The sequence below is a fragment of the Meriones unguiculatus genome, chromosome X, assembly GCF_030254825.1.
Source record: "Meriones unguiculatus strain TT.TT164.6M chromosome X, Bangor_MerUng_6.1, whole genome shotgun sequence".
Lineage (NCBI taxonomy): Eukaryota > Metazoa > Chordata > Mammalia > Rodentia > Muridae > Meriones > Meriones unguiculatus.
Window position 1 is genome coordinate 140532073 of NC_083369.1, and position 243793 is coordinate 140775865.

Consider the following 243793-nt stretch of genomic DNA (forward strand, 5'->3'; position numbering starts at 1 on the left):
TTAATCAAATATATATTTTATATGTGTGTATGTCACTAATGTATAAAGGATGCTATCCAAGTTCAAACTGCCAATGGGATGTTTACTACTAAATACGGAATTGGCAAGTCTATCACGTGGCAATACAACCATATGCTTATACTGGGTGTAAAGAACGTCAAGAGGATATATATTAAATGAGGTTAAAATCTGAAAATAGTGTTTTTGAGAATTCACTACCTTTATTTTAAATGTAACTTATTTCTAATAATTGCTGTGCACATTAACTGGTCTAGAAGATCCCTGAAAATTGAACAAATGGTTGCTTTAGGTTTGCTTATTTTTTGCATTTTAGATTATATCTATTAATTTTTTATTTTTTATTTCTTTCTTCTTTTCCTATTATTATTATTTTTATTATTATTATCACAATTTACTTACTTTGTATCCTGGTCATGGCCCCCTCCCAAATCTCCTCTGGGTCACACCCTCCTGAGGGTAAAGGGCTGGAAGACCGCTTTCCAAGCAAATGGACCCAAGAAGCAAGCAGGAGTAGCCATTCTAATATCTGATAAAATAGACATTCAACCAAAATTAATCAAAGGAGATGGGGAAGGACACTTCATACTCATCAAGGGAAAATTCCACCAGGAAGACATCACAATCCTGAACATCTATGCCTCAAATACAAGGGCACCCATATTTGTAAAAGAAATAATGATAAAACTTAAACCACACATAGATCTCCACACATTAATAGTGGGAGACTTCAACGCCCCACTCTCAACAAAGGACAGGTCAACAAAACAGAAATTTAACAAAGAAACAATGTCTCTATCAGAGGTCACGAATCAAATGGACCTAACAGACATCTACAAATTTACCTTCTTCTCAGCACCTCATGGAACCTTCTCCAAAATAGACCATATGGTTGGTCACAAAGCGAGCCTCAACAGATACAAGAAGATTGAAATAATCCCTTGTATCCTATCAGATCACCATGGAATAAAGCTGGACCTCAACAACAACAGAAATAGCAAAAAGCCTACACACACATGGAAACTGAACAAGTTGCTACTAAAAGACATCTGGGTCAGGGAAGAAATAAATAAAGAAATTAAAGTCTTCCTAGAATTCAATGAAATTGAAGGCACAAAATACCCAAACTTGTGGGACACAATGAAAACAGTTCTAAGAGGAAAGTTCATAGCACTAAGTGCCTTCAAGAAGAAATTCGAGACAGCTTAATGGCTCACCTAAAAACCCTAGAAAAAGAAGAAGCAAATGCACTTAGAAAGGAGTACACGGCTGGAAATAATCAAACTCAGGGCTGAAATCAATCAATTAGAAACAAATAAAACAATTCAAAGCATCAATGAAACCAAGAGCTGGTTCTTTGAGAAAATCAACAAGATAGACAAACCCTTAGCCAAGCTAACTAAAAGGCACAAAGACACCATCCAAATCAACAAAAGAAGTTTGGGAAACAACACCCTTCACAATAGCCACAAATGACATAAAGTACTTTGGAGTAACCCTAACCAAGCAAGTCAAAGACTTGTATGAAAAAAAATTTAAGTCTCTGAAGAAAGAATTAGAAGAAGATATCAGAAGATGGAAAGAACTCCCATGCTCATGGCTTGGCAAGATGAACATACTAAAAATGGCCATCTTACCAAAAGTAATCTACAGATTCAATGCAATTCCCATCAAATTACCAACACAATTCTATACAGACATTGAAAAAAAATTCTCAACTTCATGTGGAATAACAAGAAAACCAGAATTGCTAAAACAATCTCCTACAATAAAAGATCTTCTGGAGGTATCTCCATCCCTGATCTTAAGCTGTACTATAGAGCAACAGTCATAAAAACTGCATGGTACTGGCATAGAAACAGAATTGTGGATCAATGGAACCGAACCAAATAAAAGACCCAGAAATAAACCCACACACTTATGGACACCTGATCTTTGACAAAGATGCCAAAACCATTCAATGGAAAAAGATAGCATCTTCACCAAATGGTGCTGGTCTAACTGGATGTCTACATGTAGAAAAATGCAAATAGATCCATACTTACCACCCTGCACAAAACTAAAGTCCAAGTGGATCAAAGACCTCAACATAAAACCAAACACATTAAATTGGTTAGAAGAAAAAGTGGAGAAGACCCTAGGACTCATTGGTACAGGAGACAACTTCCTAAACAGAACAGCAACAGCACAGGCCCTAAGAGCAACAATCAATAAATGGGACCTCATGAAACTGAAAAGCTTCTGTAAAGCAAAGGACACCATCATCAAAACAAAACAACAGCCTACAGATTGGGAAAGAATCTTCACCAACCCTATATCTGACAGAGGGCTAATATCCAGTATATATAAACAACTAAAGAAGCTGAAAAGCAACAAACCAAGTAATCCAATTAAAAAATGGGAAACAGAGCTAAACAAAGAATTCTGGACATAGGAATATCGAATGACAGAGAAACACTTAAAGAATTGCTAACCTCATTAGCAATCAGGGAAATGCAAATCAAAACGACCCTGAGATTTCACCTTACATCCATCAGAATGGCCAAGATCAAAAACTCAAGTGACAACACATGCTGGAGAGGTTGTGGAGAAAGGGGAACCCTCCTCCACTGCTGGTGGGAATGTAAACTTGTACAATCACTCTGGAAATCAGTCTGGCACTTTCTCAGACAAATAGGAATAGTGCTTCCTCAAGATCCAGCCATACCCCTCCTAGGCATATATCCAAAAGAGGCTCAAATACACAATAAAGACATTGGCTCAACCATGTTTGTAACAGCTTTATTTGCAATAGCCAGAAGCTGGAAACAACCCAGATGCCCCTCAACTGAAGAATGGATACAGAAATTGTGGTACATGTACACAATGGAATATTACTCAGCAATGAAAAATAAGGAAATCATGAAATTTGCAGGTAAATGGTGGGAACTGGAAAGGATCATCCTGAGTGAGCTGTCCCAGAAGCAGAATGACACACGTGGTATATACTCACTCATATAGACATATAATATAGGATAGACCTACTAAAATCTGTACACCTAAAGAACCTAATCAAGAGGGAGGGCTCTGACTAAAATGCTCAATCCCCATCCCGAAAGGCAAAGAGGATGGACATCTGAAGAAGAAGAAAACAGGAAACAAGTTAGGAACCTGCCACAAAGAGCCTCTGAAAGGTTCTGCCCTGCAGACTATCAAAGCAGACACTGAGACTTATGGCCAACTGTTGGGCAGAGTGCATGGAATCTTATGTAAGAAGTGGGAATAGTAAGATATGGAGAGGACAGGAATCCCACAAGGAGAGCAACAGAACCAGAAAATTTGAACACAGGGGGCTTTCCAGAGACTCATACTCCAACCAAGTACTATGCATGGGATAACCTAGAACCCCTGCACAGATGTAGCCCATGGCAGTTTAGTGTCCAAGTGGGTTCCATAGTAATGGGAAGAAGGACTGTTTCTGGCATGAACTGATTGGCCTGCTCTTTGATCACCTCCCCCTGAGAGGGGAGCAGCCTTACCAGTCCACAGAAGATGACAATGCAGCCATTCCTGATGAGATTTGATAGGTTAAGATCAAAAGGAAGGAGAGGGGCACCTCCTTTATCAGTGGACTTGGGGAGGAGCATGAGTGAAGAAGGGGGAGGGAAGATGGGATTGGGAGGGGAGGAGGGAAAGGTTTATGGGGGGATACAAAGTGAATAAAGTGTAACTAATAAAAGTTAAAAAAAAAAAAAGGAAAGAAAGAAGGCTGATACAAACATGGTTGAGCAAATGCCTTTGTTATATACTTAAGAATCTTTTGGATATATGCCTAGGAGTGGTATAGCTAGATCTTGAGGAATCAGTATTACTAATTGTCTAAGAATGAGCCAGGTTGATTTGTAAAGCAGTTGTACAAGTTTACATTCCCACCAGCAATGGAGGAGGGTTCCCTTTGTCCACATCCTCTCCAGTGTGTATTGTCACTTGATTTTTTTTTTTTTATCTCAGCCATTCTGGTAGGTGTAAGGTGAAATCTCAGGGTTGTTTTGATTTGCATTTCCCTGATGACTAAGGATGTTGATCATTTCTTTGTTTCTCTGCCATTTGGTATTCTTTTCTATTTTCATTAATTATAATTTATTCACTTTGAATCCCCCCTGTAGCTCCCTCCCTCCTCCCCTTCCTATTTCACCTCAACTCCCCCTTATCCACCCATGCCCCTCCCCCAGTCTTTTGATAGGGGAGGTCTTCCTCCCCTTCCCTCTGACCCTATTCTATCAGATCTCATCAGGACTGCCTTCATTATTTTCCTCTGTGGCCTGGTAAGACTGCTCCCCTATAAGGGGGAGTTGATAAAAGAACCAATTCTGAGTTCATGTCAGAGACAGTCCCTGTTCCCCTTACTACAGTCCCCACTTGTAAACTGAGCTGCCATGGTCTACATCTGTGCAGGGGTTCTAGGTTATCTCTATACATGGTCCTTGGTTTGATTATCAGTCTTAGAAAAGACCCCTGTGCTCAGATTTTTTGGTTCAGTTGCTCACCTTGGGGAGCTCCTGTCCCTTCCAGGTCTTTTTATCTCCCCCTTCTTTTATAAGATTCCCTGCACTCTGCCCAAAGTTTAACTGTGAATCTCAGCATCTATTTTGATACCCTGCTGGGTAGAGTCTTTCAGGGGCCCTCTGTGGTAGGCTCCTGTCCTGTTTCCTGTTTTCTCTCTCTTCCAAGGACTATCCCATTTGTCTTTCTGAATGAGGATTGATCATCTTACCCAGGGTCCTCCTCCTTGCTTAGCTTCTTTGGGTGTACAGATTTTACTATGTTTATGCTATATTATATGTCTAATACCCACTTATAAGTGAGTAGATACCATGTCTGTCTTTCTGGTTCTGGGATAGCTCACTCAGGATGGTCTTTTCTAGTTCCCACCATTATTCATCAAATTTTATGATTTTCTTCTTTTTAATTGCTGAGTAATATTCTGTTGTGTAAATATACCAAAATTTCTGTATCCATTCCTCTGTTGAGGGACATCTGGGTTGTTTCCAGATTCTGGCTGCTACAAAGCTGCTACAAACATGGTTGAGCAAATGTCCTTGTTGTATACTTGAGCATCTTTTGGACATATGCCTAGGAGTGGTATAGCTGAATCTTGAGGAATCAGTATTTCTAATTGTCTGAGAAAGCGCCAGATTGATTTCCAAAGTGGTTGTACAAGTTTACATTCCCATCAGCAATGGAGGAGGGTTCCCCTTTCTCCACATCCTCTCCAGCATGTATTGTCACTTGATTTTTTTAATCCTACCCATTCTGGTGGGTGTAAGGTGAAATCTCAGGGTTGTTTTGATTTGCATTTCCCTGGTGACTAAGGACGTTAAGCATTTCTTTTTTTTTTCTTTCTTTTTTTTGTGGTCAAATATATTGTTTTAATTTTTTATTAATTACACTTTATTCATTTTGTATCCCCCCAAAGCCCCACCCTCCTCCCCTGTTTCTCTGCCATTCGATATTCCTCTATTGAGAATTCTCTGTTTAGCTCTGTACCCCATTTTCAGTTGGATTACTTGGTTTGTTGGCGTTTAACTTCTCAAGTTCTTAATATATTCTGGATATTAGCCCTCTGTCAGATATAGGGTTGGTGAAAATCCTTTCCCAGTCTGTAGGCAGTCATTTTTTGTTTTGTTTTGTTTTTTTTCTGACAACAGTGTATTTTGCTTTACAGAAGCTTTTCAGTTTCATGAGGTCCCATTTATTGATTGTTTATCTTAGAGCCTGTGCTGTTGGTGTTCTGTTCAAGAAGTTGTCTCCTGTGCCAAAGAGTTCAAGACTCTTCCCCAATTTTTTTTCTAACAGGTCTAGTGTATCTGGTATTATGTTGAGGTCTTTGATCCACTTGGACTTTAGTTTTGTGCAGAATGATAAATATGGATCTATTTGCATTTTTCTACATGTAGACATACAGTTAGACCAGCACCATTTGTTGAAGATGCTGTCTTTTTTCCATTGTATGGTTTTGGCATCTTTGTCAAAGATCAAGTATCCTTAGGTGTGTGGGTTTATTTCTGGGCCTTCTATTCAATTCCATTGATCCACAGTTCTGTTTCTATGCCAGTACCATGCAGTTTTTTTTTTGTTTGTTTGTTTGTTTGTTTTTACTATTGCTCTGTAGTACAGCTTGAGATCAGGGATGGAGATACCTCCAGACAGTCTGTTGTTGTCCAGGATTGTTTTAGGAAATCAGAATTATTTGTTTTTCCATACAAAATTGAGAATTGTTCTTTCAAGATCTGCAGAAAATCTCCTTCCATGCCCCTCTTCAAGTTCACTGATAAGGGAGGTCCTCCTCTCCTTCCATCTGACCCTATCCTATCAGGTCTCATCAGGACTGGCTACATTTCTTTTTTCCTTTTTCCCTGACCAAGCTCTCATTGACTAGAGAGTTATTTAGTTTCCATGTGTATGTAGGCTTTGGTTGTTTCTATTGTTGTTGAGCTCCAGTTTTAGGCCATGGTGGTCTGATAGGATACAAAAGATTATTTTGATCTTCTTGTATCTTTTGATACTTGTTTTGTGCCCGACTATATGGTCAGTTTTTGAGAGGGTTCCATGATGTCCTGAAAAGAAGTTATACTCTTTTGAGTTTGGGTGAAAAGGTCTGTAGACTTCAATCAATTGGGTCCTTTTGATTTAAAAATTTGGTAAGTGTCATTATTTCCCTATTTAGCTTCTGTCTAGATTATCTGTCCCTTGGTGAGAGTGGAGTGTTGAAATCTCCCACTATTAACATGTTAGGATCAGTGTGTAATTTTAGCTTTAATAATGTTTCATTTACAAATGTAGGTCTGCTTGTATTTAGGTCAAAGATGTTCAGAATTAGTGATGCCTTCTTTGTGGATTTTTCCTTTGATGAGAATGTAGTGTTCCTCCTCATCTTTTTTGATTAATTTTGGTTGCAAGTTTATTTTTTAAATATTAGGATAGCTACTCCAGCTTTTTCTCTGGGTCCATTTGCTTGAAAAACATTTTCCAGCCCTTTATTCTGAGGTAGTGTTTATCTTTGTTGCAGAGGTGTGTTTCTCCTATGCGGCAGAATGTTGGATCCGGTTTCTGCAACCATTCTGTTAGTCTGTGTCTTTTTATTGGAGAGTTGAATGCACTGATACTGATAGATAATAGTGACCAATGAACGTTAGTTCCTTTTATTGTGGAGTTGGTGGTGTTACTATGTTTCTGTGCTTGTTTTCCTTTAAATTTTGTTGTGAAGTTATCTACATCTTGTGTTTTCTTCGGTGTAGTTGTTTGCGTTGAATTGAAGTTTTCCTTCTAGTATCTTCTGTAGGGTGGGCTTGCTGTATAGATATTATTTAAGTTTAGTTTTGTCATGGAATATTGTGTTTTCTCCATCTATGTTGATTGAAAGCTTTTCTGGGTATAGTAGTCTGGGTTGGCATCTGTGGTCTCTTAAAGTCTTCATGACATCTGCCTTGGCCCTTATGGCTTTCATATTTCTCTTGAGAAGTCTGGTGTGATTCTGATAGGTCTACCTTCATATGTTATTTGGCCTTTTTCCCCATGCTGCTTTTAATGTTTTTTTTTGTTGTTGTTGTTGTTCTGTAGATTTAGTGTTTTGACTATAATGTGACATGAGTTTCTTTTCTGGTCTAGTCTATTTGGTATTCTGTAGGCCTCTTGTGTGTTAATGGATATCTCTTTCTTTAAGTTGGGAAAATTTTCTTCTATGATTTTCTTGAAAATATTTTCTGGACCTTGGAGCCTGGGATATTCTTTTTCATTTATTCCTATTATTCTTAGATTTAGGCTTTTCATGGGGTCCTTGATTTCTTGGATGTTTTGTGTTTGGAACTTTCCAGATTTTACTTTTTTTCTGAGAGATGTATCAGTTTCGGTAAGTGTATCTTCAGGTCCTGAGATTCTGTCTTCCATCTCTTCTATTCTCTTGGTGTTGCTTACCTTTGTGGTTCATGATCTTTTCTCCAAGTTCTCCAGCTGCAGGGTTTTCTCTGTTTGTGTTTTCTTCATTTATTCTAATTCTGTTTTCATGTCTTGCACCATTTCCTTCATCTGTTTGAATATGAATTCCTGTACTTCCATGATGGCCTCTATTTTTTGTTTGTTTGTTTGTCTGTTTGTTTCCTGTCTATATACCTCTACTTGTGCCTCTACATGTGCCTATATTTGTTTGACCGTATTTGCCTGTATTTCTTTGAGAGCTTTGTTTGTTTCCTCTTCATGTTCCTCTAATAACTGGATAAGCACAGATTTGAGATCATTTTCCTGTGTTTCCAATGAATTAAAATATCCATTGACTTTTGGTGTTGCTGATGAAGCTATGATGTCCTGATTTTTGTTGCATGTGTTATTATGCTGACCTCTATCCATCTGCTTATCTGTATCCTTTGCTGTTTGTTCTTAGAGTCTGTACTTCACACTCAGTCCTTCTGTCTCTTGTCTCTGGAGCATTCTTCAGGAAGATGAAATTGACCCACCGGTTTGAGAGTGGATGTTGGTATTTCGGCTGTTGTTAAGGAAGGAATGTCACAGGCGCATGTGCATAAGTGTGTGTGTGTGTGTGTGTGTGTGTGTGTGTGTGTGTGTGTGTGTGTGTATGTGTAAGTGTGCCTTAAAGGACAGGGTGCTAGAGCATATAGATGCCTGGAAGGGTGAAGCTTATGTGCAGGAGCAGGTGCTGGCACTGTTTGTCAGTGCAATGCCCATGGGCAGGTGCCCTGAATACCTCAGTGGCCTACAGGCCTGTTGTACTGTCCTCCTGGTATTCAGATCTATCTGGGCTCCAGGAATTGTTTGCCTGGACTCCACTAGTAGACCCACAGAACAGGGTCTTCAATGCTAAGAACGCTGTCCCAAGGGTCCCTTTATTGCCCACAGTGGAGGTGTAGGTGGGAGGGATCAGATATCTGGCTGCTAGCATAGTGGGACCCTGGATCTGGGGCTCTGCACATACTCACTTGCAGGCTGGATCCCCTGTTCTCTACTCTCAGATTTGGGCCTGCAGGGGTAAATGAGAGTGTAAGAGCTCTGTCGGCTCAGTGGTGTCCACTGTTTGGCTGCTAGGCAGGGAGACCAGTACTTGGGGCAAAGTCTTGCCTCCTCAGTCATTGGGCAGGAGGCTCCTGCTAGGGCTATCTACTGCCCGCTCCACCTGCACACCTGGGAAGCCAGCATAGCCATTGCCTCTGCAGTCTCAGTCACTGAGCACAGAGGTTTGTGCTTTGGGTGACCACTGCAGCCTCCACCCAGCAGGTAGGCCTGTGCTGGGGGCAAGGGGAAGTGCAGGGAGTTTAAATATTCGCCACTCTCAGTCCCTGGAGACATCCACTGGTGATCTGGATCCAAACTCTTGCAGCTCACAGGATGTCCTCTCTCACCCAGGAAGCCTCAATGTCAATGTTCTGGCTATAACTGCCCCTCCACTCACCAATTTCTGAGTTTCGGATCCTGTGCCCCTCAGATATAGCACACACTGGTCACCGCCATCTTGGATTCCCCCCACCACCTTACTTCTTTTCTTTCAACCCCCCAACACTATGTAGAAGAGAAAGAAGGATGGGAGTAAATGATGCATAATTATCATTAGACTACTCCTTGCTGATTAGAGGCATTGGGTTCTTTGGGGCAAGTTTGGGCTTTGTTGTCAGGATATTCAATTTCTTTTTCTCATCTCTTTGTGCATGATCACTTAACAAACCGCAAAACAGCTAACAGTAACCAGCAACCAGTAACCACCACCACCAACAGTAACAGAAGCAGCAGTCACCAGGGCTCTAGCCTTTGTATATCCTCTCCAGAATTCCAAACTTCATACACTTGAAGATACTATCTAGAGCTGGAAAAATCCTGCACAAGGCAAATCATCGTCAGGTGCTATGGACAATCTGAAACAGCCTCATATCCCACAGCTGGAATTAAAAAGGAAAACTTATTCCCTTATCATTTCTGTATTTTAAAGAAACCAAAATTCTCACTATGGGTATGTGTATGGCTCAGGCAGACAATAACTTGCAGGAGTCTATCTTTTTACCTTGTGAGTTTCAAGGATCAAACTCAGCTCATCCAGGCCTTGGGGAAAATGCATTTATCCACCAAGCCATCTCATCAGCCTTCATTTTTTCATTTTTTATCACAGGGTCATACTTATTCATTTCTATGGTCTTCTACTGATAATTTTTGGCCATTCTTCTAAACTTCCCCCCTTTTGTATTAAGAGAAAAAAAATGTTATGTTTAACGCCAGCCTTTGGAGTGAGAATTTTGTAATTTTTGTTTCTTTTTAAAAACACAGGAATGTGAAAAATAAAGAATATGCTCTCTTTAACCCTCATTTCTTACAGGCTGGCTGCAATGTCTTGTCTTCCGACATAGAGAACACAGAAGCCATCACACCAGTTATCACGGGGTTTCTGTTTTGACTAGAAGTCTCCTTACCATCTAATGGAATGAAAGCCAGTGTTGTTCCTCTTTATTTTCTGTGTACTCTGGTAGATTACCAGATAATATAGCTGATTACTTTTTCAGCAGCATTAGAAACTTGGAAATGCTCCTCAGTAGACTGCTTGCCTACTTTGACAGGCGGTATCCATCATCCTAATGACAGTCAGCTTCAACCCAAAGGAGAGACAGTTTCTCCTCAATCCCACATCTGTCATGGACTAAGCATGATCTTAAACAAATCCCTTAACTTCCCTAGACCTTGGGTTTTCTATCTTAAAAAGTGATTGATGTGGTCTTTGAAGTTGTAACATTCTTTAATCACTCATCAGAATTTAAGATGATTAATTTTATAGGAGTTTCTACTAAAGTGGGAATAAACTAGCCTAGATTTGTGTTTTTCAAGAGAAACATATTCTTTGGAGAAAGGAACATGTGTATTTTACATAGTATTGAGAGTGGAGAGGATGCCGTACCAGTTTATCTAACATCAAAGGATTCGATTTGGTTTGAAAAGGATTGTTGGTGTAAAGTTAGGCTTTAAACTGTATACTGAATGAAGTGGAATTCTTTCTGAATCCTCAAAAATGGTCTGCAAAAGAATTTATATCTTTGACAAAATAATGTAACAGCTTCTCTTTCCATAAATGTCTTAAAAAAAAAAAAAAACAAGAATGATATGGGAATGTGTTTTTTGGTTTTAATCCCAGGTGTGGGGATAAGATGCCGCTTCACAGCAGGTGACTATGATTTGCCTCATGCTCTAGTAGGGTCATGGTTTTGACATCTGCAGATAGTTTCTTTGCTGTGTGACATTAGGAATTCTGGGAACTTTACAGAGGCTATATAAATGCTAGGGCCCCTGACAAGTGGGATTGAGGTGGCTGTTGTTGGATGGTTGGTGTTTGGATGCTCTTGACTGCTATTGGTTGTGGTTTGTCAAGTAGTTGTGAGCAAAGAAATGAGAATTAAAAAAAATCCTGACAGGAAAGTTCAAACTTACACCAAGGAACTCGACACCCATAATCAGCAGGAAGTAATCTAACCATAATGGTGCCCCCTTTCCCCTGTATCCATTTTCTTCTTCTGTGTAATGTTAGAAGGTTAATAAAGTGGAAAGGGGTGGAAGGAAGAAATAATATACCCACAAAGCAGTAAAAAAAAAAAAATCCAGTTACAACCCTTCCATTTCTTTTCTTAATTAAATAATTTTGATAATTTCACATGAGTATTTATATTATTTCTACCCCTTCTTCTCCTGACTCCCCACATCTCCCTATGTCATTCTCAAACTATTGACCTCTTTTTCTTGAATTATTATGATTACACACACACACACACTCACACACACACACAAAAAAAAACCCTGCTGAGTCCATTTAGTGTTTTTCATATGTATATATGTTGAGGGCTGACCACTTAGAATTAGATAACACTTCAGGGGGCTCATCCCCAAAGAAGATTGATTTTTCTCTCCTCAACAGTCATGTAGCTCTTCATCTAGACCTGCACCCTTGTAACACTTCTCTCATCTGCACTGGCATTTCAACTAGTGCTGTCATTATGCAGGTCTGGTTTATACTGCTACCATATTGTTGAGATGTTTTTTAGTATAGCTTCCTTGACAGATATAGAAGCCAATGTTTCACATTAAACTTCTTGATCCTCTGGCTCTTACAATCTTTCTGACCCTCTTCCTCAAATTTCCCTAAGCCTTAGGTGAAGGGGTTGTGCTGGAGATGTATCAGCTGAGGCTGGTACTACATGGTCAGTTGTTTACCACATTTTAACTAGTGGTGGCTTTTGATCATGATCTCCATCTGCTACAAAAAGAAGCTTCTTTGGATAAGGAGTGAGAGCTCCATTCATCTGTGGCTCCAGGGAAATATATTAAGAATGTAACTAGAAAGTATACTGTTTTACGAAAGTGGTAGTGTGGTAGCAAATTCTCCTCTAATGTCCATGTCTATCCGGCCATGTGTAACTAACTAGGTTTAGAGTAGTAGGCATACGTTGTCTACTACTGACTGGGCCTAAGTCCAATTAAACATCTGTTGGTTGTCCCCAAGATATAAGCACCAACCATTGGGTATATCTTGCCATGCTGGTCATTGTTGGGGTCCATAGGTTTTATAGCTGGGTAGGACTATTGGTTACTTTTCTCCCTTGGCAGCTTGCCTGACATCTTTAGATACTATAAGAGTGGGGAGGCTTCCAGGTCAGTTCCTGTCCAATTCCTCCAGGTCTTGAAACTATAAAATATCATTCTAGGTGAGGCAACCCAGACACAGAAAGACAAAAGCAGCATGTTGTCTCTTATTTGTGAAGCCTAGCTCCAAATCTTTAGATCTGCATATATAACTTGGTGTGACCACAGAAACCAAGGAAGTAAAAAGTGACCATATGGGGGAAGAAGCTGTAGAGAGTGTGACAGTGAGACATAGGTGCTATGAAATGGGGATGGGAAAAACAGGGTGGGAGATTTTAACTGCAGAGGGGAGAGAGCAATACAGAAGGAGAGGGAGGGAGAAGGGATAAGTAGCACTAAGAATGACTGAAAAAAAACCACAGGGAAACACATTGTTTTATATTTACTTAACATAGGATCTGGAGAGGTGGCTCAGTGCTTATTAGCACCTGCAGCCCTTCCAGAGGATCTAGGTTTGGTTCCCAGCATCCACATGGCAGCTCACAACCATCTGTAGCTCCAGTTCCAGGGAATCTGACACACTCTTCTGGCCTCCACCAGCACCAGACACACACATGACATACGTGCATGAGAAAATACATACACTACACAGACATACATACAAGCAAAATACCCATACACTTAAAATAATGAAGTTTTAAAGAAATATTTAAATAAAAACCATATATATATGTCTTCTCTGACTTTGTCTCTTTCTCTCTCTGTGTGTGTGTGTGTGTGTGTGTGTGTGTGTAGTTTAAAAGAAATGACACCAATTGGGGTGTGGTGGCACACACCTTTAATCCCAGCTTTAGGGGGCCAGAGGCAGGTGGATCTCTGAGTTCCAGGCAAGGCTTCTCTACATGAGTTCTGGTATAGCCAGGGCTATATAGATAGATACTGAAAAAAAAAAAAAAAAGAAATCACATCACTTGGGGTGATAATGCTCATTCTATGCTCCATAGCCTATCTAACAAAAACTCAAGAGAAGCCTCCCTTTGGGTTGTTGGTCGGGGAACCCAAAATAGTATAGGCTATTGCTATTGGCCTGGTTCTCTCCCTTGAACTTGAAGATGAGTCTCTTTAGCCAAAAGCACCACACACTTACAATACATTCTTCCATTTCTATCTCAAGGTCCTACTCTTTTTCTCATAAAACTTGCTTTGGGTCTTAGATTCTATGTGAAAAAACACTATCATCTATCTAAGTACAACACTAACCCAAGATGAGAAAGCAGAAGCTAAACAATCCAGCTAAGGTCAGGTACAAAAAAAAATTGAAAAACTACATGAAGATCTCCAATAGGTGGTATTCAAGACTAGTGGTGGAGATAACTCACCTTAAAAAAAAGAGTGATGTTTCAACACATGCCAGCTAGCCAGCCTCTTGTATATTATTTTGAAAGAAGTCTGGAACGCTCTTGCCTGAGATGAAGCCCTGAGTTCAATTTCCAGCACCAGTAAATAAATTCTTGGGACCTGGGAAGAAGGCTCAGTTGCTAAAAATTACTTGTACCACCAGTCTAGGTGACTGAGATCGTCTCTCCAGCCCCCATGTAGAAGCTAGATAGGGCAGCACCTGTAATCCCGGCACTGGACAGACAGAGAACATAAATCCAGGGAGCTCGTTAGCCAGCCAAGATGGCTGAATTAATGAGTTGTGGTTTCAGTGAGAGGTTCTCTTTCAAGAAATATAAGGAAGAGCAGTTGATAAAAACGTGTAACTTGAGCGCTGGATTCCATATGCATGCACAAGCAGACATGCCTATATGCAGATAAGCATATACCCACATGCAAATACCACATACACACAAATGAATAAATAAATATATTAATAATAAGTAAATACTTGGAAAGGTGAGGTTTCGAGGAATTTACCTCAGTGTGCTCAAGAGCACGTGAACTGCTCAGATTATAGCGTGTATTACATACATATCTATATGCATGGCTTTATGGGAAAGATTCTATTTGGGAAAGTTGTTTTTAAAGATTACTTACTAAATGATTCATTTGCTGAACCAAATCATACATTCTAGTCAATATTTCCAATAATGTAATTGGTCAAAGCCTTGTCTGGACCTTAAAATTCATCTGGGGAGCTTTTAAAACCACCAATGCCAGGACCCCACTCCAAAAACTTCTGATGGATTTGCCTGGGGTGGGGCTGGACCATTAGGAACTTTGAAAGACTCCCAGGTGATTCTAATTGGCAGCCAAGGTTGAGAACCCCTGCCATCATGTAACAGTTCACATTTTATTGATACTCTGGAGAACTGGCTGAAGTGAATATATTAGCCCCCTAAGGTAGGGGAAATAGGACAATCAGTAAAGTTTCTGGAAACGTCAAAAGGAAAACAAGATCATGATTATAATATCACTAAGAAAGTCTTTTTTTTTTTTTTTTTTTTTTTTTTTTTGCTGAGCCTCTGAACATTTTGAAATTACCAACAAGAAAAAAAAAAACTATCAATGACTTTTGGAGCAGCACAAAGTTATTAAGTGTAATCACAGCTTGAAACTCAGTACTGAAGTAGAGCATGTGGATGCCAGCACGTCCAGATACTCGTGAGGAGGAGTGAGTTTTTCTGATAGAATCCCACAGGTGTTCTTTGGTTAACACTAGAGTCTAAATATATCCTTTCAGAGCTGTTTCTCAGGAGCACAAATTAAAATCACAAACAAAATTGTGAGGGGCAGAGCTCAATAGCACTTAAAGAAACTTTCCTCAAGGGCTTGATTACAGAAGAGCTCACAGATTCATTAGAGATTGTGATCATCTACTCCCTGAAGCAGGGTCCCTGAAGATCTCTTCTCCTCTCCGGCTTTTTCAATTATATTTCGTGATTAACTATTTAAAATAATATAACCATATTAATCAGGACTCCTTGGGTTGTAAATAGGTCCAATTAAACTAAAATTAGGGAAAGAAGAAATTTATTTGGTCACATTAACTGAAAAGTGCAGGGACACGCATAGGACAAGGTTGAATCTAAACGGAGACTTGGAGATGTAGGTCAGTGGAAGAGTTCTTACCTAGCAAACGCAAGGCCCAGGACCACATATAAAACAAGGCCTTGTATTTTCCATTGACTTCTGTTTGTCTTGTGAGTAATCACCACTCTTTGACCAGTTATCTCCCCTGTGCTAGCAAAACGGCTAAAAGTAGTGTTAGGCCATCTCCAACGAAACTCATAGATTTGAGTCTGATTGGCCAGATTTGAAAGGCCAAGGGCACGCGCTCATGCTGAAGCAACCCCATCAGCCACTGGAATGCAATACTCTTTGTGGTAACACTTGTGCCAAGTGCCCACCCCTTCAACAGGACTGGTGTGAATGGTGTGAAGTGCATCTCTATGAAGGAGGCTGGTCAAGATGACAGGTACTCCCAAGAGAGACCACCTTCACGAGATTAGTGAGTAAGTGGCAATCGAAGAAAAAGAAGAAGAAGAAGAAGAAGAAGAAAAGAGTTTCACCATAACTGAGAAATATGTCAAACTTCCCTGCCACTCTTTCTTCTAACTTCCCATTTAGCTTTAAAATGACAGTTTATGATCTCTTAGAAAGTATTCTTTCAAACATTAGTATTGTGAAATAGTAAATGCTGAAGAGTATGGCCATTACTAAAGTGTGGCATATTACTTTTTAAAATTTGCCTAAACTAGATTTATAATGTATTATGAGAAATGGAAGCTTTTAAAGAATGAAGTACGGAGAATATAGCTTGGTGACAGAGCCCTTGCTTAGTATGTGTGAGTTCCTGGGTTCAAATTCCAGTGCTATGGAAAAAGAAAGGAAACAAAGACAAGATCTAATTAGAGAACAGACTAGGGTCTGAAAAGATTGCTCAGTGGTTAACAGCACTGAAAGTTTTTCCACAGTACCTGGGTTCAGTTCCAAGTACCCACATAGTGACCCAAAGCCATCTGTAATTCCAGTTTCAGGAAATCTGGCACCTCTTCTGGCCTATGTGGACATCAAGCAGGCATGCAGCACACAGACATGCGCAAAAGCAAACCACCCACACACCTGAAATAAAATAATAGGTGTTTCACCTTCATGCATGTGTGTGCACTGCATGTCTGCCTGGTATCCACATAGACCAGAAGAGGATGCTAGTTTTCCCAGCAAAGCCAAAAAGAACAAGGCCCAGGGGTGACTGCAGAGACTGATACATAATAAACCAAAGACCATACATAGAGAGAGCCTAGAACCCCTGCCTAGATGGAGCCCATAAACTGCTCAGTGTCCATGTGAGTTCCCTACTAAGCTGAGAAGAGACAGTGTCTGACATGAACTCCGTTGCCTGCTCCTTGATCACTTCTCCCTGGTGGGGTGACCTAGCCAGCCCACAGAGGAAGAGGATACAGACAGTTCTGATGGGACCTGACAGGCTAGGATCAGACAGTAGGGCCTCTCCCTATCAGTGGACTAGGGGAGAGGGATAGGGGAAAAGAGGGAGGGAGAGTGAGACTGGGACACAAAATGAATAAATAATAATAATAACAAAGAAAAAAATAAATAATAATTTTTAAAAATTGAAGAATAGAAACATATGACCAAAGACACTGCTTTCTAAATACTATTTAGCAGAAATCAGTCTGTTTCAAGTTTCTCTTGAACATGAAGTTGGGAACTTGAGATAATTTTCAAAGTGTCAGCTGTGAATGAAGATAAAAATATATACCACCTCAGAAGCACCACCAGCTTCCACGGTTCTGAGGTAGGCGGTTAGAAGCAAATTAGTGACCGATGTTGAAAGAGTTCACAGTTTGTATTTTGTTAGTCTCCGTTGCCATGGCAACCCTCGGGCTCTGTGTAAAACACCTGAAGCCAGCAGACATGTAATGGAATACATTCCACCAAGTGAGTCAAAGCCTTGTTGAAAAGGAAGCAATCACACTGTTATGGAAAGAAATTATAAAGTCTTATGAATGGCTCGGGATTGAAATAAGCAACTTTTTTTTGGAATCCGCTTTCTCCCTCCTCCCTCTTTTTGCTGTTAAGCAACTTGGCGAATGCTTGGTTTCTGACGGACTGCCCGTCTTTCAGAAGGGGCGTGGTAATGCATGGCCTGCCTCCTCACCTCACCAGGTTTGAGTGAGGATCCAACGGGAAAGTGTGGGAAGGAACCACGAAAACTACAACGTGCTGCACTGACGGGACTGATGCTGCTCATTTTACTTCCTTAACATGCAGAGGCGGAAGCTCCAGGTCAGAGTTGTCACTTCTTCCTGAGCCATTAGCCATGACTTCCTGTGACACACGTGCTAATAGTTTGCTCTGTCTGAAAACCCCGAGTGATGAAAGTGCAGCTGCTCCTGAGGAGTATCCTAATCCGGGGCGGAGGCAGAAAGTTTATGCAATGCAGTTTTGTGTGAGACAGAACCGGCTTACATCGTCTGAGATGTGGGAACCTGAACACATTACTTGCGTCTGCGTTTCATATCCTAATTTACAAGCTGGTAAAGGAGGTAATGGTAGCCACCAACCCCACAGAGTTGTGGGGAGAATCTACATAGAAAAAGGACCTAGCAGTTTCTTATTCATAGTTAGGAGTTAGGTGTTAATACCTTATTTGGGGGCGGGGGGAGTACTAAGGTTGGAATGATCTCTACCATAATTTGTTTTCTCTTCTTGATTTCCTCTCTTGCTTTCAAATACCAGTTTAATACTTTCTGCTGTCTTGATACCCACCTTTGTCACCATCTCTCCAATTAGGATAAACCATTTATTGCATAATTCTCAGATACTAGATTCCACAACAAAGCCTAAGAGCACTTTTTAGCTCCATGCCATCTAGTGTTACCATTAAAGTAGATGGAATATGATGAACCCAACTCACCCCCATATTCTTGTGGAGCCTCACTAGCTTGGCAATGAGAATAATCTTTAAGTGACCATGGGAGAGCCCATTTTGGAAAGCCGGTTAGCTGGGGTCAACCATGGTGGCCATTCACTGCCCAGCACCCTCACCTGGCAAGCAGCTGGACCTGGATGGTCCACAACAGCCAAATTGCACAACTCTGGCTGCAAATTCTGTTCACTGTTTATCCATCACTTGGAAAACCTGGGTAGATTCCTGCAACTGGAGCCTATCTGGGCTCTTCATTTTAGCACTGTCAGCTTGAATAGACCAATTCCGGCTTCTGGGAACATTCCTATGGAGAGCAGAAGAAATGTCATCAGATTCTCTAGGGCTCTCTCCAACTCCTAGATTGGTGAGGCCCATGAACCAATGCAAATTTGCATAGGATCATTTTTTTTCCAAGCAATGCAGTCTCCCCTTGGGATGCTTAATTTGGAAACATTGGCATTTCTTTCTACCTGGCCACATGTGTTTTCTCCATTGCCAACATTGACCTTAAGTAGTTTTTCTATATCTGTCTTTCCAGAGATTCCAAGTACTCTTTTCCAGCATCTTCATTAGTTTTAATACCAGGCTGATTTTCCTTTTCCATTAAGGGATTTCAGAGCCTTTCACTGTTTTTTGTTTTTTTTTTTTTTTAACTCCTCCTGAACCTTCCTCACCCACACAGAGTAAACTTAACAAAAGGGAGTTTTACAAGTCCACCTTGAGTCTTATGACAGACCTAGGAATACAATCTGTTGGTCCCCTGTTTCACCAGTAAACCTTAATAGTTGGGGATGGGGTACAGTAGTAAATTCCTTCATACTCAAAGATAACTTGGAACCTCATGGTCAAGCCAGAACTATTTCGGGTAAGAAAGAGACGAGACATTTGATACCTTTCTGTCTGGTAGAATTCTTCCCAAATAGTACCAGATCTCAAAGCTTCTGGGCAGTTGCTAACAGTTGAGACGCTAATTCTCACTCAAACTCCGAACTGAAGACCGCTTCCTTTTGGGCCAGGCATCTCTTTTGTTGAAACCCCGCTCTAAAGGAAAAAATGCTTTTGATTAGAGAGGCCTTAAAAAAAAGAAGAAGAAATAGCCATGTGCTCCAGAATTATTTTATTCCATCCGACCAAGTGGCCTGGTTTCTATTTTGGAAAACGTCAATTATGCACTGCAATAAACCTGCCATTTTCAAAATGCAACAAACTCCAAGACAGTGATGTGGACTGAGGGATTGCCAGTGGTATCAGGGAACCAGGGATACCTAACTTAATTGCAGTGTGGTTTACAAATTGCAGTTACGGACGTTATTTCGCACCAATTTCCTCACTAACAGGGCTGTAATTGCAGGCAGAGAAAGGTTCCTCAATTACAGCAATACTAGCATTTGAGCCAGATAATTCTTTGTTTAGGGCTGAAAGAGGAGCTCTCCTACATATTATATTTAACAACATCCCTAATCCCTATACACTAGATGCCAACAGAAATTTCATTCCACTAGTAACAGCCAAAAAAATTGTATCCAGAAATTGCCAAATGTCCCCAGAGGGACACAACCACCTATAGTTGAGACTCACTGGTGTCTTTGCTAGCTTTCCTAAACTATAAAAATCTTAGAGGCCAATGAAAAGTAAGCACATTGGGCCATGGAGTATACTATTTGGACTTTATTATCATAAAAAGCCTTCACTTTTCTGACTTGAGATTTTTACAAAGACAATTAAGTTTCCAAATATAGTTGCAGTATATAAACACTGGTTCCTAGCAGCTCCTTGCTCTCTGTTCTCTGCAAAAATTTGTAGGCGGTTTCCCAAGAGTTTTTAGGGACCACCTCTGGCCTGGTTCACTGAGGGCCAGAATAAAACTACTCATTAGCAAAGTGACTAATGCAGCAGCCTATTAGACAAAATAGTCAGGGAGGGGAAGAGAGTGTCATGTTTTCCATTTACTGGATTTCCTCCTAATGCATAATATGGGTGGCCATATCCAGCTTGGCTTGATGTATTGGCAACCTTGTTCTTTGCTATCCAGTACCTCAATGAGATCGACCAACCATTCTCACTGAAAAACCAGCACCCAGATCCCAGCCAGAGACAAATGGCATACTCAGTCCACGTGGCGTGAGGCAAGCTTAATAAAGGAGTGATTTGTAGGGTCTTACCAGAATTTAAACAAAAAAGAATATGATCTCACAGAGCTATGTATGCCAGGAACCCTAAGCAACCCTGAAAGTATAAAACAAGACAACAACAACAAAACCAGCAGGGAAGCTGTGGTGGTGGCCACCTCCAAGGGACTGTTTCTTGTACCACATGACCCAGCAAGCCACACTGACCTAGTACCCAGGGGGTTGCTGAGAAATAAATACCTCAACTTTACGCTCTATGCCTTTAAACCTCCTCGTGATGTGGTGTGCTCACCAAATGAAGCAGCAGACACAGGACAAGGGAATCTGTGATTCAGTGTACACAGGACAGCTTCCTATGCATAGATTTGGGTGCAGAAGGGATAGGAGAATGAATATGTAGAGAAAACAGAAACTGTCCAGTACAGACTGTAAGCCCAAGGAACATCAGATGCCCTTGGGACAAGGAAGAAAATTCTCCCCTAATAATTTCTCTTGGAGTCATCGGACCAGTTACCTTCAAGGGCAATGAAATTCCTCAAAGCCCTGTAGATCCACAGCATTTTATTGTGAACCACTCTCAGTAGACATGGCTTCTATGATCACTATTTTTTTTTTCTCTGCCCTTTCCACTATCCACAAATTCTGACTTGTACGTGGATCTACAGGAAAGTCATTTGCCAATCTGCCTCCTCCTCAATTTGCTGTTTGGGGCCAGTTCACTCTGTGTGATAATTTTGCATAAGCAATGGTTATTTGGGGCTTTGTTTGGGGATATATCGAGGAGGTCACAGCTATTACCAAGTTGCCACCAGGACAAGCTATGTGGAGTGAGTCATGGAGAGTAAGAGAGCTGAGGGGCAAAGAGTCAGAGGAGGCTTGAGTGGGAAGTCAGAGCTTTCTCACTGTCCTTTCCGGCAGTCAGGGCTTCGGAAAACTTGGTGTAGACTTCCGGGGTTTTTGCTGTCTTGAAAAACCAAAAAACAAACAAAAAAAAAAAAATGATGGTGGCTCTCTACAAGAGAAATTTGGAACATATTGAGAAGGTTATCCTGTTTCCTCAAACAAATGTTTTCCTCAAAACATCTTCCCATTTAATCACGGTCATCAAGCTGCTCAATGTTATTGTGGAGATAATGAAGTGTTTGTCTTTCTCTGTCTGGCTTATTTCACTTTCCTGTTAAGTCTTCCCTTTCCTTTTTCTTTATTCTTTTATTATTTTTTTTCGTACAGTATAATCTGATCATAGTTTCCCTCTCCCATCTCCTCCCAGATTCTTCTGCCTCACCTCCTCACCCATCCAACTTCACACCTGCCTTTGCTCTAGCTGTTTCACTTCCTTGCTTCTCCCTCTTGCTTCTCTTGTTTCACTCACTTGCTCTTTTGCTTTAGAAAACAAAAAGAAAAAAAAGGACAAGAAACACACACACACACACACATAACTCATAAAAACCAAAATGAGAAGCCATTATCTACAAGCAAAGGACCAGTGAGGTTTAAAAAACAAAGCCCAACCAAAGGAATATGAGACAAAAAAAAATCTACAAAAACACCATTGAGTTTATTTTGTGTTGGGCATCTACCACTGAGCATGGGACTTACACCTAAGTGTAATTTGTATACCCAGGGAAATTTCAATGAAGAAAACTAATTTTTGTTTTTGTTTTTTGTTTGTTTGTTTGTTTTTGTTTTTTTTAGTTCAACATTTCTTTCTGTTTTTCATTATTTCCTTGTTTTATTTTTCTTTTTTAATATAATTTTTTTATTTATTACAATTTATTCACTTTGTATCCCAGCGGTAGCTCTAACCATGGTCCCCTCCAAATTCCACCCACTCTCCTTCCTTCCCTCATCTCATCCCATGCTTCTTCCCTAGTCCATTGACAGGGGAGGACCTCCTCCCCTTCCATCTGACCCTAGCCTATCAGGTCTCATTAGGACTGTCTTTCATAGACTTCCTCTGTGGCCTGGTCAGGCTGCTCCCCCTTCATGGGGAGGTGATCAAAGAGCCAGCCACTGAGTTCATGTCAGAGACAGCTATTCCCTTTTGTAGGGAACCCACTTGGAAACTGAGATGCCACAGGCTACCTCTGTGCAGGGGTTCTAGGTTATCTCCATGAATGGTCTTTGGTTGGAATCTCGGTCTCAGAAAACACCCCTGTGCCCAAATTTTTGGCTCTGTTGCTCTCTTTGTGGAGCTCCTGTCCCCTCCAGGTCTTACTATCTCCCCCTTCTTTCATAAGATTCCCTGCACTCTGCCCAAAGTTTGGCTATGAATCTCGGCATCTGCTTTAATAACCTGCTGGGTAAAGTCTTTCAGAGGCCCTCTGTCGTGTCTTGTTCCTTGTTTTCACCTTCTTTCTATGTCTGTTCCCTTTGCCTTTCGGAATGAAGATTGAGCATCTTACCCAGGGTCCTCCTTCTTGCTTATCTTCTTTAAGCATGCAGATTATAGTATGACTATCCTATATTATATGTCTAATATCCACTTTTAAGTTTGTATATTACCATGTGTGTCTTTTTGCTTCTGGGCTACCTCACTCAGGATGATCTTTTCTAGATTGAACTATTTGCCTGCAAATTTCATGATTTCCTGATTTAAATTCCTGAGTAGTATTCCATTGTGTAAATGTACCACAATTTCTGTATCCATTCCTCCACTGAGGGACATCTGGGTTGTTTCCAGATTCTGGCTACTATGAAAAAAGCTGCTATGAGCACAGTTGAGCAAATGTCCTTGTTGTATATTTGAGCATCTTTTGGATATATGTCTAGGAGTGGTGTAGCTTGATCTTGAGGAAGCACTATTCCTAATTGTCTGAGAAAGTGCCAGATTGATTTCCAAAGTGGTTGTAAAGTTAACATTCCCACCAGCAATGGAGGAGGGTTCCCCTTTCTCCACATCCTCTCCAGCATGTGTTCTCAATTGAGTTTTTGATCTTAGCTATTCTGATGGGTGTCAGGTGAAATTTCAGGGTCATTTTGATTTGCATTTCCCTGATGACTAAAGATGTTGAGCATTTCTCTAAGTGTTTCTCTGCCATTAGGTATCTGTCAATTGAGAATTCTTTGTTTAGTTCTGTACCCCATTTTTTAATTGGATTACTTCATTTGTAGCTTTTTAACTTCTTGAGTTGTATATATATTCTGGATATTAACCCTCTGTCAGATACAGGGTTGGTGAAGATCCTTTCCCAATCAATAGGCTGTCTTTTTCTTCTAACAAGAGTGTCCTTTGCTTTACAGAAACTTTTCAGTTTCATGAGCTCCCATTTATTGATTGTTGATCTTAGAGCCTGTGCTGTTGATGTTCTATTCAGGAAGTTGTCTCCTGTGTCAATGAGTTCAAGGCTCCTCTCCACTTTTTCTAACAGGTTTAGTGTCTCTGTTTTTTTGTTGAGTTCTTTGATCCACTTGGACTCTAGTTTTGTACAGGGTGATAAATATGGATCTATTTGTATTTTTCTGCATGTAGACATCCAGTTAGACCAGTACCATTTGTTGAAGATGCTGTCTTTTTTCCATTGTATGGTTTTGGCTTCTTTGTAAAAAATCAGGTGTCCAAAAGTATGTGGGTTTATTTCTGGGTCTTCTATTCTATTCAATTGATCCACCAGTCTGTTTCTATGACAGTACCATGCAGTTTTTGTTATTATTGCTCTGTAGTACAGCTTGAGATCACGGACGGAGATACTGCCAGAAGATCTGTTGTACAGGATCATTTTAGCCATTCTGTTTTTTTTTTGTTTTGTTTTGTTTTGTGTTTCCATAAGAAACTAAGAATTGTTCTTTCAAGGTCTGTAAAGAATTGTGTTGGTATTTTGATGGGAATTGCATTGAATCTGTAAATTGCTTTTGGCAGGATGGCCATTTTCACAATGTTAATCCTACCAATCCATGAGCACGGAGATCTTTACATCTTCTGATATCTTCTTCAATTTCTTTCTTCAGAGACTGGAAGTTTTTTTCAAACAGGTCTTTCCCTTGCTTGATTACAGTCACACCAAGGTACTTTATGCTATTAGTGGCTATTGTGAAGGGTGTTGTTTCCCTAATTTCTTTCTCAACCCTTTAGTCTTTTGTATACAGGAGGGCTACTGATTTTTGGTTGTTTTGTTGTTGTTGTTGTTGTTTTTTGTTTTGTTTTTGTTTTTGTTTTTGTTTTTTAGTTAATTTTGTATCCAGCTACTTTGCTGAAGGTGTTTCTCAGCTGTAGGAGTTCTCTGGTTGAATTTTTGGGGTCACTCATGTATACTATCATATCATCTGAAATAGTGATACTTTGACTTCTCTCTTTCCAATCTGTATCCCCTTGATCTCCTTTATTTGTCTCATTGCTCTAGCAAGGACTTCAAGTACTATGTCGAGGAAATACAGAGAGAGTGGGCAGCCTCATTGACTTAAGATTCTCTCCATTTAGTTTGATGTTGGCTATAGGCTTGCTGTATACTGCCTTTACTACGTTTAGGTAAGTGCCTTGTATCCCTGATCTCTCCAATACATTAAGCATGAATGGGTGTTGGACTTTGTCAAATGCTTTTTCAGCATTTAAGGAGATGATCATGTGGTTTTTCCCTTTCAGTTGTTTACATGGTAGATCACATTGATGGATTTCCATATATTGAACCACCCTTGCATGCCTGGGATGAAGCCTACTTGCTCATGGTGGATATCTTTGATGTATTCATGGATTAGGTTTGCGAGTATTTAATTCAGTATTTTTGTATCGATTTTCATAAGAGTGATAGGTCTGAAGTTCTCTTTTTTTGTTGGGTCTTTGTGTGGTTTAGATATCAAGGTGATTGTGGCCTCATAGAGTGAGCTTCTCCTTCTGTTTCTATTTTGTGAAGTAGTTGGAAGATAATTAGATTTAACTCTTCTTTGACGGTCTGGTAGATTTCTGCACTGAAGCCATTTGGTCCTGGTTTTTTTTTTTTTTTTTTTTTTTGGAAGGGAGACTTTTGACGACAGCTTCTATTTCCTTAGGGATATAGGACTCTTTAATGTATTTAACTTTGGTAAATGTAATCTATCAAGAAAATTGTCCATTTCATTTAGATTTTCAAATTTTGTGGCATATAGGCTTTTGTAGTAAGACCTAATGATTGTTTGGATTTCATCAGTGTCTGTTGTTATGTTCCTCAAAGAACCAGCTCTTAGGATCATTGATTCTTTAAATTGTTTTCTTTGTTTCTATTTCATTGATTTCAGCTCTGAGTTTGATGATTGTCAATTGTCTATTCCTCTTGGGTGTGTCTTCTTTTTTTTTCCCCCTAGTGCTTTTAGGTGTGCCATTAAGTTGCTTGTATGAGATATCTCAAACTTCTTTCTGGCGTCACTTAGTGCTATGAACTTTCCTCTTAGCAATGCTTTCATTGTGTCCCATAAGTTTGGGTAAGTTGTGCCTTCATTTTCATTGAATTTTAGGAAGTCTCTAATTTCTTTTTCTTTTTTTTTTTTTTTTTCATTTTTTTCCCTGACCAAGCTGTTATTGAGTAGAGTTGTTTAGTTTCCATGTGTATATAGGCTTTTTGTTATTTCTGTTGTTGTTGAGGTCTAGTTTTAGGCCATGATGATCTGATAGGATGCAAGGAATTATTTTAATTTTCTTGTATTCATTGAGGCTTGTTTAGTGCCTGACTATATGGTCAATTTTTGAGAGGGTTCCATGAGGTGCTGAAAAGAAGTTATACTCTTTTGAGTTTGGGTGAAAAGGTGTGTAGACATCTATTAGGACCATTTGATTTAGGACCTCTGTAAGTGGTCACTATTTCCCTAGTTGGGTTCTGTCTAGATGATCTGTCCCTTGGTGAGAGTGTAGTGTCAAAGTCTCCCACTATTAAGGTATTGGGATCAATGTGTGATTTAAGCTTTAATAATGTTTCATTTTCAAATGCAGGTCCGCTTGTATTTGGGGCATAGATGTTCAGGATTGTGATGTCCTCCTTGTGGATTTTTCTTGTATGTTAATGGACTTCTTGTTCTTTAAGTTGGGAAAATTTTCTTTTATGATTTTCTTGAAAATATTTTTTTGGACCTTGGAACCTGGAATCTTTTTCATCTGTTCCTATTATTCTTAGATTTAGGCTTTTCATGGTGTCCCTGATTCCTTGAATGTTTTATGTTTGGAACTTTTCTGATTTTATTTTTTCTTTGAGGGATGTATCAATTTCTTTTTTTTATTGTATGCTTACTTTGTAATATACTTTATATCTTTAACTTTTTCTTTTTTTATTTTTTATTTTTTATTTTTTTTATCAGTTACATTTTATTAACTCTGTATCCCAGCCATGTCCCGATCCCTCATTCCCTCCCAGTCCCTCCCTCCCTCCCTCATCTCCACCGTGCCCCTTTCCAAGTCCACTGATAGGGGGGACCTCCTCCCCATTCATCTGATCCTGTTTTATCAGGTATCTTCAGGACTGGCTGCAAAGCCCTCCTCTGTGGCCTAACAGGACTGCTCCTCCCTTCGGGGGTGGGGAGACCAAAGAGCCAGTCATTGAGTTCCTGTTAGAAATAGTCCCTGTTCCCCTCACTTTGGGAAACCAATTGGTTACTGAGCTACCACAGGCTACATCTTAGGAATAGTGCTTCCTCCAGACCCAGCTATACCACTGCTAGGTATATACCCAAAGTTTGTTCAAGTACACAAAAAGGACACTTGCTCAACCATGTTTATAGCAGCTCTATTTGTAATAGCCAGAACCTGGAAACAACCCAGATGTCCATCAACGGTGGAATGGGTACAGAAATTATGGTATTTTTATACAATGAAATACTACTCAGCAATCAAAAAGGAGGAAATCATGAAATTTGCAGGCAAATGGTGGGATCTAGAAAAGATCATTCTGAGTGAAATATCCCAGAAGGAGAAAGACAAACATGGGATATACTCACTTATATAGACCTATAAGATATGATAAACATAATGAAATCTATACACCTAAAAAAGATAATCAATTGAGCGGACATGGGGTAAGATGATCAATCCTCATTTAGAAAGACAGATGGGATGTGCATTGAACGTATGACAGGAGTCTACTGAGCACATCTGAAAGACTAACTAGCAGTGTTTTCAAAGCAAAGACTCATGTATCAATTTCTGCAATTGTATCTTCAGCGCCTGAGATTCTCTATTCCATCTCTTATGTTATGTTGTTGATGCTTACCTTTGTGGTTCCTGATCTTTTCTCCAAGTTCTCCAGCTCCAGGGTTTTCTCTGTTTGTGTTTTCTATATTGATTCTAATTCTGTTTTCATGTCGTGCACTATTTCCTTCAACTATTTGAATATGGATTATGGTCTTTCCATGATGGCCTCATTTTTTTATTCATTTCCTCTCTTGTGCTCCTACTTGTGCCTCTATTTGTTTGGCTGTATTTGCCTGTATTTCTTTGAGAGCTTTGTTCGTTTCCTCTTCATGTTCTTCTAATAACTGGATAAGCATAGATTTGAGATCATTTTCCTGTGTTTCCGATGAATTAAACTATCGACTGATTTTTGGTGTTGCTGGTAAAGCCATGATATCTTGATTTTTTTTTTTTTTTTTTTTTTTTGGTATGTTCTTACACTGACCTCTAGCCATCTGCTTATCTGTAACCTTTGCTGTTTGTTTCTGGAGTTTGGATTGGGTCTGTCTGTCTCTGGTGTCTGAAGTATTCTTCAGGAAGATGAGAGTGGATCACCTCTCCTGCTCTCAGCTATCTTCAGCTATCCTATCTTTGTGTAAGGCTGAAGCCCCATGGGCTTTTCCCTATCCAGATTGGCATGCCTATTGGTGTCATCCTCCTTCAGTTCGTGTTTGGACAGCCATGTGTATTAGACTTTATGGGTGTAGCTTCTGATGTTACTAGGAGACACAATCTCACAGCAAACTCTCCATCCTCTTTCTAGCTCTTACAATTTTTCCACTTCCCTCTTCCAAATGTTCCCTGGGCCCTAAGTGCTGGAGTATTTTATTGCAGGCTTGGCTTTGCCTTTCCCTTGTGATTTGTGATGTTGGTCACATTTTTATATACCCAAGTTTCATTTGTATATCTCCATTGTTTAAATATCCACTCCGGTCCTTTTCTTTTCTCAGCTTGTTTTTTTGTTTGTTTGTTTGTTTTTATTGGGTTGTTTTTTCTATCAGTTAGTTATTTGAGTTCTTTAAATATGTCAGATAATAATCCCTTAGAAGATATATGGGTTGTAGATATTTCTCCCACTCTATAGTTGTCATGTCACCCTGATAGTTTTTATTTTCTTTTTAAAAATATTTTAATTACACTTATTTGTTTGTTTGGTTGGTTGGTTTGTTGGTTTTTTGATACAGGGTTTCTCTGTGTCGCCTTGGCTGTCCTGGACTTGCTTTGTAGACCAGGCTGGCCTCAAACTCACAGAGATCTACCTACCTCTGCCTCCCAGAATGCTGGGATCACAGTTCTGTGCCACTGCACCTAGCTCACTTATTTATTTTGTGTGTAGCTGTCAGAGAACAATTTGTAGGAATCAGTTCTTTCCTTCTACCATGTGGGGCCCTGGGATCAAACTCAGGTTGTCACACTTGATATTCAGGCCCAGTGTTCCCTTTTTCTATATAGAAACCTTTTATTTTGAAACCTATTTGGATTTTTTGCCTTTATTCTTCTGACTTTAGGGGCACATAAAAAAAATTGCTGCCCCAACCAAAGCCAAACATTTTCTGTATTTTCTTCTAGTAGCTCTAACATCTCTGGTCTTATTATTTTAAGTTGTTAATTCATGTTATTTACCTAGTTTTTTTTTTTTTTAACTCTATTCATTTAGAAGACTATTCCTTCCTCATCATGCAGTCTTTCCATCTTTGTCAAAGAACAGTTCACTGTATATGTATGATTTGTTCATTGATCTATTAGTCTGTCTTTATTCCAGCACCGTACTGTTTTGATTACTGTAGCTTTGTAAATTGTTTTGAAATGGAGTAATGTGTTGTCACCACATTTCTTATTCAAGATTATTTTTGGTTATTTGGAGCCCTTTTTACTTCCACTGAATTTTCCATTTCTATGAAAAATACCATTAGACTTTTGGTAGGAATTACACTGAACATGTTGATTATTTTGAATAAAATGACAGCTAAATAATAATAATTAATAATAATATTAATTTTTCTTAATCCATGAACATGAGGTATCTTCTAAATTTCAAATAATTTCTTCTTGAATTTCTTAATTAATATCTTACAATTTGAGTATATCAGCCTTTTACTTCCATGGTTAAGTTTATCCCTACATATTTTATTCTTTTTGATATGGTTGCTCATGAGATTGTTTCCTTTTCTTTTTCAGAGCGTTCCCTGTTAGTGTATAAGATTACAACTGATTCTGACAATTTATTTGTGTGTGTGTCCTGGACCTTTATGGAGTTTATGATTAAAGTTTTGGTAGACCTTGGGGAGGGGGGGTTCCACACATATACATACATGCCTGTGTATGCAGACATGTATGCACAAGTGTGACCCTGGGTCAGAGGAGAGACAACCGTGGGTGACATTTCTCAGGTGCTGTCAATTTTTTTTTTCTGAAGCAGGTTCACTCACTGACCTGCAACTCATCAAATAATCTAGACTAGTAGCCAGTGAGCCCCAGAGAACCACTGACTGCATCTCCCCAGAACTGGCAAAAGCTGGCTTTCTTATCTGATCTTAGAAGAAATTATTTCAAATTTTAAGTATTATATTGGCTGTGTATTTGTCCTATATGGCTTATAATAACAATACGGTAATAGATAATATGATATTATATCATATTTTCTCCTTTTCTATCTAATTTGTTGAATATTTTTTTTTAACTCATAAAAGAAAATGTTCAACTTTGTCAAATGCTTTTCCTGCATCAATAGACAGGACTGTGTGACTTCATCCCTGTCATGGTGCTCATTGTATTTATTGATTTGCATATATTAAAATATTATTGCATCACATGAATAAATCTCAATGTTTTCATGATGTACAATCTTTTCATTGTGTTGTTTAATCTGGTTTCTAATTTTTTTTAATTTTTTATTTAACTTTTATTAATTACACTTTATTCTTTTTGTATCCCCCCATAAGCCCCTCCCTCCTCCCCTCCTGGTCCCACCCTCCCCCCTTTCTGCATGCATGCCTCTCCCCAAGTCCACTGATAGGGGAGGTCCTCTTCTCCTTCTTTCTGATCTTTTTTTTTTTTTTTTTTTTTGTTCTTCTCAATGCAGTTTATTCAGGAACCTTGAACAATCTTCTGATCCTGGGGAAAGCCAGCCCACAGCTTAAAATAGCCTCTGGGTAGCCAACCCCAGCGTGCCTCATGGGCAATGCAGATAGGTCCACATACAGGGAAGCAAGCCAGATCCTCAGCCTTAGCCAAATATGGAGTTGTTTGTGACAGAGAGCACTCACCATCGGGAAGGTGGAAGGCGGAAACCAGCTCCATCTTTAAGGCGCGGCATTACGCAGCTTTCTACAGTTCCCCCTTTTTGTTTTAGACGCATCAGGCAAGAGTAGAGGTCTGATCTCTGATATTAGAAATAAATTGGGACTTTGTACCAATGTTCATTTAGGTGTCATCCACCCAAAGAGCATCAGACCCGACCAATACCTTTTTCTCAGAGGCGGGACCTGGGGCATCAACCCACATGCAATTAGACATGCTCTTCTCTGGGTCCAAAGCAGCTGACCCTGAGTGCTGTGCTTAGCCTCGCATCCTGAGCGTAACATTTCAGCTTTTTATGGTAGCCAACCATGCTTGGGGAGACTGTCCTGCTTCAATGGCTGTAAAGGCCTGAATGGTCATGGCTGCATTACGCTGTTGTGAGACTCTAATCTTGCATATACACCACAGGCAAACCAAAGAGACCAACACCAGAAGGCCTGCTAACGCTCCCATGCCCGCCCATTCCTTCAGATAATTCATGGCTGCAGCAATCCATGATGATAATCCTGTGGCTAGTCCTGCGTCCACTCTGGTAGAATTTGCTGTGACAATGGCCACTCTCAGCTGCTTCATCATAGTATCGAATTCTTCAGTCCAATTACCTAAAATATAGCTAGACAATTGTTTAGACAGATTTGCAGCACGGGAAAAATTCTCATATTGTATGCTAGTGACACAAAGTCCAGCATACTTCCATTGACAGCCAAGTTGAGCGATTTGCCATAGGGTATCAATTTGCTCCTGCACAAGGTCAATCCTCTGACTGAACACCATCAAGCCTCCTTTTAGTTGAGCATTAATTCCTTTTTGTACATCTAAGGCATGAGCTACATTGGTTAAAAGATTATTGAGGGTCTGAGCAGTCTGCATAGTATGACTCATGGCTAATGCCACGGTGGTATCTCCAACAGCCACCAATGAGATGGCAGTAACAATGGCGGCTGTAATTCCAAGATCCCTTTTCTGTCTGAAGAGAGTCATAGCGTGAGGGGCATTAATGGGCACAGGCACCCAGCGAGGCATGCGAGTAACCAGGGCATACCTAAATTCACTAGTATTCCGGCATTGGGCAAAAAAGCAAGTATCATTACTGCAATTACTTGGCTCTATCTGGCTAACAATGAATAAAAATCAGGGATATAAACAAACAGGTGTGGACTTATAGGAAATATTATGAGAAGCCTTAACCCCCTCGTTGGAACATCCTGCGTCAGTTCTAGAACTAGCAGTGGTGGTGTCCGAGGTCTGAGTAGGTTCAGGAGACCATTGCCCCCAGGGGCGAGACGTGCTCCATGTAAATTGACTAACTCCATGTTTTCCTCCACTTTTGAAAGTCAGGTTTCTAATATTTTATTGAAGATTTTCTACCTGTATCTGCCAGGAATATTGACCTTTAATTTTCTATTCTCATAGCATCCTTGTCGAGCTTTGGTATGAATGTAATGTTGGCCTCAAAAACTAAGTTTGGAAGTGTCCCCTCAACACGTTTTGAGAAGTCGGAACAGATTTTTGCCAGTTTTTCTTTAAATATTTGTAGGATTTGCTATTGAGGCCATGTGTTCTTGGGGTTTTCTGCACTTCAGAGTTCTTGAATATTGATTTAATCCCCAATACTCGTTATTGAGAACTATTCAGATTTTCCATCCCTTCGTGATTCAGTCTAGATATGTTCATGTTTCTAGGAACGCATTTGTTCTTTCAGGCTATCTAATACATTGGTACATATCAGTTGTGATGTGTCCTCTTTTACTTGGACTTTTAGTATCTTTTTCTTTCAGTTAGTGAAGTTTAAAGTTTGTCATTTCATCTTTTCAAGAAAGTGCTCCTGAGGCGGAGGTATGACTCAGTGGTCAAAAATATTAGCTGTTCTCTTCCAAAGAACCATAGTCCAGTTCAAAAACACCACACTTGGCAGCTCACAACCATCTCTAGCTTCAATTTCCAGGGAATCGGATAGCTTCTTCCAGCCTGTGTGGAAACTGCACTCTTGTATATAAACAGTCACACACACACACACACACACACACACACACACACACACACACAAATTAAATCTTTTAAATCTTTTAAAAACACTCTTTAGTTTTATGGATCATTTCTATTCCCTCCATTAATTAACTTTGGGCTCAGTTTGTTATTCTTTCTCTAGTGGTTTGAGGTTCAAAATAAAATTGTTTATCTGAGAATTATCTCTTTTTCTTAGTACAGACGTTTGTTGCCAGAAACATTCTTCTTAAAAGTCCTTTTAGTAAATCCCATAAAATTTCTTATATTTGTATTTATTCTTTGAGAATTTCAAACACGTGTGAAATGTATTTTGATCATACCTACCACCACTTATTCACCCTCTGAGTCCTCTGGAAGGTTCCTCCATGCCCTCCTCATCCTCATGAATTCACAGAAGCTGTGGTTACCTGCACAAGATCTGCACAAGAACTTCTAACCAGTCATAATTCCAATATTGATGGAGGAGGAGTTCACAGGCCTCACCCCTGAAGAGCTACTAGTAGATAATGGTGCTGGGGAATGGAGAGTCAGTTTTCTTCAGGGATGTGACCCCCTCCCCCAGGAGGTTGCTCATGATTCATTGCATAGCCCCAATGCTCATATGGGTAGCACTAATTGAACTTATTTGGGTTATTTAAAAAATTAAGTTTTGGTATGTGTTTTGTTTTTTTTTTTTTTTTCTTTTCTTGATTTGACTTTATCTCAAGATATTTTTGTTTTCCTTTTTCATTTCTTCTTTTACTTGTTTGATAAGGAACACATTGTTTAATTTTCACATTTGTGAACTTTGAACTTTTGTTTCTGTTATTGATTTCTAGCTTTATAACAAGGTGGTCAGGAAAGTACTTGATCCAATTTCAATGTTTTTGAATCTATTAAGATTTATTTTGTGCCTGGTGCTGGTGGCTCACCCCTTTAATCCCAGCATTCAGAGGCAGTGGTGGGCGGATCTCTCTGAATTTGAAACTAGCCTGGTCTAAAGTATGAGTTCCAGGACAACCAAGACTACACAGAGATTAACTCAAAAATAACAAAAACAAAACAAAGAAAAAAAAGACCTTGTTTCGTGGCTCATGCCTCAGTATACATTCTCCATTATAGAGAAGCTCCATGTACTCATGAGAAAAGTATGCATTCTGCTTCTACTGTGTGGTGTGTTCTCTGTACGTCTATTAGGTCCTTTGGTCTGTACTGTTAACAGACTCTACTGCTTCCCCATTGATTTCTTGTCTGGGTAATCTATCCATTATTGAAAGTGAGATATTGAAGTCCCCTCCAATTATCATTGTATTACTAGAAATTTTAATTTTTGTTTCTGTTACTGTTTGCTTTATGTCATCATTATCATTATTGTGATTGTTTTGCAAGGGACTTATATTGATAGGGATGTTTCTTTTTTAATTTATTTATTTTTTATATTAATCACAGGTTATTTACTTTGTATCCCAGCCATAGCTTCCCCCCCCCCTCTTTCCTTCCCAATCCCATCCTCCCTCACTCATCTTCTCCCTGCTCCTTTCCAAGTCCACTAATAGGGGAGGACCTCCTCCCCTTCCATCTGGCCCTAGCTTATCAAGTCTTTTCAGGCCTGGCTGCAATGTCTTCTTCTGTGGCCTAGCAAGGGTGTTCCTCCCTTGGGGGGGGGGTCAAAGAGCTTGCCATTGAGTTCATGTCCGGAATAGTCCCTGTTCCCCTTATTAGAGAACACATTTGGACACTGAGCTACCATGGGCTATATCCAAGCAGGGGTTCTAGGTCATATCCATACATGGTCCTTGGCTGGAGAAACAGTCTCATGAAGATCCCTGTGACCTGATATATTTGGTCCTTGTGGTGCTCCTGTACTCCCCAGGTCTTAGTAACTCCCCGTTCTTTCATATGATTCCCTGCACTCTGTCGAAGGTTTGGTTCTCAGTCTTAATATCTGCTTTGATACACTGCTAGGTAGAGTCTTTCAGAGGCCCTGTGCTGGAGGCTCCTGGATAGGGACGTTTCTAAATGTAAACATTTTTGTGGAGTGAATGTTTTTCATTCATTTATTATTACAATTTATTAACTTTGTATCCTGGCTGTAGCCCCCTCCCCATCTCCTCCCAGTCCCACCCACTCTCCCTTGTCTCTCCCTATGCTCCTCCCCTAGTCCACTGATAGGGGAGTACCTCCTCCATTTCTATCTTGCCCTAGCCCTTGGCTACGGGGGCCTGCAGAGTCTGATACTCCAATGAAGGTCCATGCATGGAGAGGACCTAGGCCCTCTGCTCAGATGAAGCCCGTAGGCTGCTCAGTCTCCAAGTGGTTTCCTTAGTAATAGGAACAGGGGCTGTCTCTGACATAAACTCAGTGGCCTGCTCTTTGATCACATCCTCCTGGGGAGTGCAGCCTTGCCAGGCCACAGAGGAAGATGATGCAGGCAGTCCTGATGAGTCCCACCCTGTTTAAATTCTTGCTTTGTATTTTCTCATTATACTGTGATGCAGGATGTAGAAGGCAAATAACCCCTTCCTTCACAGGCTGTTTTAGGCCATGGTGTTTTATCACAGCAATAGAAACCTAAACCAAAACAAGTTTTATCAGGCTTCCCCACGTTTAACTAATTATCATATTTTATGAAGACATTTGAAGACGATATACATATCTTGCTCCTAAATTGGTTCTAAATTAAAAGAGACTAAAAAATCATGACAATTGAATTCAGTGCCTGACCTAAACTGGATCTTGTACTAGAGGCAAAAAAAAAAAAAAAAAAAAATATTGCAAAGGACATGCTCAGGTCTCCTGATAAAAATGGAACAAAAGTGGTAGTTAGATAAAAACATATCAACAAGTATAAAATAGGTTCAATACAAAATTTGTTTTACAAAAAGGGAAAAGCTCACAGGACCTTTGGGAGTTGAAGGTGGGTGGAAAGAGTAGCAGAGTCTGACTCAAATACAAAACATAACTCACTCTGTCACCTCTCTGCTCCAGCACAGTGCCTACAGATGGCAAGCCCTGTGCCTATAGCTCAGCTGTTGTTTCCTGTGACGAAGAAAGTATTTCTCACGTCAGCAGAAAATGGCTACTGCGTAGTACTTACTCCCATGCTTTCCTGACTCTAAGGCTACCATCTTCCACATGCAGCTGCCAAAGATATAGGGGAAAAAATACGTGATATCGCTATTTCAAAAGTTGGTATCCATGCAGGAAATTCTCCAAACGTAAGAGGGGTGTTCAAAAGATACCAGATGGCCTCAGGTGAGAAAAATAGCCACAACACACACAGAGAAACATAGATAAGACAGAGATACTCAGAGAGAGAGACAGAGAGACAAATAGATGTAGAGATAGAGAATATAATAATGACTTTTATGGAGTCACTCTAGCCTTGTTACGTTCCACCTCTTCATAAAAGCAGCTACCAGAGTCTGACACCTGAACAACAGGCATGACCTATTCATTGATCACTGCAACCTTCTGCAAAAATATCAATAGAACTCAGTGTAGCATTACTACACAGTTGCCAGTATAGCTCAAACACAAAAAGCAGGCTACAGCACCAAGTACTGGTGAATCCGAGGAAAAGCAGGACTCGCTTCTGAGTAGAAGTACAAGTGATACAAACACTTTGGGAAGACTGTGTTTATATTCAATTACTAAGCAATTCCATCCCATAAACAGACAGAAAAGCAACAATGACTTTTATGTCTATCAGAATATATCTAAGAAAGTGCTTGCTGATGGCAGTATCATTCATAATAACCAAAAGCTGGAAACAACACAATGTTTGTCTACAGCAAAAGGGATAAATCAACATTGTGATGTGTGCAAAATAAAATACTGTACAGCAATTAAGAAAATCATTGAACTATCCCTATATACAAACAAGCATGAATCTAACCCACAATGCTATGAAAAAGAATGCATGTACCAAAAACAAAACAAAACAAAACAGAACAAACAAACAAAAACCGTGCAATTGGTGTGAAGTTCAGGAACAGGAAAACAAGCTTGTCTTACAGCAAAAGTGTGGCAGTTACAGACATGGAACATGTGAGAGCTTATGAGAGTGGTGGGAACAGTCATTAAGATCTGTCCATGGGAACAGTCATTAAGATCTGTCCATTTTGCTCTGAGCAAGTTAGACCTCAGTTGGGGAGCAAGTGGAGTTAGAAATAGAGTCACAGCTCCTCAATATTTAAGAGATCTTTTCAATTCAGCAAAAGAAAAAAAAATGTTGCCTGAGGAAAATGGAGCTTCCCAAATTTCTGAAGAGGCTTTTTTTTTTTATTATTCATTTTATCTATCATCATCTTCCTCAGGCTTAGCTGTTGACACCATTTGTTTTTACCCTTTGGCTCATGCCTCCCTGTTCCTTCCAGATTTTGCAATTACATCTCAGGAATCTTGCTAGGAACGGATGTGTGAAAATCCCTGTCTTCTGTGCTTTACAGAGTGTTTGTAAACAGAGTGGAGAGTTCTTTTGATCCTTTCAACAACCTTGTGGGCAAGGACCTGCAGTTTACCTTCACTACCAAGGACAGTTGGAGTTCTTTGAGGCTAAAATGTCATTCAAACTCAACATCTCTGATTTCTAATCAGGGTATTCATAAACACTGGATTAAAAACAAAAAAAAAATACAGCCAGTGATCCTGGATTACATACTGGAAGGAGAAAGTGCTATGAAGGCTATTATTGGGACGGTGGATGAAATCTGATTACAGGTTATATAGAGAGAATAATATCATATCTACCACCTTTGAATTTTTATAGTGCTGGGAATAGAACCCAAAATATTGTACATAATAGGCAAGCATTCTACCACTTTTTACTATGTAGCCAGCTAAACAACTCTTCGGTAATTTTTTTTTTTTTAATTTCTTTTCTTTCTTTTGTTTGTTTTGTTTTTCAAGACAGGTTTCTCTGTGTAGCCTTGGCTATCCTGGATGTGCTTTATAGACCAGGCTAGCCTCAAACTCACAGAGATCTTCCTGCCTCTACCTTCCCAAGTGCTGGGATTATAGGCATGTGTTGAGAGACCAAAAGATTAAAAATCAGCTATTAATTAAGACCTGAACTAAGGCTAGCTGGGTGAAGTCCAGTAATGCCCTGAGGGGAAGGACCTCCTTACTGCATTATTTCCCCACCTAGTAGAGATAACAGTTGCTAGGAAACTGGCCCATCCCCCTAGGGAGGGACACCAGGTCATTATGGTCTGGGACCTTCCTATAGCCAATCAATTCAAAATGTAGCATTTTGACCAATAGATGCTTGCCAGATAGGACTCACCCCTGCCTTGGGCATGCTGGGATGGACCAGAAACTATATATCACCCAACTAACCTGAGCATGGGGTGCTCGGCTCTCACCGCTTCAGTGGTGGGGGGTATGGGCCCAAGCTGCAGCTTGTAATTTACAATAAAAAGAACCTCATGTATTTACAGTGGAGTCTGTTTATTCCTGGTCTTTTGGGGTTCGTGAACTGGGCAGAACAGTGCCACCATGCCAGGCTTTATTCATTTCTTGATCTTGGTAATTATTTTGTTGTTGCATAATAAAATATCCTTTTTTTGTAAGAAAGATACTGAAGTATTCAAAGTGTAAGTTCATCATGTCTACAATTTAGCTTGAAATAGCTCATTAAAATTGTGTGTATTCAGATGGAGAGGGAGAAAGGAAATATGCAAATGTTAACAAAATGTGGATTGAAGGTGAGCAGTGTACAAAAATTTGTTGGATTGGACTTGCGAGTTCCCCATATTACTATTTTTTCTTTTAAGAAAATATTGGGAGCCAGGTATGGTGATGTGTACCATTGATCCCAGTACTCAGTGAGGCAGAGTGCTGTGAGTTCGAGGCCAGCCTGGTCTATAAAAATGAGTCCAGGACAACCAAGGCTACCCTGTCTGAAAGAAAAAAAGAAAGAAAGAAGGGAGGGAGGGAGGGAGGGAGGGAGGGAGGGAGGAAGGAAGGAAGGAAGGAAGGAAGGAAGGAAGGAGCCAACTAAGAGGCCCCATCAGTTTTGTAGAGGTCTGGAGTTGGGTCAGGCAGGTCACAACTGCGTATACCTCCAGCTCCAGGGGATCTACTATCATCATCTGGCCTCTGTGGGTACTGCAGGAACATGCACATGTATGTGCACATGTATGTGAACATACATACATGTATGCACGCACATGTATGTACATAGGTACATACACAAGCAAACTTAAACCCTAAGATCTCTCAAAGTATTTTATTAACACGTATGAGTTACATGATAATGGGTCTCCTTATAAGATTTTTATAACGTGTACAATGTATTTTCACATATTAACCCCTATTCTCCTCTCAGCACCCTCTTACCCCACTCCCGCTTCCTCTTCCCCACCAGTCCTCCTTCTGTTTTTATGTCTTTATTTTGGGTCATCTGTTGGGTTTAATGAGGCTTTCTTACAGGAGCATGGGTCTGGGGTTATTTACAGTGGTGCAGGCACCTTAGAAGGGGAACCATCACTGAAGAAAATGTCTCTCCGTCTCCCAGCAACTGTTAGCTGCCTATAGATCCCCGGAGAGGAGCAACCCTTTCTCCTTAGCCACATAAGCGTTACGCTTTTCTAAATAAGAAGTTTTAAAACGAATGAAAACACAGCTTTCAGACAAAACCGTGCTGTGCCTACGCTGGGCTCCAAACTGTAATTATCTCGGGCGATGTGTTAGAAATGACAGCATTCTAATTCCTCGAAGATTTATTAGTCATTTCATTTCATTAAAATACTGGCAAACTGCCTCTTCTATGTTTCTATGCTTCTATGTTAGCGCGGTCTAGTGGATGTAATAGGAAGGCTTGCTCTTCTGGAGCCAACTGGAGCCAGTTGGGGTTTTCATATACCACAGCGTTTGATGATGAGGCTTTCAGGGATATAAAGAGACGGTGCCCTTGTGGTCCCTGCTGTTTTATCACTGTCCTAGAAAGGTGACAGACCTTGGAAGATTTAGCCACGTGGTACACAAGGAACCTTGGATCCCAGAGACGAAGGTACCATCTTTGCCATAGTCCCGTGATCCAAACAGGTCTTGGAAGCAACAGAACTGTTGAACTTGAGAGGAAGGTACGACTTTATCCAGTGTGGAAACATGCTCAATAACCATTAAACAGCTCTGGGATGGAGAAGACTAGAAAACTGAATTTGAAATTCCCCTAAGGTGTCAAGATCGGTACCTCACATTGAATTTAAGTTAAAGTAGATAAAACCTGTTCGAATATTTGGATTGAGTCATCCCTATTAGATAAAGCCACACTCATTGAAATATGTGCTAAGTACCTTCTGTTGATTATCTCATCTTGTCCTCACAATACCCTTATGACTTAGCAATAAATCCCCACAGCATCCTAGGGTCTGGTAACTACCTCTGTGCTACCACAGTGTAAGCCACTGGCAGAGCCAGCATTTGAATCCAGGCAACCTACAGTATTACAGATTATATATAGAGAGTAATATCATATCTAACACTGCTGAATTTCTTATGGTGCTGTAAATGGGACACAGCTTACAGGTTCAAAGTTCCTAGCCCATCTGCCATGTTTGTGGGTGGCTACCCACTTCACTTCAGGGTCATTTCCCCCCTGGGAATTCCCACCTCTAACTTCCAGGCTGTGGAAGATGGGCTTGTTAAATAAAGTCGCTACCCCGAAGCATAACAGAAATGGGAGAAGCCTATCCAAGCTCACCAGGGCCCAAGAAAATCACTCCTTCCATCCCTTTCAATAAGCAGCCAGACTTTCCATAGTGCAAATGACTAAAGGATGAGCTGATTGTGCCCAGAAGGGAGGGACTCTTCTGCCAAATGTCCTGGCTGGTGGTGTGTTCATCTCCTGCAAAGAGTGAGGTCCTTCCAAATGACTGGTATTCTCCATTCCCCCCATGGATGCATAACTGAGTCAGGTTAGCCTGCCAAATCCAAACACGTCCCATAACCAGTGCCTGAAAAGAGCTGGTCCTGCCTTAACAGCAGTCTGTGAGGCATAATTAGTTTCAGATTCCTCCTGGAACTGCTTAAGCTCCTTGATGTCTCAGAGATGTGGCTAGCGTGTAGTCCTCCTTGGCAACGAGGGGGCTAGAGAGGAGATCCAGATGTCAGAAACGGAGAGCATCATTCTCATCCAGCTTGGCTTTCCTGAGACATGGTGGGGCAGGCTAGGCTCACATGCATGAATAGGGCTTTGGGGAGCACGCACCCTTTTGGCAGATCCAAACCACACAGATTACAGAAACCTATGGGAAGTAATGTCTTTCTCATGAGCTGGCCAAATGTTAGCAATAGTCTCCGTTTTGGCTCAGTGGTACCCTGAGTGGGAAGAGAATGTAAGGAGCCTTTTCTCTTAGAAAAAGTTGCAATATAGTCAACAAAAGACAAGCCCAGTAACTTGAAAGGATTTACCTTCACACAGAAAATAAGCTGTTGGTATAATGTTCTTGTGGAATGTATACAATTTATCTTTGTCCATTCAATTACTGATTTCTCTACCCCACTATCTGGTTTCAATCCGGACATTGCATTGTGATGCTTATTCTAAGCATCACCTGTCTCAAGTTTATGTAAACATGCCACCATTTGTTCTCTGTAATTGTCACTTAAAACAACCAGCCAGTGCTGAGCAATGGAGAGAATAGGGTGGGACATCCTGGTCGTGGTCTGGAGAGGGGAGAGAAGGCAATGAGTGGGGGTAGAAGAGAAGGAGAAAGAATCCGGAGGAGAGGTCTTGGAACCACGTGGAGAAATGGACCGGACCTAAGATATAACTAAAAGCAAGTATAATGGGTGAACTCTAAATAGTAGGAAGCTATGCAGGCTTGGAGGTTTAGGATGGAGTACCTATTGCCCAGCATTGTGCTCTGGGTTAACTAAATAAATCCTAGTCTCTGTGTGGGGATTTGGGTTTACAGCTGGTTTAGGAATAACCACTGCCTAACTAAAAGATAAAGCATAGTAAATATTAATACCCACAACAATAGGCCTTTGAGCATGTGCATGGTGGGGTTTCTAGATTAGGTGAACTGAAGTGGTAAGACTCACCATAAATATGAGTGACATCATTACATGGAGAGGAGCTTAGACTAAAGAAAAGAGGATGTAGGCTGGTCATCAGTGTTCATCTCACTCTGCTTCCTCACTGTGGATTGGACAGGACCAGCTGCTGTGTGCTCTTGTTGCCGTGACTTCCCTACCATGATGGGCTTGCATTTTCTCCAACGGTAAGTCAAAAGTCCCTCCCTCTTAAGTTGGCTCTCGTCAGATATTTGGTCACAGCAAGAAGTAATTAATACATCTAGATAACATTTCAGTTGTGTTCAGACAAGTATCATAAACTTTGGTTCTGGTATTGCACTATTTCCAATTATGTTTGCTATTATTATCAAATCACAAAATTAATGTGTATATAGCTACCTATCATTTGAACTTTTCCTCTGGCTTTAAGAAGGAACTATCGCATATTTTCTTTTCAAATAAATAACCAAGCCAACGTATCCCTAATCATCATCTTTAAAAAAACAAACAAACAAACAAACATGCAAGTTAAATGATATGACATTCCAAGTACCAGGGTGAAATTTCTCCTTGTTTCCCTCCAGCCTACCCTAAATGTGAACCATTCTTCTATGCAAGGTATCCACACTATATATTACCCACCCATTAGTCACTTGGTTCCTTCTCTGCGGTCAGACCAACATTCCAGTCAGTATCTCTGAGCTTGTGTTTTAGTAACCTTTTCTAACATCACAGACCCAAAGTTCAAGGACAGTGTTACTAGCAATTCAAACATGCAGACAAGTTGCAAAGTGCTTCTTCAAGTGTGAAAAAAAAAAAAAAACAGAGATATGAGGAAAAGGAGACCATACTCACAGAACTGCTGCTGCCATATATTATTATGACTGCTCTGTTTTGCTGGCTCTCACTGATTTTTCTTAAATAGCTCACAAAGTAATAGGTTTCTGGGTGCAGTTTTGTTGTTGTTGTTGTTGATGATAATGTTTGGGGTTTTGTTGTTCTTGTTTTTGTTGTTTGGGTGGTTTGGTCTTCCGACACAGGGTTTCTCTGTATAGTTCTGGTTGTCCTGGAACTCCCCCTGCAGTCCAGGCTGGCCTCAAACTCAGAGATCCACCTGTCCCTGCCTCTCAAGTTCTAGGATTAAAGGCCTGCACCACTACAGGCTGGCTCTCCATAGGCAGTTTTGAGGCATAGTTCATTATAGGCTCTTCTTCCTCCCCACTCTTCCTTCATCTCCCTGCCCCTCTTTGTCCATTGTATTCTTTAATTTCCGCTATCCCCCTTCTACTTTCTTCTGTTGTCTCCCCTGCCTTCCCAAAGCTTCTTTTGCCCAGTCACATGACCTCCTTTTAGTTTCCTGGTCGAGATCTGTATTTACCCCTACCTTGCTTGCATGCTTGACAGAGACTGGGATCTAAATGTGACAGAGAATATGCAGGGTTTGTTATCCTGAGCCTGGGTTATCTCTGTTCATGTAACATTTTCCAGTTCCATGCCTTTTCCTGCAAATTTTATAATTTCACTTACTTTGCGGCTGAATAAAAGCCTCTTGTAATAAAAGCCTCTTGTACGAATGTATCACATTTTCAGGATTCGTTTGTCAAACCAGCTAAGCTGATTGCCTTTCCTTGCTGTTAAGATGGCTCAGCGTGGATGTGCTTGCTATGCGAGCCTGGTGTCCTGACTTTAATCCCCAGAACTCACAGAAATGGGGAAAAAAATAACCCACTCCATAGAGTTCTTTTCTCTCTTTTTTTTTTCTAAAGGTTTATTATTTATACAGTATTCTATCTGCCAGCACACCAGAAGAGGACACCAGTGATCTACCATGCGGTTGCTGGGACTTGAACCCAGGACCCCTGGAAGAGTAACCAGTGCTCTTAACTTCTGAGCCATCTCTCCAGCCCTGATAGAGTTGTTTTCTAACTTCAGTAAGTATGCTGTAGCTTTTGCACCCACCTCCCAACACACATACATTTGGTCACATGTAGAACATTGTATTAAAGTCCACAATTATTGTTGTGTCTGAACCTATGTGGCCTTTATGCCTTTTACTGTTGCACAATGTTTTATAATATTCTTGATAACTTGCTAACTTCTTCATTTTATCAGTATGCAGGGGTCCTGTTTATCTCATTTGATTTGTTGTAGTTTGAAATCTACTTTATCAGCTCTGAGAAGTGCTATACAGGCTTACTTTCAGCTTCCATCTGCTTGGTATTTTAGTTAACATGGTAGATTTTATTTCAGGATAGAAAGAAATTTTCTCAATACATGTCCACGGGTTCACCATTCCCCTACCAATTTAGCTGCAAGCTGACAATGACATACTCAAAAATGCTGAGGACTGAAGGCAAATGTTGCCTGTCTGGGAAAGCCACACTTACCATGACACATTTTTCTGATTGCCCATACCCAATGGAGGCTTTTTTAATTATTATTTTTTTAATTTTATGTGCTTTAGTGTGAAGGTGTCAGATCCCTTGGAATTGGCATTACAGACAGTTGTAAGCTGTTATGTGGGTGCTGGGAATTGAACCTGGATCCTTTGGAAGAGCAGACAGTGCTCTTAATCATTGAGCCATATCTCCAGCCCCTGGAGTTTTTTGTTTGTTTGTTTGTTTCTTATAAACTTTATCTGCTGATATCAGGATCCCAGCTCTAGAGAGAGTGGAGTTGCTGCTCATGGCTGCTAGAGATTCCATCCCTTCGACAAGTTCATAAGTTGATTTGGAATTCTGGGATTTCTTCCTCTTTGGGTTTTGTTTTTTCTCTTTTTTCTTTCTCTTTTGTAAAGGCAATTCAATAGTCCTAGGAAGGACCCTTCAGTTATATAAATTTGTCTTACGAAAAAAAAAATTAAAACCTTCTTCTTCCATCTATTTTAATAGATAATTTTGCTGTGTGTGACAATAACAATTTTGTTTGATAGTTATGCACTTTCAAGGCTTGGAGTATATCATTCCATGCTTTCCTAGGTTTTAGAGCTGCTGATGACAGGTCTCTATTATTCTGATAGTTCTGCTTCTGCATGTAATTTGACATCTTTCTCTTTAAAGCTTTTAGCATTTTGTTTTTGCACACACACACGCATGCATGCATGGTTTAGGGTATCTACAAAAATTTCTCAGATACTCAAATGAGAGGAAACATTGGACCGATTTCATTTAACATGATAAGCTTCAGTTTTATGTTTCTCCAAAATACACAATTTTTTTTTTACAGCTGAATAAAACTTCAGTGTGTAGAAATGCCATGTCTCCTTTACACATTTGTCTGCTGAAAGACACCTCAACTTCCCTATTGTGAAGAGTGGCACGATCAATATGTATGTGCATGTATGTATGTTGCCTTCGAGTCCTTCGAATGTATACCCAGAAGAGTGCTATCCCTGGGTTATTCGGTAGATCTAGTTTTTGTTGTTGTTGTTTGGTTTTTTTTTAGAAGGAAACTCCATAGTGGCTCTTCCAGTTTATATTCTGACCAACAGTAACTAAATATTTCCTTCTTTCCCTACACCCTTGCCAGAAGTTATTCATGTTTTCTATTTTCTTAGTGACATCCATTCTGAATAGCATGAGCTAGAATCTTAAACCACACTCTGTGTGTGTGCATGTATGTGTACATGTTCATGTTCTGTGTGTTCAAGTTTGTGCACACTCATATGTGTGTACTAAGGTCAGAAGTCCATGTCAGGTGTCCTCCTCTCTTGCTCTTTATTTTATTTTTGGAGCTAAAGTAAAGTCAACCTCTCTTCCTTTTCCTCCTCCTCCTTTTCCTCTTCCTCCTCTTTCTTCTCCTCCTCCTCTTCCTTCTTTGAGACGTGGTCCTATTATGTAGTCCTGACTGGCCTGGAATTTGATATGTAGACTAAGCCGGCCTAAAAAAAAAATCTTTCAGTCTTGAACTCAATATGTAAAGGAGGCTAGCCTTGAACTCACAGAGATCTGTCTCCCTCTGCCTCCTGGGTGCTAGGAATAGAAGCATACGCCGCCACCACCCACTTCAGAAGATTTTTTTGCTTAACTAGATGTGAGCAAGTCTTGTGTCTGCTCTTCTGATTTTTCCAAATCCCATTTTGTATTTAAAATGGATCTATTCATACAAAAAGATCAGCTTCTTGGTAATACAGTTAAGTAAGAAGACAACAAAGAGGCCCCAACTTCTCACCTGGAAGCTTATTTCTTAACAAGGACGCTTTTCCATTTAAGATTGGGCTGGAAATCTGGCTCAGTGGTTAAGAGTGCTTGCTGCATAACCATGAGGATCTGAGTCGGTGTGTTCTTTTATGTTCCTGGAACCCCAGCATTGTGAAGGGGTAACAAGAAGATTGCTGGGCCTTTCTGGCTACCAGCATAACCTATATATATATATGATTTCAATTCAGGAATAGACTTTATCTCAAAGGAATACAGAAAAGATTCACAGAATAGGACATTTGAACTCCTCTTCTAGCCTCCATACATGTGTGTATACTCAGAGTTACACACACAATACATACAAATGTACTGAATAGATTTTCTCACATCAGCCATTGTTTAAGCTCTTTTGTTTATGCCAGGTATCATAAATTTGATCTTTGCTGTGCTATAGATTGCTTGTCTGTGTTTTATATTCTATTATTGGTTCTTTATTTTTAAATTTAATAATTCATTAAACTTGTTTTTAATCCCTGAAAAAAAAACAAAACAAAACAAACAAACAAAAAAAAAAAAACAAGGACGCTTTTCTCCCAGCACTCAAGAGGCTCAGAGTGGGTCTTCGAATTTTTAAGACCCAGAATCTCTTTCAAACATTTCAGAGGTCTGATGGGTACTGGGGTCTAAGGGTAAGTTTGAGACCAGCCTGGTCTACAGAGTGTGCCCCTGTCTTAAAAAAAAAAAAAAAAAAAAAAAAAGAGGGGTGGAAGAAAACAAAGAAGCTGGAGAAATATGGCTCAGTGGTTAAAAGCACTGTCTAAAGGCTATACAGAGAAATCTTGTCTCAGGGAAAAAAAAAAAGCACTGGCTATGCTTCTGGAAGACCCAACACCCACATAGTGGCTCACAACTGTCTATAGTTTTAATCCCAGGAAATCTGACACCCTTTTCTGGCTTCTAAGGGCTACAAGCATGCATGGTTATCCTGTGCTGTGGAAGAGAGGGTAGGAGGATAACAAGAATAGGAATCAGGTGTGGGGAGAGTCGGGGGAGGGAGAGAGAGGACCAGTAGAGAGAACTGAAATGGGGGGGCGCAGAGGAGGCCCCCAGGAGTCTAATGGGATGACCCTAGCTGAGACTCCTAGCAGCAGGAGATCAGGAGACTGAAGCCAGGTGGGACTTCCAGTGGAAGGAGGAAGACATCAACCAACCCATAAAATCTTTGACCCAAAATTTGTCTTGTCTCTAAGATAGAGCAGAGATTGAGGGAATGACAAATCAATGACTGGCCCAACTTGAGACCCACCCAATAGGAGAGAGACAACCCCTGTCACTATTAATGGTACTCTTCTATGCTTACTTGTCTTCTGAGAGGCTTCATCCAGCAGCTGATGAAATTCTTGACTTGTTTCTAAGATGCAGAGCCTCACAGCCAAACAACAGACCAAGCTCAGGGAGTTCCGTGGAAGAGTGGGAGGAAGGATAGAGGGAGCTGAAGAGAGCAAGGACACCACAGGAAGACCTAAAAAGTCAACTAACCTGGGCTCATGGGGGCTCACAGAGACTGAATCACCAACCAAAGAACATGCATGATCTGGACCTAGACCCTCTACACATATGTAACAGATGTGCAGTTTGTTCTCCATGTGGTTCCCCTAACAATGTGAGTAGGGGCTGTCTCTGACTTTGTTGCTTGCTTTGGATCCCTTTCCCCTAGCTGGGCTGCCTTGTCTGGCCTCAGTGGGAGGGGCTGCACTTAGTCCTGCTTCACTTGAGGTGCCAGGGTGGGCAGGTACCTCTTGGGGTCCTCCCCTTCTCTGAGAAGAAGGAAGAGGGAATGGGGGAAGGGGAGATGAGAAGGGAAGGTAGCTGGGATCAGGCTGAAAAGTGATAAAAAAAAATTAATTCCGAATTCTTGACTTGTTTCTAAATATGTGGCCAGCAATGCTATAGAGCAAAGCCTGCAGAATGTGGCTGAATCAATATATCACAATACACTAGAATTGGTGTATACAGAGTAAGGTGGCAGAACCGTGGAGGGTTTGTTTAGGATGCATGAGGTCCAGGATGCTATCCCTAGCATGAAATACAAATACTACATCTTCACTCTACAAGCAAGGAAATTAAAATCAGGCTAAAGAAAGAAGAGGGGGTGTTGGCTATAATTTTACAAAGGAGATCAACTAGAAGTCAGAAAGAACAAACACAGGATCCCTGGAAGTCCAGATACATACTGACAAACATGTCCTAAACCCACAGGCAGCCTCATACTGCACTGGTGGGACACTGCAAACATTCCAGTCTTCAGGGCTAGCATGCTGTTGATTGCAAATCAGAAAACCCATCTGCCTGTTTCTTTTTAAAGGTATAAAGAGTAGGGCTGGGGGTGTGGCTAACTGGTAGAGTACTTGCCAACATTCATGAAATCCATGGGTTCTTTCCAAGATACAAAGATAAAGGGACATATTTTTGCTTTATGAATTAAGACTCTCTCTCTCTCTCTCTCTCTCTCTCTCTCTCTGTGTGTGTGTGTGTGTGTGTGTGTGTGTGTGTGTGTGTGTGTGTGTGTTGCTGAGAATGAAAGAGCTAGGGCATCACAAAAACTATGCAAGCCCTCTGCCACTGAATTATGCTCCTAGCCCTGAATTAGAGTGCTTCAGAGAAGCACAGGATGAGTCTTTGTGTGCAGAGAGTTTATTTGAAGATTTGTTGGCAGCGATCCTATGTTTAGTTGAGACCTCGGCAGTCGTCTGCCCAGAAAAACTGGTTGATGTTCCTTCTGATCCTGGAATAATAAATACTATGATGTAGATTCAGTAATGCTCATTAATTATGATATAAAATCAAGCTATCTTATATTACATGAGGAGAGGAATAGAATTAAGATAATGGGTGCACACACTATTTTGGGACTTCTATCCCTTCTTTACTTACGTTGTGGCTACTGTTTCATACAAAGAGCGCCATCAAGAATCCACCTGCATGGGCCCCTTCAGGCTGCCCCCCCCATCTGCAGTCGAATTGCGAGTGCAGTTTCCATGACTACTTCAGTGGGATCTCTCAAGAGATTTTAGTGTTTGTGGGTCCCAAAGCTAGATCAGACACCCAGAGGAAAGACAAAAAGCAGTCTCCCGTCCCTGTGACTATACTGTTCTGGTTGGGAGCTGATTCTAGCTAGAGAGCTACATTCTCATGCCGACTACTGACCTATAAAGTATGTTCACATAGGCTCTGCAGTGCTAGTGTTGAATACTTAGGACAAATAGGCTGCATGTCCCCAACACCCAGGATATGGACTATCCTAAACTTTACAAGAAAATTTCCTGAACATTTCCAAAAGAATTTGAATTTAAAAATTTGAGAAGAAATTTTAGTCACATGTGTGTGTTTGTTTGGGGTTTTGATATTTTTATTTGATGTATGGGTGTTTTGTTTGCCTGTCTTTGCACTACTTGCCTGCAGTACCAGCCATGGCCAGAAGAGGGAATCAGAGCCCCTTGAACAATTACAGCTGTTAGTAAACTGTCATGTAGGTGATGGGGGAACTGAATCTAGGTCTTCTTAAGAGCAACAATTGCCCTTAAGCTCTGAGCAATCTCTCCAGCCATGTTTGCTTGCTTTTGAGGAAGTATCTCTAGGCCAACTAGCTTCAACATCCCTATGTAGCCAAGAAAGATCTTGAGCAGGCAGTTAGTTGCTGCTGCCTCCACCTCCTAAGTTTGGTACATTTGTATAATTTATATATTTTATTTTCATTTACTTATAGAGAACATTGTGCCAATGGCAAGCATGTGGAGGTCAGAGGAAAACTTGCCTCCAGAGAGCTAGAATTAAAGGAATGGGTCACCATACCCAGCATTGTTTGTTTGTTTTAAGTTCTGGTTTGTTTGTTGTTTTATTTGCCTGTTTTTGAAAGAGTTCTAGAGCATTCAGGGCCACACAGAGAACATATGCCTCAAAATAACCAAATAAAATAAAATAAAAGAAAAGAAACAAAGAAAAAAACACACAAAAAAAACACACACAAACAAAACTCCTAAAAATACAAAACTAGAAACCATAATGTACAAGCAAAAGAAGAGTAAGACAAAATGCCTAAACAAAGCACTATGGAACAAAAGTCTTTGAAAATACCCCTGAGTTTGTTTTGTGTTGGACATCTCCTGCTGGGCATAGAGCCTGCCCTTAAGTTCGGTTAGTATATTCAGTGAGACTCGACTGGAGAAAACTATTTTTTGTTTGTTTGTTTTGTTTTAATGGTTATTTTTGTTTTTTACAATTTATTCATTTATATATCCCAATTGAAGCCCCCTCCCTCAACTACTTCCAGTCCACTCTCCTCCCCTCCCCCTCTATCCCCTTCCCCTAGTCCACTAAAAGGGAGCAATCTCCTCCTCTGCCATCTGACCCTGGCTTATCAAGTCTCATCAGGACTGCCTGGATCCGCTTCCTCTGTGACTTGGCAAGTGATCAGGGAGCAGGCAACCGAGTTCATGACAGAGACAGCATGTTCTCCCCTTCCTAGGGCACCCACATGGAGACTGAGCTGCGAATAGGCTATATCTGAGCAGGGGGTCAAAGTCCTCTCCATGCATAGTCCTTGGTTGGTGCGTCAGTCCCTGCAGGACCACATGGGCTCAGGTTTTTGTTTTTTTTGTTTTGTTTTGGTTTGTTTGTTTTTTGCTTTGTTGCTCTCCTTGTGGAGCTCCTGACCCCTCCAGGTCTTTCTATCTCCCCCTTCTTCCATAAGACTCCCTGCACTCTGCCCAAAGTTTGGCTGTGAGTCTCAGCATCTGCTTTAATCCCCTGTTGGGTGGAGTCTTTCAGAGGATCCTCTTTAGTAGGCCCCCATCCTGTTCCCAAAAGAAAGCAAGCTATTTTTCTTTCCTTGCAAACAGATGTCAATTGTAGAGAGCTGCTCAGTGATTGGTGGGAGCCTGTGTTCTTGTCCGAGCACTGGCATCCCATGAGGCTTGAACCTGTGCAGCTCCTGTGTGTATGTGTGTGTGTGTGTCTAACTTCATACGTGCATCAGTCCTGCTGTGTCTCGGGACCCCTGTTTCCGTGGAGTGACCCACCCCCTCTGGCTCTTACGATCTTTCTGCCTCTTCTTCTGCATACCTCCCAGGGGAGGGTTTCATGATGACATCCCGTTTTAGGACCGGTGTCCCCAAATAGCTCAGTCTCTACACACCGTTCAGCTGTGGGTCTCGATGTTACTTCCCATCTACTACAAGATGAAGCCTCTTTGATGAGTGGGGCACTGGTCTATGGAGAGAGCAGAATGTCCTTAGGAGTCATTTTATTGCTAGGTTCCTTTAGCAGAACAATAGTATTTGGTTTTCCCCTAGGACCATGGCAACGGTGATGCATGCCTGTAATCCAAGCACTCAGAGAGGCAGAGGCAGGTGGATCTCTATGAGTTCCAGTCCAGGCTGGTCTACTACATGAGTCCAGGACAGTCAAGGCTACATAGAGAAACCCTGTCTTAGAAAACAAACAAACAAGAAATGATCATGGCCTATTCAATCTTGAGTTCTTAGCCACCTTAGCAGTATCCTGTCTGGGTACACACACACACACACACAGTCATCTAGGTCTGTTTTGTTGAGATAGCTGAAAGCTGTCTCCAGAATATTGAGCTACAATTTATCTTAAAACACACCCTCCTAGCCCTCCTTTCCCCACAACCTCTACTTCCCAGGGACTCCTCCCTCAGCTTTATTAGCCAGTCTCCATCCACCCACTGGTCTCAGTCCAATCTCACATATGAACTGCCTCCAAGCCAGATTCCTTTTCAGCACACTCTCCATGACGTCACCAAAATGACCTTACTAAGAGGGAAGTCCAAAAAATGTTATCTCTAGCTTAAAACAAAACAAAACTCCACCAACTACTTCTGCAGTGTTACAGCCCAAATTCCATAGTGACATAAAAACCGTAGCTCTCATATTAAAAGCAATAATAGTTTATTCTGTAGCCATTTTGGATGGCCATGGTCTGGAAATGAATATTTTGCTTGCTCGAATTCTATGTTCCAACATGGAAGCAGTTTTACAGACCAAATAAAGGCATAAATCAAGACAAGTTTAAAATACATTGATGGGTACATCAGAGAGGCAGTACATGAAGATGGGGGAAGTTTTTTTTTATAGTCCTAAAATGTTTCTGATGACATTCTTAGCTCTTGGGTTGGTGGGAACTTGTGCTACAAATTAATGGCTTCTAAGAAGGTTTTATTTATTATCACAAGATATTAGTTGAGATACAGACTGGGGTTAGGAATGGCTGTTTCAGAAGGCCACAATTAGCCCACGATAAGTAATTAGTCTCCCTACCTACAAAATTCCAGTCTCTCCATAGTACTGAAATTCCAATAGCTCCATCAGGCTTCACAGGCTTTACAGGCTTCCAGGGGATTTTTGTTCACAGTCAGACAAAGCTTCTTTTCAGAATTTCTGTCCACAATAGCATGGTAGAAAAAGTCTCGGATTTGACCCCATCCTAATTTTCCCAGGCTCTGCTCTTCTGCTCTCCTACTCCACCTGAGCTCCTTCTCAAATCCCAGTCTGCAGCTACAGAGAGCGGTTCTGCTCTGAACCCTTTTTGCTTTGTCAGCTTTCAGGGTGCCTTTACACAGGCTTGCTCCCTCTTTCCCGGGATGCTCTTTAATCTCCCCCCTTCCCAGTGAATTAGTCTACGGTGCCCTCATACCTGGCATAACTGAATGTTCTCCAAGCACCTCAGGCAGAACAGGCTCTCCCCGTTGGGTTTCTCATGCCTTTGGATAATTATTGATGCTTACCTCTCTCCTGAACTGAGAGCAATCATCAAAGGCTGCGAGGAGCTGTCACGTGCCTATATCATGCTCTCAGTTCTCTCCCCACGGTACAGCTTATAAGTGATCAGCAGGTGTTGCTGGATAAACAGAATAATTTCTCGAGCCACAATCAGACTGGGAGCATATAGCCCGGGGCTGTAGAGAGGATTCAGCATACTACTCTTACCAAGGAATAGAGTTTAGTTCCCAGCTCCCGTGACAAGCAGCCTACAATTGCCTGCAACTCTCGCCTTAGGGGATGTGACATTCTCTTCTGGCATCCCCTCGCAGTGCATACACATGCAATTATCTGTGCATAGACACACATATGCAGACAATTTAAAAAATAGCAATAAAAACACAACCTTTAAGTGCACGTAACATCAAGTATGTCCACAGAAAAGAGGCAAAGAGGGACCAGCAGGACATTGTTAGGATTTTGCAGTAAAGTTACACAGCGGGTTCACAACTCACACCACGCAACTGGTTCCACGTGGGAGGTTTATTAAGGGAAGGGGTCACAGAGACCATCTCTGGGTAGGGCAAGAGAGAAAGAGAGGAGATGGTTCGAGTTCTCTTATAAGGTGACCCAGAGCATGTGCAGGTGGTTTCAGGTGGACCATAGTTGGCCTCACAGATGCCTGATATCCTGTTTGTCAGGTCCCTTGGGGCTGGCCATAGAGATGCCTGCTTAGAGATCCCAACATTCCTCCCTTTTTGTTTTATTAAAAAGTGAGGAGCTAGGAAGGGGGTGATGGTGGGGGAGGGTATAGGGACAACATTTGCTCTTCAAGCTACTTCGTGCTGATTAGGGGAATTGTCATTCTCAGGGTATAAATGATCCCCACCATCAGGATTGATTGGAAGGTCATTGTCATCTGGTTCTGTGGTCAGAGGTTGATAATCTTGTAAGAGTAACTGATTAATGTTATGGTTAGAGAATTTTTGTTGTTAGGAGAATGTAAAAAGGAAGCTAATAAAGCAGGGTGCAAAAAGCAAAAGCAGAAAGAAAAGCAGAAGAGGTGTGAGAAAGAGCAGAATCCATTTTCATATGGGGATCTCGAAAGCCCAAGAGCTAGAGGTCTCAAGCTGTTCCCTTCACTTTTGTAGATCTGTCTGGAGTTGTTGGATTTTGTCCTTTACTGTATCCGACTGGTTGACATAAAAACAGCAATCCTCCTGGAGGAAGAGGCAAAGGCCACCTTCGTTAGCTGTGAGGAGATCCAATCCAAGTCGGTTTTGAAGTACTACTGCTGCCAGGGAGTCAGTCTGTCCCTGGAGAGTTAGTATTGTCTGAGCCACCTGCTGGAGGTCCTGGATGAACTGGGAAGAAAGCTGATAATACAAAGTTAGTGAGGTGGCTAGTCTTGCTGTCCTGGTCCTGACAGCTGCTGTGATTCCTGTAACAGCCAGGAGGGGCAGGATTTGAATTGCCCTCTTATCCTGCTGGGCAGCTATTGAGTCCACCACTGGGATTGATAGAGGTTCCCTTTCATTTATCACCCCCAGCTCGGGGAAGAGGAGCACCAGTGTGCAAACTCCTGACCACCCAGCAGGCAGATGATGGTAGACCTGAGTACCACAAAGAATCGAGGTATTATTAGCAGTAGGGCATTGGGGTTGAGATGAGGTAGCAAGGATTACAGTTTTATTACAGTCTAAGGAACTTTGCATTCCTACAGAGTGTGTCCTGGATGCCTTGAAACAGCTTGCCGTGCCAAAGAGGGTGATATGAGAAAGGTAGGGGTTGTGGCAACATCAGAGTCAGGGTAATGAGTGAATGGTGAAGTAAGGTTACTTGACAGAGTCACCAGAGAAGCTGTCAAAGGTAGTTCTGAGTTGGTCCCCAGTGGGACACACAGCCAGCAAGCTTTAAAATGGCCCTGTTGGGTCACATTAAGGAGCTTGTAGGCTGAGGTGAGAGTGTGAAGTAGGAGACAAAATGACAGGTTTGTATTATTTAGGAGGGGGGATATCAGAGAGGCAATGACCTTAGATGCAGGAGCCTGCCAGCATAGTCAAACAATTCCTGAGTGGGGAGTGAGGAATAAAAAATTAAAGCAAGTCACATGAATACAAGAAAGAAGTTCGTGGAACTGCCAAACTTGTTTTCTAAAACTACTTCCATATAGAAGATATGGTCCAAGGTCACACAAATAAGTTTTAAGGAACTTGGTGAAACTTTCTCTTTTCTCTGTCTAAAGATGAAAGCCAGGGTGAAAACTGTTTTTTGATAAATAACAAAGCAGCTTGACAAACAAGCAGCTCTCCACACTTAGAGGAGTGTTTAATTATCTTCTCTACTTCTCCCATCCCCAGGGATTGGGTAATATACCAGGTAGGATCCTGTAGCTGAATGACCACAGGGGAATGGTGCCTAGCGACAGAGGAGTTATGGACATCCCAGACTTGGGGGTCCACTTGAGAGGCTGGTAAAGGAAGTGAAGTGTCACAACTGGTAGGTAGGTTAGCTAGGAGAAGGAGGAGAGAGGATGCTGGTGAGCTTGGGGTCAGGCAAATGAGTGGAGTAAAAGAGATAGAGGCTAAAAAGTCCCTTCCCAGTAAGGGAACTAGACAGGTTGGCATCACTAAAAAGGAATGAGTCAAGGGAACAACCCTGAAAATAAAATTGAGTGGTGGAGTATGGCAAGGCTGCCTCAACAATAGGGGAACTAGAAGGAGAGGTTGGTCCCCAATATTCCATCAGGACTGAGTAAGTGGCTCCAATGTCCACAAGGAGGGAGATGGACCACCCCAATACCATGATAATTTCCCATGGCTCCCTGCTAGTGATGGCAGTGGTCGGGTCAAGGGAACCTGGGCACCTTCAGTCATCTGTAGATAGGCTTAGGATATCAGCTAGAGGGCGATCTGGGAGTGATACCCCCATATCATGAAAGAAACAGTGGCAGTCACCACTCCAATGTCCCTCTTGGTGGCATTTTGGACATGGCCCCGGTGGCTTTCAGGGGTTAGGGCAAGCCCTGGCTCAGGGACCTTCTTGACCACATTTGAAACAGGGACCCTGTGGTTACCATGTCTTAGGAGGCAAGGGAGCCTGGGTAGTGGCGGAAGCCGGTAGGATGGCCTGGGCCAGCATTTGGTATTTTGGCTTGTAGGCTTTTTCGTCTCTCCCGTGGTACACCTTAAAGGCCAGAGCTAAGACTTCGGCCTGTGGAGTCAGAGGTCCTCTCTCAAAGTATTTAAGCTTAGCACTGTTGTTGGGGTAACTCTGGGAGAAAAAAAACAGGTCATCAGAAGTTGCCTACCCTTTGTACTTTCAGGGTCTAGATTAGTATGTTGTAAGAGGGCCTTTGAAAAGCACTCTAGGAATTGACACAGGTTTTCATTCCTGTTCTGAACATCCTCCTGGAGCTTTTCAAAATTAACTGGCTTGAGGGCAGCCTTGCAGAAACTAGCCAGAAGGCAGGTCGTGAACTGATCTCTGGCTAAAATGCCTTCCGGCGTATTATAATCTCATTGTGGATCCTGGTCAAGCACCGCCTCAGGGCCAGCCAGGTGACCTGACAAACCTGATATCAGGCATCTGTAAAGCCACCTACAGACTACCTGAAACCTCCTGCACATGCTCTGTGTCACCTTATAAGAAAACTCACACCACCTCCTGAATCTCTCTCTCTCTCTCACCCTACCCAAAGACAGTCTCTGTGACCCCTGTCACCATGATGATAACAGAGTAACTCTCTGAAACTATAAGCAAGTTCCCAATTCCAATTAAATGCTTTATTTCATAGGAGCTGTCTTCATGGTGTCTCCTCATAGCAATAGAACAGTGACTAAGACAAACATCTAGACTTATTTTTGTATACTTTCTCCCCTAGCAGACTTTGTTTGAATTGTGATATCACGATTCATCAAATACTGCAGTTCTTGGGAATGGAAGAAATAAATGGATAAGACAGAAAGGCTGAGGGAAAAAAATCCCATCCTCCTTAGAAAAGCTTTTTCTTGTTGCTCCTAACTAATATTTTTGAAAACGAACAGACTCTAACCTAAAAATTACCATTAAGGTCTCACAATGAGGGCCATTGACATTTCATAACACATATCTCTTGGAAGATTAACAGTCTTCCTCTGGTCACTCTCCTGGCATTTGGAAAGCTCCAACAATTCCCATTCCCTGTGACTTTGACACAGAAGGCATAAATGGGTTCCACTAGAACAAGAGATGGGAGCTGCATCCTGCTAATGCACCTTGATGGAGTTGTGTTTAAAGTTCACAAGGGTGTAAAGGGAAGAGAGTAAACATGACATTGATGAGAGGAAAAGGAGAACCCCAGGGAAGTCCTTGCATGGCATCATTTCAAAGATCTGTTCTAAAAGCCCCTGCAATAAACCAGTGCTGAGCTAAATATATGAGTTGCAAATACAGCACACAGCTCTATCAGTCAAGGCTTCCTTGGGAAACAGGTGGGATGGACAAGTTAGGCAGGTAGAAATACGTGGAGTCCAGAATCAGGAATGGACTGTGCAAATATTTCCACCTTTTTCGTGATGGTGGACTCACTCTCTCTCTCACTCTGAAACTGTAAGCAAGTTGCCAACTAAACGCTTTCATTCATAAGCTGCTTGGTCACGGTGTCTCCTCACAGCGACTGAACAGTGACTAAAACAACACCCACTGATATTTTTATAATACCTTCTACCCTGGCACACTTTGAACTGTGATATCCAATACTGCTGTTCCTGAGGATGGAAGCAGGCTATCATGATAGTGACCCTGACACGCTCAAGTCCCGTCGTCCCTTGCTGTTGTGGAGCTCCAGTTGTATGCACAGCAAGCCTGAGTACAGTGCAGGCTATGGGTGGCCTTTCTCACTGGCTGGCCTGCGCCTTGGAGACTGCTTAGCTGTTGCTCAGTCCCCTTTCCTTCTTCAAGTAGTGACAACAGTCGAAAATGTCTTCTGACATTTCCACATGTAGAATGGGCACAGACTCACTCCCAGCTGAGAACCGTAGGTCTAAGGGAACCTAAAATTCTTACACCATCAATAGGGAAAGTGTAGAATGTGATACACCACAGCTCCTGTTCCAAGATGGATGGACTTTGGGCATGGTTAACTTTGGTGTGTGTGTGATTTTATTTTTTGTATTTGAAATGGTGTTTTAATTATAATTTTGAATTATAAAACTGGTATAGTGAACAGCCAAGAAGGGAATTAATATCACTGATATTTGCATAATTTTGTTCTTTCTTTTGAAGAAGCCAGTGTTATAACAACTTCTAACCTAAAGTAATTTTTATTTTTATATTTATTTATAAAAAAAAAGGATTTATTTCAACAGGAAAAGCCACTGTGCCACAGAACAGCAAATAAGAGATACCGGGACTCAGATGAGCAAGTTCCTTCTGTGTGATGGTTTCTAAGAAGGCTAGACTTTCCAAAGCTAGAGTAAGTCACAAAAGCTTTGTGGGCATTCATTTCTCTTGAGTTCTCATAATGCCCAAAGAATGTTAGGTAAATGGAATCCCCAAAAGGCTCTGTATCAGAATCTTCCTAAGTACCATAATGTGCAGTGATTAACTGTGTTTTGGGGTACATTGAATATACAAATGCTTAAAATCTACTGAGTGTTTTGCGATACGAGATTAGCTTGAGTGGGGAGGAGTCCTTAGTCTTGTACTTGTTAAGTGTCTCCTGTGTGCTTGGCACCATTCTAGGATCTGATGGGGCCACCGTGGTCAAAATGGCAACATTCACGGGGTCCCACCCATTCTAGTGAGGGAAGCCCTTAATCAATATTGTTCATCCCTGGCTGGACACCTCCCTGTACTTTCCCACTGTTAGCAGAACAAAGCTCCAAGTTCTAACCAGGATGCATAAGGTTGTACTTAAGCCTCAGCTCACACTATCAGCTAAAGACAGCTTATCCCCCATGACTGTGCAACTTGCTTTCACCTGGCTCTGTGTGTCTGCTCCTTGGAATTAACCTGGATTTCATGTATGTGGCAGTATATATTAATACCTTTGAAAGAGGCCCTTTTCCTCTAATGTGAGGAGCAGATAGGAACAGGTTGAGAAGGCACTCAACATGATGCACAAGCAATGGCGTATCAAGTGAGTTGGAGAGGTGATGTGTGATGTGGGCTGCTGTGATGACTCCAGGCTCGTGTTGGAAGCATGTGTGGGCCTTGCAGTGTTCGATAGAGATGCCTGCTCCGGGTGAAGAGAGGCAGAAGTGTGAGGTGCCTGAGACTTGGCAAAGCTATTGAGGCCACCAGGACCTCTGGGGAATGACACGGTAACTGATAAGAGAGCCCACGAAATACCAGAACCCTGTGCACCCATTTTTATTTTGAGGTAGGCTAACAGCCAGGAAGTGGGTCGTTGTGTACCTTCCTGGAGCATCGGGTGAACACTGCAGCCCATGAGCCAAGTGTAGACCATGAGAGGCCAGAACCTGCTTAGCCTTTTCTCCAATCCCTCATCTTTAGGTGATGCCTACAACACCAAGCAGGTATGTCCAAACTTCGGGCAGTAGAGCATGATGCTGTGGTCTACAAAGTACAATCTTAAGTATTACACAATCACATTACAAAAAAAAAATTACAAACTATCTCACAATGGTTTCCTTGTTTCTTTTCACTTTGTTGTGTTTTAGGTTTTTTGTTTTGTTTTGTTTTTTGAGACAGGGTTTTACCCTGTTGCGCTGGCTGTCCTAGAACTCCCTCTATAGATCAGGCTGGCCTTGAACTCACAGAGATTCTCCTCCTCTATGTCCAGGGAGCTAGAGCTAAAGGCGTGTGCCACCACTGCCAGTACCATACCCTTGTAATGTTTCAAGTGAGGTAAAAATTTTGTGAACCTCGGTCTGCTTGTGGCAGGTGCCCACTAAACCCTCCCCCAGCACCTAGAATGGGTGAGGGTGGGGGGTGCTAGAGAAAGCTTTCACAAGCTCCTCTGGTGACCAAGCTCTTTAATTAGACAGAGTTTAATTAGACAGAGTTTCAGAACAAGTCAGTTCCAGAGAGCATTTCAGTGGCATTTGAAAATGCGATCAAACCTGCCTTCCTCCCTGAGTTTCTTTCTTTGTCTAAAACATTGCTAAACTTTCTTACCTTTTATTTTCTATGTTATGTGTACAGGTGTTTTGCTTACTAGTGTGGACGACACGTGTACAATACCTTTGGAGGCCAGAAAAGGGTGCCTGATACACCGGAACTGGAGTTGCAGACAGTTGTGATCAGCCATGTGGGTGCTGGGAATCTAATACTGGTCTTCTGGAAGGGGAGTCAAGGCTTAATTGCTGAACCTTCTCGACAGCCCCTTCTTATCTTTTGCTTTATCAGTTTCTTTTTTCCATCTCATCTCCAAGACATTTAGATTACTAAACGTCCATTTTAGTCTCTATCATGTTTTCCTCCACATCCCACTGGTCCAACTAATGGTTAAAGAAGCCTTGGGGAGAGCCAGTGAGATGGCGCAGCATTGAGAGGAATTTGCTATTAAGCTGGACAACCTGAGTTCCATTCCCTGGACACACAATGTGGAAGGAGAGAACCAAATTCCACAAGCTGTATCCTGACCTCCACAAGTACACCTGGCCTGTACACACCCACAAACATGTAAATGCAAACACATTGTTCATAGGCACAATGAATAGATTGTTTTCAAATGTAGCATTAGGAAAAGAGCTCAAAATGAACTGGTTTTTATTTCTATTTTCTAGTTCATATCTTGTTTTCATATTTTTATCTTCAGTAGCTTCTTGCAGCTTAGTATTATGCATTCATCCTTATTCAATAAATATTTATTGAATTCACGCTCTGTATCAGCTTCTAGAGTAGAGGCTGGAAAGACAGAAAAAAAAAAATCATTGTTTTTCCTTCCCAAGAGGATTTGTTAATGGTGGCCAAAGTGTAGAAGCAAATCACTAAAACCTAAAGAAAGAGCACTATTATAATCAAGATACATTCAAAACACGGAATGTGGGGATCAGGAACTGGGGAGGGAAAGGAGGGGTGAGTGGTGAACGGAGCCCACGCAGAATCCCAGGAATCAGACTCCAGAGACCAGGCTCAAAGGTGCAGTTCTAACTTTATTATCCAGCGTAACAGCCTTCAAACGACTGAAAGACCAATTAGACCGTCCCATGATGGCTTCAAGCGCCAGTAACATCAATCAGATTGGTGCGACTCTAAGGAAATGTGGGAGATGGGGAGGGGGGAGGTCACCTTAGGAGACTTCCTTAAAGAAGGGGGAAGCAGTCACTGCCCTAACTTCGGATCCAATTTGACACTAGACTAGTGTGCTAGCAGTAGATCAACACTGTGTGCAGTGGATCAGGACCTTTGAAGGAGTAGTAGGAGCTGCTGACCCTTCACTCGCCATTCCCTATGGACCTCCAAAGGCTTACTTTGACATTCCCCACAATCGAACACTAAATTTTGCTATATGTTTTATTAAGTAAAGGAAGCATGTATCCACCACCAACGTACAAATTGAGATTGTTAATGCTGTCTTTACACATTTCAAGACAGTTCCATACACATTGGCAAGTGTATTTTTTTAGGGTGTTAATGCCAAATTTTTCCTATTGCTTATGTTGGGTTGCCACCTGGTGGAAAGATTATGCAGGTTCTTCACCCCCCCTTTTTTATTTCTTCTGTTGGAATTCCATCTTCTGGCTTATTAATAATGCTTTTGTCAATCAGATGTTTCCCATATCTCTTACGTTAGATTACAGCATTATGGAATTTGTGTGGCATAATAAGCCTTCTCTTTTTTTATATCAAAATGCCTCCTGAGGAATTTGGAAGAGCAGCACATGTCTTTTTAGTATGGAACAGGCCCTAAACAAAGTTCATGTAACTGCACATACAGGTTCCAGTCTTATTACAGTTTTGATGCTCCCTAGTAGAGTTCGTCTTCAATTGATTGCACACCTGAGAAGATTCTTCCTCTATTAGTAGAGAAGCACCTAGCCATCTGCTCACAAATCTGTGTTTTGTTTTCCTGTGATTCAGTTTAGAGTGGCCCCACAGTGGATTTCATCTGTGTGGGATTACTATGCCATTATAGAAGAGATTTTTTTTCCTTCTATCAGTATATACATTCTAAGTTGAACATGTGATAGGTAGAAAATGCATTTAAGGGCACTGGGGATATGATTCAGTAGGTAAGAGTGCTTGCTATGTAAGTATGAGGACCTGAGTTCAAATCCCCAGCACCCATGTAAAAAATCTGAGTGTGGCTACGCACATGCCTGCAACCACAGCTATATAGGGAGCAGAGCAGAGACAGGAGGATCACTGAGACTTTCTGGCTGCCAACCTAGACCAAGGTTCAGTGAGAGATCCTGCCTGGAAGAGATGTAATAAAACGTGGACACCAAACATCCTCTTCTGGCCTGTTTCCACCACATCTCCAGAATTTCACTTACGCACTAAAACGTATTCCTCACATGTCTTAGATAAATCAATAAATTCTTCTGGTACAAGATTTTTTGTTTGTTTTAATTTTTGAGACAGGGTGTCTGGTGTCTTATGTATGATAGGCTGTCCTCATATTTGCTATGTATCTGAGGATGACATTAAACTTTCACCTTGTGAATGGTGGGGTCATAGGCGTATACCAACACATCTGAATTTTGCATATGTTTTTGGGCCTTGAATTCAGGGCTTCATGCATTATAAGAAGTAATTCTACCAATATTGAGCTGTACTTCCACAATGCTGGTACAAAATTTAAGTAAAGTACTTACAGGCTTCTTAATACATGGACTACTGATTAGGATTCTTTATCTATCAGTGGCACAGGCCTTCAGTGTGGCTCCCTGATTAGGGCACAACACAGGATAAACGGCTGTGGAAGAGTCCAGGTAATTAGTGGATGTATTGATGACACTCTGTTGACTGAATTCCATTTATTTCAGACAGTATAAACCCAAGGAGCATAAAATTGGTTTTCATGCATTTATTCACTCACTATTAAAAGTCTAACATATACCACAATTTCTGTATCTATTCCTCAACTAAGGGACATCTGGGTTGTTTCCAGCTTCTGGCTATTACACATAAAGCTGCTACAAACATGGCTGAACAAATGTCCTTGTATACTTGAGCATCTTTTGGATATATTCTTAGGAGTGGTATAGCTGGATTTTGAGGTAGCACTATTCCTAATTGTCTGAGAAAGCACCAGATTGATCACCTCCCCCTTGGGGGGGGGGGGGGTTGCAGCCTTGCCAGGCCACAGAGGAAGACAATGCAGCCAGTCCTGATGAGACCTGATAGACTGGGGTCAGATGGAAAGGGAGGACTGTGGGGAGAAGGGGGAGGGAGGGTGGGTTTGGGAAGGGACAAGGGAGGGGGCTACAGCTGTGATACAAAGTGAATAAACTGTAATTAATAAAATTTAAAAAGCTAAGAAAAAAGAATATATAATAGTGACAGCACCTTATATTAATATAGGGTCTCTATTTCTGAACATGCTCATATAAACATGTCTCATTTATCTTCAAAAAAAAAAACAGTCTAACATGGGATTTTAGACTAAACATCAGGAATTCTCAGTTCCAGTCTCAGCATGTCGCCAACTTACTTTAAGAAAATTATGTGATAGCCTTGGACCTAGATCCCCTGCTCAGATGTAGCCCATAGACAGCTCAGTCTCCATGTGGGTGCCTTAGTTAGGGGAGAAGAGACAGTCTCTAACATTAACTTGGTTGTCTGCTCCTTGATCACTTCTCCATGGTGGGGTGACTTAGCCAGCCCACAGAGGAAGAGGATCCAGACAGTCCTGAGGGGACCTGATAGGCTACGGTGAGACAATAGGGGAGGTGTGGTTCCCCTATTAGTAGACTATGAAAGAGGGATAGGGGAAGAAGAGGGAGCAAGCGTGGGGGCTACCACCAGGATACAAAATGAATAAATTGTAATAAATAATAAATAAAAAGAAAAAAAATTTAAGAAGTCCACTACAGGGTATGCTAGCACTAGCTGGCTGGCAGTAAGCAGTAATAAAAGACAAAATATAGTGATATACACTGTACCCATCTTGGCTTAAATTTTATGAATAGACCTAATTTTGAATAAATTTCTATGAACATACACATAGATCTGGCAATTTTACTGTAGCCCCAACCAAAGGCAGCCTATTAGAGAAATAACCAGGATGCATTTTAGGGAGTTATAGCTGGAGTATATGGAGGGCAGGGGACTTGGGTGGAATCTGGAGAACAGATGGGACAAAATGACCAAAGGCGATTCAAGCAATGTCTTAGTTACTCTTCTATCACTGTGATGAAACGCCATGACCAAGGCAACTCATAAAATAAGGCATTGACGTGGGAGATTGTTTACAGCGTCAGAGGGTCAGTCCATTATCAACATGGCAGGAAGGCTGGTGGCAAGCAGGCAGGGAGGCAAGCAGGCAGGGAGGCAAGCAGGCAGGGAGGGAAGTATGGTGCTGGAGAAGTAGCCGAGAGCTCATATCTGATCTACAAGTCACAGGCAAAGAAAGAGCAAGACTGGGCCTGGTGACACATCTCTTTCAACAAGGCCACACTCACTCCAACAAGGCCATCCCTCCCTAATCCTTCCTGAACAGTTCCACTAACTAAGGAGCCAAACATTCAAATGTGAGCCTGTGGGGGTTATTGTCATTTAAACCACCACATTCCCTTACCAAATCTCGAGGCCAACAAATTAAACCAGGAACTACTAACTTAGTGAAGTGTGCCAGCTACAGATCTCAGCACACTGGAAGAAAACTCAGAATCCTTCCATACCCCATGTCACTGTGTTATGCCAGGTTCACGGGACCCTCAGAGACCATCAGGAGATGACTAGATGCAATTGCAAGAGAGCTTTATTACAAGAGCGATCGAACTTGGGACCTAAGTCTCACTGATGCAGCAGTAGAGAAGTGGGACCCCGAGCTTTGAGTGGGCAGGATTTTTAAAGGAAAAGTCTGTGAGCAGGGGGTTTCCATGGCAGCAAGCAGGTGGGCACAAGTCTTGGCTTTGCAGAATTGGATGAAGTTTAGCAGGGTGGGTGACCTTTTCTGAGGCACACAATCACAATGGCTAAGGCATATAATCACAATGGCTATTTTTCTAAACCATATCTGAAACATTGGGGAGAATTTTCCCACCCAATTCTCAACCGATTCCCATTGATTATTGCCAGGGAGTTTGTCTCTATTTTCTATGAAGCATTTATTCTGTTATATTTCCTGGAGGCTGTTGCTAGGAGAGTTAACTTTGTTTTCTGCCAGGTGTACATTCTGTGATATTTCCTGGTACCTGAATTCAGTTCCCAGTCAAGATCTTTATTTCACAATGGAGTTATATTCAGGTTATCTTAAACTCTTCAACTGCTGACACTGTTCCTCTTTGTTTTTTTAGACAGGGACTCCATAGTCCATGCTGGTCTGAAAAACATTGTGTGAAACAGGCTGACTGGAACTCATAGTGATCTTTATGTCTCTGCTTATGATGTGCTGAGATTACAAGTGTGAGCCACCAGGCTTGGGTCTCATGGCCCCTTTGAAGCATAACACCTATTTACGTTTTTAAAGTGAAAGCTATAGATAATATAACCTATGTTCATACACCAGGTATAGACTTTTTAAAGGCTGTAACATTACAAAGTGGAAGCCATTTATTATAGTTAAATATGTGGGCTTGAAAAGTGACTATAAACATAGAATCAATGTGGCTACAAGAGCTTTGAGTGTAGACTGGCCGGAGATGTTAGCTTGGTGACTCAAATACCACTTGAAGCGGTGCTGTTGGTTATAGGATTTTTCTGCGGTGGTAGATAATGCCTGGTAAATCCCAGAACAAAGCACATTATTGACATAATTGTCCCTCCATTCACTTAGCAAGCACGTTTGTATTCTCAGAAAATCCCCAGACTCCTCACACAAGGTTTAACTCCATGAATGTCCAAAGGAAAATATTTTCAAGTCATGTGAGAAGTATGAACGGTGCTGCGGTGATGGGCTTAGCAGGAAAAGTGCTTCTTGCTATGCAAGTGTGAGGAGCAGAGTTCTGATTCACAGCTTCCATGTAAAAGTCTAATGTGCCTGCATGCACCTATGATACTAGTGTTGGCGATGGGGAAGGTAGGCAGGAAGACTCCTAAAGCTATCTGGATCAGATAGTCTAGCCAATCAGTGAGCTCCAGGTTCAGAGAGAGACCCTGTCTCAAAGAACAAGGTTAGAGAGCAATTGAGCAGGCTGGCTGGCTGTGTCCAGAAGAACCAAATGTCTCAATACTATGCTAGCCAGCCTCTTCTCTCCATTGGCAGAAGTCGCTACTGCCTTACACCAAGAAGCTCTCCACAGGAACAGAGTTAATCCTTAAATATGCCATGTGTCCAACTAATGCATTCCCAAGGTATCACTGAAAGACAGAGGTTCCCACCAAAAGCAACAAGAACCCAAAAGATTTTACATACAGTAACAAACAAAATTTTTATATAGGACACATTAAGGGCTAAGCATTAGATTTGATAAATATTAACCCGTGCAAGCTTCATGAGAGCTCTAGGGAATGAACAGTTATTGGGTTGTTTAAAGACGAGGAAATGGAAGCCCAGAAAGGTTAAGCAACTTGCCCAAGGCCATGTAGCTAGTAAGTGGGTGGACCAGGATTTGAGACCAAGGGGACTAGTTCCAGAGTCAAGCTACTAGGCTGCCTCTCCCCGTCCCTGCTTCTAGGTTTCCAAAGATTAATTCTGCTTGGGAAGAAGCCCAGAAAATTGTTGAGAAAGTAACTTCAGGCCAGACTAATCAGCCATGGTTTGCATGATAGAAAAACAAGACCAGAATGAGAAGGGCATGCAACATTATGTAATCTATGCATGATGGGAGCAGCCCTTAGTTCCCTGACCTTAGACTTCCCAAACTCCAGTGCTGTGACAAATAAATACCTCCTGTGTCCAAGTTACCCAGCATGACCTGAGACTACCTCCGCCTTACCCTCCATCAAACAGCTTAAGGGGGTTTTATATATAATTGTGTATATGATGATGTGTATATTTGAAAACTGCTATCACTCTCCTTGCCTGCCAGATCACAAGTTCCACAGGAGCACAGGGACACTGTCAATTAGTTATTGTCTCCTGTTCCTTAAGAGACTAGTTCACAAGGAGTGGCTCAGTGAATGAGGGTTTCGGTAATAAATACGATGACCAAAGCAACCTGAGAAGGAAAGGGTCCATCATCCAGAAAATCGGGGCATGAAAGCAAGGCAGGAACTGAAGAAAACACCATGGAGGATCATTGCTTACTCGATTGCTCCTCACGATTTGCTTAGCCTGCCTTCACATAGCACTCCAGGACTACCTGCCTTGGAATGGCACCGCCCACAATGGGCTGAGCCCTCCCATATCAACCGTCAATCAAGACAATGCTCCACAGGCTTGCTAACAGGTTAATCTTGTGTGTGTGGGGGGAGGGCATCTTCTCAGTTGAGGTTTTCTCTTCCGAAATGCTTCAGGCTTGTGTCAAGTTGATATTAAAAATAGCTAGCCCATAGCGGGGTGGGGGTGGCACAGGCCTTTAATCCCATCACTTGAGAGAAGCAGAGGCAGGTGTGTCTCTGAGTTTGAGGCCAGCCTGGTCTACAGAGCAAGTTTCAGGAAGGCCAGGGTTACACAGAGAAACCCTGTCTCAGAAAGCAAAACACAAGGCTGGGGGTAGAAGGAACGTCAGGCAGTATTAGCCATTGCAGGGGCTAAATCCTTCAGCAGCTTCAGCGTGCTGCATATAGCAAGCGCCCAAATAACTGACTATGAAAATTTGAAAGCTGGCTAAAGATAACAGTTTAATCATTGGTGTCTGATGTTTTGGTAAATGAAAAGAAAAATCATATTCATAGACAGACACGGGCTGCTACATACCTATCACTGCCTGAAACAACAATCGAGTGGTGGCTTCTCTTGTTGCTTCTGTTTGAAGCAACAGGGTTTCCCCTATCACTGCAGTATTTTAAAGCTCCTTCCGGACATCTTATCACCATCACAGGATCTTCAGTGTGCGGGAGCTTGAGTATGGCTTGGTGGTTGGTCGATCACTTGTCAAACACCACAGAAAAACTCAAAGCATAAACCCCACCGCACTAGTATGTATCTATAAAAGGCAAGGACTCTTTCAAAAATCAGTTTAAAAGCACTTTGGATTGGCTAAAGGTATATAACACCTTCCAACATCCGGTCAGTGTTTGCCCAGTGTAGCTGGTAAATATTTATTGTGAACACTGTTCAAGCAAGAGAGACACATCCAGCATATGTGATTAATAAATCCCCTTTTCACCCATGACAGTTTGTTTTAATATTGTCCATTGTGTAGTAAAGCACTAGGTCATCTGTCCTTTAGAAGTTCTTGCATTTTTTTCATTCAAAAGGTGTTTTTTTATTCTATATATTTTTTTTTACTTTAATTAAAATGTAATTACATCATTCCACCCTTTCCCCTCCCCCCAACCACTCTCATGGCCCTGAGTCCTCAAATTTATGGTCTCTTTTTCTTTATTATTGTTACACATACATATACGAAAAATACATAAATAGAACCTGCTGAGTTCATTTAGTCCTATTCAAATGTATAGGTTTTTTTTAAGGATAACAGATTAGGGCGCCCATCCCTGGGAAAGACTAATTCTGTCTCTTTCAGCAGTCATCTGTTGCCTGTAGCTCTTCATCTAGGGGTGTGTCCCCGAATCTAGTTGGGTTGTTGAGTGGGGTTATCAGCATGTAGGTCTTGTTCAGGGGACCACTAGAAGACACAGCTAACAGACTTCCCGATCTCCTGTCATAACTAGAAGACACACCTAACAGACTTCCTGATTTCCTGGCTTTTGGAATCTTTCCACCCCCTCATCCACAATGTTTCTGGAACTTTAGGTGTGGGAATATTGTGTTGCAGAACTATCAGCTGGGAGTGGGACTGGGCACCTAATAGTCAGTTGCTCTCTGCATTCTGATCAGTTATACCTTTCTGTTAGGGACCCTGCTGCCAAAGAAAGCTTCTTTGGTGAGGGGTAAGAGCCACATGTATTCCCTGTACTTTTTTTTTTTTAAACTGGGAAGTTTGCATCCTCCTCAGCTGGTCAAGGATTGAATAGCTTCCCCTCTTGGACTGGAGGCTAGAATATTTCACAAGCACTGAGGCCCCTTCATCTTCTGTCAGTCAGAAAAGCCATGGCTTGAGTTAACAGTCTCAGCGTGACTCCATGTTCTAAAGTCTTTCCACAGTGGGATCTATGATCTCCTTAGGAATTGTGAGACAGGGGCATTAAAACCCCACACTTTTTTATGGTAAGGGAAAGGGATTTATCCCACTGAGGAGCTATAGCCACTTTCCCCTGGTGTTAAGTAACCTGAAGTCTCTCTCTGTAGGTTATGCCAGCAACTTGATATATGATTATATTGGTTTGTTGCATTTTATTGCCATTTTATTTTACTGTGTGCTATGCATAGGCAAAACCTTCTTAGAGCTCTTATATCATAAATGCCTCTAGACATAATCTTTCCGCCAGCATGATGCCAGCACATTCAAGACAGTTCTGAATGCTGACTTTTACAGTTTTGAGTGTTGTTTTCTTGTGAAGGACGGGTGTCAAGAAGGAAACCAAAAGCATGTCAAGGACTGTAGAGCACAGAATAAGTCCTGAATGAATATGTGTTGTTAATATGAATACAGCCATGTTCAGAACCCCAGTGCCTCAGACCCATGTGTGTGGCAAAGCCTTCCCAGAGAAGGCCAAGCTCTTCTCTGGTGGAAATGCAAACGTTGACAGGTGTCAGCCACAGCTTCCTCCTCGATGACTGTAGCCCAGGACTGCTCCCCTAAGAGACCTCCTACCAAGATTAGTTAAGCTTGTCTCCTTGTTCATCTGCATGCCATAGCCCTAGGCCTGTTTCATCTGTATTCACTATACCCACTGCCTTGCTTCAGATGTAGAAAAAATAAACACACTGAGGTTCCAGGCTGCTGCTGCAGTGGGTGAGCTCCATCAGAATGAGAACAACCCACTTGATCCAGCTTTTCTGGGTTTCTGTCCTTCCCTCATCACCCCAGTGAGGTCAATCCCTGAAGCTGTCCAGAGCATGGCAAAAGACGGTGGTTTGCCTAAAATTTAGCTTGATTAAGAACTTGAAGGAGATTTGCAAAAGTAAAAAACATTAAAAAAAAAAAAAAAAAAACCTAACATACAGTATCTTTAAATATCCAGAAACTGGTGAGCTCTGTGGGAGGGATTAGAAAAAAAAGTCCCTTGTTTCCAATTTCATCAAAGGTGAAGGAGCCCTCCTTTCTCAAGACTTTCTCTTTCTCAGGTCTCTGCCTTGGGTAATCTTTTCTTCGTCTCTGACCTGCCTTATATAGAGCAAGCCCCATTCGTGCATGTTCTAGCACACAAAATACCACCGTAGCCCATAGTTAATGAACACAGGTTTAATCTGCTCCCACTTACTGCAGTGTCACAAAGCATCTCTCCCTTTCAATTTCTGCACTTGTGTGCATGTGCAGCAAAGGACAAAATGCTGGCGTCAGTTCTCTCCTTCCACATGTGGCTCCAAGGGACCGAACTTATGTCCTCAGACTTGGTGGCAAATGTCTTTACCTGTTAAGCAATGTTGATGGCTTTGGCTTTGTAATTTTTGCAAAGAAAAGAGTGTAAGAAAAAAATTCTAGTTATTAAAACACTGGTTCCCTTCTTTCTTCATGGCAGCTTCTCCAAGGCGTTAACCTTTGTAATGATAATTTTTTTGATGGAATATATTTTGTGGTAATGCAAAGGTCTTGTTTCTCATTTTTTTTCAGCCATTTGTTTTAGCTTCTATTTGATAATTCCTGCCTGCAGTGGTGACTATGTCTTTGCCAAGTGGTGATTTCCACCCCCCCCCACACTCAGTCCACGTATATTTGAGTGTCCACATGCATGTGGAGGTCAAAGGTTGATGTCAGTGTTTCCTCAGTCACTCTTCATTTAAAATTTCTGAGGCAGGGTGTCTTCCTTATCCTGGAGACTACCAATCAGCTAGACTGGTTGACCAGCAAGTGCCAGAGTTCTTCCTGCCTCTTCCTCTCCAGCACCAGGATTACACATACCAGTGGCTGTGCCCCATTATTTTCAGCATTCCTTTTACAATAATTGATTGGAATTCTATTGTAAGGAAATGCTGCTTCTTTCTCTTGTGCAGCTGTGAATTTGTGAAGGATTTGAGGCTATTTCTTTCCTGTGGATGAGAGAACAGGGCTCAAGCTGCCGATTCCAGGGAGAGGTGAGAAATCAGCCAAAGCATATTCGGGAACTTGTAAAAAATTTGGGCACTTTCTCCTTCCATGTTGCATTAGCCATAGGGATAATAAATTCAAATATTAGAGTACTTTTTATTCTGGGTCCCAAGTGCTCTCATAGAAATGGTACCTGGCCAGTCCATGTTGGACATTTGAGTGGAAAAGTCAACCGCTATTTCTCTGATCCAGTAATAATTTGATGTAAACTTGTCAAGTCAATAAACTGTGCCTAAAATAGTCCCAACTTTGAGAAATCCTCCCTTGTTCTTATAATGTCCTAATCTTTATAGTGTTTGGGTTAACAATGACACACAGGAGATACAGGAGTCTGTCTTTTCCCAAGCATAAGAGACAGATGAGGTGCTTGTTCATAACTGAATCCCCCATGAAAAGAGGCTAACAGAAAGTCAAAGAACAAACAAACGCTAAGGCTAAACTCTTGTACTACTACGGTCAGTTATTAATATTTGCTTTTATTTACTTATTTTTACTTTTTGAGATAGTCTCGCTAAGTAGCCTGGCTTCCAACTCTGGCTATCTTCATACTTCTGCCTCCCTAGAGAAGGAATGACAAGCACACCCAGCAACATTCAGCATTTAGCCGTCAAATCTATTTTTGTTACTCTCACCCAAGTCAACAAGGGCAGCATTTTACAACAGTTATGTGTTCTTTTAAAGACAAATTAGTGGCAGAACCGTTTCTAGAAACCAGATGGGCTGTCTTTCAGGCCCGACACCATGACTTTTCTGTAGACTGGAACCAAGCTGCAAAGCTGCATCACCAGCCCGACTGGGCAAACAGCACGACCGGCCTTCACTCCTTTCTCCGCTCGCTTGTGGCGCACAGTTCAAGAATGCCAGGGCCTCCCCAGAGTCACCGTTTTCCCACGCAGGCGCCCCGGGGCTCCCGCCTCCTCATCGGCTAGCTGTGCTGCAACGGAAGGGGCCCACAGCCCCGCCCCTTCTTTAGTTAATTCTTAGTGGGCCGCCGCAAGTTACTCAGGTGGGCGGAGCCATCGCCAGCAACCGTTCTGACCGACCTACCAACTGGCGCGGCGCGTGATGTCGTTTCGACTTTGTCACCGCGTTAGGGCGTGGCCTCGCCTCAGGTCGCCTCAAGGAGACTTGGGGACGCCCAAACCAGTCTTTTTGAGTGCCCGGGTGCCGCGGCCACCGTGTGTGTGTGTGCTGCACTCCATGAGGAAGATGCTTGCTGCTGTGTCCCGCGTGTTGGCAGGCACTTCGCAGAAGCCGGTGAGGTCGCAGGATCCCAAGAGGCCGGGGTGGGGCTCAAGCGGGCCTGAGGTGGGGCAGGAGAGGGCGGACCGGGTCCCCGGAGCGCGCCGCCGAGTGGCCGGGGTGAGCTTTGGAACTCGCTTGGGCCTTTCGCGCGGTGTGTCTGTGGCCACCGGGCCGGGGGACGAGCGGCTCGAGAGGGCGCCTGGGTCACCGCCGCCCCCTTTCCCCGAGTCCGCGATGGCGGAGCTTCACGCTGGCTCCCCAGCAGCGCCCCTGAACTGCCCGTTGCTTATGGGACACCGGGAGGCGGAGCTTGGGTTTGCTCCAGCCTCTATGGACTCCCTCTGACTTCCACTCTCCTTGTCATTGCTCTTGGCCAAGAGGCCACGTAAGACAAAATAAAAGGGCTCGCATTCCCGGGGGTCGGAGGTTCTGTGCACACCCAGACTTTAGCATTTACTAGTCTTGAGTTTACCAAGTGCCGACAAGAAGCAAAGAGATTTTTGGAAATTATTCCATGCCCGGTTTTCTCGTCTCTATAATGGAGATACCAAGAACGCTACCTCGTGGGATGGTCTTGAGTTGGGGAGCGGCACGTGTACTAACTTCTGCCTGGCACCTGGCACGTACGGGTGCACAGCTGAGCGAGCTTTTGTGGATCACCTGTGTTCCGTTCTGAATAGGGTTCAGATGGGGTCAGGTTCACGGAAAACAAACTTCCTCCACTCCCTGCTCATCTGAGTGTTTTCTTGGCAGTCAATTTTAGAGCAACCGCGCGTAACCCAGAGGAAGCCGCCTTTACCCTTATACACACAGAGGCTTAGGGTTCAAAGTAGCGAAAGAAAAGGGCAATGATTCTCGGAGGGTTGGGATTAGAGGTTAAGTCTGACTTATGGCCCTGGCTTTAAGAGGTGTCTAATACCTAAACTTTTAGCATTTTGACCTGTAGCCGCACAGTGCTTGCTTTCTCTTGATGTAACTGCACCAGGCTTTTGACGTGTAATTCTGGTTCTATTGATTTCCTCAGGATTTGATGCAGTTGTGCTTAGTTTGGGGAGGTTGTGGAAAGGTTTATAGTGTACTTACTCAGCCAGGCGTGGTGGTGCGCGCCTTTTACCCCGGCACTCGGGGAGGTAGAGGCAGATGGATCTCTAAGTTCAAAGCCAGCCTGGTCTACAAAGCGAGTCCAGGACAGCCAAAGCTACACAGAGAAACCCTGTCTCGAAAAACAAAAGTGTATGTACTTCTCTAGAAATTCCATTAATTAATGGAAAAACACCAGTTGATTGAGTAATGCTATATTCATGTTTGACGCTGAATCGTCAGTAAAGCATCTTAGTGTGTCTTTATATATGTGTGTGACATAGCCAATATTTATGGAGCTCTTAGTATATTCCCTGAATTCGGCCACACTGCATCATCCATTTTCAGTTGGTCCGAACAAGTTTCCTGTGTGCAGAAATTGTTAGTTGCAGGGGAATTTGTGTAGAGCTTGGAGACTGGACGTGAAATAAAACTGAAATCTAAAAGCTTTGTTCCCCAGTGGAAAGGAGAAAAAAAAAATAGTCCTTATTAGAATGAAAGTTTCAAGAAGTTTGAATAGAATTTGAAATCAATAAAAACCATACCTTCTGCTTTTACGACATGTGCTATACCTTTTGGAGTATAGAGGGCAGTAGGAGGCTGGGAACACCCTGAATGAACTCTTTTCGTTAGACACTCCATGCTAACTGTAGTTTGTCTGAAAATCGTTGACCATTTCCTTATTCATTTTAACGCAGCAAAGAAAATTGATTGTAAAGTTGGGAGTCACCATAGAAAATACCCAGTTATTTTCTCTCTTGTTATGGTGTAAACTGTCTAGCTTTTGTTTTGTCTTGTGTTTGTTTTTGAGACAAAGTCTTTCACTATGTATTCCTGGAACTCGGCTCTCCTTGCCTTCTCTACTTTTCCTACGGAGTGCCTGCATTAAAATCTTGTGTGGCCACATCCGGTATGCTAATGGGAAGAGAAGTAGCTTGCTTTGTCTTTGTATTTCTGACTCTTTCTGTAGGGGTCTAACTGTAGCTCTGGCTGGCTTGATCAGGCTGGCCTCCAATCGCAGAGATCCATGGTTGGCTTTGCCTCCAAGTGCTGGGATCAAATGCACCACTAAGCTTGGCTGCTAGGAGTTTTCTTTATAGTTCTTATGTAGTTACATACACGCTAATTAGGGCCCCTTTTTGAAGCCTTTCAGAATTTTGAAAAGTTCCACCTTTAATCTCAGTGGAATACTAAACTCTGGAATATACCGTTTCATAGTTTGCAATTCTAAGTAATTGCAATTTTCTTTTTTATTGCAGCCTTTGTAACACAAAACAGCTTCGGGAGTATTAGTTTTTCATGTTACGTATGGGAAAAGACTTTAAAAATTTTAATTTAAGCATTGCAAAAAGATGCTTACAAGTAGTAAGCAGTGACTAGCCAAACTTGTGTAACCAGAGCTATGGTGGTTTGGGGAGGGGAGATGAGACACTTGCTTCTTGGTGGCTGTGTTACTGTGTTCCTCTGAGGCCTTTGTGTGTTTTGAGTTCTTCCCCTCCCCTAAAAATTAGGAAAACATGGAGATTTACCTCAGGCTTAAAGATTGCCTCTGTCTCATCTCAGTTTTGGATGTGAAACTTCGAAATGGTTTATAAAATTGTGCTTTTATTTTTAAATAAGGTTGAAAGCTTTCAAAGTCTGTAAGACTGGCCTGCATTTCAAATTTTTATTTTGCCTTATTGCTTGTATTTATTGTGCTTTCTTTTGTGAAATTTTTATTACCAATTTTGGAAGGGAAGTTACAGATAGTTGTGATCTGCCGTTTGGCTGGAATTGAACCAGGGTCCTCTGGAAGAGCAGTTAGTACTCTTAACCACTGAGCCATCTCTCCAGCCCCTTGTCTTTGCATATTAGGTAAGGTTTTTAATTCATGTTGGTACATTCTAAGAATTCTTAAATACTTCTTGCTGAAATAATTCTGTATTTAAGTACTTACAAGATTTTATTTTATTGAATAAGTTATTCAAGGTCTCTGTGAAAGGAATTTCTTTGGGGGCTGTTAGTGTAGCTCAGAAGTAGACCATGCAGTTAGCTTATATGAGGTCCCATCATGTTCAATCCCCAGTACCCCTCCCAAGAAAAGAAAACCCAACAGTGATCCCATTTAAAGAGAATTTGTTGTGTTATTTTGGTTTTTTAAGACAGGGTTTCCCTGTGTAGACCAGGCTGGTCTTGACTTCACAGACATCTCCCTGCCTCTACCTCCTGGGTACAGGATTAAAGGCATGTGCCATCATTGCCCTGCTCTATAAACTTATATTTTCTCTCCTACCAATGCCTGGCTGGTTTGGTTATCTGCTTTAGATTGTTCTCCAAAATAGTTTCTGTAGTTGCACTGAGAAATTTTACAATGCAGTGGCTATTTCTGGCCCCACAAAGTAATTTTAACTGCACCCCCTCTCCCCAAAAAAGAAAAACAAAACCAAAAAAAAAAAAACCACCCTACATCCATTTGTTTGCTACCTGGCTGGTCTCAGGTTTAGTTTTCTTCATTTTGAGATAGATATGTTTACACAGTCTCTCTACCTCTGATTTAACTGAAGCATCCCTTCCTAGAATTTAGTTAACTTTTTTTTTTTCTTGGGTAGTGCCATTGCATTTGTCGGATAGGGGGGCAGTGCATTTGCCCCCCGCCCCCACCTTGTGTCCATGGCTTTGCAAGTTTTCCTAGTTTCAGTTACTTGTAGAGTTGTGGTCTGAAAATATTGAACAAAAAGTTCAGAAAGAAAGAATTCATGATAGCCAGGCACTCGGGAGGCAGGGGCAGGCAGATCTTTGTGAGTTAGAGGCCAGCCTGGTTCACAAAACTAGTCCAGGACAGCCAAGGCTACACAGAAAAAACCCTGTCTAGGGAGGGGAGAAAAAAAAAAAAGGACATCATGAGTTTTAATCTGTGTGCTGTTCTGACTAGAATGGTGCAATCTTGCACTGTCCAGTTTAAGATACAAATAGCTTTGGCCAGGTGTCTACTCTGTACTCCCCATCTGGTTATTTATCACCTAGAGGCATCTTGATTATTATCAGATCAGCTGCTTTGGTATCACAGTGCTTTGCAAGAAGAATTTGTTACTGGTAGTTTTAGGCCTCTACTGAGGGTCTAAGCTTATCTCCTGGAAATGGAAGCTGCTGCATGATTGGAATTCCAGCAATGGGAAAGAGATAAGCAGATGTTAACACTGCTGCCTTATATACTAGAAGGTATATCTAGCACTCGATCTTAACTCCTCACCATAGTCAAAATTGTGTTACATGACAAATGTGTTTTTTTATGGGATCTGATAAATATGCTTGAAGTCTCCAGGAAAACAAACTATGCTAAACTGGGCGTGGTGGTGCATGTAATCCCAGCTCTCAGGGACTAGAGGCAGTGTGATTTCTGAGATCCAAACCAGCCTGGTTCAGGACAGCCAAGGCTACACAAAGAAACCCTATCTCAAAAAAACAAAAACAAAACAACAAAATTATGTTAGTATGTGAAAATGTGGCAGAAGGTGGCTAAAATAGTATAATTCTATTTTGTGGCCTAATGTGAACCTTAGGTATCACATAGAATGCTTTTGTTGTATGCAGATTTATTCAGTTGTGATATGAGAACATTCTTCCCTTATGGGGTTTCAGGATGAGCCTTTCAGGATTTAGGCTTTTCCTGCTATAGAATGGCTATTGTCTTAAACAAGCATTATCTCACTACGGCATTTATCTCATATTTTGAATAGTTCTCTCCCCTCCCCCCACATGGATATATGTCATAGAAAAGCAGTTTGCCTTAGATAGGGGTTGATGGCTGGCTAGGTTTTTTTTTTTTTGTTAGTTTGTTTTTTGTTTTTTTTTTTTTTTTTTTTTTTTTTTTTTTTTTGCAAATGAACCTTAAAAAGCCCACACAAAAGCTAGAATCTAGCTTCTTCAGTTTGGCCATTAATTGTTATTTTTCTCACTGATTTCTTTGAGAACAAAGTTGGATGGGTTTGGATTTTGCCATCTTTTTTTTGCCTTCAGATAATATGGCTGTGTTTTAAATCTATGCTTTAGGCAAGGATTCATGATAGTAAAAAAAAAAAAAAAAAAACAAAGAAATTAATGACTTTGCATTTTGTTTGTTTTCCAGGCAAGCAGAGTGCTAGTAGCTTCCCGTAATTTTGCAAATGATGCTACATTTGAGATTAAGGTAAGTGGTGCTTCACCTATTAGTTACTAGTTTTTGCACATGTACAGTCTGATGCAGTTTCACCATCAAGAGGAGTATTTATACTGGTGCTTGGAGGGTGGAGCCACTTTTCTTTCAAATAGTCCAGAATCAAGGTTTCAGAGAAGTTTAGCAAAAATAACCTGATAGCTTAAGAGAGACGAGCTTTCAAAATATATTCTGGTTGGGATGTCCAACCTCTTGACATTCTGACATGTCGTCTACAAATAGGTTGGGTTGCCCCCACAGCTATCCTAGCACGGCACATGGCCCTTCTTGAGGAAAAGATTGGATATACCTATGGTACTGGATATTCTTCAAGGTCAGTGAAACACTGACGTTTAAGGAATCAGAAACATTTTGAAGTACTGTTTTGTTTTAATTGTGGGTCTCACAGAGCCTGAGTTAGTCTAAAATCCCCTATCTACCAAAGGGATAACCTTGAACTCCTGATCTTCCTAATCACCTTTCAAGTGATGAGATCACTGGTGTGTGCTATCACACATTATCTTTTTTTTTTTTTTTTTTTTTCTGAGATAGGTTTCTCTGTGTGTATCCCTGGCTGGCCTCAAAGTCATAGAGATCCACCTGCCCCTGCCTCTGGAGCCCTGGGACTAAAGGTGTGCGCCACCACATCCAGCTCACACATTATCCCTAAAGCACTGCTGAGGCGCGCATTCCTTTCCTGTTGTTCAAGTTGTTCTATTGTTTGTGTGGGATAGCATTATAGAATGGGCCAGCAGGATTTGTGGAGTGGTAACTGGACAGTGACCGTCCTATTCCGCTTCAGAAATGTGACCTTCATCGGCTAGAAGAGGGCCCTCCGGTAACCACAGTGCTCACCAGAGAGGATGGGCTGAAGTACTACAGGATGATGCAGACTGTGCGCCGAATGGAGCTAAAGGCGGATCAGCTGTATAAGCAGAAAATTATTCGTGGTTTCTGTCACTTGTGTGATGGCCAGGTAGGTGATCGCTTTGCTATAAAGCCATGTTATGCCTCTGTTTACATAGGTTTCTTTCTTTACTTTGTCCCTCTTCCCTCATCTCTTTTCCTTCTCCTCGTCCTATCCTTTTGAAATTTAAAAAAGCACTATTTAGTTACTTTGTTGTCTGTGGGGTACATACATATGTGCCACCCTCTGTGTGTGTGTGTGTGTGTGTGTGTGTGTGTGTGTGTGTGGTGGGGCCTGCCGACAGCACAGCTTGCAGGATTTGGCTCTTCTCTTCTACCATATGGATTCCAGAGATTTAGGCTTGATAGTTAACTCCTTTATTCACTGAGTTAGCTCTCCGTCTGCCCTTCCACCCACCTTAGTCCTTTGTTGTTGTTGTTTTGGGGGGTTTTGTTTTGTATTTTTGAGACTAGGCCTCACTGCCCAAGTTGGCTTGAAACTCCTGGAACTTACACAGTGCTGGGATAGGCATGAGCCACCACACTTAGCCTTAAAAATAGTTTCTATTGTTTTTCACCCTACTTCTTGGGTCAGAAGGTTTTGAAGTAGGAATTTTAGAATAAAAACTAGAATGCTAGGACCCACTATGAAGTGTAGGATTAAGAATTCATTTAGACTTAGCATTTCTGAATTTTATATCTGCTCTTAGAATTTTACTATTTTAAAATTTGCTAGAATTGTACATTCTTCGGGAGAAAGGGCTATTTTCTTGTTTATAGGTGTATCAGTTCCTCTCGTGACAATAGGCAACGGAAGCAACATGAGGAAGTGTTTCCTTTAGAACACAGTTTGAAGGTGCAGTCCATCTTGGTGAATGTATGACGGTAGGAGCTGAGATAGCCTCTGCACTCAAGAAGCACAGAGAGCTGAATGCTGCTTGCTTTCTCCTTTTTGAGTCAGTCTGGGATCCTAGCCTATGGGATGGTGTCACTCACATTAGGATGGGTCATCCCACTTTAGTCCAAAACTTCCTCATAGACAGGCCCAGGCTAAAGGAAACAGCACATTTTCCACTATAACAGTGGATTGGTTATAGCTTCTGGTTTGGTCCTTACCCACTAATTTGTTTGTTTGTTTGTTTTTTGGTTTTTATGAAAAAAAAAACAGCCATTTTCTTTGGGTTACTAGTGACAGGATTTATTAGCCCAATTTTTTTTTACATTGTTTCTAATAGAAACTTTTTATTAAAAAATGAGAAATGATACTGCTTCATGGTTCTCTTTACTCCAGGAAGCCTGCTGTGTTGGCCTAGAGGCTGGCATAAACCCCACGGACCATCTCATCACAGCCTATCGAGCTCATGGCTTCACCTTCACCCGGGGCCTGCCAGTCCGGGCAATTCTTGCAGAGCTGACAGGTTTGCTGGGGATTTACAGAGAGGGCCAGTGAGTGGAGGAAGTTCTCGTTAATGTGCTTAGCATTAGGAGTTGGTTGTTAAAAAAAAGTTTTGTTTTTGAAATGAGCAATCTGGCACCTCTGTTGTGCCTTCAAGTAAACCATTTATGAGGTCATCTGGCCCCTCAGATGAAATTGAAAAACCATAGCCCTGTACAGTCAGAATAAGGTTTGTTGTCACTGAAACATGGCAGCAGAAATCTAACAGAGAAAGTAAATTGGGTCGAAGTACTTTGCAGGCAGATTCTAGATATCTGTTTAATATTCCTTTTTTGAGTCTAATTATACCAGCATAGAAGTACCAATGTACTTCTGTACCAAGTACTGATGTGCCAATGTCAAATTCTTTGCTAACCTCTCAGGGTGATTAGAGAGCAGGCACTGGTCTAACCTTCCTTATCACAGACAGGGAGACTAAGAGGAATGTTTTCTCGAAGGGATGGGTATTTAGACAATTGGTGTGGTGGCTCTTGCTTGGTGTGGGTGGGTTTTTATGCATGGATGTGTGTGCTGCCGTTTCTAGGACGAAGAGGAGGCTGTGCTAAAGGGAAAGGCGGATCAATGCACATGTATGCCAAGAACTTCTATGGGGGCAATGGCATCGTTGGAGCTCAGGTAGCTGAAGAAGAACACATGCTTTAGTGGATTTGGTCCTGTGGCATCAGAGAACTTCTCTTATGGTTCTCAGTAATTTGGGAGTTTGGTTTGTCTTTAAGTACTTCTTAACATTTTAGTAATGAATAGACGTGGGTAGTGATTTAAAGTTCTTTTGGCTGTTTTATGAGTTAGAGCCTGTAGCAGTAGAGTTAACCCTTTACCTTTCTTTTTATAGTTCAGTAAAGTAAGTTAGCTTATCACCTAACCGCCCTTTCTCTGACTAACACTGCCAACAAACACTGGGCCTACTTCGAAGGGTCTGTTAGCCTAATAAAAATCAAAAGCCTTACTTTCATCAATATAGGGAGTCCTCATTCTTATCAGCTAATGAGAGGTGAAACATTAAGAGCATACAACAATATCTAACACAGTAGGTTTTATTATATATATTACATACCTAGGTTTCATTTTATTTTTTGGATCAGTAGTTAAATCTTTGGGTGCAGAAATGTGAGCCCTTGTTGAAACAATTTATTTATTCATGGTTTGAAAAATCACAGGGTGTGTGAATAGTGACAGGGTTGGGAATGAAAACTCCCACCAATAGTTTAGCTTGCCAGATTCTCTCCAGGAGTTGAAATTTGAAGAGCATTTTTAACTGCGATTAACTTCTATTGGTTCCTTTCTTGGTTGGTCTTTATATTAGGTGCCGCTGGGAGCAGGAATTGCTCTGGCCTGTAAGTACAATGGAAAAGATGAGGTCTGTTTGACATTATATGGCGATGGCGCTGCTAATCAGGTAAGTACATTTCTAAGTTGTGACTAGTCGTATTTGAATTTATAAAGAAATGGCATACTGTGTATTAACTGAAATAGGACTTCAGGCGGCAAACGCACATTTGGTTTTATGGACAGATGGGAGACTTACCTCTTGACAGGGTTTACCAGAGTCATCTAGGGGTGTCTTTTGTGAGGAAGACCCTCTGTTTTACCTTAGTACTTTGTAAATATGCCCTGTGGTGGGAGGCTTTTTTAAACTCCTTTTAAAAAAGATCTATTTATTTTGATTTTATGTATGATTGTTTTGTCCGTTTATGTATGTTTGTATACTACATGTGTGCCTGGTGCCAATGGAGGTCAGAAGATCCCCTGGAGCTGGGCTTAAGGATGGTTGTGAGCTGCCATGTGGGTTGCTGAGAACTGAACCTGGAGCAGCAAGCATGTGCACAGCTGAGCTATCTGTCCAGCCCCATTTGTTAAACGTATAACCCATTACTAACCAATTGTGTAATATACTCCGAAAGACTTATTTTCTTGGACCCGGGCAACGCTAGACTCCTATAGTGGTGTCTGAACCTTGACTTTTGGTTTCTTGGCTTAGCCTGCCTTGGCCTCAGTAGTCACCAGTCTCTGGATGGCACTCAGTGAGACAGGTTCTGATGCTGCTTATTTCACTCTGATTATCTGGTCAAGTGACTCTGACAGATTTAGTGTGAGCATAAAACTAACTGGTAGCTCAGCGTTTTTCCACATTTCCTCTTTGCAGTGTGTTCTGCATTAGTAGACCCCCCAAATGTATAAAAGTCACACAGGATAAGCCACATCTCCCTACCATGGCCAACACCTGCTCCTTTCTCTCACCACCGGAAACTTGGTTTATAAGGGCCAGCCTTTGTGCAAGCTTTCTGTGTTAGGCAGAGCAACAGCTGTTAGGAATAGTGAAAAGGTCTAGAGGACTAATAAATTAAACCACTTGGAACATTTTCTAAAATATTTTCAGGGTCAAATATTTGAAGCTTACAATATGGCCGCACTGTGGAAATTACCTTGTATTTTCATCTGCGAGAATAACCGCTATGGCATGGGTACATCTGTTGAGAGAGCAGCAGCCAGTACGGATTACTACAAAAGAGGAGATTTCATTCCTGGACTGAGGGTAAGGTTCCTTACTGTAGACAGCCATACCCTGTCAGCTAGATGCTTTATGGTCTCATCAGGCTTATGCCTGAATAAATCATATAAAAGTTCAATGGGAAGCTGCATGGTGGTGGAGCACACCTTTAATCCCAGCACTCGGGAGACAGAGGCAGGTAGGTTTCTGTGAGTTCAAATCCAGTCTGGTCCACAGACTGAGCTCCAGGACAGCCACAGTTACACAGAGAAACCCTGTCTCGAAAAAAAAAAAAGTTGAATGGGAGGGCAGGAGGTGTGACTCGGTGGCAGAGCAATTCCCTAGCACGTGGTGGGCCCTGGATTCCATTCTTCAGCACCACAATAAAAGTGAAATGGGTTTGAACAGTTCATTTACATTCTGCCTCTTCTACCTTTCTTAACAGGTAGATGGAATGGATATCTTGTGTGTCCGAGAAGCAACAAAGTTTGCAGCTGCCTACTGTAGGTCTGGTAAGGTAAGTCTGGCCATCTTTTCATAGGCTTTGGGGTAACAGATTTATATATAATGACATTCATGTAAAAGTTAAAAGAAGCTTTTCCGGGTAGCTGTTGGAGCTACCTTTAGGGTAATGACTACAGGTGAGCTTTTTAAGACAAAGTCTAGCGAGGTAGCATGGTCGTGGTTGCTTGCCTGGTAAACACTCCAGTTTTTTTCTTTATTCTTGAGTTGTCTTCTTTCACTTTGACACCAAACTTATCATTGTTTTGGCATTTGTTGTTTGATTTGGTTAGTTATGTGTTCCCTTCCTCTGTTAACTGTAAGCCCCTTAAATGATCAAACTTGGAGTCCCTCCAGTGCATGGTTTTACCTACATACTAGCCATTCAGATGTAATCTGTCTCGGTGCTTTACCTGTCAGTGTACGGCACCCAGGGAAAGGAGAACGTTGAGACTGGCTTAAAGGGAGGTTCAGGTAGCAAAGTTTAACTAGTTGTTTTTCAAGCTCAGAAAACACACCCCTGCAGGTCACTTTTTGGTAAAATTGAGAAGGATGAAACATGGTGTTGAGAATCAGCCAGTAAGCCAGGCAGTGGCAGCACCTGCCTTTAATCCCATCACTCGGGATGCAGAGGCAAGCAGATTTCCAAGAGTTCAAGGACAGTCTGCCCTACAGAATGAGTTCCAGGACAGCCAGGGCTACAAAGAAAAACCTCGTCTCAATAAAGTCAAAAAAGAAAAGAAAAAAGCAAGCCAGTAAACTCTTGACAACTCAGATATATAAAGAATAAGAATGTATTGAATGTCAAGGGGGTTCTCCAGTTGAGGTCCATGATTGTCAGCGTACATCCCCATGGTCTTAATCACTAATGGTTCTGTTTTAGGGGCCCATCTTAATGGAGCTACAGACTTATCGTTACCATGGACATAGTATGAGTGACCCTGGAGTCAGGTAAGTCATGAGGAATCTTTAAGCCATTTTCTTTTATTTTCTTTTTTAGAGACAGGGTTTCTCTGTGTAGCCTTGACTGTCCTGGGCTTACCCTGTAGACCAGGCTGGCCTCTCTGCCTCCCCTTGTGCTGGGATTATAGGAGTGTGACACCGAGCCCTGTTGTCATGAGGAATCTTGAGTGTGGTTTCCACAGTAGGTGGGCAGCCTTTGGGCTACTTAAACAAAATGGTAGAGTACCTCAACATGGCTTTTGTCAAAACCAGATAAAATTGTAGTTTTCTTGGCATTAATAAGTGGTTCTTTTGAATCTTAGTTTGAAAGCTGCCTGAATATCACTTGAACAGAATTTTTTTTTTTCAAGACAGGGTTTCTTTGTATACCTTGGCTGTCCAGGCTGGCCTTGATCCACCTACCTCTGCCTCTCTAACTGCTGGTAACCACTTGAGCAGTAATTCTCAAAAGCACATTATGTAACTGAATTGCAGTGTAGAATTAAATGTAAGGCAGGTCTGATGATAGAGAATTGTTGGGGGGGGGGTCATTTAGTTTAGGTATTACCCTAAATTCAGGCATGACATATTCGACCTGAAGAGGACTAGAGTTTCAAAATCTCACTGGTAGGGAGCAAGGCTAACTGCCACATGAGAAGTTTAAGTTGTCCTTTTTCACTTAGCTTTAACGTGTAATTCTGAATTAGCAGGCTTAACACAGTTGAAAGAAGTCAGTTTAAAGTTTTGCCTTTAATAAATAGACTAAAGGAACACAGAGCAAATTATGTTGTTATCAACAAATTATGTTGGTATAATCAACAAATTATGTTGATAATACATAAAAATGGTTTTATGTATTATCTGTCCTGTCATAGAACCTTTGCTTATGTTTTTTTCAAGTACAATATAAGAAAAGGTAATCAGTCTGAAATTTTGTGTCCAAAATTTTGCTGGCCATCCTGCTTAGGAGTCTTAGTGACCCTGCTTAGGGTCTTAGTCAGAAAGGTAAGGCATATATATTTCCTGCTTTGTAGGTATTGTGATGCTTCAGAACCTATATAATTATCACCATTGCTTAGCCCCCTTACCCTATCCATGTGAAAATTTGAGGCTAAAAGAGGTAGAAGTGGTGGCCCTGCCTTCCAGATCAAAGAAGTGAATCTTCCCTTGTCAGAATGCCAAGTTATAGTGAATTAACTTTCTATAAAGACACCTAAGAGCCCGCCACCCTGCTATTCCTATAGCAACATTGCTAATAACTTGTTCTTTCAAAAATACGTTCCTGTACTTCAGTAAGCTGTCTGGTCCATGGGCACTGTTTTGATGCATCTGTCAGTGTATCTCCCTTTCCCATAGTTACCGCACTCGAGAAGAAATCCAGGAAGTAAGAAGTAAGAGCGACCCTATCATGCTTCTCAAGGATAGAATGGTGAACAGCAATCTCGCAAGTGTTGAAGAATTAAAGGTACAGTTGCTCTTGGAGGTTTAAGCTGGCTTTAAAGTTGGCTACTCTGTGACCAGATTCCCACACCTCACAAAATGTCACTGTTGGGTGACCAGTTGAGATTTTCAAGCTCAGAAAGTGCTCTGAAGTCTCACAGGGCTATTTTGGGGCGCTTTCTGCTGAGAATTAAGAGTTACAGGGCAGAGGAGATGGCTCAATTGGTAAAGTAATTGATGTAGAAGCATGAGGACCCGAGTCTGGATTTACAGCAGCCACATAAAGTGGGCACATTGGTGCATGTATACAACCCTGGCCCTGGAAAGAGGTAGAGACAAACATTCTTGGAGCATGCTGGCCAAACTGATAAGCCCTGGCCTCAACGATAGAGGTCCTATCAGAAAAAAAAAAGGTGGAGAGCAATGAAAGACTATACCTGATATCAACTCTGGCCGCCACATTCAATTAAGGAGTTGAAAAGATAGGCCACTGCCTAAGTAAGTAATCACATTTGTACAAAAATTGGATCTCTTCCTTTCTCTAAAGATACATTTTCCATTCTTAATTCATATGCTGTCTCTAAGGTATCTTTCTAACTGTTGAAGAGTCATATTGCCCTTGATTGAAAAATCTCTTACATTGTAATCTGGTGTTTAGGAGATTGATGTGGAAGTGAGGAAAGAAATTGAGGATGCTGCCCAGTTTGCCACCGCTGATCCAGAGCCACCCTTGGAGGAGCTAGGCTATCACATCTACAGCAGCGACCCTCCCTTTGAAGTGCGTGGTGCCAATCAATGGATCAAGTTTAAGTCAGTCAGTTAATGGGTGACTATCCAGTGGATGGGTATTCATCCACTGTAAGGAACACCTTGTGTCCTCAACTTTAAAGACAACAAAAGCCTTGAAAACATGTAAATTAAGGGAGAGCAAATTTGCATGCAGTTTATACATTGTTCTACTCGGTGTTTTCATGTGAATAAGTGTAATGGATTTGTATAGGATTTGAAATGGGTAATGCAGAGCTATTATAACCTTACTTCATCATATCCTCCGTCAGTTACTAAAAGTAATAACTCTGGCACTTGATGTGATCATAGCTATGTCCTCATGGAGGCATAGGAGTAACAGCCACCCTCAATTGTGGAGGCTAAGGCATGTTGGCACAGAACACCATGGCCGATCAAAGGCTCTGTGTAATAAGGCAACAGAAAATAAAGGTACTTTAAGAGTCATTTCAAATGTAAAATAATTTAATTTGCTCCATTTAAACATTTAAGAAACATGTACTTCTACTGCAAGGCATACATTTTACCTTTCACATATAAGTGTCACACTAGCTTAGAAAATATTGCTTTATTTTTTCCAAGAGTTGCTAGAAGTTATGCTGACTTTTTAAAGGAAACATATAATCCTAAGAACTGAATATACTAGGTCAAGATTGACACAACATACAATTATATTTATAAACAAGGATATTGTAAAATTCTGTGCTTGAGTTAAATTAACAAAGGGTCTTTCCCTGTAAACGATGGATCTGTGCGTACACAAATAGAAGCTTTAACCATAGGCAGGTGCAGAGTATTTGCTCAATCCCCCCAGCTTAGCTCACTGTGGGGACTCCTGTGTTTGTCTTCTGTGCTTGGAGACTGCTTGCCAGAGCCTACAGAGGACGCCACCACTGCAAAACAAGAGTTTGCGTGAGAAAAGCAAACTTAAGCCAGCCACCTACTCTTCAAATGCAATCTCTAACTAACTCTAAGGGGAAAAGTATGTTGTCTGTGTGGAAACGGTTCCATAGGGGTGCTTTTGGCTCTGTGTAGAGGTGTGGAAAGGCCTCGTGCCTCCCCAACAGAACCTGGGAAAATGAGTTGTGTTTGATAAGACATAGGAAAGATATTTCATAGGAAAGGTATTTCAAAGATTGGGGGAAGCTACCAGCATTTTTCTTAAAGATTCACATTAAAAAAATTCTATTCCAATTGTTTGGAAGCTCTTACCGTAGTCTGAGGGATCTTAGGTCTTCCTTAGTGATATCATTGAGAATATCAGAAAGTGTATAATCCTCTTCAACAATCTGAAACAAAGATTCAATGTATGGATAGGCAGCTTCTCAGTAATGTCATAGGAATACTTTGGTTTAAAATTTACCTTTTCTATTGTATTTGCATCCACTCCTTGAAGTTGCAACCAGTCTATAAGCTCTCTGTCAGTGCCCAGTCCATCAGGGGGTGCTGGATTCTCTGTACCACCTACGATTCCAATTTTGTTTTATTGTACAGTGATGTATAACCATAAAATGCTTCAAAAGTAACAAAGTGGATGTAATGACATATCCAAACAATGTAAATGTGATGTGAAAAGGAAATAAACTTATTTGATTCAGCTACTTTTATAATTTTTGTGTTCCGTTTCCAGAGAGTAGTCATCTCTACCTAAGATGCCTTTAGTTAAGTTCGGGATCTGAGCTAGCAGTCTCATTTAAATGCTCATTCTCATCTTTAAAGTGTCTGGTCACTGGGTATTCCTCACTACACTGGAACTCAAGCTTGTTAAGATGTAGTAGAGCTGGAGTAGGAACTGGTATTGCAGCAACTGAACAAAAAGCCTGGAAGAGACCCTAGAGAGAGAAGATTCCAGAGGACGGTTTAAATCCTGGTATGGTAGTTCTCCTTGGCTTACTACCCTTATAGGCACCCTGAAAGGCCCCCTAACTAATTTTGATTTTTATCCTTGGGCCTTGTATTTTAAATTGCTTGATGGCTTTCATGAAGGAATGTTTGGGAGCGGTACAGTTAATGGTACTCAAATCCCATTGTGGAAAGGTAAATCTGTAGGACTCCAGGGGTCGTATCTGGAAGACCCAAGATTGGGTCTTCAAATGATAATGGGAAGGGGGGAATGAGAGACAAAAGAATTAAAAAAACAGTGGGTATTGTTTTAACGTTTAAAGCTCCAACCTGGGAAAAGAAACTAGCTTTAATGCTTTTTTTCCCTGCCCACTAATTATACAGTTGCTAGAAAACCAGCCCATACGACCAGGCCAGAACTGTTCGTAGTCTTGGTGCCTAAAGTGGACCAATCATTTCAAAAGTCAATTTCCCTTACCCAATCATGTAACTCAAAGGCATGTAACTCCCTGCTTGTGGTTTTGTCTTTTAAAAACCTTGTTTACCTAGACCACGGGGCCACATTCCTTGTGACCTCTGTTCTAACACGTATACAATTAAAAAAAAAAGATGTAGCAGAGCTTTCAGTTTTTCATTCCAATGCCCAAGGGGCAGATATGAGAGTCAGTCTGGTGTAGGTTGTAGAATGACTCACAGTCTTGTCCTTTCTTAATCTTCTGAGTTCTCCCCCTACCCATTCTGATTTCTGTCCACATAGTTTTGCCTCTTCCAGAATACTGACTAGAATCAGTTTACTGTATAGTAACATCAACTATTTTTTCAAGGCATAAGTCAGATTTTTAGTAGTTTGTCCCTCTTTGAAACATCACAGCAAAGGGAAAGTGACTTACCACTGGGTTTGTATTGTAACTGGAGGTGATGTAATTCTTGAGTTTTCTGTTCTAGAGTTAGCCGTAGAAGATTCTGGTACTCTCTCTCTCTTTGAACTAGGTGTTTCCAAAGTCTGTTTCAAAACAAAACAAAAACTCATTCATAAAAGTCTCCACATTTCGATTCAAACATTTGTTAAACATTAGCTATTAAAAAAGGCATAATCCTAAGTCTGGGCCCACAAAGCCAAGCAGGTGGGTTATGAGATAACGTTTTTGTTTAGTAGGCTCCAGCCTGTATAGAGGAACTGTTTCTTGACAGCAAAGACCCAATACTGAGAGTGTGGGTGTATTCTGCCGTGGAGTTGATGTTCGTGTCCCTCTTGAAATTCGTATTAAAATGGTATATTAAGAGACCTTGAGAAGGGGAAATTAGTTCTTTGTTACCATTTGGGGACATGTGAGAATATCTAGCTATCTGTACACCAGAAGGCAGACCCTCAGACACTAAATCTGCCAGTACTTTGATCTCTGACTGCAATCTGCAGAGCTGTGAGAAATAAATATGATGATGATTATTTTTTAGATTAGCCTCTGTGGACTAAGACAGTTTCGTTTCAAAATGTATCAGGAACCAAAAAGTGAGTTTCCTGTTGATCAGTAAAACTCGGCTAGAAGGACCATCTGATTATTACAACCAAGTCAGATGAAGTACCTGAATGGGCAGCCTTTTTTCTCCACTCTGTAAGAACCAAAGCAAGAGAGTAGTATTTTGGTGAGAACAGCTGAGGAAGCATGCTGCTAGCACGGAGCACTCTAAGCATCCAGGACTGCCTGTATAGAGCATTTATACCTTAGAACAATTCTTAGGAAGTAAACATTTCTTTTTCCAGGCACAGTTTCTTGAAGCAAGTTACTCTCAGAGGTGGGCCATTACTCATTTTGTGACAGTCTTATTTATGGTCTCTCTTCCTGGGACACGAAAGGCAAATCTTGGTACAGTTAAGCTTCAGACTTCTTGATGTCCCCATGCTAGCTCATTAACACCAGGAGGGGACAGAGTAGCAAGTCAGAACAGTGGCTAGCCTTTTTTGTTTGCTCATGTATCTAACAAACAAGATTAGTTTATTTTAACCACACAGCATGCCCTTAAACTAGTTTATCTGTATTGGTGAACAAAGGGCGGTAGGACTAAGCTTTAAATTATTGAAGTTCATTATTGAGGTTGCCCTGAAAAGGCATAGCCATAATATATAAATGGATGAGAGCACTGTTTAGGGCTCATTTGGTAGCAAAGTGAAGTGAGAGAGGTGGATGCTTCTACCACAGCAAGACCACAAGGAGCAAAAGACTAGCATCTGACAAGCCAAAAACCCTTTCACCTCTGCTCTGCCTGCCTTCACTAAGTAGCTGGAGTCTCCGGTTAACGGGAATGATTCCCATGTTTATTCCAGGCCATGAATATAGGCAGGCTTGTGTTATTAACTAGTCACATTGGCACTGAGTTAGATGATTACAAATCTTCCTCCAAAGAAACTACCAACTTTTTACATTTGTCATCATTTCAAAACTCCTCAGTTTTGCCATCATGATCATTTAAATTTCAGGTCTTAGAATAATAATAATTAAAAAAAGTAAAAAAAAAATTATCTAAATAAGATCAAACTTCTGAGTTTTTTTAATATCCATTTTTTTTTTCATCCAAAGCACTGCCACAAGCAAAATAGTGGCATTAGGAATAAACACCAGGTAGTTGATTGCAGCTGTGGAAGATTGTTTTTAAGAGCTTATTGATAATTATGAATCTCCAGAGCAAAGGGAAATTATATTCACTAACAAGGTTGGAAAGTCAATCTCCTAATGTCTGCCTAGGGATCCTAACAAATGACCTTCCAGGAAGGCTTAAGGATTACAGGACATCATCAGTGCCTACAAAGTGCTATCCTCCCCCAAATGCTTCTGTGGGGCAGACTACAGCTGTCCGCTGCTGGGCCACATGCTACTCCAGAGGCGCTATCATGAAGCAAAACTCAGATAAGGGAGAATTATCTGTGACCTGTGACAAAGCGCTGTATTGATTCCTGGCATCGAAGGAAAGGAAACCTTTGTCTTCTTTTTCTGCTGGAGTTGTAAAGGTTCCCTTGTCCCAGTTTACTGGTGAATATTTCTTTTCCCCCCGGAGACCTGGATAGAGTTCTCAGTAGTGACCAGAGGGCCTTGTACGAGGTGTGCGAGATCCTGACCTGTTGGTTTCTTGCCTGAGCTCTCTCAGTTGGAGACTTGGGTCCTGCTGGTGGGGCTGGCCCTCCTGGATAGCCACTAAGCCAGGCCTGGTGCCTCTGGGTGTCCCATGTATTTCTTGGCTGAGTAGGTCTACTAGGTGATGGTCCCCTTCCACTTCTGTGTCCTTGTCTCCCCCTTCCGTCTCAGAGGCAGACTCAAAGTGGGCCTGGAGCTCTGAAAACACAGACCGAGGTACAGATTAACACTCAACAGAGCAATTCAATAAGGTCCTTGCTGTATGAGGGGACTACCGACAAAAGGGATGATTGGAATAGACTGCAGTGTAAATATGGTCCTTCCCAGTTTACACGAGAAGAAACTGACAGTGAGGGATGTAAAGGCCAGTTAGCCATGAATGGCTTCAAACAGGCCAGGGCTCTGCTTGGTGCCTGTTCGAGGGAGCATTTGGGAGAGCAGACAGAAGTGTGACTAGGAAGGGCCCAGTGTGGAGAGAGGGCAACAATTCTAAAAGCCTGCCATCTTCAGCCAGAGCGTTATGCTTATGATAACATTTCCAAAAGGAAGCCTCAGACTGGGCTGGGAACACATAGCTCAAAGGTACAGCATGTGCTTCAGAACACTTAAGAGCCTGAGTTTGTTCACCAGAATGAACATGCATGGGCATGTATACACATACAGCAAGATCTGTAGGACAGCCATTGTAGAATGATTCTAAGAGAAGAAACAGCCATGTTGATAAGCATGAGTGAGCATGTACACTGAGGAAGGTGTGTGAGGTTGTAGAAGGATCCCTGCCTTCTAACACTGACTCCCTGTTAAGATCAAAAGTATAATCTTACTGTTACCTTCATGATGCCCAGGAGGTAAGTAAAGGGCACCATGAGATGTTATCACAGACTTTTCGTCCCAGAAAGATCTATGGCATCATTTACTTAACTGCAAGGAAGTATAAAATCAAAATGGAAACAGAAAAAAGCAACAGCTGCTGGGCACTAGAATACTACTAGTCTTTGACAGCTTGAATCTGATCTTTCTGTTTTCACAATTTATTTATTATATATCATTGATGCCCCATCCCTCAACTCCTCCCAGTTCTACCCTCTCTCCCTCTTCCTATTCCCTTTCCCTAGTCCACTGAAAGAGGGAGTTCTCCTCCTTTGCCATCTGCCCATAGCTTGTGAAGTCTCATCAGGACTGCCTGGATCCTCTTCCTCTGTGACCCTAAGGCCACATTGCCAGGGGCAAGTGATCAAAGAGCAGGCAACCGAGTTCATGAGAGAGGCCTTATTCAGGGATCCACATGGAGACTGAGCTGCCTATGGGCTACATCTGAGCAGAGGGTCTAGGTCCCCTCCGTGCATAGTCCTTGGTTGGTGCATCAGTCTCTGCAGAACCCAATGGGCTCTGTTTTTTAGCTTTGTTTGTCTCCTTGTGGGGCTCCTGTCCCCTCCATGAGGCTCTTACCAGGGATGAGAATGGTAACTGCAGCCTGCACAGCTCTGCGAATGATGTTGTCCATTGCAAACATCCAGTGGGGACTAATTAAGTGGTTCCTTAGAATTCTTTTGACCTAAAAAAAAAAATAAAAACCCACAAAAATCAGTATGTCTATTCTGTTGAGCTTTTATGAAACACTAATTGTGATGGTTCTATTCCCTCTGAGATGAACTGTTATGCTGCTCTGGTTTCGGCTTGGTTCATTCTTCTGAGGGCGGAATGATCTCTGTCGGCGGAACCTAAGTCACAATGGATTCTAAATGATGACTATCACAGTGGGATCAATGTCATTGGGCCTCTTGGTTGTTTATTTAAGGAGCATTTATTGAATATCAATGACATGACAGACTGTATTGGGAGCACGTGACAAGACAAACATGACCTGGCTTTGGTATTTGAGGAACACACATCTGGGCAGGCACAGAAGCATATGCGCTGTGCTGGCAAATGCTATCTCCCCATACCTATACCTGCTCTCTCTGGTCAAATGCAATTGGCCCACTTCACAAAGTGATGCTTTCTCTACTATGTGCCTAATGGTTTTCAAAGAGCTGCTGAGATATGAGATTCGGGTTGTGAACAAATGAGAAGGAATGGGTGCAACAGAAGAACAGGGTAAGTTAACTGTGGTTTGGCTATCATGTTCTCCAGGGCCCCAAAGAACACTTACAGCATCCTGGAATCCAAACAGAATCAGGTGAATCTGGCTGATGGATAAGCTGTCAAAGTCCAGGTCCAACTTTAGTTTTGCTATTGTGGCTGCCATCACCCTGGGCTCTGGGGAGCGGATGAAGTCCCTTAGGGTTCCAATTATCTGTTTGATGTGGCCAACTGAGAGAAGCAACTCTTCCGAACTCTAACAAGTGACATACATGTACATAAATCATTTTAATTTGAGTCAGAGGGGAGTGATTTCCAAATGCATCATGGGAAAGTAGGTACTTCATTTGCTAATGGAATGTGCGTACTTCTGCGTAAAGGTCTCTTTCTGAATTCCATTCATAACCTTCCTGTCAGTCTTGGGGGAGCCTCTCTGGTAGGTAGTAGACAAAACCTCAGTACTAAGCCAGCTGGAACAGTTCTGTTTTCCTGTTTGACCACTCTACAGGGGACTTGGAAGGTAGCATTCATAGCAGGGCAATGTCTTCTCTTCAAAGTACCTTCCCATCCATAATAAGAGGAGAAATATTACTTTGATACTACTGTGACCTAGTTAAAACTTTGCTTTCTTCCATAACCATTCTCCCTACAGTGGCTGTTCTAGGACAGTGGTTCTCAACCTTCCTAATGCTGCAACCCTTTAATATAGTTCCTCATGTAGAGACCTTACGATTATTTTCGTTGCTACTTCATAACTGTCATTTTGTTGTTGCATTATGAATCACAAGGCAAATATCTGATATTCAGGAGATCTGATATGCGGCTCCAAAGGGGCCGTGACTCACAGATTGAGAATCATTGCTTCAGGGTGATTTCTATGCGGTGAGAAAGGAGACCAAGGGAACGCTAAGCCTCCCAGGGCTTTCAGATGCCACCTGGCTTGTTTCCCACCAGGGGGCAGCACCAGCCTACCAATGCCCAGAAGCACTGCAGTGGGCGGAAAATTCCCCTTTCAGGAGCATTTTTCTTTGTGTTTTCTTTTGTCAGGAAAGGAAGGGGTACAGTCATCATTAAAACTATGAGAATGTGCCAGGGTACAGGACATCCTGTTGGAGACCTGGATGAGGCAGAGCAGGCAGGGTTATTGGATGCCGTTCTTGGCCTGTACCTGGACCACACACTCCTGCAAATTGGAAGCCACTTGGTCCTGTTCCTCCCAGAGGATTCTGTACAGGATGGCTCTGCACTCACTGTTCTTGAACAATAGAAAGAGACCAGTGTCCTTCTCCTCTGGGGATATGGCTGTGCTTTGGTCATCTATGGCTGAGCTTTCATCTGGAACACTGCGGAGAAACACATTCAAAAATTCCTATATGTCTGGGAAGGAGAGCATGTTCTGCCCTGGAGACTCCAGGAAAGGAACTTGTAGAAGAAGGCTGGTGGGAAAAATGTATGCTATCCCCGCTCCCCTTCTTGACTCCCTCCATGGTATCTTGGGGGAGGGAAACAAAGAGAAAAGGGGCCAAAAGGAAGGGGAAAGGGAAAGGAAGAGAAGAGAGAGAGGACAGGGAGGCAGAGAGGGTGAGGAGAAGAGGAAACAAGAAAGGGGAAGTGTGGAGGGGAAGAGAGGAAGAATAGGTACAACCACAGAAAAGAAAGGACAGAAAAGTGACACTGGGTGAAGAAGTACCTCCTTGGCCACCCTGCTCCTCTGCAAAAACCCTTTCTGTGACCCAGCAGGTATTCTACTACTTAGGAACAACCAGCACCCTGCAGAGGACCACCACTGAGGGACAAGGGACACTGATAGTACCTGAGAAGCTGGCTGAGCTGATGCTTGGGCACCTGGACCTTCTCAAAGAATGCATCTGGCTGGGCATGCGAGTCTGGGGAGACGGAGCCATGCTCACTGCTGCTGCTGCCCATAAGCTCACCTGATGAGGGCAGGGCCAGAGCGCCAGTGCCACTCCGGACACCCTCTGTGGAGAAACAGCCAGAGAGCGGCCAGGCTCCCACACAAGGGCTTTGCTAATCCTGGACTGCTCTGCTGGTCCAATCTCTGAAGGAAGGATCTTAGTGAAAATGTAAGCTTGGGGTGGACCTCACAACAGGGCTAGGTTTTACTGTAGCAATTTGGTGAGCCCCACTGCCATAGCCTCTGACCCACCCACCCAATGGAAAGAGCACAAACTGTTTTCTTTTTAGAGACCAGTCTTAGTTCACGGACAAGGCTTAACTACATGTAAAAGTGTCATGTAGGATTGTTGTAGCCTACAGGACAGCAACCACAGGCAGACTTCCCCAATGTGCCCTTTTAGCAAGGTCAGTATCAATACATGATGACCGGCCAGACTTCAAAAACGAAGCACCAGGCTCTATATGTGGGAAAGGTACAAAACCCCAGATAGGGGACCTTTTGCCTTCCTTCTCTTCACATTCCTCAAAAAAGTACTTTAAATACAGGAAGGACATTACAGTGATCCATAAGGCTTCCTTTGTTTGTCAGAAAATATAGATGGACAATTGGCTAAGTTTGTATACTCTTCAAACCTCCAGGACTCTTACTATTCTTCACATAAATATGCCCAGCATGGGAAGCTTGGTACTCCAGGGATCCAATTTCTTTCTCTGAGCATGAGATAAGCTCAAGCCCAGGGTTTCCCCCAGCTGTCAAGGTAGGCCTTACCTGAAGGCTTGAGAGCAATTCTGTTCTTCTTGCCTTTGTTCACCTGCCTTAAGAACCGTTCTTGAAGCAGATCAGCAGCAGTGACCCGTTTGTGTGGGTCAGGCTCAAAGCAAGATAAGATGAAGGCTCTGGCCTCGGCTGAAAGGGTTTCTGGAATTTCAGGATGGATCTTAAACATCCCTACCTGCATCGAAGGGACAGTTACCAATGTCAGCCTTGGGTGACTTCAGGTGCAAGGAATTTCAATAGAAGCTGTCATCTCATGATGTCATCTCGGTGACATTTATGCCCCTTTGCCACATCATGTTTCTACTCCTCCCAGCTACAGATGGAGTCTACTTCCCCTTCCCTGAAGTCTTAATGAGTTCCTTGTCACTTATACCAGGAAATTGTTGGGGGAAGCAATATTGTGAGGATTTCAGGACCTAGGCCTAAAAAAAAAAGCTTGCTAGACTTTGCTCTTGGGAGTCTGGATACCTCCATAAGATGAAAAGGGAACCAGGATTAGACAGCCATGTGAGAAGAGTGGCTGATCCCTCCCTACTTTTCCCTCAGCCATGCAGGAGAGCCCTGTCAGAAGATCCTGGCCCAGCACAGGCTACCAGTTGGATGCACCATGAGTAAACCCAGGGAAGAACACCAAAAGACCAATAGCCAACTCAGAACTGTGAGGAACAACTTTGTTTTACGCTTCTAGAGCAGTGGTTCTCAACCTTCCTAATGCTGTGCTCCTTTCACACAGTTCCTCAGGTTGTGGTGACTCCCAACCACAAAGTTATTGTCATTGCTACTTCATGCTGTCATTTTGCTACTGTCATCAATCATAATGTGAATACCTGATATAAAGGATATCTAATATGGGATCCCTATGCAGGTAAGGACCCACAGGTTGAGAACTGCTGCTGTAGATGGTGGTCATTTCTGGGTAGGAAAGCCTCCAGCTGAGAATATTCAAAGGTTTCAGAGATGGTACTATCTTCCCAGAGAAAGACTCTAAAAGAAGCTGGACACGGTGGCACACATCTGTAATCTCAGCACTCAGGGAAGCAGAGGCAGGTGGATGAATGTGAATTCAAGGACAGTCTGGTATACAAAGCAAATTCAGGATAGCCAAGGCTACGCAGATAAACTCTGTCTCAAAAAATCAAACCAAACCAAACCAACCAAACAAAAATATGGGGGAGGGGGAGAAACAAACAACTCCAAGAGACACATTGCTCTCCCTATCTCACTACACCTACTTTACTCTACCCATTAGGGTATTGAAGGAGATGTTGAGACTCATAGCTAAACTTTGGGCAGAATACAGGGAATCTTATGGAAGAAGGGGGAGACAGACCTGGAGGAGACAGAAGCTCCACAAGGAGACCAACAGAACAAAAAAATCTGGGCCCATGGAGGCCTGCAGAGACAGATACTCCAACTAAGGACCATGAATAGAGAGGACCTAGATCCCTGCTCAGATGAATCCCATGGGCTGCTCAGTCTCCAAGTGGGTTCCCTAGTAATAGGAACAGACGCTGTTTCTGACATGAACTCAGTGGCTGGCTCTTTGATCACCAACTCCTGAGGGGGGAGCAGCCTTACCAGGCCACAGAGGAAGACAATGCAGCCAGCCCTGATGAGACCTGATAGGCTATGGTCAGAAGGAAGGGGAGGAGGGCCTCCCCTATCAGTGGACTAGGCAAGGAGCCTGGGAGGAGAAGAGGGAGGTTGGGTGGGACTGGGAAGAGATGAAGGAGGAGGCTATAGTAGGGATACAAAGTCAATAAATTGTAATATAAGTAAGTAAATAAATAAGTAAATAAGTAAAATTTAAACAAGCAAAATCGGGGGAGGGGCGACAAAAAAACTCTAACAGACATACAGTTCTCTATATCTTTTACCTCCGTAGCCCAGATTCTTAGCCTCCAGCTCTAAGACACAAGCAAGCACAGCCTGAGGATGCCACTTTATAGATAAGCAAATTGTCCATCTTACAGATAAGATGTCCTTCCCGGCTGGCTAAGGCGCTGGCTGAGGGAGGAATAAGTGCTTTCCAATTATGACTTGCAAGATCAAGGTAGCTTCAGTTCTTCTTCCTGACCTGCTAAGGGAGGGCCCTGTGACCTACAGTGGAGCAAGAGTCAGTCTCCATATGTCATGTCTCATCATCATGTCATAGGAATCTTCTGTGAAGACTCCTGTAAAACGACTTCCTACATAATTGTTCTCATTAGAGTTTGCTTTTTAGCCTTTTAAGGAGCTGTCATCCAAACTCCCACTGCCTGCCTGTGCCTTTCCCAAGTCCACCGTTCAACCCAGAGATAAAAGCCATTCTGTCTTTCATATCCGTGCTCACTGCCCACTCCTTGGTTGTCCTGGGGGCTGGTTTTGACTCTCTTGCTCTACTCTGAGCTTTGAAATGGCAGAGCATTCTGATTTTATCTCTGCAAAGCCTTTGACCAAGCGACACGTTCCATTCTCAGGATGCCACTCCTCATAGCTTCAAAACAAAACAAAACAAAACAAAACAAAACAAAACAAACAAAAAAAAAGAACAGCCTCAAGAGTTATGAGGATATTAGATGCTGCATAGAATCCAATCAGGAGGATTTGAAATGCAGGGCATTATTTGTAGCACCCCTCACCTGAGCAATGGAGTGCCCACCAGCATCAGAATACAGAAAGATTAAAAACTCAGGACCTGAGTCTAAAGTGGGAAGAGGCAGTTCCTCTCTGGCTCTTAAAATGAAAAGGGCCAAGTGGGTAGCACCTGGCATCTTGCAAGTGCATGGCTGGGGGTGGGTGTAAGAAAGGGTCTCAGTGTCCCGGGCTGGCCTCAAACATAGCATGTAGCTGAGGATAGCTTTGAACTCCTGGTCTTCCTATGGCTAATGCTGGGATTACAGGAGTAATGCATGACAAGCCTAAGTGAATCACTAAAAGTGTTTTCACTATTTTTTTTTTGCAGTAAAAACTGACTTCCCCCATAAAAGCCAATACATTTCCAAAGAGTTTGTGTAGCATATTAGCTCAACAGAAGCAGGAGACAGGAAGAGGACTAGGAAAGTTACTTTTACCCTGTGATGAATTCAGCTCATGGCTAGCAGCTATGCTTTCTGAGCAAAGTAAGAGTTCAACAGCCCAGAAAGTACACAGAATGGTTCCTTAGCGCCAGATGCTCTAGATTCTAAAACCTGTGGTGGAAGCTGAGATATGGTCTTCAATGACGCCAAATTGATCCTTTAGAGTCATTGATGTGCTGAGGGGAAGTAGTTCCTGTCTTTCAGCCCTTACATTCAGGGTTCTCTTGGGACTAAAAGGTCAGAAGACTTTTGACTTTATATCTTGGCCTTGGAACTGTCTGGGAAGCTGATGCAAGGCAGGCAAGCTGTGAGAAACTTCTGCCAGGGCCAGATGCCAGTGACAAAATCCTGTGTTTCACATCTGGGGAGTTTTTCACCATCATCCAAACCACCTAAATGAACAAATTATTTTACCTTAAACATGGCTGCTTGTGGCTCACCAAGCTCATGGAACGGAGGCCTGCTGGTTGCCATCTCAATGATGGTACAGCCCAAGGACCAGATATCAGCTGGAGCACCATACCCTCGAGGTCCTTGATCAATAATCTCAGGTGCCATGTACTGCAGAGTCCCTATGTAAAAAAACAAGTGAACAAAGACTTGGGGGCACCATATTGCTTAATATACATATATAAGTGTATGGATTTAACTGCTTCAGCAATGGTAGATCGGGCTTTTTGGTAAACCATTTGGTTTCATCTTTTTTTTTTTTTTTTTGCCAGTGTGCCAGTGACATGAAATATGCTTTCCTTTAACATGATTCAGATTGAAAGAGGATTATTTAGTCCCTCAAAAAGACAACTTAGCACAACTCAACATGCTAATGCATGCCAAGAACAGGGAAACTAGAATAGGAGAAATGAACTAATCAGAAAGAGTTAACATGGTAGAGAAGAGGGCACAATGGTGGTGATTTTGGTGGGAATAGTGATTGTAAAATGCAGTGTTAGACAGAGAGGTGGCTCAGTTATTAAAGGCTTGGTTCCCAACCAAAATGCAGTGCTATAAAAGAGGTACCTACTGATAGGTACTCTCCAGCGATGAAATGAGCCAATTCAAGCCAAATTAAAGTATGTAAAGGTGGGTTTATTGGGGGCAGCTCTCAGGTGGTTTCGCTGATCTCACAGGAGGGGGTCAGGGAAGCCTGCAGACAGAAAAGCAAGGTGCAAGGGCAGAGAGAAAGCACACATGCAGAGAGAGAGTAGAGAGAGATGATGGAGAAAGGAGAAGAGAAGAGGGAGAAGAGAAAGAGCAAAGTAAGAAAGAGAGAAAGAAAAAAGAGAGAGCATGCTAAAATGTCTGGTTTATGTAGTGAAGAGGAAGCCCAGGTCCTGGGTTGAAGTTCAGTGTAGAGGGTAGGGAGGGCTATGCTGGAAGAACCTGGAGGTCAAGTCCACTTTGCTATATTAAATAGCCACCTCAACCACTTGTCCCAGGTCTGAATCCCAGCACCTACAAGGAGACACATGTTGATGAATAAATGCTTGATTAGACTTTGTCTGAATCAGGGCAATTATCAATGTGTCATTTTTTTCTCTGACAAGCAAATGCCAAGACAAGAGCATCCATCTGTACAGGGCACATTGGGGGCGGGGGGAGGGGAGCGTGCGTGGTGGCAAGAATCAGGTAGGAGGTATCACAAAAGCCACTGCTGGAAGAGAGCTATCAGGGAGCTCCTGGTCAGAATTTGCATACTGGCTGAGTTCTACCTTTGCCAGAATCAGCTATTAATAGGAAGCAGCCTGGGTAAAGCATGGCCTACATCATCCAAAAGGACAGCAGCTGATACTGTCATTGAAGTAAGTTTTGCTGTAAAGATCAAGGAGGTAGACAAAAGGACAAAGGAAATCAAGGCAAAGGGAAAAGCTTTAACAAAGCTCAACTATGGAATCCAGGGTATATCCAACTCACGGTTGGTCTGGGGCAAGATGACGAAAAGGTGGCTAGCCTTTCTGAAGGCTGACTTTGGACTTAGTCCTGTGGGCCATGAGCCACCAGAGTTTGCCACAGGGAAACTGATAGCTGGCTATGGCAACGGGAATGTGAAAGGACTATTGAAGGGAATGACGTAGGGTGAGGGGAAGGTTGGAGAGGCCATTAAAGGGTTTGGGTTTGGGGAATAAAATCTTTTTTTTTTTTCTTAAGTCTGGCATGAGAGAAGAAGAAAGTGGAATGTGAACATGACATCAGGAGATACTATGGACTAGCAAAAAGGCTTAGAATAAAACAGAAAGCTTAGAGATGACCTTAGCCAAAGCATGACTACCACACTGATGTCCAGAGCAATGAAAGGGTTTGTCTAACAAGTAAAGGAGGTTTCCCGAGTTTTTAATCAGTGCAGCTACTACATTCTTGAAAAGCCAATATCATGTTACCATTTCCATTTCCTATAAAATATCAATTAATTAATGGAGACAATGCCTTACTCTGTAGTTCAGACCAGTCTAGATCTCACTATGTAGTCCAGGTTAACATGGAACTCTCCTTGATTTTCCTGGGTTAACCTCCAGAGTACTGGGTTCACAGGAACTATGACCGGCATCACCATTTATCTGGTGTCTTACTACATCGTCCAGACTAGCCTGGAAGTCACTATATAGTCCAGGCTGATGTTAAACTCATGTTGATTCTTCATCCTCAGCCTTCCAACCCTCTATAGACTCTAGGACAGCTGTGACCAACAGAGTGTTCTGCAATAATGGGACTGTATTCTGTGCAGTCTGACATAGTATCCATTAGCTATATATGACTATGTTGTTGAAATGTAGTTAGTGAGACCAAAAAGCAATTGACTTTTAAATTAAGTTAGTTTCAAATAATTTGAAGTTATATATTAGTCAGTATTGGTGAAGACAAACAGGTCAGCGGGGCACAAATAAAGTTTAGGCTTCCAGAGCCAAAATGAAGGGGGAAACTCTACAGTCAGTTGCAAAGTTGGGCAAGATGGAGGCTCATCTCATGTGCATTTGCCCTGTGAGAAAATCCCCGTGCCCCAGGAAGGAAACTTTTGGTGTTATATCCCCTACAGGCTGTTGTTGCTGTGATTAATACAGGGAGTGGTGTTGGCATGGGATGCTCCTTCTAAGGATCTATAAGTACAGAATGATTTATTAGTGTACTGTTTATTAAGCTCTCATCTTGTTCTGATCTGTGATGCTGGAGATGATACTCCCATTCCTCTTTGCCTGCAGCTTCCTACTAGGTTCTGCAACTATAAGGGTGGAGCAGGACTTACTCTGCCCTGTATGCTTGTTGTTCTTGTGAGCAGGCTTTGATGTGGACCCTCAGTTGACTCTAATATCCAGGGTTCGGTTGTTTTGGTTTTTTGTTTTTCTTTTTGGTCACTCTACACTTCCAGAAGCAGCTTTTTGCCCCTCAGAGATAATTAGGCCAGCCTAGGTAAAAAGTTTTGATTCTACCTTACCATCTGTGCAATCACACTCTTATGAAGGTCTCCTAATGTCTCCTTTCTGCCTTTTCAGTTTCAGTACTCAGAAAATGTTCTATGAAAACAACTGGGGTGATTTATATTTTCCTACCTGGACCACAGCTCACATACTCAAGAGGCATATATATCTTATTGATATATATTCATTGTTCATAGTGATTGGCTTCATAGAGAAACAATCATACAATTATTTCATATACTTTGGGCATATTCACACCCTTTTCTCCCTCTTCTTCCTATTTCCATTTATTTCCCCAGGTAGTCTGTAATATTTAGATCTGATTTATGAATCTATATAGGATAAAGATCCTCAAACATAAGAAAATACACACTTCTGTTGAATCTGACTTATTTTGTGTATAAGGTGATCTCTTGTTGTGGATATAAACATGTTTTTGTTTTGGTCCCAGGTGTGAGATGTGGGACTGATTCAGATGGTCCACAGCAGCAGGCTATTTGCCTCATGCAGGCTCTGAGAGGAGCTCTTTGCCAGCTGCAGAGAGTTTGAATATGAGGACTCTGCAGAGAGAATAAATGCCAGAGCCCAGAGAATGGAGACTGGAGAAAGAATAAGGCTGCTCCTGCTTTTTCCTTGCTGTTCTTGGTTGCTGTTGTGAGACAAGAAGTTGGAGATCTCCTGAAATGAAATTGGACTGGCTCCAAGAAACCCTGTGACCCTAACCAGCAGGAAGCAGCTAGGAGAACTGCACCGCTCTCCCACTAACTCTTTTTCTTTCCTACCTGGTGTTGGGGTGATGGAAGGGATTGGGGTGGAGTAGGGAGAAAAAGATATAAGAAATTCAAATAAAAGAGTTTTTAAAAACTAACACCTATCTTTAGTTTCATCTATTTTCCTACAAAGATATAACTTCATTCTTTATGTACAAAGGTGTTTTTAAAAGAGGAAAACACACATATAGGTAACATTATACAGGCTGAGCAGGAATATATATATATATATATATATATATATGCATATATACATATATGCATGTAACAATAATTAGTGGAAACAAAACCATGAATTTGAAAGACAGCAAGGAGAGGGGTAGATGGGAGGATTTGGAGGGAAGTAAAGGAAGGAGGGATGGTATTATTATAATCTCAAAAATAAAATAATTTGTAAAAAGAACATAAAAATCAATTTACATTATGAAGAGCTCAAATACACTACTAAACCAAACAGTGATGGTTAACTGTCCCTAATCAAACAATTGTCTACACTGGTATAGACTTTTCATAATTGAAACCTACTTAAATAATCTATTTAAGCTAAATGTAGAATTTTTTTCTATATGAGACCGTAGTGAATATCAGCCATTCTAAAGGGACTCAGTAAGGACATCCATACTATCTGTTGCTGTGTAATAAATTACTCCTAAATTTAGCAGCTTTAAACAATGTATTGGTATATGGGTTGTAGCTCAGTAGTAACCTGTTCACTTAGCATATGCAAGGCTCTGGGCTCTATCCTTAACATAACCAAAAAAGTCATTGGGATCGCACACAAGATTAAGGGTTAGGGACCCAGAAGCAGCCAACAGAGCAATCCAGGTAAGGGTTGGTGCTGCACAATTTAAATGTTAGGCTAAACCTGCTAGGTCCACTTTGAAGCTCCCTCATTCAGACTGAGAAGAGTAGAAAGCTTCCTAACTTATCACATGGCATCTCCCAGGGGACTGCTTGAGATATGGTTTCTGCCAGTGAGAATCATCTGAGAGAACGAAGTGGACACTTTGCTGCCACCATCACTTCTGACTTTTCCATTCACTGGAAGTGAGTCACTATATCCAATCCACATGCAAGTATGCTGGAGGCTGGTGCCCATATCTGGTCAGTATTTGATGGCCTGTAATTTCCATGAAGTACTATGCGTTTGACTTCCATAATTCCATAAGATTGGGCAAAGGAGGTGCCATCTATTGTTATTACACATTTTACACAGGAGAGGACTGAAGTTCAGAGAAACGAAAGGGGTTGTTGAAGCTGGAACCCAAGTCTTCTCTGAGTTCAGAACCTGACATCAATGAATTACGTAACAGTTTAAGAAGTACTGCTGAAGAAAAAGCTGCCTGAAAAAGAATGGCTCACACAGGACTTCAAAGACACAACATTCCCTCCTTCCCACATACCAGGAGAATGGAGAGCAATGGTAGAAACCTGGGAGCTCCATTTGATTCCCTACTGTATTCACAGGTAAGCACCTGCTTACAAGAAACAGCAGACAGAAAGATAGGGAACCACACGAGTACTTCAGATAAAGGAAAATCACAAGTGTTATGTGTTTAGGGGGGTGTGTCAGTTCTACGAAAGGCTGGGCTCTGAAGAAAACCAGTGAAGATGGCATTGTGGTGAATATGAACTAATATTGGATAATTGCTTTGTCCTGCACCTGGCTCTATTTGGAGCCTCATAGCCTCTATTAGCTTTTCTCTAGGAGGTACTCCATATCACTTGTCTCAGTCCTCAGACACTTGCTCTAGGTGGTGGTATAGAATTCACAACATAGAGGGGATCCGAGATGGCAGCACCAGGAGGACACTCGTTCTGACCAGCAGCACAGCAGGATCTGCAGAGTGCCCAGCAGACAGAACTCTAGGTTCTAAAACACCAGCGACCTGTGTTTCCCAGGTGAGAGGATACCCCACAGTGGGAGATTCAATCAGCTTTAACTCACCCAGCTAAACCACAAAAGAGATCCAGGTTCCACCAGGTGCTTGGTTGCCAGCCCAGAGCCACATGCCAGCTCCTCTGATCACTGTCCCAGACTGAACTGTGAGCACCATAACATCAGAGACTGGGATTTCCAGTCGAGACAAAACCCCACGGTGCAGAAAACAATTGGGACTGACCTCAGGTCACTCAGATAATCCCTGGAAAAGACCGGAGGTCCAGCAGAAGTCCAGCAGCCAGCCCAGAGTCAAGGACGAAGGCGCCAGCACAGAGTCCTGCCTGCACGCCTGGCTCACTGCCCCAGATAGAACTGTGGACCCCAGGGCTCCAGAGACTGAGTTTCTATGTTGGGTGACCCAAAGAGAGGTGAACAGCAGGTTTGACCTCAGAGCACTCAGCTGAAACCCTTCCCCCATACCCCCAAAAAGTTCTCAGGAAAAGTTACAGTTTAGGCAGACACCCAGGTGCCCAATCGCCAGCAAGGCGGAGCCATGCATGTATGTGCCTGAGGGTTCTACTCACCATCCCCAAAAGAATTGCAGTCCCCGAAGCACAGTCTGGGTGTTCCTGCCGGGAGGAAACTCCACAGCAGAGGGATCATCAGGTCCAACGCTCAGGACACCCAGCTCCAGAAGACTTTCTGGGTTCATGCCGGCTCTAGGCTCTAGCCTTCTACTGCAGGCATGAGTGCCCTCCTCACCTGCCATTGATTACTGCTAGGGCACAGGGGCACACAGCTGCAACCTCAGACCTACAAAAACCTGAGAACCATTAGAGCAGCCCTCAGATACTGCTCCAAGGTTCGATGGGTTATCCCTAGCTAAACTGACAAAACTGAGGGACTCCCTGGTTCTTCAAGAGGGCTGCACCCCAAAAATACACCTTAAGAACAGCAGCTGCAGCTCACTAAAGTCAGAGCAAGAAACCCATCAGCAGGGCAGCCATCTCCAGGACTTCTCCCGATGGGAGGAGAGCCTTCTTGAACACCACAGCTACCACACAGGTCCATATGCATGAGGTCAACTGTGACAATTCCTGAGAAGCATCACGATTCAGTTGACCATACCTAAAAAGCTGAGGAGATCTACTTCAGAACCCTGCCAAGTGGATTCTCCCCGCCCCAGGACACAGCAGGCACCAGAAATAAACAGACAACACCTGAGACGGCCAGATGGGTAGAGGCCAGCATAAAAATAAAACCAACAAAAGGCAAAGCAATGTGGCATCCCCAGAACAGAGATACCCAGGGGCAAGTAGGCCTGGACACCCTAACATAAGTGAAATTCAAGAAGATGGCCTTAGATCTATGCTTATGAAGAGGTTAATGGAAGAAGCAAATGAAATGCATTAAGAATTAGAGGAATATATAGTTAAACAGATTATGGCCATTCATAAAGAAATATAGGAAGATGCAGCCAAACAGTTTGTGGTTTTCAGAGAGGAAATGATTAAACAATTGAAAGAAATAAAAGAAACAGAGGAATGTTCAAACAAACAGGTGAAGGAATTGAAGGAAAAACAGGAAAATACAGTCACACTGGTGAAGGAAATCAACCAAACGGCTCAAGATCTGAAGATAGAATTGGAAAAATTAATGAAAACACAAACAGAAGAAATCATGGAGAGGGAGAACCTAGGAAAGAAAGCAGGAACTACAGAGGCTAGCATAACCAACGGACTACAAGAGATGGAAGAATCGCAGGTGTGGAAGATTCAATGGAAGAAATTGACATATCCGTCAAAGAAAATAATAAATCTAAAAAATTCCTGATACAAACCATCCAAGAAATCCAAGACAACATAAAAAGACAAAACCTAAGAATAATAGTAATAGAAGAAAAAGAAGATTTCCTCCTCCAAGTCCCAGAAAATATTTTTAACAAAATCATAGAAGAAGATTTCCCCAACTTAAGGGGGAGGCCTATAAGCATACAAGAGGCCTACAGAACACCTAATAAATTAGACTGGAAAAGATAATCCTCCCTCCACATAATAATCAAAACAGTAAGTATACAGAACAAAGAAAAAATACTAAAAGTTAAAAAAAAAATACTAAAAGTTGCAAGGGAAAAGGCCAAGTAACATATAATGGCAAACCCATCAGAATCACACCTGACTTCTCAACAGAGACTATCAAAGCCAGAAGGGCCTGAACGGATATCATGCAGGCCCTAAGAGAACACAGATCTCTCTCAACATCAATGGACTCAACTCTTCAATAAAAAGACACAGACTAACAGAATGGAAGCCTAAACAAGACCCAAAATTCTGTTGCATACAAGAAACACACCTAAGTCACAAAGATAGACATTACCTGAGAGTAAAGGACTGGAAGATGGTTTTCCAAGCAAATGGACCCAAGAAGCAAGTAGGAGTAGCCATTCTAATATCTAATAACATAGACTTTCAACCCAAATTAATCAAAAGGGATGGAGAAGGAAACTTCATACTCATCAAGGGAAGATTCCACCAGGAAGAGATCACAATCCTGAACATCTATGCCCCAAATACAAGGGCGTCCACATTTGTAAAAGAAACATTAATAAAACTTAAACCACACAAAGATCCCCACACATTAATAATGGGAGACTTCAACACTCCACTCTCAACAAAGGACAGGTCAACAAAACAGAAATTAAACAAAGATACAATAAATCTAACAGAGGTCATGAATGAAATGGACCTAACAGACATCTACAGAACCTTTCACCCAAACACAAAGAATTTACCTTCTTCTTAGCACCTCATGGAACCTTCTCAAAAATAGACCATATATACTTGGTCACAAAGCAAGCCTCAACAGGTACAAGAAGATTGAAATAATCTCTTGTATCCTATCTGACCACCATGGACTAAAGCTGGACCTCAACAACAGAAATAGCAAAGAGCCTACACACACATGGAAACTGAACAAGTTGCTACTGAATGACAGCTGGGTCAGAGAAGATATAAAGAAATAAATTAAAGTCTTCCTAGAATGAAAATGAAGGCACAAAACATGCCCAACCTTATGGGACACCATGAAAGCAGTGCTAAGAGGAAAGTTCATAGCTCTAAGTGTCTTCAAGAAGAAATTTGAAACATCTCATACAAGCAACTTAACAATTCACCTGAAAGCACCAGAAAAAAAGAAAAGAAACAGACACACCCAAGAGGAGTAGAGAGCTGCCAATAATCAAACTCAGGGCTGAAATCAATAAACTAGAAACAAAGAGAACAATTCAAAGAATTAATGAAACCAAGAGCTGGTTCTTTGAGAAAAATCAACAAGATAGACAAATCCTTAGCCAAACTAACTAAAAGACAGAGAGACACTATCCAAACCAACAAAGTTAAGAAATGAAAAGGGGGACATAACGACAGACACTGAAGAAATCCAAACAATCATTAGGTCTTACTTCAAAAGTCTATATGCCACAAAATTTGAAAATCTAAAGGAACTGGACAATTTTCTTGATCGATTCCACTTGCCAAAGCTGAATCAAGACCAGGTAAATCAATTAAATAGTATTATATCCCCGAAGGAAGTAGAAGCTGTCATCAAAAGTCTCCCATGCAAAAAAAAAAAAAAAAAAAAAAAAAAAAAAAAAAAAAAAAAAAAAAAAAAAAAGCCCAGGGCCAAATGGTTTCAGTGGAGAATTCTACCAGACTTTCAAAGAAGAGCTAACACCAATACTCTTCAAACTATTCCACAAAATAGAAACAGAAAAAACATTACCAAACTCATTATATGAAGCCACAATCACCTTGGTACCTAAACCTCACAAAGACCCAACAAAGAAAGAGAACTTCAGGCCAATCTCCCTTATGAACATCTATGCAAAAATACTCAACAAAATGCTTGCAAACTGAATACAAGAGCACATCAAAGATATCATCCAATACGACCAAGTAGGCTTCATCCGAGGCATGCAGGTGTGGTTCAATATACGGAAATCCATCAATATGATCCACCATATAAACAAAGGGAAAGAGAAAAACTACATGATCATTTCCTTAGATGCTGAAAAAGCATTTGACAAATTCCAACATCCATTCATTCTGGAGAAATCTGGGATACAAGGCACATACCTAAACATAATAAAGACAATATACAGCAAGCCTATAGCCAATATCAAACTCAATGGAGAGAAACTTAAATCAATCCCACTGAAATCAGGGACAAGGCAAGGCTGCCCACTTTCTCCATATCTCTTCAACATAGTTCTTCAAGTCCTTGCTAGAGCAATAAGACAATTAAAGGAGATCAAGGGGATACAAATCAGAAGGGAAGAAGTCAAAGTATTACTATCTGCAGATGATATGATAGTATACCTGAATGACCCCCAAAATTCTACCAGGGAACTCTTACACCTGATAAACACCTTCAGCAAAGTGGCTGGATAAAAAATTGACTCAAAAAAAAAATCAGTAGCCCTCCTGTATATAAAAGAGAAAAGGACTGAGAAAGAAATTAGGGAAACAACACCCTTCACAAGAGCAACACAGGACATATAGTACCTTGGTGTGTCCCTAACCAAGCAAGTCAAAGACTTGTATGAAAAAAAATTCAAGTCTCTGAAGAAAGAATTAGAAGAAGATATCAGGAGATGGAAAGATCTCCCATGCTCATGGCTTGGCAGGATTAATATAGTAAAAATGGCCATCTTACCAAAAGCAATCTACAGATTCCATGCAATTCCCATGGAATTACCAACACAATTCTTTATAGACCTTGAAGGAAAAATTCTCACTTCATATGGAATAACAAGAAACCCAGAATTGCTAGAACAATCCTCTACAATAAAAGATCTTCTAGAGGCATCTCCATCCCTGATCTCAAGCTGTACCATAGAGCAAAAATACTAAAAACTTCATGGTACTGGCATAGAAACCGACTGGTAGATCAATGGAATCGAATAGAAGACCCTGAAATAAATCCACACACTTATGGACACCTGATTTTTGATAAAGATGCCAAAACCATACAATGGAAAAAAAGACAGCATCTCAACAAATGGTGCTGGTCTAACTGGATATCTACATGTAGAAAAATGCAAATAGATCCACACTTATCACCCTGCACAAAACTAAAGTCCAAGTGGATAAAAGACCTCAAAATAAAACCAGACACATTAAATCACTTAGAAGAAAAAGTGGGGAAGAACCTAGAATTCATTGGCACAGGAGACAACTTCCTGAACAGAACACCAACAGCACAGGCTCTAAGAGCAACAATCAATAAATGGGACCTCATGAAACTGAAAAGCTTCTGTAAAGCAAAGGACACTGTTATCAGAACAAAACAACTGCCTACAGACTGGGAAAGGATCTTCACCAACCCTATATCTGACAGAGGGCTAATATCCAGTATATATAAAGAACTCAAGAAGTTAAACAGCAACTTATCAAGTAATCCAATTAAAAATGGAATCCAGATCTAAACAGAGAATTCTCAACAGAAGAATATCGAATGGCTGAAAAACACTTAAAGAAATGCTCAATCTCCTTAGTCATCAGGGAAATGCAAATCAAAACGAACCTGAGATTTCACCTTACACCCATCAGAATGGCTAAGATCAAAAACTCAAGTTACAATACATGCTGGAGAGGATGTGGAGAAAGGGGAACCCTCCTCCACTGCTGGTGGGATTGTAAACTTGTACAAACACTTTGGAAATCAATTCAGTGCTTTCTCAGAAAATTAGGAATAGTGCTTCCTCAAGATCCAGCTATATCACTTCTAGGCATATATCCAAAAGATGCTCAAGTATACAATAAGGATATTTGCTCAACCATGTTTGCAGCAGCTTTATTTGTAATAGCCAGAATCTGGAAACAACCCAGATGCCCCTTAACTGAGGAATGGATACAGATATTGTGGTACACCTATACAATGGAGTATTACTCAGCAATAAAAAACAAGGAAATGATGAAATTTGCAGGTAAATGGTGAGAACTGGAAAAGATCATCCTGAGTGAGGTATCCCAGAAGCCAAAAGACACACAGGGTATATACTTACTCATAAGTGGATATTAGATATATAATATACGATACACCTACTAAAATCTGTACACCTAAAGAAACTAATCAGGAAGGAGGACTCTGGCTAAATGCTCAAACCCCATACAGAAAGGTAAAGAATATGGACATCAGAAGAAGAAAACACAGGGAACAGTATAGTAGCCTGCCACAGAGGGCCTCTGAAAGGCTCTACCCTTCAGGGTATCCAAGCAGATGCTGAGACTTATGGCCAACCTTTGGGCAGAGTTCAGGGAATTTCATGAAAGAAATGGGAAATAATAAGACCTGGAGAGGACAAGAGCTCCACAAGGAGAGCAACAAAACCAAAAAATCTGGTACAGGGGTCTTTTCTGAGACTGATCCTCCAAAAAGGACCATTGATGGAGATAACCTAGAACCCTGCATAGATGTTGCCCATGGCAGTTTGGTGTCCAAATGTGTTTCATAGTAATGGGAACAGGGACTGTCTCTGACATGAACTGACTGGCCTGCTCTTTGATCACTTCCCCCTGATGGGGAGCAACCTTACCAGGTCACAGAGTAAGACAGTGCAGCTATTCCTGATGAGACCTGATAGACTAGGATCAGAAAGAAGGAGAGGAAGTCCTCCCCTATCAGTGGTCTTGGGGAGGGGCATGTGTGGAGAAGGGGGAGGGAGGGTGTGATTGGGAGGGGAGGAGGGAGGGGGCCATGGGGGGATACAAAGTGAATAAAGTGTAATTAATAAAAATTTTTAAAAAATGGAAAGAAACCATCCCTGATCTTAAGTTGTACTATAGAGCAACAGTTTTAAAAACTGCATAGTACTGGCATAGAAACAGAATGGTGGATCAATGGAACTGAACAGAGGACCCAGAAATAAACCCACACACTTATGGACACCTGATCTTTGACAAAGACGCCAAAACCATACAATGGAAAAAAGATAGCATCTTCAACAAATGGTGCTGGTCTAACTGGATGTCTACATGTAGAAAAATGAAAATAGATCCATACTTGTCACCCTGCACAAAACTGAAGTCCAAGTGGATCAAAGACCTCAACATAAAACCAGACACATTAAATCGGCTTGAAAAAAAAGTGGGAAATACCCTAGAACTCATTGGTACAGGGGAAAACTTCCTGAACAGAACACCAACAGCACAGGCTCTAAGAGCAACAGTCAATAAATGGGACCTCATGAAACTGAAAAGCTTCTGTAAAGTAAAGGACACCGTCATCAAAACAAAGCGACCACCTACAGATTGGGAAAGAATCTTCACCAACCCTTTATCTGACAGAGGACTCATATCCAGTATATATAAAGAACTAAAGAAGCTGAAAAGCAGCAAACCAAGTAATCCACTTAAAAAATGGGGAACAGAGCTAAACAGAGAATTCTCTGTAGAGGAATACCGAATGGCAGAGAAGCACTTAAAGAAATGCTCAACCTCACTAGCCATTAGGGAAATGCAAATCAAAACAACCCTGAGATTTCACCTTACACCCATGAGAATGGCCAAGATCAAAAACTCAAGTGACAACACATGCTGGAGAGGTTGTGGAGAAAGAGGAACCCTTCTCCACTGCTGGTGGGAATGTAAACTTGTACAACCACTCTGGAAATCAATCTGGCGCTTTCTCAGACAACTAGGAATAGCGCTTCCTCAAGATCCAGCCATACCACTCCTGGGCATATATCCAAAAGAGGCTCAAGTACACAAAAAGGACATTTGCTCAACCATGTTTGTAGCAGCTTTATTTGTAATAGCCAGAAGCTGGAAACAACCCAGATGCCCCTCAACTGAAGAACGGATGCAGAAATTGTGGTACATCTACACAATGGAATATTACTCAGCAATGAAAAATAAGGAAATCATGAAATTTGCAGGTAAATGGTGGGATCTGGAAAGGATCATCCTGAGTGAGTTGTCCCAGAAGCAAAAAGACACACATGGTATATACTCACTCATATAGACATACAACATAGGACAAACCCACTAAAACCTGTGCATCTAAAGAAACTAAGCAAGGAGAGGACCCTAACTAAAATGTCCAATCCCCATCCGGAAAGGCAAAGAGGATGGACATCAGAAGAAAAAGAAAACAGGAAACAACCTAGGAACCTACCACAGAGGGCCTCTGAAAGCCTCTGCCCTTCAGACTATCAAAGCAGATGCTGAGCCTGATGGGCAACTGTTGGGCAGAGTGAACGGAATTTTAGGTAAGAACTGGGAAATAGTAAGAGCTGGAGAGGACAGGGTCTCCACAAGGAGAGCAACAGAACAAGAAAATTTGAACACAGGGAACTTCCCAGAGACTCATACTCCAACCAAGGACTATTCATGGAGATAACCCAGAACCCCTGCACAGATGTAGCCCAGGGCAGTTCAGAGTCCAATTGGGTTACATAATAATGTGAAGAGGGACTGCCTCTGACATAATCTGATTGGCCTGCTCTTTAGTCACCTCCTCCTGAGGGGAAGCAGCCTTACCAGGCCACAGTAGAGGACAATACAGCCACTTTTGATGTGAACTGATGGACTAAGATCAGAAAGGAGAGGAGAACCTCCCCTATCAGTGGACTTGGGGAGTGACATGAAAGCAGAGGGAGGAGGGAGGGTGGGACTGGGAGGGGAGGAGGGAGGGGCTTATGGGGGGATGCAGAATGAATAAAGTGTAATTGATGAAAAATTAAAAAAAAAGGGAAAAAATAATTTAAGAACCTTAAATGACTTTCAAAAGTGGAGGAAAACATGAAGTTAGTCAATTGGCATGGAGCACGTCTCGCCCCTGGGGGCAATGGTCTCCTGAACCTACTCAGACCTCGGACACCACCACTGCTAATTCTAGAACTGACGCAGGATGTTTCAACGAGGGGGTTAAGGCTTCTCATAATATTTCCTATAAGCCCACACCTGTTTGTCTATATCCCCCATTTCTATTCATTATTAGCCAGATAGAGCCAAGTAATTGTGGTAATGATACTTGCTTTTTTGCCCAATGCTGGAATGCTAGTGAATTTAGGTATGCCCTGGTTACTCGCATGCCTCACTGGGTGCCTGTGCCCGTTGATGCCCCTCACGCTATGACTCTCTTCAGACAGAAAAGGGATCTTGGAACTACAGCCACCATTGTTACTACCATCTCATTGGCGGCTATTGGAGCTACCACCGGGGCATTAGCCATGAGTCATACTGGGCAGACTGCTCAGACCCTGAATAATCATTTAGCCAATGTAGCTCATGCCTTAGTTGTACATAAAGGAATTAATGCTCAACTAAAAGGAAGCTTGATGGTGTTCAATCAGAGGATTGACCTCGTGCAGGAGCAAATTGATACCCTATGGCAAATCGCTCAACTTGGCTGTCAAGGAAAATATGCTGGACTTTGAGTCACTAGCATATAACATGAGAATTTTTCCTGTGCTGCAAATCTGTCTAAACAATTGTCGAGCTATATTTTAGGTAATTGGACTGGAGAATTCGATACTACGATGGAGCAGCTGAGAGCGGCCATTGTCACAGTAAATTCTACCAGAGTGGACGCAGGACTAGCCACAGGATTATCATCATGGATTGCTGCAGCCATGAATCATCTGAAGGAATGGGCGGGCATGGGAGCGTTAGCAGGCCTTCTGGTGTTGGTCTCCTTGGTTTGCCTGTGGTATATATGTAAGATTAGAGTCTCACAACAGTGTGATGCAGCCATGACCATTCAGGTCTTTACAGCCATTGAGGCAGGACATTCTCCCCAAGCATGGTTGGATACCATAAAAAGCTAAAATGTTATGCTCAGGATGCGAGGCTAAGCACTGCACTCAGGGTCAGCCGCTTTGGACCCAGAGAAGAGCATGTCTGATTGCATGCGGGTTGATACCCCAGGTCCCGCCTCTGAGAAAAAGGTATTGGTCGGGTCTGATGCTCTTTGGGTGGATGACACCTAAATGAACATCGGTACAAAGTCCCAATTTATTTCTAATATCAGAGATCAGACTTCTACTCTTGCCTGATGCGTCTAAAACAAAAAAGGGGGAACTGTAGAGAGCTGCGGAATGCTGTGCCTTAAAGATGGAGCTGGTTTCCGCCTTCCACCTTCCCGATGGTGAGTGCTCTCTGTCACGAACAATTCCACATTTGGCTAAGGCTGAGGATCTGGCTTGCTTCCATGTATGTGGACCTATCTGCATTGCCCATATGGCACGCCTGGGTTGGCTACCCAGAGGCTATTTAAGCTGTGGGCTGGCTTTCCCCGGGGTCCGAGGATTGTTCAAGGTTCCTGAATAAACTGCATTGAAAATAAATAAATAAATAAATAAATCTAAAAAAAAAAATGGAAAGAAAAAAAAAATAGATACACAGGTGCTGACTCAAGACCCCTTAGGATATTTTCCACTGCAAGCTTTTGAGTAGTTTCAAAGGATTTCCACATTCTCAGCAAAGAAAACATATGGCATAAGGTGACTCTTTGATGGAGGAACTGAGCTGTGATCTAAATACTACAGCAAAGCATGAGACAGGGATCAAGGGAATGTATTTTCTAAGGGAGCTTCAAACTCCTCAGAACACAAGTTTGTGCCCTTTCCTCATGAACTTGTAATCTAAATAAAGGGGCTCAAAGAATTTCAAGAGGGGAAAAAAAAATAAATGCAGAGTGGATATTGAACACAGCTTCTTTGGAGAATGGTGCCAGATCATTTACTTAGTGCCAAATAGGAAGAGTGAGATTGGGGGAATCCCTAGAAGGTATGGCCCATTGCAACCCAGGCAGTCCAATGGGTTCTAAATAGCTGCTCTTGAAAAAGGATCACACGTTATCATCTCCCATAGGCCCCTTGAGATTTTTTAGGAGCTCAAATTTGAAATCTTTATATTAAATCAGTAGCGAAGAGAGAAATATAATAAATCTCCCATGGTGGTGAAGATGGTCCTAATCGGGCTGTCCAAGTGATAGCCTCTTTGGAAACACCATTTGTTACCAACCTAAAACTTTTTAGCCAATAAGAACTTAATATTACATATTCCTCTCAGATAACTTGCATGGAGTATAGGTTGCCAAGGAAGCAAAGGTCAAGCAGTTAGGAGGGGTTCTATAAAATTTGGGGATACTGCCACACTCTCTCAATGGTGAGTTGAAGCTAACACAAACAGCAGATTCAAGAGGTGGGGCCAGCTTTAGCCATATTTGAGCTCTTTTTCAAAGAACTCAAAGAATAGTCTCGCAAGGTTGAATGCCTCCATGGAAAGAAAAAGAACAGTGAGTACAACCTGAAGAATAAGTAACTAGAGAGGTCCAGGGGACACTCTGCCAACAGTCAGCCTAGGCGCCCATCCATGACATGGGTCACATTCAGAGGGATCCAGCAAGAAAAATGAACTTCAAACACCAGGCCCCAGACTACAGAGATGCAGCTTCCAACGATGTTACTTAAAACCCAAACTGCCAGTCTTTTCTTCGCCTTCTTGCAGTTGGTGACTTAGGAAAGAGGTGAGAGAAGAAGCCAACACTACTGACTACAGAGTAGAGGTAAATGTCCAACACCGTGGCTGGCAGGGATGGAGGCAAGTGAGTAACCATCATGAGCAGGGACCAGAGCACTGAAGAGTATACAGCCTATACCTTTCCTATCGCCCACTTTGAACAGCTGTTCCCTCAAGTTCCACTGTGATTTTGTCATCCAAAGCAGCTGGAAAAGTTATGGGGCAAACCACAAACCTCTCTGGGCTAAAGGTAAGGGATAAGAGGAGACAAATACAACATTTGTGAGGACACCTTTTGTGACCCATAGGTTCAACATAATAGTTCCATATGGAAACTCAAGTTCTCTGAAAGGCATGCTCTGACTCCAAAGCTCTAACATCCTATAAACTCTAAATGAAAATTATTTAATTAACAAATACTTCAATTTCACTTGCAATAACCCAGGTGCCAGTCAAAATATGTCATCAGTATTGACCCATTTCATCCTTGGTAACCCACTGAGATCTGTTTTTATGAGGATTTCCATTTGTTGTGTAACAGATTCTTAAGGAGATTAACTTTCCATGTTGGAGAAAAACTTGTTTTGTTTTTTTGAGACAGGGTTTCTTTGTGTAGACCTGGCTGTCCTAGACTTGCTTTGTAAACCATGTGGGCCTCTGCCTCCCAGACATCCACCTGACTCTGCCTCCCAGAGTGCTGGGATTACAGGGGTGCGCCACTGCGCCTGGCTGGAAGACAACTGAAGGCATGATGTTTATACGGAGGCAAAACAACTGGGTGTTCTAAAGGGAGGCAAAATACTGTAGTGAAGCTCAAAGTTTTCACTATAGTTGCTTTTAAGAAGTAATTTCAAAAAGCCATGGGTAGCCTGTGAGAGGCTTTCTACCTACTGGTCTGGTAAATGGAAAACCAACTGGTAATTTATATCACCTTTGAATCCAGTCCCTGTCAATATTCACAGTGTTTCATCACCATCAGATGGACAAGGAAATGCAGTTCTTCAAACTCACATAAAATATATTTCCCCAGAAGAATTAGCCTCCGTTGGAAACATAATCATATGAAAATGTAAAGTGTCAGAATTCACTATAGTAAAGTGCTACCTTTATAACAGATCAATAATATTTCCTAATAATTTACAGAAGATTACCCACGATTTGGTCTGCTGTGCTACCAACTGTGAAGACATACTGCCATTTTACTGAGTAAGAACCCTTAGGATATCTCAGCAGAATTCTTTGTCTACCCAACTTGTAAGAGGCCAAGAAGAAAGTAGGGTGATACTGGTGTCACAGATAGCTTTATCAGATAAGTATACCACTATAACAATGTTTAAATACTTTAAAGTTAAGGACAATACTTCATCTGCATTGAAAATCAAAATAGATGGAGCTTGAAACAATCATCCCAAATGAGATAACTCAGATCCAAAAGACAAATATTGTGTTTTCTCTTATATGAGAATGTAAGCTTTTAAGTTTTAGGTATGTGTGTTTCAACCTAAACAAACAAACAAACAAAAACCAGAGGTAGCTAGTAAGGGATCAGGAGGAAGACAGGAGCTTCCAATGAAGGGGAAATAGAGCATAGTGTTATAAAAATATATACAGAACCGGGTGTGGTGCTGCATGCCTGTAATCCCCAGTACTTGGGGAGGCAGAGGCAGAGTCGGAGGAAAAGGCGGGGGAGGTGGAAAGGGCAGAGAGGGCAGAGGGGGCAGAGGGGAACTGGCAGTGGGCAGAGGCAGAGGTTAGCCTGGTCTACAAAGTGAGTCCAGTACAGCCAAGGCTACACAGAGAATCACTGTCTCAAACAAACAAACAAATAAAATATATAAGTGGAAACTAAAGTAAGGGGAATTAAATGGGGAGGGGATGGTTGGACAGAGTAAAGGAAGTAATATGGGGGTGGACAATTAACATTAAAACCTTTTGAAAAGTCATATGGAAAATTGCTACTCTAGAAGCTTCCTAAAACATAACAGTATATGAAAGGAAGTTAAATGGAGCTATTATATAATGGGAGAGACAATGCCCCAACTAGACATTTTATGCTACCAAGTGAAATTTCCACTGCTAGGAATGAGTTACATCTTGGTGAGTCATTAGTCTAAACATCATTAGTATCATCAAGGTTATTAGTTACTTTCCATAACCTGATGGAAGTCCCTATTGTTGAAGACACAACCTACTTATTACACTGAATATGGAAAAGTTGACCTAGGGCCCAACTAGAAATTTTCCTCCTACTGATTAGGGTTTGTGATTCTGGAAAGTAATTTGTACAGTAGCAGAGGAGAAAAGCAAGCATTAATATCATGCAGCCATAAACCCTTCCACCTATGACAGTCACCAACCACACAAAAAAATACTGGTACAATAGTGGCACAAATGTAATTGGAGTAACCAGTCTCTTTTTCAATTGGGTGTAAGGCCTACTCCATGAGATTGAACTCATATCTGACACTGCTAAAGTGGCCAAGAATGTGGGAGACTAGATAGTTCATGGATAAAACCTACTACATCTAAACTGCTAAAGCAGTGGTTCTCAACCTGTGGGTTCCCAGCTCCTTTGGGGGGGTGTCACATACCAGATATCTTGTTTATCATATATTTAAATTATAATTCATAACAGTAACAAAATTAAAGTTATGAAGTAGCAAAAAAATAATTTTTGCTTGGGGTTCACTAAAACATGAGGCTCTGTATTAAAGGGTCACAGCATTAGGAATGTTGAGAATCACTGTACTAAAGGAACATAGAAATAAAAGGACTCCCAATATTGTTATACCCTTAGATAAATGTTTAATTCAACCCTCATCAGAGAAGATTCTTCTTGTAGAAGATGGGAATTAACACAAAGATTCACAAATGGTCAATGTACAGAAAGTCAGAGACTTAGGCACATTCAGCCCTAAATGTCTTTATCAAAACTCTCCCTCAAGGCTCAGGGATCTACGAAGAAGAGGAGGCAGACAAATCCGAAGAGCCAGAAGTGATGGATGACGTCAAGGAAACAGTGTCTTCCAGACATAACAGGACTGATACATATATGAATTCATAGAGTAGTACAATATGCCCAAGACTTGTACCAGTTTAAAATAGAGAAAAGTTCCAACACTGAGAAGATATAAAGTGCCATACATACCTAAGCAAGAAGCTATCTATAATAGATACCTGCTGTAAAAGGGAAAATCTTAGATTGTCATTTGGTAGATCAACCACAGTCCAGGGCAGGCAGGCAGGCACATGCCCAGAAGTAATTGCCAAAATGACATAGACTCCATGCTTTTCTTACGCTTTTGGTTTTGTTTTAGTAGTTTTTATCTTAATGGTTTTCTTTTAAGATTGTTTTCTTATTTATAAAAAAAACACACAAAAAAGGAGGGAGAGAGAGAGAGAGAGAACATCAAGGTGGATGGGTAGAGACACCGGTAGGAAGGATCTTGGAAGAGTTAGGGAGCCTAAAGAGTATGATCGAACTGTATTCTATGGAAAAAATGTTAAATACATTTTGAAAAATCAAAATTATACTCTATGCTGAGAAGGTGAGCAGCAAGTAGTTCTTAAATGATCACAGATTCAGGAGAAAGCTTCGATCCAGGACAGCACAACATAACCAGCTTTGCTTTTCTTACCTGCAAAGGTCTCAGTGCATGGGTTAATTCCTGCGAGGCGTTTAGAGGTCCCAAAATCAGAGATTTTCACCACTCCGCTATAGGTGTTCACCAGAACATTATCACCCTTTAGAAAAAGAACAGCATTGAGTTGTAGAGGAAGAGTTAAACAAACCAGCACCCTGTAGTGTGGGGCCTTGATAATCTCTCTTTACAAAGACTAGTCTGACATGGGGTGGGGCTGTCTTGTTAAAGCGTCTTTCTCTGTGAACAGACTATTCAACCATACTATAGTGACAGCTTAGAAAAATACCACCTTGATGGCTTAGAGATTTCCATACCTTTATGTCCCTGTGGACTATCTGGTTTTCATGGAGATATTTCAGGCCTTCCAGGATCTGTTTGGTATAAAACTTGATAGTGGGTTCCTTCATTGGTCCCCATATGGATTGTAAGAGAGCAGAAAGGCTTCCTAGAAAGTGGTAAAACCAAACCAACAAAACAAAATAACAAACAACTCACCATGATGACAAAGATTCATTTGTAAGGAGTCAGGGAAGTAAACTAAAGCGTTGTTTCTAACCTAAAACTGGTATTCAGATAATGATGATCACTGTTCAATTAAACTGTTATGAGATTTATTATTATTTCAACGTACACTCATTTACCCAGCACTTGCTCACTGCCAGGCAGTTTTCCAAACGCTATTACACGTACCAGTCACCCAATGATTTGACTGAGGTAGGTCTACTTATATTCCGATGATGCTTACTTTGAGTAATACAGTAAATGCTACTTTAATTTTACAGTGTATTTAATTAACCAGAAAACTAAGATCCCATAGCCTTAATCACTAGACCCATTCAAACTACCAGTTCTAGATCCAAAGAATTCTTCCTTCTAATACTCTATTGCCTACAGGTAGGGACTTCATACATAAAGTACTAGTATTTGGTTTTATTATCCATTTTTTTTTAAACTGAGCTTTCTCCAGTCTGATCTTTTTTTTTTTTAAGATATATTTATTTATTTTTTATACAGTATTCTGCCTGCATGTGTGCCTGTGGACTGGAAGATGGCACCAGATCTCACTATAGATGGTTGGAGCCACCACGTGGTTGCTGGGGATTGAACTCAGAACCTTTGGAAGAACAGCCAGTGTTCTTAACCTCTGAGCCACCTCTCCAGCCCCCTTATTATCCATTTGTTATTTTGCAAGATCTCTTTAAAAGAAACTGTACGCAGTTGGGCACAATGGCCCACACCTGTAATCCCAGCACTCGGGGAGGTACAGGCAGGCCAGCCTGGTCTACAAAGTGAGCCCAGGAATGTCAACACTACACAGAGAAGCCCTGTCTACCATACAAGAAAAATGAGAGAGAGAGAGAGAGAGAGAGAGAGAGAGAGAGAGAGAGAGAGAGAGAGAGAGAGAGAGAAACTGTGCCCGGTATGATATGTAAGTGTTAGGGATACTATATATAAAAAGGCTTAAAGGGTTTAGGTCCACAGGGAGTGGCACTATTAGGAGATGTGTCCTTGTTGGAGTAGGTGTGGCTGTGTTGGAGGAAGTAGGTCACTGTAGAGGCATGAATAATGGTCACACCATGCCCAGTGGTACAGTCTCCTACTGCCTATGGATCAAGATGTAGAACTCTTAGTTCCTTCTTTAGTACCATGTCTACCTGCACACTGCCATGCTTCCCACCATGTTGATATAGATTAAACCTCTGAAACTGTAAGCCAAGCCCCAGTTAAATGTTTTCCTTGATAACAGTTGCCATGGTCATGTTGTCTCTTCACAGCAACAAAAACCCTAACTAAGAAAAAGGAGGTGGGCATACGGAGATGGAGGAAAGGTAGGAATTGTGGGGATGGGGGGGGGGTTATTCAAAACTAAGGATACATAATAAGGCCATATAAACCAGGTGGTGGCGGCACATGCCTTTAATTCCAGCACTAGGGAAGTAGAGGTAGGCAGATCTCTGAGTTCAAGGCCAGGCTACAGAGTGAGTTCTAGAATGGCCAGAGCTACACAGAAAAATCCTTCTTAATTCTTGATGAGACCTGATAAGCTAGGGTCAGATAGAAGGGGAGGAGGACCTCCCCTATCAGGGGACTAGGAGAAGGGCATAGGGGGAGAAGAGGGAGGGTGGGTGGGACTGGGAGGAGACAAAGAAGGAGGCTACAGTGGGGATACAAAGTAAATAAACTGTAATAAATAAATATATAAATAAATAAAAACATAAAAATAAAGTCATATAAGAAACCCATTATTACGTAAACTAACTTTAAAAATATGTAAAAAAAAAAAAAAATTGAAGGGAAGTATCCTGCATAGGTAGGCATTGCTTCTCTCAGAAGCCTTCAATTTTTCTAAATTTATTTTATTTTATGTGTATGTGTTTGCCTGAATTTGTGTATGAAAGAGATTGCAGATGTAGAGAGAGGGTTTCAGATCCTTGTTAGAGTACTGAAGGACCTAATTGTGTGTAGCCCACCACATAAAATTGTGTGTAGCTTGATGTTAAAGGCAGTTTTGAGCCATTATGTGGGTACTGGGAGCAGTAAGTGCTCTTAATCACTAAGCCATTTCTCTAGGCCAAGCCATAGTTTTTAAAATGAAAATTCCGGTGCAAGGTGTGTTACTGTGAATTTCTGACTAGCATGGCCCCAACAGCTCTGAAAACAATATAGGTGAATGCCATTGCTCTTGACTGCCCGCCAGAACTAGTCAGTAGGACTATTGCTGAAGGCACAACATTGCTCGCAGAACATAGAAGAGAAATCAAGCTGGAACTGACCAGGGAACTTCTCCTTTGCTGGCTGCTTTCCATGGGTTTGTAAAGGACTATGCAGGCTGGTAGAGGAAAAATGTAATCAATGTCACACACAGTGCTTAAACCCTACATTTTCCAATACTGACCAGGCTAGCAAGATGTACCCGCTGAAGCCACAGTACCATAATGGTTATGGGGGACAACCAATCATTTTCTCTTGGGTTTGATTCTATTCTCCAAGAGGGAATACATGCCTGGTACTACAAATCTGTTCAAAAGCCTGTAATTGGGGAGCTCATAGGCCCTGGAGAAGAGTCGATTACTATCGTTTAGCTAACAGACATGTCAAACTGCCTTCTAAATATTTTCGTTTATACCTACAGACTAGTGCTGCTTACACATTGGGTCAGTCAAACCTTTTGCTAGTGGCCAGTGGTTAATGCAGGCTCCCAACTGGCCAAAGTCCTGAGAATAAATGCTTTTCGAGTGCCTAGTCCTACATGGGGCACCTCTAACACTCTTCTCCAAGGACGAGAGAATATTACAAAGAGGCAATGGAAATGATCTGAGAGCCAGAAAATGGGGAGGAGTGCTGAGAAACAATGTCATTTGGAGATGACATGGCCACTGCAATGATAAATGCCTAGCAACTTAAGTTATCCTGAATATGAGCTACACACAATTGGGTTCTTCAATGTTCTATGATGGACAGGGGAGGGCCAGTGAGGATATTAGCAGTTAATATTTGTGAAGGTGATTTTCTTCCGTGGTGTAGACACGGATATGTTACCCATGCTCCAATTAAAACAAAAACAAACCCCAACCATGCTCACATAAGCAAACCTAATTAAACCCATTGGGCTACAAAAAAAAAAAAAAAAAAGATATAAAAGAAAGGGACCAGTTGGGAAGAAGAAAGGGTCAGTAGGAGTAAGAAAAAGACAACAGAGGGTGATGTGGGGTAAATAAGATAATAATACATTATATATGTGTAAAAAAAAAAAAGTTCCAGTGGTCCTTTTCCATCCTTTTCCAAATCACCTCTAAGTTTCTAGACCTAGAAGAGAAGAGCTCAAAATTAGAGCTTTTGCTCTTTTCACCCCTTGTCTCCAGTGTTAGCACTCAGAAGACAGTGAGTATTTTAGACTGAATAAACAAGCCAGAAATGAACTGTTTATGTGACATTTGCAAAGTTATATACAACTCTTCTGAGAAACCAATGTTTTCTTTTTTTTTTTTTTTCAATGCAGTTTATTCAGGAACATTGAACAATCCTCGGACCCCGGGGAAAGCCAGCCCACAGCTTAAATAGCCTCTGGGTAGCCAACCCAGGCATGCCATGGGGGCAATGCAGATAGGTCCACATACATGGAAGCAAGCCAGATCCTCAGCCTTAGCCAAATGTGGAATTGTTCATGACAGAGAGCACTCACCATCGGGAAGGTGGAAGGCGGAAACCAGCTCCATCTTTAAGGCACGGCATTCCGCAGCTCTCTACAGTTCCCCCTTTTTGTTTTAGACGCATCAGGCAAGAGTAGAGGTCTGATCTCTGATATTAGAAATAAGTTGGGACTTTGTACAGATGTTCATTTAGGTGTCATCCACCCAAAGAGCATCAGACCCGTCCGATACCTTTTTCTCAGAGGCGGGACCTGGGGCATCAACCCGCATGCAATCAGACATGCTCTTCTCTGGGTCCAAAGCGGCTGACCCTGAGTGCAGTGCTTAGCCTCGCATCCTGAGCGCATCATTTTAGCTTTTTATGGTATCCAACCATGCTTGGGGAGAATGTCCTGCTTCAATGGCTGTAAAGGCCTGAATGATCATGGCTGCATCACACTGTTGTGGGACTCTAATCTTGCATATATACCACAGGCAAACCAAGGAGACCAACACCAGAAGGCCTGCTAACACTCCCATGCTCATGCCTTAGTTGTACATAAAGGAATTAATGCTCAACTAAAAGGAAGCTTGATGGTGTTCAATCAGAGGATTGACCTCTTGCAGGAGCAAATTGATACCCTATGGCAAATCGCTCAACCTGGCTGTCAATGAAAGTATGCTGGACTTTGTGTCACTAGCATACAACATGAGAATTTTTCCTGTGCTGCAAATCTGTCTAAACAATTGTCGAGCTATATTTTAGGTAATTGGATTGGAGAATTCGATACTACGATGGAGCAGCTGAGAGTGGCCAATGTCACAGTAAATTCTACCAGAGTGGACGCAGGACTAGCCACAGGATTATCAACATGGATTGCTGCAACCATGAATCATCTGAAGGAATGGGCGGGCATGGGAAACCAATGTTTTCAAATCTCTTAAAGGTCTGTTTTTCTTTTGTTGTTAAATGGTGAGACAATTAGTCATGTCCATATTGTATTCTTATGAAGGTTTTTTCAATATATGAGATCAGAAAAGAGCAACTACTTACCTCCAGGCACCTGCTCCATAAATATTTTAATGTAGCCATTCTCTGAAACAGAGCCCAGGTACTGGACAATGTTGCGGTGCTTGAGATACTTGTGCAGGGCTATTTCTTCATGCAGAGGTTGAGAGTACCTATTGCAAAAAAACAAAAACAAAAACAAAACAAAAGCAAAGCCCGCATCACCTGCCAAATTACAGGGCTCTAGGCCCTGATGGTCCCTTAACTGCTAACCATCCCTTCTGGAATCTCTCCCTCAGCTTCCACAAGAAAATTCAACTTCCCATCTGTAAAACATGGGCTACAGGCTTAGTATCCCTAATTCAAAAGGCCGTATGAGCCAAAACATTTTTATTATTGACATGACACTAGTGGAAAATGTCACACCTGACATTGTGTGATAGGTCACTGTCAAAATGTAGATACAATGAAGTATTATCAGAAATTACCTTCAGGCTACTACAAGAAGTCTGTGTTTAGATTTGGGTCGCATTCCCTACACATTCCTCATTATGTATACACAAAGATTTCAAAATCTGTAAAAAACAATTATCTGAAACACTTCTTGAGTCTTGTAAGAATTTCAGGTAAGGAATATTCAATCTGTAACACCATAGCCATGTAGGACTTCCAGGGGACCAAAATGCCCCAAGTTTCTCAACCATTGACAGAGTGTCTGTTATGTGGTAAACAGACACTCATAAACTCAATTAATGACTACTATTTCTACCATCACTATTGCTTGGGCATAGTTGGGCATAGTTGGGCATAGATTCTCCAACAAACTTTCACCTCTTTCAACAATCCTTCTATTCCTCCAGTGGAAAGTGGTGGTCTGGAAAACTTTGTCTTAAACTGACTTCTAGTCTTACTCTACAGACTCAACCCAGTACTCATGAGTTGCCCAGTCCCAACCTCTGGACTTTCAAGTTCATCCCCTCTACCTCTTTATGAAGCACAAATTTCACTTTACCACTTTTCTTCGTAGACTCCACATAAAGACCATATTGTTTCAGGTGACACACAAGGACCTTCCAAATCAGGTCAGATGATACTTTTAACATTTTTACCTCGAGAGACCTTTACTAGCCCATATCCTACAATGAAGCTTTGCAGAAATTGGTGGTTTTCTCAATGTATTTTTATTTTTTAACAGCTCTGTTTTTCCCTCATAAGCTTCATTTTCTACCAAGGTATGTCCTACTTATTCTTCAACAAAACCAGCTTGAATGATTTGTTTTCTCAAACTTGCCACAGCACATCCAAGAAGTCAGTCTTCCTCCTTTTTCTAAAGACACTTTGTGTACCCTTCTGTTACAGCACTTTTCATTTTAACTCATAGAAATACTATCTGCATTCTCTACCGAAGCATCACCCAACTATCAGGATAATAATCCAGTCACCTCTTATTCCCTAGCACCAGCCCAGATTCACTGATGGAAAACATGCCCAGTCATCCTAAATTCAGCCTAAATTTTTACGAGTTGGACAAAATGCTTTCTTAGGCCCTTTCCAGCTCAAAAATCCCAGGAAAGTCTATGGGCAAGGAAAAGCTGGAGCAACTACTACTACCAGTTGCAGTGCATGGTAGGAACATCCCTGGATCTATGCAACTGTAACATTCTAGCTATTGAATGAATAAGGAAGACTATTGGACGAGGGACTCAAGAGGGCGGAATAATCATCTTGTTTCTGTATATCCTTTTGGAAGTCCGTTAATCTCTTTCAAACTTGGTTTCCAGATTGATTTCAGGTCTTCACTGTAATTCACATGCTATAGTATCCCACTGAAAGTGAACAAATTAGTGAATGAATGGATCATACAGTTGCTAGAAATCCTGTGTAATGTAGCGTCAGACAGTGGTCACCTAGATGGAGGGATGTTTGCACAAATCCATTATCACCCAGTGCTGGATGCAACACTGAAACTATGGTGGATATGTTGTGACTCATGGATGATTATTTGTGTTGGGGTCATCATTACATGTATAGCTTCTCTACAGTAATCACTGCTGAGCTTGTGTTTAGATTTGGATCGAGTATGAATTTCAAATGATGTGAGCTTAACATGAAGTTTGGTGGGTAGTGAAATGGGGGAGGGAAAGAATATGATCAAAATGTACTGTATAAAATTTTTAAAAATGTAATAATAAAATAAAATTGCTGAGCAAGTTATAGTACGGATGGTAGAAACAGCCCCTAATCTATGGGTAAAGTTGAAGGGCACAGTTATTAACAAAACTTGTACTGTGAAACTGTGATTTTTAACTGTTTAAGTTCTGTAATGACATATCCAGACAAATCATAACCATTTTCACTTTTTACAGTGTAAATTTGAAAGCACTCAGTCAAGGCTGGAGATGTAGCTTAGTTGGAAGAGTGCTTGCCTATCATGCCTGAGGATCTGGGCTCTATCCTCAGCACTGAAAAACAAAGAGAAAAAGAGTTTCTCCGTTACATTTTAACATATTTTCAAACATTAGCATAAAATGTAAAACTTCAGACATAGTTGTGGGTAGAAATATAGTTTTCTTTTGAAATACGACCTGTAATCCATAAAACTCTAAGCAGTTTGATTTTTCTCAATGTAATTATAATAGGCAGAGAACAAAAGCAGATCACCCTTTAATAAGAACATTACAAGTTCTAACAGCATAAGGTGGCCACATCATTCTACTGATATAGATTAAATCATTATATCCTTGCACCATCAGTGGCAGGCCTGAGATAAAGAGGGTTGAAATAGCAATATAGAAAAAATATTGAAGGCAGTCTCAACTTGCCTGATATCTCTCTCTGGGATTTCCTTGATGGCTATTCGTACTTGATTACTGACATCTCGGCCAGCATACACAATCCCATAGGAGCCTTTCCCCAGGACAACTCTCTCCCCATTCACATCATGGTCATACTCATACTAAACAAGGCAAAACAACAGGACCAAAAAAAATTTAAATTAAAAAAAGGCAAGATACACCTTACCGAAGAGAAGCCCAAGAGTTATCTAACAAGTTTTCAAAACTATAAAGCATTATTTGAGTGACAAGGAAAATATAGTTCTTAGATTATACACTTTTTATTTAACAGTTATTCTCATTTGTTCATGTGTTTATGGAATGACTTAATGGAAGAAATTCAGGAAAGTTAAAAAAAACCAAAAAAACAAAAAACACTCACCTGTAAATTACCTGGCTCACCTTTTGGAGATTTTTCACCATTTTAATGCTGTAACTTAAAACTTTCTAAGCATATTAAGTACCACAAATAAATATCTTCCTGCATGATCTCTTATCAACTTGTCAGGAAACAAACCTCTTTCCATAGCCCAGGAGAGAATTAAAAGTTAATAAGGGTTAATAGTATCTCAATATAGTGGATACACATGCTCCCTTTCCATCATATAGATCTAACATATGTTGCAAGTACATTTTACAATTAGGATTGCTAGTCTGTTTCACTGGTCTTATCAAAGCCTGTTACAGGCCTGCTATATATCACATGTCTATAACTTCCAGCACTAAGGCAGGAAGTTCACGAGAGCTCAGGGTTAGCCTGGACTATAGAGGAGAACCTCTCTTAAGAAAACAAAAACAAGGCCAGTGAGATGGCTCAGTGGGTAATGGTGCTTACACTGTAAGCCTGGTAACCTGAGCGGAACCCTCCAAACCCACAGAAAGCAGGAAGGGGAGAATAAATTCCACAAAGTTAATCCTTTGACCTCCACACATGTGCCCACACAAAGCATGAACATACACAGTGAGTTGAAAATGACAATAATAAACCACTGCACGCAGCTACATTCAAGTTTATTCTTGTTAACGATTAAAACAAAGCTGACAGTAGTTTAAGCAACTCCTATGTAAAACAGAAAGCAATGAATATCTCTGGAGTTGGACATGCTCCCACTGTTTCTTCTTAGCCCACAGCAATACACTGAGGTATTGCTAGAAACTCCACTGTTTCTAAAATACCCAGGGCAATACACTGAATAATGTTTATGTTCCTTCCTATATACCCAAAGATGCTCATGTCGATTAAGATAACTTAAGGGTCTCCACTGTCTAGCAGAACTAGAAATGATACCGCTCCACAGACCAATCACAGCGTTCTCTCTTTCTCACAGCTGTTGCCTTTAAAGGCAATCACCCTGTCTGCTTCTATAACACGCTTTTATTGTAAGCTCATAACTCTTGTACCTGACCCAGTTACTAAAATGAACCCTTTTGGAACTTTCTGAAGAAAACCTTATAGAATTAATTTCAGTTAAACTTAAAAAATATAATAAAATCTCACTAAATTGTAATTACTGGAAGAACTTGAATTAGTGGCAAATATGAATGACTGCGATATTTAAGCACACATAAATGATATAGTCATTGTAGATTACAACTGTGCTAGCCAAATGAAATTATGATAATGTCACTTTCTTTAAAGTGATTTAAAAACATCACTTTTAATATACCATGTGTTAAGGAGATATAACTAAAATCCATTTAGGCAAAATTCTGTTTCCACTTTGTTAACTATTTCTCTTGGAATCTCATAAGCATTATTAACTTAGAAAAAATTCACTTTACGTAGTTAATCACAAAGGAAAAATTTAATGTAACCCATGGCCAATTTTTCTTAAATGTTCTGGCTGGCAAGATCCCATGATAATAAGATTCTTCTACAGAGATGCTTTAAACTTAAATCTCCGAGACCATGGACAATTGTGCCTGGTTCGTTCAAAAGTTTCTTTAACTATACTCAATAGAGAATTTCAAATGAAAATTGGGACATTTTTTTTCCTTTAAGCAGCAAACATATTATTAAAGGATGTTTTCCTAGTTCTGGATCTTCCGTGACTTACCTCTACGGTGTCTCCATCAGTCTCTCCCTCCAACTCCACTGTACTGCCCACTCCATTGTTTAGCATTTCTTTGACCAAAGAGCAAAATCTAAAACAGCAAATGCCACAGGATACTACCCATCAGCATCACTTTTGCCTCTTTGGTTTAACTTAACCTTATTGTATTAAATTGTATTTGAACATAAACGGAACTTTCCTGAGTTATAGAACATTCTTGATTTGACATGGTACTTTAGTGATTACTTTAATCCCGTTCTAAAACATATGTGATGCTTAAGCCCTCTTCAGTCAACATCACTACTAACTAGCTGGTCACCTGATGCCAATGCACCTCTCTTAAATGTAGTATATATGTAAAACACAACAAGTTTCTCTTCCCTTAAACTAAAGACTTTTTTTTTTTTTTGTGGGTTCCACTCAAAGACTTAAAGTTAACGACATTATTTGCATAGGTAGCACATTTTCTTTATCCATACGTCATTTGTGGACACTTAGACTGTTTCCCATTTTTTAATTTTAGTTTTTTATTTTTGGCTATTAAGTGCTGCAATAAACTTGGGAGTGCAGATGCCTCTTTAACAGACTTACTTCAGTTCAGAGCAGTGGTGATTACTAAAGATTGGGGATAGCAGAGGAAAGGGAGGGATATAAAAAGATGATCAGGGGCTGGAGAGCTTCGGCTCTGTGATTAAGAGCACTGGCTGCTCTTCCAGAGGACTCAGGTTCAATTCCCAGCACCCACATGGTAGTTTACAAGTGTACTGAACTACAGTTCCAGAAGATTTGACACCCTCAACAGATATACATTCAGGAAAAACATCAATGCACATAAAATAAGAATTAATAAATAACTAAAAAAAGCAAAAGCAAGAGATGATCAATAGGTATTGGGCTATATCTGATTAGGGAAAAAATGGAACTATTGGTGCTTTGCGTATAGTGGAGTGACTATAGATAGCAATAATATACTGCATTTTCAAGTGCTGTTTATTTATTTATTTATTTATTTATTTATTTATTTTGGTTTCTTAAAACAGTCTTTCACTTGTAGCCAGGCAGGCTTGGGCCTCCCTATGTATGTAGTCCAGGCTGGCATAAAACTTGTGTGATCCTTTTGCCTTGACCTCCTAAGTGCTGGGAGTATAGAAGTGCATCATCATGCCTCAATATACTATAATTTTAAAAATTATTAGGAGATACTTTTTAACCTTTTCATCATAGAAATGAAAATTGTGAAGATTAACTATTTGCTCTGATCTGAACGTTACACAATATATTGCGTATATTGAAATACAATTTGGTCTCCCATAAATATATGCATTACTTAAAAATAAAAAAAATTAAAAAGAGAAGTAATTCTTCTTCTACATAATAGCACCATCAGAAATGTAAATACTTAGTCAGGCAGAGTGGCTTATTTATGTCTTTAATCCCAGTACTTGGAAGGCAGAGTCAAGCGGATCTCTAACCTAGGATCTTGCCTACTTGGATACTAGCCTAGGTTACCCAACAAGTTCCACGACAGCCAAGATGACAGTGTGACCCTGTCTTTAAAAAAAATGTGAACACTTTTATCATGTCCCTATAAGCCTTTTATTCTTGTCTTTAATTGTTTTTTCCCAGTGCTAATTGTGAACCAATCCACTAACAAGGCTTTTCAAATCTGTCCCTGTATTAATTACACTTTAACTCCGGCTTTGAGTCCAGTGAAGAAGTAATCTAATCTGTGCTGAGGATAGTGGGACTTTTTTTCTTTCAAGCTGTGGGCAGTCCAGTTCTCAGTGAGGCAGAAAGTCTTATATAAGGGAGGACAATGAAGAAATCCATGGAGTGCCCATATCAGTCCATTGACAAATATGAAGCCTAACATCAATGATTACCCATACAACTTTATCACAAATGTTGATCCGAATAGGCCTCATTCCTAATCCTGTGTAGTTCCCTTATTTTTACATATATGATCTTGACTTAGTAGACAATGCTTATGCATATTTCTCTGTTAAGATGTTAGGGAACAATTGTGTAAATTTTAACATAACAATATTCTTTTTCCCCCAAATCATTCTACCAGTATTTCTTCTAGTAATTGAACGCTGTGATACCTGATAACCAAACTTCTTAAGAAGACACATGATATGCATTCATTCACTACAGCAAAATTTAGAAGACATTATTAACTGTTGCCAAGAATACAAAGCAACAAGACCACTTATATGTTTCCAGTGGGAATGTAAATTCTTGAGATCAAGAATTTTTTTGGAAAAACCCAGGCACTACCATAATCCCAAATGGAATATAAACCTCCTTTGAGATAGAATATTCCACTTCTAGCTGTGTGTGCAACAGAAACTGATGTTTGTGCACACCAAAGGGCATGTATAAGATTATTCACAGTGGTTCTACATATCAGAGCTCCAAATAGAAATGATAAAAATGTTTTTTAGGAGAAGACCAGATAAGCTGCTGCATGTTCATGCAATGGAATACTTCAAGAAGTATAAAAGGGATAGACAGACATAAACAGCGTGGCTTAATCTCATGGTTATTACTTTAAGGAACCGGACAGTGTTGGGGAGACTACAAGCTATTTAATTTGATTTATCTGAAGGAGAAGAATGGACACAATTAATGATGGTGATAGAAATCAAAGTAATAATCACTAGAGGAGGATTAATGACTAGGCATCTTCTGGAGTACTGTTACAGATGACAGTTACTTGGGTATACATTTATGTCAGGTATACTGGTATAGGTATAAGCATAAAGGTATCTAACTGCATATTTAACTGAAATTTACACACTTTACTTGTATATATGGCACACCTCAACTAAAATTTATTAAACTGTGTGATACTACAAAGTCATTGAGTACTGAACTAGACTTTGTAATAACATAGTATTCTACCCAGTGGCAGCACTTTCTTACTGTAGATTGAGGGTTGTAACTCAATGTGTTCTGCACTATGACATTTACTCTGATCTTTAAATATACTGTGAAATTGACTGAGACACACTGAGTTAAAGTCTTCTCAAATTACACAATTAACGGCATTCAAACTAGGAATAAAAGGAATCTCTTTAACCTAATAAAGGCTGTCTATGAAAAACTGGCTGCTAAAATCATACTTAAAGAGAAAACACTGATTGCTTTCTTCTTAAAATTAGAGCCAAAAGTAGGATGCCACTTCTCGACATGCCTATTCCAAACTGTACTGGAGTTGAAGTCAATATATTTAGGCAAGAAAGATATACAGCCATCTATGTCTGAAAGGAAGAAGCTACACCATGTCCTCAGATTATATGATATGATATTGACGGAACATGCTAAAGAAGTCTATTAAAATTATTAGCATTTTTTTGTGGAATAGTTTGAAGAGAATTGGTGTTAGTTCTTCTTTGAAGGTTGGTAGAATTCTGTGCTGAAACCATCTGACCTTGGGCTTTATTTGGATGGGAAACTTTTGATGACCGCTTCTATTTCCTTATGGGATATAGGACTATTTAATTTATTTACCTGATCTTGATTCAGCTTTGGTAAATGGAATCAATCAAGAAAATTGTCCATTTCATTTAGATTTTCAAATCTTGTGGTGTATAGGCTTTTGAATTAAGAGTTCATGATTGTTTAGATTTCCTCAGTGTCTGATGTTATGTCCCCATTTTCATTTCTGATTTTGTTGATTTGGATATCGTCTCTCTGTTTTTTAGTTAGTCTAGCTAAGGGTTGTCTCTCTTGTTGATTTTCTCCAAGTACCAGCTTTTGGTTTTGTTAATTTTTTTAAGTGTTCTCTTTGTTTCTAGTTTATTGATTTCAGCCCCGAGTTTGATTACTTCCATCCTTTTGGGTGTGTTTGCTTCTCTTTTTTTCTAGGGATTTCAGGTGAGCCATTAAGTTGCTTGTATGAGATATTTTGAATTTCGTTATGAAGGCACTTACTACTATGAACTTTCCTCTTATCACTGCTTACATTGTGTCCCATAAGTTTGGGTATGTTGTGCCTTCACTCTCATTGAATTCTAGGAAATTTCTAATTGTTTTTTTTTTTTTTTCATTTCTTCCCTGACTATAGCTGTCACTGAGTAGAGATTTGTTCAGTTTCCATGTGTGTGTAGGCTTTTTGCTATTTCTGCTGTTGTTAAGGCCCAGCTTTAGCCCATGGTGGTCTGATAGGATAAAAGAGATTATTTCAATCTTCTTGTATCTGTTGAGGCTTGCTTTGTGACCAACTATATGATCTATTATGGAGAAGGTTCCATAAGGTGCCGAGAAGAAGGTAAATCCTTTTGTGTTCGGATGAAAAGTTTTGTAGATGTCTCTTAAGTCCATTTGATTCATGACATCTGTTAGTGTCATTGTTTCTTTGTTTAGTTTCTGTTTTGTTGACCTGTTCTTTGATGACAGTTGGGTGTTGAAGTCTCCCACTATTAATGTGTGGGGATCTATGTGTGGTTTAAGTTTTATTAATGTTTTAAAGATGTGACCCTTTTATTTGGGGCATAGATGTTCAGAATTGAGATATCGTCTTGGTGGAATTTTCCTTTAATGAGTATGAAATGACCTTCCCCATATCTTTTAATTAATTTTGGTTGAAAAGCTATTTTATGAGATATTAGATGTTTTATAAGATATAAAACATTAGTGGCTACTCCTTTATTTTTGACAAAGAAGCCAAAACCATACAATTGAAAGAATCTTCAATAAATGGTGCTGCTTTAATTGGATCTCCACATATAGAAAAATGCAAATTGATCCATATCCATCACCCTGCACAAAATTAAAGTTCAAGTGGATCAAAGATCTCAACATAAAACCAGACACACTAAATATGTTGGAAGTAAAAGTGGAGAAAAGCCTCAAACTCATTGGCATTGGAGACAATTTCCTGAACAGAACATCACCATCTCAGGCTCTAAGATCTACAAATAAATTGGGACCTCATGAAACTGAAAAGCTTCTGTAAAGCAAAGTACATTGTCAACAGAACAAAATGACAGTCTACAGACTGGGAAAGGATCTTTATAACCCTACATCCAAGAGAGGGCTAATATCCAGAATATATAAAGAACTCAAGAATTAGATACCAACAAACCAAATAATCCAATTAAAAATGGGTACAGAACTAAACAGAGAATTCTCAACAGAGGAATTTTGAATGACAAACACTAATGCTTAACATCTTTAGTCATCAGAGAAATGCAAATCAAAACAACTCTTAGATTCCATCTTACACTTATGAGAATGGCTAAGATAAAAAACTGAAGTGACAACACATACTGGACAGGATGTGGAGAAAGGGGAACCCTCTTCCATTGCTTGTGGGAGTGCAAACTTGTACAACCACTTTGGAAATCAATCTGGTGCTTTCTAAGGAAATTAGGAATAGTGCTACCTCAAGATCCAGGTATACCACTCCTGGGTATATACCCAAAAGATGCCCCACCATTCAACAAGGACATTTGCTTAACTATGTTCATAGCAGCTTTATTTGTAATACCCAGAATCTGGAAACAACCTAGATGTCCTTAAACGGAAGAATGGATACAGAAATTGTGGTACATTTACACATTGGACTACTACTCATCTACTACAAACAAGGAAATCATGAAATCTTCAAGCAAATGAATGGAACTAGAAAAAAAGCATCCTGAGTGAGGTAATCCAGAAACAGAAAGACAGGCTTGGTATATACTCACCTAATAAGTGGATATTAACCATATAATATAGGATAGCCATACTAAAATCTACAGACCTAAAGAAGGTAAACACTAAGAAGAACCCTAAGGAGGATGCTTAAAATCTCATTCAGAATGGCAAACAAGATAGACACCAGAAGTGGTAGAAGAAAGAGAATATGATGGGAGCCTACTACAGATGGCCTCTGAAAGACTCTGCCCAGCAGAGGATCTAAGATGCAGAGACTCACAGCCAAACTTTGGGCAGAGCACAGGGAGTCTTATGGAAGAAGTGGGGATAGAAGGACACAGAGGGGACAGGAGCCCTACAAGGAGACCAACAGAGCCAACAAATCGAGGCCCATGGGGGCCTGTTGAGATTGATGCACCAACATAGGGCCATGCATGGAAAAGCCCTAGATGCCCTGCTCAGATGTAGCCCATTGGCAGCTCAGACTCCATGTGAATGCCCGAGTAAGGGGAGCAGGGGCTGCCTCTGTCATGAACTCAGTTTAATGCTCTTTGATTACTTGCCCCTGGCAATGAGGTCTTGCCAGGCCATAGAGGAAGAGGATCCAGGCAGTCCTGATGAGACTTGATAAATTATGGAGAGATGGCAGAGGAGGAGAACTCCCCCTTTCAGTGGACTAGGGGGAAAGGATTATGGGGAAGAGGGAGGGAGGGTGGGATTGGGTGGGATTCAGTCGGGATATACAATGAATAAATTGTAAAAAAAATAGAAAAGAGAAAACAATCCAACATACAATAACAATAACAACAACAACAAAACTATTAGCACTCAAGGCTACTACTCTTGCCGAGGACCCATGTTTGGTTCCCAGTACTCATATAGGGTAGCTCACAACACCCTGAAACTCCAGTTTCAGAGGACTTGATCCCCTTTTTGGGCTTCTATAGGCTCCTGGCACATGGTCTACATACATGTAGTCAGACAACACATGTATATATAACCAAAATAGTAAAGCAATACTTTGAAAAGTATTCAAACTAATGAGTTAATTAAGATTATAAATAGACTGTAGGCTGTCGTTTTGTTCTGACAACAGTGTGGTTTGCTTTACAGAAGCTTTTCAGTTTCATGAGGTCCTATTTATTGATTGTTGCTCTTAGAGCCTGTGCTGTTGGTGTTCTGTTCAGGAAGTTGTCTCCTGTGCCAATGAGTTCTAGGCTCTTTCCCACTTTTTCTTCTAACTGATTTAGTGTATCTGGTTTTATGCTGAGGTGTTTGATCACTTGGACTTTGGTTTTGTGCAAGGTGATAAATATGGATCTATTTTCATTTTTCTGCATGTAGACATCCAGTTGGACCAGCACCGTTTGTTGAAAATGCTGTCTTCTCCAACCCTATTATCTGACAGAGTGTTGATATCCAGAATATATAAAGAACTAAAGAAGTTAAAAAGCAATAAATCAAGCAATCCAATTAAAAATGGGGTATGGAGCTAAACAGAGAATTCTCTGTAGAGGAATATAGAATGGCAGAGAAACACTTAAAGAGATGCTCCATGTCCTTAGCCATCAGAGAGATGCAAATCAAAACCACCCTGAGATTTCACCTTACACCCATCAGAATGGCTAATATCAAAAACTCAAGTGACAACACATGCTGGAAAGGATGTGGAGAAAGGGAACTCTCCTCCATTGCTGGTGGGAATGTAAATTTGTACAACCACTTTGGAAATCAATCTGGTGCTTTCTCAGACATTTAGGAATATTGCTTCCTCAATATCCAGCTGTACCTCTCCTAGCCATATATCCAAAAGATGCTCAAGTATACAACAAGGGCATTTGCTCAACCGTGTTTGTAGCAGCTTTATTTGTAATAGTCAGAACCTGGAAACAACTCAGATGTCCCTCAATGGACGAATGGATGCAGAAATTGTGGTACATTTACACAATGGAATACTACTCAGCAATTAAAAACAAGGAAATCATGAAATTGGCATACACATGGTAGGAACTAGAAAAGATCTTCTTGAGTGAGGTATGCCAGAAGCAGAAAGACACACATGGTATATACTCATTTATAAGTGGGTACTAGACTTATAAGATAGTACCCCTAAAATCTGTACCCCTAAAGAAGATAAACAAGTAGGAGGACCCAGAGTAAGATGATCAATCCTCACTCAGAAAGACAAATGGGATGGACATTGGAAGAAGGAGAAAACAGGAACAGGACAGGAGCCTACCACAGAGGGCCTCTTAAAGACTCCACTTAGCAGTGTATCAAAGCAGATGCTGAGACTCAAAACCAAACTTTTGGCAGGGTTCAGGGAATCATATGAAAGAAGGGGGAGTTAGTATGACCTGGAGAGGACAGGAGCTCCACAAGGACTAAATATATATGGGTACAGGGGTCTTTTATGAGACTGTTTTTCTAATCAAGGACCATGTATGGATATAACCTAGAACCCCTGCTCGGATTGAGCCCATGGAAGCTCAGTAGGGAAGTGGGTACCCTAGTAAGGGAAACAGGGACTATTTCTGACATGAACGCAATGAATGGCTGGCTCTTTGACCCCCCCCCCCCGAGGGAGGAGTAGCCTTGGTAGGCCACAGAAGAGGACATTCCAGCCATTCTCAAGATACCTGATAAGCTAGGGTCAGATGGAAGGGGAGGAGGACCTCCCCTATCAGTGGACTTGGAAAGGGGCAGGGAGATGAGGGAGGGAGGGTGGGATTGGGAGGGAATGAAGGAGGGGGCTACGGCTGGGATACCTGTGATTAATATAAAAAAATAAAAATTATAATAAAAATAACACATAATTGCAAAAAAGATTATAAATAGACAATGGTTAAGTACAGTTTGAAATAAAGAAAAATTTCATTTATAATAGTTTCAAAAGAACAAAACATTCAAAGAATATAAGAAAAAATTATGTACTGAAATTATAAAGCACTGATAAAAAGACATTCAATAAAACACAAAACAAAAAGAAATGCATCCTATGCTTACAGGTTGAACAACAGCCTGATAATACAGTTATGCTCCCTGAATTAATATTTCCAACAAACTTCCCATAAATTATTGGAAAAGCAAGCACCAACAAGAATCAAAATAATGTTAAAGAACAAGCTCAAAATTGAAACACTGACATTTTCATTTACAACTTCCTGAAAGTTACAGTAATAACATGTCTGTATATGGATAGCTATAGAGATCAATGGAATAGAAGTCCAGAAGGAAGCTCTTAAATTAAAAGCCAACTCATTTTCTCTCTCTTTTCCTTCCTTCCTTCCTTCCTTCCTTCCTTCCTTCCTTCCTTCCTTCCTCTCTCTCTCTCTCTCTCTCTCTCTTTCTTTCTTTCTTTCTTTTTTGAGACAGAGTTTCACTGGATAGCATTGAGACAGGGTTTCACTGTGTAGCTTTGGGTGTCCTGGACTTGCTTTGTAGACCAGGCTGGCCTCGAACTCACAGAAATCCACCTGTCTCTACCTCCCTGAGTGCCAGGATTAAAGGTGTGCACCACCATGCCTGGCTGGGCCAACTCATTTTCTAAGAATGCCAAAACTATTTGATAGAGAAAAGAATATTATTTTCAACTAATGGTGTTGGGATAATCAAACACACCACACCAACGTGCAAAGTTATATTCCTATCTTATAGTATATTTAAAAATTAATTAAGATTATAGTGACAAAACTTAGCAGGTAAAGCTACTTTTTGCCAGACCTGAGGATCTAATTCCAATCCCTGGGATCCACATAGTGGAGGGAGAAAACCTATTCTAGAAGATTGTCCTCTCACTTCCATGAGAGTACCTTGGCACCACATCACCAAACAATAAGTAAATAAATAAAATGAATTAAAATGGACCAGAAACCTAGCTGTGACAGCTAAACATATTAAATTTATCAAAGAAAAAATAAGAACCATAGAGTACCTTGAATTAGGTAAAGCATTTTTATTAAATTTATTTTTTATTGGTGTGTCTGCACATGTGCCTGTGTGTGTGTGCATGCCTGCTAATCCGTGTGTGTCTGTGTGTCTGTGTGTGTATATATATATATATATATATATATATATATATATATATATATATATAATTTGTGTGTTGCAGTGATAATGGAGGCCAGAAGAGGGCATTAGATCCCCTGGATCTGGAGTTACAGGTGACTGTGAGCTGCCTCTTGTGGGTTCTCCACAAGTACTCTTAACTGCTGAGCCATCTCCAGCCCCAAAACCTGAAATATAAACAAATAAAGAAAAAACAAATGGGAGTAGGGTTGTCTCTGACTGTTGCCTGCCACTGGATTCCTTCCCCCTGGCTGGGGTGTCTTATCGGGCCCCAGTGGGAGAGGATGTGCTTAGTTTTGCTGTGACTTGATGTGCCTGGTTTGGTTGATACCACTTGGGTGTCTTCCCTTCTCAAGAAAATGAAGCAGGGGCGGGGATGGAGGCATGAGGGCAAGACTGGGAGGAGAAAAGTGAGGTGGCAGCGATCAGGCTGCCAAGAGATTAAAATAATAAGTGGAAAAAAGTTAAAAAAGAAAAACTGGTAACTCTAATAATTAAAAAAGTTACATTTTGATACTCATCAGTGACATAAAAAGACAACTCACAGAATGAGAGAAAGTCTTAGCAAATTGCATTTGAGTGTATGGAGAATATATAAGTAACCCATAATAAAATGAAAAAAATAGCCCATCTAAAACTAAACAAACATCACTTTTACTAGGAGATCAAGTTAACATTACCAGGAATAACACAGAGATGTTGACTATCCTCTAATATGAGGCTTTAAGCAATACACAGTATCATTTTTCTACTATTTCTACCCAAATACATAACACACCTATAGTTATAAGGAAACAGCAAACAAACCCAAAATAAAGGACTATGCAACAAACGATACCTGTGCTTTTTGAAAGTATTAAGTCTTCAAGATGAGACTAATACAGAGATGGCAACTAAATGCAGCACATGATCCTAGATCAGAATGTGAACCAAAGGTAAAATACCTTGTTTTGTTATAAAAGGCATTAGGATGAAAATAAGTAAAATTTTGTACTATATTATAATACCATGTCCATCTTAATTCCTATTTATGTAACTTTAAGAAGTATAAAAGTGAAGGTATCTTGTTTTTAGGAAATACACTGAAATATTTAGAGGCAGTACAGCATTATTTTTATGGCTTATTCTTTACTAGTTAGAAAAAACAAACATGCATATAGAAACAATGTAAAATGACTGTAGTAAAAGAGAATTCTGAGTAATGCATTCATGGAAATTCTTACTTTTTTGAGACTTTCCTATAGTTTTCAACATTTTTAAAATTAAAAGGACATATTTTTCTTAGGCAAAGGAGTTGTACACACATTTCTTTAAACAGGGTACAAAAAAGTGTTCATTCAACATGTGGAAAGAGGCCTAGAATTATTTGTCATTAGGGAAATGCAAATATACAACATACAATGCAATTCAAACAAGTACTCATTATGATAGTTAAAACTAAAACAAACAAACAAACAAACAACAAACAACAAAAAATAAAGACAATAAAAGACAGGGAGGTGGAAAAACTGGAACCTTCATATATTACTAATAAGAATGTAAAGTGGGAGAAGAGTTACCCCAAAGTTCAGTATTTTGATGCTAAAAACCCTACAGACTTTGCATACTCACTAAACTTTCATATGGGTGTACAGAGAAGTAAAATTCATAATTCAAAAGCTAGAAGCATCCCCCATGCCTAGTAATTGATGAGCAGACAAATAAAATGTACCATTAGTTATACAAAGCAGTACTGCTATTCAACCCCCGCCCCCCAAAGTAGCAGCAAAGTATTGATAGACGGTTTGCCATGGAAGACTCTTGGAAACTGGATGCTACAGAGAAGAAGACAGGCATGAAAGCCACATATTATGCCACAACATGTAGACAAAATGTCCAAAATGGACAGCTTCACGGAAGGTAGGTTGCTTGCTGTGTAGGGCTGACCTTATAGAGAGGGTGAAGATACTATGGTATGTGAATATTAATGGCTACTGGATTTCGTTTTGGGAAATGAAAATATTTTTAAATTATATTGTGATGGTTGCGAAATCAGGAGCTACATTCAAATCATCAGCTTATATACTTTAGATGGTTTTAAGGTATGTGGATTTTATTTCAATGCTGTAAGACAATTTTCTATGAATTAAAATGTCAAGAAAAAGTACAGTTAATAAACCTTTTTTCCTAACAAAGATCCTTTAAGATCATCTGCCATAACACACATTACATACACCTACATTATCTATATAACTCACCTATTACACTGGTCTTCGGTGGAAAAGTAGATTTGAAAGTCATCAGAATTATCATGGACATAAAGAAAACAGCACCGTTCATCAAACTTGGATAGGCTGGAAAATTTCAAAACATAAGAATGTTTAATACAAATCCAGAGGTAGTGGCACACACTTTTTATTCATTTTTTAAAAAAATTCTTTATTAATTACACTTTATTCACTTTGTATCCCCCCTGTGGTTCCCTCCTTCTTCCCCTCCCAATCCTTCTTTCCTTCCCCTTCTGCACGAATGTCCCTTTCCAAGTCCACTGATAGGGAGGTCTTCTTTTCCTTCCTTCTGATCCTAGTCTATTAGGTCTCATCAGGAGTGGCTGCAGTGTCTTCCTCTGTGGCCTGGTAATGCTGCTTCCCCCTCAGGGGGAGGTGATCAAAGAGCAGGCCAATCAGTTCATGTCAGAGACAGTCCCTGTTCCTATTACAATGGAACACACTTGGACACTGAACTGCCATGGGCTACATCTGTGCAGGGGTCCTAGGTTATCTCCATGCATAGTCCTTCGTTGGAGTATCAGTCTCAGGAAAGACCCCTGTGGCACACACTTTTAATCATAGCACTGGGAGGCAGAGCTAGTGGATTCTTTAATTTAAGGACAGCCTGGTCTACAGAACAAGTTCCAGGACAACCAGTGAGAAAAAACAAACAAACAACAACAAAATGCAATGAGGGAGAAGGCTATACCTGGGATACAATGTGAATAAACTGTAATTAATATAAAAAAATAAAAATTTAATTAAAAAAGAAAAAAAAGTATTATAAAATTCTCCAAATCAAGATCAAAAAAAGAATACCTATATATACGCATTACAATGCCAATTCTAATTTTTAAAGAACATTGAAAAAATTTAGTTTAGATTTTCTTCTACTTCCTAAATTCCTGATTTTATTAATCATTATTTTTAAGTAGTTCTACTTTTAAATTATGTATATATGTATGTGTGTGTGTGTGTGTGCAGGTTCTTCAGAGACCAGAAAAGGCTGTAAGATCCTTCAGTTCTGTTGCTCTACTTGTGGAGGTCCTGTACCCTCCAGGTCTATCTCCCCCTTCTTTCATAAGATTCCCTGCACTCTGCCCAACCAAATAATCTGGGCCCAGGGGTCTTTTCTGAGACTGATACTCCAACCAAGGACCATTCATGGAGATAACCTAGAACCCCTGCACAGAGGTAGCCCATGGCAGTTCAGTGTCCAAGTGGGTTCCCTAGTAAGGTGAACAGATATTGTCTCTGACATGAACTCTGGCCTACTTTTTGATCACCTCCACCTGAGGCGGGTGTAGCCTTGCCAGGCCACAGAGGAAGACACTGCAGCCACTCTTGATGAGACCTGATAGGCTACGGTCATAGGGAAGGGGAGGAGGACCTTCCCTATCAGTGGACTGGGGAAAGGACATAGGAGAAGAGGGAGGGAGGGTGAGATTGGGAGGGGAAGAGGGAGGGAGCTGCAGGTGGGATACAAAGGGAATAAACTGTAATTAATACAAATAAAAATAAAATATTATTTAACAAAAGATCCTTCGGAGCTGGAGTTACAGGTGATTGTGATCCACCCAACATGGGGACTGGGACCTGAACACAGGTCCTCTACAAGAGCAATGATTGTTCTTGACCACTGAGCCATCTCTCTCTAGCCCCAATGCTTCACTAATCTTTTAGTAAATATTACCTTTCTTACTCTGTGAAATTTGTTTTTTTGAGACATTTATATTGCAAATGTATTTTTCAGTTGACTTTAACATGTATCAAGAGATTCCTCTACATCCAGGGCAAGAAAAACACTGGCAACAGAAAAGAGTACCACATATAATCTCTGTCTTCTAGGGATTTATAATCTCACAAAAACATAAAGGGATTATGAAATTATTTATGAAATAATTATTTTAGTCTCAAAGGAATTTCAACACTTGGAAAGTATCATGACATTCATGGTCAAACAATGTAAACTTGGGAAAGACCTTTAAATGTTTTCAAGTCTATTTCCACCCAATGTCTGGGCCTGACTTAGAGACCTTCAAACCAGAAATATGAAGTTTTCTTAAAGACATCCAGTAAATGAAAGTCATCATACTCTACTTATAGATTTCACTGTTAGAAATTTTACTCACATTGGGGAAACATGTCCTCATTCTGCTAAGTAGCACTACAGAGACATCAGGCCAGTTTACCATCTATACAATTAGCTCTTCAAACAAATGAAGCCTTTGAGACAGGGTTTCTCAGTGTAGCCTTGGCTGTCCTGGACTTGCTTTGTAGACCAGGCTGGCTTTGAATTTACAGAGATCCACCTGTCTCTGCCTCCCAGAGTGCTGGGATTACAGGTGTGTGCCACCATAACTAGCTTCTTAAACTATTTTTAATGTTAGAGATGACACAAAGATGTACTAAAACAGAAACAGTTCAGGGTGATTCAAAACAAATAAAAGTTAGGTTATATGTGAGCAAAAGGAATCTACAAAAAAGAACTACCATAGCATCCAAAGCACACCTATTATGCAAGTCCTGAAGTCTAGTTCAGCCCTATGTAAATCCCTACTGATGGCGGAACTGAAAGTTAGAGGTATCTCTATGGAGGGATATAAATAGAAGGCCATGATCACACCTTTTATACACAACACTGTTGCCTCATAAGATAGTCTTGAAATGTCTTTTGCATTATCTCCTGGTTTTGAGGTAGTATTACACAAGTGCACCATTATTCCTATTTAAACACTAATGTGTTCGGGACAGGATCATGCTGGGTGTGAAGGTAGTAAGAAATTCATTCAACGGCTTTCGAGTTTTATGAATCATATTTTTAGAGAAAGGACAGAAAACTCTAGCCCAAGCCCTGATTTGATTAAATCAGAAAAAGCAGAATCCTACAGAGGCTGAGTGACTTTTCACCATGCCGCATAGTAAAGGGAGAGAGTTCGTATCTACTTCAAAAATCCCTTCTTTGGACATCCTGGCAAGTTGATTAGAGCAGCTGAGATATATTTGCCTGGCTTGGGGTAAGCCACAAATGCTCACCATTCCTGATCCAAAGAGCAAGTGGTATACTTCTTGGACTATTTTATCTGTGTTCCCATTAACAGTATCCCTACCTCCAGAGTTCTGTCTAAGGGGTTCTACTCGGGTACTAGGTGCAAGTAACTCCTCACTTCAGCCCTAGCCCAGAGTTCTGGGCAAGGGTGGCGAGCAGTTGAACCTTTGGGTTCTAAAAAACTATTCTTTGTTTAGTCAACAGACAGAACTTCTTTTTAAAGCTTGATATCCAATCATTTCTTCTACTGGATTAGAAAAGTTACTATGTTACAAGCCAAGAGGCCCTTAGTAGCAGTACACTATGAATTTCATATGGGGCATTAACTAAGAAAATATTCTCTTAGGTTCTGTTAAGAAAAAGAACACCACAGCTTATAAATGAGTGGAAACATTAAAACACATTAAACACCTACAGTGTTTATATTAAGTCAAACAACATTTACATTTTTCTCTCATGCTCTTACCTTATTCCCTTAATAGAAGAGGCTGCAAAATTCCACTCATGGATTTGTTTCTGCAAGTATAAAAGACAGAAGTCAAGAGCTTCATTTTTTATCAATAAAGTAGCATTTATGGCTTCATTCTATAGTTAATTATTTTTTTTCTAGTTTGTTTTCAATAGTGATTAGGAGTTAGAGCAATATACTTCGCAAAATTTGGAACACAAAATATTTTCTGAGATGAAATTTCATGTCTCTGATCCAGTTTAAAGCAAATAATATATATCTAAAACACATAGCTTGAGATATATACACAAAAACCACACACATTGAGTAGTCTTTCATCTTCTGTCAACACAGTAGGTAAACTCTGAAATGGGCTTAGGAACAGCTCATCTCAGTTATAAAAATATTTGGAGAAGTAAGACTGACAAAACTCATTTATTTTCACTTTACTTTCTCCATGGACACACAGCTAACCCAAAGTTCATTCTTCCCTGCAGTTAGATAAGGCCTTATGTTGGAGCCCTGACCAATGGGATGTGAGAAAAACCTTTATGAAAGCTGAGCATAGGGGCATAAGTCTATATTCTTAGCACTAAGGAGGCAAAAGATTGCCACAAACCCAAGACCATATAGTAAATTGCAGGCCACTCAGGACTACAAGGTGAGAGCCTGGCTTAAAAAAAGGCAAAGGAAAACATCTTCTCATGAAAAAAACATATTTCTTTTGTTGGTATAATGTTCTTGTGGAATGTATACAATTTAAACTTGTTCATTCAAATGCTGATTTCTCTACCCCCACAATCTGGTTTCAATTCAGACATTGTATTGTGATGCTTATTCTAAGTATCACCTGTCTCAAGTTTGTATAAACATGCCACCATTTGTTCTCTGTAATTGTCATTGAAACAATCAGCCAGTGCTGAGCAATGGAGAGAATAGGGTGGGCCTTCCTGGTCCAGAAGGGAGGTGAGAGAAGCGAGTAGGAGTAGGAGAGCAAAGACCAGCAGGACAGGACTTGGAACCAGAAGGAGAGATGAATTGGACTGAAGATATGACTAAAAGCAAGTTTAATGTTGGAAAATCTGAATGGGAGGAAACTATGCAGGCTTGGAGGTTTAGGATGACATAATCATTGCCCAGCATTGTGCTCTAGGTTAATTAAGTAAATCCTAGTCTCTGTGTGGTGATTGAGGTGTAGAGCTGGTTTAGGAATAACCACTGTTTAACTAAAAGATGAATCAATAATAAATATTAATATTCAATAACATTTCTTCTTACACAAACAAGCAACAAAACCCATATGCAATATATACAATAATTGTCTACTTTCTTTTTACCCAGCTATTGCAAGATGGAATAGGTCTTCTACTAGTCTGGATATGGCATGAAACATACATAAAGTTTCATCATGTTAAAATTTTGAAATTGGGGGTTGTTGTTTTTTTAACAGCATGGGAATAAAACTAATGGGTTTCACTACATACCAAGTTTCAACTTTCAAAAATAGTTGTCTCTTCCCTCTACCACCATTCCTTGCTCTTAAACTTTGCAGAAAGTTAGGCCTTAGAAGGAATGTCTACATTATAGTTTCAGAAAAGCCAAGACTACACCACCAACATATAATTGTAGAAAATAATTTTAAATAGGAAAAGCCACTTGTTCGTCCTGAGGTTGTTTGAAATTAGTTCTTTGGAATTAAATATACCATAGTAATAATGAAACACCATAAAGCAGCCTGGACTCCCAACCAAGGGAGCAGGTTATTCAGTATTTCCTAACACACTACTACCTCATACTTCCAATGAGTTTGAATTTTTAATTGAAAAAAATCACAGGAATTGAATCTCATTCTGTACTGACATCACATGAAGTTGTATACATGTATAAGAGTATTCTCTTTCCATCATCCATACCTAAGCCACCAGGAAAAATAAAACTGTGAAGAAAAATGTCATCTTACTATAGGCAACTCACTCTTGCTTTTCTATTTTGAAGATTTTCAAATTGTAATGAAGGCAAATATAGAATGTGTCTCACAGGAAAAAAATAAAAATTTGCTCTCTCCAACATTTCCTCTAACAAGTATAAGACCTTAACAAAACATTTCATTGTCAAGGAAAACTTGCTTTGTGGATAGGTCTTTTCCATTTTTTACTAAGACACGTTTATTTACTATTAGTGAGACACATGCACCAAGGGGAATTTCAGTTAAGAACCATCAACCCAGGCTGGAGAGATTGCTCAGAGGTTAAGAGCACCTACTGCTCTTTCAGAGGTCCTGAGTTCAATTCCCAGCAACCACATGGTGGCTAACAACCATCTATAATGGGATCTGGTGCCCTCTACTTGTGTACAGGTGTACATGCAGATAGAACATTATGTACATAATAACAACTAAATCTTAAAAACAAAACAAAACCATCAACCATCCCAGGATTCAAATGAGGGGAGCCACATTGGTAGAAATGCATGATACCAAAACCATTATGCTTTTATAGCATTAGTTTTTTTTTCTACAACCGTTTGTCAAAATGTGAGGTATTTTACATCTAGATCAATGAAATTATGAGACTACAGAAATGAACTTTGAAGATTCCACTACATTTTAAGTAGCATACATGGTAAATGAAAATAAGCAAGTTTAGGGGGTGGAATAGGAATTTCCATCTCAAGGACGTGGACATGGGCCTTAGAAGTCTGCCTAAAGGGAACTGGAGCAAGTTTTACTGATGTTCTACTCTTTGACCTATGCTGTCTTCTGATGTATGTTTACCTTGTAAATTCACCACATTGTACATTTATGATTTGCACATATTTTCATGTATATCTTATATAGAGATTGACTTTCCCCAGTCTGTAATATTGGGGACGAGAAATGTTTCAGATTCTATAACATTTCCATAGACCTTAATATTTGAAGATCTCTGATCTAAATATCTGAAATCTAAAATGCTCCAAAATCCAAAGATTTTTGACTAGTAACATTAAAAGAATTTCAGATTTTGGAATATTTCAGACTTTCAGATTAGGGAGGTGCCACCTGTACCTCAATGACAAGATTTTAGAAAAGAAAAAAAGAGGAGCAAATTAAATAAAATGTCTGCACTCTTCAAATGACACATATCTATTATGTTCGAGCACATACATGTGTATAAATTATATCCATATGAAATATAGATATATAAAATGTCTCTCTTTTGCACTCAAGTATTTAATATGTGCGGTGCAGGAAAAATACAAGCACATCATGGCAACTCATCCTATTAATGATTGCTAACTGTATTTTCAACAACAAGATTGCTTTAGAGTTAAATATTAGACAAGGTTACTGGCCTTCACTTGAGGTCTGATTATGTCTGCTAAGGCATTTCTAATCTGAATTTGAGCCTCTGTTTATTTTACAATGCTGCATTTTATTTGCAAAGATAATGCTTCTTTTTACCTGATAACATAATCAATCCCAGTTTTTTGCTAACAGGGAAAAAATAAATCTTCCCATGCCCAGCTAATGGTAGAAGTCCCCCCATACTCCATGGAAACACACGTATGGCAAATAAAGCTATCTAATGCTCTTGTCACAGGTGCTGTGCTTCATGACTATAGAATTTATGAAGGAAAAAACCCACTGAAGTACTTTTGATAAACAGATGAAGATACTGTTTCTACCACAAAGCTGAAGACCCAGCTTAGTACTCTGTAATTCTTTTAACGGGCAACCGTTAGTATAAATATAACCTCGTATAGGTTTGATAGTAACTACTGAAATTCTAAACATATTTTGTAGTCAGGCAAGCCCATCTCTAAGATGCACACTGGCATGTCACTGGCCAGGGTAAAAAAGTGGATGAATCTTAATGAGTATCAGTAAAAAAGATAAAACACAGTAAGTACTGAAAAATACACCATCCCATAAGAAAACGTAAGGAACATGTCATTTTAAAATTCAGGTGGCAGGGGTTGCTGGGCATTGGTGGTGCACGCCTTCAATCCCAGCACTTGAGAGGCAGAGGCAGGCAGATCTCTCTGAGTTTGAGGCCAGTCTGGTCTACAGAGTGAGTTCGGGGACAGCCAGACCTACACAGAGAAAACCTGTTTTGAAAAACAAACAAAAAAATCAGGTAGCTGGGTGTGTGCTTTCTGAAAAACTGTTAATGATGTATAGAAGTTTCAAAAGAAAAAAATGTTAGGCCCAATGTAAAAGTACTTCCTGTACAATCTTCATGACCTAAATTTGATATTTGATCTCCAAATCCCACAGTGGAAGGAGAACATCAAAATTTGAAAGTTGTCCTCTGACCTTCATATGCAAGTTGTGACCATACACACATACACACAACACATATGCATGCACACATGGATGCACGCATGCACACACTTAAATAAAGTTTCTAACGTTTAAAAAAATTTAAAGCAGAATAAATGTATGTTGAATGGTTGCACCATAATTTAAAATGTCTCTGTGTATAAAATAGGGAATGCATATATGTATATTATAAACATGTAAGTGAGTTTCGAGAAAAGATAGAGTGATGTCCACCAAATCACTAGAGTTGGGGATGGAAATTGGGACAAGGTTTGAAAATATGAAGGAACATTTTATATCCTGTATCTACTTCCTTATGATCTAACTTTTGGAAAAAAACAGCAAAACTGTACTTGGTTTATATTCATATTTATTATACATAAACAAGCACATTCCACTTACACACCCACATACATACGAATGCATTCTATACCATCATACACAAAATAGAGAATCTCTCTTCTTTCATCTATGCTTATACTTTCATGAACAGTCTGATAATTTACAAGTTAAACATGGATGCCTATTATTCTAATACTAGCACAAAATTTGTTCTCTTTGAAAAATCAAATCATTGATTAAATAATATGAAAGAAAGGGATATTCATGACTTTTCCCTTACCATTTCTGTGGGTGAGACATGCCATAAAGATACAGTTCTTTCCTCAGCTTCATTGTTGATAGAAACATAAGAAGGTTGGTAGACTTTGCTTGGTTCTATTACCAGAACCTAAAAGGAGAACAGATTTTTACAAAGCACAGCAGTCTACAACAGATGACCCTGCTGAGTTGGAGTCAGGCCTATAGCCCGGCAGGTGAGTCATTATCTGCATGAGGGCTCTGTTCCAATGAGGGCACCTAGAACATGGAATGCACAAGAGTATCCAATCCAGTGCCACCTAATACTTCAAAAAGTGTAAGAGAGAAACAGGAAAGTTGGGCCTCATCACACAGGAGGACAAGAAAGGCCTGCCTGAAAAGGTGACAGGAGTTGTCTCCTGTGCCAATGAGTTCAAGGCTCTTCCTCAGTTTTTTTGCTTTTTGTTTTCTAGTAGATTTAGTGTGTCTCATTTTATGTTGAGGTCTTTGATTCACCTGGACTTCAGTTTTGTGCAGGGTGATAAATATGAATCTATTTGCATTTTTCTACATGTGGACATCCAGTTAGACCAGCACCATTGGTTGAAGATGCTATTTCTTTTCCACTGTATGGTTTGGCCTTTGTCAAAAATTAAGTATCTGTATGTGTGTGCATGTATTTCTGGGTCTTTGGTTCTACTCCATTGATCTACCAGTCTGTTTCTATGTGCCAATACCATGCCATTTTTATTACTGTTGCTTTGTAGCACAGTTTGAGATCAGGGATGGAGATACCACCATATCTTTTATTGTACAGGGTTGGTTTAACAATTCTGGATTTTTTGATTTTCCATATGAAATTGAGAATTGTTCTTTCAAGGTCTATAAAGAACTGTGTTTGATGGGAATTGCAGTGAATCCATAGATTACTTTTGGCAGGATGGCCATTTTTACTATGTTAACCCTACCAATCCATGAGCACTGGAGATCTTCCCATCCCATAGGCATCTCAGTCTCAATGTGCCTTCCCTACTAATGGGAACAGTGGCTGTCTCTGACATGGACTAAGTGGCCAGCTCTTTGATCACCTCCCCTTGGGGTGAAACAGCCTTTCCAGGCTACAGAGAAAGAATGCAGCCAGTCCTGATGAGACCTTATAGGCTAGAATCAGATGGAAGGGGAGGAGGACCACCCCTATCAGTGGACTGGGGTAAGGGCATATAGGGAGAACGGGAGGGAAGGAGGGACTGAGAAGAGATGAAGGAGGGGGCTACAGATGCAAAGTGAATAAATTGTAATAAACAATAACTTAAAAAGACAAAAATGTGACAGAAGAAAGAAGGAAGTTACAGTTTTTGAGAGAAATAAGGAAGCAGGCAGGTGGCCAGCAAGGACCAACATGTACATATGCAGGGAAATGGAAACTGAGTGGTGTGTGCTTCAGTAGTGTTGGTTAACTGGTTAAGAATATGGAAGGGAAAAGAAGAAGAAATGGAAGGGGAGAGAAAGAGGGCAGGTAGAGATGTAGGTGGGAAGAGAGGATGAGGAAATGAATCTCCCAAACAAAGCAACCGACATGTTTAATATGGCAAACCTATGTAGGGCCTACACAAGTTGTCTGCTTTGTTACTGATTTCTACCTATCCAGTTTGAATTTTTAAAATTTAAACAAGGTTTTAAAATGTATTACCCAGAAACAAAAAATTATAATCATTTCCAACAATTACATTTTTGAGTAGTTAATGAAATTCTTTTAAACGACACCCACATTCACAAAGTCTCAGGGGACAAATATGAAATACAATTATTGAAATGCAATTTCCAGAATATTTGAATATCTTACTTATAAAAATTTATGAGAATCCCATAAAACTGAAACAAAAACTAAATGAAAAGCTAAAAGCAATTCTGTTTTTACACCAAAGATTTAAATATTAATTAGTAGCACTGGAGGCAAAGCAAAGCTTAGGAAAAGTCAGCTTTAAATTCCATGTACAACATTTTTTTGGAACAAGATCTCTTTGTTTTAACCCTATTATTTTTTGAACCTGATAGCTCTTGTGTGTGAGAGGGGGAGGGTGCTATGTTATGTACTGGGGGCATTTAGCATCCTCTCTACTCCTTATACCTAATTGATTGTCAGTAGCATCAACTCTTTTTTTTCTGTTTTTTTTTTTCAATGCAGTTTATTTAGGAACCTTGAACAATCATCTGACCCGGGGAAAGCCAGCCCACAGCTTAAATAGCCTCTGGGTAGCCAACCCAGGCGTGCCACGAGGGCAATGCAGATAGGTCCACATACATGGAAGCATAGCATCAACTCTTACCCCTAGTTCTAACAACCAAAAATGTCTCTAAATTCTGCCAAAAGTCCCTTGAGTGGAACAAAATTACATTCAGTTGAGAACCACTATTTGAGAGGCAACTTTTCCCCAGAGGCTAACTTATCATTTGCTGATTCCACAGAGAACTATTATCCAAATATTACAAACTGCAGTTTTCTCACCTTTCAGAGGTTTTAATAACTTCATAGCATGAACCTGTAGTTTTTTTTTTCCTATCTTCATGGATTGGTATATATCAATGGTAAGGAATTTTCCTAGAAGGTGCCAGTTCTCGGTTTAATCCCAGCAATGGAACAAGCAAGCAACCCCTGCCCATTTAGCATATCTTACTGGAAATCTGAGTCCTTTGGTAACTTCATTTGTTGATTCAAAAATTATATCTAACCAGAAGTTAAGCCGTTCCTGTCTGGGTGAATGCTCTGTAATGGGTTTCTTGAAGCGCTGAATTAACAGCAAGTTCTGAACTAATGACCGTAGATACCTGGGGAGGGAAATCACAAACCTCATGAATTACATTCCTAAAGAAACTGAAATCAATTGTAACCCCCTTAAAAGAAGCTTCCCAAAGCCTTATGTACTTCAATTCACATTTGTCACAAGCTCTTCATAAAGTCACCCAGCAGTCACATAACTAAATCGCAAGAAATGCAAACAGCAGGCAAAATCAGTGCAACAGAATTGTAAAAGAGAGTTTTTACTAACACTTCAATTTTAGTACATACTGTCCAATGTTTCTTGGCTTTTTGGCTAAGACCAATCATCAGTACGACATCTACTCGTAGTGGTAAGCATGGGGTAACTATTTTAGAAAACAGAAGCAATTAGTTCAACAGAAAAAGCAATTGCAAAATGCAATATGTCAAACTCCTTCAATTTTTTTTTTAGGTAACCTTTATGTTTTGAGGTATTTTTAGAAACAGTATACCAAAACCTGTATAAACTTGATCCACCATGCTCTACTGACAAATCATGCAAATCCACAGTATAGTACACAATCAAAATTGTGCCATTGATAGAGTCAAGGTAAAGCTCAATCCCACACTATAAACCACCACGTTGCATTCCTATAGTAACAACTATTTTTTCCTATCCCTATCCTTTCCCTCAATTCCAGAAACTGCTTATTTAAAACTTGTTGTCTTTTACTGCTATTACTACTACTAATAATAATCGTGATCATGATGATAATCACCATCATCACATCATCATCATCATCATCACATCATCATCATCATCATCATAATCACCGTCATCTGGCTAGGTCCACTTTCATGTCAGAAAGTGATTTTGCCCATACTTTATTATCTTCAAGCGAACAGAATATTTGTAAACATACTTGTCAGGCAGTGGGGGTCACACCCTCTCTGGCACTAAATAGGGATGGTTCATATGAAAGCATCATTGTATTATTTGGTTCTTTGAAGATAAGATATAGCATTGATCTAGAAAAGTAGACCAGTTCAGACTCTAGCTGACTTGCTTGGGTACTTACCAGGTCTTAATGCTCCAAACTTGACACATTCCACATACAGCTATGGCTCTTGTCTAGATACTATTGCTGCTCTAAGCTCTGGAATATCCTGTCTGCTAAGAATGTGTTTTTCAGGGGTCTCAGGCCATGCTAGACAGTCTTCACTAACACTATGACTCACGGTGGAAGAAGCCTTCCTTGGTCCATGCACTATGTAAGTTTGACCTCTAGAGAAGCTGAAGACTGTGGCAGTTACAGCTGCATGAACACTTAGTGCCCACACAATTTCTCCTAATAAGAAAGCTGAACGTCAAGGCTTACTGGACTTTCCTGGCTGCCAACACTGCACAGCTGATGTCACATGTTGGTGACGGGGTAACTATGCACACTGTGTTGCATCATGGTGACGGGGTAACTATGCACTGTGCATACTGCTGCGCTGGGAGATGGGAATTGAAAGTGTGGACATACTCTCCAGACACATTATCCAAGTGCCTCTGCCAGCACTAATTTAATCTGTATTACTTCAATTTTACAAGTCATAACATTAGTATACGAGCATTTCTGGGTTTTGTTTAAATTCTAAACATCATACTGGCTTTTGGGTACTGGGCACTCTTGATGGTAAGCACAACACTGTCTGCGACCCTGGCATTTCCTCCCTCTGAAGTGTACTCCATCTCTTCCAGTGACAGCAATGGACGTTTTAGGATGATGTACACAGTAGCCATTCTAGCAGGGCTAGAGAGCAAATACTCTTTTAGTCTAAGAGAACTTCTAAAATGTTGATATGGCTTAAAGGCCAAATGTTAGTTTGCTCAGATTGGGGAGAATGGAGATTGGAGAAATTCCTACCCTCAGAATCCCACTGGTATGCTAAACTGGTGAGTAAGAAGTAGCAGGTGAACATGGGACATTTACATTTTTTAAATATGCACGTGTAAGGTGACCCCTGATCAGACAATCAGAAATCTGAAATGTTCCAAAACCATAAACTTTTTGAGTGTTGTATCTGCATATCTGTTTTTATTACAGCACTGTTCACAGTAGCAGACTCATGCAATCAACCCAGGTGTCATCAACAGGGAAAACGTGGTATACATAAATAACCGAGTATTATTTGACTATGAAGAATGAAATTATATCATTTGAAGGAAAATGAATGGTACTGAAAATCATCATATTAAGCGAAAAATTCCAGGCCATGTAGGAAAAATATGGGGAAATGTAGTCTTAATTTTAGAAAAGACTTGAAAGTAGGAGGGGTCCTACTTGGAAGAGGAAGGAGATCAAACGGAAGGAGAGAAGATGAGACAAAGTAATGGAGGTGGGCAGTTAGCATATGATCACTCACACAGAATTTAACAATGAAATCCATCATTTTTTATAATCAACATACACAAATTTTAAGTTTTGGGTTTTGAAACAGTTCAGATTTGAGTTAGGGATGTTCAAGTAGTGGAGTCTATACAAATATTCAAAAAGCCTTCCAAACTCCCAAATCTCAAATGCTTAGGGTTTCCAGTATTTCAGATAAGGAATATTCAACCTGAAATAAATCTGTATTTTAGGAAATTCAGATAACATGGACATGAGAAAACACAAAATTAAATATTTTATAAGGGCATCACTCTAAGATAGTACTACCAATACCTAGGATAACATCCCTATTTATTATTTACTCACTATGCAAGTATCTACCAAGCATTTATTATGATACTACAGCAATCATAAAGTAACCACAATTCTAATGGAGCTTCATTTATCGATAGGGAAGTCTGATAGTGCCCTTGCTTTTTCGGTGACTAGCATACCAAGTACACTTTTTTTAATTGAAACTAGAGCCTATAGAAAAATAGATGTCAAAGTGCAGTTGTAACAGCAGCTTATAATTTGAAAATGCAAATTCCCAGGCTCTCCCACAGAGCACCTGAAGGAGACACTGGAGTTTGGGCATCACAGTTTATGCTTTCATCAACATAGATGATTTCGGTGCACAGTAAAGACTGGTATCCATTAGTGCAGAAAAGCACAATTTGCACCTGGCTCTTCTCAGTCTCTGATAAACTCTGAACATACTTTAGGTCTTTTAAGTAGTCTTTCCTGCACAGTTAAATGACCGACTCCTGGGTTGTCCTAGAGCTGTGGCTACGTCACCATTTTATTCATTTACTCTATTACCAGTCATTTCTCCATGTTTTTGTTGGAGTTGAACATCATTTTTTCTCCAAAAATTGGCTTTAAATACTCATCAGGGTGGGTGCCACATGAAAGAGATGGGGTAAAAGCTTGTTAAAGTTGCCCTGAGAGACATAAAAGGGGGGACCTATGTGACAAGGCCACAAGGGTGTCCCATTCCTACCACAGAACAAGGGAGTAGAGTCTCTCTGGGGGGTCTCGGGGTTATGTAGGAGCCCTTCCCCCCTTGGAGGTAGATTATTTGGGAGGAACTGAAGAGCAGCTCCCAAGGTGCCAGGGGCAGGCAGAAGCAGGCATCATCTTCCTCAGGTACTGCTGGGACTCCGTGGTACTACTGTGGCCAGAGTCCCTTCTAATGGGCTAGCTGGCTAGGGTTCTTCAGGCCTGGGGATAGGTTGTTGAACATCCAGGCCGTACAGCAACTGAAGAGGATGGCAACACCCTTGATGAAGGTCCACAGAATACCCTACATCACCACCATGGCCAGGGGACCTTTCAGGCCTCCAGCTCAGGAACATCATTTTCCTACTGTTCTTTTTCAGTGTTACTCTAGGCTTTATCACAAGAACATATAAATAAACAACATTTTGCATTTGAAGACACAAACTAAAATAGGTCAAGAGGACTGACAGTCTAGTCTCAGGGATAGAGCATGCAAGATACATTCCAGGTGAGCACATATCTGTCTCCTTTACCCTGAACATAAACGCAAGGTACCCTCAGAGCTGTTATGTCTGCCTTAGCTGCTTTAAAGGAGATGCCAGAAGGCAAAAGAGCAGCTGTTGTTCTGCTGCATTTCACATTTTCTCCTTGAGTGAGACATTTTAGAACAGGTTCTGATTTGGACACATGAAATTACTAGGCACGGGTGGGACTTACCAGACTGGGGGTTTCAGTTTGAACAGCCTCTCTGCTGCATGGACAGCCTTCCCAATATCACTTGCCAGCATGCTGACGGTGAAGAACTGGCCTACATCCCAGTAATTTTTCATTTTCTCCAGGCTCCCTTTTCTTCCCAATAAACTGTTCAGCCGGACACCTTAAGAATTTGAATTTTGGTATCATGAAAGAACTTGCTAGTTCTGCCATATTATACAAGACTTTAGGAAAAGGACAAGCAGGCATTTCATGTGGCTGCTTGTCAGGTACGCTATTGGAAAGTAACTGAAAAGTTATCGCTAGAACATACATAATACATATGTCAAGTCTCACTATGTAGGCTTGGCTATTTGTAAGTCACTATGTAAAACAGGCCAAGCTCAGGGAGATCCACCTGCCTCTGCCTCTTGAGTACTGTGAGTAAAGATGTCTATCACGATGCTCAGCAAATTCAACAGAATTTTTTAATGTTCAACTTGTATAACCAAAGCATAAACATCTGCAATAATAAGCAGTTTTACCTATTCTCCTTAGTTCCATTGAAGTTTCAAACCGTTGTCCAGCAACTATCAGCAAAACTGCAAGGTTAATTCCAGAATAAAGAGATGACTGCAGTTCAAACCCTTTGCGATACCTATAATTATAGAACCACCAAATTCTTAGTACATCATCTTATTTCAGAATGAAATGTGCAGACGATAACATAAACTACCTTCTCATGAAAAGAATTACTACGCTAATGTTTTATAGTTCCTCCCCTAACCCTGACAAACAGGTACACAGAGCATCGGTGTTTTGATGATGTTTGATGATGAAATAGCAATACAATACCTTACACCAAGAAGTTCTTAGATTTCATCCTAAGGCTTATATTTTGATTCTGAAAGCCTATATTGACTAGATAAATAGGGAAATCATATGAAAGCCTACAAGAGAAATATAAAAATCCATTATAATCCTCACAGATGACCATAAATAGGTATCTAAATCTCATTTTAAGTTAAACTCTCAGTATACACTGGATACTTTTATTTTATAGAAACAGCATCAATCATGGGTCATTTCTTTACATGACATTTGCTTGCTTACATTATCACAACACTGAATCACTTCTTCATGTATGAAGACAATGTTTGAATCTCAGATACTAAATGGCAATCAATGCAAATGTACAAGGGAGGTAAGGCGCATGAAATCTACCCCATCAGGGTAGGGAATGAGATAAAAACTAGGAGTATCGTTTTATAGGAAAACTTTACAGTTTCTTTTTAACCCCCTCTCTTTATTTATTTTTTTTTACTTGACATAAACTGTTTATTAGCAAGTATGACTTCTCTGATAAGGAAAAGTAATTTATTCAGTGGAGTGGTAACACAAACACAGTTGAATACCAAGGATTTGTAAACCAGGAGTGATATTCTTTTCATTTATGTGACAAGAGAATTTAGTGACACAACGAGCTCTTAAAGGGAAAATTATTAAGTCAGTTAAAATGTGATTTTATGATTTTTGGAGGATAACTCAGGCACCCCCAGAACACATACTAGAGGATACCAAGTCACTGATACTCCACTCAACAGAAGTCTAACATTTCTCTAACTCTTTCAGTGTTGCAACACTTAAAATTTCATGTCTCAGTGGGTTTTTCCCATTTTTTTCTGTCACAGTGAAAAGTTATACCAAAGCTAAGCATGGTAGAGGGTCATGCCTCTATTCCCAGCACTTGAGAGACTGAGACAAAAAAATGATGAACTCAATAACATCATTTTTAATTGTTTTACTCTCTTTTATATTATAATTTATTACAATTTTTTAGTTAGTTTATTCACTTTGTATCCCAGCTGTAGCCCCCTCCCCTCCCAATCCCGCCCTTTCTCCCTCTTCTTCTCCTATGCCACTCCCCCAGTCCAATGCTAGGGGAGGTCCTCCTCCCCTTCCATCTGACCATAGTCTATCAGGTTTCATCAGGACTGGCTTCTTTGTCTTCCTCTGTGGAAGACAAAGGCTGCTCCCCCCTCAGGTGTAGGTGATCAAAGAACCAGCCCATGAGTTCATGCCAGAGATGGTCCCTGGTCCTATTACTGGGGAACCCTCTTGGATACTGAGCTACTTCTCTGCAGGGGTTCTAAGTTATCTCCATGCATGGTCCTTGTTTGGAGTATCTTGTCTCAAAAAACAACAACAAACAAACAAACAAACAAAAAAACCCAAAAACCTGTGCCCAGATTTTCTGTTGCTCCCCTAGTGGAGCTCCTGTTACCTCCAGGTCTTTCTATCTCCCCTTCTTTCATGAGATTCCCTGCACTCTGCCCAAAGTTTGGCTATACATCTCAGCATATGCTTTCATACCCTGCTGGGTGGAGTATTTCAGAGGCCCTCTGTGATAGGCTACTGTCCCAATTTTTTTTATGTTATGTGCATTGTTTTTTGTTTGTTTGTTTGCATTCATGTCTGTGTGGGGGTGTCAGATCCCCCTGAACTGGAATTATAGACAGTTGTGAGCTGCCATGTAGTGCTGAGTATTGAAGCCAGGTTCTCTGGAAAAGTATAAAGTGCTTTTAACCACTGAGCCATCTGTCCAGCCTTCAACATCACTTTTAAGCAGAACAGGTAGGCAAGGAGTGGGTGATAGGGAACAGAGTCTAAGAAAGTAGCTGGGAATTCCAGAAAAGTTTATGTGTATAAAAATAAGGTAGCAGAGACATAGCATATTTCTCTACCCTTTTGCTTTTGGCAGGTCACATGGCTTATTTTAACAAAATGTGGCAGAATTAAGTTCAAGTGAGTTCTGGAACATAAGACCCAATATGCCTTGCAGCTCCCACCTTCACTTTTAATATCAGCTGCAGGATATGCATGGGGGCCATCTTAGATTTTCTAGTCCTGCCTAACCCTTAAACTGATAGCAACTTTAGGAGTGAGACCTAGGAAAGTAATTGCCTCAAAACCCCACAGAATCACAAACCAGAAATGGCTACAATGTGAAGCTACTAACATTCAGGGCTGTTATATAGTAAGCCACAGCAAGGACACTGCCTAAAATATATTCATTGCCTAAAAGTGAGAATGCTTCTGTTAAAAATGCATGTCAGGCATGGCATACACTCACTTATAAGTGGATATTAGTTGTATAATATAGGACAGCCATCTACAGACCTAAAGAAGCTAAGCACTAAGAAGGACCCTAGGGAGGATGCTTAAATCTCATTCAGAATGGCAAACAGGATAGACAGAAGCGATAGAAGAGAGGAAACAGGATGGGAGCCTACTATAGAGGCTCCTCTGAAAGGATTCACCAAATAGGAGATCGAACCAGATGCTGAGAGTCAGGGCCAAACTGAGCAAAGTGCAGGGAGTCTGCTGGAAGAAGAGAAGGGCGGGGATAGAGGGACATGGAGGGGACAGGAGTCTCACAAGGAGACCAACAGAGCTAAAGGAGTTCTGGGTTCTGCATAGAGTGATGCACCAACCAGGTACCCCCTGCTCAGATGTGGCTGATTGGCAGCTGTCTCCATGTGGATCTCTGAGTGAGGGGAGAAGGGGCAGCCTCTATTATGAACTTGGTTACCTGTTGTTTGACCACTTGCCCCTGGGATGCGGCCTTGCTAGGCCACAGAGGAAGAGGATCCAGGCAGTCCTGATGAGACTTAACAAGTTATGGGCAGATGACAATGGTGAAGAACTCTCCCTTTCAGTGGACTAGGGGAAGGGGATAGGAGAAAGAGAGAGAGTGGTGGGATTGGGAGAAGCTGAAGAGGGGACTTCAATTGGGATATATAATGAATAAATTGTGAAAAATAAATTAAAATAAAAAATTAAAACCCAACAAGCATGAACCAAGCACGAGTGTTTCCCTAACATCTCTGTACTAACATCTCTGTAACTTCTCTTATCTGAAATGGGTGTTACGTGTATGATAAATAGCAAGCAGACTTCATTATCTATCAATGATTCACAAAGAAAATGCATGTCAGGCATCATCAGTCCTTGATGAAAAGTCTCCAGTGATGCCCCTTCCCATTTAATAGTAAAATAATCTTCATGTGTCATCTCATGGTTCTTCTTTTGCCTGTTTGTCACGATCACCGAGTGAGTCCAGCATACTCCTTTCCCCAGCATCTTTTCCTCTGCTCATCCCCTTCTGAGGAACTGTCTTCATAATTCTCTGTGAAGCCTATTCCTTCAGTACCTTCCTATCTCTACCTGCTTTCACTTGCCTATTTGAAATCACAAACTAGGGACTGGAACTGCAGCTCAGTGACAGAGCACTTGCCTAGCATGCACAAAGTCCAGGGAACCTCCAAAGTAAAACAAATTAAAATTTCAGGCCACTCTCCCAGCCTTCTTTCACGCTCCCTCTTTGCTCACCACCCCCAAAGCCTTTACTATCAGCTGATATGCTATAGATTTTATTTGCTTCTTGACTTTTTTTACTTTGCTCAGCAAGGCAAGGTCCTCAAAGACAAGGATTCATGTCTGCAGTGTCAGCACCTCCCATCTAGAAAAGTGTCTAGCACAAAGTAAGCCTTCAACAAATATCTGTTGAATAAAGACAGGCAGACATGAACAGCTCACTGGAAGATGAATCCCAGTGGACACAATTATTCCGGAAAGAGCGCCTGGCAGGAGTCCATCTCATGAATGAGTAAATGAATGGAATAAGCATAAACAGCAGAAACCCCTATTTCTCAAGGTTTTCTCTCAGAACCAGGAATCCAAACATTCTTTGATTGTATATACTGCAATTGTTTTCACTGTCAGTGGACAGGCATATACGTGCCCTAGGGAAAAGACCTGGCTAAGCAGCCTACATGATTCTGCTCTGTGCCGTGCCCGTGTGTGCTACTTACCACTCAATAGCACTGTCTCTGCTTGCATCCTCTTCACAATCTGAATCCAGGAAGATGTCCTTGTAGATCCTCCCACACAGGCAAAACATGTCAGGGGCTGGGTGGTCACAGCTCTGCAGAACTTGGAGCATGACCTCAAGAGCCTTCTCGCGGTCACCTGTGCTGTTTCTCCTGAAAGATAGGTTATGAGATTATAATCATGTAATTTAAGATGTTTAGGTATATACATTTGTTCTGTTCAAAGGAAAAATACTCTATAATTTCTCTTTTCCTTTTCAAATGCAGCAACTACTTAAGAACTGTGCCAGAAAATCTAATACATAAGTATAGTCAGTTCCTTTCTTGATTTTATTCTTAATACATCAGAAGGAAAAAGAGGAGAAAACAGTATAAAAAAAGATACTTAAGAGTCATGAAAATCAAATGCAATATATAAACTATGTCTGGATTCATAATCAGATAAATCCACTGTAAAAAAAAAAAGTGTAAGGGACTGGAGAAATGGCTCAGCAGTCAAGGATGCTTGCTGCTCTTGTTTTCATCTTACACCCATCAGAATGGCTAATATCAAAAACTCAAGTGACAACATATGCTGGAGAGGATGTGGAGAAAGGTGAGCCCTCCTTCATTGTTGGTGGGAATGTAAACTTGTACAACCACTTTGGATATCAATCTAGCACTTTCTCATACAATTAGGAATAGTGCTACCTCATGAAATTTGCAGGTAAATGGTGAGACCTGGAAAGGATCATCCTGAGTGAGCTGTCCCAGAAGCAGAAAGACACACACGGTATATACTCACTCATATAGACATATAACACATGATAAACCTACTAAAACCTGTACACCTAAAGAAACTAATCAAGAGAATCAAGAGAGAGGACCCTGACTAAAATGCTCAACGCCCATCCCGAAAGGCAAAGAGAATGGTCTTCAGAAGAAGAAGAAAACAGGAAACAACCTAGGAACCTGCCACAAAGGGTCTCTGAAAGGCTCTGCTCTGCAGACTATCAAAGCAGACTTATGACCAACTGTTGGGCAACGTACATGGAATCTTATGTAAGAAGTGGGAAACAGTAAGATCTGGAGAGGACAGGAACCCCACAAGGAGAACAACAGAACCAGAAAATTTAAACACAGGGGTCTTCCCAGAGACTCATACTCCAACCAAGTAGCAGGCATGGAGATAACCTAGAACCCCTGCACAGATGTAGTCCATGGCAGCTTAGTGTCCAATTGGGTTACATAGTAATGGGAAGAGGGACTGCCTCTGACATGAACTGATTGGCTTGTTCTTTGATCACCTCCCCCTGAGGGGAGAGCAGCCTTACCAGACCACAGAAGATGACAATGCAGCCATTCCTGATGTGATCTGATAGACTAAGATCAGAAGGAATGAGAGGAGGACCTCCCCTATCAGTGGACTTGAGGAGGGGCATGTGTGAAGAAGGGTGAGGGAGGATGGGACCGGGAGGGGAGGAGGGAGGACCTTATGGCTGGATACAAAGTGAATAAACTGTAATTAATAAAAATAAATAAATAAATAAATAAATAAATAAATAAATAATTTAATTATAAAAAAAAGATCCAGCTATACCATTTCTAGGAATACATCCAAAGATGCTCACCTATACAACATGGACATTTGCTCAACCATTTTTGTAGCAGCTTTATGCGTAATAGCCAGAAGCTGGAAACAACCCAGATGTACCTCAATTGAGGAATGGATACAGAAACTGTGGTTACATTTACACAATGGATTACTACTCAACAATTAAAAACAAGGAAATCATGAAATTTTCAGTCAAATGGTGGGAACTAGAAAAGATCATCCTGAGTGAGCTACTCCAGAAGCACAAAGATACTCATAGTAAATACTCACTTATAAGTGGATATTGGACATATAAGATAAACATACTAAAATCTGTACACCTAAAAAAGCTAAGCAAGGAGAACCCTGGGTAAGATGCTCAATCTTCATTCAGAAAGGCAAATAAGATAGACATCAGAAGAAGGAACAAGACAGGAGCCTACCACAGAGGGCCTCTTACTCTAACATTAAAAGATTAAAGAAATTAGTGCACAAGAGAAAAATAAAATAAAACCAGCAGGGTAGTAAAGCAGATACTGAGACTCATAGCCAAACTTTGGGCAGAGTGCAGGGAATCTTATAAGAGATAGAAAGACCTGGAAGGCCCTCTCCCTTTCCCCCTGTTTTCTCCCTCTTCTGATGCACATCCTCTTTGCCTTTCTAAATGATGATTGAGCATCTACTACAGAGGGTCCCTGCAAGACTCTACCCTGAAGGGTATCAAAGCAGATATTGAGACTTATAGACAAACTTTGGGCAGAGTGCAGGGAATCTTATGAAAGGAGTGGGAAATAATAATAAAACCTGGATAGGACAGGAGCTCCACAAGGAGAGCAAGAGACCCATAAAATCTGGGTACAGGGGTCATTTCTAAGACTAATACTCCAATCAAGGACCATTCATGGAGATAACCTAGAACCCCTGCACAGATGTAGCAAACAACCTAGATGTCTCTCAATGGAGGAATGGCACATTTACACAGTGGAATACTACTCAGCTATTAGAAACACGGACATCATGAAATTTGCAAGCAAATGGATGGAAATAGAAATGATCATCCTGAGTGCGATAACCCAGAGCCAGAAAGACACACATGGTATATACTCACTTAAAAATGTATATTAGCCATAAAGTACAGGGTAACCATGCTACAATCCCTAGGAAGGGCCCTAGGGAGGATGTGTGACTCTCACTCAGAAAGGGAAATAAAATAGGCATTGGAGGAGGGCAGGAGCTGGTTAGGAAAGGGAATAAGGAGGGGAGCAGAGGTGGGGATTGGGAGTAGGGAGGCTTGTGGGGGGGAGGTAGGGCCAGGTGAAAGAACAGAAATCAGAGGTGTGGGGCATTTCTGGGACATGCCAGAGACCCAGGATAAGGGAGGCTCCAGAGACCTAGGGTATGAGAGGCCCCAGGAAGTCTATGGGGGCCACCCTAGCTGTGACTTCTAGCAGCAGGGGATATGGAGCCTGAAGTGGCCACTTCCTGTAGCCAGGCATGAATTCCAGTGGAGGGATAAGGACACCAACCCACAAAACCCTTGACCCAAAATGTGTCCTGCCTATAAGATGTACAGGGACAATGAAGGACCAAATTTGAGGGAATGGTCAGCCAATGATTGGCCCTACTTGAGACCCACTCCATGGGAGAGAACCAGTCCCTGACACTATTTATGTTACTCTGCTATGCTTGTCGACAGGAGCATAGCATAACTGCTCTGAGACACTTCAGCCATCAGAGGAAGGACACAGATGCAGAGACCCACAGCCAAACATTAGCCAGTGCTCAGGGAGTCCTATAAAAGAGTTTTGGGAATGATGGAGGGAGCTAGAGGAGTCAAGGACTCCAGGAGAAGACTTACGGAGGAAACTAACCTGGGCCTGTGGGGGCTCACAGAGACTGAAACACCAAGCAAAGAGCATTATAGATGCTGGTCCTAGGACCCCTGCACATATGTAGCAGACACGGAGCTTGATATTCATGTGAGTCCCCAACAACTAGAGTAGGGGACTGCTCTGATTCTTATGCCTCCCTTTGGATCCTGTTTCCCTAGCCGGGCTGCCTTGTCTGGCCTCAGTGGGAGAGGATGTGCCTAGTCCTGCAGGCCTTAATATGTCAGGGATGGTTGGTACCCACGGGGGACCTCCCTCTTCTCTGAGGAGAAGGAGAGAGGAGAATGGGGTGAAGTGTGTGATGTGGGACTGGGAGGAGAGGAAGGAGTATGCAATCAGGATGTAAAGTGAATAAATATATCAATCTTCTAAAAAAGAAAAAAGTTACATTTAGAGGTAGTAAGTTCTTAGCATCTAGGTAAAGACTAAGAATAGCTCCAATTATAGAGAATTATTGAGACCCTATGTTAATCATACCAAGGTATGTTTAACACGTGCTGTAACTAACTCTGAAATTATCAAATATACTACTTTTTCCTTCCAATAGTGACATTCAAATAAACCTTGTTCTATTCAAAATAGTCAACTTAAATGAAAGCAAAGGAAGGACTTCCAAAATGTGGGAAGATCGACAAAAACAAAGTATGAAAATACCAAAATCCACTACCTTGTATGCTAATTAAAAAAATCAGTTATATTAGAGAGCACATGCCTGTCCCAACAACATTACATGCTAACAACACAGCTATAAACTTCTTATGTATTTTTTTCCAGTGCTGAAGGTAAATATTTTCTTGGTGTCAATCTCTGCACTTTGTTAATAGTTTTGATATTTTAAACTGATAAGATGTTATCACTCAAAACTGGTAAAGCTCTGAAAGATCAAACTACACAGTGATATTAATAGCCAGAGTTAAGCACCTGCTTCATTCCATGACTATTCCAGGTAATTCAGACTGAGTATCCCTAATCTAAGAGTCCAAAAAAGATTTAAAGGTATCCTATGTGGACATTGAGATTTCTTTTTAAAAATTTAATTTATTTTATGTGTATGGGTGTTTTCTTTGAATATATGTCTGTGTACCATGTACATGCAGTGTCTGTGAATGGCAAAAGAGGTAATAGGATCCTCTGAGACTGGAGTTAGAGCCTTTTCTGAACCATGTGGATGTTGGGAATAAAACACAGATTCTTTGGGAGAGCAGCTAAGCCAGTGTTCTTAACTGCTGGGGCATATTTCCAGCCCCAAATTTCTGATTTTTTATAAGGGTGTTCAACTGGTAAAGTCTGTAAATGATGTAAAATCTCGAGGAAAAAATTCTCTAAGAATGAAAATATTCTAGTCCCAAATATTTCAAGTAAGAAATGCTGTCTAAATTCCACTTTTAAGACCTTCCCTTCCTTCCTTCTTTCCTTCCTTCCTTCCTTCCTTCCTTCCTTCCTTCCTTCCTTCCTTCCTTCCTTCTTTCCTTCCTTCCTTCCTCTCTCTCTTTTTTCCTTTCTCTCTCTCTTTCTACCTACCTACCTACCTATTTATTTTTTTGAGATAGGCTCTCATATATCTCAAGATGACCTTCAAACTCAGATATGTCTGTCTGCAAAAATCTACTGAAATTATGTTTTCTGTGTTTCTAGTAATTTGGCTTTTAGAGAATTCCAGAGGCAAAAAACCCAAAACCAAACCATACAAAAACCACTTCCTCTCTGATCTCTTAACACTCTGAATAAAGAAAATGCTGTCAAATACAGGTGATTGCACTACAATTAATTTGAGGAGAATAAGTTTGCTTATTTGTGTTAATTCAAATGTGTGTGGGTATGCAATTCTCACATATGTGGTTTTTAAAACAATGGCCACTACCTTCATTCATCCCTCAATTAGCTCAATTCCCTTTCACAAACAAACTTCTATTGATAAATAAATAAGTCAGTAAATAAATGACAAATAGGAGGTAACCAAATAGGAAACAAAACACGATGATATTGTAGGTTTGTGGTGGCCAGTGAGAAGCAATGTGAGCAGAGAGAAAGGGCAAAAACTTAGTGAAAACAAAGCATGTATTGTTAGCAAGGCTGCTGTTCAGGAGGAAAAAAGATAATTCATTTTTTCAGAATTTTTGTTCATAGTGGCAGGATCCACAATAGTGAAGATGTAAAGGTAACCTAAATACCCATCAAAGAATGAAACAGAAAGTGTGGCCTATGTATACAATGAAATCTTATTCAGGCTTTAAAAGAAAGTAAGTTCTGGTACATAACACAATGGGTATTGACCTTATACTAAGTCAAATAAGGCAGGAACAGAAAACTATACTAACATAAGGTGTTGAAAGTAGTCCAATTTGTAGAAAGAATGCTGGTTATTAGATGCTCAAGGCAGGAGAAAGTGGAGTTGAAAAATAAATACACAATTTCTGCTTGGGAGATAAAAAGTTCTAGATATCTGCTTTACAACAATAAAAATGTATTCAATACTACTTAACTACAAGCTTAAAATGCTTTAAGAGTAAATTTTAGATTACATGCTTTTACAACAAAAAAAAAAACCACATTTGTTTCTTAACAAAATTATTATGAAAACAGTCTCAGCATTCAGCTACCGTCTAATACTCTAAATTACATATGCCAAACCAAATAATATAAAGAGATTGCCTAGCAATTTTAAGTCGAAATCCATGGGCTTGTTTGGGTAGACCTGTAGGCACACAAAAATATAAATTTAAAAATTTGAGATTACTGTAATTAATCATGCCATGATATTATTAAATTAACCTTAGCTTTAAAAGCTGACATTTTGTATCATGTTATGCTAAAATAACATGATTATGGACCCAGATCACATTAACCATCTATTTGTTTTATACCTTTTCTTTTTTCTTAATCCTCTCTAAAATAAAGTTGGAATTACATAATTCTAAGCTGGCAATGTTTATAGTTCTCATCATTAGTAGGAAAGCAATAACAAATAGATTTCTCTTTGCTTTTAGGCAGCTGGAGACAATGTACTATACCAATTAGAAGATGGCATTTTTTTATTCACAGCAAACTTGTAATACAGAGTGGTTATTTATTTATATAACTATTGAAATGAGGTGGTTTTACTGAATGGGGAACATATACAAAATAGACAAAAGAAGGCTGATAGGTCAGGGGATCCAAGATGGCAGCACACTGTGTCTCACGAGTAGGACCTCAGTGATTACACAGTGACCTACAGACTGAACTGTGGGTCCTAAAACACTAACTGTTTTGTTTCCTAGGTGAGAGAAGACCCCACGGCATGGGAAGCAATTGGATCCATTCTCAGGTCACCCAGCTACACCCCAGAAGAATTCCTGGGTCCCGGCAGGCACTTGGTTGCCAGCCCAGAGACACATACCTGCATGCTCTGATCACCATCTCAGACTTAAATGTGGGCACCCCAACACCAGAGACTGGGTTTTCCAGTTAAGTGAAAATGCCACGGTGAAGGAAGAAATTGGGACCAACTGACCTCTGGTACCCCAGACACCTGGAAAAGGTCCTGGGTTCCTGTAGGTATACAGTCACCAGAGTGGAGCTGTTGGCCTGCGCCTGCATGCTCTACTCACCATCCCAGAATGAACTGTGGGCCCCAAAACACAACAGACTGGGTCCTGACAGGGGGATTCTCCCCATCACAGGATTCCAACAGGCATCGGAAACTAACAGCCAACACTTGAGATAGCCAGATAGGTAGAGGCCAGCATAAAAGCACAATCAAAAAAAGCCAAAGCAATATGGCATCTACAGAACCCAGTTGTCCAGGGACAAGTAGCTCTGGACACCCTAACATAAGTGAAATACAGGAAGATAACCTTACATCTATGCGTATGCAGAAGATAATGGAGGAAACAAATAAAATGAGTAAAGAAATAAAGGAAGATAAAGTCAAACAGATTTTGGCCATGTGTAAAGAAATACAGGAAGATGCAGCCAAACAGTTTGTGGCCTTCAGAGAGGAAATAATTAAATCACTGAAAGAAATAAAAGAAACAGAGGAAAATTCAAACAAAAAGGTGAATGAATTGAAGGAAAAGCAGGAATTACAGTCAGACAGGTGAAGGAAATCAACAAAATGTTTCAAGATCTGAAGATAGAATTGGAAAAATTAAAGAAAACACAAATGGAAGAAATCATGGAGAGGAAGAACTTAGGGAAGAAAACAGGAACCTCGGAGGTAAGCATAACCAACAGAATCTCAGGTATGAAAGATACAATGGAAGAAATCAATCTATCTGTCAAAGAAAATGTTAAATCTAAAAAATTCCTGACACAAACCATCCAAGAAATCCAAGACAACATGAAAAGATAAAACCTAAGAATAATAGGAATAGAGGAAAAAGAAGATTCCCTCCTCCAAGGCCCAGAAAATATTGTCAACAAAATCATAGAAGAAAATGTCAACAATTTAAAGGAGAAGCCTATAAGCATACAAGAGGCCTACAGAACACCTAAAAAATAAGAACGAAAAAAGAAAAATTTCCCACAACATAATAATCAAAACAATAAGTATACAGAACAAAGAAAAAATACTAAAAGCTGCAAAGGAAAAAGGCCAGGTAGCATATGATGGGTTTGCAAACCCATCAGAATCACACCAGAATTCTCAACAGAGACTATGAAAGCCAGAAGGGCCTGGACATACATCATGCAGACCCTAAGAGAACACAGGTGTCAGTCCAGACTACTATGCCCAGCAAAACTCTCAATCATCGTAGATGGAGAAAATAAGATATTCAAGGACAAAAACAAATTTAAACAATACCTAACCACAAATCCAGCATTACAGAAGATAATGGAAGGAAAAACAGAACCCAAGAAAAGTAACTACATTCAGGAAAACACAGGAAATAAATAAGTTCACTACAGCAAATAGCCAAGCACACAAACATGCTACCACAACCAACATCAACATCAAAGGATCTAAAAGCCAGAAGTCATTAATCTCTCTCAATATCAATAGACTCAACTCTCCAATAAAAAGACACGGACTAACAGAATGGATGCATAAATAAGACCCAACAATCTTTTGCATACTATAAATACACCAAAGTCATAAAGATAGATATTGCCTGGGAATAAAGGGCTAGAAGACAGTTTTACAAGCAAATGGACCCAAGACGCAAGCAGGAGTAGCCAATTTAATATCTAATAAAATAGACTATCAACCAAAATTAATCAAAAGAAATGGGGAAGGAAACTTTATACTCATCAAAGGAAAATTCCACCAAGAAAATATCACAATTCTAAACATCTATGCCCCAAATACAAGAGCATCCACATTTGTCAATGAAACATTAATAAAACTTAAACGAAATTAACTCAAGAAAAATCAGAAGCCCTCCTGTGTGCCAAAGACAAAGGGGCCAAGAAAGAAATGAGGGAAACAATACCCTTCACAATAGCCACTAATAATATAAAGTACCTTGGTGTGACTCTAACCAAGCAAGTGAAAGTGCTGTTCAAAAAAAATTTCAAGTCTCTGAAGAAAGAAATTGAAGAAGACAGCAAAGATCTCCTATGCTCATGGATCTGTAGGATTAACATAGCGAAAATGGCCATCCTGTCAAAAGCAATCTACAAATTCAATGCAAATCCCATCAAATAACAACACAATTCTTTTTTTTTCCGTGTAAGTTTTGCTTTATTTTCCTTTTTTTATTATTTTTTATTTTTTTTATCAGTTACATTTTATTAACTCTGTATCCCAGCCGTGTCCCGATCCCTCATTCCCTCCCAGTCCCTCCCTCCCTCCCTCATCTCCACCGTGCCCCTTTCCAAGTCCACTGATAGGGGGGACCTCCTCCCCATTCATCTGATCCTGTTTTATCAGGTATCTTCAGGACTGGCTGCAAAGCCCTCCTCTGTGGCCTAACAGGACTGCTCCTCCCTTCGGGGGTGAGGAGACCAAAGAGCCAGTCATTGAGTTCCTGTTAGAAATAGTCCCTGTTCCCCTCACTTTGGGAAACCAATTGGTTACTGAGCTACCACAGGCTACATCTGAGTGGAGGTTCTAGGTTATATCCATACATGGTCCTTGGTTGAATGTCAGTCTCAGAAAAGACCCTGTGTCCAGATATATATGGTCCTTGTGGAGCTCCTATCCTTTCCCCATCAGACTAACTCCCCTTCTTTCTTATGATTCCCTGTACTCTGCCAAAGGTTTGGTCATGAGTCTTTGCTTTGAAAACACTGCTAGTTAGAGTCTTTCAGATGCTCTCAATAGACTCCTGTCATACGTTCAATGCACATCCCATCTGTCTTTCTAAATGAGGATTGATCATCTTACCCCATGTCCGCTCAATTGATTATCTTTTTTAGGTGTATAGATTTCATTATGTTTATCATATCTTATAGGTCTATATAAGTGAGTATATCCCATGTTTGTCTTTCTCCTTCTGGGATATTTCACTCAGAATGATCTTTTCTAGATCCCACCATTTGCCTGCAAATTTCATGATTTCCTCCTTTTTGATTGCTGAGTAGTATTCCATTAACACAATTCTTTAGAGACCTTAAAAGAACAATTCTCAACTTTATATGGAAAAAAAAAAAACCCAGAATTGCCAAAATGATCCTGTACATCAACAGAGCATCTGGACATATCTCCATCCCTGATCTCAAACTTTACTACAGAACAATAGTAATAAAAACTGCATGGTACAGGTATACAAAAAAAAAAATGGTGGCTCATTGGAATTGAATAGAAGACCCAGAAATAAACCCACACACCTACGGATACTTGATTTTGACAAAGAAGCCAAAACCATACAATGAAAAAAAAAAAAAAAACAAAACAAAACACACACACACAAAAACCCCAGCATCTTCAACAAATGGTACTGGTCTAACTGGATGTCTACATGTAGAAAAATGGAAATAGATCCATACTTATCACCCTGCACAAAACTAAAGTCCAAGTGGATCAAAGACCTCAATATAAAACCAGACACACTCAATCGGTTAGAAGAAAAAGTAGGGAAGAGCCATGAACTCATTGTCACAGAAGACAACTTCTTGAACAGAACACCAACAAGACAGTCTCTAAGATCAACAATCAATAAATGGGACCTCATAAAACTGAAAAGCTTCTGTAAAGCAAAGGACACTGTCCCCAGAACAAAACGACAGTCTATAGACTGGGAAATGATCTTCACCAACCCTATGTGAGACAGAGGGCTAATATGCAGAATATATAAAGAACTCAAGAAGTTAAAAAGCAACAAACCAAGTAATCCAATTAAAAAACGAGGTACAGAACTAAACAAAGAATTCTCTGTAGAGGAATATTGAATGGCAGAGAAACACTTAAAGAAATGTTCAACGTCCTTAGTCACCAGGGAAATGCAAATCAAAAGAAACCTGAGATTTCACCTTACACCCATCAGAATGGCTAAGATCAAAAACTCAAGTGACAATGCATGCTGGAGAGGATGTGGAGAAAGGGGAACCTTCCTTCATTGCTGGTGGGAATGTAAACTTGTACAACCACTTTGGAAATCAATCTGGTACTTTCTCAGATAATTAGGAATAGCGCTTCCTCAAGATTCCACCATACCACTTCTAGGCATTATATCCAAAAGAGGCTCAAATACAAAATAAAGATATTTGCTCAACCATGTTTATAGCAGCTTTATTTGTAATAGCCAGAACATAGAAACAACCCAGATGCTGCTCAATGGTAGAATCGATACAGAAATTGTGGTACATCTACACAAGGGAATTCTACTCAGCAATTAAAAACAAGGAAATCATGAAATTTGCAGGCAAATGGTTGGCAATAGAAAAGATCATCCTGAGTGAGGTATCCCAGAAGCAAAAAGACACACATGGTATCTACGCACATATAAGTGGATATTAGACATATAATATAGGATAAACATACTAAAATCTGTATACCCAAAGAAGCTAAGCAAGAAGGAGGACCCTGAGTAAGATGCTCAATCCACACTTAGAAAGGCAAATGGGATGGACAGCAGAAGAGGGAGAAAACAGGGAACAGGACAGGAGCCTACCACAGAGGGCCTCTGAAAGACTTTACCCAGTAGGGTATCCAAGCAGGTGCTGAGACTCATAGCCAAACTTTGGGCAGAGTGCAGGTTGTCTTATGAAAGAAGGGGGAGACAGAAAGAACTAGAGGGGACATGAGTTCCACAAGGAGATCAACAGAACCAAAAAATATGGACACAGGGGTCTTTTCTGAGACTGATACTCCAACTAAGAACCATGCATAGAGATAACCTAGAACCCCTGCACAGATGTACCCCATGGCAGCTCAGTCTCCAAGTGGGTTTTCTAGTAATGGGAACAGGGACTGTCTCTGACATGAACTCAGTGGCTGACTCTTTGATCACCTCCCCCTGAGGAGGGAGCAGACTTCCCAGGCCACAGAAGAAGACAATGCAAGCAGTTGAGAATAGATATGATAGGGTCAGATGGAAGGGAAGGAGGACCTCCCCTATCAGTGGACTGAGGAAGGGGCATGAGAGATGAGGAAGGGAGGGTAGTATTTGGAGGTTACAAGAGAGGGGGCTACAGCTGGGATACAAAGTGAATAAATTGTAATAAATAAAAGAAATTAAAAATCAGTATGTAAAGTGAATGAATAGATAGATAGATGAGAAAAGAAAAGAAAAGAAAGATTAGGCTGTAGGAAAGCTAAGGCATTTTCTTTTTTTTTAGATTTTTTTTATTTTTAATTTTTTTATTATTTACAGTTTATTCACTTTGTATCCCCCCTGTACCTCCCTCTCTCCTCCGCTCCTAATCCCATCCTCCCTCTTCCCTACCCATGTCCCTCTCCCAGTCCACTGAAAAGGGAGGTCCTCTTCCCCCTCCCTCTGATCCTAGTTTATCAGGTCTCATCAGGAGTGGCTGAATTGTCTTCTGTGGCCATAAGGCTGCTCCCTCTTCAGGGGGAGGTGATCAAAGAGCAGGCCAATCAGTTCATGTTCTGAGACAGTCCCTGTCCCCATTATTATGGAGGCCACTTGGATACTGAACTGCCATAGACTACCTTTGTGCAAGGATTCCAGGCCATCTCCATGAGTGGTCCTTGGATGGAGTATCAGTTTCAGAAAAGACCCCTGTGCCCAGACTTTTAGGATCTGTCGCTGTCCTTGTGGAGCTCCTGTCCTCTCCAGTTCTTATTATCTCCCACTTCTTTCATAAGATTCCTTGTACTCTGCCCAAAGTTTGGCTATGAGTCTCAGCATTTGCCTCGATACCCTGCAGGGTAGAGCCTTTCAGAGGCCCTCTGTGGTAGGCTCCTGTCCTGTTCCCTGTTTTCTCCTTCCTCCAATGTCCATCCTCTTTGCCTTTCTGAATGGGGATTGAGCATCTTAGCCAGAGTCCTCCTTCCTGATTAGCTTCCTTAGTTGTACAGATTTTAGTGTGTTTATCCTATACTATATGTCTAATATCCACTTATAAATGCGTAGATACCATGTGTGTCTTTTTGCTTCTGGGATACCTCACTCAGGATGATCTTTTCCAGTTCCCACCATCTGCCTACAAATTTAATGATTTCCTTGTTTTTTATAGCTGAGTAATATTCCATTGTGTAGATGTACCACAATTTTTGTAACCATTCCTCAACTGAGGGACATCTGGGCTGTTTCCAACTTCTGGCTATTACAAATAAAGCTGCTACAAACATGGCTGAGCAGATGTCCCTGTTGTATACTTGAGCATCTTTTGGATATATGCCTAGGAGTAGTATAGCTGAATCTTGAGGAAGCGCTATTCCTAACTGTCTGAGAAAGTGCCAGATTGATTTCCAGAGTTTACATTCCCACCAACAGTGGAGGAGGGTTCCCCTTTTCTCCACATTGTCTCCAGCTTGTGTTGTCACTTGAACTATTAATCTTAGCCATTCTGATGGGTGTAAGGTGAAATTTCAGATTTGTTTTGATTTGCGTTTCCCTGATGACTAAGGATGTTGAACATTTTTTTAAGTGTTTCTCTGCCATTTGACATTCCTCTACAGAGAATTCTGTTTCGTTCTGTACCCCATTTTTTAATTGGATTACTTGATTTGTTGCTGTTTAACTTCTTGAGTTCTTTATTTTTACTTGATATTAGCTCTCTGTCAGATAGAGGGTTGGTGAAGATTCTTTCCCAAACTGTAGGCAGTCGTTTTGTTTTGATGACAGTGTCCTTTGCTTTACAGAAGCTTTTCAATAAATGAGGTCCCATTTATTGATTGTTGCTCTTAGAGCCTGTGCTGTTGGTGTTATGTTCAGGAAGTTGTCTCCTAAACTGTGTAGCCCAGGTGGGCCTCAAACTAGTAATCTTCTTGCCTCTGCCTCCTTCAGCAAATCCTACCAGTGTGCCCCACAACAACCAGAGAGATTTTCTTAATTAGTGATTGATGGGAGTAACTAGCCACTTATGGGTGGTGCCATCTTGGGCTCTTGGCCCTGGGTTCTATAAGAAAGCAGGCTGAGCAAACCAGGGGAAGTAAGCCAGTAAACAGGACCTCTCCATGATCTTTGCTTCAGCTCCTGCCTCCAGTTTCTTCCTGTTTGAGTTCTGGCCCTGACTCCCTTTGATCATGAACAGTGATATGAAAGTATAAGCTTAATAAACCCTTTCCTCTCCAACTTGCTTTTCCTTTCTTTCTTTCTTTCTTTCTTTCTTTCTTTCTTTCTTTCTTTCTTTCTTTCTTTCTTTCTTTCTTTTTTTTTTGTCACGGTGTTCACTGAAGGAACAGAAACCCTAACCAAGACACCATATTTATCTATCATGAAGCATCAATGTTGTTTCTTTGGCTAGTCTCCCATAGCCTAAAAGAGACCAACAATACATTTTACTTTTCTTCCTTTTTTTTTTTCATTTTTTTTGAGACAGGGTTTCTTGGTGTATCCCTGACTGTCCTTGAACTAGCTCTGTAAATGAGGCTGGCTTTGAATTCACAGAGATAAAACTGCCTCTGCCCAGCCCCTGCCCCACCCCCTTGCTGGTATCAAAGGTGTGCACCACCACTGCTTGGCAATACCTTTTCAGGTATGTGATCCCATTCTCTATGCTTAACCTTGCTTTCACATATATATTTATATCTTGCTTTCACTTATATCTTGTGTTTTGGTTGCACTGAACATTACTTTGATGTACCTTGTACCAAAAAGAATTCTCTACTCACATTCCCGCAGAATGAAATGGTCTTTCTCTGTCCTCAACATCTTACCTCTCCCACACATGATATAACTCTTCAAAACTTAGACAAGAAAATACAGAGAAGTTTTTCTACCCCCAAACAAAATAACTCCCTACCTCTGCTATACTTCTGTATCACTTTGGACAGCACTTCATTAAACCACCTATTTCCCTGAACTATCAGGATGCCAATCTCTCTCTCTCTCTCTCTCTCTCTCTCTCTCTCTCTCTCTCCTTCTTTCTGTTGTGTGGGAGCCCATGGAATGGTGAGACTCATGTAGGAAGGTACATTGTCTCCCCCCATCTAGAGCATGGACCCATGGCAGGGCTCTTCCAGCCTGCTGCCTAAACCAAGGAAGGCAGGTATCTCTTTCAATCTTCCTCTGTCCCTCCCTTCTCTCTCTCTCTCTCTCTCTCTCTCTCTCTCTCTCTCTCTCTCTCTCTTCTGTCTTTCATTTTTTGAGATAGCCTCATTATGTAGACCTCCGTGGCCTAGAACTTGCTATATAGACCAGGGTGGCCTTGAACTCTTAGAGATCTGCCTGTCCCGCCTCTAGAACTCAGGGAATAAAGGTGTGCACTGCCATGCCTGGACTTTTAGGATTATTTTACATGTCTAATATCATAGTTAGAATATATGTCTCTTCCTAAAATTCAATGAAAATGAAGGGACAACTTACCCAAATTTATGGGACACAATGAAAGCAGTGCTAAGAGGAAAGTTCATAGCACTAAGTGCCTTCAGAAAGAAGTTTGAGATATCTCATAGAAGCAACTTAACAGCACACCTGAAAGTCCTAGGAAAAAAAGTAGATACACCCAAGAGGAATAGAAAGTTGGAAATCATCAAACTTAGGGCTGAAACCAATAAGTTAGAAACAAATAAAACAATTCAAAGAATCAATGAAATCAAGAGCTGTTTCTTTGAGAAAATCAACAAGATAGACAATCTGATAACCAAATTAACTAAAAGGCAGAGAGATACTATCCAAATCAGCAAAATCAGAAAGGAAACGGGAGACATAACTACAAACACTGCGGAAATTCAAAGAATCGTTAGATCTTACTTCAAAAGCCTATACACCACAAAATCTGATAATCTAAATAAAATGGAAAATTTTCTTGATAGATTCCATTTACCAAAGCTAAACCAAGACCAGGTAAATAGATTAAACAGTCCTATATCCCCCAAGGAAATATAAACAGTCCTCAGAACTCTCCATCTCTCCATGCAAAAAAAAAAAAAAAAAGCCCAGGGCCTGATGGTTACATCACAGAATTCTACCAGACCTTCAAAGAAGAGCTGATGCCAAATCTCTTCAAACGATTCCACAATATAGAGACAGAAGGAACATTGTCAAACTCATTCTATGAGGCCACAGTCACCTTGATACCTAAACCACACAAAGACCCAACAAATAGGGAGAATATCAGATGTACCTCTCTTATAAACTTTGACGCAAAAATACTCAATAAAATACTGGCAAAATGAATGCAAGAACACATAAAAGATATAATACACCATGACCAGTATGTTTTATCCCAGACATGCAGGGGTGGTTCAATATACGGAAATCCGTCAATGTAATACCATATCAACAAACTGATGGAAAAACAAAACAAAGCAAAACAAAACACACACACACACACTCATCTCCTTAGATGTTAGAAAAGCATTTGACAAAATCCAACACCCATTCATGCTTAGTTTTGGAGAGATCAGGGACACAAGGCACATACCTAAACATAGTAAAGACAATATACAGCAAGCTTATAGACAGCATCAAACTAAATGGAGAGAAACTTAAATCAATCCCACTGAAATGAGGAACATGAGGGACAAGGCAAGGTTGCCTACACTCTCATATCTCTTAAAAATAGGACTTGAAGACCTAGTTAGAGTAGGAAATCAAGGGAATACACAATGGAAAGGAAGAAGTCAAAATATTACTATTTGCAGATGATATGATAGTGATGATGATATGATGATAGTGCAGATGATATGATATGAATGACCCCAAAAATTCTACCAGGGAATTCCTGCCTCTGATAAATGCCTTCAGCAAAGTGGCTGGATAAAAACTAACTCAAAAAAAAAAAAAATCAGTAGCCCTGCTGTATTCAAAAGAGAAAAAGGGCGATAAAGAAATTAGAGAAACAACACCCTTTACAATAGCCACAAATACCTTGGTGCAACTCTAACCAAGCATGTGAAAGACCTGTTTGAAAAAAGCTTCATGTCTCTGAAGAAAGAAATTGAAAAAGATATCAGAAGGTGGAAAGATCTCCCATGCTCATGGATCAGTAGGATTAACATAGTAAAAATGGCCATCCTGCCAAAAGCAATCTACAAAGCTAGTGCAATTCCCATTAAAATACCAACACGATTTCTTACAGAACTTGAAAGAACAATTTTCAGTTTCATACGAAAAAAAAATCCCCAGAATTGGTAAAACACCCCTGTACAATAACATATCTTCTAGAGTTATCTCCATCCCAGATCTCAAACTGTACTATAGAGCAACAGTAATAAAAACTGCATGGTAAAAGCATAGAAATAGAATGATAGGTCAGTGGAATAGAGTAGAAGCCCCGGAGAGAAACCCACACACCTACAGATAACTGATTTTTGACAAAGAAGCCAAAACCATACAATGAAAAAAAAAAAAAAGATAGCATCTTCAACAAATGGTGCTGGTCTAACTGGATGTCTACATGTAGAAAAACGCAAATAGATCCATATTTCTCACCCTGCACAAAACTAAAGTATAAGTGGATCAAAGACCTCAACATGAAACCAGACACACTATACCTGTTAGAAGAAAAAGTGGAGAAGATCCTTGAACTCATTGGCACAAGAGTCAACTCCCTGAACAGAACACCAAAGCATAGGCTCAAGATCAACAATGGGACCTCAGGAAACTGAAAAGCTTCTATAAAGCAAAAGGACACTGTTGTTAGAATAAAATGATGGCCTACAGATTGAGAAAGGATTTTCACCAATTCTATAGCTGCCAGGGAACTAATATCCAGAATATAAAAGGAACTTAAGAACTTAAACACCAAAGAAGACAAGTAATCCAATTAAAATGGGGTACAGAGCTAAACAGAGAATTTTCAATAGAGTTATACTGTAGGGCAGAGAAACACTTAAAGAAATGTTTAACTAATGTCCTTAGTCATCTGGGAGATGCAAATCCAAACTACCCTGGGATTTCACCTTACACCCATCAGAATGGCTAAGATCAAAAACTCAAGTGACAACACATGCTGGAGAGGCTGTGGAGAAAGGGGAATCCTCCTCTATTGCAGGTGGGAATGTAAACTTTCACAACCACATTGGAAATCAACCTGGCACTCTCTCAGAGAATTAGGGATAATAGTACCTCAAGATCCAGCTATACCATTCTTAGGCATATATCCAAAATATGTTCAACTATACATCAAAGACATTTGCTCAACCATGTTCACAGCAGTTCTGTTCGAAATAGCCAGAAGCTGGAGACCACCTAGATATACCTCAATGGAGGAATGGATACAGAAATTGTAGTACATTTACACAATGGAATACTACTCAGCTATTAAAAAAAAGGAAATCATGCAATTTGTAGGCAAATGGTGGAAACTAGAAAAGATCACCTTGGGTGAGGTAACCCAGAAGCAGAAAGATACACAGAAAGATACATGGCATATACTCACTCATAGGTGGATATTAGCCATATAATATAGGATAAATATACTAAAATCTATACTCCTGAAGAAGCTAAACAACAAGGAAGACCCTAGGGAAGATGATCAATCCTCATTCAGAAGGACAAACACAATAGACATCGGAAACAGGAGAAGACAGGGAACAGGACAGGAGCCTACCACAGTCAGCTTTTGAAAGACTCTACTGATCGAAATTATCGAATTAGAGGCTGAGACTCATAGCCAAACTTTGAGTAGAATGCAAGTAAGTCTTATGAAAGAAGGGGGAGATAGAAAGACCTGGAGGGGACAGGAGCTCCAAAAGGAGACCAACAGAGCCATAAAAACAAGAGCCCTGGGGATCCTGAAGAAAATGATACCCCAACCAAGGATAATGCATGGTGAAGGATGTAAAACCCTGACTCAGCTATAGCCCATAGACTCAATCTCTAAGTGGGGTCCCTGGTAAGGAGAACAAGACTCTCTCTGGCATGAACTCAGTGGCAGCCTCTCTGATCACTGCCTCCTTGGGGGAGCAGCCTTGCCAGGCCACAGAGGAAGACAATGCAGCCACTTCTGATGAGACCTGATAGGCTAGGGTCAGAGGGAAAGGGAGGAGGTTCTTCTCTATCAGTGGACTGGGGAGGGGCATATGGGAAGGAGATTGGAAGGAGACCCAGACGGAATACAAATTGAATAAATTGTAATAAATCATAATAATAAAAAATATTTTAAAAAGAATGTCTCAAAGGTAAAGCATCTATTATATTGTCATACCTTTGGAAGTTAGCATATGATGTGGTTCATATCTGGTGAATGCTGAAAAGACAACAGAAGAATTTAACAGGTCACATGTTCCCAAACCCTATACACAGTCATTCTTACCTATTCAGTGCAAATGCATAGTGGAATTTAATGTTGTGCTGATCAGCCAAATCACACGTAGGCAGCATCTTCAGTGTTTCTACCAGCTTGACCATTGCATCATAGTCCTGTTGGTAAAAGGTCTCAGAGAGTGACAGAGACAGGAAACAGCTCTTCAGAGATTTTTCTGAATAGTTATAAACCTATGACAGCCTCCAAATTTAATGATAAACCTTTTTTTGCAAATATTTATTGAAGTTAATTGCAGTCTTGAAAAGTACAGAGAAAAATATATCAGAAATATGAGATATATATATATATATATGAGACAGAGGAGGAATTCCTGCTACCAAAGGGCACAAAAAGTTCAACAGAAAAATTGTTACAAAAACAAGGGGCAAGTGAGCCTAGGAACAGGAAAAAGATGTGTTGAATGTGGGAGGGTTAACACCAGCAGCAGAACTGTGGTAAAATGAGTTAAGAGAAGTATGAGAAAATGTAGTCACTTCCCCATGAAAAAGGAGAAAATATATGAAGCGTGCATACTTTGCCTAAATCAATCAAATTACTCTAAGTTAGAATTTCTCGGCTGCAGCATTGGTGATAATCTGGGCCTAAATGTCTGCTCTGCTGTCTTATAGATTGTTGGATGGGTAGCTGCATCCCCCTAGAAGACACAAGTACTCCTGCCCCACAAGTCAGTTTTGACAAATATAATGTGTGTCCAGGCAGTGCCAAATACCCCCAAGGCTGAGAATTTCTTTTCCAAATGCTACATACGTCACCCTGGAGGTTAAATTGCTACCAACTGTGGTTCTGCTGGGTTCCATTTTACCAGTGCCACCAACAATTACCCTGTACCCAGGCTTAGAACTACTGGTATTGGCCAAAGTCAGCAGAGAGGATCTTGATACAGAAATCTGTATGAACTTAGTGTTGCTGTCTCAGAAAGGAGAAGACTATCCCTAGAACCTTCCAGCGCTTCTTTGAGCCCAAGTGTTCTAGCAATGGAAATTAAGAATGAAGGCATTCAGGAAGGGAAGGGCAGAAGAAAGGCAACAACTCAGAGGAATATTGCAAGAGTAGCGTATAACTTCCCCAATGCAGTGGTTATATAAGCACATAGGGAAGGAAGAGCAGGGACATCTGGAGTTCAAAGTCTTCGTCACTTACATGGCAAGTCCAAGACTCAATGGGCTACACCAGAGCCTGTCTCCAAATAACAACAATAAAACCCAAAAGAAATACTTCAAGAAATCTCAATCACATTTTCTTCTTGCATAATACCACCTGTTATTAAAAGCAGGTAGCTATCTTTGTCACTCAGGCCATGGGTTCCTTAGCCCTGACTCTGCTCTTGGTCCAGATCATAAACGGATGTCTCCATCATTCATTCAGATTTACAGAAATGTCACCAACAACGTCTAGCGTAGCTTTGTGGTATTATACAAGTAAAGCATATTATCCTTTGCATCTCCAGAAGGAAGAGATGCAAGATACTCTTAAAACTAGTTTAATTTAGAAAAGAAATCCTCAGTTTCCTTCATAGTTCCACAGCTCATAATCTTCAAGCTTCCCAGTAACTTCTGATGCCTACCTTGAACTAACCATCTCCATTCCCTCGTTCCTTAACATAGTCCACTTACAGCTCCTCTCACTGATGAGTGGTGGTAAAAAGAGAAAGGTATGACAAAGGCATGAAAAAAAATGCCTGAGAGTTGCAAACAAAGGCAATGAAGCTACTAGTCAGCCTGTCTGAATCTTGACTTTACCACACTCTGTGAATTTGAGCAGGTTACTTAATTTCTCTGTGTCTCTAATTCCTTCATTTAAAATTAAAATAGGAACAATAAGAGCAAACCTGAACAATAGGGTTAAGAGGACTTACTGAATCAGGATTTACAAAGGTTTGGAGGATTGCCTAGAATATGTATTACATATAATGTATATATCATATATAGGAATATATAACATATTGCCTAGAATATGTATCCATGTATAAAATAAATATATATGTGTATGTATGTGCATATATATATATATATATACACACACATATATATCTTAGTTTTTTTTGAGCAGTTCAATACAATAGGACCTCTTGTTGGGGTGTTCACTCCAGCTCTAATATACCAAAATTATCTCTAAAATATCCATAATAGCCCATCAGCAGGTCACATACCTATTTAGATAGGGAAGCTTCTTCATCACACCCTTATGTAAGCAAGCATATTATGTATGAGGAATTCTTCTTGACAAAAAAAAAATTGAGTGATATGCTAGTCTCACCTGAACATACTTCATACCTGGATATCACGGTAGGACAGAAGTAAGTTAATGATGATGTCCGATGTCAGAACCTCAATGTTATCCATGCGGAATTTGATCCGAGTCAACTCTTTTGCCAGTTCATCACCCTGGTATTTCTTTCTGGCTTTACGAATGTCATTTAACAAGGTTTCTTTGTAATAAGCACTGAAGAAGGAACAAAAACTCTGATCATATACATGAATCCAGGACTCTTTTGAGTGCTCAAACATGGTTCTCAGTAACACAGAGGGACCTTGGTCATTCCTGAGGCTTCTTATACCACTAAACATAAGATAATGCCTATCCTTTTTATATACTTCAGCAATAAACTAGTAAGTGATAATATAATTCAGTTTATTACAACCTTAAAAGTATCTCAAAAGCTGAAGTTTCAGTCTACAGAATTTTCAATACAACCCCCTGATAATTACACACACACACACACACACACACACACACACACACACAGCAAACAAGTTTACCTGATTATTTAATTTCCTCCTCTATAAACAGATTATCTAAAGCCAAACAAAACTCCAAAAGACATGAAACCTAGGTAAATTCATTTTAGAGACATTCTCTTGAAACCTAGGTAAATTCATTTTAGAGACAGTCTCATCTACGAAGTGTTCCAAGTTAGTAGTCATGAAGCTGTTCCAGGTGAAGAAGAAAAACTATTATTGTACCTCTGATCAGTCCAACAATAGATACACAGAAGACATGCCACGAAGATTATAGACAACTCTACCTTTCACCCTTAGATTTTCTTGTTATATTTTTTTCTGCAAAATGTTTTCTAACATAAAATAAAAATTCTCTTGTGAGCACATAAACAAGAGAATATGTAAAAAGCATAAAGACATGAATGCTCTGTCAGATTCAATGTATATACCTCTTTTTTAGACCTAAAATATGTTATTAGGAAAGGTTTTTCCCTAAATGTCACTAACATCTTTCTTCTGAAGTAAAACAATGGATAGTGAGGTGTTGAGGAAACCCTTATTTGTTTTCTGCTGCTGCACCTGGATTTTGAGAATTCTTTCCCACTAAAGTCTGTACCCCAGAAAGGGTAACAGAACAGAAAAGATGAGAGGATGTTAATAAATGTAACTTTCATGCCAGTACTTTAATGGGACCCTCCATAGTTCAGGGAGCCATGATGTGAGCCAAAGTGGGACATGAAGTCCTTGACATTTCTTTACAAGTCAGTTCTGCAAATCTTTAGGATTTTCATTGATTTTGGAAGAACAAATTCTTCTGATGACACAACTAACAGGAATAAATCCTTTAAGTTGGCTGTGAGCAAGACAACAGGGCTCTTCTAGTTAAGAATCCTTTCCTGCCCTCAACTTTCCATTAACATCACCGGGGGAGTTCATTGAGCACAAAGGACCAAGTACAGCAAGTTACTTCTCCAAGGTGATCAATTCATACTCAAACCTGTCCACCTCTGAGTGGATACCATTCCCCATGATGAAAATCAAAGGACAACATGTCACAGGACATCCTGAGGTCAGGTTGGCAGAAGCCTGACTCAGTGAATGCGCACAACAAGAACTTAAGGTTAGAATGACCTTGCTCTGGCATTTGAGGACCTGAGTAACCTGAGTATAAAGTTTGTTCACAAACTACATGAAAGCACAGGATCTTGTTGAGTTGGTAACGATCATTAAAAACAATCACGGGGTTAAGATCCCTGTTTTCTAACACGGAAAAGAGGAATAGAGAAGAGTTACATATCAAGATCACATATGGAACCACGGCTAGCCTCAGGCCCAATTCTGATCATGTGAACTTCAGTCTGCTTCTCTTCTGGCTTCATCTCAGGAACTCAGATTAGCGAGGCACTAAGAGAGCAAAGATGGATTCCAGGACGATTAAGTGGATAATCAGTGAGCCCTATTCTCTGGGCATCCTGGGCACTTCAAAGGAAATCTTATACCACCCCCCTGAAAGTAGAGGGACATTTCTGCAAGACTCCCATGATTTTTAGTGGCTGACAGAAATTACCATGATGTTACACGGATGTCCTTAAGGAGGCTAGTGAACCTGTCCACCAGGAGCATGCACAGTGGGCCCAGGATTGTGTCCCAGTTTGGCTGCATGTACTCTGAGGCTCTCCTTTGGGCATCGCTCTCGCAGCACAAATAATCACCACGTGGTGTCACAGTGTAGGGGATGAAATAGTAATTTCCACTAGATGCCTGTAAAAGTTAAAGAAAAGAGTTTCAGAAAGCAGCCGATACAGAAGCACAGCAATGGCGCTGAGCAGCCCAACCTGGTATGACTGGGAAGGAGAGGATGTACAATATGGATAACACTTTGTGTGATATCACTGAAAATCTATTAGGCTCAGAGCAGAAAACCACACAATTTCAAAATTACTACCATCTGTCTATGTCTTGGTATTTCACTATCAAAAAAAAATATTAGAGTTTTACGTTTTAGAAGCTATGTAAGTTTATTACCTGTCTTCCAAACCATAAGAAACCTGGACTCCTCAATAACCAAAGATTATAAAGTAGCATGTTGGGCTTTAGGATATATTAAAAATACACACTGATGATTTAATATAGGTGCTATTAACTAAATAAAAACAGTTTTACAAGCAGCACCTAGTAATGCATATGATTACTTTCAAAGATTTTATGGAAAATATCTCTTGAAATATTTCATACCATTAAGCAATGCTTATTTAAAGCAAATTCTTTGTTCTATAGAATAATTATAGTTGACTAAATCGTGATCTTTTGAAAAGCATACATGTTACCTTTAAAGGACATTAACTCAATACTCAATTTTTAGCACACTGAAGGCTAAAAGTACATTTTATATGACATTCTTATAGTCAATCAACTTTATTGCTATAAACACACACACACACACACACACACACACATATATAAGCATCAAATATATTTGCCATAAATATATAATAAACAGGATGGAGGACAAGGGCCTGACTTGGAAAACTCTTTTGAAAATAACTAGAGGTTGTGCCAAAAGTAGTTTACATCTTGTTGAATTGTTGGCCAAGGGCCTACCACAGATCACCCCAGGAGGTTGTCAAGGATACTGGTTGCTCTCCATAACCAGATAGGAAGTCCATAATTGCTGAAGACAAAACTTACTTATGTCACCAAAAATGGAGAAGTCAAGCTGGTACCCAACTAAACACTTATTGACCAGTATTTAAGCTGCTGGAAGTTACTCTGCATGGTACCAGAGGAGAAAAGTAAGCATCAGTGTCACCCAGCTGTAAGCCCTACATCTTATAACAGTGACTTGCCTGGAAAATATGCTGGTTCAATGGTGGCATAAATGTCACGGGTGTAACCAACTACTTTTTTGACTGGATTTAAGTCCTGGTCCATGACATGGAACCCCTACTGGACACTGTTAAAGTGGCCAACAACATGAGACTACATTAGTCATGGGTCTAGGGAAAAACCTAATGTTGTTACGCTGCTAAAGAGACATAGCAATAAAATGATTCCTAATGACATACTGCTATGCCAATAGATCAATGTCTCACTCAACCCTCATCAGAGAAGATTCTTTTTGTAGTAGATGGGACTACCACAGAGACCCACAACTGAACAGTGTGTAGAAAGTGAGAGACTTTGGAGCACCCCAGTTCTAACGGGGATATCTTTATCAAACCCCTACTAATCAAGGCTCAGGACCCAGAAGAGGAGGCAAAAAAGATTATAAGAGCCAGAGGTGGTAGATGACTCCAAGAAAACAGTGACTTCCTGACACAACAGAACTAATATGAATTTGCAGAGACAGTGACAGCAAGCATAGGACCTACACAGGTTCAAGACAGACAGGGCCCAAGAGTACTGAGAGATTTCTGAACAAAGGGTCACACCCTAACCAAGAAGTTATTTGAAACTGATACCAACTGGCAAAGAGCAAGTCAATTTCCTTTAATAGTGTATCACTGAGTATATCAACCACACTCCACAGCAGGCTGAATAACTAGGAGTAACTGGCCAACACAAAATGAATTCCATACAGGCAGGCATGGTGGCTCACACCTTTAATCCCAGCACTCGGGGGGTCAGGGCGGGCAAAGGCAAGTGGATCTCTTTGAGTTCAGGACAGCCAAGGCTACACAGAAAAAAACCTGTCTCAAAAAAAACAAAAACAAAACAAAAACAACATAATGAACTCCATGTGTTGTTTTGTAGGGTTTTGGTTAGGTTTTGTCTTATTTGTTTTTTGTTTAGATTTTTGAGGGGAGAGTAAGCAAGAAAGAACTTAGGAAGCTGGGTGAGGAGGAAAAAAAAGAGATCTGAGAGGAGTTGGGGGGAAGAGATTATCAAAATATATTGTTTGAAAAATGTAAATAAATAAAAAATAAAAACTTATGTATGATTGAGTAAAGGGCCAAAAGAAAATGCTAGAGTTTAGCTGAATGCAAATGTAACAGGAACTAAGACTGAATAGGGCTGATCAGGGAGCTGATGCCACTCCAGGTTCTACCAGAAATACCTAGAAAGGAAAGCTTCTCAGTGTTTTCTGGGTTAGTTAGATGACATTTAGACCACTGTCCTCAACTGCAAATCAGACTATCACTAAGCTGCACATAATTCATTTGAGACTAAGTTTCAAATAGCCCATGCTGGCCTCAAACCTACAATGTCTTCAAGAGGACATCAAATTCCTGGAACTTCCTGTTTCCATTTATCAACTCCTGAGATTACAGGCATGTTCATATAGTCAATGTTTTGGTTAAACTTTCAGAAAAAAAAAAGTAGCTTAAAATTTTAGATCTATCGCAATTATCCCATAAACTAGGTTTGGTGTGGTTTGCCTGTAATCTTAGCACTTTGGAGAAAAGAGGCTGGGGATCAGAAGTTCAAGATTATCCCCAACTCTTTACCATGTTCAAGGCTAACCTAACATACAAAGAGACCAAATCTATGAAAAAAAAATTTAGACCTTAAACCCCGATATCTCAACTTAAATTTTGAAAGAATTTATATGGTACAAGGAACCATTCATCTGACTTCTTCCAATTATCTAAAAAAAAAAAAAAAAAAATAGTTCTTAAACTAAAGTAAAAGAGGTATCCAGGAAGTTGCACATAGTGAAGACATAAGATCAGAAAGTACTTTGTGGGGATGGGAAGATGGCTCATTCAGCTCAGTGCCTGCTGCAAAAGCGTGAGGACCTCCCTTGAGATCTAGAACGCTCAAATAAAAGCCAGGCCTGGGGCTTGTTCATAATCCTAGTGCTGAGGGCTGTGAGCAGGCAGATCCCTAAAGCTTGGTGGACAGCCAGCCTAGGTAAACAGATGATCTCCCGGTTAACTGAGAGACTCTCAGAGAACAATGAGAAGAGCACTTGAAAACAGCTGCCATCAACCTGATAGCACCTGTGTGAACACCCACATAAACATGTGCACACCACCACATGTTAACATGGTTAACTTTTCACGCACACTGTGTGTGCCCAAATGGGACATCAAATAGCGGGTAAGATGCCTTTTAAATTAAAAATGAATGTATTGCAGAGAAAACTGCCATCATATCATGGTCTAAGATAAAGTGGAAAACTTGAGAAATTTACAACTTATAATCTGATTTACGGAAGTATAGGTAGCATTCTTGTCTCTCTTTTATTTTAAAGTATATTTTAGATGTCCTGAAATTCTCCTTTTGTCCTCTGTTGGGCTCTGCCATGTCACATTTTGAATCTTAAAATAATCTATTAAAAACAATTACCAACATGGTCTCACCAAAACACATTTCAAACTAGGTGAATTTTATCTTGGGAACCAGAGGACCAGCAATTTTAGATCTGCAGAACTTCAAGGATCTGTCGCAGCTACTGTACTCAGTTATAGGAGTGAAGAAGCTGACACAGACCAGCAACAAACATGGAGGAGGGACCACGTACCAGTGTAATTTTATGTATGGACACAAATTCAAATTCCATATTTGTGTATGTCATGAATTAATTTTCTTATTTCCACATATTTTTTCAGAATGTTTAAAATACCTATCCGTGGGTCTGGAGAGACTGCTCAGTGGTTAAGAGCACTGACTGTTCTTGAAGAAAACCTAGGGTCAGTTCCCAGCATGCACATGGCAATTCATAATCACCCATAACTTCAATTCCAAGGGATCCAACACCTTCTTCTGGCTTCTGTGGGCACCAGACATGCCACATACATGCAGGCCAGTACTCTTACACATGAAAAAAAATAAAATATTTTAAAGAATTCTTAAATCAGAGGCCATAGAAAAATAAGGAATAGGTCTAGTTTGCCTCATACTAAGTCTTCAGGGGCTCCATTATTCATGACCATAAGGTTGATTCAGAATAATTACCTGCTGTAAAACAGAAGCTGGTAACCATCCCTGAGGGTACCAGCTATTGGCTGGCATTAAAGGCCTCAAAACCTAAGAGCCAATGTCGTAAACAGAGGTGCAAAAGCTAGTGAGTGTGTGAATAATGACTTCAAAAACGTGGCTCATAACTTCACTAGCACCAAGAATTGCCTATACCCAAATAATGAAAGACACTTCCCTCTCTGTAATACTTTGAAGTTCTCAGAAAGTAAATTGCTAAGCAAACTAAGGTTTCAGCAAGTCAGAGACATTTTTCCCTCATCAATTCCAGAAAATCCATGTTGCTAAAGAAAATTAAAGTTAATGGCATTTGCATTTTTCAAGTTGAATTGTTTTTTTTTTTTTTTTTTTTTTGACCTGAAACAGATGGTTATGGTAAAGGCTTTCCAATTTCAAACCAAAGGAGGAAAACGCCAAATGCATTGGTGACTACAGAAGGTAAAATGTGTTTCAAGAATTATAGCTTATTTTAAGGGTATTTGTGTCAAACAAGCACCTTAGAAACAGAAAATTTACCATAACTGATTAAATCCCTGTTTTAAAATCATTTAAAGTTTCTGTAAGACTTCCTAAGGACATATAACAAATGGAAAAATAACACTGTTCAGGAAATGTCACTAAATAGTCTAAATAGTGAAAAATAAGAAAAGTAAAATTTTAAAGCATCAAGTGACAGAATTCTTAGTGTAGCCAAGAAGATGGGATTCTCTCTAGTTCTTGAGTCCAGCATGATACCATGGCCTGGTGTTGTTGGTGCTCCATTCCTATCAAGCGTGATCAAAAGAATCAGGGCTTCCCTTTTCCTTCCAGCACATTTTTTTTAAATAAGGCAGAAGCTCTATCCTAGGCAACAAGAACAACAAATATCTCCTGACTGCCTTTGCCCCTGCTCACTCCGACGGTGAAGATTCCATGCCAGGATATACAACCCAAGAAGACCCAGCGCTGCCACCTCGACCCCTTGCATCACTCATGGAACAACTTATCAGCACAAGAGAGCTTACTGCCTCCATTGCCTGCTCCAGAGCATCAGTAGAGCTTAGGGCCCGAGGAAGTGGCTGTAAACACAGCTTTGCAGCTGTCATTAAGGAGCTGACTTTATGTGTAATGCAACACGGGGAATTTTCAAGTCTATGAGCAATGTTAAAAAAGAGAGATTGGTGGCAAACAGCTAAGAGGAGCCTGATAGCACTATAACAGCAGTAACTGAAAGGTAGATCACTTGCAAATTTTTAAGCTACAGAAAGAGACAGCTAAAAGAAGCTTTCCTTGGGTTAGAACAGGCTTTAAAAACTGGGTTTGTACTGGCATAAAAATAGGCTGGTGGATCAATGGAACTGAACAGAAGACCCAGAAATTAACCCACACACTTATGGACAACTGATTTTTGACAAAGATTCCAAAACCATACAATGGAAAAAAAGATAGCATCTTCAACAAATGGTGCTGGTCTAACTGGATATATACATGTAGAAAAATGCAAATAGATCCATATTTATCATTCTGCACAAAACTAAAGTCCAAGTGGATCAAAGACCTCAACATAAAATCAGACACACTAAATCTGTTAGAAGAAAAAGTGGGAAATAGCCTTGAACTCATTGGCACAGGAGACAACTTCCTGAACAGGACACCAACAGCACAGGTTCTAAGATCAACAATCAATAAATGAGACCTCACAAAACTAAAAATCTTCTGCAAAGCAAAGGACACTGTCATCAGAACAAAATGACTGTCTACAGATTGGGAAAGATTCTTCACCAACCCTGTATCTGAGAGAGGGCTAATATACAGAAAATATAAAGAACTCAAGAAGTTAAAAAAGCAAAAAATCAAGTAATCAAATTTAAAAAATTGGATAATTATACTAACATCTGTACACCTAAAGAAGCTAATCAAGAAGGAGGACCTGGGTAAGAGGATCATTCTTAGAAAGACAAACGGGATTGACATTGGAAGAAGGAGAAAACAGGAAACAGGACAGGAGCCTACCACAGAGGGCCTCTGAAAGACTCTACCCAGCAGTGTATCAAAGCAGATGCTGAGACTCATAACCAAAGTTTGTGCAGAATGCAGGGAATCTTATAAAAGAAGGGGGAGATATTAAGATCTGGAGAGGACAGAAGCTCCACAAGCAGAGCAACAGAACCAAAATATCAGGGCACAGGGGTCTTTTCTGATACTGATACTCCAACCAAGGACCATTCATGGATATTACCTAGAACCCCTGCTCAGATGTAGCCCATGGCAGTTCAGTATCCTAGTGGGTTTCCTAGTAAGAGCAGCCTTTCCAGGCCACAGAGGAGGACAATGCAGCCAGTCTTGATGAGACCTGATAAACTAATATCAGATGGAAGGGGAGGAGAAATTTCCCAATCAGTGGACTTGGAGAGGAGCATGGGAGAAGCTCCGGGAGGGAGGGTGTTCTTGGGAGGGAATGAGAGAGGGGGCTACAGCTGGGATTCAAAGTGAATAAACCGTAATTAATATAAAAAGTAAAAATTTAATTAAAATGGAGTACAGAGCTAAACAGAGAATTCTCAATAGAAGAATATCGAATGGCAGAGAAACAGTTGAAGAAATGCTCAATGTCCTTAATCATCATGGAATGCAAATCAAAACAATCCTGAGATTTTACCTTATACCCATCAGAATGGCTAAGATCAAAAACTCAAGTAACAACACATGCTGGAGAAGATGTGGAGAAAGGGGGACCCTCCTTCATTGCTGGTTGGAATTTAAACTTGCACAACCACTTTGGAAATCAATCTGGCATTTCCTCAGACAATTAGGAATAGCGCTTCCTCAAGGTGCAGCTATACCACACCTAGGTACATATTCAAAAGATGCTCAAGTACACAACAAGGACATTTGTTCAACCATGTTTTTAGCAGCTTTATTTGTAATAGCCAGAAGCTGGAAACAAAGGAATGGATACAGAAATTGTGGTACATTTACACAATGGGCTACTACTCAGCTGAAAGAAAGAAAGAAAGAAAGAAAGAAAGAAAGAAAGAAAGAAAGAAAGAAAGAAAGAAAGAAAGAAAGAAAGAAAATCGTGAAATTTGCTTGCAAATGGTTGGAACTAGAAAAGATGATCCTGATTGATGAATCCCCAAAACAGAAAGACACATACTGTATACACTCACTTATAAGTGGATACTAGATATATAATATAGGATAAACATACTAAAATCTGTACACCTAAAGAAGCTAAGTAAAGAGAAGGACCCTGGGTTAGATGATCACTCTTCACTCAGAAACGCAAATGGGATGGACATCAGAAGAAGGAGAAAACAGGGAACAGGACAGGAGCCTACCACAGAGGGACTCTGAAAGACTCTGCCCAACAGGGTATCAAAGCAGATGCTGAGGCTCATAGCCAAACTTTGGGCAGAATGCAGGGATTCTTATGAAAGAAGGGGGAGATAGAAAGACATAGAGGGGACAGGAGCTCCACAAGGAGAGCAACAGAACCAAAAAATCTGGACCCAGGGGTCTTTTCTGAGACTGATATGCCAACCAAGGACCAGGCCTAGAACCCCTCCACAGAAGTAGCCCATGGCAGCTCAGTGTCCCAGTGGTTTTCCCTACTAATGGGAACAGGGGTTGTCTCTGACATGAACTCAGTGGCTGGCTCTTTGATCACCTACCCCTGAGTGGGGAGCAGCCTTACCAGGCCACAGAGAAAGATAATGCAAGCAGTCCTGATGAGACCTGTTAGGCTAGGGTCAGAGGGAAGGGGAGGACGACCTCTACTATCAGTGTCTTGGGGAGGTTCACTGGCAGACATGAGGGAAGAAGAGTGGGAGTGGGAGGGGATGAAGTAAAGGGCTACAGCTGAGATACAAAGTGAATGAACTGTAATTTATAAAAAAATTAATTAATTAAAAAAAGAACTGGACTTGTGGCTGAAGGCAGTGGAAGATGGCGGTGGAGATGAGGTGTTTTCAAGAGACATGATTCTATATTGATGGTTGAAATTTTACAACAGAAGGAACTTTGGAGCCTAGATTCTTCAAATACTCATTGGAGTTTGTGAAAGGTAAGGACAAGGACAAGGACAATCAAATTTTAAATTGCTGTACAGCAGTGAAGGTGCTGTCCCCAGAAAATGGAAAAGCAGCTCTTTTGAGAGCTGCCTAGGACTTTTGTCAGTTAGTCAGCCAGCAGCAGGGCAGACCTGAAGATCTGGATAGAGATCTGGTTACTTAGTTCACATGGTTTCCCTGATCCTGATTTACTTCCGGGGCAAATTAGATGAACTGAGATTGTCTCTTTCTGCCTTTGCATCTAACCATCAATTATGAGGATGTTTTTTTCCCTGTCCTTTACCCGGGTGTAGCTTGTGGGAAAGTAGCTTTTGAATAGCATCTGGGAAAGCAGTGGTCCCTGGTTATATAATTTGATTTCAGGCTTTTAGAGAAAAGGACCCAACTGATTCTGGGGTTTACAAAACACCTATACAACCCTATACACAGCTAGTTCAAATTCTCCATAATTTATCAACAAACACAAAAAGTGACTTGTGAGAGAGTGAAGGCATGTGTGCATGTGTGTGTGTGTGTGTGTGTGTGTGTGTGTGTGTGTGTGTGTGTGTATTACTTTATAGACGGGGTGCATTTAAGAACGGAGTACATAGGCCTACAGTTCAAGCAGGTAGCAGCAGTGTATTAGCAGCTGAGATTTCAAATGTAAAGGCTTCAGCTCCTACTACTTCTCTGTTTTTGTTGGGAATAGAGGACGTAAGGGAGAGCTGTTTCAGTTGTTTGTGGTACGTGGAGATGGTACTCCCCCCATCTTTCTTAGTGACCAAACTTTAGTGTTTAAAAATAATGTATTATCTCCTATACTCTCATTTGCACCTAGGGCCCAAATTTGAGAGTGGAGAACAGGGTGAACCCCTGTGCTTTCTGATTAGGCCTGCAAGTGAGTGAGTGTACCTTCAAGTGAGTGCATGCAGAGTCCCAGATCCAAGGTCCCTCTATGCTAGCAGCCAGACATCAGATCTCTCCTACCCATACCCCCACTACGGGCAACATAGGGATCCTTGGGACAGCTTTCTCAACATTGAAGGCCTTGTTCTGTGGGTCTCCCAGTGGAATGCAGGCAAACAGTTCCTGGAGCCCTGACAGATCTGAATACCAGGAGGACAGTATAACAGGCCTCTAGGCCAAGAAGTATACAGGGGACCAGCAAATGCTCATTGTGCTGGCAAACAGCATCAGCATCCCCTCCTGTACTTGAGCTCCACCCTTCCAGGCATCTATATGCTCTAGCACCCAATCCTTCAAGGCACACTTACACACACACACACACAAACACACACACACACGTACTTTTGAAAGGACATAAATATTGAACTTAGAAGACAATGACTTTTAAACAACTATTATAAGTATGTTGTAAGAAATAAGTGAAATCATGTTTTAAATATGAGAAAAAGAGGTAGTACTGGGAACAGAAGGGTAGAATGCAAGACGCAGAAAGAGGAGGAAAAAGGAGCAGGATTGACAAAGGCAAATTATGTATAAAAATAGCCTAATGAAACATTTCCCATGTTAATTAAAAAACAAGTAAGACTGGCCAGATGAACAGTGGTCAAAGCTGCTTCCTCCAAGCATTGACAACCTGAATTCAATCCTGGGAACAGTATGGTGAAACCAACTTTTTTCAAGATGTTCTCTGACAACATGCTAGGACATGTACAACTCCCCCCAAAACAAATAAATAAATGAAAAAAATATTAAAAAGCATAAACATAATTAAACAGATCCCAAACAACATGATAATAATGTCTCAAATAGAAAATATCTATTTTTAAATATCTATTTAAAAAAATTTAAAAGAACAAAATTCTAAAGTTAGAAAATTCAATCACCAAAATGAAAACATCATTGGAGAATGTCAGGTTAAGCAGACCTTGATAGATTGCTATCTCCATTGCAACCTGAGGAACAGAGTAAAAGGGATAAAGAACTATGTACACAGTGTTAATTAAATGTGAAACAACGTTAAATGTACCAGTATATACGACATATAATAAGAGTCCCTGAAGGATAAACAGAAAAATGTTCAAAGAAATAACTGTTGATTATTTCCAGATGAGGATTGATCATCTCACCCCTGGACCTCTTTCTTGTTTAACTTCTTTAGATGTACATATTTTAGTATGTTTATCCTATCTTATAGGTCTATATAAGTGAGGTTATACCATGTGTGTCTTTCTGCTTTTGGGATACCTCACTCAGGATGATTTTTTCTAGATCCCACCATTTGCCTGCAAAATTCACGATTTCCTTGTTTTTAATTGCTGAGTAGTATTCCACTGTGTAAAAGTACCACAATTTCTTTATCCCTTCCTCTGTTGATGGACATCTGGGTTGTTTCCAGGTTCTGGCTATTACAAATAAAGCTGCTACAAACATGGTTGAGCAAATGTCCTTGTTGTGTACTTGAACATCTTTTGGATATGTGCCTAGGAGTGGTATAGCTGGATCTTGAGGTAGCACTATTCTTTATTATTATTATTATTATTGATTACACTTTATTCATTTTGTATCCCCCCATAAGCCCCTCCTTCCTCCCCTCCCGATCACACCCTTCCTCCCCTTTCTGCATGCATGCCCCTCCCCAAGTCCACTGATAGGGGAGGTCTTCCTCTCCTTTCTGATCTTAGACTATCATTTCTCATCAGAAGTGGCTGCATTGTCATCTTCTGTGGCCTGGTAAGGCTGCTCCCCCTCAGGGGGAGGGTGATCAATGAGCAGGCCAATCAGATTATGTCAGAGGCAGTCCCTCTTCCCATTACTATGTAACCCACTTGGACACTGAACTGCCATGGGCTACATCTGTGCAGGGGTTCTAGGTTATCTCCATGAACTATTCTTAATTGTCTGAGAAAGCGCCAGATTGATTTCCAGAGTGGTTGTACCAGTTGACATTCCCACCAGCAATGGAGGAGGATTCCCCTTTCTCCACAGCCTCTCCAGTATGAGTCATCTCTTGAGTTTTTTATCTTAGCCATTCTGATGAGTGTAAGGTGAAATCTCAGGGTCGTTTTGATTTGCATCTCTCTGATGGCTAGGGATGTTGAACATCTCCTTATGTGTATATCTGCCATTCTATATTCTTCTACAGAGAATTCTCTGTTTAGCTCCATGCCCCCCCTTTTTTTTTAATTGGGTTAATCCTCATCTAGAAAGACAAAGGGGATGGACATTGGAAGTAGGAGAAAATAAGTAACAGGACAGTAGCCTACCACAGAATGCACCTGAAAGACTCTACCTAGCAGTGTATCAAAGCAGATGCTGAGACCCATAACCAAGCCTTCGGCAAAATGTAGGAGATCGTATGAAGGAAGGAGGAATTAGTATAACCTAGAGGGGACAGGGAGCCCCACAAGGTCCAAATATATCTGAGCACAGGGGTCTTCTCTGAAACTGTTTATCCAACCAAGAACCATGCATGGATATAACCTACAACCCCTGCTCAGACATAGCCCATGGCAGCTCAGTATCCAAGTGGGTTCCCTAGTAGGAGTGACAGGAATTGTTTCTGACATGAACTCATGAGCTTCCCCTTCCCCCTGAGGGAAGAGCAGCCTTGCTAGGCCACAGATAAGGACATTGCAACCATCCTGAAGATACCTGATAAGCTAGGGCCAGACAGAAGGAGAGGAGGACACCCCCTGTCAGTGAACTTGGAAGGGGGCAGGGAGGAAATGAGGGAGGGAGGGGAGGATTGGGAGGGAAAGAGGGAGAGGGCTACAGCTGGGATACAAGTGAATGTATAAAATTATTTAAAAATAAAAAATATTTAAAAAAGGAAAAAAATTTCCTGAATTTGAACCAAAGAATTCTGGACCCAGGGTTTTTTGTTTTTTGTTTTTGTTTTGTTTTTTTTTTTTTCTGAGACTGATATTCCATCCAAGGAGATAACCTAGAACCCCTACTCATACGTAGCCCATGGCAGCTCAGTATCCATGTGCATTCCCTAGTAATGTGAACAGGGACTGTCTCTGACATGAACTCAGTGGCTGGCTCTTTGATCACCTCCCCCTGAGGGGGAAGCAGCCTTGCCAGGCCACAGAGGAAGACAATGCAGCCACTCCTGATGAGACCTTATAAGCTAGAGTCAGAGGGAAGGGAAGGAGGATCTCCCTTATCAGTGGACTTGGGAAGGGACATGAGAAGAGATGAGGGAGGGAGAGTGGACTTGGGAGAGGCTGAGGGAGGGGTGTACAGCTGGGATACAAAGTGAATAAACTGTAATTAATTAAAAAATAAATTTAAAATGAAAAAAAATTTCCTGAATTTGACAAATAACATTAAATCTATATAACTAAGAAACTCAATGAATTTAAAGCAGGCTGAAGACAGAGGTCTAAACTCAGGAATACTATACTCAAAATCTTGAAAGATAAGTAGATAAGAGCAGCTGCTATTCAAACATGAGGAGCTGAATTGAGATGCCAGTGCCTACATAAAATATCAGGCATGGCTGCACACCTGTATGCTCAGTACTGTTAGGGGCAGAGACAAGAAGATCACTGGCTCCTAGCCTACCTCCAGGCTCAGTAAGAGACCCTGTTTCAAAGAAGTAAGGCAGGGATGATAATGCAGGATACCTCACATCCACTTCTAGCCTCCATGTGCATTTACACCTGCACACATATTTGCATACACACACACACACACACACACACACACACACACACACATCCTTATAAAGACAACAGATAAAATCTTGAAAGCAACAAGAAAAAACTGTCATGGATAAAAGAATTCTAATAAGACAATAAAAAAGACAATATTTAACTTCTTATAAGAAACAGTGAGGGCTGGAGAGATGGCTCAGAGGTTAAGAGCACTGTCTGCTCTTCCAAAGGTCTTGAGTTCAATTTTCAGCAACCACATGGTGGCTCACAACCATCTATAATGAGATCTGGCATCCTCATCTGTCATGCAGGTGTACATACAAATAGAACATTGTATACATAATAAATAAGTAAGTAAATAAATAAAGTAAATCTTTAAAAAAAAAAAAGAAACAGTGAAAGCGCTGGGATAACATTTAAAGTCAACCCAAATTGGGGGAGGGGCTGTTAAGTGTAACGGTAAGTATTGGCACATACCTATAATCCTAGCATGTAAGAGGCAGAAGCAGGGGGAATGCACATTCAAGGATAGCCTGGGGTACCTAACAAGCTCAAGGCCAGACTGAGTTCCTTAGCTCAAAAGTCTCAAAAAACCAAAGACTAAGGAAATTGCTCAATGGTAGCCTGTTTCCCCTGCTACATGCAAGGTCCTGAGCTTGATCTTTAAGCATTGCACAAATAAAATATTGTATGATTGCTAATTTCTTCTCTTAACTTATTTAAAAATCAACTACAGAAATACAATATACTTGACAACCAGAACAACAACAAAACATACAGATGGGAATAAAGTTGTACTGGAATACAGATGATACCAAATGGTACCTGAACCCACAGACAAATGAAAAGAGGCAGAAAGGCCAAACAGAAAGATCAATACTATACTTCCTCCCCACCACACACATATGCACATACATATGTGCAATTTCTTTTCTTATCAATTTAATTTAAAAGCATACTTAAGCCAGCTATAGTGGTTCACTTCAATAATCCCAGCACCTAAAAGGCTGAGGCAGGAATATTGCTGTGAAGTTGAGCCACACAGCAAATTTCAGGTTAGTTGGAGCAATGGTCAAACAGAAAGACATCATCAGAACAAAAATATTTATAAATATCACAATAATGCCAGGTTTCTATATCATGGAGGCAGATTAAAGGCACAAGGACAGAATCTATTTATATATACTTCTGAAACAAAGATTTCTGCTGAAATCTTGTTTGCCTTATTCCTTTAGCAAACCTATCTTCCCAAATTTCACAGGAGTAAACTTTGCCCTAGTCCTGCTGAAATCGTAATAAGGTGTGAAAACAGCATTTCAACAAGCGGGATGTGTGCTGTGATCCGTTCTTGCTCAAGAAGGCACAGCCAATAGCAGCAGGGAGTGATAAAGGCTTCCTGCAGCTAGGAGAGGGGCTGAGTTGGGAACAAATGCTTAGCTACTGTTAGAGAAAAATTAGGAGAAAGAAAAGAAATGCATGAACTCCAAATCAGCTTGATGAGTTTAATAAACAGGACTGGAGAGACAGCAGGAATCTTAACACTTGGGAAGGTAAAATTTCCTTTGAAAAAAAAAATCTTTCAAAAATCACCCTAAACTTTTAGAAATTTGTCAGAAAGAAATTGGGACTAATGACTACATGTTTAAAAGTAATCCATAAACTCCAATGAAAGAAGCCTTCAGAGGACACTGCTTTTCTTTTTACAAAGAGGAAGAGTGGGACCCACACATCTTCAAAGGATGAAACTCATTCAGACTTTCGTGGGTAGACAGACAAATTACAAAGAAAAAACAATGATTAGCATTAAAATATGTTTAATTGTGAACCAGGATCAGCTATTTTGAACTGTTATAGTTATAAATGGAAAACTCTAAAGAATCCAGCCGCTTAAAACAAATTTAACAAAGGCAACTTAGTTTACTCCATAAAGGGATACCACAACTAGTACCCTAGCCACACTGATATGTAAACCTTATTCTAGACAATCTAGATATTTCAAAAAGGATGATTATGGGAGATTGAGTGAGGTCAAAAGAAAAACCACTGCTCTCTAACATTGCAAAGTTAGGTAGAGGAATATGTTCCTTCAAATTTTTAGTTCCTAGCCTAGCAAGTAGAATTCCCAGCTAGTAGAATAAAACTGTGAATAGACTGTCTCATACTGTCACCAGGTTAAATAACAGACGGTTTTCATAAGCACACATTACAGAAGTTTACATCGTCTTAAGTGCCTACCTAATACACCATTAGCTTACTGTGTCCTTTCAGTTTAATTTGAAAAAAAAAAATTAAGTATCACTTTAAGATGTCATATTTGCATATCTTTGTACTGTGGTCTTTCCCTAAAGGTAGCTTCCTGGTGGCAAAATTACTGGAAGAGTCACAAGGTTTTTTGTTTGTTTGTTTGTTTGTTTGTTTTGTATGTGTAGGTGTGTAGCCAAGTACCAATAAAATTTTATCTTTGTATCAGCAGAAAAGGATATGAGAATTTAATCGTCTTCTCAGTTGAAGCAGGCCATATTTTGTTTTTAATTTTTGTGAAGTTATATGAATAAGAAACACATTAATACTGAAAAGAGGCAGTTTCACTGCAACTCTAATACAACAATTTGAGAAATTCAAAGGGCCAAGGATTAAATTCCAGCTCCACCCAATATAGATGGATGGCTCTGAGAAGTGTACTTCCCTATTTGAAACTTAGTTTGATTGTCTTTAAAATGGGGACAATAATAGTATCAACTTCAACAGGTAGGTGGTAGCTTAAAAATACGGGCATTTTATGATATGGTTTGTACACAGTAGGCATCCAACAAGCATTAGCTAAACATAATAGCTCTAAACTAGTTTTGAACCAGGGAATCCATTAATTCTTGAAGTTCTTTGAACATAAATGAGACAAACTTCATCTTTGTCATCAATTGCCTTCAGCTGAAATGTAACACTTTACATCATCAGGAATGCAGGTAAAATTGCTTTAGTCATATTAGAAAAACCAAAGGCTTTGTCACTAATAAAAATAATGAACATTTCCCTATTGTAGGGCCTATAGACATCTCAAAATAACATTTATGTCCATCATTACTACAAAATTATTACTTTCTAGAGCTTCTGTTTTATCTTATTTAATACATTAGTAAAATAGCATGGAGGTTCATACATGTATCTTTTTAAATTTAACTTGACCATAATTCAATATAATTGGTTTTCTTTACAAATCTTTGTGTTTAAGCACATCAAGAAATATTATCAAAATCTAAAGGGTATAGAGTCTTACAGCCTGAAACAGGAGGGCATATTATTCCCTGTGGGCTAAGAAATACCACTCATGACTGTCTACTGTCTACAAATGTATCACACAGAATGTCTTACTGTGGCCCTGGGGTTCACAGATCAAGTTTTATATGATTGTGGGGTACAGCTCATTTTGAAGCAGCTACCTGGACTCTTCAGGACAGGCTCAATACTAGAGCATGTTGGGGCTTCCACTCAGTTATCCCCCCCCCCGGTTTTTAGTTTAATTTCTGTTGCTATGATAAAATCCCGAGACAGAAGCAACTTGAAGGGAGAAGTTTGTTCAAACTACAATTCCAGATTACAGTCCAACACTGCAGGGAAGTCAAGGTAGAAACTTAAAGCCGCTGGCCACACTCATAGTGAGGAACAAAGAGGGATTCCCTTGCACATACTGAATGCTGAACTCCCTCATAATGCAGGGCCCTGCCAATGAAATGGGGGTGCCATATGCATTTAGGGTGAACCTTCCCATCTCAGTCAAATTAAGAGAAATCTCTCACAGGCTAAACCAAGCCAGGGAATTGTTCACTGTAATTTTTCCCTGGTTAATTTTAGGTTGTGTCATATCTATATATGTGTGTGTGTGTGTGTGTGTGTGTGTGTGTGTGTGTGTGTGTGTAGAGAGAGAGAGAGAGAGAGAGTGAGTGTGTGTGTGTGTAGAGGGGCTTCATTGTGCCATAGCATATGTGAGACTCAGGAGACAACATGCTAGAGTTGGTTTTCTCCTTCTACTGTGGGTTCTAGGTATTGAACTTACCAAGAGCCTTTACCCGCTGAGACATCTTGCTAGCCCAAGTTCACAATTAAAGCTAACCATCACATGCACTGCAATCGATCATGACTATCCAAGAACAGCTAGGGTTGCTCCTCTGCTACAACTGCATCAGGTAAAGTAGCCAATGGTCCAAGACTAGGACAGAAACACAAACTGGCAGTCTGAAGAGGTATGGCTCCCATACTCATGTGCTTGAATGCTTGACCCATAGAGAGTGGCACTATTAGGAGGTATGGCCTTGTTGGAGGAAGTGTGTCACTGTAGGGACAGCTTTGAGGTTTACTATGCTCAAGCTATGACTGGTGTGGCACACAGTTTCTTTCTGTTGCCTGCAGATAAAGATGTACAACTTTTTGCTCCTCTAGCATCATGTCTGCTTACACTCTGCCCTGCTTCTTGCTATGATAGTAAGAGTTACCTTAGCACGGTGCCTCTTTACAGCAATAAAACCCAAACTAAGATACAAACCAAGGGCCCCCTTATAACAGCACTTTTATTTATGGCTAGCAGTAGGTAGCAAAATGAGTTGTCGGCAACACAGGGTTTATGTATGAATTCTTTGGAACAAACACAGTAGGTACAAGTTAACTTTATAATAAATTACTTCTATACTTGACCTTCCAGACAGATATTTATATAAGTCAGAAGAGGAAAACACTCATTAAGGGCAGATGGTGATTTAGTAAATACAAAATGAACTGAGTTCTGAGTACTTGCAGATGAATGCTAGCAGAACATGAACCTTCAGAGTATCACATCCTAAAATGCAAATGGAAAGAAAAGCATGGAAGACTGAGGAAAATTATCAAATTAACAAACATGTTAGAATACTTTCTAAAAATTATCTAATGTGACCCTATGTGACAAAGTCAACCAACCGACGAAGAATATCCAAGTTGATAGCAATCCAAAAATAATTATCCTATTGTTCCACTTTAAGATATGTGAAAACATATTTTATTACAAAGCTTGGACAAAGCCCAGAAGTCACCCAGTCATTTATACATGAGCAAACCTAAACCAAGCAATGTAAACTAATTGACTCCCAGATGACTACACAGCTAAACAAAGCCCAGGCCTTTTCCTCTCTTTTAAAGAGATTCTGGAAATGGTCACTTCTGCAAAATTCTGAAAATCTTTAAATAAATCTTAATAAGATGCACTAAAAAAACAGGTGGGTGGTGGTAATCTTTATGGTCTGTGAATCATGCCTTAAAGAAGTGAAAATGCTATCTTGGCATCCAAAGACTTATTCATTTAGTAGGCACAATTTAATACTAATCATGTGGTTCTGACATTGGTCTTGTGATATTTAACAGGTAAAGAGACAAGTTTTATGGTTTGTACTTCCCAAGTACTCCTACATGTGAGAAAAAAAAAAAAAAAACAACAACAAGATCATAGGAATGAGAGAGACAAAAAAAGACTCTAATAGATTGAAGGTGAGGTAAAGATGACAGAAGACCGAGAAATCAAATACTCAGTAGGCAGAGTTTGTATGTGACTGATATTCTATGGATGCCCAAGCATGGCTACTACTCAGCTGTCTCTCTTCTTATACAATTCATGCCCCCCCCCATTTAGGCTGACTTGTCCCATACTAATTAATGCAATTATAACTCCTCACAGGCCAACATGCTGAAGACAATCCCTGAGATTAGAATCACTCTTGCCAGCTGGCTCTAGACCACCACAATATAGACACTAAAATTGTTCATTCTCTGTCAATCTGTGGTTGTAGCCTTGCTCGAAATTGAGCCTTTGCTAAAACTGGTAAAAATCTTTACTTGGACTCAGAAAAAAACAAAGGACATGGAAAAGCACACCTGTGTTGTCAATTTTGTAGAACCTAGAATCTCCTGGGAGATGGGCCTCTGTCGTGATTATATTGAGGTGAGAAGATCTGCCCTCTGTGAGTGATATTTTTTTGATGGTCAAAGGAAGCTGAATGGGAGTATTACTTTGTCTCTCTCTCTCTCCTTCCTGGAATGACAGACTGTACCCTCAAACTCTGAGCCCAAATAGACTCTTTCTCCCTTGTTTTTGTCACAGTATTTTATAACAACAAAAGCTAAGTTGTCACCTTTGATAATTTTGGCTCCAAAGCCATTACAAACTTTAAAAGTGAGGAGGGTAAAAGGAAAAGATCAGGAAAAATTCCATTATACTTGAACATGGACTTAACCATACCCATATGTTGGAGATGTCCAGAACTTAAAATAATACTCCCAATATTGCCAACATCTGTTTCTCAAAGAATTTTTAATTCATTTGGATTATAAAGACAACCCTAAACAGGAACAACGAGTTTCTCTAACATCGTATTTTCCAGAAAAAAATAAAATAATCACCTAGTTCAAAGGCCAAGAACCAGATTAGTTTTTAATAAAATAGTACTTTTTAATAATATGATCCTAGCTTGGAAATTTAACTCTTTTTTTAATACAAAACAAGTGAACTCTGGCATTAGGACATGAGAAGGGAAAATAAGGCCTGGTGTTCTTTCAATAATTTCGTCCATAAACATAAAATACATCATACCACCAAATAATTGTCCTGAGATATAGAGATGGTGTAGGTCTGTCTTTCCTCTCTGATAAGGTTATATACTTTTCAGGTTATAAACCTTCAACTCAATTTAAAAAAATATTTCTGTGCTTACCAGCTTGAGGACTGCATTCCTTACTCTTGAGGTACACATGACTTCTGTACTTCTGTTGTTTCTCCAATGAAATGCTTATAATGCATGCAAACCCAGGAGCATTATCCAGATCCCCACCAGATGGGAGCTCTTCAGCAGACCAGCTCTGCTGTCAGACCCTTCTGGAACTTTGTCAGTGTCAAAATCTACTTCAATCAAGGTTTTACTCCTTCTAGGGAGCATACAAAAGTGTAAAAACATGGGCATCTCATGCCAACTCAGAACAGAGAACTAAGACCTAACTCAGACCTCCCAGGGAAGCTGGCCACAACACCACAGCTATACTCATCTCTTTGCCCAATCTGGCTTCATTCCCTCCCCTTGCCCAGGGTGGACACCAAGGGCACTTCTTAATTAGCCTCTTGGACCCTAAGCTGAGTCTCAGACTCTGCTTCCAGCGATTCACATAATCAACTCATGAAAAGGAAAATAAGAACAAAAGAAGCTGCTGAATACTTTTAGAATATGCACACTAGTGACAAAGCACCAGGATGTTTAAGAGGTAAAACAGCCGCAGGGCTGATTACATTTTCAGTCTTTTCCTTTAATAAAATGCAATCTTGATCTGGAACTCACAAAGTTCGACCTGCCACTGCCTCAGTGAGTGCTGCGAATAAAAACATATGCCACCACCCATATGATTTTTCAAATTAATTTTTATTAATTACAGTTTATGCACTTTGTATCCAAACTGTAGCCCCCTTTCTTGTCCCCTCTCAATCCCACCCTCCCTCCCCCTTCTCCACCCATGCCCCTCACCCAGTCCACTGGTAGGGGAGGTCCTCCTCCCCTTCCCTCTGATCCTAGTCTATCAGGTCTCATCAGGAGTGGTTGCATTGTCTTCCTCTGTGACCTGGTAAGACTTCTCCCCCCTCAGGGGGAGGTGATCAAAGAGCAGGCCAGTCAGTTCACATAACATGATTTCTAAATTGATAAAATATTGAAAGTGGCTATCTTTTTCTCTAAAACAACAGAAAACAGCACAATAATTAATGTGGATAAAAATACAGCAAAAGGAGAGATAGCTCAGTGGTTAAGAGCACTGGCTGTTCTTCTAGAGGATCTGGGTTCAATTCCTAGCACCCCAACTGACAGTTCACAACTGTCTGTAACTACAGTTTCAGGGAATATGAAATCCTCATACAGCCATGTATGCAGGCAAAGCACTAACACACAGAAAATAAAAATAAAGACAAATAAGACAAAATAACAAAAAATACAGCAAAAGTGAGAAGTCATTTCTTAGAACGCTGACAAAAAAAAAGCCTTGGAATAGTGCTTCCTCAAGATCCACCTATACCACTCCTAGGCATATATGCAAAAGAGGCTCAAGTACACAACAAGGACATTTGCTCAACCATGTTTGTAGCAGCTATATTCGTAATAGCCTGAATCTGGAAACAACCCAGATGTCCCTCCATTGAGGGATGGATATAAAAATTGTGGTACTTTTACACAATGGAATGCTACTCAGCAATTAAAAACAAGAAAATCTTGAAATTTAAATTTAATGGTTGGAAGTAGAAAAGATCATCCTGAGTGAGGTATCCCAGAAGTAGAAAGACACATATGGTATCTACTCACATGTAATATAAGACAAACATACTAAAATCTGTACACCTAAAGAAGTTAAGCAAGAAGGAGAACCCTGGATAAAATGCTCAATCCTCCTTCAGAAAGGCAAATGGGATGGACATCGCAAGAGGGTGAAGACAAGGAACAAGACAGGATCCTACCCACAGAGGGACTCTGAAAGACTCTACCCAGAAGGGTATTAAAGCAGATGCTAAGACTCATAGCCAAACTTTGGTAGAGTGCAGGGGATCTTATGAAAGAAGGGGGAGATGAAAGACCTGGAGGGGATATGAGCTCCACAAGGGGAGCAACAGAACCAAAAAATCTGGCACAGGGATCTTTTCTGAGAATTATACTCCGAAGAAGGACCATGCATGGAGATAACCTAGAACCCTGGCACAGATGTAGCCCATGGCAGCTCAGTGTCTAAGTGCCCTAGTAATGTGAACAGGGACTGTCTGACATGAACTCAGTGGCTGGCTCTTTGATCACCTCCTCCTGAGGCAGGGACAGCCTTATCAGGCCACAGAGGAAAACAATGCAGACAGTTCAGATGAGACCTGATAGGCTGGGTCAGATGGAAGGGGAGGAGGACCTCTAGACTCAGTAGCCTGGGGGAGGGGCATAGGAGGAGAAGAGGGAGGGAGAGAGGGTGGGACTGGATGGGGATGAGGGAGGGGGCTACAGCTGGGATACAAAGTGAATCAATTGTAATAAGTCTTGTAGTTTTCAAATATTTGAAACTAAAGGTGGTATTAAAAGATTTTTTGTCAAGTGCTTTTTTATAATCAATTCTGAAAAAGAAATTAACAGTTCTACTTATAAGAACAATCAAAATGATAGTCTAATTGAATTTAAATCAAGGTGGTGAAAAATACGTATTCTGAAAACTATGAAACACTGTGTTGTCAGAAATTAAAGACAACAAAAATAAATTGATAGATAGTCCACGTTCATGAATTAGAAAATTTAGTATTGTTACGATTCTGCTTTAGTTTCTTGTCATAGTGCAGTTACAAAATACCTCACAAAAGGAACACAGTAAAGGTTTTATTTTCAGCTCATGATTTCAGGATATGATCTATAATGGTGGAGAACATAATGTTGAGAGGGGCTCCAGCTGTAGTAATTTCTAACACTGGGAAGGGAGGAGCAGAAGGGTCAAGAGTTCAAGGTCCTTCTCTATTACATAGTAAGTTCAAGGCCAGCCTACACTACGGGAGACCCTGTGTCAATCAACAACAAAAATAAATACTTTATAAAGTCTCTGATAAGGAATTTGGTTATAGAATAAATAAAGATCTTTTAAAACCTCAAAGTACACAACCTAATTAAAAATGTAGCAATGACTGCATTGCTCGAAGCCCAAAGTGGGAACAACTTAAGTGTCTATTAATGAGGAATAGAGAATAAATGTGGAATAGCCACACAGTGGAATGCCATTCATAAATAAAAAAGAATAAAACTATGAGTGTATGTTACATCGTGAATGAATTTTTAAATAATCATGCTAAGTGAAATAAAGGCAAAAGGAATACATACTGCGTGGTTTATTTATATGAAAAGGCAAATCTATAAATAGGCAGAGGTTAGCAGTTGCTTGAAGCTGAGGGCAAGAATAGGGATGGTCTGCAAGTGGGCTTGGGAACTGATGTAAATATTCCAATACTGGATCACTGCAATGGCTGAACAACTCTATAATTTATTAAAAATCACTAAGACAGACAGCAGACTTAAAAGAAGTGGAATTTATGGTGTGTATATTATATCTAAGTAAAGCATAAAAGAAACACAAGGACATGAGAATATGAGCATTATCTGAAAAGGGGGTGAACAAACATAGCCCCAAAGAGGAAAGGAGGCCAGAAAAAAACTGAGGATGTTGCAGTCTGAAGACTAGGGATGGGCTTATCATCCTTCAAATCCCTATCAAGCATTGCTCCTGAAAATGAAGACAAGTTTGCATACCTATCTTTCATATCAGCTCGAAACCAATGCATTTTCAGGCACAGCTCTAGACCCGGCAAACCACTCCCTGAAGACCTGAAAACAGCTTGGTTTTCACTTCTATACACATTATTGTAAACATGACAATGTTTTCATGCTCAGGGCATGGCATTGAGTCTGTACTGGATTCACATAGCTTTACACCTCACTACCTATGACTATGGTGGTTGTAGGGCAGTGGGGGGAGAGGTTCCTATGTGTTTAACCTTTCCAGAGTGATCACATACCAATAATTCGATCAGTTTCTCTCGTATCTTCTGATGTCATATGATTGCAGAACCCAATCCACAGACGGGATAATTGAGAAAACTCGTAAAATTCTATTGGTTAATATCCACTTAGGAGTGAGTATATACTATGTGTGTCTTTCTGATTCTGGGATACCTCACTCAAGATGACCTTTTCTAGTTCCCACTATTTGCCTGTAAATTTCATGATTTGCTTAATAGCTGAGTAGTATTCCATTGTGTAAATGTACCACAATTTCTGTATCCATTCCTCCATTGAGGGACATCTGGGTTGTTTCCAGGTTCTGGCTATTACAAATAGAGCTCCTATGAACATTGTTGAACAAATGTTCTTGTTGTACAGATGAGCATATTTTGGATATATGCCTAGCGTATTAGCTATATAATACAGGATAAACACAGTAAAATCTATACTCCTCAAGAAGCTAAACAAGGAAGACCCTGGGGAAGATGATCAATCCTCATTCAGAAGGGCAAACGTGATAGAGATCAGAAGCAGAAGAACACAGGGAACAGGGCAGGAGCCTAGCACAGATGGCCTCTGAAAGACTCTACTGATCAAGGTATTGAAGCAGAGGCTGAGACTCATAGCCAAACTTTGGGTAGAGTACAGAGAATCTTATCAAAGAATGGGGAGATAGAAAGACCTGGAGAGAATAGAAGCTCCAAAAGGAGACCAACAGAGCCAAAAAAAACTGAGCCCAGGGGGCCCTGAAGAGAATGATACCCCAACCAAGGACAATACTTGGAGAGGACCTAAAACCCTGACTCAGACATAGCCCATAGACTCAGTCTCCAAGTGGGTGCCCTAGTAAGGAAAGCAGGGGCTTTCTCTGGCACGAACTCGGTGGCAGGCTCTCTGAGCACTGCCCCCTGGGTGTGCAGTGTTGTCAGGCCACAGGGGAAGACAATGCAATCAGTCCTGATGAGATCTGATAGGCTAGGGTCAGATAGAAAGGTAGGAGTTCCTCCTCTATCAGTGGACTAGGGGAGGGGCATAGGGGGAGAAGAGGGGAGGAGGATGGGGTTGGTAGTTGCTGAGGGAGAGGTTCACAACCTGGATACAAATTGAATAAATTATAATAAATGATAATAATAATAATTAAAAAATATATTGGTTAATTTACTTTGACATTCTGTTTTAATGTTTAATCACCATTAGCTGCAAGCTGTCCATTTTGGTGATGCAGCCCATTCTTATTTACCTTATTTCCATCCCAGGTGGAGTGGGGAATTCACTCTTTTTTTATTGCCAGAAGGGAAGGATGAACATGGATACAAGGACTCCCACCCTTACTTCCATGAGTCTTTCCTAGTTGATGCTATTTTGTTTCCTTCAAGTTACCACCAGTCATTTTCTGATTCTTCTGAATGGTCTGATCCTTTACACTTTCTCAATCATTAGAATGCTGGACACTGAATTCTAATGAAATGCCAACTGTAGCAGAGGTGGTTGTTGCTAAATTCTCTAGAATAAGTCATCTGCAAGCAGACAAACCATACTGGAAGAGTGAAGCTAAGTTATACTTAGAATTACTACAAATGTTAAGAGAATTCCTGGATGATTAGGAGGATATCCCAGAAAGGCATTTGTATTTCCGTTTCTTTTCTGAATAGGAACTCCAAAACACTCTCATGTCTTATTTTCTAAAAATACCTGTTTGCAAATCCATGTTCCAACACACTTTGTTTCTAAAATGTCATCCTTTGGTAGGGAAGGAAGGTTCATCTCATGTGGGAATTTCTGTGGGAGCCCTGAGTTCCTCAGCTGCTCAGTGGGACCCTTTGAAGAGTAGTCACATAAAGCTCCTACTCTCCTACTCTGCCCTGCTGAGAACCTCATCTCCTGTGCCCTTTCCATAGTGTCCCTGGAGGAACTCCGAGTGGAATAGGAAGGGTACAAGCCTTTTCCTTCTAGAAGGGCTGATAGGAAAGAAGCTGTGATTTATGAATCTAACTACAATGTCTCAAAACACAATGCTGGAGGGCAGTGGGAAGTAGCTTGGAGTACATTCAACAGGTAGGGCTAGAGAAAAGGCTCATCAGTTAGGAGCAGTGATTGCTTTTCAGAGGACCTGGTTTTGAGTCCCAGCACCTACCTGGCAACTTAAAATCTTGTGTAACTCCAGTTCTAATGGATTCAATGCCCTGCTCTGGACTCCAGGGACACTGCATGCAGATGGTACACAGATAGAAATGTAGTCAAAACAACCATACACATAAAGTATATATTTTTTCAAGACAGGGTTTCTCAATGTAGCAGAGGCCATCCTGGAGATCACTCTGCAGACCAGGCTGGCCTCAACTCAGAAATTTGTCTGTCTCTGCCTCCTAAACTCGGGGATTAAAGGTGTGCATCACTGCTTTCTGCAGGTTCCCCTTGGGCCCAGATTTTTTGGTTCTGTTGCTCTCCTTGTGGAGCTCCTGTCTCCTCCAGGCTTTCTGTCTCCCCCTTCTTTCATAAGATTCCCTGCACTCTGCCCAAGGTTTGACTATGATTCTCAGCATCTGCTTCAATACCCTGCTGGTAGAGTCTTTCAGAGGCCCTATGTGGTACATTTCCTAGTAGGGGGAACAGAGGCAGTCTCTGGACATGGACTCAGTGGCCAGCTATTTGATCACTTGCCCCCGTCAAGGTGGCCTTACTAGGCCACAGAGAAAGAGGATCCAGGCAGTCCTAATGAGACCTGATAGGTCAGATAGTAGGGGAGGAGGACCTCCCCTATCAGTGGACTAGGGGAGGGGCATAGGGGGAGAAGAGGGACAGAAGTTGGGACTAGGAGATGAGGAAGGGGGTTACAGCTAGGATACAAAGTGAATAAATTGTAATTTTAAAAAGGTGTACATCATCACCACCTGGGTGATTTTTTTTCTAATAGAGGGTAATTTTGGGATTGTCTGAGGAAGTGATCTGTTGAAATGTTTTTAGGGTGACAGTTTCATTAGCCTGTTCAAAGCAATATGGTGATGAAAGGATGGAAGTACAGGAACTTGTTTGACGCCAATCTGGAGACTTCAATAGTTAAGAAAGAAACAGAAACAGAAGGAAATGGAATTCCATCCCACTTCTATTTCTGTTAGAGAATATCAGGCTTGGCCCCCCTATGAACTGGGGTACAAGTGCACATTTCTCCATTACCAGGAAAACCTTGATGGGCAAGTATAGAAGGTTGTGGTCCAGAAAATAAAAAGACTGGGCTGACCCAACTCACTACCAAGTTCAAAGCCCTAGTGAGTAATGAATATATGTGTGTGTGTGTGTGTGTGTGTGTAATGAATATATATATGTAATGAATATATAATATACACACACACACACACACACACACACACACACACATATATATATATATATATATATATATATATATATATATATATACTTGTCTGTCCTGACCTTTTGCCTCAATTTCTAAATGACTGAGTGGGTCCTACGCTACCAATTGAGTTGTAGGACAAGTGACTTCTAGTTGTTTTTTCAGAATCTAAATCAACAGGCATAATTTTAAAAAATCACCTATACAGACTGGTAAGATGGCTCAGCCAGTAAAGGTACTTGCCACTACGCTAGCGGATCTGAGTTCAATCCTTGCTAATCACATGGTATAAAGAGAACACTGGCTCCAACATATATGCCACGCAACTGCTGTACACGGTTGAAATAAATGAAAATATTGTAAAAACCCTCTTTGCTACCCATATGATTATCAGTCAAGCATTTTACTGATATGGCTTTAAAATCTTAAAATGTAATACTTACTATGTTCTTCTGAGTAACCATATCCTGAAAGGAAAAAGAAAATATTAATATAATTTTTAAAGTCAATTCTCATAACTATTCCCCCATCTTAAAGGGTTAATCATTTGGTTTGCCCCCTGAAAGCTTTAAATACAATGAAATTCAAACTGTAAAATTCAGATGCCAAGAAAAACTGATCATAATTGGTTCTGCAACTATTGGAGAAGGTTTATACTTATAAGAATATTTTCATATATATTAGAGACTTATTTGTTCATATATATTTTAAGATTTAACTTTGGGGTGCTCAATGCCCTGCTCCTTGCTGCACCAGAGAAAAGCATCAGTTATAGTAAGCAAAGCACTGGGCCATGCTTCAATTTGAAACTATTTCTTGAATGGACTAATATGAACGCTTCAGAACATGCCATTGTTAGCCTAAGAATAGTGTTGCTCAAAGTAGTCCTGACACCCCACTAGAGCTGTATAATGACAACACTATTTGTGAACTTAGCATGATGGCTATTCAGCACTTGATTGTAACTTTTTTTTACACCGAAACCACACATTTCTTTGAAAGAATATTCAATTAAATGGCTTCCATGTAAAACATGTATTATATATGGTGGCATTTCTATTTGCTCGTGAGAAGTACAGTCTCCTGTTTTGGTGTTAGGTATTCCATTTTAGGAAATATTTGTACTATTAAAAAATTAAAAACTTTGCAACCCCTACAACTATAAAAAAAAATTAAAACTTATCTAGTTCCTAGGAATTTATTGAAGGCTTTGCTATGACACAGTCGAGGAAAAAGTATTGTACAAGTGGGAATATACATTCTAACTTCATGTTGCTCAAAATATGAATATAAATTTTTATATTTATAGGGAGGGAGGGTGAGAAATGGAGGGAATGAGGGAGGGGGCTACAGCTGGGATAAAAAAGAATATGCTAATTTTTAAAAAATAAATTTTAAAATACTAAAAATTTCATACTTATAATGTTTCTAAGCACAACTAATTTAGTAAATAGAAATTAGTATATACAAATATAAAATAATCTAGATTGGTTTAAAGACTATAGAAACTATTCTATAACGTCAATTATACTGACAAAATTTTCCTTTCTCAATCACAGGGATGATTACTATACAGTACAGTCCTGAGCACTAATTATATAGTACACATTTATGCAAAGTGTGCATAAAATTTACTATATACAGTTTAAACACCTAACATTTCTTGCAGGAAATAATCTCTAATTATTACAGAAACCGTAAAATTCTGGTTTACTATTAAATCTCAAAAAACATAAACATCTGGCTTTGGTATCAAATTGTACTGCTATATAAACATGATTTTTTAAATTTATTTTTTTATAAATTACAGTTTATTCACTTTGTATCCCAGCGGTAGCCCCTCCCTAATCAGCTCCAAATCCCATCCTCCCTCCCTCATCTGTTCCCATGCTTCTCTACAAGTCCACTGACAGAGGAGGTCCTCCTCCCCTTCCATCTGACCCTAGCCTATCAGGTCTCATCAGGAGTGGCTGCATTGTCTTCCTCTGTAGCCTGGTAAGGCTGCTCCCCTCTCAAGGGGAGGTGATCAAAGAGTCAGCCACTGAGTTCATGTCAGAGATAGTCCCTGTTCCCATTACTAGAAAACCCACTTGGAGACTGAGCTGCCATGGGCTACATCTGTGCAGGGGTTCTAGGTTATATCCATAAATGGTCCTTGGTTGGAGTATCAGTCTCAGAAAAGACCCCTTTGCCCAGATTTTTTGGGTTTTGTTGCTCTCCTTGTAGAACTCCTGTCCCCTCCAGGTCTTTTATCTCCCCCTTCTTTCATAAGATTCCCTGCACTCTGCCCAAAGTTTGGCTATGAGTCTCAGCATCTGCTTTGATACACTGCTGGGTAGAGTCATTCAGAGGCCCTCTGTGGTAGGACCCTGTCCTGTTCCCTGTTTTCTCTCTCTTGCAATGTCCATCTCATTTGCCTTTCTGAGTGAGGACTGATCATCTTACCCAGGATCCTCCTTTTTGCTTAGCTTCTTTAGGCGTACAGATTTTAGTATGTTTATCCTATATTATGTGTCTAATACCCACTTATAAGTGAGTAGATACCATGTCTGGCTTTCTGCTTCTGGGATACCTCACTCGGGATGATCTTTTCTAGTTCCCACCATTTGCCTGGAAATTTCATGATTTCCTTGTTTTTAATTGTTGAGTAGTATTCCATTGTAAATATACCACAATTTTTATATCCATTCTTCAACTGAGGCACATCTGGATTGTTTCCAGATTCTGACTATTATGAATAAAGCTGCTATAAACATGGTTGAGCAAATGTCCTTGTTGTACACTTGAGCATATTTTGGATATACGCTTAAGAGTGGTATAGGTGGATCCTGAAGTAGCCCTAGTTCTAATTTTCTGAGAAAGTACCAGATTGATTTCCAAAGTGTTTGTACAATTTTACATTCCCACCAGCAATGGAGGAGGGTCCCCCTTTTTCCCCATCCTCTCCAGCATGTGTTGTCACTTGAGTTTTTTTTTTATCTTAGCCATTCTGATGGGTATTAGATAAAATCTCAGGGTAGTTTTGATTTGCATTTCCCTGATGACTAAGGACATTGAACATTTCTTTAAGTATTTCTCTGCCATTCAATATTCCTTTATTGAGAATTCTCAGGAGAAAACAGGGAACAGGACAGGGGCCTACCACAGAGGGCCTCTGAAAGACTCTACCCAGAAGGGTATTAAAGCAGGTGCTAAGACTCACAGCCTAACTTTGGGCAGAGTGCAGGGAATCTTATCAAAGAAGTGGGAGATAGAAAGGCCTGAAGGGGACAGGAGTTCCACAAGGAGAGCAACAGAGCCAAAAAAAAAAAAAAAAATCTGGGCACAAGGGTGTTTTCTGAGACTGATACTCCAAACATGGACCATGCATGGAGATAACCTAGAACCCCTGCACAGATGTAGCCCATGGCAGCTCAGTGTCCAAGTGACTACCCTAGTAAGGGGAACAGGGGCTGTCTCCTGACATGAACTCAGTGGCTGGCTCTTTGATCACCTCTCCCTGAGGAGGAAGCAGCCTTACCAGGTCACAGAGCCACTCCTGATGAGACCTAATAGGCTAGGGTCAGATGGAAGGGGAGGAAGACCTCCCCCATCAGTGGACTAGGGGAGAGGCATGGGAGGAGGAGAGGGAGGCAGGGCGTGACTGGGAGGGGATGAGGGAGGGTTCTACAGCTGGGATACAAAATAAATAAATTGTATTAATTAATTAAAAAATAAAAGACAAATTTTAGAATCGTTCCCATAAGAAATGTACATTTTATTAATATGAACATTTTAAACGTACTATGCTATTCAAGAAAGCCTACATAAAGCTTTCAAAAACCACATTTTTAAAATTATCAATAATTACTAAGTTATACAGGAACATACAGGTTTCCACAGTTTGGCTTTTCTTTTAGATTAAAGGAAAATGAAATACTGGTTATGTTTATGCTGTGTTTTTTTTTTTTATATAACTGTTAGGGGTCTTCATATGATTTCTTAAGCAAATTGAGAACAAGTTTTTATAACGTATTGGGCTGGTTCAAACTTCCCATGAGAAGACACCAAGCCATGTGTTTGCTCAATGGAAACAAACAGATTTTGTTTCTGCTTCCTTAACCCAGAAGTTGTTAGTGCCTCCAAAAACTTAGTATAGCAAGGATGCTCGCACAGCCTTCAGTGAGTCATCTGTGGAGGCTAGCAAATATGGTGGGAAGGAATAAATCCTACACGTAATTCTTTAGTGCATTTTCTAACCTCCAATGCCATAAGTTATATTTCAACTGGACATACTATGTTTTTTTTTTTAAATTAAATAGCCAAAGAAAGGTAAACAATGCTCCTTACCTTCAATGACAGAGCAGTGTCTACATCAGTATCATAGTACAGAATTACATTATTAGCCATGTTAAAACTCTCTCGGACTCCAAGATGATAGAAAAGGGAAGGCTGTCTGGAGATATCACTCATGTCCACAATGGCAACATCTGAGAAGAACAAGGACACAAGAGTTGAGGCAGAGCTGAGGTGATCTGTATACTTAATTCTTCTTGCTGGTGATCATTAATGATTATTACAGTAATTTGTATTTCTACTATCAGCTTTTTACATAAAACAGAATTGAAGAATTATTTAATTAGGATTACCTTCCATTAGCTTTTTGTAAAAGCAAAACAGTAAGAAATCAAAAAAATAATGAAGAGACATAATATATGTATGTATGACTACATATGTGTGGGAGTATATATGTGTGAAACAGGGTCTCATTATGCTGCCCTGGATGGATAGTCTGGAACTCACAGAGGTGAACTTGCCTCTGCCTCCTAAGAGCTGGAATTAAAGGCATGTGACACTATACCTGTCTTGTTATCTATTTTTAAGTGCTGGGAACATACTCTCACTTAGAATTTGCCGACAGATTTGGTTTCTGTGGTGGTTCTTCTTCTGAAATAGATATACAAAGACTACACATGAATGAAAGGTACCTATTAATGAAAGGTAATGGAGTAAACCCCATGTGCTCAGCATTCCAGCAGTAGTCACACACCCAAATATCCCTCTGTTCTGCCAGGGAAATTTTCCCTCATCTGTGTACCACTTCCCTGCATAGATATGTGCACACTATAAGCTGAATGCTCATATGCCCACAAAATTCATATATTGAAACCACCCTTCCTAATGTGACAGCATTACAGATGGTGCCTTTGGTGGGTCATGAGGGCTGAAAATGCAAGAATAAAATCAGTAACCTCTTCTAGGAGGCTCCACAGAGTTGAGTTGTCCCTTTCTACCCCAAGGAGGATACTAGGACAAATGCAGACTGTTAACAGACACGGAATTTGCTGGGGCCCAGCCTCTAGAATTACGATATAAATTTGTTATTTGTATGCTAGCCAGACTATGGTATTTGGTTCCAGCAGCCTGAAAAGACTGTAATACACAGTATATTGCTTGGTTTAACGTGTCTTTGAACTGTATATCCATTAATACTATTAAAGTTGACACATTCTTTGATTTTCTAGTGTTTGATGTGACTTGACCAATTTGTTTCAGTATAGTACTTACATTTTAATTTCTGTGTAAAATTCTAACGCATGATGACTAAATCACAATTTCCTTACTCAGTCTACATATGGAGATTTTAGTCAGTTTTTTTTTTCTCTTTCCTATTTCAAGCTGTTACAATTAGCATTCCTGTGTTGTGGCTTCTGGTTCACCCTAGCCATAAAAATGTTCCTTGAAGTTATGACCTGTAGTAAAGCTCTGTTCATAGTAGAGGAGCAATGAGTCACATCAATTGCAGCACGTTTAAAACTGCCTGGTATTGGGGGGATCCAAGATGGTGGCGACCAACGTGTACGTGTCTGAGAATCAGAGGATCTGAAACTCCGAAATTGGTGAGTGGAGGGGCAGCTGAAGCCAGAAGATCAACATTGAGGCTTCTTGGACAAGAGGGCACAACACACGAGCTGAGACCATTTAGATTCAGGTCACCCTCAGACTTCTCTAGGAATGAAGAGTGGCAAACATTTGGTCCCCCTGCACTTCCCCTTTTCGGACCTCCCTCCTCTCCCTCAGTGGAGGTGGCCCACAGTGCCTGAGACTTTTAGCACAGAACTCACTGCCTGGTGACTGAGCCAGCAGAGGCGGGGCTCCAAGCTCTTCAGCAGCTGCTGCAAGCTGTACCAACCTTCAGGGTCCCAGGTCCACGGGACCAGCCTTCAGAGTTCAGGGTCCGTGGTACCAGCCTTCTGGGTTCTGGGTCCTTAAGCAGCTGTACAGGCCCTGCCGGGCCTCCCAGGCAATGACTGTATGGGTCCCCAAATCCCTCAGTGGTGGATAGTTGGCTGTACAGCCAGCGAAGTCTGCCAGACCTGCCAAGCCACCCAGATACACCAGGCCCACTGGGCCAACCAGGTCCGTGTACCACTGTAGTGGCTCCCCAAGACTTCCCAGCAGGCATCTGTACAGGCCTCCCAGTTCTTCGCTGCAGCACCACTGAGCCGATGAAGCTCCTACACCCCCATATGCCCCAGCAGGCCCAAATCTGAGAGTAGAGAACAGGGAAAACCCTGTGCTTTCCTGCTAGACCTGCTAGAGAGTAGTGAGCCTTCAAGTACTTGCAGAGGCTCAGATCCACAGTCCCTCTAAGCTGGCAGCCAGACATCAGATCCCTCCTACCCACACACCCACTGTGGGAAACATAGGGATTCTTAGGACAGTGTTCTCAACATTGAGGCCCCTGTTCTGCAGGTCTACCAGTGGAGTCCAGGCAAACAACTCCTGGAGTCCAGACAGAGCTGAATACCAGTGGCCTGTAGTCCACTGAAGTATTCAGTCAATCTGTGCAAGTGAAGTGTGCCTGCAAATACCACATATGCCCACAAACACCACTAGTGCCCAGGAACAACACCAGTGCCCGCAACCCCTTCTGTGCCTACACGGTGCCTCTGCCCCACCAGAGGCCCCATCTCTCCAGGCATCTACATTCTCTAGCACCCTGTCTTTCAAGACACACTTACACACACACACACACACACACACACTCACACACACACACTCTTGCCCATGGACATTCCTCCATTAGGGACAAACACACACACTCAACCCAGTGAACCTCTATCATCTTCCTGAAGAATACTCCAGACATCAGAGAAAGATGGTCCCAGTCTGAACTACAGAATCCAGGAACAAACAGCGAAGATTACAGATAAATGGCTAGAGGTCAGTACAAGAACACATCCAAAAAAATCAGGACATCAATGGCTTCACCAGCAACCCCTGAAATCAATGGATACTCCAATTCATTGGAAACACAGGAAAATGATTTTAAAGCTATAATTAACCAGTTATAAGAGGCACATAAAGAGGAAAAGAACAAATATCTCAAAAAAATAGCCACATAAATGGAGACAAATAAAGAGGAAATGAACAAAGCTCTTAAAGAAATACATGCAAATATAGTCAAAGAGAGGCACAAGTAGAGGAACAGTTAGTAGCATATAGAGAGGAAACGAACAAAATAATAGAGACCATCATAAAGAGACAGGAATCAACATTCACACAAATGAAGGAAATGGTGCAAGGCATGAAAACAGAAATAGAACCAATAAAGAAAACACAAATAGAAAAAAACCCTGGAGCTGGAGAACTTAGAGAAAAGATCAGGAAATACAAAGTTAAGCATCACCGATACAATACAAGACATGGAAGAGAGAATCTCTGGTGCTGAAGATACACTTACAGAAATTGAGACTTCTCTCAAAGAAAAAGTAAAACTGGAAAAGTTCCACACACAAAACACAAGAAATCAAGGATACCATGAAAAGACGAAATCTAAGAATAATAGGAATTGATGAAAAAGAAGATTTCAGGCTCTAAGGTGCAGAAAATATTTTTAAGAAAATCATAGAAGAAAATGTTCCTTATTTAAAGAAAGAGATGTCCTTAAGCATACAAGAAGGCTACAGAATTCCAAATAGAGTAGACCAGAAAAGAAACTCTTCACATCACATCATAGTCAAAACATTAAATCTGCAGAACAAAGAAAAAAATATTAAAAGCAAGGGGAAAAGGCCAAGTAACATATAAAGGTAGACCTATCAGAATCACACCAGACTTCTCATCAGAAACTATGAAAGCCAGAAGGGCCTGGGCAAATGTCATGTAAATTTTAAGGGACCACAGATGCCAACCCAGACTACTATACCCAGCAAAGCTTCAATCAACATAGATGGAGAAAACAAAATATTCCATGACAAAACTAAATTTAAGCAATATCTACACAACAATCAGCCCTAAAGAAGATACTAGAAGGAAAATTCCAATCCAACGAAAACAACTGCATCCAAGAAAACATAGGATACAAATGACTTCACAACAAAAATTAAAAGAAAACAAGCAATGAATCAGAGTAACACCACCAACTCCACAATAAAAAGAACTAACAGTCACTGGTCACTATTATCTATCAACATCAATGGAATCAACTTTCCAATAAAAAGACACAGACTAACAGAATGGTTGCGGAAACAGGACCCAACATTCTGCTGCATCCAAGAAACACACCTCTGCAACAAAGATAAACACTACCTCAGGGTAAAGGACTGGAAAAAAGTTTTTCAAGCAAATAGACCCAGAAATCAAACTGGGGTAACTATCCTATTATCTAATAAAGTGGACTTGCAACCAAAATTAATCAAAAAATATGAGGAGGGGCACTTCATTCTCATCAAAGGAAAAATCCCCCAGGAGGACATCACAATTCTGAACATCAATGCCCCAAATACAAGAGCACCTACATTTGTAAATGAAACATTATTAAAGCTGAAATCACACATCGATCCCAACACTTTATAGTGGGAGACTTCAACACTCCATTCTCACCAAAGGACAGATCATCTAGACAGAATCTAAACAGGGAAATAATGGCATATACAGAGGTCCTAAATCAAATGGACCTAAAAGATGTCTACAGAACTTTTCACTCAAATTCAAAAAAGTGTACCTTCTTTTCGGCACCTCATACCTTCTTGAAAATAAACCATATAGTTGGTCACAAAGCAAGCCTCAGCAGATACAAAAAGATTGAAATAATCCGTTGTATCCTATCTGACCACATGGACTAAAGCTGGACATCAACAACAACAGAAATAGCAAAAAGCCTACACATACATGGAAACTGAAGAATTCACTGCTCAATGACAGTTGGGTTAAGGAAGAAATAAAGAAATTAAAGACTTCCTAGAATTCAATGAAAATGAAGGCACAACATACTCAAACATATGGGACACAATGAAAGCAGTGTTAAGAGGAAAGTTCATAGCACTAAATGCCTGAAAAACAAGTTTGAGACATCTAATACAAGCAACATAATAGCTCACCTGAAAGCCTTAGGAAAAAAAAAAAGAAGCAGAACACACCAAACAGGAGTAGATGGCTGAAAATATTCAAGCTCAGGGCTGAAATAAAAAAAGTTAGAAACAAATAAAACAATTCAAAGAATCAATGGAACCAAGAGATGGTTCTTTAAGAAAATCAACAAGATAGACAAACCTTTAGCCAAACTAACTAAAAGGCAGAGAGACACCATCCAAATCAGCAAAATCAGAAATGAAAAGGGGGATGTAACATCAGACACTGAGGAAATCCAAACAATCATTAGGTCTTACTACAAAAGCCAATACAACACAAAATTTGAAAATCTAAATGCAATGGACAATTTTTTTGATAGATTCCATTGAACAAAATGAAATCAAGATCAGGTAAATAGATTGACTATATCCCTCAAGGAAATAGAGGCAGTCATCAAAAGTCTCCCTTCTAAAAACAACAACAACAAACAAACAAACCAGGGCAAGATGGTTTCAGCCCAGAATTCTACCAAACCTTCAGAGAAGAGATAACTTCAATTCTCTTCAAAATATTCCACAAAATAGAAACAGAAGGAACATTACCAAACTCATTCTGTGCAGTGACAGTCACCTTGATACTTAAACCACACGAAGACCCAACAAAAAAAGAGAACTTCAGACCTATCTCTCTTATGAACATTGATGCAAAAATACTCAATAAAATACTTGCAAACAGAATCCAAGGACACATAAAAGATATCATTCACCATGACCAAGTAGGCTTCATTCCAGGCATGCAGGGGTGGTTCAGTATATGGGAATACATCAATGTAATCCTCCCTATTAACAAACTGAAGGAAAAAAAAAAAAAAACACGTGATCATCTCTTTAGATGCCAGAAAAGCATTTGACAAAATCTAACATGGATTCATGTTTAAAGTCTTGTAGAGATCAGGGATACAAGGCACATAACTAAACATAGTAAAGGCAATATACAGCAAGCTTATAGCCAACATCAAACTAAATGGAGAGAAACTTAAATCAATCCCACTGAAATCAGGGACAAGACAAGGCTGCCCACTCTCTCCACATCTTTTTGACATAGTACTTGAAGTCCCAGCTAGAGCAATAAGACAACTAAAGGAGATCAAGGGCATACAAATCAGAAACGAAGAAGTCAAAGTATCACTATTTGCAGATGATATGATAGTATACATAAGTGACCCCAAAAATTGAACCAGAGAACTCCTTCAGCTGATAAACACCTTCAGCAAAGTGGCTGGATACAAAATTAACTCAAAAAAGTCAGAAGCCCTCCTGTATACTAAAGACAAAAGGGCTGAGAAAGAAATTAGTGAAACAACACCCTTCACAACAGCCACTAAAAACATAAAGTAGCTTGGTGTGACTCTAACCAAGCAAGTGAAAGACTGGTTTGAAAAAAAAAAAAAAACCTTTAAGTCTCTGAAGAATGAAATTGAAGAAGATATCAGAAAATAGAAAGATCTCCCATGCTCATGGATCTGTAGGATTAACATAGTGAAATGGCCATTCTGCAAAAAGCAATCTACACATTCAATGCAATTCCCATCAAACTACCAACACACACACAGAAACATACCAACACAATTCTTTATAGACCTTGAAAGAACAATTCTCAACTTAATATGGAAAAAAAAACAGCATTGCCAAAATGATCCTGTACAACAACAGATCCTCTGGAGATATCGCCATCCCTGATTTCAAGCTGTACTACAGAGCAGTAGTAATAAAAACTGCATGGAAAAAAACTGCATAGTATTGGCATAGAAACAGAATGGTGGATCATTGGAACCGAATAGAGACCCAGAAGTAAATCCACACACCTAGGGATATTTGATTTTTGACAAAGAAGCCAAAACCATTCAATGGAAAAAAGACAGCATCTTCAACAAATGGTGCTGGTCCAACTGGATGTTTACAAGCAGAAAAATGAAAATAGATCCATATTTATCACCCTGCACAAAACTAAAGTCCAAGTGGATCAAAGACCTCAACAAAAAAACAGAGACATTAAATCGATTAGAAGAAAAAGTGGGGAAGAGCCTACAACTCACTGGCACAGGAGACAACTTTCTGAACAGAACACCAACAGCACAGGACCTAAGAGCAACAATCAGTAAATGGGACCTCATGAAACTGAAAAGCTTCTGTAAAGCAAAAGACACTGTCTTCAGAACAAAACAACAACCTACAAACTGGGAAAGGAGCTAAACAGAGCTAAACAGAGAATCCTCTGTAGAGGAACATAGAATGGCAGAGAATCACTTAAAGAAATGCTCAATGTCCTTAGCCATTAGGGAGACGCAAATCAAAACGACCCTGAGATTTCACCTTACACCCATCAGAATGACTAAGATCAAAAACTCAAGTGACAACACATGCTGGAGAGGTTGTGGAGAAAGGGGAACCCTCCTCCAGTGCTGGTGGGAATGTAAACTGTTACAACCACTTTGGAAATCAATCTGGTGCTTTCTCAGACAATTAGGAATAGCGCTTCCTCAAGATCCAGCTATACCACTCCGAGGCATATATCCAAAATACACTCAAGTACACAACAAGGACATTTGCTCAACCATGTTTGTAGTAGCTTTATGCATAATAGCCAGAACCTGGAAACAACCCAGATGTCCCTCACCTGCAGAATGGATACAGAAATCGTGTTACATTTAAACAATGAAATACTACACAGTAATCAAAAACAAGGAAATCGTGAAATTTGCATGCAAATGGTGGGATCTAGAAAAGATCATCCTGAGTGAGGTATATTAGAAGCAGAAAGACACACATGGTATATACTCACTTATAAGTGGATATTAGACATATAATATAGGATAATCATACAGAAATCTGTACACCTTAAGAAGCTAAGCAAAAAGGACTCTAGGAAAGATGATCAATCTTCGTTCAGAAAGGAAAACAGGGCTGACATTGGAAGAGGGAGAAAACAGGGAACAGGACAGGAACCTACTACAGAGGGCCTCTGAAAGACTCTACCCAGCAAGGAACCAAAGTAGATGTTGAGACTCATAGCCAAACTTTGGGCAGAGTGCAGGGAATCTTATGAAAGAAGGGGGAAATCAGAAGACCTGGATGGGACAGGAGCTCCACAAGGAGAACAACAAAACAAAACAAAACAAAACAAAACAAAACAAAACAAAAAATCTGGGCAAAGGGGTCTTTTCTCAGACTGATACTCCAACCAAGGACCATTTATGGATATAACCTAGAACCCCTGCTCAGATGTAGCCCATGGTAGCTCAGTGTCCAAATGTGTTCTCTAATGAGGGGAACAGGGACTATTCCTGACATGAACTCAATGGCTGGCTCTTTGATCACTTCTCCCTGAGCTTGGAGCAGCCTTTCCAGGCCACACAGGAAGACAGTGCAGGCAGTCCTCATGAGACCTGATAGGCTAGGGTCAGAAGGAAGGGGAGGAGGACCTCCCCTATCAGTGGACTGGGGGAGGAGCATAGGAGAAGAAGAGGGAGGGTAGGATTTGGAGCTGATGAGGGAGGGGGCTACCGTTGGGATACAAAGTGAATCAACTGTAAGAAATAAAATTAAAATATAAAAGAATGCAAAAAGCCAAGGCTTCAGTTGAAATCCATACTAACAGAACATTGTCTAAATTCACCACTGAAGTATCCCTCAGCAATATATCAATTATAATTATTCCAAAATATGTTAATGTGAAATAAGATGAAATATATAGGATTTTAATTCATTACTTAAAATTAAAAAGGCCTTTCGATAAAACCGGCCCAAGATCAAGGTGGCCACAATCCCAGCACAAAAAGTGGAAGGGCTCCACGTGTCCCATGCCTAGCTGCTTGAGAAGGGAGAGTCAGTTTTCCTTAGGAATGTGACCCCATACAGGCGAATAGTAGATGGCCCTACACATATGCACATAGGCAAGTACCAAATAGATGCAGTAGGTTTTCTCTCTCTCTCTTTATTTTTTTTTAAGGCTTATAAAGTTGGGAGAGAAAAGTAGTTAAGAAAATAGGAGAGGAATTGTTGGGAAGGGAATAAGGGTTAGATTTTATCAAAACACATTATTTGCCTGTAGAATATCAGTTTAAAAAAACATTTCATCAGTCTTAAACCATAATTTTGTTTTAGTTTTTAAGAGACAGGGTCTCATGTAGCACAGGCTAGTCTTGAACTTTCTGTGTAGCAACAGATGATGTTGAATTCCCCACCCTCCTTCCTCCATGCCCCTAGGGGCTAAGAAGTACATCACCATGACTGATCTTTAAACATTTTTGTTAAATATTTTACAGGCAACAAATAAATACTTCTTACTGTGGTTGAAGAGTAGTGAATTTATGCATCATGGCATTAGTTAATGGTAGGAAGCAAATGATTGACCTCAGAGTAATTGTGTGCTCATGCTGGCTCATGCCAGTCTTTAAATATACTCCAGGTTGTCTGTAAGCCTATTTTCCTCCCAGTAGAAAAAAGAAAAAGAAAAGGAATATTTATAAATTAGAGTGTTTTTTTTTTTTTCTCTAAATGCAGAGTTGGCATTCAGAATAAGTTTTCTGACAGAGACATTTAAAAATCTAATTGGAAACAGGTGTGGTGATGCAGCTTCTCCTCCCAGCACTCAGAGAGGCACAGGCAGGCAGATCACTGTGAGTTCGAATCCAGCCTGGTCTACAAAGTGACTCCAGGACAGCCAAGGCTACACAGAGAAACCCTGTCTCAAACAAACAAACAAACAAACAAACAAAAAACAAAACAAAACAACAAAAAATCTAACTGGATGTATGGTAATGCTGGTCCCCTTAAAACATGCCTTAAAAATAAATAGCTCATCTTTACTGAACAGAAGCCATGTCTAATGACTTTTGCTATGATTAGATCTGTCTTTATTGATTATTCCTCATTTCAAACAAACTTTAGGTCATTTCAGTACAAAGAGTGCTGTAAAATGTCATTTAAACATATTTTCCAATATTGTAAAAAGCAGAAAGCACTAACCCACCAGTTAATTCAATGTCAAGAGGTCAGCACATTCTTACTGAGTACTATTATCACATGGGTAATATCACTTGCTCGGGGTTGTTGAGATTTAACTAAGAGGAAGAAGGGTAAAGATAAGGCACCAAGAAACTCTATCTTTTGTCTCCTACTACCTAATTTTTTTTTTGAGACAAGCTTTTTTATATGTAGCCCTGGCTGTCCTGGATTTCCTTTGTAGACTAGGCTGGCCTCAAATTCACAGAGATCCACCTGCCTCTGCCTCCTGAGTGCTAGGATTACATTACAGGCGTGCACCACTGTGCCTGGTCTCGTTCCTAATTTTGAAGACCAAAATCAATCATATATATAAGCAAACTATGTGCGCCCACTTAGGTGAACAAACCTGCCGTGTCTAATTTCAGTTTGCACACAATGATGTATTTGTAAAACACTACATGGCAGACTTACATACTGTGTTTGCACAGGCATGTTGCTTTCCAACTAACACTGCAGAACAACACTGTGCCAAATTATACTGCAACTAGGCTGCGGTTTAAGTAGCGCCCGCAGCATCATTTTCTAAGCACAATCTCTTCATTCGAAAAAAAAAAAAATGTGTTGCATCACCCTTGAAATATACACTATTTTAGAGTGGAACTGGGTTTGATGAGCTGTTGCCATCACTCTTTTAAGAAGTGCATTGCATCCCAATAAAGTTGTCAAAAACTTAAGTACTACAAGAGTCATAACAGCAGAACTACTTGTGATTATCTTCAGACAGAATCAACTAAAACGCTTATTTATAAGAGAAAACAGCTGAATTGTGGCATCTTCTTGCACTGAAAAACTACAGTAGCAGTTCTCTACCTGAGGGTCACAAGCCCCTCAGGGATCAAATGATTCTTTCACGGGGGTCATGTAAGATCATCAGAAAACACAGGTGTTTATATTACAATTCATTAAAGTTGCAAAATTAAAATTATGAAAATAATTCTATTGTTGGAGGTCATCACAACTGGAGGGTTGCAGCATTAGAAAGGTTGGGAGCCACTGTACTATAGGAGAATGGCAAAGAATAAGCAATGGCTATAGTGATATTGTAGAGGTAGCCTACAAACTAACAATAAACAAAAGGAGCCAGACATGTAAAGGTACTAACTATAAAATTAAATTTATAAAAAAAGGATAAAACCAGTCAAAACTCACCCACTTTTTCTACATATGCTGTATATCTATTAAAAAGGAAAACAAATAACACATTCAAAGCTGGGTTTTGTGTCTTTTTTTGTGTCTGTTTTTCAGCACAGAACAAGGAATGGAGTTGAGGTGCAATCTTTCATCGCCAAAACTCAGAAACCGTTTTGTAAAAACTGCAGGAGACCCTACTACATGATGATTGTTGAAGGGATTATCAGATTCTCAAATGCACCAGGCACATTTTACTCTATACACTGAGGTTTCTGGTATGGTTATTGGAGTGAGTTAGAGAGGAATGGTATGGAGAGAAATGACAGTAAGCGCTCAATCAGTTCAACCCACTGGCATTTATTTGGAGACATCTATATGCAGGCATTCCTTTTAACAAGACTCAGATACATTAAGTTATCTAGGGCTATATAGCCAATGGATAAAACAGTAGACTTTCAAACTCTGGTGCATAAACCCAATGTATCGCTAGCATTCCACAGGTCAGTGGGCTATTATGTTAGGATACATGTTAGTCTATTTGGGCAGATGTTTTCTCCAGAAAGCAGTCAGGCCATTAGCCTAAAAAAGCCTGGACTTCTGAGCCTTTAAAGGATGAGAAGAAAGGAAACAGCAAGGGTCCTGTTTCCACCCTCCAAATGTCAGACTTATTTTAGGCCAAGACTAGACTCTCTAAATTTTTTAAGCCAAGGTTTATGACATATATAACAAAACTGTTTGGAAGCTGACTGCTAGGAACCAAAAATAATACAAATTCCCTGGTAACAAATACCATACAGCCAGTAACGCAATGGATCAGCTCACAAATCTCTCTACCTAGAATGCACTCAAGGTGAGCAGCTATGGTTCAATTAAATTCTGCTGCTGCAATGTTTCTTTTCACATGGCTAAGCATTGAAGGCATTCCAGATTCAATGCTGACTGGGTAGGAGTAACAGCAGAATAGAAAGGAGGTGGCTCAGGATAGGACCACCAAAGGCCTGGTATATCAGAAAACAGTTGAGATCCAGGCAGGGGCTCATGCAGTCTGGTTCCTGGAGTGAAAAGAAAACATGGTGGCACATCAGATCACTCTCTCCAGTCAGGATGGAGTGAGTCAGGCAGCTTCAGAATTACAAGCCCATCTTTAATCTCCTGCTATATTTATTTTAAAAAAATAATACTTAGGTAGTTCTGAATAGCCAATAATAACAGTACTGGGCAGTTGTGAGCCACCATGTGGTTGCTGGGAATTGAACCAGGGTCCTTTGGAAGCGCAGACAGTGCTCTTAACCACTGAACCATCTCTCCTGAAGATACCTGATAAAACAGGACCGGATGAATGGGGAGGAGATTCCCCCCCATCAGTGGACTTGGAAAGGGGCACGGTGGAGATGAGGGAGGGAGGATGGGACTGGGAGGGAATGAGGGAGCGGGATACAACTGGGATACAGAGTTAATAAAATGTAACTGATATGAAAAAAATAAAATTAAAAAAAAAACAGGACTGGTAGCATTCTATTTTCATTCTATTGTCAAGGTTTCCAGTCTACTGTATGTATCCAGCACTAAATACTTTTGTCACCTTATAGTGTGCTAGGCAGGTGCTCTGCCACTAAGGCACATTCCCAGCCCCTGCTGAAGTTCTTTTAGATATTTTCCATTAGCCTGTGGCTTTCCTGCAGCAACTCCAATCAACCCTTTACTAATGACACAAAAAGCTAAGGTACACACACATAAAAAAGCATAAGAACACAGTGTTGAGCTGCTATGAGAACAGAAGACAAGAAATGCCCCATGTCACACCTCTATGGTTCCCCACAATACACCTGGGGACAGTTCAATAGTTGCCCTCCCCCACTATCTTGGTTCATTGTCAAGGAGACCTTCTGCTACGAGGAAAACATTTTATATCTTTGCCATCCCCCACACAGCAGCTGGCTGTCCATACTTAGTACTTGAAATGGGGCTATTCTGATTCTACAGATCATATTTTAGTACATTTCAAAATCATTTAAATGTAACCGGCTACATGTGGCCAGAGGATATTCAACTGGACAAGTTAGTTTTAAAAATTTTTACACAACATCCAACAACAAATCTCTACTTAAAAAAAAAATGGTTTTTTTTGGTGGAAAATGCCAAAAGGCTTGTGAGAGTGAAGATCAGGAAACCAGGGGAGAGGAGGGGAGGGAAGTATAGATCATGTATTTAATCAAGAACTCCATTTACTTCACTGGCATTGATAGAAATTATTCACGACAAGGGCAAGGCTGATCAAAGGAGATTCATGGTATAGGCAGAAGTCAACAATGAACAGTGAACCCAGAATGAGCAAAAGTGATTCTCTGGGTGCTCAGATTTGCTGTCTGCACTGTCATACCCCATCATCTCAAAGAAGAATGGACAACAGGCAAAAGATGTGCCATACAGGCATGTAAACATATGCCTCTTGACCCAGAAAAGCAAAGGCACTACACACAAACTTGCTGTCAGCAGGCAAGAGGGGAAGAGCTGTACCCGATGGTGTAATGAACATTTTACTTTTCTAAGAATCTGTTCAAAGTCCATTTCGGAGCAGAATGAATAGAAGTCAAGGAAACAGAGTGGTTCTAGGTAAAATGGGCTCCTAAACAACTTCTCTGAAAAAGATGTAGTGCTCAAGAGAATACTCAGCATGGTCAGAAATGTCAAGAGAGTGTGCTCAATGGGTCCAGCTGCCACTTGTTTGAACAAGACTGATGCTCCACCTCTTTCCAGATGGGGGTGTGTTTGGCCATTTGCTGTGAAAAAAAAAAAAAAAAACAACCTACATCTGGGGCTGCCTTCAGTAAAGGAGGAATTGAATGGATTGGCACTGAGTGGGTAGTGTGTGTGTGGGGGGTGCTGCTCAGTGGTAGAACTTATACACACACGACTAAGATGCCTATCCTGCTATAATACAACAAACCCTGAACACTGAAAACAACTCCTGAAGTCTCTGCTCATATGCTTTTAGGTTTCAGGTAAACACTGTTATTTTCATTTGACCAGCGGAGAAACTAAGGCCCAAACATCCCCTGGTAATTGCTGTGTCACAAACAATGCAGATGAATGCCATCAAGGTTGCCCAAATTTGTTCCCAAAGGTTAAGTAAGGAAAACGGGCAGGCTTCCTACACGGGAAGGAAATGTTGTCACCTCAAAAGCTGATGACATGAAAGCTGAATGGTTATGTCATGATCTCAACAGTGAGCCTGGAAACAGTGTCCAGGTCTAGCACTGGATTTACATTATGAGATTAACAAGTCACACAATGATAGCTTACACCTCACTATGTACGTGAAAGTGTGTATGAAAACACTAAGAGGAGTCAACACCTGCTCAGCAGGCACTAACTGCCACTTTCTGGTCATAGAATGGAATCACCTAGAAAAATCAATCACGCCCAGGGCCTCACGTTGGATGTCATTAGTCTAAGGATGGGCACATCTAAATCCAGTGGTTCCCAACCTTCCTAATGCAGCGACCCTTTCATATAGTTCCTCGTGTGGCCGTGATCCCCCAACCAGAAGATCATTTCCTTGTCGCTTTGTAACTGCAATTTTGGTGTTATAAATCATATCTGATACTTGACTCCTGTGGGGGTAGCGACTGAGGTTGAGAGCCACCATCTTTGGTGATAGTGTGTTTCTTAGGTTATTGGCTATTATAAAAAACAAACAAACAAATAAACAAGAACAAAAAAAAAAACAACAAGATAAAATGGGTCTAACGTGCCGATGGTACCCATCTATCTGTCCATGGGCTCCTTACTTGTTCTACCCTATCCAGGAGGGAGAGATTTGCCCTAAACATAAACAGTGGGGTGATGGAAGGGGGGACTGCAGGAGAGTGCGGGGGAAGCGGGTTAAGGGGGTAGCAGGGCTTGTAAGAGGGCCAGGACAGCTGGAGGGAGGTGGGAACCAAGGTGGGGGACGATCTCACCTGCTTCATAGAAGGCATCAAGCACCGCTGTCTTCCCGAAGTCCAGCTCCCCAAAAGGGATGGAGGTGAGGTGGTCGCCCTCGGCCTCGCAGGCCCGAAGCAGGCACTTGAGCGCACCAGCCTCTGGGCCGCTGGCCGCCGCCCCCTGGGAACTTTCGCTGTGCACATATACAGCCCTCAGAACCCGGCGGCGCGGCCCGCACTTGCCCTCGGCGTCGCCGCCTGCAGCCTCCACTGAGCTCTCCAGCTTGGCCAGCCCCGCCTCGCCCTCGGGTCCTGTAGGCAAGCCCCGGGGCGACTCGCCCACCTCCTCCAGGGCCTCAGCTGGGGCCAGCCCTCCTCCTTCTCCTCCTCCTCTTCCTCCGCCACCGCCACCGCCGCCGCCGCCGCTGCCGCCCTCCTCCATGTGACTGGTCCGCGGGGCTGGCGGCTTCGAAGCTGAGGCGCACTACCTGCCTGCCGCACCTGCTGCTGAGCCAACGGACGGACGGCAGCTGGAGGGACCAGGCAGCTGGAGGGACCAGGCAGCTGGAGGGACCAGGAAGCGTGCGGCAAGCCGGTGCCGGGCAGGTGACCACGGCTTTTCTAGCTGCCCACTGAGCAAGGCGGCCTTGCCCCGAGCACCCTTTGAAAGCCCGCGAGAAAGAGGCGGGGGCTCGGACGTCAGGGCGGGTAGAGGGGGCGGTAGTTAGAGCCTAGGGGCAGGAACGGGAAGGGCGCCCCCTTCCGGCTCCCCCACGCGCACCCCTAGCAGGACGCCGGTGGAGTTAAGGATCGCAGGGGTGAGGTGTTTTGGTTCCCATCTCACCCTTCTAACTACTGTTATAAGCTGGATTCCTAACTTCCTTCCTTCTTTCCTTCCTTCTTCCTTTCTTTCCCCCTCTCTCTTTTTCTCTCTCCCTTCCATTTCTTTTCTTTTTTTCTCCTTAAAACAAGTTGAAGCTTTCAACCGCAGTAGCCTTTCAAGGCACTAATTGGTTACCAATATTGAATTCCAAACGAAATGCGGATGAGGCTTAACTCCATATTGGGGTGAGCAGCGCTTCATTGGATCCCCGTCCCTGCCAAGTACATTGCCTCCTCCAGCCCCGTCCTGCAGTCTTATTTGTCTTGACTTTGGTAGTGACTTTGACCAGGTATGGGGAAGGTACCAGCAACAAACATTTGTTTGCCCGGGAAAATAGACTCCTGTGAATGTTCATTGCCTTCCTGACCTCTAAAATACCAAGGCTCCAAAGAGGTCTCCACTCCATCTTTTGCACCTTACCATTTTAGTATCCAATAGTAAATTGTGTTTAAACAATAGAATACGCTACAAGTTGTCATGGGGGGGTGGGGGTGGAGTTTTTTCTTAACAGCAGCTCCGAGGTGTAATTTACACACCACTTAGAACAAAAGGACTAGATGGATTATATAGTCCCAGCTCTGTATCCATCACCACGGTTTTTAGAATACCTGGTACCCCATCCCCTCAACCCCAGTACCAATTAGAAATCACTTTTCATTGCATACCCTGAAATAAGGAGTCCCTGGCAAAATACCAGCCCTGGCTCTAGATTTGCCTGTTCTGTACATTTAACATTACTGGATAGAATCATCCAAAGTGTGGAATGAAGCTTCCATTTGCCCTGAGTCTAATGCTAGGAGGAGGATTTCTGGGTTCCATCAAGGGAATGTTTAATCTTCAGAGAAATGCCCCGCTTTCCTAAACGGTTGCATCATTTCACGTTCCTATGGCAGTGTATGGGTGTTCCGCTTCCTCCACAACCTCAGCAACACTCGCTATTGTCTATCTTTCTTCATTACAGCTCCTAGTGGGTATAAAATACTAACTCATTCCGATTTGGATTTGCAATTCCCTGTCAGTTAAAGGTGGTCAGCATCTTGTTCTATACCTGTTTCATTTGTGTAACTTCTTTGGAGTATTAGGTATCTAGGTATCTAGGTCATTTGATCACTTTTAAAAATTATTTTGGTTGGTGTGTCCGTGCAGGTCATGTGTCCATGCATGTGGAGGTCAGAAGACCTCAGGCCATATTTCTCAGGCACCACCCACACCATCCGATTTGGTTTTGAGGCAGGGTCTCTCTCTCTCTCTCTCTCTCTCTCTCTCTCTCTCTCTCTCTCTCTCTCTCTCTTTGGCCTGGAACTCACCACATAGGCTGTACTAACTGCCTGGCTCCACTTCACTAGTGCTGTGTCCCATTTTCCCCAAAGACAGTAAAAAAATCTCCATAGAAATCCTTCCCTAGTTCCAGTCTTAGTAGAAATCAGGAACATTATGAGTGGCAGCATTGTGCACCCTGAGAAAATCTGTGAGAACACTCAGACAGAACTCAAAAATCTTTCAACACCTGTGTTCTAAGACTTAAAAAAAAAGTTTGGTGCTATACAAGGACATCTGTGTTCTTTGCAACTTTGCAATGCACAATAGTAATAATTTTCCTAATGTGCTTGTTCATCTGAAATTACTCCAGTGACTGGCACAGCCTTTCAAAGGGCAAAGTCACTCATTTGAAACTCCTTTGCCAGTGTCTTACTGTTGTCTTCACAGCAATCTTCTTGAATTCCTCTCAGATCTCTCTGGGGCCTGGCTGATGGAGCGAAAAACCCAGGAGTTGGGAATTATGGCTTTAATGACATCTTTCTCTAAACACAAATCCTGCTGGGTAAAGCACCTACCACTTACCCAGCTAACAAGCACCTTCCCTGAAGTTGGCACACACAGCACACTATCGTATTGGCTCCGGCAATTTGCACAAGTGAAGCAGGCCTCAATGTCCAATACCCTTCTAACTCTCTCAAGACCCTCCGAGGAGGAAATGGCAAAATTCTGCATTGGTCTTGCCTGTGTAGTTGAGCAGGTGTTCTTTTCTCACTTGTGCCTTGTCCCTCATGTCCTGGAAACCTCTCTGTCCTATTGCAGAAGTGTCATCAAATATTTTTCCAGACATGGAAAAGAATTCTCCTCATTGTACTTCCTCTCTGTGGATTTCAATGTAATCCTCTCCTACTGGGCAGCTTTTTGAGTACAGCCCCCAGCAGGGGCTCCTTTTTCAAGTGACACCAGTCTCTTCCATTTCACTAGGACATAATTTCTGGATCATTTTCCACCTTAACAAGCCTCTTCTAGAAGATTCCCTTCTTGTCATCATTGCTATCTTGTGTGTATGAAAGACTTTTAAAAATTAAGCTTGGTTAGGTTCACACCAAGGTACTTTATGTCCTTTGTGGCTATTTTGAAGGGTGTTGTTTCCCTAATTTCTTTCTCAGTCCTTTTGTCTTTTGTATACAAGAGGGCTACTGATTTTTTGAGTTAATTTTGTATCCAGCCACTTTTCTGAAGGTGTTAGTCAGCTGTAGGAGTTCCCTGGTAGAATTTTTGGGGTCACTCACGTATACTATCATATCATCTGCAAATAGTGATACTTTGATTTCTTCCTTTCCAATTTGTATCCCCTTGATCTCCTTTAATTGTCTTATTGCTCTAGCAAGGACTTCAAGAACTATATTGAAGAGATATGGAGAGAGTGGGCAACGCTTCCTCAGACAACTAGGAATAGCGCTTCCTCAAGATACAACTATACCACTTCTAGGCATATATCCAAAAGAGGCTCAAGTACACAATAAAGATATTTTTACAACCATGTTTGTAGCAGCTTTATTTGTAATAGTCAGAAGCTGGAAACAACCCAGATGCCCCTCAACTGAGGAATGGATACAGAAATTGTGGTACATCTACACAATGGAATATTACTCAGCAGTAAAAAACAAAGATATCATAAAATTTGCAGGTAAATGGTGGGAACTGGAAAAGATCATCATAAGTGAGGTATCCCAGAAGCAGAAAGACACACATGGTATATACTCACCCATATAGTCATATAATATAGGATAAACCTACTAAAATCTGTACACCTAAAGAAATTTATCAAGAGGGAGGACTCTTGCTAAAACGCTCAATCCCTATCCAGAAAGGCAAAGAGGATGGACATCAGAAGAAGAAGAAAACAGGGAACAGGACAGGAGCCTGACACAGAGGACCTCTGAAAGGCTCTGCCCTGAAGACTATCAAAGCGGATGCTGAGACTTATGGCCAACCTTTGGGCAGAGTGCAGGGAATCTTTTGAAAGAAGTGGGAAATAGTAAGATCTGGAGAAGACAGGAACTCCACAAGGAGAGCAAGAGAACCAAAAAAATCTGAGCACAGGGGTCTTTCCTGAGACTGATACTCCAACCAAGTACCATGCATGGAGATAACCTAGAACTCTTGTACAGATATAGCCCATGACAGTTCAGTGTCCAAGTGGGTTCCATAGTAATGGGAACAGGGACTGTCTCTGACATGAACTGACTGGCCTGCTCTTTAATCACCTCCCCTTGAGGGGGGAGCAGCCTTACCAGGCCACAGAGGAAGACAATGCAGCTACTTCTGAAGAGACCTGATAGACTAGGATCAGAAGGAAGGAGAGGAAGACCCCCTATCAGTGGACTTGGGGAGGAGCATGCGTGCAGAAGGGGAAGGAAGGGAAGGATTGGGAGGGGAGGAGGGAGGGAACTACAGGGGAGATACAAAGTGAATAAAATGTAATTAATAAAAAATTTTTAAAAATTAAGCTTGGTTTTGAGATAATTGGATATTCATATGCAAATATTGGGAATCACACAGAGCTAGCTTAGTATACCTTTGACCCAGTTGATTCCAATAGCAACATCGGCTTACACTAGTAGTGCATTATCACAACCAGGATATTGACATTGCTGTAACGAAGATAGAAAACAGCTACATTCCAAGGATGCATCCTGTTATCCTTTGGGAGCCACTCCATCTCAGTCCCTGACCATCCCAGACCACTAACCACTAGGAACTACTCATCTGTTCTCCGTTTCTGTAATTTTGTCATTTCAAGAGTGTTCCGTAAGCTAACCATGATGAGACACACCTCACAGCCCTTGGGAGATAGAGCCAAGTAGATCAAGAGTTCTAGACTATCCTCCACACATACTTTGCAGCCAACCTGGGCTATGGACTCTGTCTTTTAAAAATGTTATTTAAGTGAAATTATATAGTGTGTAACTTTTTTTGGATTATTTTACACCAACTGTAATTACCTTGGGATTCAACTAAGATGTTGCATGAATTAGTAGCCCTTTGTATTTTATAGATATGACACCTGTTCTTCAAACTAGATTCTATTTGAAGGATATGTTATTGGTTTACAGTTTGGAGCTATTATGAAGAAAGCTACTAGGAACATCCACCCACAAGTTTTTCTGTGAGCATGAGTTTTAATTTTTCTGAGTTAAATGTCCAGGAGGACAAATTCCAAATCATAGATCTGTGTGTGCGTGTGCATATGTGTGTGTTGTTTTATGTTTTCAGAACTTCACAGTTGTCTTCTGAGAGTCTATCCCTCTCTACAGTTCCGCTTACACTATGTGCATAATCTAGGTTTTCACATCCTCGTCAGCATTTATAGTATTCTCATGTTTTTAGAGCCATTCTGACATTCCGATAAGGCTATGGTGATACTTCATTGTGGTTGTTTCTATAATTATTTCTTTATTTTTTATTTAAAAATTTTCAAATTCTAATTAAAATCTTAATACATCACTTCCCCTTTCATTTATTCCCTTCAATTTCCCAAATGCTCCCAACTCCCTCTCGAGATGAGATAGCCTCTTTTCTTTTGTGATTATTGTTATACACACATATGTGTATATATGTATATAAATGCATCATACACACACACACACACACACACACAACCTGCTGAGTCTGTTTGGAATTGCTTGAGAGTATATGATTTCGGAGATGACCGTTTTGTATTGGCTCATCAGTTAGGGGTCCATCCCTGGAAAAGACCAATTCTCCCTCTCTCAGCAGTCAGTATTTGATTGTAGTCCTTTGTCTAGGGGTAGGACCCTCTTGAGCTTTCACTCTCCATTTTTAGCATGTCTATTCGTATTGTCATCATTCAGGTCTTGTTAGGCAGTCAGACTGCTGAGATATTATGGATGTGGCCTCCCTGTCATTTTGAGAAGACGCAATCTCACAGCTGATTTCCTGATCCTCTGGCTCTTACAGTATTCTGCCTCCTCTTCCACAAAGTTCACTAAGTCTATGAGTGGGAGTTTGTTGTAGATGTATCTGTTGGGTCAGGCAACCCATCATCTCTGCATTTTTCTATAATGGTCTCTGTTTGCTCCAGACGAGGTTTTTTATGCTGGCTGAGAGATTTATTTTAAATTTTTATTATTATCATTTATTACAGTTTATTCAATTTGTATCCTGGCTGTGGCCCCCTCCTCCAATCTCCTCCCAATCCTGCCCTCTCTCCCTCTTCTCCCCCTACGTCCCTCTCCTAGTCCACTGATAGGGGATGTACTTCTCCCCTTCCATCTGACCCTAGACTATCAGATCTCATCAGGACTAGTTGCATCGTTTTTCTCTGTGGCTTCACAAGGCTGCAAACCCCACCCCCCAGGAGAGATGATCAGAGAGCCTGCCACTGAATTCATGCCAGAGAAAGCCCCTGCTTTCCTTACTGGGGAACCTACTTAGAGACTAAGTCTATGGGCTGCATCTGAGCCGGGTTTTACGTCCTCTCTCTGCATTGTCCTTGATTGGGGTATCATTCTCTTCAGGGCTCCCAGGGCTTAGGTTTTTTGTTTGTTTGTTTGTTTTATTTTGTTTTGTTTTTGGCTCTCTTGGTCTCCTTTTTGAGCTCCTGTCCCCTCCAGTTCTTTCTATCTCTCCCTTCTTTTACCTGCACTCTGCCCGAAGTTTGGATGTGAGGCTGAGAGATATCTTGTTGCAGTTTTGATTTGCATTTTCCCAATGGCTAAAGGATGCTGAGCTTATTAGTTTATAAACCTTCTTCGGGGAAATATTTGTTCCAATTTGGGACCATTTTTCTAATTGGATTGTATTTTAAGTTTTTGTGTTTTGTGTGTTTTTTATATATTCAAGATCCTAGTCCTTTGATGAATGTGTCTTTGGCAGATCTTTTCTCTGAATTTATATCTTGTCTTTTCATCCTCTACTAGAGTTTATCATAGGGCAAACGTTTTTAATCTTGACTAAAAAGTGTTGTATAGCCCTAAGATCAAAATATTCTATCTCCCAGGGAAGCTCCTTAAAGGTAAACAACTACAAGAACTCCCAGAAACTGAGCAGATTCTCTAGGTCTCCCCCTCTCAAGAGTAAACAATAAAAGCTGCTCAGAATTACTCTCAGAGGAGAAAAACTGTAAAGAGTCTGAGGCCATATCATCAGTCTGGACGCAGAAACCATTCAAGGTGCCTGGAAGAGGTTTAGACCAACTGAGTCACTTGGAAAAGACATTCTCCAAACTGTTGAGCTCCGGATTCCCAGATTTTGTGATCTGTCACCCATGCTGTGGTGGGATTTGGTGATGTAGCTCTCTTTAAGTCATTTCTCCTCTGTATTTCTCCTTACCAGTATATCTGTGAGTATCTATGAGTATCTGGTTCATCAAGTTGGACTGTGGTGGTCTCTGCATATTAGTCTGTTGTATGCTCTCTGCCTCGGGGTAGTAGACTGTGTTGTGTCTCTCCAGGAAAAATCTTGTCGCACAACAAGGGCCAATTTGTTAATTTTTTTTTTTTTATTAATGGATAGCACATTTTTCCCAATTAAATAATCTTTTACCTAAACCTAGGACCTGATTTTTTTTCCCAAATATCTTATAGGTTTTCATTTTACATTTAAGCCTATGATTCATTGGAAATAATTTTTGTGTAGGGCATGAGGTTTAGGCTAAAGTTCATTTTTATGCCTATTTGTATTCAATTGCTACAGCACCATTTGATGAACAAGTTGTCTTTCCTCTATAGTGTTGCTTTCTTCCTTTGGCAAAATATCAGTTGTTACATATACACAGCTATATGTACAAAACAGATCTATGCTTTTGTTTTCTATGTTCTGCTCTATTGACCTGTGTGTGTATCACTCCATAAAAACACTTAGTGTCCAAAATGTGTTTTGCCTATCTTTGTATCCAGATTCTTAATATCTGATTGAGTACTCCTGTATTTGCCTTTTCTGAACTCGATTTAGCTCTATTAGTACCTTTGTTTTCTCGTATCATTTTTTGACAAGATTTAACTATCTACAATTTTGAAAGGAATGATAGTAAACCTTTAAGTCAGTTTGCAGAGAGATGGTTGAATAGGTTGGTTGACTCTTCCAAAGTAGAAACACGGAATGTCTCTTCATTTACTCAAACCTCATTTAGCTCTTCCATTAGAACTTTCTAATTTTCAGTATGCAGATCCTCTCTGCAATCTTTAATGTAAGTGTAGATGGTATAAGCATTAGCGTTTAGCTTCAACTTCACATGTTTATTGCTAATATACAGGAATGTGGCTTTTGTGTTGCATAACCTTGCTGAGCTCAGTTATTAGTACATGAGGATTTTGTTTTGTTGAAATGTTTTATGGAGACAGTCATGTCGTCTGCAAATAGGGACAGTTTTATTTCCCCTTTCCAATCTGTATTGCTTTTAGTTTGTGTTGCCTTATTACTGCATCTAAAACTTGCAGTAGCATGCTGGAACGGAGTAATGATAGCAGGCATCCTTCTCTCATTCCACATACTAGGTAAAGAATTCAAGTCTTTAACTCTGAGTACAATTTTGGCCATTTTGTTTTGATTTTTCTTTCTGTAGATGGTACTTATTGAGTTGAGGAAGTTACCTTCCCTTAGTATCCTTTTTATTTATCAGGCTAGATGACTGGATTTGTTCAAGTGTTTTATGCATCAATTGCTACAATCATAAGAATATTCCCTTTTTTGGCTGTCCATATATTTTTCATTTTAATTTATTCCACTAGAGATTTAATCAGTGTATATTATACAAAAGAATGGATTTCACTGTGGCATTTTCATGCATGTACACAATGTACTCTAATCATATTCATTCCCCATTACCCTCTTTTACACTCCCTCTAGTACTTTTCAATGCTATTTTTGAAATTAAAATATAATTACATAATTTTTCTCCTTCCCTTTCTTTCCAACAACTCCTCCTGTGCACCTTCCCCATACTCTCAACTTCATGCTCTCTCTCCCTCTCCCTCTCTCTCATGTGTGTGTTCCTAATTATATAGATATAACCTGCTCAGTTTGTACAATGTTATTTGTGTATATATGGTTTTAGGACCGGTCTTTTGTTACTGGATAGCAAATTAAAAGGTTCATCCCAGGGGGACAGTACTTCTGGTCTTAGTATTTCTTAGTTGCCTGTAGTTCTTTTTTTAAAGCGTTGGGGACCCGTAATACTTCCCTCTTCCACAATTGCATGTCTGTTGGTGTCATCCTTGTTTGGGTTTTGTTTAGTTATGCTGTTGAGACATCATAGGTGTAGCTTTCCTGGCATTTCTAGGAAACATAATCTCACAGCTGACATCCTGCTCCTCTGACTCTTCTACTTTCTACCCGCCCCCCCCTCCACGATTTCTGAAACATACCCTGAACCTTAGGTGCAGGAGTTCTGTCATAGATGGATTAATTGAGGCTGAGAAATATATGGCCACTTCTTAACTGCATTTTGATTGGTTGCAGTTTTCTATAATGGTCTCTGTCTATTGCAAAGTAGATTTTTCTTATTGAAGGATGAGAATTACACCTATTTTGCTGGACCCTGGCACAACATGTCCATGAATTTTTTTTTTTAATTTATTTCTGAGCTGAGCTGAGCTGAGCATGTTGGCACAAGCCTTTAATTCCAGCACTCAGTGCGAGGCAGAGGCAGTTCAGGCCAATCTGATCTACAAAGCAACTCCAAGAGAGCCAATGCTACACAGAAAAGCCCTGTCTAAGGAAAAGTAAATAAATGAATAAATAAATAAATGAATAAGAAAGAAAAAGAAAATTGATTTCTGTATGTTTAAAGGTTTTTATTTATTTATTCACTTTACATCCTGGGTTTTTATTTATTTATTCACTTTACATCCTGACAGTAGCACCCTCCCTTTTCTTCTCTCAGCCCCACCCTTCCTCCCTCTTCCCCCCATCCCTTTTGCCTAGTCCTCAGAAAGGCGGAGGCCTCCTCCTCTACCAACTGACTCCACCCTATGAAATCTCATCAGGACTGGCTGCATTCACTTCCTCTGTGGCCTGGCCAGGCTACCCCACTAGGGGGAAGTGATCAAAGAGCAGTCAACAGAGTCCATGTCAGAGACAGCCCCTGCTCCACTTACTAGGCAACCCACATGGAGACTGAGCTGTGTATGAGCAGGGGGCCTAGGTCTACTCCATGCATGGTCTTTGGTTGGTGCATCAGTCTGTGCAACCTCCCTGGGCCCAGATTTGTTGGCTCTGTCGGTCTTCTTAGGAGCTCTTGTCCTCCCTGGGTCCTTCTATCTCCCACTTTTCCATAGGACTCCCTGTACTCTGCCCAAAGTTTGGCTGTGAGTCTCAAATATGCTTGGATCTCCTGCTGGGTGGAGTACATCCAGAGAACATCTATGGTAGGCTCCCTTCCTTTTCCCTCTTTTCAACTGCTCCCAGTGTTTAAAGGCTTTTCATTTGGTAGTCTCCCTTCATGTATGTCTGTAAACCATTTGCATGCCCCATGCATACAGAAGACACAAGAAGGTGTCTGATCTCCTCGAACTGAAATTACAGGCAGTTGTGAACTGCCATGTGGGTGCTGGGAATCAAGCCTAGTCCTCTGGAAGAACATCAAGCGCTCTTAACCTCTGAGCCACCCTTCAAGACTCAGATTTATTTATTTGTTTATTTAACATATACGAATATTTTGCCTTCATGTATATATGTGCACCATGTATGTTTCTGGTCCCACAGAAGGGGCATCAGATACCTTGCAACTGGAGTTACAGATGGTTGTTAGCTGCCGCGTGGGCACCGGGAATCAATCTTAAGTTCTCTGATAGAGCAGCAAGCATTCTTACACTCCAAGCCTTCTTTCCTTCTCTGCTTTTCAAATATTGATCCAGCCTTACATACCTGGAATAAAGCTTACTTGGTTGTGTTTTACGGTTACTTTCATATATGGCTGATATTTACTTATTAATATTTTATCAAAAGGTTTTCTATCTAGGGTCATGAGAAATATTGATCTGTAGTTTTAATTTTTTTATTATTATTAGTTACATTTTATTAACTCTGTATCCCAGTTGTATCCCGCTCCCTCATTCCCTCCCTAACCCTCCCTCCCTCCCTCCCTCATCTCCTCCCTGCCCCTTTCCAAGTCCACTGATTGGGGTGGGGGATCTCCTCCCCTTTCATCTGACCCTGTTTTATCAGGTATCTTCAGGACTAGCTGCAAAGTCCTCTGTGGCCTAGCAGGGCTGCTCCTCCCTTGGTGGGTGGGGA

The 243793-nt window shown here is 40.7% G+C and overlaps 2 protein-coding genes across 2 annotated transcripts; one reads left to right on the forward strand and one right to left on the reverse strand.

The window, feature by feature from the left end:
- Positions 1–72384: 72384 nt before the first annotated feature.
- Positions 72385–87920, forward strand: Pdha1 (pyruvate dehydrogenase E1 subunit alpha 1). The gene is made up of 11 exons (XM_021627053.2): positions 72385–72565; positions 77739–77798; positions 78607–78780; positions 80002–80128; positions 80690–80781; positions 81470–81562; positions 82544–82699; positions 83100–83171; positions 84039–84106; positions 85454–85562; positions 86196–87920. Exons 1-11 carry the CDS (start codon positions 72509–72511, stop codon positions 86358–86360), a joined length of 1173 nt encoding a protein of 390 aa, XP_021482728.1. The 5' UTR covers positions 72385–72508; the 3' UTR covers positions 86361–87920.
- Map3k15 (mitogen-activated protein kinase kinase kinase 15) lies at positions 87532–232965 on the reverse strand. The gene is made up of 29 exons (XM_060375090.1): positions 232429–232965; positions 217263–217402; positions 213377–213400; positions 186003–186196; positions 183989–184157; positions 181704–181810; positions 162471–162641; positions 158142–158254; positions 157621–157780; positions 153402–153552; positions 150770–150877; positions 145863–145912; positions 142336–142431; positions 130388–130475; positions 128319–128452; positions 125542–125669; positions 120672–120802; positions 120352–120457; positions 99544–99701; positions 96062–96245; positions 95189–95354; positions 94544–94718; positions 93446–93631; positions 92743–92848; positions 91278–91491; positions 89059–89168; positions 88860–88862; positions 87687–87787; positions 87532–87612 (listed from the first exon to the last, which is right to left on the reverse strand). The coding sequence occupies exons 1-29, from the start codon at positions 232832–232834 to the stop codon at positions 87532–87534; spliced, it is 3960 nt and encodes a 1319-aa protein (XP_060231073.1). The 5' UTR covers positions 232835–232965.
- Between the last annotated feature and the right edge of the window lie 10828 nt (positions 232966–243793).

Coding starts and splice junctions, on each gene's coding strand:
- Pdha1 (XM_021627053.2), top strand. CDS start 72,509: ATGAGGAAGATGCTTGCTGCTGTGTCCCGCGTGTTGGCAGGCACTTCG. Junction 77,799..78,606: donor ATGCTACATTTGAGATTAAG/GTAAGTGGTGCT, acceptor ATTCCGCTTCAG/AAATGTGACCTTCATCGGCT. Junction 80,129..80,689: donor AATTCTTGCAGAGCTGACAG/GTTTGCTGGGGA, acceptor TGCCGTTTCTAG/GACGAAGAGGAGGCTGTGCT.
- Map3k15 (XM_060375090.1), bottom strand. CDS start 232,834: ATGGAGGAGGGCGGCAGCGGCGGCGGCGGCGGTGGCGGTGGCGGAGGA. Junction 213,401..217,262: donor ACACTGCTCTGTCATTGAAG/GTAAGGAGCATT, acceptor TTTTCCTTTCAG/GATATGGTTACTCAGAAGAA. Junction 142,432..145,862: donor TCTTCTATTAAGGGAATAAG/GTAAGAGCATGA, acceptor GAAATTTTCCAG/CCTATCCAAGTTTGATGAAC.